Source organism: Talpa occidentalis, unplaced genomic scaffold (assembly GCF_014898055.3).
Source record: "Talpa occidentalis isolate TD23 unplaced genomic scaffold, MPIMG_talOcc4v2.1 talOcc4.5, whole genome shotgun sequence".
Classification (NCBI taxonomy): domain Eukaryota; kingdom Metazoa; phylum Chordata; class Mammalia; order Eulipotyphla; family Talpidae; genus Talpa; species Talpa occidentalis.
Window position 1 is genome coordinate 8,729,597 of NW_023604861.1, and position 288,358 is coordinate 9,017,954.

Sequence of the window (288,358 nt, forward strand, 5' to 3'; positions counted from 1 at the left end):
TGAATCCATCAAATCGTTGCTACATTATCTTGGTGTAGGGTAAGGAACAATGTTAGGCTTTTCTGCCCTCCCGCCATCAGGATAGATAATGGATCCTTGCGGTCCTGAATGCATGCCTGATGGCGGGCACCTGGAATGGGGTGTGGGCATAGGTAGATGGGCTTCACCTCGGCTAAGACTGTGCTTTTAAGGGCGGCATCATGGGGATGCCAGGAGAAGCCAAATGGGAAGCCGAGAGAGAAGCAAGAGAAGCAGAAGCCGAGAGAAGACTGGAGAGCCCAGAGTGAAGACCTGTTGGGGGCTGGGAGGCCTGTCAGCCTCCTGGCCTCCCAGCCCCCCAGCGCCGCTGCCTGCCGTGTACCTGGTAATCTAAATAAAAAGACCTGCAAAAAGCCACTAAGGACTCTGACTCCTCCTTTACCCGGTGCGCTGGATCCTAGAAAACCTGCCCCATGTCCAGTCCTGCCTTGACACCTGGCTTTATCTTTTTTGTGTTAATGTGACCGTGGAAATATGGAGAGTAGCTAATAAATTCTTGATGAGACTCAGGTTGCATTTGATTCCACTGTCCTCCTGTAACTGCTGTTAATGATGGGTTAATTGCAGCCCATACTTTTCCAGATGGTAACAGTAGGTATGTGTCATATAAATTTTTATTTAGACCTGTAATAGTGTCTTGTATATGATAGATTGTTCCCATTTCTTGAAAGAATGATTGAGAATAAAGGAATGAGTGATTGACGAATAAAGCTAATCAGGCTAAAGCTGAACCACGGGTTCTGGCAAGGTTGCTTAAGGGCAACTCAGAATCCATATTAGAAAACACCCGTTCCTAGAGAACCCAAACTTTCCCTTAATATTGAAAGTATAGGCTCCTAACTTCAGGATTCTAGGATTTCTGGCAACATATGTTCTTTAAAGTTGAATTCATGACCACGGTCTCTGATGACACAATCTGAAAATTTCCAGGCACCTGAATTTCATCCATGAGTCAACCATTCTTCCTTATTCTCTGAAGAGTATAAGAAAGGAGGTTTAAGAACCAATTATAAGGGATGGGAAACAAAATGCTCAACATCCAAACTCCATTGCTTGTGAGCAGAACTGGTTACAAACTTGAGGTATACAGTACATATGTGCAGAGTCCCTTATTCAAAATTAAGAATTTCAAGATTGGAGGGCCTCCCTGGTGGCGCAAGGGTTAAGACACAATCTATGAAGTAATCCGCAGCCTCTGCAGCACAAGTTTGATCCCCAGCCAGCCAGGCAGCTACCCACATGGCACAGCAGACCTCTCCTGACTCGCCCGCTGCTCCCCTCAGCAGTGCATTTCAGTGAATCTGCCTGTTCTGTTCCCCACTCTGTCTCTGGTGAATCCTTTCACCCCCAACACCTCTGGCCTGTACCCCAGCTCTTGTATGAATAAGTTTTTTTTTAAAAAAAGAATTTCAAGATTGGGAGAAGGTGATCAAAACTTTCAATTTTAGATAAATAAGTCCCAGGGCTATAGTGTAGTGTGGTGACTTTTGTTGCCACTGTATTGTATATTTGAAAGTCACTAAGATAGCAGATCATAAAAGTTCTCGTTGGAAGAAAAAAAATGGTAACTGTGTGTGGTGATGGATGTTAAGTGAACTTTTAAATTTTGGTATATATATGTATATGTATTTATATTACCTTGTACACCTAAAATGAATGTAATATTATATGCCAATTAATGATGTCTCCAAAAAAATTTCAAGATTGTGATTACAGAGCCTTAAATCACACATGGGATTTTCTTAAGGTAAGGCTGTTTAGGGTCATTCAGGCAGCAAAGCACACATTCATGAAACAATCTTGCTTGTCTGTTCTTATCTGTCACTATTGCTGAGCAAAGAAAATTGAAAAGTTCTGACACAAGTAATTTTTATTGTACTGTAGTGCCAATGTAGAACTTTTATGATGGAAAAGATACACAGCCACTGACTACCTATGGCTACTGAACACTTCCAATGTGACTCGTGTGATCTGAAATTCGAGAGGTGTTACTGAAGAATCCTATTTTAACTTTAACTTTAATTAACATAAGTTTAAATAGCTACATGCAGAGACGGCTGCCATATTGGACACAGAGTTTGACGAATCAATCAACTCAAAGGCAATAAAGAAGACAGTTCCTTATACAAAGAATTTGTGGTAATTTTTGTGACAATAAAATTGGAAACAATTATAAAAATAAAAAGCAAACTATGCTTTTATATTAACTGTCTTGAGCAACTGACAGTAGCTTTGTTTGCAGGTTATCAAATGGAACATTGTAGCATAGTTTCCAAACTCATATATAGAACAAAAAATTTCTTTCAGATACAGAACTGTGAAACTTGGAGGAGTTCCCTGCCTCCAAAATTTCCCAAGGATAGAGGGTTTCCATGGCAACAGAGAACCCATCCAAATGTAATTAGAAGTGAGTGACTAGGGCATCTATGTTGTTCAGTTCTAGGCCATTTTACCTTTAATCACACTTTTCTAAGTCACCGATGTGCTAATATTTCAGATAATATTTGCTCAGGACTGAGGTTAACAAGTCCTTGTAGGAAGAAGACAAGAGGACAGTTATTTTGAAGGAAACTTAGAACCATGCTGTTAGAATAAAACAAGGAAAGAGGTATTCTTTGACTATGCTTTGGAATTCCTTTCAGTAGTCATGAGAAGGCCAGACATTATTTTAGGATTTTCCAGTATTACATTTCCTACTATCAAGGAATCCCCCCAGATCTTTCCCTTAAAAGGCCCTCCCTTGTGGCCCAGTCTAGTGCCAGCATGCACAGGGCAGGTTCACCATCGATTCGGGCAAAGATTGTCCTGGAGCCCTCGGTGGATTTTTCAGGCTTTTGTGCTCTCTAGAGAACCAAGTGCACAGGCACTTCAGGCAGGGAGGCTGGCATGCAAGGAGGCAGCACAGGCTGAGCAGGGGAGCTGGGAGGGAGGCAGGCAGTAGCCGAGCCCTCCACCCCCCAGCCCCCCACCCCCAAATCTTTACCCTCTTTCCCTGGGCTGTCTGGCATTCTCTCGTCCTCGCGTGGTGGTCTCACCTCTTGTGTAGTCACGCCGCTTATCCGCCCACTGCCGTGGCTTTTAGCCTAGCCTCCAGGCTCAGGTGTGCACACTCACGCATGCCCACGCCTATATTCCAGGTGTCTACAATCAGGCACAGTGTGCCCCGTGCCCAATGTAGAGCCAAACTAAGAACAACCAAAAGCCCAACAAGTATAGATCGCATCAGTAAGTGTTTTCATACACAGAAATGGTAGTGGTAAGAAAGAATAAGCTACAATTATATGTAAGCGTATGGGTGACTCTTATCGACATGATATTGAGCGGAAGAATCTAGATGTATGATTTAGTTTATATGGCGTTCAAGAAATGCCAGAACTGACCCATGAGGCAGCAGCCAGAACAGGGGCTAGCTCTCGGTCTGGGTATTTACTGAGGAGCTTGATGGTGACAGCCTGTGTCTTGATGCTGTTGGTAGTTGCTTATGTAAAAATTCATTGCTAGATGCTGGACCCCACACGTCTCTCCTCATCTGGCTCTTCTCTGCAGCTCAGGTGCACTGGCCTTTCTTTGCATTTGCAGAGGAGAGGTTCAAGATTTGGATTGAGGCTTCCAGAGAGAAGTAGAGGCCGATGTGGCTGCTTCTCATCCCAGGCCCCAACTAGCAGATGCAGGTCTGCTCAGGGGGCTCTGGTCAGTGCTGGAGCGTTCTGCTCTGCAGCTTTAAATTGAAAACTCCAGCAAGTAGTGGCGCTGCCCTTCTGCTGTGTTTTAGGGCACCTGTGCATGTGCGTTGAAGGCAGGTTCCTGAGTTTATCCCTCTCTCAGGGACACCTGGGGAGGATCAAGGCAGGAAACATGGATTCCAGGGTCTCTGGGCCTCTGTCATCTTCCCTGTATCCCAGCACATCATTTCCCGACAGGGGCCCAGGTCCGGTGCAACGGGGTGGGTGCTGAGGTGGGGCGCGGGGGGCAGGTCCAGGCTGCTGTCTGCTCAGGAGACTGTTGTGAGTTGGCCTAGAAGTAGCTCCGCCGGCACGGGCATTAAGGAGGAAACTGTCATGGCTGCAGGCGTGACTATTCTTGGTTTTATCTTTCCTTCTTCCATTTTTCACATTTTCTAAAAAGATGACTGCTGTGGGCCAAGATGAAGCATGGGTATGAGGAAAGGGGTCCTCTTCTCTCGCGACTAGAATTCTCAGGATCACAACTGATCCAGGGCCCCGTGCCTGCAGAGTGCTCGTAGCAGGGTTTGGAGGACACATATCTAAACGAAATTTCCCAGATTTTGTTCCAGAATGTGCTACTATGTATTATGGGAAGAAAAATGTCCTAGGGTCAGATTAGTTTTGGAAACGTCAGCAGAATTTCTTGGAGGCTTTTCCACGGTGTGAGTTGATGCAGGGTTTTCCCGCCTCCTCTGACTCTGGAATCATTTTCTGCAGGCCACCCTACATGGTATAGACCCGCCTCAGGACACACCTGGGGTAACTCACGCACAAAAACAAACGTCCATTTGCAAGCACATCCTGCGGCAGATCTGCCCCCAACACTGGACTTTCAGATTCTAAGATAGGACATTCTCGCTTTCGCACGAGGACTGATTTAATGAAGCCCCTGCTTGCTCTGGTTCATACTTCACTTCCTCTCTTCCTCAGATTTTGTGATTCTCTGCACAGAAATTCTATTGTCCGCCCACCATTAGTGTATAATTTCTTGGCATTAGTGGCTTGCCACTAAATGATTTACTTCAGTTCTCAGTATGTGTGAATCACTGACCCCGCATTTTGTAGGAAAGTTGTAGAAAATACTTTCCAGGACTGATGTTTTTAACTAAAAATCTCACTGAAACTGAAGACATGTATCGATAGTGTTTCACTGCAGGCAAAGACCTAGCATTTATCCTGCAGCGTAGTACCTGATCTGTAGATTGCTGTCCCCTCCCATGTTGCTAATGCGCCCCAACTTACTCAGTGCCCCCACAGCTCACCCTCCACGAGAGCCCCTGGAAAAGCCTGTTTCATCCTGAAGGCTTCCCCAGGGAGTAGACTCACTCTTCAAGGGGAGGGGCAGGCAGGAGGGAAATACCAAAACAGAAGAAAATGTAGTTAGTACTCAAAATATGTATAACCACTTAAAATCATCCATTTAACAAATACAGTGTCACCGTTTCATTAGCATGCACATGGTGACACAGGTGTTTTCAATTAAGAAATCAGCCCTTAAGCTTTTTAGGGGATCTGTGGCAATTTTCTCTGCTTCACAGGTACCAGAGGACAGATGAGTTCCCCCTTGGGTGACACCTTATTATTCCTTCAGCTATTTGTATTTTCATTCATGGGTCTCTAACAATCAAAATATAGTACACAGAGTTTCAAAATACTAGTTTTCAGGCACAAAGAAATTCTAATTGAGATTAGGATTTGATAGGTTTCAGCACTTTCTAGGCTTCCAATGCAATTACGAAGCTGACTAGCAGTTATTTGTTCTACCAAAACACAGGCATATTTTTCTTTAAATATTTGAGATTCTGTCTACAGTGCCTCTGTTATATTCATTCAAATTATTCTTATATTCTAAAACAATGAAGCTTCTAAACTGATGGAATGTTGCCAGGGCATTTCAACAGTTTGAAGGCAACATAACCAAAAGGCATAGTTGAAATTGGCTTAGGGAATGAAAGAGCCCCTTATCAGAGCAGCTGAAGGCTGTATATGATTAACAGCATCTGTCCACATTCACAGGGCCGTGGACAGCAAGCAGGGCGACAGCCCCACAGAGCAGCACCCCTTTAGCTTCTGGCACCTTAAAATCCTCAAGACATGGAGAGTCAGGCAGCTCCAAGCCATCACTAGAAGGATACTGATATATTTTAGTGAGACAGCAGGACCATAAAGCAAGTGCTGATGAATGTTCATCTTCTAGAACAATTCTGTTAACATTAGCATGGACACGTCACATTAGCCAGCTGTCATCAAAAATAAAAAATACTGTTTATGGAGAGAGATTAAATTTATATTTATAATTACTGATTTTACAGTCTTTCTTGTGTCATTTCCATTTTTAATGGGTATGAAAATGATCTGCCAACTTCCCTGCTGATATGAATCTCAACTTAATTCAGCTTAAATATTTCTGTATGAAGGTTATTAAATTCATTTTATGGCAATTTTTAGTAGTTTTGTATATAATTTTTACATCTCACAAACAGTACAAGACAAAACCAAAAAATCCGGAGGAAGTTTCATTAAATAAATTTATTTGTTAAAATAATTTAACTCCAAATACAACTGTTGAATTTGCATTGAGTTATAACCACAATTCATGTTTTAATTGAAATGTCAAGGTTTAACAACTGACATTGTTACAAAACAATAAACTGTTGTTCAATTTTCAATGGTCAGTTGTATTAGAGCTCAACAATTAACTGTGAACTATATTTATCTCTGGGAAACCCCAAATCAATAATGATAAGTCTGTTTCCAAAACCCACTGCTGCGGTCATTCTTGAAATCCTGATCAAGATTTAATAGATGCACGATGACACATTAATTAAAAAAGAAAAGAAAAAGACCCCCAGAGTCTTTAACGTTGGATTGGCTAAGAAGACAATTAAAGCTTATCCAGTGCTAACATAAGACTATTGAGAAGGAGAAAATGCAAAATGAACCAAAAAACCAATAGCCACAAACCAAATATGTGTTTCCCTTCTCTCTCTCTCTCTCTCTCTCTCTCTCTCTCTCTCACACACACACACACACACACACACACAACATTCCCGCTGGAAAACTCTCGAAGACAAAGAGCAGACATCCTGAGGCAGCATTTCTTTATATAGAAAAGCAAATATCAGTAGTTTTACCACCGAAAAGAGAGTGACCACAGCGATTAGAGATGAAAGTTCAGTCCTACATCTATAAGCCACAGGAGAAAACCATCACGGCACCTTCCAAGAGTGTCAGGAAGATCTGATGTAATCTTTGTGATCCAATGCTGGCTTGTTTCGTGAAAGTTGAGCAAAATAAAAGGCATCAGTTACCATCACTCTCAGGGCTGAAAGGAAACCAAGAGTTGCCAAGATAAAAAAAAATGATAAACAAACAAACAAAAAAAAACCCCCAAAACCAACAAAAAATGCTGCCTTTGTTTGAGAGCAAAACAAGACAAAACAAAAATGAAAGAAACCTTATCACAAGAGCTAAAGAAAAAGTGGGTCTTTGGATCAAACCATAACATTTTTAAGGCATGTTAGAAAACTTTCACTTCTCTAGAGTTTCTAGACTGACCAGGGTGCACGAGCGACAAGGTCACCGCTTTCCCGGGCAGCGGCTCTTACTTCCAGTGCCCACACACTGAGTCTTCCTGTTCTGAAACTTGGGATGAACATCTCAACAAACGCTTTGCTTCTAACTGAATTACATTCAGACCAGGTGAAATCCCCACAGGAAGAGCACAAGAGGATCCCCGCGGTTCTGGTTTCTGGGTGTCTTTGCCATTTGGCCCTGAATATGCAGGGTGGTGTGGGGAGACTGCTGAGGTGGCCCGACTGGCTGCTATTCGCACCTTTCCAGGAAAAGTCACCCCCACCATTGTCTGACACAAACACTTCTCATGAAAACCCAACGCTGCAGGTAATCTTTTCCACCTACGTTTTGCCACACCTTTCTTACTAATGAACTTATTTTTCTTGTCTGCATAGCGATCCTGGATGTTAAAATGTAGAATCTTTACAGATGTTTCTACATATGTAATCTTAGTTGTCATAAATTTCTGTGAAGTATGGAATAAAAAAAAAAAACCCAGCATCATTCTGATATGATAGAGGCTTCAAAACTCAACCAAATTCACTGACAAATATATTTCAGTAGCTAAATCACATTTCTTGAATCTGATTTCTCCATAAGTCCAAGTTGAATCAATTTTTACATAATGAAATCTGTTTCAATCAAACTGGTTAGGGCGTTCTCTCCCATAACCAAGGTGCACCGTAACTGGGGACCGATTTCAAAATCTATGCTGAAGGATGTAAATATTAACAATTCAAAGACGCTGGACAACCACTGGCTTTACCCACCTGTCTCTTTTCTCATCTATGAAAAAGTACAAGCCACCTTTTTTTTTCTATCCTCTAAACTTGACGCAGGTTTACCAAACACTTGGGGGCTACCAATGATTTCAATCATGTATATAAAACACTGAAATAAAGGAAAAGAAACGCTTTGATACACTACATTCTGCAGTACAGATTCTCCTTACAGGCGATGAGCTCCGGACTTGTGCCAAATTCTTAGGAACAATAAACACACATGCACGCACAAACACGCACACTTCTCTCGGTTACACACGCAAGACTGGAGGCTGCTTGTACAAGAGTGTGAGCCAATAGAATGTGGGGTGGTGTGTAGAGCACAGCCTCAGTGCCGCTGCAGTTCTGAAGGCGCAAGACCCTCTCTGCAACCTTCCCAACTCGGAAGTTGGCTGCAGACCCTTCTACACTGGATTGTAAAACTTAGGAATAGGTTTTTCCTGTGCCATTAGTCATGCAAATGATAAATACTTCACGGCTGCAAAAACCAAAAGTGTCAGAGCTTGAGCACCTTTTCAAAGCAAAATATTCACTCTAGCTTTATTTGCCACTTCAGTAATCAGGGCAAAATTGTTGTAAGAAAATCTCTATATAATTCTCAGGAAAATTAAAGATAAAAGGTTGGTGCTTTCTTTTCTTTCTTTCTTTTCTTTTTTTTTTTTTTTTTTTGTCCCTTACCTTCCACTCTATAATCTGTGTTCTACTCTTCAGCCCAAATTATTTCGCATGGTTATTCAATTTTTTAAATGCTTGTCATAAAGCTCTGTCACAGCAAACTTGATTTCGAAAGCAGAAATCACACCACAACCATAGCCCTTAAAGGCAAGAAGGAATTTGCTGCTTTCACCAACTTAAAAATGCAAGATATTTGCACTGTCCTGGGAGGTTTCTGCAAATGGGAACATGTGGATGCAACATGGCTTCATTTTCCTTACATGATGGTGCTGGTTCACCCACTAGACCATTCTCATAGTAAGGCTAGGCAATCTCTTCATCACAGTTGCTTCCTTCTTGTTCAGTAAAGTAACACAAAGACCATCCCTGCTTGGTGAACAGAGGGTGGGTTTGGGGCTTGAATTCAGAGCAAACCCTGTGCGAGCCTCCGTTTTCTGTGGCAAAGCAGGTGAGCTAGCACACCTGACACCAGACTGCTTTTTCACCCAACCTGCTCGGAGTGGAACATGAGTTAGTCCCCATCAAAGTGATGATCACATCTACAAGTAAGCATCGATTTTGAGAAACAGAAATGTGTCAGCTGAGCAAAAAATCTCTCCCTGTGATGCTGCTGGCAGGTCGGCTCTTCTCGCCTCACTTGACGGAAAACATTGGTTAGAAGCACTATCTCAGTTCCTGAATTCAGTATTCTTGTAGGAAAATATTTCTCCTTTACTTATTATTAATTTTTTAAAGACAACAAAATATTCTAATTGTAAGTGTTCATAACAATTCTTCCGGTTTCTCTCTCAGGATTATTTTGAACTTAGGCAATAGTTGCTTCTGTCTATTCTGCGCCAAGGCCCTCACAGCTTCAGAGGAGATAACCCTGTAGATCGACGGGCCAAGCCTTCAAGTTGCAGGTGCATTAAGAGAGACTGAGGACAATGGTGGAAACTGTGGTTACTGAACCCAAAAGTTGCTCAGAGACAGCAACGGACAGTCATGCTCAGTTCTGAAGAAGGGCTCTATTCTTTGCAGATTCACACCACGAACCCTGCAAACTCCACAGTCGAGGGGGCGAGGTTTGCATCGCCTCGTCGTGAGCTAACCCCAGCCAGGGCAGCTGTATTCAAATGCTATTGTATGTTACATGCAGAACAGCAAGGGTCGTCTTTGTCAGGCTGCGCAGCATAGTTCATCTGCCTCACGATTTCCGCAAAGAGTTCGTCCACCATGGTTTTACTCTTGGCAGAAGTCTCCATAAAGGGGCAGCCCCACTCTTCAGCGAGGGCTCTGCCTTCACTGGACGACACCTCTCGCTCGCTTTCCAGGTCCACTTTGTTCCCCACCAAGATGACTGGCACCTTCTCGTACCTGCAACCGAATACACAAAGCACACGTGTGTTTAGGGAACAGAAAGCTAAAAAGGTAGAATGTATTTTCTCTATATTCTACAGAAAAACTATTTGATCCACTTGGCTTGACACCCGAGGGCATTATGAAGCTGTTCTCTCGGTGGATCATAAAGGGGGTTTTCAAAATAATGTTTTTAATTCATCAATTATACATCCTTCAAAATCACTTTACCTTTCCAGATACAATTGGAAAGTTATTTTTAGGATCTTAGAATAAAACCTCTTAGATGGATTAGTTTAGATTTTTTTCATTGTAAGAGATGTTTACTCAAAGTCTCACCATCGCTGAGTTAAGCGCCCTATTAAGTCAACAACTCCCAATGGCCTGCATTTTACCATGTATGCTCTATAGACACACAAGACTGATCATGTTCTAATACTTCCTAAATTAAGAAAAAGCTAGTAAAAATCACTCACATGGAAACCCACTGAACCCATCCCTTTATAAAATGCTGTAATTAGCCAAGAGTTGAAGACAATTAAGGTTCTTTCCAGCCTGATAAGGAATCAACACTTGACACATTAGCTTTATTTGATGTTATTTCTCCTTTTCCTTTCATGCCAGACCCATGTGATGATATTTGCAAGAGGGGGCTTTGGGGAGGAGATTAGGTCATGAATGGGATTAGGGTCTTTATGAAAGGGCTCCCAGAGAGCACCCTTGTCCCTAGAGTCAGGTGAGGACACAGCAAGCAGCTGACAGTGCAGGAGACTGAAAGGGGCTCTCCCCAGACCCGGAATCTCCCGGCGCCTTGAGCCTGGGCTTCCCATGCTTCAGAACTAAGAGCAATGCAGAGCTATTGTTCATGCCATGGGGTCTATGGTATTTTTGTTAGAGCAGCCAGAACGGACTAAGATAAGGTATCTCTGAGTTAACGTGTTTGGAGAAAGCTAAACTAACAGAGATAACAAGTGATATGAAAAGAAAAAGAACAAAGGTCTTAAAGCACTCTGGTACTTAAAGATGATTCTAGGATGGTTACTCAGGGTCTGAAAATACCTGGTGCTTTTCACGCACTTCTTTACTATTGTTAGGTTCATTTGTCCTAAGAACTGTTGCTAATATAATTTTATAAGGCTCTCACTTCCACTTGAAACATTATTTTCAGTAAGTTTTGTGATTTTAGTATAAATCAATGGTGTGTTTTTACACTTTCCCCTGAGTAGAATGCAGCTTTACTTTGTAAGAGACGTAAACAGCAAAACTGTACACTGGTGATAACAAATGTCACTGAGGACAAGGGTGACAGTGCAGGAGACAGGGAAGTGGGTTCTCCCCAGACCCGGAATCGCCTGGCGCCTTGAGCTCATTTGCCAGAAGAGAAAACTCCCACCGAGTCGAGACTTGACTGAGGCAGAGTTTCTAGAGTTTTTATCCTTCAGCAAAACTGAGTAGCAGGCAGTGGAGGTCAGGGAAGTGCTCCCAGGTCCATCATGCTGTCGAGATGGTTCTCTCCACTCACCCTAGCGAGTAAGCAAACTCCATTCCCTACAGAGTCTCGCTTTTACTTTGGCACCTGATCAAAATGAGAAGCATCTGAAAAAGAAGGCCTAGACTAGGCAGAGTGCCATTTAGCAATCTGAAACAGAACAACAACTTAAAAACGAGTGGGGACTGCAACAACAAAGGTAAATGTAGAATTGGGATGTGATCACTTTGCAGAAATGGATATGGACAATTCCCATCTACACCAAAGGCCTTTCTATGAACTTCTCTCCCCAACGCCTAAGGCTGTCCAGCCTCAGATCCTGCTGAGTGCCCTCACACTGACACAGTGCTACCTACAGATAACTGTGGGTGACCTTGGCCTCTGGGAGGACAAACAGCAGTGAGAACGAAGCTGCATTACAAACATGGCAGATCAGCTATTCCCCACACAAGCCCTGGACCTGCTGTCCTCAGAAGCCGGGGGAGCAAAGTCAGGACCACCTCACGCCCCACTTTGCCTCACTTGCAAACCTATAGCTGTATTTCATTTTTCTTACGAGAGTATGTATCACAATGTACCTTAAACAAGTCTTGTTTGGCAGAGAAGAAACAAACATTAATACCATTCAGTGAAATTTATTAGTTGAATTTAATTAAGTTAAAATGAATTTTAGTCTCTGTTGACAATACTTAATAATAAAAAGGAAAGTGATAAGACATGACTTTCTACGTTAATTAAATGATAAATATTTTAAGGTCTAGATTTAAAATTCAAGTGCAGCATTACATTATGTTTTATATGTAAAGGAGTATTTCTTTGACTTTTAATTAAAAACTACAAATGTGGATTTTCAAAACTTGCAAAAGCGTCAAATCATTAACAGTTGTAAGGTATGTTGTTTGAATCAAGAATTTGAATAAAATTTGCCAAAAGACTGACACACAAAGGGACCAAAGACATGGCAAGCACAGGAACCCACGGAAGAGCATCTAATAATTGTTAAGAAGCAGCAAAGCTTTGTGTGACACAACAGAGGCACACAGGTGCAGACTGGCCCTGCTATTTGCCAAAGCAACAGGGTACAGGAAAACCAACCAGCCGGCCGGCCGGCCAGGACTTCAGCCCCAAATGCTCTAGTTCTGTGAATTCAGAAAATTAAACTCTTAGTTCCTCAGTTTCTAGAACAATACAACGTCTGTGGCACTCTTCTTAAGCTCTCAGGTCAAGATCTGGAACAGACATCACGGGTCACTCCCGTAACCAACACAGATCACTGGCTGAGTGGCTGTTGAGAGCTTAGCACTGTTCCAAGAACAACACCTAACAGACTGGCCTTAACATGAAAGGAAACATCAGGAGTTGGGCCAGAGTGCAGGGGCACCTTGGCATACCTGCACCACGCAGCGGCATGCACAGCTCCCCGCGAGCGGCCAGGGCCAGGTGCTGACTCCCAGGCACAGGCAGTGGTGCCCCAAGGCCCCCAGCTCTTCCATTTCACCAACACTACTGATCACACACAAAAATGGAAGTGGTGGGGGGTTAACTGTATGAATACTGAGTAAAGGGGGACGCAGGTGCCGGGAGGAGCATTCAGGCAGGATGTGGGGGAGCTGGTGGAGTGTGTGAGGGGTCCAAAAAAGAGCAAATGGCCGGTGTGGCCCACCTAGGCCCTTAGTTAGTAGGTGACAGCAGTGACTTTCACTGCAGGCTCTGTAGTAATAGTTTCGTGAATTGCTTTCATCTTCCTTCCTACCCCCCCTTTAATCCACATTAGTTGGGAATGAAGTTGAACATGCAAAATTCCAAAAATACTCAGTGTATGTATTATTGTTAACTCATCACGTATGAATGTGTTAACTGGTCCACCAGCAGGACACCATTCTGACCGTATCTCAAACAGCAGCTGGCTTCACCATCTCTTCCTCATCAGGGTTATGCAGTGGCTGCTGCAGCTCAAATACTATTTATTTTTGTTTAGGGTCCATGGAAAACACTTGCTGTATTAACATGAATTTTCGTATGGTTTATAGTGTTCATGAACATATTACACAAAGTGTTAATAAAACACTAGATAATACATTAAATAGGACAAGTGTTTGTTGAATGCTGCAGTCAGTGCTTAATGCAATGAGATACACCAGCTTGAGCATCGCTGCACTGTAGACAGCGGATGGGCTTCCAGTGAGGCGGCTTTGCAAACCCCAATGGCACAGAAACATCTGTGCTTATCACTGGACTTTGTTGTTTTCTCCTTTTTGTGGTAACTTTCCTGATAAGTGTGTATGTATGTACGTGTGCATGAGTGTTTTATTCTGGTTGTGTCTAAACTTGGCAGATCGTCAAAATATCTTGATAATGAAAAGGATACTGATTCGCAGGCACTATTCCAGACCTTCTGAATCTCAATTTGTGGGATCCTATTAAAAACATAGAACACATCTGCCGCCAGAAAATCTGAAGACTCAGAGTGAGGTCCAGCAGGATTCAGGAGTTGTTGGCTTTATCTACTGCTTTGTTTGGGAAAATGAACAACTTTGTGAGCCCAAACAGCCCTGCAGGAGTACAGTTCATGGTCTTATATGAGGGCAAGCCCAGAATCTATTCCTTCTTCCTTCCATTTATCCACCAGTGAGAAGCTGTAGGCACATGCCACCACTGACAGTTTCTTTAACTTCCTTTTGAGGGTTGTGTATGTAGAATATTCAAAGAAGGTCATATCTGACATGAATTTTATTCTTCTTAGTCACTTTTTCACAAGTGGGCTGAAATACAATTCTCCTTGAATTCAGAAGTGAGAATCAGAAAGGCTTTTATAGGTCCCCTTGTTTAACTTTGCACCCATTTTTAAGAATCTCATCAATCAAGAGTTCAAGGCAAAATGTCAAAGCACTTGTTGCTTCAATCACTTCCCGACAACCTTACCAAACACTTACATTTGAACACCTTTGGTGATGTGGAACGCTTTGCACAGGCAAGCCCCTTGGTCTCTTCTGTCAGTTTTGTTAAATGTTAGTGTTAAAAAGTTTATCCTTATCTGATAAGCTGTGATCTGTAACACCTTGTTCCTTATTCTTATAGATTCCTAGTTCTTTTACCCTTTACAATACAGAAATCTTTTCCCCAAGATGAAAACAGATTTCTTCCCCTTCTCCTGGCACAAATTAAGTAATATATAATGATTTTTCAAAATCCCTGGCAATATTTAAATAGGTTAAGAGGAAAATGAAAAATACTTTTAATTTCACATCTATAAGAATAATTGCTATTCCTATTTTGGTATATCCTTTCAGGCTACTTTCCTACACATAGCTATATAAACATAGATACAAATTTTTATAGATTGTACCATTAATATTTAGTAGTAACTTTCACTCAACATCATGTAGGTTTCCATTTCAATAAATATGTATATTTACACTTATAAATATAGCTTATATTCTATATATATAGCTTATATTCTATATTATATATAGCTTATATATTATATATATTATATAATATATAATATATAATATACATATATTATATATAGCTTATATTCTATTTTATAGAATTGATACTAACTATACCATAATTTAATTACTCGTTCCCCATGAGAACATAAGGGTTCCCACCCTTCTTTTTCTTTACTAACACAGACAGCAGCCTGATGTACACCTAGACATGTAATTTGTCTCAAAGGAAAACTGTGTGTGTGTGTGTTTGTGTGTGTATTGGCGGGGTGCGGGGGTGTATCCTTTGAACCAGAAAAATCTTTCTAGGTTAGCTTATCAGTGACACACACACACCTGTTTCAATGCATATACAGAAATTTATACTACAGCCAATAATGTTATTTAGTGCACCTGTTTCCCCACCCTTGGGACTGATGCTTTTAATTCTCAATAAAATACTATGGCCGTTCTGAAGTGAGAGGATTGTTTTTGGCTAATAGTTGAAGGCTCCTACCACAGCTTGCTATCATGAAACATCAATACTTCTTGAAAGGGTGGAAAACATAAGTTAAATAGGGCTACCCTCTTCCTCTAATCACATTTGTTTTGGAGTAAATATTTCATCTTAAAAGGGCATTTCTGGTAATTTAGCTGGATTAATGAGAGGAAACCACAGTCCTGTACTCTTTCTCTTGCTTTCAGAATGCACGCTGAAGATGAGACAGAAAATTGTAAATGCAATGTAAAGTTTAAGTACAGAGTGTAATGATACCAAAAAGATATTCAAAGCTATCAGAAATATACCCTACCAATGTAAAAGAAAATATCCTGCTTTTATGAACATTAAGAATTCACACTGTATCAGAACAGATTCCTAACAGAGGGACCCACTGATAATGACAATGTATCCAGGGCATTTTGAATACATTAAAAAGCCACTTGAGAGAGAAAATATTTGTAAAGAACACATCTGATAAAGGACCGTTAACCAAAATATGCAAAGAATCTTTAACAAATAACCCAAATGAAACAATGGAAAACCTTAACAGATCTCACGAAAGAGAACAAACAGATGGCAAGTATACGAAAAGGTGCTCCATGTCACATGTCATCGAAGAATGCCAATTAAAATATCATTACACATCTACCAGAATGGCCAAAATCCAGAACACTGACACCAAGTACCGCAAAGATGTGGGACACCAGGAACTCTTATTCACTGCTGGAGGGAATGTGAAATGGTACTGAGGTTGAAGAATTTTACACAGCAGCACCCCCGCCCCCATCTGTTATCCAGCAAGTCTGGCCTTGGACAAATATCTGCACATTCCAGAGCAAGGTGACCCAACCCTACTAGTTCAGTCCCTTTATCTCACTGGCCCTCTGGCTGCCTTCACTGGGAAACTTCTCTTGCTTTCCCAACAGGATTGTTATGGCCCAATGGTCTTGCTAAACAAAAACTGGCCAGAATCCACTTAGGACCCCATCTGGGATCCCCTTCTCTCGCAAGCTGAGCATATATATAGAGCTCAGCAGCCTCAAGATTCAAGATGTGATTCTCTTTTGAATCTGCCTGTACCCATTCTTGCATGTGTTCTCTCACCAGGAACAGTTTCACTGCTAACTTACCTACTCGGACTCCTGCGCAAATTCTTTCCTTCACCAAAGTCAAGAACCCGAGGCCCCATCAGTATGACCAGTTTGGGAGACAGTTTTGTGTTTCTCACAGAACAACACAGTCTCTTACCACATAGTTTGGCATTTGGCCCAAGGAGCTGAAAACCGATGTCCATACAAAAGTGCACAATGCTGTTTATAGCAGCTTTTTTCATAATTGCTAAAATTTGGAAGTAAGCAATATGTCCTTCAGGAGGTGAATGGCTAAATAAACTGTGGTCCATCCAGACAATGGAATATAATGCAGCATAAAAAAGAAATGAACTATAAGATCACAAAAAGATATGAAGGGATCATAAATGCTGATTATTAAGTGAAAGAAATAAATATGAGAAGGCTACATACTGTATGACTTCAACTATAGAACATTCTGGGAAAGGCAACACTGTGGAGATACTTGAAAGATCTGTGGATGCCACAGGTTGGGAAAGGGAGGAAGAATGAATAGAGAAATACAGAGGGCTTTCAGGCCAGTGAGAATGCTCTTCATGATACCCAAGTAACGGATACATGTTACTATGCATTTGTTTCCAAACCCACAGAATGCACAACCCCAAGACTGAACTCTAAGGTAAACTATGGCCATTGGGCATTAAGATGTCAGTGCAGATTCATCAATTAGAACAAATGTCCCACTTTGGTGGGAGACATGAATATTGATGGGGTCAGGAGGTAGACAGGAGATCTCTGTACCTTCCTCTTAATTTTGTTGTGAATCTAAAACGACTCCAAGGAAATAAAGTTTTCAAAAAACAAGTCATTAGAGGATTCCTTGTGTAGTCAATTGGCATTAAGTCCACAAAAACCTTTACCTCCCATTGACTGAAAATAAAAACTCAGAGCAAAATATCAAAAGCAACCACTAAAGGACTGTGAAGAGTAACGAAAGGTTCGCACACTGGAAACGAGAACAAGATGAGGTGTTTCCTGTTTTCTCCCTTTTCTCTTGTGGCTATGAGCTGAGGGCAGGACAGTGGCATGTATACAGCTAAGAGAAGGTGTCTTTCTAGCCAGAAGATCAGAGCAAAGGAGTTCCCTACAAGCTGAAGTATATATAGGTGGGAAATCCTCCTTTTTTCTCTTCTTTTCTTCCTTCATAGTTCATGGAGAGTGGGCTCCTAGCAGATCTGGTGGTGGCAGTGTCAACAGATAAAACTTCATTAGGAATCTTCTGGCCTAGAGGAATTCTAGGCTCCTTTAAGGCCCAAAGAGGATGGATAAACCCCAGGGTTTCTTCCCTTCCTTTTTTTCTCTGCTGGCTTTTCTGGGGAGATGATCCCAATTGTGAGACCTGTGTCACACAGCAGTAGACTACAAACCAACTTTATCTAATACCTCCAAAGAACAGAATACACAGTCTTCTCAAATGGATCTGGGACATTCCCTAAGATAGACCACAATTTGGGTTATAAATAAAAATGATAATAAATGTAAAAGAAATGAAATGATACAAAATATGTCCTCAGATCATTATGGCATAAAACTAGAAATCAGTAATAAATATCTGCAAAAATCTCAAAATATACAGGAACTGAACCATCTAAATAATCCTCAGGCTACTAGCACATTGCTAACTAATCCATGGGTAAAAGAAGACATCACAAAAAAAGTTAGAAAATGCTTATCAAAAATTGTGGGATACAGTTAAAGCAGTAGACACAGAGAAAATACAGCATTAAATGTTTCTATTTGAAAGAAGAAAGGTCTCCAATCGATGATCTGGTTTTAGACTTAGAAGAGTCAGTGAAACCAAAAATCAAGTTGTCTGAAAAGGTCAATAAGTTGCTAAACCTCTAGGCAGATGGATCAAGGAAGATGATGTCACAAATTAACAATTTCAGTATCACAGTATTACCTTGAAACCAAAGACAGTATAAAACCAAAAAAAAAAAAAAAAAAAAAAAAAGTCCTCAAGAACATAGATGCAAAGCCTTTATTAAAATTTTAGCAAATACAATCCAGCAAAATATAAAGCAGTATTAACAGGCTAAAGAAGAATACTCACATGATCTTATCAATCAATATAGAAAAGGCATTTAAAAAAGCATAACGCCAACTTAAAATAAAAATGCCCAGAAATAGAAATAGAAGGAAAACTACTCAACTTGATAAAGAACACTAACAAAATCCCACAGCTACCATATTTAATGGTGAGAGACTAAGTATTCTTCCCTGAAGACCAAGAACAAGGCAAGAATGTCCACTCTCATCAGTCTTATTCAATATAATACTGAAAGTTCTAGTCAAGGTAATAAGCAGTAATGCATGGAAAAAGAAAAATAAAGGCAGAGAGGCCACAAGGGAAGAAATAAAACTGTCCTGTTTGCAGGTGACTTGAATATATACTTAGAACATATCCCAAAGAAATCTCCAAATCAATGAAACAAAATTCTCCTAGAACTATTAATAAGTTCAGCAGCTCACAGGCCACCAGACAAACAAAATAAACCAGATTTTTATATATTAGCAATGGACAGGTGCACAAAATTAAAAACATATCATTTACAATTGCTCCAAAAAATGAAATACAAAGGAGTAAATCTAACAAATCTTGTATAAAACTTGTATGCTGAAAACTACACAATGATTTCTGAAATCAAAGATCTAAACAAGTGAAGGGAGATACTATGTTCATAAGCTGGAAGACTCAGCATAATATAGAAGTCAATTTTCTCCAAATTGAAATGAAAGTTTAACACAATTCCCATCAAAATCCAGTAAGATTTGTTTATGGTACAGACATCCCTAAAGTTTAGATGGAAGGCAATTTTCAAAAAGAATAAAGTGGGAAGAATCAATCTACTCAATTTCCACACTTACTACATAGCTAGGTAATCAGGACTGTGTGATACTGGCTGAAGGATAAACATATATTAATGAACCAGAATAGAGTATTCAGAGACAGATTCATGCAAATTTAGTCAACTGATTTCTGACAAAGTTGCAAAAGTATTCCAATGGAGGAAGCATAACCTTTTCAACAAAAATCTGGAGCAATCAGGCATGCTTAAACTAAATAAATCTCACACCTTATTTAAAAAATTAACTTAAAATAAATCATGATTTAAACATAAAATGCAAAACTTTAACTCTTAGAGAAAACATATAGGAGAAAATCTTCTTGAACTATGCTAGACAGAGTTCTTATTAAACTTGATACTAAAAGCATGATGCATGAAATAAAAATTGATAAATTGGACTTGATCAAGGTTAAAAGCTTTTGCTCTGTCGAAGACCTTGTCAAGAGGATGAGAGGCCAAGGTATAGAATGGGAGAAATGATTTTCAATCCACAAATTCAACTAAAAGATAGTAACTAAAATATATATAAAGAATCCTCAAAACTCAACAGCAAAATCCAACAGTCGAATTAGCAAAATGGCAAAAGTCATGAAGAGAGATTTCATTAAAGAGAACAGCGGTGGCAAGTCAGCACATGAAAAGTTCAGTATTGTCAGCTCTTAGGGAACTATAAACAAAAACTACGAGTTGTCACTATACAGCAATCAGAATGTCTAAAATAAAATAACAGTACCACCACCAAATGCTGTGAGGATGCAGAGAAACTACATCACTTAGATCCTGGTGGTGGAAATTCAGATGGAACCGTCACTATAGAAGAGTCCAGAAGTTCTTTAAAAAATTAAATACACAATTATCATGATTGAGAAATTCCAACCTTGGGTAGTTTATCCCCGAGAAATGAAGACGTATGCTCACACAAAGACCTATATACAGATCTTTAGGACACTTTTATCCATGATGGTCAGAACTAGGAAACCACCCAGATGTCCTCTGACAAGGGAAAGGTTAAATAAACTACCTGATCCATGCCAGGAGGCGTACTCAGCAAAAAAAGGGATAAACAATTGAGACATGGAACACCTTGGATGAATCTCCAGGGAATTAAGTTGAGAAGAACCAATCTCAAAAGGTTACATCTTGTATGATTTCACCTACATAAAACCTTCTAGAAACTAGAGAATTATAGAAAAAGAAAACATACTGGGCCTCCCCGGTGGCGCAGTGGTTGAGCGCTGGGTTGCGAAGCTGCCCGCGGCCTCTGCGGCGCCGGTTCGATCCCTGGCTGCTCCCCGGCCACCGGAGGAGGGTCCCGCATGGCGCGCAGACCTCTCCTGCCGCCCGCTGCTCCCCTCAGCAGTGTACTTCGGTCCTTCTGCCTGCTCTGCTCCCCACTCTGGCTCTGGTGAATTCTCTCACCCTCCCGCGCTTCTGACTGTACCCAGTGCATGTATAACCAAACAAACAAACAAACAAATAAATAAATAAAGCATGCCTCTATTTAAAAAAAAAAAAAAAATACTGATGGTTGACAGGGGTGGAAGTAGAACGTAGACATTGGGGGCTAAGTAGCTAGGGCCATAAAAGGGCAACAAGAGGGATTGTGTAATGATGGGAATGTTCTGTATCTTGACCATAAATGTCAATATAATTTTTTAAAAATTTATTTATTTATGCATACAAGAGCTGGGGCACAGGCCAGAGATGCAGGGGGTGAGAGGATCTACCAGAGACAGAGTAGGAACAGAACAGGCAGATCGATGGAAATACACTGCTGAGGGAAGCAGCTGGTGAGACAGGGGAGATCTGCCTTGCCACGTGGCATTCTCCCTGGCCGGCCGGGGATCGAACTTGTGATGCAGTGGCTGCGGACAGCTTCACAGTTCGGTGCCTAACCCCTTGCACCACCAGGGAGGCCTTCCATGTCAATATTCTGTTGTGATACTCAACTACCGTTTTGCAAGATGTAGTTACACTGAGGAAAACTGGGAAAAAGATACATGGAATAGATTATTTCTTACAATGCACGTGAATCTACAACAATCTAGAAAGTTTTTAGGAACTTAAAAATTATGAACAGAAGATATCTGTCCTGAAAGATTTTTCTATTGATGTAGTAGTAAGAACTAAAAGTATTAATTTCCAAATCATAAAACACATAAACTTAAAAAAAGGAAAACCCTAAACGAAAACACCCAAATCTCCATATCTAGCTTTCTAGACAACTCAGGTTATCAGAACAAGGGAATCAGTGTTTCTCTCCAGTAATAAACAGCCCAAGGGAAGAGAGTACATCAATTACACATGACAGGTTGTAACTGACTGGTTCAACTGACATTAGACTGGTGAAGTCTATTAAAAAGGGTTTTTCATTTGAACCAGGAGAAGTAACAGGGGACAGATGGAAAAGGCAAAACAAAAAAATGCACAATGAGGGAAGGGGCTGGAAACCATCATTACTGGCAGAGATTATGGGGCCTAGCAGCGGCCAAAGTGGAGTCATGAACTATAGATACTTTGACAGGATTCAAACCAAAACAAAGTAAAGCTAGAGCTACAAAAAACTACAGAGGGGGCAAGGGAGAAGGGGTGATAACCGAGTCTTCATAGCTGCTAGGCGTGTCCAGGGTTGGGATGAGTGGCTGTAAGGACAGACCTGGCAGGGCCTGATTACAAGGGATGGGCAGAGCAAGAATTGTTGGATGTGTGAAATTCTGTCCCATTATTTTCATTCCCATTACAAAAAGCCTTTCATTTACAAAGTAACTCAGATCTGGGCTATCAAGCCTAATTGATTCCACTTCCAATTTTTCACCCCTTTAAGCTATTTGCATAATAATGATCTTAAAAAATATTGCTTTTACAGTCTTCTCCTCATCCCCTCATATGTGGTGGCATATGGTCACTGCCTAAAATCAAGATGGCGAGCACTAGAAGGAAAACTGGATTTGCAACTAGAGGACAGAGAAGTAAGTGCCAGATATTTCCTTGAAAAGGTCATGTGACCCTATGACCTATTCACAGGGTCATAGGGCCTCAGCTTCCTGAAAGAAATATTAATGTCAGTTAAGTATTATTAAGGAAGATGAGGGTGATGGCTTTACTAATAACAACTAGCATCTGGTAAGTGCCTACTGAACGACTGTGGTCACCGTAAAGTACTACAGAAATGCTCACTATCCTTTTCTAAGTTCTCTCAGGCCATCTGCTTTTGAGTCATTTCTAGAATCTTACCTGCCCCGATATGGCTGTAAAAATGTACAAAATTGCGTTACCTAGTATTGCATCTCCCATCTCCAGATTTCATTCCTTGGGCAGGGATGAGCAAATCCAACCGCCCAAGTCTTAAGACAGTTACTCCTTAAAGAAAAGACTTAAGAACACGACAGAAACTATTCTGACAGCAGAGGCTGATGACTGGCCCTCTTCCCCAAATAGAAGCATGCTTCTCTACTTACTCCAAATGCTGTAAGTTAAGTCACCAATATACCCATGGCTCTCAAGCCCTGTTAAGACAACATGGGTTAGTGAAAAAGAAAACAGAGCAGAACAAAGCTGTACACAATTAAGAGTTCTGAGATAAAGTCTCATCTGTCCATGAACCCCTGAAGTTACATCTGGGACCCCAGGACAGTGAGGGCGAGGAATGTTTTCTATTTCTCTCCAGTGCTGTAATCAAATCTAGACACTTCGACGCAAACAAAACAGAATGAGCTAATGAAGTGATGATCTTCTAACACAACAGTTTTCTCACGGAGCCCATAGTGTTTTGAGCAGGGATAATGTCGCAGGCACCAGGCAAACATGCATGGTCACCAGAATCGGTATCTAGAATGCTTTATTTTTTATTCATTATCATGTCTTGCCCTAGATGTTGAAATGCAGAAGGTGATAACATGGTATAAGAGATCTCAAAGATTTGGGAGGAAAGTGGTTACAATGCAGAATGAAATGACCTGAAGGGGTTTATCTTCATAAATTCAACAATTTACTGGGTGTACCCGTGTTGCTGGGTGCTAGAAATCAGAATTGAAGCAGCAGATTACCACCGTATACATGGAAAAAGCTTCTTTTGTTAACATAACTGAGATGGTGCAAGCTGACTACTTCCCTAAGGAAGACACACAGTGGGCAGGGTGAAGGGGAAGAGGCAGGGCAGACTATTATTATAAGCAGTTGCTAAGGTTGTACATATATATTTAGATTTTCTGCTGAAACTAAACTTTCATATGTTATAATAAAATGTGACTCCACGTGCAGTTAGTCACCTGTGGGCAGGAACAGTGAAATGACATGGGGCAGATGAACTGGGAGGATAGATGGCAGGTGCTGCCCCTCACCACTTCTGAAAAGAGTAAATGAAGATGCAGTCACTTGCCCAACACAAACCTTCATTAAGGTGTTTCTTTTTCTTTCTTTCTTTCTTTTTTAAAAAGATTTATTTACTTTATTTATGCATACAAGAACCAGGGCACAGGCCAGATGTGCTGGAGGGTGAGATGATTCACTAGAGACAGAGCGGGGAACAGAACAGGCAGACGACCGAAATACATTGCTGAGGGGAGCAGCGGGTGAGACAGGAGAGGTCTGCCGCACCATGTGGGTTATTTCCCCAGCCAGCCGGGATCAAACCTGTGCTGCAGAGGCTGTGGACAGCCTCACAATGCTGCGCTCAACCACCTGCGCCACCAGGGAGGCCCAGTAAGGGTGTTTCTTAAAGCCCTTTACAGAGAAATTCTAAGGATTTATAGTACTCTTTTATCAAAATAATGTCTAACACTTTCAACATGCTTCTCTAAAAATTGTTTTTGTGCCACATAAAGAGAGTCTCCCCAAATTGAATGGCTTAATAACCACCTTACTGTATTTCTTGATGATGTGGACCAGGAATGTGGGCAGAACGCAGCTGCGAGAGCCTTGTGCTCCACGTGGTACTGACTGGGCTCACTCAGAGGCCTTCAGCAATCTCAGGCCTTTGCCTGTGTTCTCCAGTGGGGCAGCTGAGTTCCCTACAGAGCAGCTCAGGATCCATGAGCAAAAGGTGCTCATTTTTTTGAGCTATTAGGACAGAGGCCTAACAGTGGCTTAGTAGTGCTTGTGCCATATTCATATTGGTCAGAGTAGTCACAAGCCAGCCCACATCCAAGGGTAGGTGAGACAGATACTACTTTTTGATGGAAGATGTGTGAGAGACGATCTGAGGTCATCTTTAATCCAGCATGCTCAATTAAAAAAAAAAAAAAAAAACAAGTCACCTTTTGTTTTCCTTTATTTTTAAAAATATGTTGAGAGAATGCTCATTTATATGGTTGTTTATATTTTGGGAGACCTTTGTGCTCACCCTCCTCCCTCCTGCTGAGGCCTCAGTTCTACAGGCAGTTCTCAAGGGCTGGTTTTTAGGTTTGGCTTTATCTGAACCTTTAAGATATCACCTATTAAGATAAAATTTCTAGTTCCAGAGGACTGACTGAAATGAACAAATGTAGCATGAAAGGATGTTGGCTGAGTCAAAGACAGACACTGTTTACCTAGACTAGATAACACAAAAATAAACCTAACAGTGGATTTCAACTATTATGGCTCTATAATAGGGGAATTTAAGAGTCTAGCATGACCATGTGGTTGACTGCCCAAGCAGACCGAGTTCTGAGGTGGCGAGGGGCACCATAAGTGAACATGCCAGATCAACAGCCCTGACCTTGAACTGCCTCAGGTAGAGACACACAGTCACCTTTGGACAATAGGGAATCTGTCAAAGCAGAGGTACTTACACACACACAAAATACATGGAATGCATAGAAGCCCAACAGTCGGGCCTACAAAGCTTCAGGCCTTTTTTAACGTGACATGCTGAGAAGAACAACAGAACAGATCTCCTCTCCCCAAACAGTCCCTTCTTCCGTCAAGATGCAAGTTAGTTGTTTCAATAAAACTAATGATGTGCTCAGGGTGGCCTGGGGAATCAACATTTTCTGTCATCCAGAGTAGCCTTTTAAGAGGTACCTGCCTTGGGGAGGCATCCTACTGCAATTAAAGCACTGACTTGTAGGGTGGACCGTAACCAGGCAGCTCCTGGCTGTGTATCCATGACTCACAGCACTGTCTCTTCTCAGCCCACACCCGGCAGGCGGGTGCTGCCAGCACAGGGCTCCAGGCAACAGCTGCTTCTACGCTCCCTGGCTAAAGGTAACAGCACCTACACTGGCTGCTGGCCACTGGTGAGCAAGGACAGTTTGTGCAAACCTGACTGCTTCTTACCGCCAGACATTGAAAAACAGTCTATCTCATTGGTCTTACACATAAACTGAATTAAGCTTTAGAAAAATTATTTTCTCAGCCCCTGCTCCTTAAAAATAAAGAAAACTTATCTTCATTTCTAGTTGGCTTTTATGAAATGTGCCAGCGCACATGTTTAACTACTTGTCTTACAATGAGCTGCTTATCCACTCCTTCACAATACCTACGCTGCTGACGGCTGAAGTTTGTTGGGGGTGTTGGTTCACAAAGCAGAAACAGGAAACAGTCTGTGTCGATGAGAGCCAAAGTGGCTCACGTGGGCGAGGGGAATTGTATTTTGGATCGTACGTACGGTTCTGCATATGCTGTCAACGGGAATTTCAGTTTTGCTAAATCCAAGAACAAAAAATACGAAGATAAAGCTTAATCTTTATTTCTTAATCTAATTAGACTATGCATGATATCAAACCTGTTTCTGAAAGTAGTCTCCCAAATATCTCCCCTGGGCACCAGCTAATCTATTTTCTCTCAGTTTTCCACAGGTCAGTTTACTTTTCTGATGCTTTCTAAAATAAACAATACTGCTTAAACCTCTGTACAATCAAATGCAAAGAGAAAATAAGATTTCATTTCCAGGGAAGATCCAATGTACTAAATACAATAAAGTAAATACATATGGTTGACATTAGTCTTATAGGCAAATTTTTGACCTATAATATTTCAGCATGCATGAAAATTTCCCTAGAGAAGATGGCCTAGTAGAAGCAATTTTTTAATAGAAATATAACTTGAAACTTAGAAATTTAAATTGTATTTAGAAAGGTATTGCTGTCTCTCTATAATTCACTCAACACTGTCAAATATATTCACTTATAGTACATTTTGGCATAGCAGAAGGATGGAGACAGTATCTTATATTTATTTTGCATAATGCTCACAGCAATGCTATTTAAATGAAGTGGTTTAAATCAGAGAATCTGAACGGCAGTGATGAGTTTTATAGGAAGACTGATAGAACTTCTGGAATCAAGTTTATTAAAAGGTTCTGTCAACACATACACACACCGAAGACTATTAAAATAATCTTCACTGCATACAGTTTTAGGCATTTGTGAAGTGGTCTATTTGGCATCATCTATTTTTTTTTTTTTTTAATTTACTTATTTATTTATTTATTATTTTTTTTTTAAATATTAAATTTTATTTTTATATTCCCCCATACAATTGCAAACGCCCCATTCTGACCCCAATCCTTCCCCTCCCGCCCCCCACCCCCAAAAAGTGTCTCTGGTTCATAGTTTTTTTGTTGATTTTGATTTTCACTTTCTTATATTCATTTTCCTGGTCCCTTATTTAAGTTTTCTAGATTCCTGCTATGAGTGAGACCATCCGGTATTGGCATCATCTATTTTTAAAAAGTAAAATGTTATTTAACAGATAATATATGCCTGAACACTTTTTATGAAGTATTTTTACACTTAAAATATATGCATTAAAAGCATCACAATTGTTTCTAAGTCACAAAAACATACTTATGCTGGCAGATTTGGGGGGAAGGTTTTAGGGGAAGGCAAAGGTGCAAAGAACTCGGGTGAGTATCTAAGTTCTTTGACCTACCGCCCTCGAGCTCCAGACAGAGCGGAGCAAGCAAGGGGAGCATGGACATGTGACACCAGATCATGATGTGACCCTTCTAGATATGGTAAGGCAATCGGGCTAATTCTGAAGCAATCATGAGGCAATATACCCTACCATCTTATAAAGTCAAACAAATGCTTGTGTTTCTTTCCAATTTCAGAGATTTTGGGTGAAGCTTCATTATTGCTATTTAAGAGTTATGTAAAGAAACACTTTGCATTCATCACCTCAGTATTTTATTAAACCCATATTACAGATGGGATTGAGATGTAGAGCATGTTCACTTGCACAGTTATAGAAGTACTAGCCCTCAGCTTTAACCAGATTAATGCTGACTTCATAGATGACAAGCTTAGTTTGGCATGTACAAGAAAATAAAATATTGCATTAGAGCACTTGTAATATACATAATATTTTTGTTCATTGGAAAACTATGGATAAATGTATTTAGAATGCAAAGCAAAATCCTCCATTTAGACAGAGACGAATATTCTTAAAATTTCATTTACGGAAAACTACAAAAACACCTCGTGAAGAAGAAAATAAAAATAATGTACTGAATTAGTAATACAATATAGGCTTTCCACACTTGAATTCTTCATTTTTAAAAGGTAGCTCCTAGGAAAGCATGAGACACAACACTCCTAAATGCTTCTCTTGTGTCATATTACTAATTTTAAGACATCTATTATTATTTTGGTCATCTTTATTTATTTTTACTGTTTTAAAGGGCCAGCTGACTCAGTATTATCCCAGACAGATGCAGCAAACCTCTAATAAAGATCCATTTTCCAAGCCTTTTCAGCAACCTGTTGTAATGGGTAGTTGTTGTAACTAATGGATCATGTATTCTAGTCTGAACTCGACTAAAACAGCCCTTGCTCAGTTCTGTCTTCACAAAGCAAGATAAAGCTCCTGCCTTACCAGAATGGGCAAATTACACATGAAATATGTTCTCATGTGTTTAATATGGATAACAGCAACTTGTGCTTCCTCAAGGGCACACTTTATGTGTCCTTTTGTTTAGTGACTGAATGTTACCTAGCTCTCTAACAGAGGCAGCGTTTACTAATTCATGTTAAAATATTTCATTTTTGTAGCATTTATATAGACTCTTTGGAAACTGGAAAATCAGGAAGATAAAATTGTTTCAAACTACTCAAGAGAAAGTTCCATTTGGTTTCCTTTGAGTAAAATGTGTTAGGATAGCAGTTTTCAAGTTGTATGTGCTGTCAACTTAGTGGATCAAGAGGAACAAATAATGAAATAAAATTTAAAACAATAGAAAATATGTGAAATCCAGCAACATAGCAAGTGTATATATTGTTTCATGAAACTGCTTTCACTTCTAAGTACTTGCACACTGTATCACAACACAGAATGTATTTCTTACTGAAGGCCATGGTTAAGAAAATGAGAAAGCCATGCTGAGTGAAAAACAAAAGGAGTCAAAGAGGTGTGTTACTGTTTCCAATATAGAAAACAAAAATTTAAAGATTGATGAAATAGCAAAGTCACACATAAACAGAAAGATATTCTGTGCTCACAAATGGAAGAAATATTGCTAAAATATCCATACTGACCAAAACAATCTACAGATTCAATATAATTTCTACCAAACTTCCAAATGGCATTTTTTTTTTCCAGAGAAATAGAACAAACAATCCTAAAATGTGTACAGACTCCTAGAAGCCAAAGCAATCTTGTGAAAGAAGAAAGGTGGAGATGGCTCACTTGCTCTTTCAAGCTATATTCCAAAGCTACAGTAAAGAAAACAGGGTGGTAATAATAAAAACAAAACAGACATATTGGTCAAAGGAACAGAATGAAGAACCCAGAAATAAACCTATTCACATATGGTCAACTAGCTTATAACAAAGGAGACAAAAATATATAATGGGAAACAGAATATCTCTTCAATAAATGGTGTGAGCAAAATTGAACAGGCACACGCAAAAGAATGAAACTGGACATTATTTTATACCATCCACAAAAATCAACTCAAAATTGATTAAAGACTTAAATTTGAGACTTGAAATCTTAAAATACCTAGAAGAAAAATTTGTGGGTAAAGTTGTTTGACATTAATCTTGACAATGATTTTGTTGGAATTTGATACCAAAAACAAAGGCAACATAAGCAAAAATAAACAAGAGGGATTACAGCTTAGAAGCTTCTGTAGAGCATAGGAAGTCCTCAATAAAATGAAAAGGCAATTTACAGAGTAGAAGAAAATGTTTGCAAATTGTGTATCTAGTAAGGGGTTACTACCTAAAATATGCAAGGAACTCATATAACTCAAAAGAAAAAATATTAAACAATCTGAAAAATTGGCAGAGGATTTGAATAGATATTCCCCCTCCCCCCCGCAAAAATGTATACAAATAGCCAACAGGTATGTGAAAAGGTGCTTACATGGGAAATGCAAAATAAAAGCACAATGAGTTATTACTGCACGCCTCTCAGAGTGACTAGTATCAAAAAGGAAAGAAATAACAAGCGTTAGTGATGATATGGAGAATGTAAATTGAAGCAGCCACTATAGGAACTAGTATGGCAGTTCCTCAAAAAATTAAAAGTAAAGAAGTGCCATATGATCCAGCAATTCCATTTTTTATATTTATCTGAAGAAAGCAAAATGACAATTTTGAAGAGATAGCTATAGTCCTAAGTTCATTGCAGCATTATCTGTATGTGTGGTTACATGTGTGTCCATTGTGTCCACATGTGTGGACTTATGTGTCCATCAATGGATGAATGAATAAAGAAAATGTGGTATGTATGGGCGTGGACCATACACACTCAATTTAAGGGATTATTATTCAATGATAAAAAAGAAGGAAATCTTGGCATTTGTAACAACATGATGGACATTATACTGAGTGAAATAAGACAGACAGAGAAAGGCAAAAAACAGACCAAGCAAACAAAGAAAACCTTGAACTCACAGATAGAACAGATTGGTGGTTGCCAGAGGTGAATGTGTGGGTGTGTGTTCATGCATGCACACGCATTTGCACATGTACATGCGTTCCCAAGATGGGTGAAGGTTGTCAAAAGGTAAGATAAAGAAGTTCCGGGGTGTCACGTACAGCTTAGTGACTTAGTGACAATACTGTAATGTGTATGCTAAGAGAGCAGTAAACCTTAAAAGTGCTCATCACAAAACTGTGTGGTAATGGATGTTAACTAAACTTATTGTAATCATCATTTTGCAATATATACCCTATCAAAACATCATGTGTTATGAGAAATAACATGCTTAATTTACAGGCTGTAATATATTTCGAATAGCTTATCCAGACAGTTTTCAGCAATACATACTAAGTCCATTTACAACCTTCAGCAAACTTCCAAAGAACGCTAATGTTTCTTTTTCACTAAACTTCACAAAACATGACTTCAAGACCATATGCTAGTGATATTTGATCGAGACACTCCATAATCTTATCCTGACTCATGGTTTAAAAAAATATCATTTCATAGCAGTGAATCTTAACTTTAACTGAAATTTATTAAAAATCAAGTTAACGTAGGTTTTTGGTTTTTATTAGTTTTCATACAAGAATAAAAGATGAAATACCTGGAACATTAGGCCTGACAGTTCCAAAGAGGTTTCAATCTTTCGCAGTATAAGGTTAGATGTATTTAAAAGTACTCAATAAATACCATGCTAGGTATGAGCAACTTAAAATATGCTACTTTTCGATATTTTGATAATCTTTAAACTTGACCAATATTTTACTTCTATACTTTACTGAACTATAATATCTAAAACCACAGCACTGAAATTATTGATAGCAGTCTACTAAAAGGCTCAGTTTGATCAGGTCAGCATAAACGGATATTTAAAAAAATTAACTTTCTGTTAGACTAAGAATAATTTTAAATATAATGAACCACAACTATCAAAGCAGCATATATAAAAAAGGCACATAAATGAGCTATTTCTGCATGCCATAAAAATTACACAGTGCCTTTCCAAGAGAAATACTACCTCTACATTTTTACTTTTGTAACTATGCTCTCCATCCATTTTCTCTCATTTGAAAGTCTACTATATTTAAACTCACACATATCTCCAAAGAAAGTTTAGAGTGCTTATAATCTTTTGAGACCAGAGACCAGAAAAATTAAAGTCTGTAAGGAAAGCATCAGGAGAGCAACAGATCACCAGGGATAGCTGAACCATGAGCAAAGGAAAGCTAGAGAGAGTGGGTGCACACGGTCCCCGGGGGGGGGGGGTTTCAGGTTCAATAAGAAGGTGAAGAGAAACACTGTGATATAAAAATCACCCCTGAAGGATGGTGTACAGGTTGTATGCACAGGTTGTATGCTTGGACTTATGATAAAAATGTGCATTTTAATGAGCCACGGGGCACCGCTGAGGACACGGCACACCCAAGTGAAGTCACTGCTAGAAAACATCAGCAAATGAAAAGATTCCAATTTTGTAGGCTTTCTATTGGTTGCATCCTCCGGAGACATTTTATTAGCTCCTTTTTGTCCTGCCTAATGCTTCTCTAGCAATTATCTGACTTTTTCCTAAGTGAGAGGCAGAAAGTCAGTGTGATCCAGTTGCCGGAGGCCAGAGTGTTTCTCACTCAGTGTCCAGTCATCAGTCAAATCATCCATTTGTTCTTGTCAGAAGATTTATCACTATGTAGGGACAGTTGGTATCTTATATCTGTGTGGGGCAGAATGCTTGGTTGGCTATCTAAATTATTTTTATCCCCTCCCTCTTTAAAAAAAAAAAACCAATCATCATGATTCCTGATTACAGATTTTGTTGCTATAATCATCATCAAATCTCGACGAGATTGGGCAGGTCACGGGCTGCTGATTCTTTAAGGTTCACAGTAAATGTTGCCCCGTCCCTTGTAGTACCAACTAGACAGAAGCCTTCACAGAAAGTTCCAGCTGAAGAGAGATCATCTACTCTGTCTGCAAAGTGTACTTAAAAAAATTCCAATGGTGGGATGGCAAAAAGGAAACCACTATATTGCAAGGTTCTAATTTTACCGGCAGCAAAAACAAGTTCCCCTCTCAGGAAAACACTCTGGCTTACAAAAGTGACCCATGGTTTTAGGCTCTGTACCTTGGAGGCCGAGCTTTGGATCTTTGGATGACAGTTTTGGTTATGGAGGTAACAAGAGGTGTGGGGAAGTAGTAGGGCTGGTGGCAGCGCCAGAAGTTCCACTTACCTGGGGTGCCCCAGCAGCCACTGACCACAGGGCAGAGATCTATGTGTGGCAACTAACAATCTGCCTGGCTTTCAGAGTAGGTGTCTATGGCTACTTATTGTAAGAAGAAGAACATACCATCAGGATTTTTAAATTATATAGAAATATTAATCACAATAATAATGATAATAAAATAGTAACTTACTTTGGGTAGCACAAATCAACCAATCTTAAAATGCCCCATGCCGTCTACACTAAGGCAATCTCAAATTCTATCACTGGCCATAGTCACTCATTTCTCTTTATACCAACCCAGTAGGTTTCATGCACTCTCCCAATCTGAACTAAGCAGATGATCTTGACTGTATTCATATATAAATGGACCTTTCAGGCTTTATTCAAATATCCTAATTACTTATTAGGTTCTTCTATCTGGATGAGCACCGCTTCCAAAAGGGAAATAATCTCCAGCCGTTCTTCTACAATCCTGTTCATTCATGTTCAAAAATGTCAAGGATATATCTGACCCTTCCGCTCTCCCACTACGTTTGTGTAATTTATTCTTTACAAAATTATTTGCATCCATTCCTTCTGTTTCTACCCTGCTAATGTGAACTCTTTCAACTTCACATAGAAATAGATTGTCACAATATTTCACAAGCCTTCCTTCCTCTGGTCTATGGCTACCAAGCCACTTGTCATACTACTCCACACTGCTATGTCTCTAACAATTTTGATCATGGTCCTTGACTACACCATCAAGTCTTTTAACCCTCCGTAATTCAGCTTTGTATTTACATCCTCTCACACTTCTAAATGAATTCCTAGTTCACCCAACCTGGTCTATTTAATAACCAAGCATGTTCTTTTTTTTTTCTTTTTTCTTTTTTTAAAATATTTATTTATTTATTAATACAAGCACTGGGTACAGTCAGAAGTACGAGAGGGTGAGAGAATTCACCAGAGCCAGAGCAGGGAACAGAACAGGCAGACAGATGCAGTACACTGCTGAGGGGAGCAGCGGGCGGCAGGAGAGGTCTGTGTGCCATGTGGGGCCCTCATCGGTGGCCGGGGATCGAACCAGAGCTGCAAAGGCTGTGGGTAGCTTTGCAATCTAGTGCTCAACCGCTGCACCACCAGGGGAGGCCCCCAACAAGCATATTCTCTGCATGTCTGTGTCATTTCCTCCATCCACAAGGCAGCCTGCTCCTTGAGTCTTTCAGGTTCCTAGTAAACTTCGTCTCTTCCCGGGTCACCATGACTAGACAGACGCACTCTCACAGAATGTTAGAGCTGAAGGCAGATCATCTACTACTACTCCATCTGCAAAGTGAGCTTTGAAGCTCCCCCCTTCCATCTATGAAATTAAAATGTCTGGGGAAACCAAAGCCAGGGGAATTAAAAGTACTGTTCTTTCTGGACACTAGTTGTTTTTTTATTTTTCAATATATTTTTCTTAATTGCTTCCTTTGTCCCAGGAGCTGTCTAGACACATGGGGTTAGAGCTGGTGAGAAAGAGCGAGTGCATGTCCATTATTACACAAACTTCGCTGAGCACTACAAGAAAGGGGAAGTACAGGGGGCCAGTGATGTCTGAAATATTCCTGGTTGAGGCATAAAGTTAATCTAGTGTGGGAACACAGGAAGGCATGAATTTAGGTTGAGAAGAGGGAGGCTTCCCTGAGGGGGATATCTTTGTGGTGGCCATTTACTCTGCAAAAAGGAGGTGATTTCCAGCCTAGGAAGGCCCTTCCAAGGAATTCAAGAAGGGTCTGGATGCTGGAATCCAATGGGTGGGGGGAAGAGGGGGTGGCAAGGCAGGGAGGGAGGGCCAGAGCACACTAGGCCCTGGAAGGTAATGTTGAAGATTTCTGGGCTTTAACCTAAGAACAATAGGGCCCTGGATAGTTTTGCCAAGATATTTCAAGTCAGGACACGGTTTACCCTGGGAGGGGTGAAAGAAGCAGTTATGGGATCAGAATTCTAGTCTTATTTCAACTGAAACATTTTCTATATTCCTATCATTCTTCCTTGGACATGTGATCTCCTCCAAAGTCAAGTTTTCAAAGCAAGCACATGAATTGCTACATACAGCCATCTTTGGTGGGTCCACTGGGCTTTGACAGGCGATTACAACTGTGCATGGACATGTGTGCACCTATAAACACTAAGGGGAGTGAGTACAGGTCTCAAGTATTTTGTAAAAGTGACGGTTCCACACAATTACAATCCAATGAAAATCTCCATCTCGCTGTCTAGCCACGCATTAGCGCTAAACTTCCATGTGCATTCTCCTGCCTCTTTCCATATATCTTTAGTAGGAAAATATTTTCAGAGACAACCAGCACAATTTTTCCAAGGGTTGTTTTAGTGGTATCTTGCCTTTACGAAGTAATGAAATAGAAAAAAAAAAAATGCAATCACAAATGCATTTCCTCCAAAATTGCATTTATAGCAAGGAAAATGTAAGGCAGGTAGGGTGACAGATTTATTATGAATAAAAGGATAGGTAGAATTTTTTTGAGCAATTTCTGTGCTCAAGATATTGTGCCAGGCAATCTTAAAATAGATGATCTCATTGAATCCTAACGAAGCTTGAGAGGTGCATGCTATACTCTATTTCACAGACAAGGAAACTGAGGTTTAGAGAAGCATTTACCCCAAACACATGCACCTTAGTCATGTGCTGTCAGTCTAGGGAAGACAACTGGCTACTGAACATTTGAAATGTGGCTAGTCTAAAGTGAGACGCACTGTGCCTTAAGTATAAATTGCATGCCAGGCGCTGAAAACTTAGTATGAAAAACAAATTAACATGTCTCAATAATTTTTAAAAATTAATTACATGCTGAAATGACAATCACATGCATTATTAAAATGAATGTTACCTAGTTTAAGAGTCAGCTACTATAAAATATGAAATTTATACTTGTAGCTCACATTGTATTAGTATGCTGCCTTAAAGCAAAGGCCAGCTATTTGCCAGGAAAAACCAAGCTGAGAGAAAGCCAGATGTAGAAAAAAGTAAGTGCATGGATTCACACAGGTCTTGCTTTAAATATCTTATCCCTCCATGACGGTTTTGGGCAAGATACCAAACTCTCTGTACTTCACTTACATCATGTGCACTATGGTGATAGTAAATACTGTCAACAACTGCTGTATATAATATATAAGGCAGCAGGCAGCCAGAGGGGAGGGGACAATCAGTGAAGAATATTCCCTATAGCAACTAGTTAATTTAAAAATTGACAGCAAGAAACAGAAAATTCCCTCATTTGAAAATCATGTTTTATTCCCTTTAAGAGGGAGGAGTTAAAAAAAACTCACACACTGGATCCCTGCATTAGCATAATATATGCTTTATTTAAAGTATTATCTACATATTACCTACAGATGCTCTTTCTTTCCATGTAAGTTATTTATCATATGCCAGAGGCTAGAAGGTCACATCATGAAGTCAGGGTGAGGTATAAAATATCAAGACACAGAAGTGCCCAACTGGCTGAATTCTGGTGCAAAAAATTTACAAACTCTTTTGCTGATCAAGGTCTTTTTACAGTAAGAACTGAGATGAGTGAGTCACAACTGGGGAAGTAAACGCTTAACTTTTTTCCCCCCCTCTGGATCTCAGTGCAAACAAATAAGTTGTTCCAATACATGAAGTTCAGACTACGGCATTATTAGTAATCTGCACTAACTCACATGGCCTATACTATCCAGTGAGATGGTGCCATATTCTGACCCTTGGCTTGTGTCAAGAGTTTGCCCTGGATATGTGACTTTATCACTGCAGGTATCAGATGTACATAATTAAATGTGAAAGGTGGGGCATTTCCTTTACTATTTGGTGTATATGTAGGCTGACAAGTGACAAGACACTGACGTGTCCTGTTCTACACCTGGGTTGGTTGGTTTTCCAGTATTATGGAGGAAGAGGGAAGTAGTAATGAAGGATTTGAGTCACTTAAATCCCCTTTAAATTTCATAGACACATTTAAAACACCAAACTTGATCATTTGTCATCTTTAAGAAATTGAGATTGGGGAAGAAAAAGCCAGCGGCTTCACAGATCTCAGAACTGTGAGAGAGACCATGAAAATACTCATTGCCTCTAGCCTGAACCATGATGGAAGCAATAACATACGAGGTTGCTATTAAAGTGAATATTTGGGGGTGAGGTAGGGAGAGAGGCCCTCCCTTTTGACGTCCCATGTTGCATTAAAAATACACCACTTGCGGGGAGCTTCTGCAAGCCCTTGAGTACATGTGCTCTTCCCGCAAGGAGTAGCCTCCCACTGACCTACACTGCGATTGTGTCTCCATGGCGTGGACAACCACCTTTCAGTACCGCCTCCCACGTGAGGATCATGGACAGGAGTCGACAGGAAGAAGAAAATGACACTTCATCAAAATTATGAGCCACAATTAAGAGGAACCAGAGAAAACAGCAATGCCTGATGAAACAGTAATTAGGAAACTTGGCTGAAAACTTTCAACTGAGAGACCCCTGGGAGACCCCTGCACCTTTGCTGCCCGAAGTCACTGGGAAAAGAGTCAATTTTGGAGCAAACAAACATTTTAAGCCATTGAAGGCCGATTTCCAAAAGGCATATTATAGAAAAGAGTTTCTACCCAGAGCGAGCTTCTCTGCATCGAGTTTACGTGGGCTGACACCCGAGCCACACCTCTGGGGAAACTTGTCTGGTGTCCATGAATGCCTTTTCCCCGGGGTGCCCCCCAGCACCCCGCAAGATTTGAAAAAAACCAGAGCCTCCTTTTTTCATGTGAGCGGCATCGCCGGCAGCGCCTCCACCCGCTCCCACCCTTCCCAGCCCCCTCGGGCCGCGGTGGCGTCTCCCAGAACCTGACGATCTGTCCCTAAAGCCCCCCAAACCCCCCGCCCCCGGGAGCCCGTCTCTGCAGGGCGCCGGGCGCGGCGCAGGCACGAGGGCGGCGCCCCCCGGACTCCCCGTCTCCGCGCGGCTCGGGCGGCCCAGGGGGCGCCCCCCCGCCCGCCGGCCCCCGCCGCAAGTTTGAAACTTTGTTCCTCGGGGGGCTCCGCGCCGGCGCCCCGAGACCCTCCGCGAGACAAAGGGCTGCGCCCCAGCTCCGGGGGTGCCCAAGGTGCGGCGCGGAACAAAGCGCCCCCCTGGGCGCCCCGGGGGCGCGGCGGGGGGCGCGGGCGGGGGGGCCCGGCCTCGCCCCCAGACCCGGCCGCGCCCGCGCCCCCCGCGCGCCCCCCGCGCCCCGGCCCCCGCGCCCCGCCTCACCGCTTGACGCGGATGATCTGGTCCCGCATGGGCTTGATGTCCTGGAAGCTCTGCTGGTTGACCAGGCTGTACACCAGGATGAAGCCCTGGCCGTTCTTGATGTACAGGTCCCGCATGGACGCGAACTGCTCGGTGCCCGCCGTGTCCAGGATCTCCAGCACCGACGGCGACGAGTCCACCTCGATCTCCTTGCGGTAGAAGTCCTCGATCGTGGGGTCGTACTTCTCGATGAACGTGCCGGTCACGAACTGCACGGTCAGGGCGGACTTGCCGACCCCGCCCGAGCCCAGCACCACCACTTTGTACTCGCGCATCGTCCCCGCCGGCCGCCGCCGCCCGCGACATAGACCCGCGCCCCGCGCCCCCGCGCCCGCGCGCCCCGGCGCCGCGGAGGACAGCGGCCCCGCGCAGGGGCCCCGCGGGCCGGCGCGGACGGAGGGCGAGCGGGAGCGCCCGGCGCCGGAGCCTCCGAGCCGCCCGAGCCGCCGCCGCGGCCCGCAGTGCCGCCCGCCCCGCCCCGCCCCGCCCCTCGCGCCCCCCCCGCCCGAGCGCGCGCCCGAGCGCCCGCCGCAGCACTGCCGGGGCGGGGCGCGGCCGCCGGGGGCGGGGCCCCGCCGCTCGGCCCCGCCCCCGCCGGCGTCGCCTAGGCGACAGACGCGCGCGCTCCCGGGAGGCCCCGCGCCGCGCGGAAGTCTCGGCCCGCGCGGCGACCCGCCAGCGCCCGGCTCCCCGGCCGCGCCCCGCCCACCCGCGCCGCGCGCGCCGTCGAATCCCGGGGCCTGCGCAGCGAGCATGCGCCGCGCGGCGGCCCGAGACGGGAGCCGCGTTCCGCCGAGAAGCCCGAGGCGGGGTTGGGCGGAAGCGATGTGAGGGGACGCAGCGGCCTCGGGCCTGAGGCTGAGGCGGGGAGGGTGAGGATCGGAGGGGCCGCGGAGGGAGCGCCCTCGCCCTCCTGAGGGCTTTGGTTTTACTTTGGGTCGACGACGAGCAGTAGCTCGGCTTCACGCGCCTGGCCCTGAGGGAGCGGCGGCAGGACCCGCCGGCGCCGCCTGACGACGTCGGCCTGGCCCCGCCCCCCGGCCCCGCCGCAGCCCCGCTCTGCCCGTTCCCACGCCCGTCGCTGCGGGAGCTGGGGAGAGCGGGCTGGCGAGCACCGAGCCGCAGACTGGAGGCCCGCGGACGCCTCATAGCAACAGCGGCCGAGGCACCTAGCAGGAAGCTGGGGCTCGCCTCAGCCTACCAGGCCGCGACTGTGCACCCCGTGGTCTGATGCTCGGCCAATAGAGAGCCTTCATGCCCTGTGACGCCCAGCCGCCAGCCAATGGGGAAGCCCCAGCCGCCAGCGCTGCCCGCCCACCCACTGTCTGGTGGGGCGGGGCTTTTGTGGCGGGCGCACGCTCTGCCAGCCAATCGTAGGAGAGCTGGCCAGTGACGTAGCTCGGCCTGAGCCAACCAGGGCTCGCGATGCCCTTGCCACCTGGGCCGTGCGGTCTGGAGACAGGCCGGGTTGGCGGGGTCCGGGCGGGCGCAGGTGCCGGGGGCGCTCGCGGCGCGGGCTCTGGCAACGCGCGAGAGGTGTTGCGGGCGAGAGTGATGGGGCTTTCACCGTGGCGTCGTGGCGTTCGGGGTTAGCGTGATGGGCGTGGAAACGGTGCTGAGGGCTGTGGAAGGAATCGGGAGGCGGGGACTCTGTCTCCAGGGCGAGGAATTCCTGGGGCTCGGGGGTGCCCTGCAGCAGCTGCCCGCGCCCTCGCCTGCCCCCCAAACTCACCTTTTCAAGTAACAACTAAAAGTGTAGCGTCTTGTTTCTTGTAGTGTTGCAGGGCAGGGAGAGGGGCAGCCCAAACCCCGTAAACCTGCCTATGCTATATAGGGTTCTGCCATCCGCTGCATCAACACAAAACATATGAGACTTTAGTGGGAAGGAACTTTAATACAATTAGGAAACAAGACAGGAAAGGCAAAGAATCTAGTTTCTAAATGAAGCACCCGGAGTTACCCGTCCCCTCGTGGGTAAAAGTCCATCCAAATGGGATTGGCCCAGAACAAGGCCCCAAAGCCTGCCACAAGTCTAAGGCATCTTCCAGTGGGGACCCACAGAAAAGGGTCAGAAACAACCGGACAAGCCCGGAAGGAAAAGAGCAAAATCAAGACAAAGACCGCCATTGTCACCTCCCCTTGGGTCTCTCACCCACGTCTGTGCCACCCAGTCCAGACCAAAAGACAAGCGCAGTTTCTTCACGTGTCTCTGCTCCACGTGCCTCCTCCAGGTCTCCTTCTGGTTCTCCATGCTGCTTCATTCCTTCCTCAGTCTCCTCTGCAGCTTCTTCTCTCGCTGCTCAGCTCCATCCTCCCTTGGGTGGGGCAGGAAACCTGGAACCTCCCCCTTTCCTGGGAACCCCCCTGTTACAGTAGCATAGGATCTTAGTTACACACTCCCATGCATGTATAACTACAAACTTAGAAGTTATATTCCAAATACTCCTTTTTTTTTTTTTTTTTTGCAACCACTGGTTGTTAGATTGTCTTTCCTTAATCTAGATACTTTTAGAACTAGTCCAGCCAAATACATCCAACCACTGCTTTCTCATATTTCTCGGCACTAGTACATTTTGGTTGCTGTAATATTTGATCATGAGGGGTGTGTGTGTGTATCTTCACCTTTTCTCTCCCCACAAGGTCATGTAGAGAGGATACTAGACTGAATTCCTTGAAATATCAAGTGTTCTTTTGCCATTTAGTTAAGTATCAAATTATTGCAAAGATATGCTCAGATTTGGGAGTGTCCTACTACCCTATGGCTTCAGGATTTTATCAATAAAAAGGATAACTTACACTTGCATTTTCTTGCTATAGTGTAGCCCCAAGGTTTTGCTTAAAATAATTGAGGGCAAGTGTCTTATCAAAATGCAAGGTAAATGTAACTCAGTTGTTATTTCTTGATTACATATCAAAACATGAGAGGTTATCACTGAACTGCCAGAACCAGCAGTGACTGCAGTTAGCTAAAGAACTAGGAACCAGAGGGGTGTTTTAAGTGAGTTGAAACCAAAGAGGCTCTAATTCTTAGCCTAAACTATAATGTAAAAAGTGAGTTAAGATTTTCAGAACTCACAGGACTGCTTCATCCTTAAGCTTCTCTTGCAGAGATGTTTCAAGAGGGTGTTGTAGGTGAACACAATTCATTTGGTTTTTTTAGGAGTCTCATATGCTTATTTGTGGTCACTTCAGTAGCAGCTACATTTTGGGAAGTAAAGACAGATTCTCCTTTTAAAATCCAAATTGTGCATTGTGGTTATAAGATGTTCTTAGGGTTGCTTGGGGTTAAAACAGAGCAAGAAGCATCAAACATTCTTTATATAGATTGTTATAACCTGGACAGCACCTTGTCTTATAGTGCAACTGGAAAATCTATTCACTTTGCAAACTTTTTTTTTTTGTCTTAGAAATTTGCTTTGGGATTGTGGATCTCAAATGCAACCTTTAAGTATTTTCCTTTCCTGGGTTTCTAGACATTCCTCTCAGCAAAGTACAAAGTATAAGAGCTTTTTGACCATTCCCAGGCTATTTTCCCTGACCTGTCATCCCTGTTGGCTTTCTTGGTAAGAAGTGGTATAGCGACTACAGCTGTGGGGACAGTTGGGCTTCATTTATATTTCTCATATTCATAGACCTCAGCTTTCATTATCAATGCTTTCAACATTTTCAACTACCAAAAGGCAAAAGAAACATGATAAGGAGAGGTATATTTTCTCACCTGTTCTGTTTTGGATGATGGCACCAACCTGATTTGAGTTTGGATGTGAAATGCTGGTTGAAGGATTAGCTGCTACTGGAAAGGATGTCAGACAGAAGGGGAGTTTCCAGAGGTTCAGGGATTAGGCAGAGGAGGCTGATTGGTGACTGGACTTTAGTTAGTGAACATGGGTGATGCATGCAGCTGCTGAGGTGAGAAACAGTTCACCTGAAAGCTATATAGTGTTGTTAACTAAAGCCACCTCAAAAAAAAAAAAAAAAAAAAAAAAGAAAAAAAAGAGAGATGTCAGGATGTGTAGAGAATTTTGAAGATGTGGCTGAAAAGTAAGTAAGTGTATCTCCGATCCCTTAATCATGTTCGTTTTTACACCAACATGAACTATCTATTCTGACAGTGATTTTACAAATAAAAACTTATGTCTCTATTCATTTTTTTTGTAGGAAAGACAAAATAAAAATGAGATAAAGTGAAATTGAATTTTCCCTGAGAGCTGTAAATCTGTATGATAGTGGAAACTTAACACTGCACACTGACATGTCAGCATCTCTTTAGCTTTGGGAATGCATGGCTGGAAGGAAAAAAAGGCAAGAAGGAAAAACTTCATTTTTCCTCTCCCCATGGAATCCGAGAGTTATCTCACCTATGCCCAGATACCCTCAACTGTCACACTTGTGTTACCATGGAGACCCAGTTCCTTTGCTGCTGTGAAAGATGTTGGAAAAGATGGAATGAAGTGGGAAATACATTGTGTTCTGGAACTTCCTGACAACAGCCAGAAAAAAAATATGCAAAGAATTTAATATAAAAAGGTTAATAGAGGGCATTTGTGATACTACCAGGACTGCTTGGCTATTAAACCTATTGCTTCTTATTAAAACCTACATATCTCTGATTAACCATAAAGGGGAAGGGCAAGTCGAGTATGTTCACCACCTGTGAAATGCTGCTGGCAATCGTAAAGAGAGCAGAAGATATTTTTCTCTTGACCTCTGAGGCTTCTAAAACAGTTGAGAAACAGAAGTAAATATGAAGAGCTGAAAAGAAGTAGCAAAATAACTTGTTTCTCTTGAAAATGTGGTGTCTCAGTGCTTTTGAAAAGAAGGATTAGAATGCAGAAATTAAGCGAGCATGTAAACAAGTCAATGAAAGAAACCTTTTGGTGGAGAAAGTCATGCTTCAAAAGGCAATTTTCAGAAGGAAAAAAATTCTGAAGGAAAAGGCTTAATGATTAAAATACCGAGAGAAAAATGAAAAAGCCTGCAGAATCTTAACAGCTTGAAGGGTTGAAGGAAAATAGCTTCACTGTGGTTCATTTAACATAGCAGATGAGAAGGCACAGTGTCGCTTGCCTACCCAGCACTTTCCCTTTCTTTCTGCTTAAAGAAAATGGGATGAATCAGATTTGATCAATAATAGCAGTGCTTTCCCCTCTGCCCAGCTAGCCCAGGAGAAGCCACATGTCACAGTTCTTGCCTCTGGAACAGGAAGGCTGTTGGAGTGGGGCAATTTCCGAGACTCTGACAAGGGTGAGTAGATACCCCATTTTTTTTCTTTTATTTTGACATTACTCTTGCTTCGCACACTGAAATTAAAGAATGTGACCACCCTCTTTGCGCTGTGATACCTTATGACTGAGGTTGAAATCCAGGTGGCCTTCAATGGCTAAGGAGGAGGCTGGGAAGAACCCTTGGTCTGGCTGACAGCATCATGCCGTTAGCCAGCATTAGCCAGCACAGGAAACGCCTACCTTTGGGCTCTAGTTAAGTAAACAGTTTACTGACTTGGTTTCAGCGTGTGTTGTTTTAAGTCTATAAGGCTTTCTGCATCTCAAAGTCAAATATAAACCAGCCTTTACAGAGAATGTAAAGGGCCCCTTTCCTGGCCCTGTAACTTGGGGACACAACAATAGACAATTAGTCAAACAAAATTCCATGCTAGCAGGAGATGTAACAGGGTGGTCCCCAGGAAAGGGGGAGCTCCCTTTTCCTGGGGACCACCCTGTTGCAGAGATACAGATATTTCAAAAGGAGAAACAGACATAAAGCAACTAATACACAAGTAGATTCTGTAAATATAGCTCTAATACTAACAAAAAAGGAAAAATCCAGTCATAAAGGGTTTATAATAAAATATTATAAAATATGTAAATAATTGAGTAAATTACAAAAGCAAGGGATAATATTGTGTATAGTTAATACATGAATTCCTGGAGGCCAAGGAAACAGGAATGCTTTTAGTCAAGGAAAGCTGCCTGCAGGGCATTAATACAGAGCCAGGATTTGCCAAAGACTAGACTCGATATGGCACAAGGGTGCACTTCAGATGTAAGGAACCCAAAATGCACAGAAAGAAAGCAGGAATGAAATAAGAGTAAAATAAGGGAAATACAGAATCAACTGATAGCACCACCTTTCTAGAGAAAACTATTATGAGAAAACAACAAAACAAAACAAAAACAAAACAAAAACAACAAAACAAACAAAAACTATTATGAGAAAACAAACAAATCCAGAAGCCTCAAAGCAAGATATAAAATAATATAGGAAAAAAATACAAAGAGTAAAAGGTACATTTGAAATTAAGGCATTATTCAAAACTGAATAATTTATAATTGGACATCAAGAAAGAACTGTCATAAGAAGTAATTATGGACTTGAGAACCTCAGGAGAGATTCAAACTTTCACAAATAGAAGAATAAGGAGTAGCAAAAAATGAGGACAGGAAAACTAGTTTTACTTATGGTTATTTCTTCATGGTAGTTCCTATTGACATGCATTATTTAAAAATGAATGGAATTTGATTGAAAAGAAAAATTTCAATAGACCAGTAATGTATAAAGAAAATCTTTTTGGTAAATAATGTAATTTAAAATGTTTTCGCTGAAGTGCCTTTTTGTACCTTGCCGTAGAAAAATCTTTTCAATAAAGAAACTGTAAAGAATAATAAGGTACAGATTAGTGATGCATTTTGGGAAAAAAAAGAACCAAAAAGAACCTAGATGTGCCAAATGTAATAGTAAGGCAACAACAATAAATACTTGTAATAAAAATCAGGTGGGTGTCAGAGATTATGTGGTTCAAATGGTTTCAGTAACTTTTCTAGTGCTATTTTCTGTATAAATATAAGATTTTAAAAATTAAGCGACAGTAAGTTGGTATGTAAATACATGTTATTGTTCATAATAATATAACTCTTTTGTAGTGCTTTACATTTCCCACCCTCTTTCACTTATATCCAAGAAACTTTTGTTTTCTAATAAAAATTTTACAATAACCAGAAGGAACCGCACAAATATGTTAATAAAAGATGCTGAACTTTTTTACTATTCCTTCCACTAAGATCACCGAGGTAGTATAGAGGATGAGACACCCTTAAATGAAGAAAACTATGAGAAAGCCACAGTAATGACAATTTTGGAGAACAATTTACAAAGGAGTCTGGAGAATAGTGGGTCGCTTAGGCACAAAGCCAGCCATGCTTGGGAAAATAATATAGGAAAAGAGCTCCAGTAAATCTGTACTTGCTTCTCACTCACCGCTGCCTTGGGGAAATCATGACTGCCCCCGCAGAGCTCTGATCTGAGTGGACTCAAGAGGGAAATCAGAGCTGCACAGAAGCCCTATATGAGTTAGGAGCCAAGATATTCCTTAGGTCCCAACCAACTTAAAGCAGTTGCTCACCTAAAGTACCAGCTCTAATTTCCTGGCTGGCGAATCATAGCCTAAGGACTTTCCTCCTGATGTGGCTTTTCTCTGGGACGGCAAAAAGTGAACTCTTGACCCAAGGAGTGATTGTCTATGATATTCTTGGGTTTGAGGATCTCCCTCTCCCGTCCTGCGACTCCTGGCTGGACAGAGTGATCTGGTAGGGTGACCAATCACCATGGTTTACCTGGAGGGTCCTGGTTTTAGTCCTGCATCCCCCAAAACCCCTCAGTCCTAGTGGGTCTCCCGATACTACCTGTGTGTACAGCCATAGAATATTGAGTTCCTGTGCCAAATAATAAGGTACTTTGGGAAGTACTAATAGAAAAAGCTATTAGGCTATAGAGTCCATAAGAAACATAAACATTATATTAGACCAAAAATTGTAACTTAACCTAATAAACATTACAGATAAGGGAAAATGTAGTTGTATGAAAATAAAAAGAGGCCAAATGGACATATATAGTAGTTGAAATAAAGAACAGGAGGGAGAAGATAGGAAAGGGATACAGCTAAGGAGCATGTGATTGATTTGAAAGACCAGATTAAGGTCATCTTCCAGAAAGAAGAGGAGAAATTCAAAGAAAAGAGAAAAAGAAAAAGCCAAGAGAGATGGAGATCACAAGAATGACAGTGTAGGGACAAGACTCCCCAAACAAAAGGGAAGGAAAAACAGATGGATGACTTCTGAGAAAAATGAGTGTTAAATGTTCCATGAATCGGTTGATGGATGAACAAATAAATAACCACAGACTGAAAGGACTTAGAGTTTCAAAGAAGAGTGATATGGAAAACCATATCTTTACAGATTATAGTGAAATCTGGAATGTCCAAGTCAAATTTTACCGAATGAAAGATTAGCATCAGATTAAAGACCGTGTTTTTCTGTAGCAGCATTATCGTAACAATAATAATGATAAAATCTTAAAATACTCAAAAAATAAGCTAGCAAAAATAGATTCACTGTATCAGAAATTATAAAGGGCTAGTTAAGACAACAGTTAAAAGAAAAATCAGTTATAGTTTATAAAATGTGTACTTAAAGGATAAAGACATACAAAAATTGAATGAAAAACTGTAAGAAGTTTTGTTAGGCGAATTCTTAACCAAGGGAAGATTGGTTTTCTGATATTAGTATAAGATTGATTCATTTTGTAAGAAGACTTCTCCAAATCAAATAGAAAAGTACAAACAACACAATAGAAAATTGGGAAAGAAAAAAATAACATGAATCAAAATTTCATAGAGGATGAAAAACGTGATCAATCAGCATACAAGGAAATATTCAATATCATTAGTGATCAAAGACAATCAACTAGATTCCATTTTATACCAGTTTGATTGGCAAAATCAGCAGGTCTGACATCAACTATTAGAGAGGATCTGCATTCACAGGATCTCTTCAATGTTGTACATAGAGTTCAAATTGGTGCAATTAATGTTGGAAATCAGATTGCCATTGTTTTCTATCTAATTATTCATATTGCCTGTGACAGAGCAATTACCACCCAAGGTATATATCCAAAATAAACTTCTGCAAGTATGCAACAATAGATATGTACACGAATTTTAGCTGCGTTGTTCACAATAGTAAAGACTTTTAAATAGCAAAATAAAATTCTAGAAACAACCTAGAATACTAGTTGGAGAATGAACTGATAAATCATGGTCTATTCACAATAAAGACTTTTATAGAATAGTCAAAACAAATGAGCTGTAGTAATGTACAGTGATATTGATGACATTGTAATATTCACTTAAAATAATCCCAAAGATTGCACATATCCTGACATCGTTTTAATAATTAACAACTAGAAATTTTAAAATGTACTTTTTAGAAATGCCGGAAGACTATGTGACAGTAAGACAGAGGCCATGGGAGCACATAATGATTGTGTACTGAGTGGAAAGAGGTAAGAGGTAAGAGTTCGTGGTTGTTTTTTGGAACATCTGTACCTTTTGTTTTGTGTGGTGAGTTCTCAAGTGCTTACTGAGTAGGTTCAAAAGAAGGGGAGTGGGAATTGTAGGGGGACTATAACCAAAATGAAATGCATACATTGTGCAAAAATGAAAAATGATGTAAAAATACATAAAATAAAAAAAAGACTTAAATCAATAATAGAAATGGACCAATCATGAATCAATGATCAGAATGTGTCATAGACCAAAGATGATGAATCCATTCTGTATGCCTGAGTTATAAACTACATGTTCATGCTCAAATTCTAGAGAATCTAGTACTCTTGTGTGTGGGCACTGGGAGCAGAACAATAAAAGAACAGGAAGTACATCCTCTTGCTTATAAAGAACTACATGCAGATCGTGGGGATCAAGCACGCCATCCTGGAGAAGACTGGTAGTAGGAAATATAAAAGGAGGCTAAGCTTGCACCCACACATACAGGAAGTAAGAGTGTGAGGTACTTTTTTTTTCTCTCTCATTGTGATTTATTAAACTTGCCACTCCCAAGCATGCAATTCTCAAAGTGTAATATTCCAAGGTGTGTGTAGTTGGAAGGAGCAGCCAAAGGAAGAGGAGTGTGGAGGAGAGAGAGACATAATGTATTTCAATGTTCCTTGAAGTTTTTCTATGCCAGTCTTGCCAGTGAAATCCAGAGTGTCTGATTCTGACCCTTGACCTAGTTTGCCATCTTGCTTTCTCAGCATGTACCCATACAATTCACTTCACATTCATTATTTACAAGGCAATTCGGAGTAATTAAAAAACAACCCTGGAGTTCGACTTCATGCAGACCTACCTTCACTCATGGAGTGAGTTATTTAACCTCTAGGAGAGTCAGCTGATGTGTCAGTTGTGGGGATTGTATTCATTATAGTCTGTGTGGCATGTGATGCACTTTTCCTTGCATAAAAAAGTGAAGTTTTGGTCAAATCTCTGGAAACCTGTATGAGGAAACACTTGATTTCCAATCCGAAGTGCTGTAATTAGCACTGCTGGAGCAACAGGAGGCTTTTCACTCAGAAAGCAGAAAGCTAAAGTGCCTAGAAGTGAGTCTCAGAACTGACATCTTGGGCATGCACCAGGTGCTAGGATGAAGCAGTTTTACAAGGCAGTGGTAAGTCAAGGTTGTGCACTTCCTCATTCAACAGATCTTAAGCACACACTATGAGACGGGTACTGATTTAAATGCTGGAGATGGCAGCAGTGAATGAAGTGGATTGAGGTTCTTTCTCTGATAAAGTGCCACTGTCTGGTGGGGGAAGATTATAAAGAGGTAGGTAAATCAAAATCAGTAAGATTAACATTTACATCATATTTTACTTAACCCAACATATTAAAATATTATCATTGCAACATACAATCAGAATAAAAATTATTAAGGTATTTTTACTTTTTCTCAAGCTTTTTTATTAAGATATTTTTATTTTATATTTTATTTTTATATTACGATATTTTTACTTTTTCTCAAAGTCTTTTACTAAGACTCTGAAATCTGGTATGCATTTTACACTGACAGCATCCAGACGAGACACATTTCAAATGATCAGTTACCTTATGTGAGTAGTGGCTGCCATATTGGATGGAAGTGTTTCTAGGTGATAGATGGTAGTGGATTGTTCAGCAGAGCATTAGAGAGAAGACTTAAGATGTTTTGTAGGTAATATCAACAGGACTAGATGTTAGTTGGATGAAGGGGTGGTAGAAGAAAAGAAGAATCAGGGAAAGTTTCAGATATTTGGCCTGAACATATTGATTGGTCTGTGTGTGTTCCATGTGGTTAGATTTGATTTTTCAGAATGGCTGTGCTTTTATTTATTTATTTTAAATAAGTATCTCTAGACATTTACTCTGCTGACTCCTTCCCCTTTCTTTGGCTTTTTGTCAAATGCCACTTCTTTGGAAAGACCTCCCCTAGCCACACAATCTAGAATAATCCCCACCCCAGAACGCTCTGTTATATTATTGTTTTATTTTTATATAGTCATCATAGCTACCTGAAATTATGATCTCGTTTAATTTTTTATTGTCTGTTTACCCCACTAAAACGTACCTTCTTAGTTTCTCTCATTTATTGTGATCCTGGATTATTGCATGGCATAAAGGAAATGCCTAATACCAATCTTCTGAACCACTGAAAGGAATTTAGGAAATTATCTAAATTATAACCCTTACCAAAAACTTAGAAAGATCAAAACAGTATCAAATTTCCTGAAGTCAAAAGAGAATAAAGACAGCTGTGTTACAGAGAAAGTAAATTCTTACAACTGACATCATGATATTTGCTTTCTAGCATTAGAATTCAAAGAATCTTTCTAGACCATCTACTATATGCAAGAAACTAGGAATAGAAGACGACTTCCTCCATTAATGTGTATGTTGTATGTGTGTGTGTGTGTGTATGTGTAGATGTATAAAGATATGTTAAAGATTATATTTTGTTTTCCAAAAAGTGACTTATAAAAGGTGTAGGTCCTGGATTATTTAATGTGCATTTCCATTATGGTCTGTTCGCTAACATTTTTTTTTTCTGGTTTATCTTTAGGTTGAGAGTTTCACAACTCTTGTCATACTTCTGTGGTTAACCTGAAGACTTTGAGTTAGAACATAATTTTCCCAAATAGCTCTTTCCCACTTGAAATAAAGACAACTGCTAGTTTCTTGCTGGGGTTACAATATTCTATCTTTTTACACAGTAGGAGAAATATCTTTTTGTCAGAGATGAATCAGTTCATCTAGATGCGGGTAGGAGAGAAAGAATTTTACCACTCACATCTTTTGCTGCCAGTGTAAACCTGAACAGACTCTGTCTTAATGCCAATAGCATATTAATGCACTGTCTTCTCTACTCTCTAAGAACAGAGATGGTGTTTTGTTCAACTGGGACTTAGCACTCAGCACATTGCACAAGACAGTGTGGGAACCCCTAATAAAACATTTGCAAATAAATAAACAATTGAGTGAACAGTTACTCTAACAGAGAAGAGATGAAAGCAAGGAGAAAGAATATGATTTTCTCAATATCAAGGGGAGGAAATAAAAAGATTCCTTTAAAACTGGTCTTATCCCCAAAGAAACTGCCAGCTCAAAGATAGGTGTGCAGTAGACAAGATCGGTGGCAGTCTATGTGCTTGGTGTGTAGAAGCTTCAGGAAGGATTTGAAAAATCACCTCTTCTCTCCAATGGACTGCTGCCCAAAGTTCTAGCATTTTAGCCTTAATATAAAAGCTTTTTGGTTCCTAATTAAAATGTAAGGAGGGTATATGCAGTTAAACTTTACCATCTTTCTTTCAAAGTTGGGGCATTCAGCAATACTTAACCTAACAGGGAAAGGTAATAAGTTAAATCAGGGCACGAGCTATGGCATGGATGTGTGTCTAAATAAGCCTGATTCCCAGGTCCTGGAAATCCATTGTATTTTGGATCACGCACTTTAATAGCAGTTAATCTCTCCCAAGGTATATAACATATAATATTCACTATTGCCAAATTCTTACATTTGACTCAAGTATTCTTATTTTCAAGAGCTGCATCCATCAGCTGACTCCTAAATTCCTCTTCTGCTTCTCACACCGTTGTGCTCAACAGTGATTTGAGGGCACTCTGGGGGAGACAGAGCTGGGTCTCCGTAGAAGGCCCATTCAACTCTTCTCAGCAGCCAGCCAGTTATTTTGTCAAGGAAAGTTATTCATTCTATTCTCCAGGGTTATCTCTTCAGAACTCAGCTTCCTGCTTTTACAAAACAATATATCCTCTTTTATTATACTAATTAATGCCTCTCACATGGCTTCATAAAATATTAGCACTTAATGAATAATTAATTGTGTTTGATGGCTGTTCCAGTTAAAAAGAGAAATTTTGTTTACATCGTCCAAGTGTGGCCTTTGTGCCGTGGCACAGAGGGAGAAATTGATTCCTGTCTGTAGCTGAAACAGAGAAGCTGAGGGAGCCATTGCAGGGAGATGAAGCCCCTTTATTTGCCTGGACATCCCTAGTAGTTGGGCAATGTTAAACTCTTCCATCATGCAAGTTGCTTTGGCTGCATTGTGTTGAGGACTGGTCTCTCACATTTATTAGGTTTTTAAATAAAGATTTTTGGCTTTATTTAAACTAATGTAAATAAATTTCTCTAATGAAAAGATGCAAACTAATGTCTCTAATGAAAAGATTCTACAACACTTGCAAATTATCTAAGAAATATTAATCTGCCAACATCATTAGCTTATCTGAACGATCATCAGCACCACGACTGAAATTGAAGGAGTCAGTTCTGCCCTGCACATTGACAAAGAGAAAGGACCTAAAATGGGCCATTCCTGGTCTTGTGAGGCTATGATTAGGGCACTCCAAAGAAATAAATCCAAGTTAAAAAACTGAGGTGGGAGACCAGTCAATAGCAGGAGTTACAGAGACTTTATACTGAAATTGTAAAGTCTCAGAGGGCTCAATGCTGCCCTACACATTAGGGCCGCGGATGGCTGATGCCTGGGGATTTCTACCTGAACCTGTGATTGATGGGTATAGTTGGGGTGAGGCTCAGTGAAACATTTAACTATGGCTTCGTGAATCACCTGATCACAGCACTCTTCAAACTCTGACCCTGCCGAAGCAGAACTAGCATTAAGTTATTCAGGTCAGTTTCTATCCATCTAGATAGCTATTTTATTTTTTAACACCACTGAGTACTAGAAAAGACTGAACTGCATAAATACATAGAAGATAACAACTAAAAACAACTATATTGATACATTTTCTGATTTCAAGAGTCAGATGAGATGTTTCCAAGAAACCTTTAAATTATCTGTCCAAAAATAACATTTACAGAAACTGAATTTATGGTATAGTGTATCTATGCAAAAGATTTTGTAAAGGCATCAAATTTTGTCTTGCTTTCTATGTGTGTGAGTCGGGGAGGAGGTATGCCCCAGACCCACCCAAGTCTCAATGATGAATAGCTTGGGCACAGATGGTGAGCAAGTATTAACTGGGTCCCTATATTTACAAACACACACACCAGACAAGATCCTTTAGATAATTCCGGTATGACCCTCATGTTGAAAATCAATGTAACAAGATTTATTCTGTATTTTCTGAAGTGAGTATCATACTTTATGTGGTGATCCTAAAAACTGTCGCTGAGGATATTGAATAACTAGAAGACCTGCCTCAAATCTAGAATCTAGTTCAAATTCACCCCCCCCCAGGTGTTCCTTAAGCTAGAATTAATTCCTCTTTCCATATACCTCCAATATTCCATTTTTTTCTTTTTATATGCACTGCAGTTTCTCTTGCATGTTACTTATTTTCTCTCCATCTGTCCTGGTATGTGGACTTAGGGATGTTTGGGGTAAGATGCAGAATTTGTAATTTCCTCCTATCTTTTTTTTTTTTTTTTTTTAAATATTTATTTATTTATTTATACAAGCACCGGGTACAGTCAGAAGCGCGGGAGGGTGAGAGAATACACCAGAGCCAGAGCGGGGAGCAGAGCAGGCAGAAGGACTGAAGCACACTGCTGAGGGGAGCAGCGGGCGGCAGGAGAGGTCTGCGCGCCATGTGGGACCCTCGCCCAGCGGCAGGGGAGCAGCCTGGGATCGAACTGGCGCTACAGAGGCTGCGGGCAGCTTTGCAACCCAGCGCTCAACCGCTGCGCCACCGGGGAGGCCCCTCCTCCTATCTTTCTAACCCCTATAATTTTTTGGCTAGTCAGTAGTATGTGTTCAATAACTATTGATTGAATTATATAAAATATACTATCAAATGGCATTAAAATAATGATCAAATTCTAAATTACTGAATTATTGGGTAATCCTTTTAATTATTTTTTTATTTTCATAGTACTTAAAATCCATTGTATTTTAAACCTTTAACCTGAAACCAGCTAACATCAGAACAGTGGGAAATCTTAAACAATATAATTATTCAAAGAATAGTAACAGACTTAATTCACAAGACCCACAACTGGGTCACATCCTTTTCTTAATCATTCATTAATTTTCTAATTAAATTCTAGGACTAAAACACTAACAAATTCTGGATCTGACAAAACACCATATACAAAGCTTCCAATTTCTATATCGATGCATGTAAATCCACTTTTTAAAGGAATCACATCAAATTCCATTTCAATAAAAAATAACCAATAAGACAATTCTAATTAGGTACAATACAGACAATTGAAAAACAAGTCACCAGTTCAGATGAATCATCAAGATGAGTCATTAAGATTAATTATTAGTATAATTTATAAAAACTTAAGCCTCTGATATAATTTTGTCTGTTTCCTCTAAATGGTTTGGGAGGTTTTTTTTATTGCTTAGAAACCAAGAATGTTTGAATGACAGGCATTGGAATGTTGCAGAAGGAATATTTATTGTCTTGAATCCCTTTATTATAGTCCCTCTCTTTCTTTCTAGCTTGAGGCCTGGTATAGCTAGGACAGGAAAGCTTAGCCATGATGGGGGGCACAGAAACTTCATGGGTCTCAGACAAGAAAGGCCAGATGACAGTAGACAGTGGATGAGTCCACAGAGGGTGCCTGGGTGGGGGCCCTGGGCAGATTCATGCATGACACAATCTCATCTTTTTCTCTACAGAAGTTTTCAGAGGCACAGTTGAGTGTGCTGAAATGGCATTCCTACCTACTCAGAATGTGGTGCTTCTGTGTACCATATGCCCAAATTATTTCCAATGTATTGGTAAAAATCAGGACATCTTCACACTGGAGATACAGTGACAAGAAACTTGGCCATTTAATACCCAGGAGTTGTTTCCTTTGGGAATTTTGCTCAAGTCAAGCTCCTGAGGACCTGTGTTGATAATACATGAGTTCTTCAGTGCTAGCTCATGGTCCATCATGTCTAATTCATGGGCTAATTGTATTTGCTCCCTCCTGGGCATGCAGAATTGGAATCCTGAGGACTGGCCACTTGAACCAGGAGGTGATAGAAAGCTACACTGGAGAGGCCTTTTGGGGGCTCTGTTTATAAATAAATCAGCAGAGAATGTCAGTCTGTAGAGAAAAGCCAAAAAGTGAAGGAGATTAATTGTGAGCAGTAGGGAGAAACATTGATGGTCCCTTATTTCTAGGGTGATAGCTCAGTTTCTAGAACTTTTCTGCATACAAGGCATTTTCTGCCATTGACATGTGAGCTGCTTCTCTCACTTCAACTTTATACTAAATTTTCCTCTAAGATAAGTGGGTTTGTATTACTCACAACCAGGAGATTCCTGACAAAGACAAGGCTGTTCTATTAGGATGCATTCCTTTAAGTCTCTAGGTGGCTTATACAGCCTTCTGTGGTCAACCTATTGGCATTAATGATACATTATGGCCCAAGCATGGCTCAGAATCTATGCAGGTAGCTTATGACAATGACTTTTGGAGCTGCCGCATGATGGGTAATTATAAGACTCCACCATATTCCTCCTCAGATAATATAATGTCTCCTTTATTTAATAATGAAAATATTGTCTCCTACGCCTGTTACTATTTGCATTAATAACAAGGTGCACACAAAGCCCTGGGCATTAACCTGGCCGTGCAAGGTGAATCTGAGTGCGGCTTATCTCACAGACCCAGGCGTAGGGCTCAGTGCCAGCCTAGTCCCGGAGCAGGCAGTCCAAGAGGTTTGAATATTTCCTGTAGCCATTTATACAGAAGATGTTTTGCTTTAACTTAGAATGTGTTGTAGTGGTTATACAGGTAATGTTGTTGCCTTCTGGAGAAACTATCTAGTTCTTCTGCAAGACAGCACCTGGCTGGCCCATAAAACAACTTGGCATTTCCGTGAAAACAGGAATTCCATTTTGTCCTGCCTGCAGTGACGGGGTATACGTGGGATCTGGATTGTGGCCTCAGTCACATTTGTAAACTCTAAATAGCTTTATATTTAACTTTTTCATCAATTTGGAAATGAAACCCAGATCATACAATTTATCACCTGAATTTGGACATTTTTGAGAGTTAAATGGGAAGCTGTGAATAATAAACCTAGGAGACCACACACCAATGTGTGATTATTGTCACCCCCTCTGGACTTGGTGTTCACATACCGAGCAGTTTACATATGGAGAAGCTGACTCCTTGGCATGGCTTGTAATGTTTTAATTTGTAAAACACTCTAACTCTTTGCCCAGTTGAAACAAGGCAAGAACTTCTACAGTGTGCCGATAAGTGAACATTATGGTTAAGTAAACCGCTTAGATTAGAAAGTGGAGAAAGTAACTGTCCCCTGTGCAGGAAGACCATGTGTGCATGTTAAGGCTGACCAGCACAGCCCGCCACTAGATTCACACTTTTAATTTCCATACAGTCTTGTCAGTAGCAATGGTAACGATCCAGCTAGCACTGGTAATGCTGGACATGGTGCTATTCATTTTGTTGACTTGATCTTCACATTTGGCATTTTGAACAAATCAAAATTATGGAGAATTGTCCACTCTGCCTGCACTGGCCATATAAACTGGAGTTTCTCTCAGGCATAAGTTTCTTCACCTTCAAATATTCCATAATCCTTAAGTCCCTTTTAGCGTTAAACAGTCTACAATCAGTGCTATGCATGTCTAAGCATTTTACTCTTTTTTTGCAGCTATTTTGATTCAGACTAATCATTAATAGAAAAAAAGAGGCTTTGTCTGTGAGAGAATATTGCAAATATGTCTTGTACTCACATATTAGAATGAAAGTAATCTTAAAGATGCTTTTGTAAAGCTACACTGGCAATGTGATAGAGCAGCGAGGATCTGGACTAGAAGGCAGCCTCTGAATTTGCAAAAGTAACTTCATCATCTTGTCTTCAACTGTAGAAAGGGAACAAAAATAGCTACTTTTTAGTAATATTATGAGAATTAAATGATGTATAGTATGTTAAAGCATCCACTATGTACCAGAAAATAGATGTGTATAATCAATAACTTCAGTCATTTTTCCTTTTAGAATGTTAGTGTCATTATTGAATGCTTTATCATAAATGTGGACTACCAATGAAATTCTCTTCCCAATATTCATTTTTACTGTGGTAGGCAGTAATTCCATTAGATAATAACATCTTCATAATTGTATATATAGTGTAGCCAAACATCTGGACCTAAATACCTTCTCTCACCTTTTCAGTATTCCATAGACGACATTAAAAACATTGCTTTCTCAGAGTCTGTTTATCTGCAAGCAATGAATGAGTAGTGTATATAAATTACATGGCATGACTCCTAATTTATAGCCAAAATTATACTCTATCATTGCTGTTACTTTAGTTAAACTAACATTCAAGAACAGAAGCCAAGGTCTCTATTTAAAGCGGGGGACAGGGTTGCATCCAAAAGCAGAACTTTATACAGTGCACATAGACTCCAGAATTATCCACAGGTGAGGAATAGCTGTTGAAACAACCAACCTGTGGACACTTCATCAGAACTGGGTTCCCACTGAGCAGAATTTTTATTCTTGATCATTCTAGAGCTTCTATCATGCACTGGCCACAATGCTATGACGCTGGAGAATCCTGGGAACTTCTGATTTACTCTAGTGTACAGATATGTTTTCCCACACAGGGATTCTGACAGTAAAATAAAAAGATTTGGATTGATAAACTCTGCAGAGTGTTAAGTTGCTTTCAATTATCTTATCGATGAGGGAGAATAGTTTGATTTTTAATAAACCAGTTCTGCTGAACCCTACTTGTTCTTCTTATAATTTTATCGTTGGGGAATCCACTCCTATAAATTATTTGATAAGATACCTGGTATGGGGTATCAATGATCCCATTTAGGGAATATTGACTATGCTGTTAATGAGGACAGACATTCATCAATGATGATTCATCCAAATGTGTATCAGAAATAGAATTTTCTATTTGCAATCTGAGTTACTTGCATTGTCTCAACTCTAGTTTAAAAAACAACTCGTAACTTAGGTTTAAAAGTATCATTACTTAGGGCCTCCCCTGGTAGCGCAGCGGTTGAGTGCTGGGCTGTGAAGCTGCCCGCAGCCTCTGCAGTACCGGTTCCGTCCCCGGCCGCCGGTGAGGGTCCCACATGGCACACAAACCTCTCCTACCATGCCTGCTGCTCCCCTCAGCAGTGTATTTCGTCAGTCTGCCTGTTCTGTTCCCCGCTCTGTCTCTGGTGAATCCTCTCACCATCCCATGCTTCTGACTACCCAGTGCGTGTATAAATAAATTAATTAATTTTAAAAAAGTATCGTTACTTAATAAAGATTCAGAATTTCCTAGTGCCTAGAGACCTTTTCCCTGGGCCTTTTTCAAAAGTTGAAACTGAAATTTACATTCCAATTCTTCTTGAGGACAAAGATGTAGATTTAGCAGATTTTAGACTAACTTTTAGTCCCTGGTTCATTGATTGGGGAGTTCCTTAAGGTATTGGGCTGCATCCTGACTCTCCATCTGCCTGATGCCAGAATCAGGAGCCCACCATCGTGACCCGCCTCCTTTCCCTGGGGCCTGACTTCCAGCAGGGTCCAGGGTCCTGCAGATAGGCTAAGCTTCAATTTCTGCTGTAGACTTGAATTTCTTCTCTGTTTCTGTTTCAAGTGATTTTCCATCCCATCTTCCAATTGAACTTTGATATAATTATATTTGATGTATTTTATCTAATATTTTTAAGTGTTTGTTATGGGAGTGAGAGCCTCTCCATTTAGTCTCAGATGTCTGTGTAAGGGAGCACTGGACTCCCACCCACCTTCAGGCCTCCCAGAGTTCCCTGTCTAGTGAGTGTCTTGATCAGAGCTGGCAGGAGGAAACCAGAGCCAGTGGAATCCCAGAGTCTATCACAACATGGCAGGCTTGGGAAAACAAAAGAAGACGTTTTCCTAGCCTAAAATATTTAGTATCACAAATAAAGGCGACGCACCTTAAACTCTAATGGCAGTGAGACTGCAAATTTCAAACTTCGAGGAATAACTGGGCTTATTTTCTTTTACTAGGGACAGGCATAAAAGGTGAGGTGTGTGTGTGTGGAGTGTCTCCCTACCTGTGGGGTGTTCCCTTTTTACGACCACTTGTGGGGTGTGGTAGTCACACCAAGAAGTCACATGGACTTTACCACCACCTTCCCAGAATGTCAGGTGCAGTCAGGACAGAGATGGCATTGGCTCTTAAAGTGTCAGGGTTCTTAGGAGAGCACTACAAGGTTTGCAATTTCTCAGACTACAGACTTTAAGCAAGAGTTACAGACTTTAAGCAAGAGTTTTTCATTGGGTCCCCTAAATTATGACACTTGCTACCTTAACCATATCTTCCAACACATTATAAACTGCTGTTTTCTTAAACACAAACACATTTTCTCAGGGTTTGCCTATTTCTCTTTTCCCCGTAGCTTTGGTTGGCTGGTTCTCTGAGGCTCGGTGACAGCACTGGGCAGTCTGAGCTGGGCTGTGTTCTGACAGGGACTGATGAGCCTGGAACAGTCGGGATGTGCATGGAATAACAATATTAGTTTCTTTCTCTCTGGCATTTAAAAAGTGTCAGGTTGTATTGTGAATAAATCCATATTGGAAGGTTATTAAGGTAAGTAAGCACTGCTTTGTAGCACTAGCAGATGTTTTTTATAGATCCCTTATTAAACTGTAATTGTTGGGCCACCAAGAAGAAACAAGACTTCTGATTCCTATCCCCACCATCTCTGTGCTTCCTTGTCCTGCTCTCTTTGCCCCCTTTTAACCTCAGAACACTCACTTCATTTATTAATGCCTGCTAGTTTTTGTAAGAATTTCACTTTGTCAAATTGTCTGCTATGTAAATGTCCAGTATTTGTCTTTGTCATTCTGACTTGCTTTACCTCTCAAGCTCACTCCAATTTTCTGTAATCAGCAGCATTTTATCTTTCTTTATGGCTGAATAGTATTCCATGGTGTGGCTAGACCACACTTTCTCAATGCAGTTGTCTGTTGATGGGCATTTAGGTTGCTCCTGTGGCCATGCCATTGGAAACAGTGCTGCATGAAGATTTTTCATTATGACAGGACTTACACCCTAAAAGAACTCTCTTTGTTCTGCTCCCTATAATAGAACTGAGAGAAGGGACCATAGTCAACCAAGGTGAGATTTTATACACTTTCACTCCCCATTCACCTTAACCTTCAGTGCTACCTTGTCAAAAAGGCAAATTACGAAATAGTCCAAAAGTTAATTGACAGGTGACTGGCAATAGAAAATGAGGTATATCCATCCAATGGCATATTACTCCCCCATGAAAAGGAGTGAAATTCTGACACATGCAATAACATGAATGAACCTTGAAAAATTTTATGCTAAGTGAAATAAGCCAGACACAAAAGGACAAATATTGTATGATTGCACCTGTATGAAATATTTAGAAAAGACAAATTCATAGACATATAAGGTAAACTAAAGGTTATCGGGTGTTAGGGGAAGGAGAATATAGGGAGTTGTTTAATGAGGAGAGAGATTCTGCTTGGAATATGAAAGCATTTTGGACAATGGTTGTACAACACTGTGAATGTAGTTAATGCCCCTGAACTGTACACATAAAAATGGTTAACACTGCAAAATTTATATATATATATATATATATATATATATATATATATATTAACACACATAGACACAGAGGCAAGTTAAGGGGATGACTACTTCTAAAAAGAAGTAGTAAACATACATTTCTCTATTTCTGTAAGTAAAACCAAAACACAAGAAGTCTCAAAGGTGGAGAGAAGACAACCCCACCACCAGTCTTGAGCTCCAAGGAATGACACAGTTGTGGATTCCCTCAGTACTTTTTGCCTCATATATTCCAAAGGGGGTGCTGTTGAAGCCAGCAGCCTGGAAACACCAACAGTCACAAGCCCAGGGAGAAAAAAATACCCTAAGAAAAGTCTGCATGACATTAAAGACAGATGGGAGGTGGAGGGAGGGACTGAAGCCAACAATGGCTCTGCTCACTTTCTAGACCTCAGGAGTAACCCCTAGTACTGCTCTTGCTATAAGACCCCCTGAAAGGTTCTCTAGGACACCCACCCACTCCCTTAAACCCTTCTCTCACACAGACAACACAAAGCCTTCACTTTCATCTAAATGTACTCAAAATATTATCTCTTCACTCATTTCTAATCTTCCCAGAAATTTCTCAAAGACCAGTCAATATCATATATAAGGAGGGACTCCTAGGTTGTTGTAGCTCAACACAAAGCCTGGAAACCTTGCAACATCAGGTAACTGTATCCAGAGTAAATGTGTTTACTGAGGAGAATTTATATCGAGAACTCTCATTCTTCTAACATTTTTAAGCAAGAACCCAGGAATTTCTAAAATTCTAGCTATCATTCCTGATAAAGATCAGCTACCTTTTAATCCAATGAGAACAAAGCTCATCACAGAAGTGGACACCTGTGGCCATGCATATGCTTCTCCTTAAACAATAGGGTAGAGAGGAAGATAAAAGCTGGAGATTGAGCTGCATTTGTGTCCTTCACTATCTTGTTGCTAGGGACAAATCACTTCACTCTGTGAAAAAAATGGGAATGACAGTAATAATAAAGCTTCTTAAAAAAAATAAGTCACGTTATCTGCTTATAGCTCCTCTTATAAACAACCTTTGTAAATTCTTGGAAAGTAGGAACTCGCTCCATCTTTTGATATTATTAAAAAACCTGGTCTGATGCCAAGTGGACATTCAGAGACGACCCTGTGGGCCAAATCCTTGTGTCCAGCTGAGCGTCCAGCACAGTGGACAAGTATCCTCGGAGCTGCTGAGGACCTGGGAGCATTCACCTTTGCCTCCCCGCGACTGGGAGATCCACTCTGTCCAGTCTTAGATCCCATTCTGGAATGCCGATGGGCACTGCTCTTCATTTAAGGCTTTGCAAAAGAAATCACATCATTCCTTATTTTTATAACTCTCTGGGAGTATCTCAGGATTATCTTGGCTTTCTCAAATCTAATTAAACCATGAAACCATCCTATGTAATGAACTTTTTATCCGTATCTTGCAAAATTATGAAATCCGAGGCACTAAGTGATTATACCAAGTTTACTAATTTAAGCTTGGGGAAGTAAAAGCAAAATTCAACACTCACTGCTTATTTTATCCACTGGGTTCTTTTCTCTTGGCAACAAAAAAGAACCTAGCATTCACATCCTTTATGCTTATTTCCTATTCCCCTAGTTACCTGAGTGATTTTAACTTCCTAAACCACAAGGTGGTAGGTAGAATTTTGAGTCGTGTAAGAAAACTCTAGGCATGGATATCACTTTTCGAGGGATCTAGATAATTACTTAAAGACTCTAGATATGAACAAATAGAACTTTCTTGATTTCTACATCAGCTTCCATGAAGCAGTGGTTAGTTAGATGTATTTATAGGATACCCAAAGTCAACAGTTAATGAAATTTGTCATTTATTTTAACTGCTGTAAAAGAATATCCACACAACTTCATTCTTGGTTGTCTTCTCTTGGTTATTTACATGAATTATTTATCTTCTGTCTGGAAATTTAATACATGTCATAGAGCTGCAAATTATACAATCCATCTTAGGTTTGGTAGTTTGCTGTCTAAATGAGTAATCAGTCTCAGCTATTAGTTTTATTTATTAAACACAGTTCAAGAAATAGAGGTTTGACTCCATTTTACATTACGCTAAAAAAAAAAAAAAAATAGATATGGTAAGTCCAAGACATTGGTTGTAGTGAAGGTAAAAAGAAAACCAATTTAAGTGAAAGATGAATTAATAAATTCTCTGCCAACCCAGCATGTCAGGGTTGTGGAAGGAGATTAATGTATTACCCCTGCCAAGGGGTAAAGACATTCAATGAAATTATCAAAAGTCATCCTGAATCAGTGAAAAAAAGTTTGGAAATTTTAAGAAATGAACTCTCACATGTGCAAAACCCACTCACTTCCTCTCATCTGGTAATTAAAAAAAAAAAATAATGTTTTCCTCCCTCGAATCCTCGAGCAAAATGTATCAGAATGTTATGTTAGCTTAGAAAGGCCAGTGACAGTCTGCCCAGAAAAACCGATAATGAATTCCTTTCTGAGTTGATTTTTGTATGACTGCCTCTCATTTGAAAACAAAAGTTCAGAATAAACGCAGGAAAGACTTTGACCCTGTGACTGTGCATCTGAGTTGGGTTGGGGGGTTGTGGGGGAAGTAGGTGGTGTAAGGTGAGTGACAAAATCAGAACCTGAATTCAAAAGTTTCAGGACACACTAGGATTCTTTACATCTTTGTGTTCATGTTTATCATCCAACTTCTTAAAAATACTGCAGTTTCAAGTTTTCTAAATGGCGAAGATATTCACTTTTATTAACTAGAGCACCATGTAGAATCCCAGGAGTTAGGCCACTGAATAGGATTGCAAATAGCGACTGGCCTTTAAAGTTGTTTCTTGCTCATTGTTCATAAACTTCTTTCCTTGGTCAGCAAAGCCTTTGTGTGCACTGCTGCCCTCTGCCTAGAACAGTCTCTTTCCTCATCCTCTCTGCACCCTTTCTACCTAGCTCAATATTTAACCTGCGGATCTCAGTGCATGGTGCTTTTCTAGGGAAGAGTTCTAATTCTCCAGACTGGCTCAGCTTCCTTCACTGTAGAGTCTCACATACTAGCCAATAAGTCTGCTTCCATAGCAGTAAAGCTTCCATTTATTCATGAAATTATTTTATCCTATTTGTTTTATCTATGGGGTAAGCTCCATGAGGTCCCAGGCAATGCCTGCTTTTCTTCATCCTTTTGCCTCTCTCTTAGCACAGTGTCAGGAGCAGAGCAAGAGCTTAATTAGTATCTGTTGAATAAATACTGAGAAGCTAGAGCCTCTCTGGTGGCGCAAGGTGTTAAGCACAGCACTATGAAGCTATCTGCAGACTCTGCAGCATGAGTTCTAGAGTTCTATCCCAGTTCTATCCCCAACTGGCCAGGGAGCTACCCACATGGTGCAGCAGACCTCTCCTGTCTTGCCCGCTGTTCCTCAGCAGTGTATTTAGTCAGTCTGCCTGTTCTGTTCCCTGCTCTGTCTCTGGTGAATCTTCTCACTCCCCACACCTCTGGCCTATACCCCAGTTCTTGTATGCATACATAAATAAATCTTAAAAAAAATACTGAGAAGCTAGAACAATTTTGCTTTTGCTTTTGCTAAGAAATGGAATGCAAAACATAACTTCTGTGCCCTCAAAAACATGATGAGATGGGCATTCCTGTGACCAGTAGGAAGGAAAAATTTCCTTATGGGTTTTAACTCAGGGATAGATGACGTGTCCATGGACAGAAAACTAAAGAGTGTCTAGGAATAACTATGGAAAGAAGTTGGAATGATTGATTCATTATCCTGCAATAAATTCATAACTGGCTTAAAAACTGACAGCAATTTTCTACTGTTCGGTTGCAAGAGAGAAAGGAGAGAAAACTGAGAGAAGGAGGCACCAAGCACCTTGACTGCTCATTACTGTGCCCCTCCTGCTTTGTCCACCGTCAGAACATCTGCTGACCTTCCAGGACTTACTTTATTGCTCACGAGAGGAGAAAGCAGCTCTGCCAGTTGTGGAGGTTGGAAAACAGGACTTCCTTTTGCTGCGTGACCTCGACCTCCACTTTGTGGCCTGTAGTTCCTTTCCTTTATCCGGGAAGGTGTCACCAATGGGTTTCCTCTTAAAAACTGCAAAGGAAATTCAAGATTTAGTTCCTTTTAGGTCTGGCTTTGTGACAAAATCCAGCTATTGTTCTAAAGACAAACATAAAGTTGAGTAGTAAAAACTGAGGTCCGAGTGAGAAACTCTTTACAGTCCATTTCCCTCTCGTCTTCGGTTGCTTTAGAACATATTTGTCGTATGTCTTTACAGAAGGCACTACGGTATGTGTTAGTTAATTAGAAAAAGGAATCCTGATCTAAGCGGGTAAGTGAAGTTGTGAGGCAGACAGTGCTCAGTGTTACAGTAGAAATGCAAAGGAATTACTGTGGAAACACCGGAGGGGGCAATTCCTTCTCATTTAGGACGTTGGAAGACCTGGTGAAGGATTTGGACCTTACAGATGGATCTTTAGTAATGGGAAAGATTTCAGTGAGCTTAAAAAAGGAAAAAGAGGGTCTTCAGGAAGCAGGAGCAAGAGAAGCCAGCTACGAAGCTATGCTTGAACAGGGAATGCTTTAGAAATAGATGACAACACCGTGTAGCTGGAGTTCTTACTGTTTAGAGATAAAATAGAAAAAAGATTATCAATGTACCTTGAATCTACAGGGCTGTGCTTGAATTCTATACAAGACCATTGGGACTTCATTTGGTGGGCAGTATCTGCTCCGCAAAGGGGAACTGTATCAGTTTTAGTAAGCTTTGGATTATCTTGGTTTAGTAAGATAACTGGAATTTTCTGATGAGAATTAAGCAGGGGAGCAGCTCAGCTTCTAGTGTTGTTATGTCTCGTCTTGTTTTTCTCCAGGGGTTTGGGGCTTTAGTCTGCTTGGGTTGGGTACATGGGATTTCTGGGCTGGAAGTGGGGTTGGTGAGACTAGTTGCAGGAAAAGCATTATCTGCACAACAAACAGACTGGCAGCCCTTGGCCTGGCTGGTAAACACTGTGGGTCCTGGAGCCCAAGGAGGGCAGTGGAGGAGGAAATGCCTCTCTGCTTCCTCGCAGGCCTTTTCAAGACTCCAATGTGACTCACCATCTCCCATGCATTTTGATGTTCATTTCAGCTTTATAGGTTTTCTTAGTGGAATTTCCTCCCATAGTCTGGCAATAGGCTCCTTGACAGTCTTTGTTTTCATGCCTTCCCCCCACCAACCCCCACTTCTGAGTGTTATGTGTATATTTTAGTGAAAAGTTGAGGAAGGTTGACTCATGGGCTGCTGTGCAGAAGTCATCTTAGGCCAGAAATGAGCACATGATACTTTGAATTTCCTTTGGATGATTTCATAGTTCAATAAGAGAAATAAGAAGAACAGCTCATGATATATTTCTTGTTTGTTATTATTTACAAAGATCATTCTTAACTATCTTAAAAATTAAAACAAGTGGTCCCATAAGAGATTCATATACAGAACAATTTTCAAAAAACTTAAGTGGCCAGAAACTTACAAGGAAGGGGCTTAACTGTACTAGTAGTTGCAGAAATGCAGGTTAAGTCATGATGGATGGCAAAAAATATAAAAATTGTGAATATTAAAGGTTGGAGAGGATTTGGTATAAAAAATATGGAGACAACTAATATCCATTTACAGTAGTGAATGAATCTTTACAATATTCACTAATTCAGGACATAAGTTACAGTATATTCATACAGTGGAATGTTATACAGAAGTAAATATGAATGAGCATAAACTATGTATATTTGCATGGTTAATTCTCATATCCATGATGCTGAGTGAGTAAAGCAAATTGCAGAAGAAAATTCATGTAAAGTTAAAAATGCAAAACTTGCATTTTTTTTTTTTTAAGGACAGTACATGATAATAATGTGAAGAGATGCACGGGGATGAAATAGTTCACATTCAGAAGGGAGAGTTATGTAATCTAGAAGGATTCACAGGGCCTTTACCTATGTTGTAAAGATATTTATAAGCCTGGGAGGTAGGTAGATGGACATTTGTGTGCCACTTTATATCTTAAATCTTGCACACTGCTTTTCAAAATTGAAAAGAGTAAAATTAGATGAGAGAATGAATGTTGCAACTGAGGACCATTCTTTCCACCTTTTTTAAACTGAGACAGAAAAAAAGAGGAGCATGTGTTCTATTTCTTGACAACAAATATTTGGTGGAATTCGAATCTGTGCAGTTTTAGTTTAACTGACACCTGAAAGTGCAGAATTATGAACTCAGACCCAATATATCCAACTTAGTGAATTTTTATTTGAATTATAATTTTTATTTGAATGTTTTTTGTTATGCAGATAGTGCCGGGTACAGAGTGTCTGAATCATAGTAAGTATAACTTGGAATTATGTTAAAGTAAGTCATTTGCAGACATAAAGTCCTAAGTGATTTCTTATGCTCCTTCTTATTCTTCATCTAACCTGGCTTTTTGACATGAGCTAATAGCATACATATAGGAAATTGATCAAGAGATATCTATAAAAACATTTTTCTAAAGAAGCTGAAATTTAATGATATGAAGGTCTCATTAAACTTGTGGTCAAATTTCTTCCCCACCCCCCTCAATTCCAGACATGAAATTAGATATCTTAACATATTTTTTATTTATTCACCATTAGACTTAAAAAAATGGAAGAACTAAACATCCATATCTCTTTATTGATAGGGGGTAGATATTTTTAAACATGACTTAACAGTTACATGTTTAATTGTCTTCCCTTTAAAGACAGAATCAGTCACTTTTTGAGTAGGGTACAGTGTGTTCTGTGCTAAAGGAAAACTCCTGCTTAGAACAAAGGTGTTTCTGAGCAGCTCTGCCAGAGACCTTTATTTCAAAGGCAGAATTTTACTTCCCAGGGAATGTGAATCAACGTATTTTATTAGCAATTAGTTTTTAAAATAGCAGCAATTTCATTTCCTTCACTTATACTTGGAAGCTGGGCAAGGAACTGGTGAGTTCTATTTTTTTTGATTTGCATGAAATTGTTAGGTGCACACCCCATTTTCCCTAAGAAACATAAAAATGTACCAAACTTGGCCTTCACCCGAGGGCACTTCCAGAATTGTCTTGAGAAGACTATAAGCTCGGAAGGTAAATAATTGTGCAGCATTCTCAACAGGTGTGGTCCTGGACCAGCCCGCCCACCCATTTACATGTTTGTCCTCATCTCTGATGAAATTTAAAAAAAATAATTATAATAGCTTTCACTAAAGGCTCACTATTAACATGGGTGATGAAATTGAGGCCCAGAGAGGTCAAATTTTTGCCAAAGGCCCACAAAGAGTAGGTGACAGGAGTCAGCTTTTAAGCCAGACAAGCTGATCCCAAAGCCACGCTCCCATGCTGCTCCCCTCCACATTTCTGCGGCAGTGACCAGGCCACCAGCATGAGTTACAGGACCAGAAATTTCTATCTCTCTTGCCTGCTGTTATCACTGCTGTGCTGGGGATCGGATCTGGACCACCTAGTTCTGGACCCATGCATGCACTTAATAGGTAATGCCAAATGGTTTTCTAAAAAAAATGCTATTAATTTAAATTCCCAGCAACATGGCACGAGAGTAGGTTTTGTTCTATGTTTAAATTTTTTGTCGATTTGAAATAGTGTCTGATTGTGATTTTTAATTGCAGTTTCCTGGCCATTGATGCCCTGGAGACTTTTTCAGATGTGTCGTGGCCATTTATATGAACTATCTGATTACAGCTTTTGTCTGTTTATATTGGGTTGCTTGTCTTTTTTCATAATGACTTGTAGGAGTCCTTCATATATTATAGACACGAATTTGTATCTCATTTATGTATTAAGTAACATCTCATTTTCTTTTAGATCATCTTAATACATAGAATTTCTTAATTTTAGAGGATCTTAATTTTTTTTTAAATTATAGTTTTGGTTTTTTTTAAAGATTTATTTATTTATACAAGCACTGGGTACAGTCAGAGCAGGAGGGTGAGAGAACTCACCAGAGCCAGAGCAGGGAGCAGAACAGGCAGAAGGACCGAAGTGCACTGCTGAGGGGAGCAGCGGGCAGCAGGAGAGGTCTGCGCGCCATGTGGGACCCTCGCTGGTGGCCGGGGATTGAACCGGTGCTGCAGAGGCTGCGGGCAGCTTCACAACCCAGCGCTTAAGCACTGCACCACCAGGAAGGCCATAGAGGATCTTAATTTATCAATCTTTTTTCTTGATGATTCTGAGCTTTTTAGAAATATTTGATATATCTTGCCCTTCTTCCAACATAATATTCTTAAAGTATTGTCTTCTCAGAATTTATAGTTGTGCTCTTCACATTAAGCCTTTAAGCTAAATGGAGTTGATAGTTTTCATGTATTATGGAGGTAGGGATCTAATACATTTTTTTTGTCCATTGGGTAACCAAATGTCTTAATACCATATTTTGCAGTTCCCCTGCTCCCATTGATTTCCCATGTCCCTCTAGCATGAGCCAACTTTCTTTTAAGTGTGAACTGTTTCTGCCCTTTCTATTTTGGCCCATTGGTCAACCTTATCTAAAAATGTCTTGGCTCCATACAGTCTTACTAGTGTTGGTTGTAGAATTAGTTCTCATATGAGTTGGGTGAGTTCTTCTTCCTCATGCTCTCTTTTTGGGGTGTTTTGGCTATTCTTAGACATTCGCTTTTCCATACATATTTAGAATCAGGGTGTCAGGTGCCACAGACAATACTGCTAGTATTTTGATGGGATTGCACTAAAGCTATAGATTAATATGGGAAGATGGAACACCTTAATGATATTGTTTTATTCTGTACTTGTTCACATAGGCATTCCCATCCCTCTGTTTATTAAGATCTTTAAAAAGTTGAAACATTTTTTTCAAAAAGTCTTTTTACATCTTTTGTTAGGCAAATTCCTAGTGCTACATACTTGTGTTGCTATTTTCACTGGTATCTTGTTTAAAACTTACATTTAAACTACTCTTGGGAGAGGTTATTCGTTTTTATTTATTTTGTGGCAGAGACCACTTTGCTTTTCATTAAAGGCATTTTCCTTTCCTCCTGGATACACATCTTTCTTCTTGGCTTTCTTTACAATGGAGTGTGGCCTTTCACAATTTCTGGCAAGTGGAATGTGATTGATGTTCACCACCTTTGGGCCTGGCCTATAAAGGCCTGCATTCCTGGCCCTTCTTTTTTCCTGTATGTTGCTGTAAGTCAACACCAGGAACTTGGGAAGCTATGTGTTAAATAGGCTGGTGTTTCTGCCAGCTGGGTTCCGAAGTAATTGGGTGATGTAGAGCACCATCACCTCCTAGTAAGCTAGCTTTTAATGATGAAAATTAAAGTTTTATTTTGTTAAGTGATGGAATGTATCTATCAACAAATAAGATTATCTTAATTAATGCATATTAATTTAATCAAAAATACAAGCGTATTTGTTAATTTAAATATTTTCCTGTTGACTCTTCAATGTTTTCTGCATGAAAATTGGATCACGGTAAATAATGAGATTCCTTTTTTAAATAGATTTTTTCTTTTGTAATACAGCACTTGCTGAGACCTCCTGAATGATGTGGAATGAAAGCAACACAGTTTCCAAGTTGCCTTGTCCTGATAAATGGAAATTCTTTGAACAGTTTACACCACTGTTTGCTATGTCTAGTGTAATTTGTACATGTCCTTTAAATCAGGGTATTGAAATTCTCTTCTCATTACTAAATTGTCAAAAGATTTTCTTATGTAATGACATGTTTACAACTTTGGGATGAGAATATGTTTTCTCCAATAAAGTGATAATATGCTGGGCTTCCCTTGGTGGCGCAGGTGGCTGAGCACAGCACTGTGAAGCTGTCTGCAGCCTCTGCAGTGCTGGTTCTATTCCGGCTGGCGAGGGTCCCACATGGTGCGGCAGACCTCGCTTGTCTCTCCCGCTGCTCCCTCAGCGGTGTATTTCATCAGTCTGCCTGTTCTGTTCCTCCTTTGTCTCTGGTGAATCCTCTCACTCTCCTACCAATCTGGCCTGTACCCCGGTTCTTGCGCAAATAAATAAAAATCTTTAAAAAAAAAATAAAGTGATAATATGCAGGAATGTCTGTTTTCATGAGTGACCATCCCTGTAATTTTAGCTTTCCCTTACTGTCCTGTCCTGGCACTGCTATTACTATGGTATTAACACAGGTTGGGTTATGTTTCTATCACCTGAAAGAATTTGTGTAAAATTGGAGCTTATGTTTCTTGAATGCTTGCTAAAAATTGCCTATAAAGTGGGCTGTGCCAGGTGGTGAGTGTGTGTGTGTCATTGTTTGGAATGTTGAGATTTTGTTCATCGTGGACTTTTCCCCATTATTTTTGATATTTTAGATATTTGATGTATCTTAAATATTACATTGCACTACAGTATCATTCTTGATTTCTGGGGTTTTTTGGTACCCAAGGTGGGCAAGTGACCACTAATTCAGCCCTGCAGATGGGGAAGGTCTTTAGGGTTCTGCCTGGAGCAGGTCCAGACTTAGTTTTGGTCCCCTGGGCCATGGAGGTGGGGGAAGCGCCAATATACTGGAATGGGCGCTGCCACCAGACAAAGCCTTGATATGGGACTCGCTCACCTTAAAGCGATCCCGTTTTTTTGTTTTGCCTCTGGGTTTCTTACTTTCTAGATAGCTTACAGTACATTTAAAGAAATGTTTTTAATATTTTATCCAGCTGTCTTTGTTATTTTCCTCCAGGGACTCATTCATTGTATTTATTCTATTGTGCCCCAGAAATGGAAGTCTGCAAAGTTCATTACTGTAAGATACAAGGAGATACAAATTCCTGCTGAGCTCAGCCAGTGCCTGCTAACGGGACCCTGGTTTACTTCATTTTTCTGCAAAGCAAACAGACCTCAAGGCTAATCTTGCCAGGAGCAGTGCTGACAGATTGTCCTGCAGGGGAAATGACACACTAGAGAATGCCTTTCAGAGTCCTGTCCAGTGCAAACTTTTTAAAGTTTGTTTATCAAAGATAGCTAGGTCTTTCATGTTCCGGGCAGAGTCCTAAGAGTTGTGTGTCTGTTGACGCACTTAATTCTCAATACCCAGCTCATGCACTAGATACTGTCACTATCCCTTTTAGGGAGAAGGAAGACGGGACTGGGGTTCACTCACTTGATTTTGGATCCATAGACAGTGGAGAGTCGGGGTTTGAACACAGTAAGCTTGGCCCTTAATTCCACGCTCTTAGCTGCACTGCCGCCAGCACTGCAGAATAAAGTGTGTGCAAGTGTTAGCCCAGATCCATGACCTCCACAGAGCGCCCATGCTGGCCCAGTCTCCTATCTCACACAGTGTCTCCTGTCACTAGAATTTGCAAAATCACCACCCCAGTGCCCTCAGCCAGTCACTAGCTCATGCACTAATTATGTTCATTGATCTCTATAAGGATTTTTACCAGAACAAACCCAACAAATGTCATTTTTGTTCAAAACACATTGATGATCCTTAGAAGAGGTAAGATCATATCAACACTGATTATGTGTATTTGTTTCTTAATCACTACCTCAACACAATTTTTATCATTTGCATCTATCAATGGCATTGATTCCCATGTGTTACTTGTAGACACTATGAATGGTACAGAAGAATCACATGAGTTAGCTTTGAAATGATTTTGATGGGCTGAGCAGTCTGCCTTTGGGAGTTTGTATCCTGGGTGTTTCTACAAGGCAGTGTGACCCAGGGATATATTTACCAAAGGCTGACTTAATACACTTTGTTTTAACCCATGAAGATCGTTGATTTCCGTTGGAACAATACATTTTTCTGTTTTTTTTTTTTTTCCAATATAGACACAGCATTCAGGAAAACAAAAGACTACATTTTAGACCAAAGGTAACATGACTTTCACCAGTGCCTTTTTAAAGCACAAACTGTTTCCCCTAAAGAATGTAAAGATTTGCCATTTTTTAGAATCCATAATAACAAAGAAAAAAAACTTTGGCTCTGACTTCTTTTTCTTCTGTGATTAATTTAGTAGTTCTGAGACAAGCCACTTTTTCAGTTGATTGCTTTTGTCAAGAAAAATCAAATTATAACTTTTAATATATTTATTGGTTTAAAAGGAAATCAGGTGCTTCAATAATGGATTGGTCAGTGTCAGGTGCTGCCCCTCCTTCCAGCGTGGACTCTCAGGGAGGCAAACTCTGCCATGGTTGTTATTAGGAATCACTCCTCACACCAGCTCATGTGGACGGGAGGAAGCGAGTCTGAGCTTAGGTGAGTAAAATGGTTCCGCAGTGTGACAGGTGTTAGGAGGGCAACAGAGATGAGATCCATCAGCCTCTTTAGCTCTGGGATGGCGTGAGAGCATCCTCAGACGTAAAACATGATTCTGTCCAGAGGAGATGAGCAACCCAGGCAGAAGGAGCAGGAACTCAGGAGGCAGAAAAGACTGGATTTTAGAAACACAAAAGAGGTCCATGGGGCTGGACAGAAGTTAGCAGACTATGGTGTTGGCTGAGGTTGGAGATGCTGTTGACCAGGCTAAAGGGTTTGCATTTTATCATAACAGTAACAGCAAACGTTAAACAAAGTTGGGGTAACACTGGCACATTGTTGTGGGTTTTCTTTTTGTTTTCCTTTCAAAGTAGGGGTAGAGGCAGATTTCCATAAGTCTAATGAAGGTTAAGCTCCAGGCTCTCTCACTCACATAGGATTCTGCATCTTCAGCTGGTCCCCAGGTGCCCCCGAGGCAGCTCCAAGGATCACCTTTTGGCAGTGAGGGCCTAGTCAGACTGCCAGGGGGTGAGAGCCCATTTAATTACAAGACTCTGACTTCAGTTATCTATCACTCTTGTCCTTTGCTTTCTCATCTATAAATGGGAATGCAAACAACAGAACCAACCATAGAGATTGAATGAGGTGATCCATGCCAAGAGATAGTCACAATATAAGGGCACAAAAAATCTTAGAGATCAACTTTCTCATCAGGAGAGAGCTCTGATCTAGCCAGACTTGGCTAGTGTGACTGATAACTGAAATTTCCCATGCATCTAGAAAGGAAGAGCCTGGCCCTGCAGCCCGGACAAAGTAAAATTAGTCCAATCATTAAAAAATTATAAATAATGAAATGTATTTGCAGAACAAAATTGCTCAATAAATAATAAGAAGAACCAAGAACATGCTAGATCATGCATTAACTCACGGAACGTTGCATCTGGAAGTTAGAGATTTTGTCATCCGACTGTTTCATATTACAGACAAAAGAAAAACAACAGAGACAAACAAAGCAGGCCTGAGGGGGTGGTGACCTGATCATCACCCATCACGTAAGTGGAGTCTCCTTTATCTGTAGAAAGCAATCTTCATTTAAGCTGCCATTACTTATTATGGATTGAATGGTGTCCCCCCTCAACATTCTAACCCCTGGTATCTGTGAATGTGCAGAAATAAGGTTTCTGCAGGTAGATTCAAATTAAGGGGAGATCATGACTGGGGTCCTATAAGAAGATGGTGTGAAGACACAGGAGAAAGCCTGTGACCATGGAGACAGAGGCCGCAGTGATGTGGCTGAGCCAAGCAGAGCCAAGGACGCACAGCCCTACCGGCAGCTGGGAGAGGCGAAGAAAGGGTTCTGTAGGGGACCCGGCCCTGGGAGACAATAAATTTCTGTTACTTCAAGATACCTTCTTCGTGGTCTTTCGTTTCAACAGGTATACTCTATCCTTTCTTCATTTTTCACATTCATTTTTCCGCTTCCGCACAGGGAAAGCTCCTTGGAGCTAGAGGTTGAACGTTGCTGAGGGTCACGCCTCTCGAGTGGCTCAGCGGTGCTTACTCAAGGGCTCAGTGAATATTGACTGAATTGAAGTAATTGGAGGCTTCCACAGAGATAATGCGGCACGTTATTTGTTATTGTAAGTTCCCTATAATTTGCCTGTCAGCTTTTGACATTGTCACTGAGGAAAAAGAAGAGGTTGCCAAGAGATGTTTGGATCGAATGAGGAAATAAATAACTTATGGGGAAACACAAGGGTTTATTTTAAGAACAGTAGCTCATGTTCATGGACAGCTTGCTCTGGGTCAGGCTTGGCCGGACATGGGAAGCCTATGTTCTGTTATTACTTATGCCCATCATGCCCTGGTGAGCTAGATCCTGCTGTCAGACCGAGTTTGCTGAAGAAAGAAACAGGTTTAGAAGCTGTGAAAAGCAGAGTTAAGAGTTGCACTTGGCAGTGCGACCTTAGACTTAGGTGGTAGAGGTGAGCCTTATTGTGCAAGGCAGACACTGATGGTGCCTTTCTGCAGAACCAAAAAACTCCCAGCATTGTGATTGTGGATATCACGTGTTCGATTATTCTCCATATCAACGTGTGTGTGTTGGATACTTTTTCTGTAGTCTGCGTTACATTGGTACATGTCTGATCAATTTGCTCAGACAGGCTTTCCTACACAGTCATGCTACACTGAATATACTGTTCTCCCGCGGTAAAGCCCCAGAATCATTGGCTGACATAAATTGGGCAAAGAAGAGTAAGAGAGCTTATTAAAGAATCAAGAGTGAGGACTCGAGCCCCAAAATGGCATTCAGATAGGCCTGGAAAACCTGCCCGAGTTCTGCCCTTCTCAGTGAGACTGTGCAGTTAGTAGCCTTCAGGAGTTTACTTGAAACAATATTTATTTGTTCATGCATATAAGAACTGGGGTTTAGGCCAGAGGTGGGGGGGTGGTGAGAGGATTCACCAGAGACAGAGTGAGGGACGTCTACAAAGCCCAAGGTCATTCTGGCAAGAATACAGCTAATGTGTCTGTGTAGCTGACTTATCCTTGCATTGAGGAAAACAAAGAGTTGCTAAAATTCACCCTATCAAGAGTCTTATCTTCTGGCAACTGGAGTTTTCTGAAGTTTTCAGAAAACTGGAGTTTTCTAAAGTTTTTGCAACTTCACCAATCTTTGAAGTTGTCATTCTTTGAAGTTACTGACGTGTTTGGAGCCAGCAGTTCCCCTAATACTGCTTTTTTTCCACAAAGAGCTTTTTACCCTGAGCGCAGCTCTCCACAGACCCAGATGAGCCACAGTCTGTCTTTGCCTGGGCCCCTTGGTCGGGCCCATGAAAAGGGCCCACTTAGTTGTTAGCTTTGGTTAAGGGGTTTCATATTTAAGCGAGCGGCTCTCCATCTGCATTGCAGAGTTCTCTGGAGGCTGTTGTGCAAGCATCCCAGGCCCGGAAGGTTCATTGTCATCTCTCGCAGACGAAAAGATAACTTTGCAGCCTTTGGCAGAATTTATAGGCCTATGTAGGGTAAGGTAAAAAGTATCAGGCTTTTCTGCCCTCCGCCATCAGGACGGATGACGGAACCCCGCGGTCCTGAATGCATGCCTGATGGCGGCACCTGGAGTAGGGTGTGGGCCTATGGAGATGGGATTCACCTGGGCTGAGATGGGGCTTTCAAGGGCGGTGTCATGGGGACGCCAGAAGCAGCAGGGCAGCAGAGACCACCAGAGAAGGCTGGAGAACTAAGAGTGAAGACTTGCTGGGGGCTGGGAGGCCTGCCAGCCTCCCGGCCCCCCAGCATCCCTGCCTGCCCTGCCGTGTACCTGGTAAATCCCAATAAAAGCCCTCAAAAGCCACTGAGTACTCAGCACTCTTTCCTCCATTACTCCGTCTGCTCAGATCCTAGAGAAACTGCCTTGTGTCATCCTGCCCCTACAGCCTATTGATGCTGAATCAGGGGACAGACCTGCTTTCTCTCAGCATTTCTCCTCCGTTCCCCTGCTCTGTCTCAGAGTGACGCCGCCCTCTTTGCCCTGGCCCTTGGCACAGGTGTGCACATTTCCATCTGCTCAGACCCCTTCCTCTCAGGGCTCAAGTGTCCACAACCACAGGAGACATGCAAGACCGCAGGTGCTAGCCATAGAGGCTAATGGCTGGAGGCCGTGAAGCCTGATTTACTCATTTACCCCACAGGCTGCAACACAGGAGGAGAGAGGCCCCACCCCCCGCCCACCCAACTTTGCTGTTTTGATTATATTTGCTGGGTGACCTTTTGTTTGAAGGAAAATTTCTCTAGCAAAACAAAAGTTAGACCTCTCTTATTTCTATCATTTTACTTGACACAGGACAACTGATAAATAAACCTTCTCTGTTTGTACAAGCCCAATTGGGAAAGACCCAGTTTAAAGTTACTAGAGAGGAGCCCACCACCACGTAACTTCCAGAATCTCTGGACACAACTGGATTTGGGGGAGGTACATCATCTACATGTCATCTTTGCCCAGATATTTTCTCTGGCTAGATGGGACATGTTACATCTTTTTAGGGGTTGCTACAGAGTGACTTCAAGACATATTTTTAGTGGGAAAATCCAGTGGTTTTCATTATTTTTTATTTCAAGAGAGTCACATAGATGTTTGATAAAAAATAGCCAGAGAGATGGTAAAAGTAACATTCTTTCAACTTGCCTCTGGTCCTATTAAAGAATTCGGTTCTATTAATATTTTAAAGCTAGACTATTATTTTGCAGCCCATAGCTTGATTTCATAAATCCTATTCTTGGGATAAGGAAAAAGTCCTGTTTAAGAAATGTAGTAGAGGATTCCGATTATAGCTTAACTTTAAACCTGGATGAGTGTTCTACTCGGAATTCTTTTGTGAAATTTTGATCTGAAATGAAGTCAATGCCACAACTAGAGCTCATGCTCATGTAACCAGGGAGTAAGGACCAGCCAGGAATTGAAGAGTTCAAAATCTCTGTGGGGTCTTGAAGGAGTTACTTCATTTTATGAGCCACTTTCTCATCTACATTATGGGTATAATAGTTCCTTTATAATGCTATGGATTAGGTGAAGTGCTTGTGAAGAAGACAAAGTTACTTTCTGGTAATACCCTACTTCATAAACTAGCTGTATATACACAAAAATAGCAAAATTTGGAGGGGGGCGGTGTCTGAAAAGGCTAAAATACAGACCTAGTAGCACATAGGACATTGACGTTTTGTGGCTGAAGGGGTCTCAGATAGGAGGGCAGTCGTTCATCGAAACAGCTGAAACAGGGAAGAAGTGAGGTCACGGGACCCTTGGACTTCATGAAACTGAAAACACCTGAAAAAGCTTTGTAGCTGTGGATCTTATCACCCCGAGGGCAGATACCGAATAGCATCGGTGTGGTTTAGAATTCACTACTTTCCATCTCAGAATCCATATGTTCCTTTGGTAAGAATCTCTGCAGTAGTTAGAATTTACTTACCAATTATAATTCTCTTCAGTGACTTGCTAGAAACCTCTTGTTAGAAACCTCTCTAGAATATTCAGCTTGGAGCTTGGCATGCCAGTAAGTTCCTAGTAAACATTCTCAATTTCACCTCATTTCCATCTCTGCCCTTCACCTAACCTGGAGAAAAGCCATTCTTTTCTTTCATTTTGCACAAATCATACTTACTCATAGTGACTTAGTCGTTTGTATGGAGCTGGCCACTTTAACAATGAAAGACTAACATTGCAGGGGCCCTAGGATATTTGGGGGGAAGGAGAAATCATCTTTACTGAGGCAGGATTTTCCTTTCACAAATATGAGAATGTTGAGTGTATTTTGGTTTGTTTGGCTGTTCCTAAAAGCCTTAAAGTGTTGCAAAAGATCTTTGGTTAATAATAAGAAGATATTTCTGGGTTTGAGACATTATTTTTAGTTTGGGCAGCCTAGAATTGGAATAACACTTTTCTATTGCAGATAATTATAGAATAATTGATATTTTTATACCTGAATATTTTTCTATGCTGGAGAGAGAAACTAGTTTTATCCTCTTGGGTTTAAATTTCACTTTGATTTTGATGTAGTACTTTGAAAAGGCACTGTATGGACAAAAATTAACTCCATTAAACTCAGTGTGAAAATTTTGAGTCCAACATGTTTTAGATTTTTCGTTTAGTTTTTTCTTTCAAACTGGCACCTTGAACTTGCTCACACTGTTTTCATGTAAGGATGGAAAGAAGGCAGAGCAGGTTTCCTCCCAGTGACAGTGGGAAAATTGCTCAACCAGATGTTACAGTCAGTTTTTCCAATAGACAGGTGTAAAAGTATTCTTACCCTTGGAAATCCTGATGGCATAGTTTAAAAACACAGGCATCTTCGTGTGCATGCGGCTGACCAACAAAATGTGTGTTTTCCATGCCTTCCCCCACCCCACCCCGGCCCCCATAAGGGATATTATAATTGCCTGGAATACCTGAAATTTAAACCTGCCATAGAGAAAAGCATCTTCTCTCCTTCTGCTTGGGCCAGAGAGGAGATGGTTTCTGTTAACCCCTGCACAAGGCATATTCCCAGCCCCAAAGCCAGTGTCACCCTGGAAGTCCCAGAAGGTACATACCACCTCTCAGGGGCTCTTTTTTTGAAGAAATGCCCTCAGGTAGGATTCACCTGGCCCGGACGCCTGCAGAGAACAGGACTGCCTCGCTCCACCCACAGCCTCAGCTGCACGTGGTATTGCCCAATGAGGCTCTTTCTTGTCGGTTTTTGAAAATGCTGCTTTGCTTCCCATCTGGTTACTGATGCTCAACTCTCCTCCTCATCAGGCAGACTCTTGAGCCAGAGGGCTGAGTGGTGGTGGCATTTATTTTTTTATTTCAAATATCAAAGAATACTAAAAATGCTTGTAAAAGGATCTTTTAAATGGTTTCCCTCGTTAAAAAATCCAAGCCAGAGGCAAAAATGCATCAATTCTCTTTTTGGTGAGCAGAATTTGCTCCTTCTTTGCAGTTACCAACATGTTATCTAGGTTAAACACCGTTTTGCTTGGCTAATTATCAATTTGGACGCAAAGGAGGAAGACTAGAAATCCTTTTAAATGCTTCTTTTATTTCATTGGTTGTACATTGGGTGAGTGAACTGAATATTACAACCCAAACATAGAATTGATACAAATTAGACTCCTGTTTACACTGTAAGATAATGAATGAGGGAATTCTTTAAGTGTTACAGAAAGATTTAGTAGAAATGTTACCAGTGATATGGCTGAAAGAATATTTCGGTGAAGTGCTGTTATATCCTGAAAACCAAGAGTGAGATGTAGTTCCCATACAAGTGGCGAGTTTGTCTCTTAACTACAGTATTGGTTGAATTGCTATCGTCATGTCTTGGATATTGGTGATTTTGTTTTTATAATTAAACAAAGCATTTAAGATTTATTCATCATAGTCAGACTTCTGAATATAAACAAACTTTTGGCAAATAATATTTATACAGAAAAATAGTTTTAGATCCTCTCAAATCCCAGAATTATTCTATAAAATTACATTATAAATAAATAAAAAGCAAAATCTGTTGTACATATATTTGTACATCTATGCATTTGCCTTGCCTCCTCCTTAGTGTAAATGGCATATTTATGACTCTTTGCATATTATAATCACAATTCTGGAAAATGGATATCATAGTAAAAATACAGTCTTCTCTATTTGCTTGGGGTGCAGGTGATGTTTTTGCTCCATTATTAAAGGGCAGAAAACAGTTGTGTGCTAATCAGTTTAAAACTCAAAATCATGAAACGAAAGAAAAAAGAAAGATAATGTTACAATAATTAGTCTACAAAAATATTTCAGTGATTCCCATAATTTATCTTTTAGTAATGTATAATATGTTTTCAATGAGTTTAAATGAGTTAACAAGAAAAATAAAAAGGAAAAAAAGAAGATGAATGTTTTAGGCAAGTTGTAGCGTAACTACATTGTTATAGTGCGAAAATTACAAATATCAATAATACATAAAGATGAAACTACCAAAGAAATACACGTTAGATACAATACTTTTCCACGATTAAAACAAACTTAAAGATACAAGCACTATGTAAGATTCCACTTAGAATGTGATTTTCTTTTGATAGGGTTATCAAATCTATGATGTAAGATAACTAATCATTAGACTTTGACCAACATTAATCAAAATGGCGGATTTCTTTTTCCTCAAACAAAAATGATATGGTTGGTGTATCTAGTTTTCAGAACAGGCGGTGATGCCAAAATTTAAAATATTTTACATTCAATCTCAAAAGTCAAAATACTTCAATCACTAATATGTTCACAAAGAAAATGGATGTTTGAAACAATTACACATGATATTCATTTATAACAGCTGTTTTGTCTTTTAAACAATAATTTAAAAACAATGTAGGTACTGCAGAGCTATGTGCAACATATAAAATGTGAAATATGAAATATTTGGTACGATAGTGCTTAAAATAAACTTTAAAACAAACTTCTGAACAAAATTTAATTTTATCGCTATTACCTTGAAGATCAACCAAGTATTTAAAAAAGTAAACAACATTAAAATATGTTTCATCCATATATAGTATATATGTATGTGTATATATAATATGTATGTACTTGTATTAAAGTTTTTTATACTTTTGAGACATAAAATATGCTTTAAGGTGAAAGAATTAAAAGAACTATTTTTCCATGCTGTAGTCAGTTACAACCCTTTAATCCAACTTTTGAAATGCAAAACAGTAATGAATTTTTTAAAAAGTGAAACTATCTACTTTTTGTTTACATAGTAATTTAGATTAAAGTCACAGTCAATTTTCAGTGACTAAACTCAAACTTACTTAAATTAGAATATTATACAGATCTCCTCACCTACAGCTTCCTTGTTTGACTAGGTTTTTAGTTCCAAAGAGTTATTCTGTAACAGGCAACTGGATGGTGAGTTTGAAAGACTAATCCCTTCCATTAGACTGTTGGCATGGTCTCTCATTCTTGTCAAACTGGATGAAGTCTGGCAAAATCTAGGCACTTCTACAAAGTCTCTCTTATAAAACAACTTTAAAAATATACTTGTAAAATAATACCTTCAAGACTTTGTTTGGTGGGGTATGAAGCTCATACCGTGCAAAGTTTCTTTTTCAATCTAGTTAACGTTATCCTAGAATCACGTGATTCAATGCGGCATCTCCAGGCAAACCAAACACCACACCTTGATGAGTCCTCAGTACTTGTGCTTGAATTTCCATTCAAATTTTTACACCTGCGGGACAGGTAGCAGTTTTACTTCACTTCTCATCTTTGCTGCAGCATTCGTTTTGTCGAGAAGTGAAACATACCCTCGGACCCAGTGGGTAAATGAAATGACAGAAATTGGAGTTAGAATTGAACCTGCCCTCGGAATAGGTTTTTAAACTAATGCTAATTGTTTATTGCTAACTTGGAAATATTCTGTGTCAAAATGAGTAAATTGGTTGGACTCTCTGCATCAGCTATAGTTATGGAGATAAGACAATATTCCTAGGACAGAAACTATGTTTAGAAACCCTTTAAAAGTAAACTTGATCCTTTATGTCTTTAAACATCACAGCTGGTCTCAGGTAGTTAACTATCTTAGGTTGGAGTATACTAAGCATACCATATTTAATACTCATATATGATATAGCAGCACTAGCTTCTTAGAGTTGTGGTCTGTCCAGAAGAACTAAATCTTTATTTAGCATGCAGTTTGCGGCAATTCTATTGAGGAGGAAACAGGATAGTATGTACAATAACAATGTTTAGTTATTCTCAATGCGGATTCCTGGCATTCCATTCCGTTTCTGCTGATTATTTCAGAATTATCTGTTAAAGAAAAAGACAGGTATGATTTAGACATCCTTCTGTGAGGGAAGAGAATGAGTTTAAGTTTTACTCTTTTGAAAACAGTCATTTGAAAAATAGGAATTTCCTTCCATTTCTCATCATTTTGATGCAATTACAATGCTGGAAAATTCCCACCCTTCATGCTGATAAGTCAGGCACTTAACCACTTCTGCTCTGTGGTCACTGCACAGAATGAGGGTTCGAACACCCCGTATTTTCTGCGGGACTGTGACAGCAGCTATGTGGGCATGCTGTGTAAGGTCCCAATCTCTTCTGCAGTTTTCGCTTTATCTCTCTTTATTATATGTTCATATATTATCAGTTCAGTTATTATTTGCTAAGGTGACCAGGGAGCCTAATCAGAAAAGAAGCTTATATATGAAGTTATTTATAACATCTAAAATAAATATTTAAAAATATATAGCAATTAGATACTATTCATTTTTAACTTGAATTTATCATTCAAAGACGTGAATTCATAATTCAGTTACTTTTCATCTAAGGTAATTGTGCTCCCCGTCCATAACAATGACTAGCTTCAATGGTTGATATGTCCCAATTAAAGGGAAAAAAAGCTAACATTCTAATGAAGCAGCTAGAACATTCTTAATAAATCCAAAAGCACAGATACAGCTAAACTATTAATGTGAACCGTGGCCCTGGAGCTTAATCTCTAAGTTCATTTCCAGCTCCACACCTTCGAAAAGGGTAGAAAATTCACCCAGTGTGACTCAGTTCATTAAAGGTCAAGTTAAAAGCCAAGTCTTTAATGCATTCTAACAGAAATATTTATTCTTTGTGCAACATTTTAACCTAACTTTATGTAACTAATAAATAAAATGTTGATTAAACAGCCAAGAGTTTTAGGTTAGTGAAAATTCTTTATGGTTAGGGTCAGCTAATATTCCTGCATGCTGGGAACTAATTCTCTATAAAAGCCTCATTTCTAAAAGTATAATTTCTTATTCTATTATGTTAGAATTTTTACATGTGGTTAAGGTTATTTTTTCCCTTTAAGTAGGTGCTCCTGTGGTTTTTATAAACAGCATGTACATTCAAACAGTTTTAGTCGTGAAATAAAGGAATATCCTTTATTGAAACAGATGTGTATGGGATTAATAAAAATACAAGAAGAAATCCTCTATATTAAATATACTAAATGGAAACTCAAGACTTCAGATAATGAAATCATTCTTTGTTTTTAAAAAATTCATAGGAATTTTACAATTAATTGGGAAAACAGCATTCCTTGTCTTGTGTGCTGATATGAATAAAAATAGTGAAATGATTGCATAGGTAAATATTGTCATCATATCTTTGAATAGTCATGGCAAGCAGCTAATATTCAAATTCTTCAGATGGTCACATTATGACTCCATTTAGATTTAGATACTTGATTATGACGTTCGAATTATTCTATGCCCTGCCTTAGCCTCAATGCTCTCTGAAAGGTTTCCAAATAGGAAATGTCCCACTGTTTTTCTCTTTCCTTTCATTTCAGCAAGTCCCTCTAAAATATTATGGAGAACAAATTACGCAGTTTCTTAAATTGATACATAATAATATATATTTTAGAATATACTCACATTCATGCTTACTAACTGAAAATAAAAGGCCATACAAAATAAAATTTCCAACCACCTGGAAAGAAAGTATTGTACAGAGTCCAGCAATGTGCAAATCTGTATTACAGAAATTAGTAACAACAATTCTTTGGACTTGTGTCTGACAAAGAGATACGCACCACCACCTGGACTACAGAGAACTGTGAATCAGCTTGGAGTTAACTAAAAGCATACACTGTGTTCACCCAGAATGCTTCTCCCCGCTGCCCAGCCCACACATGCTCCATTATATAGATAAAGGCATTAATAAAAATGACCTCTGCTGTATCTTGCTGCCTGGTACATCGGCCAGGAAACCATGGCTATACCCTGGTGCCTTCCTTGCTATTTTGGAGACTCTATATGTGATATAAAGAAGTGAATTACACTCCTAGCAACTTCACGAGGTTCTGGAAATGTGATCTTCAAAAATAGGAAAGCTTTGCATTATTCAAATTTTGGTGGCAGCATTTTTCTTAAAAAATATTTGATTGTTAAATATTTTTGAGAAATAGATCGTGCTAGCATAATCTGATTAAGTGTACTTTTTGGCAAAATAGGTTCTGGAGATGCAGCCAGAACAGGGATCCAGCTACCCACTGAGCCCATTTCATTACTGCTTCTCATGTCCAAAGGCATAAGACATTCCAGGTCCTCCTGCCCACGGGGAGGGTGGGATGTCCCCAGGGCAGAAGGAGAGCCAGGTGTGTGCCCTTGGGGTGGGATCTTCTAATTTTTAATATGGCTTTCCTTTAGTGTGATTATATTTTAAATTCACACCAAAGAAATATAATTTAAAGTAAGATGAATAGGTACATTTTGTGTGTTTCCCTGCTGCCTCTCTGCAGATATTTTCTTCCATGCCAGTTCTTTTGGGACACATAAAACCTATCCCATACACAAGACTTTATCTCCATTGTACTTTGAATGGCCAGGGATCAAAGCTTCAGAAGGTGCCTGAATAGTTCAATGTGGATTTAAAACACATTTCTAAAAGAGTAGGCTTATAACACAGGTGGTTCTGGAACAGAGGCTACAAATCTGAGCTTATTCATTTAAAAAGACGGTTAATTGGCGATCAGTGCACCAAAGTGAGCTACAGAGACAGGCTGCCAGTGGCCCCTCTCCTGCCCTGCCCCTGTCAGAATGTCCCTTTCTCAGCCTCCAGGCCCTGGAGCCATGTTTTCAAGAAAAGGGCACACAGAGAAATCCGGTTCTCCACAAATACCTTCTCTGAAGCATCATCATTCCTTTGTCTTATTTTGACTAGACACTTCCTAGATTTTCCAAGAGGCTCTGAGAAACTTTAGTGGGCACCTTATGTGCTGGGTCAGTTTTGCAGCAGAATGGATGTTATGGGAGCGGGCACCACCTTGGGGATACTACCTCACTCTGCTCACGGCAGGGGAGTCCCCACTAGGGCAGGCATCAGTCTGCAAGGGGGCAATAGGCAGATGCTTCCAAAGAGCACATCTGTGTAGCACACAGCTTGTGTTCCGGGTGTTCTGGGGAACCAGGACATCGGGAAAAGGCAGGGATCTGGGGCAAAGAGCGCAAAGGGTGCCTGGAGCACTGGAGGGGGCAGCAGTGACTGAAACAGCCAGACGGGGGAGAAACTGCCCTGATATTGCAGGCCTGCTGGGTGTCTCCCCAGGACTGCTTCCCTGGATGACTACCTCTATCCTACCCTAGGCCTCCTCTGGACAGACGCTGCAAACATCTGCAAACAGATGACTGCTCACAGCAACAGAAGGCCCTGCCCGATCACAAGGGCACTGCTTTAGTTTCTGGGGAGCCCTAGCAGCCGATCTGAGAGGGAAAGAAATCAAACATATTGAACAAGGTGTATTTCTATTTGTCTGTCTAAAGACTAGTCCCTCCAATAAGTATTAGTTTGTAGAACAGAACCATGATGGAGCAGGGTCACAGTTTTAAATCGGGTGAGCCAATCTAGCGTGGCAAATCCAAATCTTGAACAGAAAGCATTATTTTCAATTCCTTTTTCCACTAAAAGGAGAACACACCAAAAATGAGACAGAAAATCAGTGATTCTACATTAAAACAAAGACACACACGGTCTTGAATCATGAGCGCATTCAAAAATCTTTAGTGGACTCTCTAGTTACAAGAGTATCTGTGACGCAAAAATATCAATTGGCTGCAACAGAATCTGCTTAGCAGTGAGCATATCCTCCAGGTGGTTGGATTTAAGAATCTGATTGCTCTGCTTAATACGCATCTCGAACTTACTCCCACGGGAGCCCAGCACATGATTAGGATCACACTGATTGAGACAAAGACTGAGTGCTCCCAAAGGGCACCGGGTGTTTTCCCATTGAACGCCAATGGGATCCGCCACTGGATCATCTGTGCTTCGGAGGTGAAGTGACACTACTGACTGGGAGTGAGAAGACATTCCAGCTTATTAAAAAAAGAGACTGGATTAGGTACTGCCTCACCACGGACTTCCTGGGCCAGGTAGAGAGTGTGGCAGATGGAGGGGTTCAGCCTACCTGGAGCCACTTAGCTCCAGCCAGCTGCTCCTGCAGAAACCTGAGCTCCACATTGCTTGACCTTTCTAAGTTCCCTGAGAAACAGGGAATACAGCAACTAATTGGTACTACAGAAAACAACTCTGTATGGGTCAAATGCATTTTTGGGCTGAATGCAGCTATAAACTTCCAGTTTGTACTCATTGACCCCGACTTTCTTGGAGGAGAGAGGTTTTAAGTCTGCATGGCTAGCTTCTTGAGCCGGCAGCCGTCAAGGGCAACAGGGGGGAACGGCCGTCACCACTGCTGGCTGAGATCAGGAAAGCTGGTGTGCTGGGGGGTTAATTCTGCAAGTTTTAGACATTTGGCTTTCACCCAAAGGAATCGGGAACTTGACCAACAGACACCCCCTGCCTAGGATGGAATGACTGCCCCCCTCCAGCCCCGCCTGATTCACCAGATATGAAATATACATCTTGCCTCGTCTCTCCCATCACAATGATGGATTTGGACTGAGCCACCCATATGCCCCTACCCTGGGTGTGCACTTGGAAAAAAGCTGACTGGAGTGAGACATGCACTCGGTTGAAAGCAAAACAATCTTGGCTGAGGCCAGAACACTGAACTTGAAGGCATCAGCACCACACACTCAACAGCCGAACTAACTAGCTCTCCAGTAAGAGGGTACAAACACAGAATTTCCTCAGGGCTTACAGGCACCAAGTATTAATACTTTCTAGGTTTTCTACTTTGTGCTTGATCTCCAGGAACTGCATATGTGAATAATTTTGGAAAGTGTGAGTTTCTAATGATTTCTAGAAATATTCATTCTTTTAATGTAAAAGTATACATTACATGGATTTATATGTCAGATGAGTTATCTTTTGAAAGGTTGGCTCAGTAAGAACTCTTCAGTTCTTACTCAGTTTAATTGCTAGGGAAAGCATTTCAGTGAAAAGTCTGAAGTCAAACCTCAAAACAATTAGAAACGGGGAATAATGGATATCTTAGTTAAATCCTCCTATGAATAGCCATCCATGACTGTCTTTGTAATGAGTTTGGAGAGGTGGATAAAATATACCTTGTTAAATATTTGTGTGGCTTTCCTGGAATCAGAAGGAATCACAATGGCTTTGGATCCCATTAGCAGGGGGCTCAAATAGACATATCCATGCAGGGTTGCTGCTTGAGCTGGGTCCCTATCAGACATGCATTTCGAAGGACAGAGAACATCTCATTCACCTTTATATCCAGTGTCCACTGTAGGGCTGGCCCACAGGAGGCACTCTCTAGCTCTCGGTTGCATGGGTGGCTGAATAAATGAAAAGTTACTGAGATACACTGTTGGCATCAATAGAAGACCAACAGGCCGCCCACCAGTGAGGTGCAGCACTGGGGCACAGGGAATACCACCAGGACAATATAAATCTCTGCACCTTTTCAGGGTCACTGGGGGTGGAAGAAGAACAAAGAAAATGAAATATTCTTCCCATCCTTCTCACCCCCGTTATACACAAATAAATGGGGAAAAAATATTCTACATGGGGTCAGAATCACTCACAGATGGAAACATGGCGGATAAACAAAAATGCCATCTGAAGAAACTCCTAGATTTGGTAGATTTCTTAGAACTCTTTATAGTGACAAGGTTTCCTCAGAAAGCAGTGAAAGAAGGGATTTTCATTCTTGAACAAAATTTACTCTGAACTTAAAATAGAAAGTTAAATAGAATTTGCTAAAAACAGGGCGAAGCCCAGGAGCCTTGCCTTTTGCTTGCCATCCCAACCTCGGGCTTCTTTGCCAGTTTTCTCCTTATTCTGTCACAAGTGGTCCCCCTGGCGATGCTCCCTCCTGCAGTCTCTCCACTGTTTAATATTCTCTCCATCTCTGTGCTCAGACCCAGCCCCCTTCTCAGCTGCAGCCTCCGCTGTTTGCAATTCCCTGATCTTGTCTGAGAAACTTGTGAAGAATTTTGGTTGAAGCAAAAGGCAGAGGGGCACTTGGATTTTTTTGACTGCAAAATAATCCTGTCCTTGATCATGGAATGGGTTGCCAGAGTCGCAGCAAACGGCTCTGGTCTCTTGGTGGACATTCATCATCAGGGCGATTCTAATGCGATGCGTTAATAAATGAACTTTTGAGAACTTTGGCCCATGTCCTGAGTGCTTCTAAACTTTCCCTGTATAAGAAGTTCAAAGACCATTAGCAGTCTATGAAAAGACACTTTGAAAAATAATCTTGTTTGGAGGGAATCTTATTTTGGGGGGGGGGGGAATACCGTTCTCACCATATCATAGGCGACTTGTTTTCAAAATGGATTTTACTTATACAGAAAAGGCATATGGTGGCATTGTGGAAGAAGACTCTCGAAGCTGACCATCAAGTTTCACTCTTGAGAAGAGCAACCTGAGGTTGGCTGGACCCACACCACCTGGCAGACCTCAAGCCTCGCAGTCAGGATGCTTATGGGGTCAGGTCATTAACCAAAAGGTGACATTCAAAGCTCTGCTTCCTCTGTTTTCACTGACATAATTTGCTGCTTGTTCCTTTCTGCCTAATATTTCCCACGCTGTTATACCTGAACAAAATCTATTTTTCAGATGCACTTGCTAATATATACAAATGAACATTTACACATGCTAATAATAGTATTTTAGCATAAAGGCGGCTACACTGGCCTGATATTATCTGGAAAAAGTGCATATATGGGAATCCTTGATTTAATTAAGACGCCACTCCTTACAGGAGTTCATGTTACATGAGTAAAAATCCAGACTCCTGAGACCGCTGGGGTGAGGGCCCACCCCCTGGGGAGCGGGGGGCTGGAGGAGCACGGCTGCTTTTCACCGTGTGACAAGAACTTAGTCTCAGATCATCTAAGAGTGGCTGCTTCCCTAATAGGATATAAGGGAGGAGGAAGGGAAAGGCAGACAAGAGATTTTTTTATTTCTCCTGCTTTCTCCTCATACTCAGAAGTATTAAAACACCACACCCTGGAATGCTGTGTACTTAATGTGGAAGAGAGAGGCCAGGAGACTATGCTGGCTCCCGGGGTGTCAGAGGTCAAAGCAGAGCAAAACAAGGCCCGAAGCCGGAGGGCCACCGGACAGCTGGGAGACGAGGCCCTAGCACCCAAGGGAAGCAGAAAGAGGGTGGTGTGAGGGGCCTGGGGCCCAGGCCACACAGGCCCTGCTTCTGTGTTCCCACTCGCCTCTGGGTGTGCTTAGTGCCACCCCCGTGTCATACTCCTCCTGCACAGACCTTCCCTAAAGAACCTTCCATTCCCAGCGGTCACCATGGATCATGGTTCTCCAGCAGGTGCAGAAGGTGAAGGACCTTTCTGGGTTAGGCATAAGCTTTGTACATCTTTCTTGAACCCCAGAGATGCAGAAGCATTCACAACCATGGAATTTGGCCTATTCATGCTCTAAGCTCAAAATTATCATTAAGCAGTCATGGGTTAAATAAAGGACTGAAGCCAAGCTGGAAACCAAACCCTCAAGTCCACCATGGTCTCAAAGGAAAACTATCTGTGTCCCACACCAAGTGGAATCGGGAATTTTGAACACCCATTTTTCAAATTTGAGACTGTCGGTTTATTCAAGAAGGCTCAATTTCTCTACTATTTCAGGAAACAATATATAAAATCTGGGTCACACTATTTAGAAAATGTTTTAAAATGCAGAGTGTATTTGTGAGAACGGTGGCCAGGGGGGCTGCCTGCGAATACATGGGCCCTGCGTCTGAGGCCGTTTCACGGACCGTGACCTCTGGACATCAAGTGGGATACAAGAAAATTTCAATACCTTTAAAAAACAGTTTATGTAGCAACGGAAAATTCAAAAGCATACCTGCCCTTTTCAACATGGGGCTTCCTAGTAATAAACTGCAGATTCAGGGTGAGAAAAATCACAGAAACGAGAGCCTGTTAATTCAGCATTAAGTCCCGATGCAGCTCAATGCCTGCCTGTGTCCACGGCTATTGTGCGGGACTTGGAACCGGCACATTTTGGCCGTAGTGTTCATTGTAACAGTGGAGGAGAATCTGTAATTCAGCCTGCTAAGAGCTGGCTTTAAAGGCAGCACAGGCAGAAAAGCAAACACATGTTAAAATTCAGTAAAAGGAACAGTAAGATGAATGTTCCATGCGGGACAGGAAGTCTGTCTTGTGTGTTGTGATCACTTGGCACGTTTCTCAAATTATGAGATGACATTAGCATCTAAGAACTTTTCCAGCAAAAATCAGCTTATTTTCTGTTTTAGTTCTGTGTGTGTGTTTGCGAGACAGAAAATGAGAGAGGGTGGGAAGAGAGGAAGAGAGGTATTAAAACAAAAACTACTCGATTGTGTATAAAATCAGGGTGCAAAGAAAAATTTGAGGAGTGGGGGTTTCAGGAGGCTTGTCTGTGCCACCAAGCAGCTCTGTGACCTTCCTGGGCCTTAGTTTCTCGCTCTGCTTGTCCTGCAACAGCACCTTGGCCGTGAGGTGGGTGGTTACTCCAGGTCTCCACCAGACCCCTTCCAAACCTCCCCAGGAAGTGCCAGAACAGCCTGGTACAACGGTTGGCAAAAATGGCAAACAAAGGAAGAAAATCTATAAAGAGAGGCAGTTCCCACCTTCTCTTCCATTTCTTTATCAATAACTGTGCCTGTCAAGGCCCAGTGGTGAGGCCCGTTTGTTTTGGGGCGCCATTACTTTTTGAGATAATCCTTCTTTGATCATTCCTTTGACTACATGTCAGTTCCCTTACTAGGGAGACCCACGGGAAGAGGGACTGTTCTGTTCCCAGCCTGTATTCCCAGAATCTCGAAGTTTACACGACACATACTTAAGAAACGCTTGTCGAGAAAAGGTATGAAGGTGGGTGGCCACTGAGTAAATGGAGTAAATGTTCTGGCATCTCAGAACAGACCCAGGTTGCAAAGACCTGGCTCTCGGAGGAGAACTCTCACTTGCCCTCAGTGACGACCTGCTTTATGAAGAGAGAGGGAGAGCAGGGGACGGGAAAGAATTTTTCATGTGGAGGAGTCCTTTTATATTAAGACATCTGATCAAGCAAAAACCTACATTCTGTTAGACGTCTTTCTTATCAGTTTTGTCCATTCCTTCTTTGCAGAAATGTCTGTTTGGATCCTTTGCCCATTTTTAAAAGTTGTGGTGAAATACACATAGCATAAAATTGACCATCCTAACTGTGTGTGAGTCAACAGTTCCGTGGTGTTAAGTACCCGCACATTAGCACCGCCAACCACCTCCAGAACTCTTCATCATTCCCAGCTGAAACATGGTACCCTTCACACAGTAGCTCCCTAGTTCCATTTCTTGCTAATACTTAATTCCTCCTTCTGCCCTTCCTTTTCGCCTCCCCATTGTTGGCTTCAACGTGAGATCCCTGGCTCTGACTGTGCACCTGAATTGTCACTGAAATCCTTGACTCGCCTTCTGATTTAGCTCTCTGGTTTTACTTACAACTAAATTAACCTTCTAGTCACTCTATTCACAGTTGTCTCCTCCAGGCAGGCCTCCCCAAACTTTTATTCTCAATTACTGATGCACTGATGTTCAATTAGCCCAAGCCTGATATGAAGGGAAGGTTCTGTGGAGACAGTGAAGAAAAACAGTATCTCCCTTTGTGCATTATCATTCTTAAATTTTTTTTAATCAAAATCCTGAATGTGAGGACTCCTCTTGGTAGACTCCTGTAAGTTCGAAGTTACTTGCAAGTTCACCACCCTGGGGAGGGTGAGTGGGAGCCCTCAGCCCTCTACTTTCTAGTCCCCGTTTATTGGACTGAAATTTGAGTTCCCTTATGGGTCTCCACAACTAACAATATTTTTAGACCAATTTTGTTACTGAACCATTTCTGTTATTGAAAAAGGTTTGCATCTTACCAGAACTTTCTTCTAGAACTTTCTTTTAGAGTGGTTAAAACATGATAAGCTCACTGTTAAACTCAGTTGTTCAACTATGGGGACTACCCCAAGAGAAGAAACCAAATACTGTATAAAAATGAACAACAATGTAAGAAAATAGATTTTAAAAAATTTCGTTAGTGCAAGTTTTCAAGGGAGCCATATAAAGAGGTTCATACCAATCCTATGTGAACCTTAAACTTGACTCTAACTCAGAAGGGGTGGAGATACAGACAGCAGGATTTGGAGGCAGATGAACCAGAGTTCTAAAAGTGGCCTCCACTGCCTCTCTACCTGACTCTTAAGCAAATTACTCCTTAAGATGTGCTCTCCTTTGGAAAATGGATAAAACACGTCACAGAGTTCTGTGGAGTATTAAGTCAAATAATGTATATAAAGTATCCGATATACACAGTCTATTTAAAGATTCATAATCCTAAAGAAAATTTGGTTTCAGCTTCTGTTTAAATAGGCATTCAAATAAAAATGTGCATTGAAATATTATGTGTGTTGAACTATTACACGTATTTAAATATGATACCTCCAGATAGCATTTCCTATATGCTGGTAATAAACTTGGTTTTAATGCGATTAAGATTTTTACAATGTCAAGTGCAATTACTTCCCTTTCTGTGGATGTCTAGCCTTAACTGTGACTGACAACGAAGTAAAGATAGGTTGGATTTCTCTATTTATGAAGGTTGTGACTGTCCTTTCATATTAATCATTTTTTGGATGAAAACATTTTATGAAAAGAGGTCAACAGCCAGCAGGTACGAAGACCGTGGCCACTTCAATGGAAAGCGAACATCCTATGTGAGGACAGGACTTCCATGTCTTATAGCTGGACCCCGCTCAGTGTCGGTGCCACTGCTTCCGTATGGTGATGTTTCACCTGTTTCAGCTCCCAGGCTTAGACATAAAACAAGAATATTCTGACCAGGGATACATTTGCTGATCATCTTCCTTCGCTGTGCTCAGAGCAAATCACTGCTGTGGGCACGTCTGCACATCCAGCCTCCAGCCAACACCTGCGCTGCAATTCCTAAGCCCGCACCATCTCTCACATGGCCTCCACATCCAGAGCAGAAAGCAGGGTGATGAGGTTATGAAGGAAAGTATTTTTAAAAAGCAACTCAAACACTTTTTTCTAAAGCAAAAGACTTCAATGAGTTTTGTTCTCATTCTTTACACATTCCTTAGATTTCCCTATCTTAGCCATTCTCATTAAAATTCTCAGGGCCTTCCTTAATGTGGGGGGGGTGGGGTTGGGGGCTGGGGGAAGGGGTGTCAGAGAAGAGCAAAGGAAAGGAGACTAACCATAGGAATCGATCCAAGCAATTCCTTTTCTACCCAATTTCATAACTGAAGTGCTCCTCTGGCTCTCTCAAGGATGTCAGCACAGCAATGACAAATCTTGAAAGAATGTGTAATGGAAGATTATAAAATTATTACTGGAAAAATATTTGGAAAAAAGGGAAGGGATGAAGAAGACACCCGGAGGGTATCTCTTTGATTCCTCCCAAACCTTTTGAAATTTTAAGGAGGAAGGAAAGCTGGTGATTGTTCTTAAAAAAAAAAAAGAAAGAAAAAACTGGAGAGCCGGCACATGCATGCTGGATCGAAGGTTCCCGAAGGAAAGAGCCCTCAGCCTGGCGTTGGCCATGGCTTTCCAATCCCTTATGCGACCTGGAGTAAGTCACTTAACTATTCCAGGTCCTTGGAATTCTAAAGGGGCAGAGGCAGAGCTTGGGAAAACTCTAAATCTGGTTTTGCCACTTAGTAGATGAGCTGGGCAAATTTCTCAGCTTCTCTCCACGGCAGTCTCCTCACCCGGATAGAAGAGAAAAGGGCAAATCTGAAGGGGCCATTCTGGGTTTTAAAGAACTAAGGACTAGAAAAGCCTTCAGAAAGGAGAGCTGCTGGAGGCATCTCTGTGCTGTCTGACTTTGGAGCCTCTGAAATGATCCTTGCAAGCACATCCCCAGGAGGGCTGGGAAGGCGAGGGAGCTCTGCCAGGCAGGGCCCAGGTGGCCAGCTTCTGGTCCTGGTTCTCTTTTCAGTCCTGTGACCTGGGGAAGCTGCCTTGCTGCCTGGGCTCCTGTTTGGATTTACAATGTAATTTGCATCATCATTTTCTTTCTTTATGTGACTGAAGCGGTGCGGCATGATTGCGGTGAATTTGTGCCTCATCGCCTTTCGTGGCCTTGATGGAGCTGATGCAGGGTGTGGGTCAGACCTCGTGCCTGCTGTCACTGTGGCGATGGGGAGTAGGTGCCATTTGACAGCGATCAGCTTAATGCTGCTCCCAGGAACACACTGTGGTGAATCTTGACGAGTGTCTGTATTTGATTACAGGAAGCTCATCAACATAAGCTCCGAGTTCTTTGAAAACTCTAGAGCAGGGGAGTGATGGTAAGAATAATTTAATTTGCTCTCTGGAAGTAAAACAGATACACCAGGAGCTCCGGCATATTATACCTGACGATAAGTATACCCGATGAATTCTAAATACTGGAAGGGCCAGTGTTTTCATAAAGCCGTATCGGAAAATGACCAGTCAACAAATTTGTCCTTTCTGGTACAAACAGAAGTAAGGAGGTATCAGCAAAAACATTCTTTTTCGTGTAAGTCAGTGGGAGCGGCATCTGGTGGCGCGCCAACGTGCAGGGAGGAGGAAGCGGTGAATCCACAGAGGCCACAGGAGCTGGGGGACAGCCACTGGGAGAGCAAACGATCAAACCGCCTCCCTGAGTCTCCCTAGTTCCTTATTATTCGCCCACTCCTTAAATTTCCACTTTTGTCTTTATCCCAACTTCATCACTTCCACAATGGATGGAGCAGCTTCCTCTCCAGTCTCAGCCTCGCAGCGTCTGTCCACTGCTCATTCCCGGTGGACTAGCATTTGCAGCCACTGCTCTAGCTGTCCTGTGTTCCTCTCGCCATTCAAAACCCTCCTGAATTCTCCAGGACTCTGACAGTGCCCCCCTCCCTACCGTCTGCTCACTGCACATGGCCTAACAGGCCCTCTGGCCAAGAGGGTCTTCCTTCCTTCTATTTTCTTACATTGCTGTTCATTTCGGGACAGTATTTGATTTCTCCCTTCAGGTGTAGCCCCTGCAGTTCTCCACCACCACGGGCCCTGTGACCCATCTTCACAGCCCCCTGTGTTCTTTCTTCCCCTCATTTGACCCCTCTCGTCCTCCCTTCCCTGCTGTTTGCTTCAGATCTATGGTCAGTTTGCCTAAATGCCTCCAAACAGATGAGTGGATCAAGCACATGTGGTCTATATACACCATGGAATATTACTCAGCAATCAAAAAGATAAACTCATGCCATTCACAGCCACATGGATGGAGCTGGAAGGGACTATGTTAAGCAAAGGAAGTCAGAAAGAAAAAGTAAATATCGGATGGTTTCACTAATATCTGGAATATAGAGAAACTGAACAAAGGGTCAGGAAATGTCCCCCTTCTTTAGATCTGGCACAGTCACAGTGGTTGCATCTGGCTCTAGAGTGGGATAAAGTACAAGGCTAACTCTGAAACTCTGGTCTACATGCCCATACTACTGGGGGAGCGTGTGGGATAAGAGGAAAGCATTGCCTTTGGGGTCAGATAGACTGAGGTCAAGTGCATGATCTACCACTGGTTAGAGCTGGGCCAAAGCTGGGCCTCCACTTCTCTCTGAGGGGTAGGACCCCCCGGTAGAGTGAACTGTGAGAAGGTGAGGGCGGCAGAGGGCAGTGTAATTACAACGGCCACTGCCATTTTCTCCCGAACCCCATTCCCACTTACCTGTTCATCATCTAATTCCTACATGCCCTCCAGCCCTGCCTCCCCAGCCCCTCAGCCTTGCCATAGAGCTCCCTTCCCATCTGTGACATCTGACCATTTCATCTGATGACACTGTGTGACTGCGGCACATATCTGATAGGTAGTCAACTCAGGTATCTTTAGCACCTCTATGCGAGTGGCCCCAAGAATGCTCTTGGAAGCCACTGCTTCCAGCCATGTGGCCACAGGGAATGCCAGAAGGGCTGTGAGGCCAGGCTTCATGCCAGTCCATCCTTGCCACGAGGTGGTGACATATCTGGTAAGCAGAGGGACAGACCAGTTAGCTGACTGTCCTTCGCAGTATCAAGAAACTGTGAGGATCTCTCTGCTTCCTCAAGCTCACAAAAGGCTGGCAAGTTCCCCAGGTAGCTGGCAGGTGGGAGAGCAAGCGCTCGCAGTGGCAGAGCTTGGGGAGACAGATGCTTGTGAATCACAATTTTATTCTGTTCACAGCAACTTTTAAGAATGAGACCCCTTTCATCTGCAGACCTTGACAGCGGGTCTGAATCCTGCACCGCAGCTCCCCTGTCTTTCCTCACAAACCTAGACCTGGAAATAAACACACAGATCGGATGAACTGGATGCGCCTTCTGCTCCAAAGAGAAAAGCTAAAATTAGAAAAACTGAGCATGATTTTATTACCATCAACAAGAAGCCAAACACAACTGGGAATGTGACTTCACTCTAAAAAGATCCCCCCCAAATTCCATCAAAATGCAAAAGAAAATGGGATCTGAAGTATAATAAGTAGAACAATCCTCCAGGCAGCAAAGTTCCACTGAAGGACCCTTGACATTTTCTCTTCTGCAGCACTAAATTGGAACTGATATTATGTCTTTAGGTGCTAGCTACAAAAGAATTCTACCAAGGTTCTCACCACGAGGTGTAAATTATGCAGGAAAAGTGAAAATGTACTAGATTATAACACTTACATAACTTAGCCTTTCCTTAGAGACTCTGCAAATATGTTTATTAATTAAACCTCAGGGTAGCCCTGCAAAACAGCTGCTTCGGAGGCAGGAAAATAAAAGGTCTATTGCCTTCCGGTTTTCTGATTTCTTCAAGAGAAAAAATAATCTGTGCCAATGACCCGCCCTGACCTCCACCTCTCTTCTTCTGCCCTTTCAAAACCTTATTATTATTATTTTTTAAGACCAGCAAGTCTGGATTCCAATGCCCTCCGGCCACCCTGCACAGGGAATTCCGACAAAAAATTTCTAGCAACTTGAACTAACAGCATTAAGTGAATGCAGACACTGCGATTTTTATAGTTATGTTTTTTTAATTAAAGAGATACAATCGGTTCCAGCCTCTCCTCCCCCTTCCTCATCTCCAGATCCTTTCTGCCTCTTGCTCTCTCTTCTCCCACCTTTCTCGGGGCAATTCTGTCTTCTCCTACTTCTCCTTCATCTCTCGCTCCTTTCCTCATTTATCTCGATCTCCCTTCACAAAATACTTGACGTGGCAGTTCTGCCTCATTTGCAGCGACCAGATCCATTACTGAAACCGAAGGCCCCTCTACATTTGGAAGAATCAGCAAGGGTCGAAGGCGGCTGCGCAGTGCTGGCTCTGCGAGGCCCAGGACGTCACCCGGCCAGTGTGCTGCTCACAAAGGCTGGACTCTGGCCGTGCTGTCTCGGCCTTTCGGAGCAAAACATTCTTGGGCCCAGCTGCATGCTGTAATCTATTCCCAGGGGCCAGCAAGTGGCAAGAAAGTAAGTCTCAGAGTTTGAGCATGTGTATGGAGAGCCCACCCATGCTGCTGTGTATCTCAGGAGATTATTCTAGAGACCACGCCTGGGACTCTGTAGAATCAAGATTTTTCTTGTGTAAAAAACACAGACTCCAAATGGGTCAAGTGGTGAATAGTGAGGAACACTTACTGCCTCCTCCAGTTGTCTGAATATAGTTCTGACAGATGCTTTTGAATAATAGATGGTTTATAAAACTCTTAGAGATGAGGGATTAAAACGTGGCCTTACCTTTCTCGGCTTCTCGGTTAGTAGAGGTTAATTTACATATCCGAGACTCTCTCTACAAATAGCTTTGAAGTTGTGTTCACATTTACATATGAGAAATAAATAAAATCTGATGCTTTTAAGTTTTTCTCTTCCCTCTCTAGAAACATGAAGCAGCTCGGATAAAGCATAATATCTGAACTGGGTTGTATGCAATGGTTTTATTTTTCCTATAAGATATTGTGGACAGTGATTAACATATCACCGTCCAAGGCCTGTCTGGAAAGTGGGGTTTCTGACACCGGGAAGTAGCAGGCTACGTGTGAATGGTGTGTATTAACTAAATCTCAGTCACTTCCTCTGAGGGCCAACTTTCTGTTACACGGGCTTGATCTGGGGGCAGGGCTCAGAAGATGTGGCAAAAACTTGAGGTCATCATTTTAGAATGCTGCACTGCTTTTTGGAAATGTGATTAGGTATTGCTTAACGTGTTGCCAGACATATAATTTGATTGCACCAGCGATGAAGGCACTGCCCAGAGTGCTCTGGCTCTGCCCCTCAAAATATATCCATATATTTGACTTGCTTTAAAATAATTGCATCTTTTTTATGGAGGGGACAGTGACTGACAGCCCTGATATGCTATAGGAATGGAGGGTCACACCTGTCCAGATGTGTGCTCCTACTCGGAGGCATGTGAGCTGCCTGGCTCTGCAGAGTCATCTCAGTGGGAAGAAGGAAACCAGTGGCGGGCAAGCAGCTGACCAGTGAGTGTTCCCCACAGCTGCCCTCGAGGCAATTCCCATGGTCACTTTCCAGGTCAGCCTGTGTATCTTTTTTTTTTTGCTCTGTGGCATTTATTCTGACAGGCGCTGCCACGGCATGAAGTCATCGTTATGTTTTTCTCTTGGGCTAAAAGCAACTCTCCCCCAGTAACGGCAAAGCAGGCCACCTGCACTGCCCCAGAACAGGCTTAGTCAGAGCCCCTCGGCTCTCATTCCCGGATGCCTTCTGCCCCCTCTTCCTAGAGCTCTGTTCCCTCCTATCCTGCCTGTAGACCCTGCAGCAGCCAAATAAGGTCGGGCCCTTGAACTGGGCATTTCAGGTCCCGAGTGATGGAATCTCTTGGGGTGTCAGTGCTCGACACTGAGCGCCCGCTGCTCAGCAGCTCCCCAGCCACGGTGGACACGCCCCCCATCCACTTGCATCCGCACCTGCCACCTTGTGTGACGGCGGCACTTTCAGAATTTAGAGGACAGAAAAAGCAAACCGAGCTTTGGGGGCCCAGCATGTGAACTGTATCTTAGCTGAGCCTCTAAGGGTGTTATGGGGTAAACTGAATAATCTGCACATATTAATGAAGAAATGAAGACCTACAATATATTTAGTTGCAAGATTTTCTCCCATTTTGAAATAAAAAATACAGATAAGAGTACTGCAGTGATGCAAAGGACAGGGATTTCAACACGCACTCTTATTTCGTGAAATAAAATTTTGTGTAACAGGAAAAGAATAGGATGACCTGTATATTAGGCTATATACCTCGACCTTCTGAAAAGTACATTCTGAGATCACATTTGTTTCAATACAGCCATTTATAGATTTACACATTCTGAAATCGAGTGATTTAGTCATTTTCATATCTGATTCTCTTGTTACCAAGCTATTTCTGAGATGATTGGCAGAGGTTAGGAGTAAAGTTTAGGGCAGTGACTCACACAGAAGTCCAAGAGCCAGCTCCCCTAGGACTGACCACATTCTCATGTATAGTCCGTATACACAGGAGCTATTCAAAATTTTCAGTCTACTCACTGGGTATAATATGACATAGAATGTAAATATATGGTTCTGTGTTCAACTCTCTGGTTTCTAAACATGACCTGGCCATCACATGCCTCGCTCGAAGCTATGCACATGTTCAGTCCATCACCCCAGTTTCGGGGTCGCTGCAGTTTGAGCTGTATTAGCAAAGGCCCTTTCATTTCCCCTATGGCAACAGCATTGACTGTGATGGGGTGGCACACAGAATTTTAATTGTGGAGGACGTGACTTTTGTGTTTTTACACTATTGAGAGAGGAAGTGTCCCATGGTGGTTAGGAGCAAGGCTGCTGGAGTCAGAAGGTCTGGGCTTAAATTCTAGCAAGACTGTTTATTAGCCATGTGGCTTTGGCCAAGGAAGTTAACCTTGTTTCAGTTTACCATCTGTAAAATGGGGATGATGACAATTGTATTTATCTTTTAAAGACTATTCTAAGAATCAAATATTTCTATACATATGTATCCTCTCTTTCATATAAAGTATATAATGTACTGTAATATATACATGTAATATATTACATGAAAGAACAGCATTTAGAATAGTAGCTCATATATCATAAGTGTTTTAAAAATAATAGCAACATTATTAGATAAAATGTGTCTAATTAGGCCCATGACCTTAGTTAAAATAGCTGCTAGAAATTGTTTATTCTAGTTCTCTACTCCCAGAGCTAAACAACCACATTATTTTATAGTCCCCAAATGTTCCTGAATTTTTGTCATCTTTTAATTTCAAAGGGTAAGTCTAATTTCGGTTAAAATTTTCATGACTGGCAACCTTGATGGAGCTAAGGATAGAATTTATAACTCATTGTTTTTTCAACTTGACTCCCCCTGGGGTAGCATACAGAAGAGGTGTCACCAGTGTTGGGTAGATCCTCTTCTACAAGTGACTTGTAGCTAATTACAGATACCAACGAGACTTGAACTATTTGTACTGAACTGATAAAATGAACTGAACAACTGTCAAAATGCTACTACATTTTGTGTTGAAGACATATCGTCAATGACGGAAAAGAAGACAGGGCTTGTCACTCACTGACTCTGGGTCATGAACCCCACATTCTGGGGTTCATGCATCTGCCTATACCATCTTGGAGGCTGGGCCCAGCATCTCATAACCAGGGGATGTTTGTGACTGGAGCTGGAAGGGAGTTCCGAGAACATCTACTTACATTCTTCCTTTTACAAATGAGGAAACCGAGATCCCTGACATTCAAAAGACTGACAATTCACGAGGATGTGATTCAATCTGAGTTGATGAGGCAAAATCTTAATAAGATAATTTGCCACTTCTCAGTACCAATAATCTCTGAATTCAGAATTCTTGGGCACTCAAGAGTTTTCAAGTTCTTTTGTAGCTGCTCTGCTCTTTGAACGTGTTGAAAACAAACCATACGATATTGCAAAATACTATGTTTACTACTACTTTGTTTCCGTGCTTCTCATATGCATAGAGACCTTCACCAAGAGCTGCTAAACACTTTTTCTTCTTCATCTATTAAATGCAATCCAACAGCTGTCACGTCCAAAAAACTGCAACACTCAGAATCTAAGACTCTTGAAGCTACTGTCAGGTACTCCTTTAATTATACGTCTCTGGATTTGATTGATGTTAAACTTACTAGTTCATTTACCACTTTCACTCTGCTATAAAGTGACACATCTTAGCTTTGGGTTCTCCCATGCTTCCTAGCCCTCCTTCCTTAAAACACACACACCTACACATACCCACGCCATCTCCAAAGCTTTTTCTACCTGACCGAGCCTCCAAGTCACTAGACCGGACAAATTGGTATGCTACAGTGTCAAGAATTTATCATAAATAAAGGAACTTATCCTGAAACCCTGCAGTATTTATCTTGGCTTCCTTTCCTTTCCTGGGAAAGATCTCTAGGTGTTAAAAGTGCATAACTTGTCATAAAACACAGGGAACGTTCCATTGTGTCAATCCCACTATGTTTGTTGTCGTATGAAGGCCTTTATAACAAACTTGCATCAAAAATCACAAAAACATGGCTCAAGGAGGCAGGACTTAGACACAGAAGGAGCAGATACTTGCTTCCCTATGAAGGAGTAAGTGAAACAAGCACCTTGAACTAAATAATGAATCAAACTGCGTTCCCTTTCCCGACACATCTTTGTTTTTTTAATCTTCCCAGCTAAGGAATTTATCCTATGCTGGTCCTTGTTTTCTTTGTGTGGAAGCTGAGCTGCCTTTCCTTCGAGGCTAAGCTGGCACTTTTGAGGTGGTGAGTGAAGAGGCTGGAGAATATCAACAGCTGGGCTGGCCTGTGAGATCCCGCTCACCTCTCCTTCCTTCCACTCGCTCTTTGCTGCTTTAGCACAATTTGGAGGCCACAGTAGGATTGTCATGGGGCCCTCTGTTTCCCCATCGAAGTGCACCCCGTCTATCCTCTCAGTGCTGAAGCGACAACACTGACATCGCTACAGAAGTGCCAACCCGCCCTCCCCACCTGCCAGGTGGCCTTTGTGCCTGGACAAGATTTTTACCAACATCTCCCATCTCCTCCTCTCTACTCCCATGTCCCTTTTTTTGTCTGTGAATGGTATAGTTGAGAAAACAAACAGAGCTAAGCTAAAAACAAAACCTCAACTGTTCCTCTATGAACGAAACCTTGCACAGGTGTTTCCCTAGCAGGTGAGAGCTGATGCTTACTCTTCCTCATCCTCATCCTGGGGACCGAGTCGAGGGCCTGGCTACAGTGACAGTGTACCTGTGACTACCAAGTGGCAAGTGGCCAAAGGCTTCACTGAGAAGTAGTACATTTCTGGTCTTATCAGCACATGCATTCAACCAACAGGCTGAAATGTCCCTGCTCAGTTATATCCAGCCCCTGTGAACCTGGTGGCCAGTACTATTCTCCCGTCCTGTTTGGCTCTTAGGCCAAACCTGTATCTGGATGATTGTGCGGTGGGAATCACGTGACCCAGGTGAAGTGGCAGTAAGAATCATTCAGACTTCAATGTAACCCTACGGAAAATGGGGGGTGTTTTCTCAGCCTCGCTCCCCCCTCCACAACAGAGAACAGGGTCTGAATGACCTGAACCCAAATGCAAGCAGTTCTGAAGCACCCAGGGGAGGGGCTTTTTTACACGGTGTCTGTGGCAATTCACAAACCACTGGATACGTGACGCTGTACTAAAAGGAACGTAAGCCTGTCGGGTTAATTACACAATATTAGGTACGAAAACAAACAGTGCAACACAAAACAGAGCTACATCATTATTGGCAGTAAATGTTAACTCTAAATAAGTGCAACCTGTCCATAAATGCTTGCTCTAAACTAATTAAAAAAATAAAATTTGATGGATAAACATGAAAAAAAAATTCTCACCGAGAATTTTTTTTTTAAATATCAGCACTCATTTAGAGTTTGGGATCTGTGAAAGAAAGCTTTAAAAGGAGCAAACCTGATTGGCTGTGGCTGTTGCTGCGAAGGGGGCACTTGTTGCAGGAGCTGCTGCTGCAGAGACAGTGGCTGACGTAGCGCTGTGCATCATGGGTACTTTCAGGAGGGGAACCATGGGAGCAATGAACAGGAGGGTGGAGCGTTATGGTAATAGAAGTGGTGTTTGGCATGGTGAATATCAGAGCAGCAAGCCATCATGGGTTAAACCAGCAGATGGCATGCAATCACAATGCAAAGCAAGGAAGCATGGGAGAGAAATAAAAAAGGGAAAATAGCTTATTACAAGTACAATTAAAGGAAGTTTTAAAACATAATCAGTGATTCCCAGAAAGGCCAAAGCAGATGACTTTGGTTGATGTATTTATAAACATCGTATTTCTAACAACAGATCTTTCCTAATTCAATCTCTGATGGAGGCCATCACAGAGTGTGTCTAGAAATGAAGACGTACCATCCAATCAAGTGAGAACATATGGTGTGCGTTTTAAGTCATCATTTGGAAACATCGCTGGTGCAGAGGCAGGCCTGATTTGGGGTACTCCTTAACTGGGGTTAAACTGAATTTTTCTTTTCGGTCAATTTGGGGTTGCTTGTTTGGATTGTAATTCCTGGGGTCTACTGCTTCTTTGGGTCAATAGATGGAGAAAAATTCCAGCTTTGATGTACACTGGAACACAGTTACTGTGAAACAGCCAGAAATTTTGCCAGTATTGACTTGACTTTACAAGGGACTCAGCCGGGTGTCCTGAAGACGGACTTTTGTGCTGAGGTATTGGAATGTGTGACTTCTGCGATGACAATGTAATATAGAAATTTAACCCATCCAAGAGGATGGGACAGGGGCAGTTATAAATAATCAATCACCAGTAAAATCAACAGTTAAAATTCACATAAGGACAATAGAGCAAGGCAGTTCAGACATTTGTTTTCAAAATACATCCATTTATAATTTTTTTAAAATAAATACTTCTGGGAAACTCTGATAACTAACACACAGCAAAGAGGAGATAAAGGCACGCCACTATGAAACTTTAAAACATTGATGAAATTAGCCTGCCTCTCTAATCAAGTAAGCTTTTATTTTTTCCTCCTGCTAAACCATATCAACTATAAAGAGAAACAAAATACAGATCATTAAACATCAGACTCATACTGCTGCTTTTATGTTTTGTAGCGGTGGTTCTAGTACATTCAAATGGTCATTTTCTTACATCGACAAGTACATTTAAAAAACCTACACGTTAACTCTAAAGCCAAATAAGTCTTCAGATCTATCATTTCCTAAGGCATTTCTACCATCTCTGAAATCAATTTCAAGCAAGTGAAGATATTGTACATAGTAATATCAAAGACAAATAAAAAAAGGTTGAAACCTACCAATACTGGTAGCGGGTGTCATGCACAAAACTGACCCTGCATGTCATGCAATGGAGGGTGGGAAAGTGAATAAAGGGAAAGAAACAGGTTAGCGGTTTAGAGTTAACATTCAAAGTGAGATTGAAGCACAACCAGAAATAAGTAGGGTTAGTCAACACAGTCTTTTAGAGTCATTCACATTTGCGGTACTGACACAAATATATCTGCATTCTTTTAGGCCAATGTCATTCAAAGTTCACTCCTGAGTCGGCTTTTCAACCTTTTCTGCTCGTCTACATCGATAGGACTCTGATAAGAGTGATATGTGATAATGCCGCAGTGTCTTTCCTCTGACCTCCGAGTATTTTACAGACATCATCAAGTTAATCCTCCAAGGCAGGAAGTGGGTATTTTACAGATGAAAAATCTGAGGCATACTAACTCCTCCAAGGTCATGCGGGGTGTGAGTCAAGGGTAGGGCTAGAAATAGAATTCTATTCCTAAATCCAGGTCAGGTTTGGTACTCACTAGATTACAATGACATTATTGCATTCAAGGTTTGTTGGATTGTCAGAGGTCGTATATCGAGAACAATATAGAAATGAGAACAGTAGCCAAGATTCTGTATCCTTCAAATCAAAGGCTTAGGGGTCAGGTTGCATCTCAGATTATTTCTTTGAAAGCCCAACCCTGTCGGGAGGAGGGGTCTGTGATGGGATGACCTGGATGTGTGTATGATCTACTTTCTGCCATGAGATTGTTGTGACAGAGGCGTGGTGCCGGGCAACAGAGACCACACTCTCTAGAGGCAACACTGCTGGTGTGGAGCTGTTAGGACCAGGCTTAGGGGTTTGTCATGAGGGTCCATGAGGGCCTCTGGCGAAACTCCTGGGAAACCTCAAGCTGGTGTGTAAGTGGGGAGAAGGGAGGGAGGAAGGGTTCCTGCCCTGCCTTGGGAACAGTTTCCTTCCCTGTGTGTGTGTGTGTGTGTGTGTGTGAGTGTGTGTGTATGGTGGGTGGCGGGGGGGGGGGTGTCTTATTAATGTACCTAAATCAGAAAATTCCAACCTGAATAAAAACACATGTTGTGAAGGACTGGGGAAAAAAAAAAAAAGACTGACTTGAAAGCTTGGAGGGATTACCTGCCTCCAGTTGGGTTCCTCAGAAGGAAAACCAAGGTACTGTGAGGACTGAGACAGCTGGAGGGTGCGTGCATGTGGGCGGCAGGGAGCTGGCTGTTAATGGATGCGGGCTGCCCGCTGAGGGTTCAGAAGTGCCTTTGAGACACCAGACGAGGAATCTCGTCTGAGATACGAGGCCTTTATTCCCTCTGCCAAACAGGTCACACCCAGGGGAGACTTTTTGCCTGATCTACACCTTCATCTGCAGGTGCCGGTCTACAGTCACCAATTGGGAGGAGAGTTATTTACCTGCGTCACTACTGGGTCTCCAGCAAACATGTGCTAGTGGGTCCAACTTAAAATCTCTCTCTCTCTCTCTCTCTCTCTCTCTCTCTCTCTCTCTCTCACACACACACACACACACACACACAGCCCCTACACAGTTCCCAATCTCTCCACCTCACATCCACAAATTTCTAAGAAGTCACTTACACAGACATTTTCACTCTCTTGTTCCCTTTTATCTCCAATCCTCCCCACTCTGGCTTCATTTTCCTCTTCCCACGCAAACTTCCCATAGACCAAAGAGCTCCAGGTCTCAGCAGTGGGAAGGGCCCTTCCCTCCTCATTCTGCATCCTGAGGTTCGAAACATGCTGCGATCGACCATTCTCTCCATTCTGTCATAACTAGCACTCAGTTTCCTTGGATTTTTTGCGCACACACACACACACACACACACCCATGCTGGAGTTTTCCAGGTTTGTCAGTTCTGGGTTCTTCTCATCTATTCTATACCATTCCCTGGCTTATTGTTCCATAAAGGATTTAAATAATACCTATATGAGTTCACAGCTTCCAGATTTATGTGTCCTGCCCACATCTCTCTTGCGAACTCCAGGTCCTTTCATCCAAACGCTCAACTGGCTTTTCTACCTGCACGGCTCCCAGGTGTCTCAGGTGTAACATGCCCAAGCACTGATCTTTCCCACAGGCTCAGTGTCTGCCCCTCAGGACATGCTAGAGGGCCATCACCATCCATGGAACAAGTTCTAATCTAAATGGAAAGTTCTACCTGACATCACTTTCCCTCGTGAAATTTCCAGGTTTAACTCACCAATATGCCAAGCAATCCTGCTTCTAAAATGCACCCTTTATGCGTCTGTGCATGTCTACTGCCACTTCTCTAGTCCTGCTCACCATTCTCTGGCCTTTCTGCTTCCATTCTTGTTCCCTCTTCCGCCCCCTTATCCATCTTCCCCTGTGTTGGCTTTTCCAAGTACAGGTGCGTTCACTTCTCTGCTGAACATGATTCACTGTCTTTGGGTGAGGCCCCAAAGACAGTCTCTCCCGAGCTCATCTACACACTCTCCCCAGGGCTCCGTGCTCTAGGCAGGGAAGCCTTTCATCTCCATGAACAGAGCCCATCAGCCTCTGTCCTACTTTAGGGCTCCCACAAGCCATCCCTTCCACCTAGAATAATCTTTATCCATCATCGTCCAGGTCTCAGGTACATGTCACTTCTTCAGGGAACTGTTGAGCTGTGTTGTTGTTGTTGTTGTTGTTGTTTTGACCTACCTCCACATGCCATTTATACTGGTTTTCTTTTTTAAATTTCATTGAACTCTCTACTTTTTAATTCATAGTACTCATAAAATTTTGAATCATATACGTATATGAGTATTTATTGAACATCCATCTCTCCTCGTTTACTGTACACTCTGGGAGGACAGGGTTCAAGTCTGTCTAGCCTGTGGGGAATGCAGTAGGTGGTTAATGGGTTGAATGAATGTTCTTAGTCATTAGTGAAAGTATGTTGGGAGCAATTTGTTCCTAAAACGTAGTACCCAGTTTGTGAATGGTTTCATTGTAAAGTCAGCCATGACTGGATTCAAAATTATTCCTATAAATATTCCCTGTAATTCCGGGCACCCCAAGATGCAAGGGCTTTCTTATAGGGTTTCCCTGTGTCACGTACGTGAATGCCCCTGGGACTGTAAATCATCAAGGGCAGCTCTGGGGCTACACTGGCTAGGGCTGGGCACATCACTTCAGCTTCTGTTCAGATGTGGCTGAAATGGTCAACCGAATTAATCTGATTAGCTCCCTTCTCTACATGGTCTAAAAATCCACATAGCTTTGCCATGTATGTGGCTGTCTTGTCCATGCCCAGAGTTGGTTCTAAGCTTTTCCACCCCCGTTTCCTTTCTCCCACCACACTCTCCCTACAAACCCCTTAAATACTTTCAGCTCCAATGGACAACTTACCATTCCTCAAATACACCCTTCCCATCCTATGCGATCCCTGTGCTGGGACACTCCCTATTGGTAAAATCTTCTCTACGTAAGTCCTAAACAAATTTCTGCTCCTTGGAATGTCTTCTTTCTTCATATCCTTTCTCATCACCACCCACTGCCCACGCTGTGGGTCAAAGCCATTGCTGCCTCCTCCGTCACATTTAACTAGCTTTGCTCATTGCCTACCTTGCACCTGATATTTTGCATTTCATTTGGTTTTCACCTAATTCTGTACATTGCATTCCCTTTACTCCTCTATATGAGGGCCCAGGACATACTATGTGTTCAAAAATTGTGGTTGAATTGAATGGAGTAAATTTTGCTGTGTTTTTTAATATAGAGATGCCAACCACCTTGCACCAAGGCATGGGGCAACTTCTGCAACATGAGGAAATATTTGGGCTGGCACATCCCTTGTCCTCCATATTTCCAGTGTAGTGAAATAAATCCAGGAGGGAGTTTGTGGGTCGTCTTTGTTCTGATTGCTTGAAGTGCTCCATCAAAGCACTAATTCTATGACAAAGTCTCCTCAAATGTTTTCCACTTGAGTTGTACAAGTATTTCAGCTCTAGAATCGCCAAGTCAAAATTAAATGGGTAACCCCATTAACAGTATGTTCCACTTTGCAGCATAGACCCAGCCTCAGTTTTTCCATCTGAAAAATGCAAATAGTTATGCCTGCCACTGGCAGAACTCCCTTGAAGGATACTAAGATAATGTCTATAAGTACACTTACAGTAACTCAGAATAAACCCGTCAGAGAAATGCCAAGAATTGTTATGTTGCTATTTTTGTAAGTGTGTGCGGTTTTTGCCACTTTCCTAACATAGCAAAGAAAAAGTATAACTGCTAGGTTAAAATAACTCCTATCAAAAAAAAAAAAAAAGGAAAATTCCCACCCACTGCAAATGTGCTAGGGCATCAACCAGGGAGATAATTATATTAGCATGGCTTGGGAGAAGAATCCCATGTTTTGTACAATATTTTATATTTTAATATCTTCACAGCCTGGAGGCAGAATTCCTAAAATCCAAATTCACATTGGGAGACTGTTAGTAGCATATCAGAAACTCCATCATCACTGATCTTTTACTGGGGCAACTCCCGGGCACATAATGCTCTTTGTTCCGTATTTATGATAATTATTAATATGAAGTATTTATAGAAAAGTGAAAATGTCAGTTTAAAAATAATGGGCCCACCGTCTACCAAGTCACAAAAATTATTTTTAGCATCAGACTTCATTGGCAGAGGTTAAAAACAACAAAGATTAGCACTGAATGGTTATTATCCTCATCATTTTTAAAATTAGGCTGAGAATGTGGCTTGTGAGAACGGAAGTCTGAAATAAAACTGAGAGCCAAGATAAATATTAAACTTTCTTGTATGAATTTAAGTGGAGGAAAGATTATGCTAATTTCCTTTTCATAATTTTTTTTCTTAAATGGGCTAAGAGAAACATGTCGAAACTTAGAAACTGAAATACCATTTCAGAGAAAAAGATTCACATGTTTGTTCGCCATGAGGGTTACACCATGTTACAGGTGGAAACACATCTAGTTCACAGACCTGAGAGGGCAGGGACCCCTGTATTGACTCCAAACCCATTCCACTGAGGGTTGCTGGACACACTTGAACAGTTCTTAAAGATTCCAGCAGAGGGCAGAAGTGCACAACCACAGCAGCCAGTGCAGCCTGGGGGTCCGAATCTGATGCTTTTCATCAACAATAATCAGGATATTGCATAAGGGATGGTATCGCTTCTGCTTTGCATGTCTTTATAGATCTCCATGTAAAATATTTTAAAATTAGGGTCCTATCACTGACCTAACACGTCAGCCATTATTGGACTGAGTGGAGAATATGAGTTAGGGGCCTTCTGTCTCCTGCACGGCTTAGCTCCAGGGTTCCTCGGTCATTCCCAGCACACGGTAGTGGATTTACGACCCAGTCTTCAGAAACAGACTTGTTCTTTTGCCCTTAGTATGTTCTTGCCTGAGATTTTTTTTCCCCTTGTTAATATCTAGTGACAAGGTCTATGAAATAAGACGCTTGTGGAAATCATACAGGGCCTGGGGGTCTGTAATTATTTTTTCCAAGCATGTTATAGCAGGTGGGTCACAAGTGAAATACTGCTGTGCTGTCACTGCTCAAGGCTGTAACAGGACAAGGGTGGAGTCCCGATAAACACCGCCTTCTACACTCAGCCTACAGGTCTGTGAGGCTGTTTCTTTTAAGACAAGAGCAGAGTTAGATAAGGAAACTAAATACTCAGAACTGTCGTCGTTATGGTTATTGCATCTTTACTGTCATAAATATTATCAACAGGCTAGACTTTATACAAATTGTAGACTTCAGACAAAGAATACCATGGACATGTTCACTCAACTCCCTCTTCTGTTAACTTGTGATGTGTTGCTTTGGGATTTAAGGAACAGATAATAAACCTGTAAGTCCAAGCGTGTGGATTCGGATCAACAGTCCTTCCTGATAAAAGTGCCTCTCACTTAGAGCCACCTTCAAATTATTCTCAGGGGTTCAACCTTTTGACTTTGGAACTCAGGACTCAACGGACGGTCTTCTAGCAGAGAGCTAAGTCTCTGGCTTTTGTGGGTTTTTTGACACTTTAGCAAAATTTGTTTATTTTGAGATTATTCCTGCTTCTAACAGACTAAAAGGTCAAGTTCTGGGGATGCTTTGTATCTGAATATGGTGTGTGTCTGTCTGTGGTCAGGAAAATGAATTAGAAAATGGAGCAGGGGAGGGGAGCTGGAATTTTGTCTCTGCGCCTCTATCGGATGGAGAAGTTGCGGACTCCACATATGGAGGCCAGGCCGGGTGGTGACACCTCATGTGCACAGGACTGGTCATGGGAAACTAGGTTCTAGGTCTTTTGCTCATTAGTTCTCTGCCTTGGGAAGTCACTGCTCATTTGGGGGCCTCAGTTTTCTCATCTGTAAAACAATCAACTGGATGTGGAGATCACTAAGAATCCTTTAAACTCCAAGAGTCTATGATTAATTTCATTCAGTTCTTAGTGGAATGACAGAGTTAATGCACCTCAGCGCCTAATATTATCAGACGTGAACACAGAAACCCAGGAGAGCTCTATATATTTGTGAATTGGGTGGAAGTTGAGAAGGATGGAGAAAGAGAGAATGGAAGTAAAAATATGAGTAGAGGATTGCTTTCATTTGAATAGCCTCATTTTTTTTAGTGCTCTGAATAGGAATAGAAAAAAAAAAGATTAGTATTTTTTGGAATTGCTATTTTTAGGTCATTCAGGGTTAAGGACACATTTCAACTGTCACACACAAGAGGACTGACTTACATCAACAGTTTTACTTGGCTTGTGTAAATACAAGACGCCAACAGCCCTAACTGCTCCTTGTTCCTCAAGGGTTCAGTCTGTCACTTGACTCTATAAAATATTTGGCTTTAGAATCCCCGCTGCCTTGCCAGCAAGGGAACGAAATCTAGGCGGCTAGGACAATGCTGAGTGTCAGACTTACTGTACCTTTTCACAAGCAAAACTAGCTGCCACCAAACAGTTGAAAGGAATGAGAAGAAAGCACATGACCGAGGGCACAGGACACAGGACGGTGAGGGCGTACCTGTGGGGATGAACGCCGTGTGCTGCTGCAGCTGGGCGCTGGTCAGAGCCTGCTGGTAGTGCAGCACGCCGGGGTTGAAGACCGTGCTGGCACCATTGCTTTTTTCAAGTGCTTGTCTCTTTGGTAAAGGATGAAGAGCACCGGGAGGGAAGGCCTAGGACGAAGAGGTGAACAGGGTATGTATAACTCAAAGTAAACACAACTTCATTGTCCACAGACATCATCAATCGCAACATTCTTTTTCAAAATGACAGCTAAGGAGATGCCTCGGCCATGCACCTTAATTTAAACAGCGGCAATGTTGGATGAGTGAGGGTTTGTTACTGAGAGCGAAAGCATGATTTCCGTCACCCCAAGGGGTAGCATCTCCACTAAGGAAAAGAAAAACTACCAAGCAGCAACAACAACAACAAAAAAAAAATGACTTCAGCTTTTAAAATGAGTTACACTAGTCTAAGGGGGGGTAGGGGAAAGGGAAGAAGCATTTGTGTTATTATTAATACCTAATCTTTTCTTTAACTAAATGCAGTTTCTCGAATTTGAAGGTTAATAGGAATTACAGTAAGCATTTCCCAAGCCAAGTAATTTAAATTTGCTTCATTCTTTTGGAAAAGGTATTAAAATCGGTTAGGATTCATTTATTTCACATAGTACACATGAAATGGGATGGCTAAACACCTTATTGGATTCTTTTCATTAATTAATCATAATGACTGTTTGCAACCAATAGTTTACAAGTAATACAAATCTCGGATGGTTCTCTGAAAAGCTACATGCAAAGCGAAAGGTGAAAGGTCAAAGTACCAGGTCTACAGATGCTTCGAGAGGTCGCTTCATTGCTTTGGCAGTCGACTGAGTCTTTTAATAACAGGCAGCGAGCACATGATGGCAGTGGGCCAATGGGATTCAAGCGAATTAACATACAGGTAAACAGCAAGCAGAGGTGCATCATGGGAACGGCATTGCATTGTGGATAGGTGAGAAGGAAAAAAATATTCTGAATGCAATATACAACGTACAAAACACTAGGCATGCACAACAACAAAAATGTTCTCTAAAGAAATGAATATTACACCTTAAATTAGTATTGAAGCAAAAACGCATCTACTATACCTTAGTTAAAAGCATATAAGAGAGTAAAATATAGATGTTTGAAATTCAGGAAAGTTAATTAAAACAGCAGCTTGCATACACACCATAAGCATTTTTATATTGCTTCAGAAAAAAATGCAACACTTTTAAGGGCCACAGGATGGAAGAACTTCTGATAAGTTAGCTTTTGACTCTAAAACAATGAGGACGCTAAGTATGAGAGCCAAGTCAAAGAAAGGATATTCTCTTTCATTTTTATAAAAATGATTTTAAATGAAGATCTAGCCTAACAAAATGAAGGGGCAAACTGAGACAAAAAAATTCAGGCAAAAAAATATTCAAACACAAGATTATTGAGGCAAAATGGTTTGGGTTTGGATCGTAATTTTTTGTCTGAATTATGTGGATAATTGTCTCAATTCTTCTCTTCACTCTGCTAGTGTGGAGCTGACAATGTGGAATAAGATTCCAATCGTAATAAATTTTGAATTTGACTAGCAAGTCCTGAAATTTCCCCCTTTTATTCCCTCAGACTGTTTCTAATGACTAACTTATCATCCATTCCATGTTTTCCACTACATATGAAATTATACGTCAATTTTTCTCAAACAACTTACCCGCTTACACTAAGAAAATACCTTTTTAAAAGGTATCGAGTGTCCTCAGTTATCAAAATAATTTATATTTGCTCTATTTGTACGTTTACTATGCTCACTGACCAACCCAGTTAATGAGATGTGAAACTCTTGGCTAGAACAAATACAACAGCTAAAAATAGCAAACAGCTAAAAAAAGAAAAAAAGCAAATACTGCTTGCAATATTAGAACTAAAATAATATATTTAACTTAGAACCATACTTTTGGGCAGATAGTTTTATTCCACAGCTAAAATAAATATCAATATGGATTGATTTCGACCACAACGAAAAATGTTCCTATTCCTTGATAATTGCTGTTAAAAAAAAAAAAAAAACACAAAAAACTAAAACTTCTATGATGGAATTCTATGCAAATAAAGAAATTAAAAGGAATAAGTCCAATGCAAATCAAAAATGGAATACCCCTTTTCTACGTTTAGCACAATAGGTAAATCCCTCAGGTTTGTCTAATAAACATTATATTTGGAAGTTCTGAGTAAGAATGATGCCCTGGGCATGTGAGAGAGTCCAGGCTCAAAATGGGAAACAATGTATGGCATTTTCCTTGGCAAGTAATAGGCACCCAGCCTTTGATAAAACATGTAGAGAGGGTGAGAGACGAGGTAAGGCGATACAGGGGTAAAACAGGGACTCGGGACCGAGTGGGAAGGGCCACAGGCACACAGAGATTTAGAATGGCCAATGCAGGAAATGTTTGGAAGGCAGTTTTGTTAAAGGCCATCCAAAAATATGAAATCATTGTTCTGAAAGTAAAATTGCGAACATTTCAAAATACCAATGAGCTCTGTGATAAGAAGTTTCTTTGTACTGAATATTCTTTTTTCAAATGTAAGTTCACCATCAGCTAACTCCCATGACACCATTTTGGTTTAAAATCTTTGTTTAAAATTTCTGGATAAAAAATGCAGTTAATTTTTTTTTAAATTAATCTGTGCTAAATACAGAGGCCACATCGCTTCTCCTAGAATGCACTGAGGACATTAATTAGGTGGATATACTCTTCATTTTGGCTTCAACTTTCTGGACTCTGTCTTCCCTTCCCTTTGTCAGTCCCTGGGAGACAGTTAGAGGAAGAATCAACTACTGGGGTGATCTCTTCTGATATGCTAACTACAAGAAGGATGATGTCTCCAAAGGTCAGTATTGATGAACAAAATTTTCATTTAACAAAGCATCAGTTAATGAAATCTCCAAGTAGCCTAAGAAATATTAACTATTTTTGCCCTAGCACAATCACCTGGAGGGGTAATATTCTCTTTTTTCCTGCCATGGCTCCATAAAACTTAATTTCCATAGAAACTGGAAAAATCTAGGAAGAAACTGAAAGCTCTAAACTGGGCTGAACAGGGACAGGCGATCTTTTCTCCTACTCCTCAGGGTGGTTATCTTTGCCTTCAAGGAAATGGAAAGGTTTTGAAGGGTCAAAAATACATATTAATACTCTGCACAGTTCCCACGTGGAACACAGACTTTTTTTGTTATAGGATATTATTTGACTGTTGGCATGTTTACCCCTAGGAAAGATCTTCAGGCTGAGAACAGACCTTAGAGATCACCAAGCCTGGTGGGGCTTAGGAGCTCCCTGAGGCCCCTCTGGGAGGTTCCTCTAATTGAGCCCCTTCCCCTACCATGAGGCACCTGTTGGTCTCACCCACATTTCTGATCCTCTGCCCCCTCTGGGCCTCCTCCAGCTTTGTGTAAATGAATAGGGTAGTAGGATAAGGTCCTATATGCAGCTAGTTTTTTTGTTTGTATCAAAGATACCCCACTTCTGGCTGACGCTAGAAAAGCAAGGACACACGGTAGGTGGCACAAGCAAGGACCAAATCTGGGGCCAAGAAAGCACAACAAGTGACCAGAGCTGCCTTTTCCACATGAAAGAGAAGGAGGTGGACAGCAGCATGGAACTCAGTGTTTCCATGCACGTTTTCCTGAACAACTGAGACTCATCCAGGTGATGGCAACTGATCCTGTTTCCTTTCACCTCCTGGTTAGTTACCCCATTCTGGTGTGTGTGAAGAAAGACTACGCGCTTGAAGATCAGATACCCTATTTGTTAAAAATGACCGAGAGGCTCTGTCTAGCTTATTTCCACATTGAACAAAATTCTGGTGAGGGTGATGCTCACATTTTAAGAGGTATTGTGAAAGAAAATAGGCCTTAAAGGAAATCAATGTCTCTGTGGAATCAAAGCTTTAAATTCATTTTCAGGGTCCAATTAATCAAAAGAAGGCAAGATCCCTGGACGATAATCCAAACTGCGCTATGGAACAGGGCAAATGAAATCTCAAGATCTTCCACAGTGATCGTCATTCCCATTTGTCGTATGATATGAGGAAATAAAATAACGATTCCTCTTCAGTGTACTCAGTAATCCTGCACCAGGGAAGGAATGCCTCGACTTCATCCAAGTGCACCCACACTGGTTTCCAACACCCCATAACTCCAACTGCATGGACATGACAGGTGCAGCCATTTTCATGTCGTTGTCAGAAGGAATTGCTTTTGCTCTGAAACTACATTCCTTTGGGTTGTATTTGACGAAGCTGCAACAAGAGTCCCTGAAATATCAGAATTCCTAATTTGGGTGCGGTGTAACAATCCAAGAAACTATGGTAACGAGGTCCACAGACCTCCTCTGTGGGGTCCTTGGCGGGAAAGATGGACCCGCAGGGAAGGGCAGGGACAGAGCAGGGAGCAATCTCCATGTGAAGATCTGAGGCTGAGCACGACCTGTTCTAGTGAGGGGCCTGTCCTTCTCTTACCCTCTTCAACCCCAATCATCTTCCCCTGAAAAACACAGGAGGGGTGACTTGTAAGCGATGGAGTATGTATTGACAGTGGATGTTAGAGCTGGTGCTTCTAGCAAGCAGGTAGATAAGATCGAGGCCCAGGTAAATTCAGGGCTCAGCTCTAAGTTCAGTATTAGTGCCTCGCTCAGAGGTGGTTTGTTATATTAGCAGGATTTGAGATACAGGGGCTAATCTTTTCCTATTCCTTGAACCCTGTTGCACACCCAGAGCCAGGGCCGGCCACTGTGAGCCAGGACGAGCCAAGTCCAGGAGGCGATTACTCTGATCACAGGACAGCTGCCAAAATGACCCTTCATTTTTTCTCCTGCTAAACCCAGTGGGTGTAGAAGATACTGTTCCCTCTCTTTCCAAAGATGGAAACTGTATGTGCCAACAGGTGGGTGTTCAAAGCCAGGGCTGGTGCTGTGTGGACAAGCTGGTCTTAAAGAAGAGAAGCAGAGGAGGCGAAGAGGGGCCTGCTGGCATTCAGGTTCCTGGATTCCCATCTTCGAGCTCGATTTGACCATCACTTTCTTGGGAGACATCAGATCACCACATGATCTGATCAGGCCCAACTGTTCATTTATTTCGGTGGGGCTGCGTCTCTTGGGAGAGTCCTGACTAGCGGGTGCCCTGAGCACCTGGTTTTGATGTGCTCATAACCAGGGGAAGTTATGTTCTTGGGTCCAAAGCTCAGCACACCAATTAGGATAAATTGGGGTTGGCCTAGAAAGATGATGCTGAGAGAAAACTTTTACTTCTCACAGAATGAGAACTTCACTAAGATGTCCTCCCCACTGGAAAAATTGATGGACCCCCCCCCCACCATGTGCTCTCTCTAGAATTCCTTTTTCATAGTCTTGAGTTACTGATCTACTCTCATCCTCCCTCAACCATCTCTCCTCTCCCCAGTACCAGTGATCAGTTTTGAGAAACAGTCTTTTACTGGAACAACAGCAAAAAGGTATGTGTGTGAGTGTGTGTGTGTGGGGGGGCTTTCTCCAGTGTGTGTTAACTCACATGGAGATAGGCACCACCCCCCATATATAGAAACACACTCAGAAATGAGTGTGATGTCCTTGACAGAGGATGAGGAGCACACAAGGACTCCAAGAAGAGGCGCTGAGGGAGAATGGTGCAGGGACTTATACCCCAAAGGTCTGCACAACCCCCCCCCACTAAAGGCCATCAGAGGGGGCAGGCTCCGTACCCCTCTCTCACTACCTTGTTGTGTTTTGGGGCCTCGAAAAGCATTTGTGGAAGGAACATTGACTAATGATGAACTTACATTTTGACCAGTTATTAAAGCATTGTGCATTAAACTATGCCTTTCACCTCAGAAGCCTCATCTACCCTTCCCAAGGGGGAGCTGGCCATAGAGTCCTCCATGCCCCACTGAACCCCAATATGCATTTAATCAGGTTTTACTGAGGAGGCTTATCTCTCTTGCTTACTAAACTCCAAGCTCTGTGCCTGAGGCGTGGCCCACATCATTAAATGTTCTGAACGGACAGAGGAGTGCACAGCACCTGTGATAGTTTAAACTTGACTCCTTTAAGCTGCAGAGGTCAGATTAAAGAAAAAATAATTAGAAACTTCTACAGCTTAGTGCAGATGTTCTCACCTTGACTACAATTTGGAATCACCTGAGAGCTTAAAAAAAATGCCACTGCCCAGGCCTCCTCCCCACCCCTTAAATAAGGAGCTTTGAGTGTAGGTCTGAGGATGGTCAAACCTTCCAGAGCCCTCAGATTCCAGATGCAGGCGATTCCAAAATGCAGCACGCCGGAGAACCAGCCTTCAGAGGTGCTTCTCCAATGCTACCGTGTATGCAGAATACCTGGGGCTGTTTTAAATTTCCATTTCAGATCCCAAAGGTTTGGGCTGGGACAGAAGATTCTGGGGCTGTGACAGGCTCCCAGGTGGCACTGATGATGGCACTGCTGGTCTCAGAGGGCGCAGCAGTGACTCAGGGGAGCGAGGCTGGGTTACAGGTTTGGCTTTTTTCTTTCTTTTGTGGAACCGGCCAGGACGGCTCCATTTTCATCTGTTTCGTGACAATGTTCCGCATAAAAATTTCCCTGCAGTGGGGGCGGGGGCGGCAGAGCCCGAGACGCGCCCTTGTGCCCAGCCAAGGTGGGCAGCCGCCAGGGCTGCGCGGGGAGCCGGGCCCCCACCCCCGGGCCCCTGCGCGGGGTGCGGCTGTGGGGCCGCAGCCTCTCGGCTCTGCTCGCCCGCGCCCCGGGGCCCCCTCCCCGCTCCAGCCCGGGGCCAGGCCCGCGCGCCCGGGGCGCAGCAGGACGGGGAAGGCGCGGGCGCTCGCGCCGGCCACCTGCGCCTGAGGGATTTACTTATTGTGCCGGAGAAGGGAGGGGGGAACAGAACAGAACAGAAAAAGGAGAGCAACCACCGAACTGCGCAGCGGAGCAGCAGGGACAGCAGCCTCCCCGATGCGCCCCGCGCTCCGGGGCGCGCTCGGCTCCCCGGGCCCCGGCGGGGAAGGTGCGCGGCGGGCGCGCCCCACTTACCATGACTGTGGCCGCGGCCGCGGCTGCCTGGGCGGCCACCGCGGCTTGGTTGGCTTGGTGCTGCGCCGCTTTGATTTTGGCCTGCAAGTGTGCAGGAGGGTGAAAATATTTGCATTTCTCCCTCATGCAACGCCCCTTTATGTAATCCATACAAACGGTTACGGTGTTGTCATTCGTGTCGATCATGGTGCTGTCGGCCGGGTGTGCAAAGCGGCAGTCGGTCTCTCCCCGGGCGCAGTTCCCGCGCTGGAACTCCCTGCAGACCTGGGACACGGGAGAAGAGCAGAGGATGCAGCCGCGGCCTGCAGGCCTGCGCCGAGACGCCTCTGCCAGCGCAGCCCTTTGTGGAGCCGTGTACTAATTACGCAACACGAATAAAGGCCTGTCCTGTCTTTGGCCATGGCTTTTGTGCCCTGGGAGGTAAAATTTCGATTACCCAGCATTCAAGCTCTCAGAATCCTTGGAAAACGAATTTTGGGTTTTGCTGCACGCTCGCTTCTGGGGTGAGAATCTGTACTGAGAAAAGTCAGCCCGAAGCTGCAGCTTAGCTAAAATAACAAAGGAAAACCACAAGGCGCCTGTTGTCCTTGAACATGATAGTATATATGCATTTGGAGGTTATGTATGTAATAATTTGGATAGATATTTAATTCACATATATAATTTGTATGCATGTAATTTGGATACACATAATTTGGAAACATAAATATTTTGGGAGATACACAGATCTATATGGCTATGTCTTTATCTATAGATCTCTAATCGCCTACCCTGACAATGCTAGATGCTCTAGGCTTTCTCATGAGGGATAATTTTGCCACCCATCAAACCACTAGGTCCTAGCTGCACACCCCAAAACAACTGGGGGGAAATGGACTAACTCGTTCCTCTTCTGTGAGCTAGAAAGTGGGGATGGCGAGAACTTGAATATTCCTGTTTTCACTTAGGTCTCCTCTACTCTGGAGAGAGAGTTTATAATCATAAATCAGAAGAAGCACAATGTTTAAGAGACCAAAACTTTCATTTTAAGGCCACTCTGATTATTTTTGACAATACAGAAAGAAGATGAAGAGTAAAATAAAAATGAATAAAAAGGAGAGAACTATGGAAAGAGATCAAGGGAAAGAAATAAAAGGGGGAAAGTAAATCGAGTTTGAAGTGTTGCTGTTTTTTCTCTACTCCTAAATCCTTATTTGGAAACCCCAACGAATGAAAGTGCCCCATCTTCTCACCCGGTGGTAGATCAGAAATTTACTGTAGAAATTAAGTTTTCTTTAGAATTGAGAAGTTTAGAATTTATTAAATAGTATTCTTCAATCTGCTTTGAACAGATAACATGAACAACATGTTTTTACTGTTGTTATACTGCTTTACTGTTACTGTTATACTGTTTATAAACATCATTAGGAAGGAAGGATCTGTACATTGTAAGGTTTTTGTAAATGTTAGGCTCTGATTGCACAGTTGGTATGTTAAAGTGATAATTCACATCTTGATTGTCAGTGACATTATGTGAAGGTCACCGATATGACCTTTACTGATGAGTAGCCACATGGGTTTCAAGGGTAAACAGCTAGAAGACAAAATTGCTCAGCTTCCTCAGATACTGGATATTAGCCGAGATGCCATATTTAGTTCATGAGATGTACAAAATAAAAATTACTCAGGCGTTTCCACAGACTTTGAGGAAGCCTTCCTCTCTAAATGGGATGGCACCTGCCTGAGGCCGGCCTGGGAGTTGTGGGGACGGTTATGGGAGGTTGTGGTGAAGGTTGTGGGAGGTTGTGGCCCAGATGCGTGTACTGAGGGTATCTGCCTGTTTGCAGGCAACTTCGTTCCTGGGTTGAAACGAACTGAGAGCTGGCTCAGCTGAAATCACAGTGAATCATCTGTACATATGTCCCGGTCTACAGTCCTGTTGGGAAGGACAAGTTGTTCCCCACTCAGCTGATTTAATTTGTTTTCTGCAGCAGTCACGTACTGAGCACCGAGGCTGCACGGGCCCAGCAGGTGGCGCGCCAAACCCTTTTCCAGGCCCTCGAAAGGTCTGTTCATAGTCAAAGGGAAAAGGCCTTTGCTGCTCTTCTCAAGACTGCAGCTATTGGAGTGTACAGACTTCTCATGTGGGGATCCAAATACCCCAGATTGAAGCCGATATTAGACAGCAACATTTCATTGCCCTCAAGACTTATTGGATAAAGAACTTATTAAACAAATGCACATTGTAAGAACATTCTCAAATGAGTCAACATGAAACTCAGTGTACTTCTAAACCATAGGAGTAGCACCCAACAACTTAATTGGTAGTGGCCTTAAAGGAACTCTTTGAAAAATCTCTTGGAATCTTAACTTAGCCATAGACAATCCCTATTAGATGTTATAAGCTATAGTAGTAAGAGAAGTGGGTGAATCCCCAACTCTGCTTGAAGAGAAATGGTAGCCAGTGAAGTACAGAGGGGTTGGCTTGATTCACAAATTGTGTTTTATAAAAATATGATTCTCTAAAACTTTATAGCACACTTGACTTTAAGACAATGAAAATATCTGAATTATTAACTAAATTTGTCCAACCTCCATTCCCCCTCACCTACCAATGGCACAAACAGAACTGCTCCTCTGAGACCCCAGAGAATAGCCATACTCGTTCTTAGAATACCGTATTATGATAGCTCTAGTTGGCATAGTCCTGATGTCCCCCATGTCCTCACCGCTGGGCTCCTGGCTGGCTTCTTCTCAGGCCTTTCCAGGCTCTAACAAAGGTTAACATCTGGCCCAACAGAGGCCTTTGGGAACCATCCCTGGTGCCAGCATACTGACTGATGCCATGCCCCAGTGGTCTGTTAAATACTCTGCTCCTGAACATACATTCCATGCTAATTGTTCCTTGAATTAACTGTATTCTTTTCCCACAGATGAATGTCCTTTATACTTGGCCTTAAATTCCAACCATAGAATTCCAAATGCATGGGTTTTAGAAGAGTGTGTGTGTGTGTGTGTGTGTGTGTGTGTGCGTGCATGTGCATGTGTGTGTTTTCAAGGCTGATTTAGTATCTCTCCAGCACTCACTTTCAAAGTTCACTAATGCATCTCAAACCACAAACACAATGGAAGTACCTCCAGTTTGTCAGTCCTGAGAAGTTTCTGAGTTGCAGTTGAGCCCGGGACAGTGACCGGTGGACTTCCGGGAACAATAACAGGTGTGGTGGGTAGAATTTCCGTTGGAACTAACCCAACTCCAGGGGTTACAGGTGCTAAGTAAGGAGCAAAGCTAATCGCCGTATTTGTCCCTATGGCGGGACCCACAGGAAAGGTAGGCTGTGAAAGGGAGATAACACAGGAAAAAGAGGTCTTCAGAATAAAGCTTTCAAAGATTACCAGCAAGCGTCATTTGAGTACCATTTATTCAATGTATACACGACTCTGTGTTAGTTGCAGAAATCAATGCTGAACTGTGAAAGTCCATTAAACTTCCTTTTTTGTTTCGTTTAATGAAAGTGAAATCCGTCTAGATCTTCAGTCTCCCACTCCATACACTGACACAGAAGGACACCATCGAAACCTAATTACAGGGAACAGGTTAAACTTTTATTCCTACGCAAGTGATTTCAAGAAAAGAAAATAATAATTTTCACTCTAATGTTTCATCATTCCAAACTATTGAATGCTATAACACTAAGGAAGTAAAAGCTGTTAGTACTGACTCATAATCCTTGACTTTTTCCTACATAGCTTTGAAAGAAAGAGGTGAAAAATACGTAATGCATAACTTGATTTGATCAAGTTTATTCATTCTCATAAGTGGAGATGATTTGGGGTTTTATCTTGCTCAGACTTACCAGTAGGTTTCTATATTCTGTCTCCAAAATGTAATTCCCAACATTCCGATGCAGTTTTCATAGAGACTGCTATTTTTTGGCTCTATCTCAGGCATGTCTACATGCAGGGCTCCCTTCCTGAAGGCTGGATGGAAGAGTTTGAACTTAAAAGCCGGCTTGGGTTTCGAGGTCTCAGAATCAACACAGCAATGATAAAAGCACACAGCACCTTGCTAAACTTCCCTATCACTACATTCCTTAACCAGGAATAAGAAGAAATGCACGAGGGGTTTGATGGAATGATTATTTTTTAAAGCTCCACCTAAAAATAGGCCTTTTAAAAAGGAAAAAAAAAGTGTACATATAAGAGAACAACAAACTTTATTTTACTATTAGAGAAAGAACCAACATTGAAATCTCAAGTTACTAGAAACAGAATTTTCTTAGAATAAATTGTGCACAAAATTGGACCTGAGCGGTTTTGTTTATTCTTTTTTTTTTTTTTCTTCAGTTATGGGATGACTTATATCCTATTTATTTTGGGGATTAGTTTTCAGATACTTGCAGTCACATGTTAATTCAATTTGCTCACATTGAACTTGGCTGATAGCCACAGCATGCTACTTCTCTATTTATACACTGTGGGTAACGTTCTTGTTGTCTATTTATGGATCTGAATGAGTTGTTGAGCATATGGGAAAAATAACAATCTATGTTTATTAAACAATTTTTTTGTTTACAGCAATAACAGAAAAATATCTCCTATAAATGATCATGTTACAAAACAGTGAATTATTGAGAGTTTGTGCAGAGTGATCTTGGAGAAGCTGAAAAGTCTTCATTGAAGTGGTTAGAGACAATTCTAATCGCCTTGTAGGGCCTGCTGCTGCCCTCCCCAGAGGAGTTCTTGGATCTTTCTTTATGTCTCAGACATAAAATTCACTTTGGGAGAAAGTTGTAACATGAGGCCTCAACATGGGAAAGAGATGGCTGTTAGCATTCCTTTCCTTCGTTGACATTCTATAAAATTTTACATGTATGTTTTCCATTTTCAGCCATTTGAATTATAATTACAGAAAGTTTTGGTTTTCAGTAACTATAGCTTTTATAATTTAGTGCTATTTTAAAAATCCAAGTGAATTATATGGCACAAGGGCTATTTAATGTCAGCATTAAAAAAATCAATTTTGAAAGGTCATAAATCACAACAGATCAGCGAATCAAGGAACCAGCTATATCAGAAATGTCTGGAGGGGAATTTTCTAAATAGAAATATCACAAATTCTGACTCAATGGATCTAGACGGGGCCTTGAAATTTTCATTAAAAAAATTTACTGCCTGATCTGTGGGGCCAAATTTATGGATCACCACTATAGACAAGAAGTGAAAATATGCACTAAAAAAAATTCGACATGTGTCATTTAACCCTGAGACTAATTGTCAAAGTGAACATTTAGAGCAAAGAACAATCCCCCTACACTCCATTTTTGACCTTGTATAAAAGCAAATTCCTAACCCTCCCTCCTGTGGGTCCTCTGAAGCCAGGGCCACTGCAGGACACTAATACTGCTGAAGCCCTGACTACAAGGAGAGTACTGGAACTGCAAATCATGTTCCAAAAATCTTTTTGGATACCAGTTAGTCCATTAGCTAAATTTTGCTTTCCAAAATATTTAATCAATGACCTGTTCATTTAATTTCATGCTCTAAAATGAACGTCGCCATTTGATTTATTGATGCCTTTTGTTTTATTTATTGTTATGCTATAACAGCTCACAGAGACAGTATTATGTCAAAGTAAACACAAATTTTAGACTGAGAGACCTGATTTCAAATCCAGAGCCCTACCAGTTAGTCACCTTTATCCTGGGTGGGAAATTAGCCTCTGGAACTTCAGCTTCCTCATGGCAGAAGGCGAGCCAGACTAAGTGGCTTAAGACTGGACCCAACGAGGTGCTACTTGTCCCACTTTCCACTCAACACTCAATAAATAGCAGCTCACAGGAGTATGATAAAAATGAGCATTAATCAAGTTTTATCTTAAAAATTATTCTCTGCAATATACTCAGCAAAGCAAATAATCGTGTTAAGTGATAGCAAATATCCACTCTTTTTTGAAATATGGGCTGGAAAAAAGTACTTCCTGTCATGTGAAACTGAGAGTTAACAGTTCAGAGGCCTCACGCAGATGCAATCAATGAGATCTTTTCTCTTGTTTTATCCATTTTTTGTTGTTGTTGTTGAAGTTGATTAGTAAAAAAATAGTTACAGTAATTTTCAGAGATGGGTACCGTGTGTGGTTATCACTGTTATCGACAACACGCCTTACTGCATCTGTGAAAGGTTCCGGCTGCTTGCTAAGCATTCTCACGCACCTTGTCTTCTTTAATCTTCTTAACATCCTGGAGAAGCAAGAGTGGCAGTGGAACGGCACAGCCTTGCTCGTGAAAGCAATTGAGAGCAGAGACTAAACGGATTACCCCAAGGTCAGTGCCGCTAGGGCCGCGTCAAGACAAAGCACCCAGGACCCAGAGCTTTCAGCCTGGACAATTTCCACTCCTCGGCCTGCACTCGATGCTGTGGGTAATTTCTTAAAATGTAAAAGGAAGAAAACACCAGCCGCCCTTAGGTCTAGGGAGTCTAGAGAGGACGCAGGTGGAGAGCCGTGCCCCTGCAATCAGCCTGCCCTGATGCACACAGGCGGCTCCGGGCGCTCTGACAGTGGTGGTGGTGGTGGTGGGGGGGCACTGCTGTCTCAGGAAAGTGGAGCTCAAGTCCCGGATTGCAATTAATTCCCAAGGTGGCGTCCAGGCAGGCAACGCTTGTGAATCGGTCCTCGGCTCTGTTCCTGGAAGCACACCCGCTGCAGCCGGGGAGGAGGGCCTGCGGTTTCTGCAGAGGCGCTGCTGCCAGGCTGTCTGAGGCAGGATCCATTTGGCCCCGGTCATCTCCCAGCCCTGGCTGCAGCTAGAGAGGCCAGACCGCCAGCGTAGCGGGCAGTCTCGGGGAGAAACTCGCCTCTGAAATGCTGGTCTTGCTATTTCTTCCCTCTCTCCTTCCCTTCCGCTCCTGTGTTTTTCTCCCCAGTTTCTCACTCCTCAGTCTGTTCTCCTTGTGTGTCACCTCTTACATCCAGGTTCAAAGAGCTTTCCCTCTTTCTCTTACACACACGTTCTTAACTAGCTTGTAGTGGCCGGGAAGGCCCAACGGCCGGGAGTAATGGCTGCGTGGTCTGACCTCCTCTTTGCTTTTCAAAAAATTTAGTCAATTGACTTTTTAGAACAAGAGCTCTGGAGATGCATACATTTAGAAGGGCTTAACTTCAAAGGGTAGGTATTTGGCACTCAAACTGAAGGGCTTAAAACATGGCACACCTTAAGCCTCCTCCCTCTCTGGAAGGCAAAACTCAAGACTTGGCCTCCAAGGACTGGGCCATCCTCCATCCCACCAAGGGTGACCCCCCTGGACCTTGAGGGTACACATGTAGGCTATGGGGCGGGGGGTGGTGACACGCTGGGCTGGGAAAGAAGGGAAACAGAACATCATTGTTACACCCACCAGAACTTCGAAAGAGAAAAACTGCCAGGAGGAGTAAGATGAAGGGGATTTTTCAAATAAAGAGAATTTGAGTCAGAAGAGAGGTAAGAGGAAGGAAAGTTGGCATTTTCACTCATTTAGCAAATATTCATCGGTAGAGACGTGGTGCCAGGAGACTGGATTTTTACTGAGCTTAAACCCTACTGACAAAGGACAAACCCATACAAGTCATTTTTACAGATAAGCAGAAAGGAAGGAGCCTGGTTGATAGATAGAGCCGTGGCGGGTCACGGTGGGGGGTGTGGGGGGGGAGGTCTGGAGTCAGAACGAGGAAGATGGAATTACCACGTAGATAGTAAGATGCTTCCAGCAAGAGCAAAGGCAGGGAGACAAACGAAGCTCGGTGTGTTCTCAGAACTGCAGGCCTGGTTTGATCTAGTGGGTGCAGGGAGAGGAGCCGGAGCTGGGGAAGGATCACAGACAATGTTCCAGAGCAGGCAGGGTCCCATGCGCAGGGTTTGTCTTTAGTGAGATGGGAAAGCGCTGAAGGATGTTAAGTAAGGGAGTGAGGTGACCCCATTGATGCTTTGAAGAGATTCCTCTGGCTGCTGCACGCAGGATATATTGGCATAAGACAAGAATGGAAGTTGAGGGCTTAGGAAGGAAATGTTTAGATCCTGTTTTGACAAGAGGTGGATGGGGGCTCAGACAAAGCTGCTCGGGGTGGGGGAGAGTAGACGGGCTTGAAGGGTGCTAGTGGCTGGGGCGTGGGAGATCCTGTGAGAGAGTCTGGTTTGGGTTTGACACGCTGGTTGATCGGCCCATTTCCTGCAAGGGGAACGCAGAGGAATTTGGTTTTGTAAGCGCCATGTTCCGGTGAGAACTTTAAAGGTGAATCCACTAGGAAGCCAGAGATAGGAGCCCGGGGCTTGGAGGAGACAGAGGATACGCATCTGGCTGTTCTTGATGTGCAGAGGATCTACCGCTGCCAGCATGGCCGAGGCCACGAAGGAGCCGGTAGGCAGACACGGCCGTGCACAGACAGCGCACAGGCTTGGCGGGCAGAGAGAGGCGAGCGTCGTGAGAAAGGGCGTGCGCTGAACACAATGGAGGCGAAAGGGGTCAATACGGAGATCAGGGTTGAAAGATGTCTGGGGAAAGGCCTCAGGAAGGATGGGAGACAGGAAGCGGAAAAAGCACCCACAGCTCCTTAGAGACCTGAAAGCGGGGTGCTCCTCGCTGCTCTCTGTTGCTCAATTTATTTGTTTTCACCAAAGGTCCACACAGACAAGTTTCTTGCGGCTGCGCCTCAAACCACAAACTTGGTGGATTAACCCAAGGCACATTTATCTCCGCCTAGTTCTGGGGACCCTAGTCTGAAGGCCCCAAATCGAGGTGTTGACAGGATGCCAGTCCTTCCAGAGGCTCTAGGGAAGAATTCATCCCCGTCTCTTCTGTCTTCTGGTGGCTGGGATATTTCCTGGTGTGTGGTCTTGTCACTCCAGCCTCTGCCTCTGGGGTCACACAGCTTCTCCCGCTTCTGCATGTGTCCACGTCTCAGCTCAGTCTCTCTCCCAAGGACACGTGATTCATTTAGTCCTGGAGGATGACCCATCTCAAGATGTCTGACTTAATCACATCTGCAAAGACCCCGCTTCCACAGAGGTGACATTTATAGGTTCCAGGGATCTTTGGGGGGCTGTTACCAAGCCTATGACCCTGTGCTTGCTCACTAATTCTTCCCTGAGACTCTGGAGTTATTTGTCTGCAAACTTGATGACTCAAATTCACCATCTTTTTAAAATTCTAATAGTTCTTGTGGTTGAAAAACTTCTACGAACATATTTAAACATAATATTCCCTTTTCACAGAGTAACCAGGATTATGAACTTCTTATTAATTTTGAGACAAATAGACAGACATAACTTTCAAAAAAATGATTCACTAAAGATGGCAACAAGAATGGAATTTTCTTATTAACAGTGGCATTATTGAGGACAGGGGTCAATCCTTATGAATTCTAAACAAATAGGAAGAGAATGATTAAAATGAGTGAGATACATAGGGAGTATTACGGTGTTGACCTCGGTGGTTCTAAATTTATCCCCATAGACATTATTTAATGTGTATAAGAAAATTATTTCAGCATTTAGGTAATTTAATAAAATAATTTATATGCACACATCAGTAAAAAGAACCATAAATTATACTTGTGTGTGGTTTTTCAACAGATCCACTTAAATGCCTATTTGGGGTGTTAAATGTGTCCAGAACTCCGGGCGGGTCTTCTGTCTAGGCTGACTCCCTTTTGGATTCACTCACTAGGCACCTTGTCCAGGAGTCTTTCTTGTCTGATTCAAATATCGTAATTTCTTGTGCCTGAATCTTACTGGGCCTTTTCCATGTCTGCGCCCTGAAGACTGCACCTTAATTATTGTGGAGCTCCCTGCACTGGACCCTCTACTTGGTTCCTGATTACTTTGGGCCACAACTCTTGAACAGAATCCTTGAGGCAAGCAGATGTGTTAGATCCTCTCCCCCACCCCCACTCTCCTCCCCAGCTCATCTCACAGACACACAAAAAGAAAACCGAACTCACTCTTGCTGTCCCTTTTCATTTGGCAGCTTTCAATAACAGCCTTTTTATACAATAAAGACTGATTTTTAAACAAATCTTTTGTGTGTATGGAGTATACTTTGGTAAAAAAAAAAAAAGCAAATTTCACATGTTATTGGCCCTGATTTTTAAAAATTTAACTTGTAAATAATAATCACAAATGTAAATGACATACACTAGAGTCAAATGTACTCCCTCAGGCCTCATTTTAAAAGCAATTTTCAGGGCCTCCCTGGTGGTGCAAGGGGTTAAGCACAACACTATGAAGCTACCCCCAGCCATTGCAGCATGAGTTCGATCCCCAGCTAGGGAGTTACCCACATGGTGCAGCAGACCTCTCCTGACTTGCCCCCTGCAGTGTACCTTGGTCAATCTGCCTGTTCTGTTCCCCACTCTGTCTCTGGTGGATCCTCTCACCCCCTCCCCCCCCGCATCTCTGGCCTGTACCCCAGCTCTTGTATGCATAAATTAATGAATCTTTACAAAAAAACAAGCAATTTTCAGACCTTTAAGGACATACTTTCAAACACTGTGAAATCACCAAGAAAATGTGACACCATACACATTCAGGAACTGGGCTCGCCTGGGCATTTGGGGTCCTAGCCATCTTGCCATACCTTTCACAGGTCTCTGAGAGACAGGAGGCATAGAGGGCCCAGAGAGCCTTTCTGGGGCTGCCCTAAAAACTCAGGTGCAGATTCTAGAAGGTGCCCAGGCCACGATGCCCAAGCTCTATAGCTTCTTAGCTGTACGACATTGGCTGAATCATTTAACTTCTCCAGTTTCTCACTTCCCTCATCCTGAACATGATGCCATTGAAGTAAACAATCTGCTACATCGACAAAGGTGTTTCAGGTCATCCATTCCTACTCTAAAGGAAGAGGTATAGCAATTTCTCCTCTCAGATGGTTCAAGTACGGGTTCTGTTGGGGAGAATGCTTTGGAATGAAACAATTTCCCAGTTGATCACTGGAAACGGTCTTGGCCTACTGCTGCCACCTACATTTTTTTCCATTTTAGTACTTTTGTAAACATAGTTTTTAGCACCTACTTAGCTTTAAAGTCATTTGCCTTAATTGTAGTCCAAGAAGAAGGAGGTCATGCTATTCCTAGGTGGTGTGCCTGTTACCAGCACCCACCGTGTCAAGCCCGGCGAGCAGGCTGTACTCACCACTGGATGAAGCGGGGTTCCTGGAAACATAAATTGCATCTGCTGGGCAAGCATCGCTGCTGCAGTTTTTTGCTGGATCAAATTGTTCCTCCCATTAATTTCTAGTTGCGTTTTTAAATGTGTTGGAGGGTGAAGATACTTGCAGTTCTCTCTGGAGCAACGGCCCTGTAAAATGAACGTTTTGGTTTAGGACTAAGTAGCTTGCCACTGTATTGTCAACCATTTCACAATCACTCCATGAGTACAGAGGCAAAGATCCCATGTACTCCTCCCAAACACATGCGAGTGTGTGTGTGTGTGTAACTGTGTCTGTGTGTGCACACGTTTGTCAGGGAGGAGTGACTCTTGCATCGGCTGCTTATCCAACTTGCTCAAATCTGTCACACAAAGAAGCTTCCTAGATATTTTTGGTTCCTGTTGCTTTTAATGGATTCTAACTGACAACCGGCTCTCAAAAGAGGTGGCTGCTCAGTGGACAGACAGACCTTTCCTGCGGGCAGGGTGGAGGGCAATCAGAGGAGCCCCCTGACCCCCTCAAAGGAGTCTCTGAACACGCTGTACATTGCTTTGTGCGTGCTGTAGTGATGACACAGCATATGCCAGATATGCGCAGTGGAGAGAGTGGTAACTTCTTGAGATATGTCTTCAGATTGCTTGAGGATGCCTAGTTCAGCTAATGAAGAAAGGGTCAGGGTAGACAGGTGTAGGAATTTCTTAGTAATACATGCAGAGGTGACATTTCCCGACATAAACTAAGATGACCACCTGCAACTGGTCAGTTTGCTTCATAAAGCTGCTGCCTCGTGCTCCTGGCCCACACTCGGGACTCGTGACACGGGCTTCGGACTTAATGTCGTGCTATAACATACTGATGAGCGTTCATGGTTAAAGTAGCATTTGGACATTAAAGCTGGCAAAGCAAAACCAAACAAACAAAAGGATTTGGCGTCAGGTGTGCGGGCAGCCTGCCTTGAAGGGGAATTGCAAATGGTAGTGTTTATGTTGAAATCCCAAGTTTTCAAAACTACCAATTGAGAGAATCATGTTGATGTGTGAATTATGCAATTTCCGGGGAAAGAACAGCAAACTGTGTTAACCAGCACAAGTATTATCATTCCCTAAAGAATTAGTCTATTTGCAACCAAGAAGAGAACATGGGTTTGTTTACCAGATATAAAAATAATTTTAAAAAGCAAGCTTGGTGGATCTGGGGAAACACATCTGTCTATAGTCACCCTAATTCTAAACATCTGCAGTCCCCACTCTGCTGCCCGTAATTTCAGCTGTACTTTCAGCAGCTCGGGCCCCCTCTCTGGGTGGGAGTCTCCAACGCTCTTGTGCAGAAGGGCAGACATCGGTCTCAGACTCAGTCCTGGTGGTCTGTGCCATCCACCGATGCTGTGCTAGGCCTGTCTGCTGGCAGCAAGAAGGTGTGTCACCTGCTGCAGGGAGGACACATGGCGGGCACTGCGGACATCGGAAGTGCCTGGTCACGTATCTGCTAAGTCAGTGTGTCTCCTTAGTCTCCAGTTCTCATTGTGAATGTCTCATTCGGCTTCCTATGCACCAAAATAGACATTGCAGATCAAACATCTGAAGGTCTAGTGTAAAGATACAGGTAAGCTAGAACCACGACTGAAAAAAAAAACAATGACATCAGCACAGTCTAGGAGCGACTCTTTCTCTCTCCATCAGCTTCTTGCTGCATTTCTGGGGGATCCACTTTCTATCCTAACTTTACCTGGCTCATTGCTTCGTGACCTTCAGGGTCTCTCCTGTCTTACCTACTTGCTTCAGGAATCTCTTATTTTACTTCCCTTCCTGCCCTCCTTTGGCAATTGCCTTTGTCTTTCTGTTGCTAAAATCAGATTACCAAGAAAGCATTCATATGGGACAAGCTCCTAAAACATAGGTGTGTGATCAATCTCTGGATTGCTGCCTCATGTCAGGCACCTAAATGCATCCGCATCATCTATGAAGGGAGATGGTTTCCGGATAAAAGACATAATCACTGCTCATCAGCAGGGGAAGGGAGGAGTAAACAAAAATGACGTTTCTTGGACAGAGGATGAGGAGAAGCCACTTGAGACTTCTCTCTGCCATCCTTAACCCTAACTCTCTTCAGACATAATCGTTTCACTTAGAGGTTGACACCCAGGAAGGTCCATAACACCAGCTGTGCTTATGGGTTCATGGCCACAAACGCAGACACAGGTTAATGAGGGGCTTTGGGTACACAGAGCTGTGTAGAGAGGAGAATGGAATTAGCGAAAAGTCCACACTTCTCTACCAGTTGGGCGATTAAGTTGTGCTCATTCAGCTAATCATCACTTTCATCGCTCGTCATCTAGTGTAATGTTTTGTTGTTGCACACAAAATTTTTGATTAGGCTGCAAAAATATGGTTTTTGAGTCAATGTTGTTATCTCTTGATATTACTGGGACTCTTCGGGAACATTTTTTAGCCAATGGAACATGATTTACAACATGAAATTTGTAATTTATTGATGGAAATTTCTTTTTCCTGTGAATTAATGTAATCACAGTGTGGTCTTACACATGGAGTGAGGAATGTTGTTGATCACATACTGGGAATTTACAGAGAGTCCCCTCATTTTCTTTGTATAGTAGCTGTGACATCTCCAATCTACAAAATAGCAAATGGGCTCAGGGAAATTAAGGAACTTTCCCAAGGTCATATAACTAGTAAGTGGGAAGGACAGAGTCTAAATCCACGTCTACCTGGATCAATTCCATCATAATACCCAGCAGTTTAAAATTGAGGAAAGGGCCTCCCTGGTGGCGCAGTGGTTGAGCGCTGGGCTGCGAAGCTGCCCACAGCCTCTGCAGCGCTGGTTCGATCCCTGGCCACCAGCAAGGGTCCCACATGGCGCGACAGACCTCTCCTGCCGCCCGCTGCTCCCCTCAGCAGTGTACTTCCGTCAGTCTGTCTGCTCTGCTCCCCGCTCTGGTTCTGGTGAATTCTCTCACCCTCCCGTGCTTCTGACTGTACCCAGAGCTTGTATAAATAAATAAATAAATCTTTTAAAAAAAAAAAGCTAAAAATGAAATTATTGTATGACCCAGCAATTCCCTCCTGGGCATCTATCCAGAGAATATGAAACCATCTATACAAAAGCCCACATGTTCCACAGTGTCCATAGCAGCATTATTTACAACAGCAAGAACATGGAAGCAGATTAAATGTCCATCTATGGACAACTGGATCAAGAAGATGTGGCATATCCCACTCCGTGGAACATTAGGTAGTCATAAAAAGGATGAAATGCAGCCATTTTCAACAAAATGGAAGGAGTCTGAGAGAATTATATGCGGCAAAGTAACTCAGAATGATAAAAACAAATACTGGACGATTACAAAGCAGACAATTGGATAAAGTAAAACACTTTCCAAAGTAGACAGCAGCAAACACCTTGAGGACTCTGAGATTAAGTGGGGGGAAGGGACAAGGGAACATGAGGAATGGTGGTGGGGAAAAATTAAAAATGAATGAAATAAAACCAAGTATCAGTGAAGATTTGGGCCTGGAAAGAGATCATTTGCGTGGGCCTCTGCATTGGTAGGGGGAGAGAGGGGTGACTGAGTTTATCAGTTAAGGTGAGGTCAAAGTTAAGGTGTTAGAGGAAATGACTTGAGTTTGTGGTGCATCAGTTTTTTTTCTGTTTTATCTGCATAGTGAAATAATTACTGTGTTTTCCTCTAAGGGCTGTTGTGGGATTAAATGAATTAATATATGGACAAGATTTATAGCAATGTCTGGCACATACTAATAAGAACTGAGTAAGTGTTGTTATTACCAAAGAAAGGAAAACTATTTTATATGATGTTTTATTTATAGTAAGTGCCAGATTACAGACTTAGTATTAATGAAGTTGAATGGTTCTTCCACAGAATCTAGAACTTTCATTTTGAAACATTATTATGCTTATTCAGGTATCTTCTACTCAACTGTCTTCTATATACAGGCTATTTCTGCAAGTACCTCTGTTTAAAGAGACAGATCTGAACCCCAGCTCAACCCTGTATTAATATTTCAACGTCGATTGTACCATGGTGTCTGAACCAGATTAATTCAAGCCCCAGGAAAGACTAGGGAACAGGTTTTTAGTAAAGGATCCTACAGAAGCGTAAAACCCTAAAGGAAAAGCTACTGTCAAAATATAACAAGCTATTTGACACAGTAAACAATCTGTAAGGAAGTTTGCACTAAGGCATACGATTTGTCAGGATATGCATCATCGCGCACAAACTGTTGACTATTAAAGAGAGTTGTCATGACCAAATGGGGGAGAGCAGTGTGCAGAAATGCGGGGGACCCTTAGTTATCATGGTGAAACAAGACAAGTGTCAGACTTGTGTCAGACTTGTGTCTCCTGGTTATAGTCCAAGAAAAAAAAATAATGCCCTGGAAAAATCTTTCTGTGACAACTAGGATTTGTTTTTTGGTTTTATTTTAACTCTTTCTACCTTTAGCTCTTGGCTAAACAATATTTCCCAAGATAAGAGAAGTAGGGACTGGCCCCTTGAAAAGGGGGCTGGTGCAGCTTGTGCAGGATGAAGTGGGAGAGAGCCCTTCCAGAGTCTTCATGAAGTCTTACGAATTGAAAAACTGGAGTCCCAACCAGAGAGACGGCCTCCCCCAGGGGCTGACGTGGAGACAGGCACTCCTGAGTCATGTCAGCATTCAGGGCTTTGCTCATGCCAGGTGGGACGTGGCAGGTATGGAAATGACAGGTGGTCTGGATCACACTCACCACTGTCCTGGGTATGCTTCACACTGGGGTCTCCTCCCTGTGGACAGTCCATAAATATTTATTGAGAACAAATATTTATGTGCCAGGCATTGGAGGTATGAGTTCACCATGGCTGAGCAACGGAAGGCCTGCTGTCTTCCTTCTGGAAGCCTGCCGTCTAGTGGATGGATGGATAGTAGCCAGATCATGACACAGACAAATGTATGACCAACAGTGATGTGTGCTGTAGAGAACACAGAGAGGTGTGGGCCCTGCAGGGTCAGGGAAGGGCTCTGAAGACCAGAAGGGTGAGGAGAAACTGAGCAGGGGAGTGAGCAGTGTGTGTGCGTGTGTGTGTGTGTGTGTGTGTGTGTGTGTGTTGAGGGGAAAATATAAAATGAGGACAAAAGAAAGAAACTGGGCCAGGAGAATGTACCATGCGGGCGTGATGAAGGTTCTCCAGGCTGGGGTACGCAGGGGTGTGGGTTAGAATAGGAGGGTGATAAGAGATGACACAGGAAGTTGTAGATGGTTGCTGGGTTACAAAGAAATTAGGGAGCCAAGTGCAGGGGATGAACTTCATTCCTTTTGAAAGTTTTTAAACAGAATAACAAGATGAGATTTACACTATCTGCTGCTTGTAAATCCTTAGTCTGCTTATTAGATTTGCCATCTCCAATTTTACTATATTTTGTATTATTTGGAGAGCACTTATTTAAAAACTAACAGAATTCTGAAAGAGTTTACCTATGATATGGGTAGTTTATCTCACCTCCAAAAATTTCTCCAGGATTATTTGGATTAGGGAGGATGAAACAAGGAGAAGCAACTTAGAATTTGCAGCTGAATTAAGCTTATTAAAATAAGCAAAGATGGAAGATTCTAATGCTGAGTATCCATGTTGATTCTCAACAGGGTGAAGAAAGACGCTAAATAACTGTAATACGTACTTGGCAGAATAACAGATTGGAGTTGCTGGAATTACACCACTGTTACACTACATGGCGTGAGGGAGAATAAAGGGACTTTGGCTAAGAAAAGCTTTCAAAATCAGGTCGGTGTGAGAAAGAAAAAGCATAATTGGAAAATGAGATTTTCTAATTGCTTATTTTAAAACAAGTAATTTTTAGAATCTTTTCTGAGGATGCTCCTAATTGAAAAAGTCAATTAAAATATGGAAGCAAAAAGGAAAACAGATTAATTAGGAGATTGTTAAAGGAATTAACAATAGATTTTTGCCCACAGGAATAGCTAATGCACAACTACATCCCACTAATATTCCATGGAAAAAGCAATAGATTTTACATGCTAGGAACTGGAACAGTCTAGCCTGCTGTATGTGCTACTTGGGAACAATCTAAACTATGACTTCATGGGGGCTGATCATGGCTGAGCAGACTCTTAAAAGACCCTTTTGGGGAAGAACAATTCTTGTTGGGGGTGGGGTCGGGGTCATAGCCAGACCTACAGAATCTGCCTCTTCCTGCTGGGACTTGTGCACCCAGTGTTTGAGCAGGTGATGGTGTTTTCAAGCGAGAAGACCAGGCTGTGGGCTGGTAGGTACTGATCCTAAAATTGAGGGCAGACAGTAAGTGCTCTGAAAGTGAGTCCAGGCCCCTGCTTTGAAACCCAACACTGCCCATGGAAAGCCATGGAAGAGCCTCTCTCGCGGGTCCCTTGCGTTCTACATGCATGACACCTGGCCAGTGACATCCTGATGTCCCAACAGATGCTTTTGTCCCATAGCCTGTTGTGTCTTGAAACCTGTCCCAGAGAAACACTTTCAGCAGTCCCTGCAACCAGACTACCTGGGTCAGAATCCAGCTCTGATGCTCTTGGGCATAAGTGCCAGTGTGGCCCTGTGGCCTTGCAGCAGCCACATCTGTCAGAGGCGGATAACAACAATTCCTGCCTCACAGGCTGGGTAAGGGTTAAGAGCTAACACACTTGGAGTGTTTGAACAGTCCCTGGCACATAGCAAGGCCTCTATGAGTTATCACCACCATCATCCTCATTACTATTAACACCTTTTCCACATGTTGATAAAAGTACAGGGTATTAAAAACAACCCTCCTAATATTAGCGTAGCTTCTCTACTTCTGTGTTTCTCACTGGCCTGTATACCAAGCTCTTTAACCCTTTGTTATTCTTGTTCTCATAATCAGTGCCAACATTGGCCATTTTTCTCTTCAAAAGAGCCTCAGATCTGTTTTTCTTTGATTTTTTTCTCTGTTGAAACTTGCCAGGACTGATTAATACGGTATGACTAATCCAGAGTTTCAAGTAGCTTTGTGTTTATGTGGGGAAATCTTGGAATTCAGGTGATAGTTTCATCCCAAAATGATTCCATCAAATTAAAAAATAATCATGATAATAGTCCATGTCTCAATCTTCTCATCTGCCAAATAGGTATGATCATATTCCGTCTCAGCTCCTTCTGAGGGCCCTGAGAGTTGAGAAAGAATGGAGTTGCTCTGAAAAAATCATAATTTGCTATGTTTTCGATCCCTGGTCTAATTCCCCCTTGAATGTCCCTAGTCTAGTGAAGGGGGAAAGCCACAAAAGCAAGTTACAGTAAAAGCTGCCCCCTGTGATGCGTGCTGGCACAGTCCCCATGTGGTCTGGGAATTTCGAGATGTCTGCCTGTGACAGATGAGGTGTGAAGTGCATCAGCAGATGTGGCAAATTAAGTCAAGGTCAATCGGGTCTAGAAGGATGTCATGAGCACCTCCAGCTACACAGCTTGAAAGTGGGAAACTTGGTCAGACTACCACGGTGTTGGTCTTTGTGATATCTAAGTTGTTTGCCTGGCATTTCTGATGAAGCTGGCTGACCAATCAGATGCGTACAGCCTCAGTTTCTCTACAGTTTCAAAATCTCTTGAGACTTTTAAAAGGAGGAGAAACTTAAGGTGAACCAGGCTTATATAGGCTCATCATTTTTATGGGTTTAAGTCAGGTGGCAAAGGTTAAGTTTAACATTTGACCTTGACCTTCTCTTGCTACTCCAGTGTATTTCCGGAAGGATAAGGGCAAGTGAAATTGTAGGGGAATAAAGTGGGTATTTACGCTTGGGCTTCATTGATAACATTAACTATGGGACTGAAATAGCTCTCCTCTAAGGCAAGTGGCAGATTATCCTTTTAGGCTCCTTTTGAATTTAAAAAAATGAATTGAATCACATGAGCATCTTATATTATAGTCTCAACTACACAGCACAGCAAATAAAATACAATCACATAAGGGCATCAGAATTAGAAGAAACTGTGGATTCAGGGAATCGCTACAAGCAAATGATAACCAGAACTTCCTCTGAAATGAACAAATGCCTTTGTCATCAACATTATGTATGAATTTATATAATGTAAATTCCATTTATTAGTAATTTAGTTCAATTTATAAAACATTTCATCTTTTACAGCCAACATATGCAATACACTCTTTTGGTAAATAGTATAAAATGTTGTACTTTTAAAGATACATCAAACAAGAACGTTTGCAATCTTCTCTTTTCTGGGGTGTGTTACTTTTTCTCTGTTGCTTCCACAGCATGGAGGAAATGTGTAGGAAGATATCATGAGACCAGAGAAGTGGCAGGTTGGGTAAACCAGGGAAAATGCCAAATGCTGATGGACAGTTAGTTATGCCTCCAGCTTTACCATCATCCCAGAGGAATGCACTTCTGACTTTAGGGAGAATAAGGACAATCGTGAATCAAATTGTATAGATGCATAGCTCAGTTCGTCCTGGGGAGCGTTAGCATTTTCTTCCCAGAAAACCATAGTAACCAGCACGATCTATTATTCCACTGCAGCACATGGACTGTGGGGGTGAGAGCTGAACTCTCCCCCAGTGCTGGTGCTTTTACCTTCCAGAGAGAGCTACCAGTGCTTCTGAGTCTTGCCATGTCCAGATCGGCATTTATGAAAGCCAGTCATCGCTGGGAAAACCTTGGGGTTTGTGCTTTGTGACCACACCCATGACTCGTGTGTCATTACCCCAGTGCAGAGCAATGTACTTTGCCTTCAGACACCACTGACAGATGCCATTAAGACCTAATTTTGTGACCATATTAAAAAGGCAAAACATAAAATAATAAATGGGGAAGACAGGAAAAGAGATCCCGTTGTTTGCAGCTTAATTTTTTAAAATTTATTTATGCATACAGGAACTGGGGTACAGGCCAGAGGTGTGGGGGGTGAGGATTCACCAGAGACAGAGTGGGGAACAGAACAGGCAGGCAGACTGAAATACACTGCTGAGGGGAGCAGCGGGCGAAACAGGAAAGGTCTGCTGTGCCATATGCGTTCCTCCCTGGCTGGGGATCGAACTCGTGCTGCAGTGGCTGTGGATAGCTTCATAAGTTGCGTCTTAACTCCTTGTGCCACCAGGGAGGCCCTTAAAATTTTTTTAATGAATTTTGATTGCCTAGGCAGTGTTAGTTTTTTATACTACTGGAGTCTTGTGATAGGAAAGAGCTGTTTGTCAGTTTCATTAAGCGGTCAAGCCCTGTCTTGTCTGGTAAAGATATCCATCCTGTCCACTAAAGGTTAACTGAAAATAAGCCAGTGAAGAGAGATGAGGGAGACCAAAAGGAGCCTCTGGGTTCTTGAGAAATTTAAGGGAATTCACTTCCAGGTATTCCTCAGATGCTTCATTTGGAAATTATTTTATCTAACTAGAAGGTAGATAACCTCCGAGTCATGGAGGTACCTTGGGTAACATTCTATCCCGGGAACGCAAGACCCGTCTCCTGGCTGTTTGATTGGAGAGTGTCCAGATTTCCTAAGATCACGTTCATCAATGTGAGCATGGCCACGGGTGAAACGAGGCACCATGAAATATTAATATGACAGCATTAGGCTCTTTGCTGTGGAGGAGGACAGGCCTTTCTAGTTTATTTACTATTCGTCTCAAAAACCACAGCTCAAGGACCCTCCCGCGCAAAGACATCAGTGCAGCTTATCCAAAGGTTGTCTTCCTTTCTCTCCCTCAATCTTACTGAGCCCCTGCTCCACGCTAAGCCTTGCGATATTAAACGACAATAAAAACAGCTAGGTCAAGGCCGCGATGGAGGAAATCTAATGGGAAAACCCTGAGGGAACTCTGCCCAACTTAGGGGCCAGGGATGACTCAGAGGAAGGTTGGGGGTATGTGCAGGGGGGCTGTTGGGGAGCGAGAGTTGGCGGCTTGGAAAATGTAACTAAGCCTGGGGAATTCACAGCCCCTCCACGGGGGCTAAATTCCCGAAGCCTTGTGAAGGCCTTCGCACCGCGCCTGGGACGGAGTAAGTGTCCATAAACATTGGCCACAAAACCTTGGGTGGCATCTTCTGTGACCGCGTGTTCTTTTTCAGCTGGATTCGGGGCCCCCTGGTGTGAAGCCCCTCCTGAGAGGGCTTCCTGGAATGCAGACACAGCCTGACAATGTGCCTTCGAGGCTGACATGCAGCGGGTCTGCCCCATGCAGTTGTGCCGAAAATGCTGGAATTCCTCCCGTTGCAGTTAGGGTCAGTTAGGAAGTAATCGCTGTCCCAGGATCATCTGGTGTCAGATATTCCTCCCCCCACCCCCAATCTGGGATCACTTTGGCCCCTCCCCCAAATCCCACCCTATTCTCTTCTCTGATCCCAGGATTCAGACTTAAAGCTGGCTGCCAGGGGGACCTCCCTGACCAGCTGTGCCGAGTTCTGCAGATGGCTGCCCAACTGGCAGGTATGCATATTAAAATGTTCTGTTTACTAGGGCCTCTCTGGTGGTGCAAGGGGTTAAGATGCAACCTATGAAGCTATCTACAGCCACTGCAGCACAAGTTCAGTTCCTGGCCAGGGAGCTACCCACATGGCGCAGCAGACCTCTCCTGACTTGCCCACTGCTTCCCGTAGGAGTGTACTTCAGTAGATCTGCCTGTTCTGCTCCCCACTCTGTCTCTGGTGAATCCTCTCACCCCCCACACCTCTGGCCTGTACCCCAGTTCTTGTATGCAAAAATAAATCTTTAAAAAAAAATAAAATGTGCTGCTTACCACACTTAGCATAAATACACTGGTGACAAAGTGTGTTGGGGTTGCTGGCTTTGGGGCTGGCAGACCTTCCAAGAGGAGGAGGCAGAAGGGGTGGGACAGGGGTGTTGCAAAGGGGTGGGCAGAAAGAGGATAGGAGGAAGGGGAGGGAGAGAGACCAACAAAAGAAGGGGGGCTGGGAAGGTGGGATTCTCTTTAAGATCAACGCTATGATGGAGGCGATACAAGAAAGACCATCACTGGGTTGCCGGGAGCTGACCAAGAGGATGGAACTACTGCAGTCTGTTCAGAAAAAGCAGCCCTGGAGGGTGATAGCCCCTTCCACCTCTGTGGGTCTTTACACCCTGCTTGTGGGGGCCAGCGTGGGGGGAGGCAGAAGCCACCAGCCTCCATTCCTTTATTCATTCAACAAACAATTTGGGAGCATCTATTCTGCGCCAGAAACTAGGATGGAATTGCAGGCAGGGTACTAAGACGTGGTCCTACCCTTGATAAAAATAGCTGAGACTTACATAATCGTGCGCATAGCATGTACCAGCAGCTCCTAAGTGCTTTTCGTAGTTCATCTTCTAATCTTCAGCATCAGATCTTAACAGGGTGCTGCTAACGTTCGTTTTGTGGGAGGAGAGAGGCATAGAGAGAGGCGCTAACTACTTGAGGTCACACAGGGCATCAGGGGGCAAAGCTGGGTGCCCGACCCAGGCGGACTGCCTGCGAGCGTTGCCCCTCTGCAGAGCTGCTTTTAAGAAACTTGGAACATTTGTATCATACCTGAAAAAGCATTCTTCACACACAGTATCTAATTACTGCTTCGCAACGTTCTTGTAATACGGACCCCGATTTAGAGGGAAGGGAAATGAGGTTCAAAGTTAAATGAATTTTTCAAGGCCAGGTCTTTGAAGTCAACCTGGGCTCATTCTGGTCACCCCTTACCAAGAACATACCCTCTCAGCGCTCCCTCTGGTCAGTGGGAGAAGCTGCGGGGTGGCCGAGATTGGGCTTGACCACGTTAAGGAGTTGTTTCAAACTGAACGGCAGGTCCTATGTGACAGTGAACGTTAGGGCAGTGACCCTGAGTGGTCAGCGTCACGAGTTGTGTGTCCCTGGAAGGATACGCTGACATTCCCGGCCCAGCATCTTGGTGTGTGGCCTTCGGAGACACTGTCTCTAAAGGAGTCACCAGGGTAGCACATTGGAGCAGGCCTGGTCAGTGTAACTGAGGTTCTCAGGTGACTGGGAACCAATGTTACCTCAATAAACCCCAAATCAACAGTGGGGGCGGAATTCGACACAGTGACAGACATTCATAGAGGGGAGACAGGGAGTGAGAAGTCAGCCATCTCCAAGCCAAAAAGCATCTGAGCGATCAGAATAAATCCTCCCTGGTCCTTCAGAAGGGGCGTGGCCCTGCCAACAGCTTGATTTCAGACTTCCAGCCCCCCAAACTGTGAAAGAATGGATTTCTGTTGCTCTACTGCCACCATGTTTGTGATACTTGTTCCCAAGGCCCCAGGAAACCAACATGGTCACCCATCCGATGAGCTAATCATGTGTCTTTTCCTGAGATTAGAGGCTGTGCCAGAAAACAAGATGGGGTCTTCTACCCTGAAGATTCGGTTCTTTAGGTTTGTATCCTGATTTTCTCATGTGAACTCAGGTAATACTATGCCCCTGTCTGAGCAAAAACAAACCACAACAACTCCCAAATCCTTGATAAATATGATGATTTTCTGCAAATGAAACCAGTCAGCTTTAGTGCGCTCAGATTTTTCATATGGAAGATTTAATAGGAGAGATTTATTTTAGTAAAAGACAAAATGTTTCACTAAAGAACTCATTAGTAATGCATAAAGGCCTACTGAGTCTCTGAAGATCCATTTTCAAAGAGAAATGTTGGGATAATTTCTATATCCTGATTACAGAGAAGACGATAAAAATTGTCCTTGATATCAAAATTGCATGGAGGTGGGGGTGAGGGTAGGAGAGAATAATTCAACCAAGCAGGAGGGAAGTCAAAGAAAATGGAGAAATCGGGTCAGCGTTTGGAAGCTGCTTTTCCAAAGGTCGCTATGTTTCTGTGGCCTTGCTTGTGAAATGAGCCACCTTCGCACGTACTTGGACACACAGGGCCAATGGCAGAGAAGAGGCCAGGTCCCATGACTCTACCTCCTGCCCACCAGACCCATTCATTCTTTCCCGAGCTCCCAGGACCCTGAACCCCTGGCTGATTCTGACTGGGTACCCCATTCTGATGGAAGGTGACTACCTGCCCGAGTCCCAACGTTCTGACTCACTGGTGGCCTTGCTCAACTACTGGTTATCCCAGATCTTATATAGAACAGTTCCACGCAAGAGTTCTTGCTTCACCTCCAAGTTCAAGGTCTAAGAAGCCCCCTCCTCCCAGGATCCTTTCCAGATTGAAGCTCTGCTTGGCCTCTGCCCTGCCCACCGCCTGGGCCCTCTGACCACCCCCCACATCGGGACAGCTGCTCCCCACCAACAGACCCATCCAAGGTCATCTTTGCCATCTGCCCCTACTGTGACCCTTCCTCAGTAGACACCCTAATTTTGTTCAGGCTTCCTGTGCTAGACGTTCCTCCCACCTGTACCTGGGCAGGTAGGAGACTTTGAGACAGGCCTGCTGGACTCACAGTCAGATCCCTTCTGTCAGGGGCAGACCTCACTCTATACTCTTAGGGTCCCTCTCGCCCCAGACAAATCCAGATTCAATGTCATTGAGATAATGACATTATTTCCTCTCGAGAAAGAAAGTTTCTTCCCTTAGAACGGCCCCAATGTTCCCCAACTACAGACACATTTGGATACTTAAGCTGGTCAACTTTATTTATAAACTGATTCGACCTGTCATTAGAGTCCAGTTTTTTTTTTTTTAAGAGAATTACATGTCTGATAATGTTATTTGGTGACATTTACTGAATACAAATAAACACAAATTTTGTTGTAACTGTTGACGACTTATTATTATATCCATGCTAGGTGCTGTACAGTGTTTTGCAAGCACTGTCTTAGGCAAACCTATGAGTAAGGAGGGATTCTGACTATCTCCACTTTACAGATGAGAGAATGAAGCTCAAGAGACAGACAATCTGCTCCTACGTCCTACATGTAGCTAGAGGTAGAAGCAAGACTTCTGTATATGACCCCAGCCAATGCTCTTAGTCACTGTTGCTTCTTTCGCATGCTCACATAATTAAAAAAATTACATTTATTGAATTCTTGTGGTGCACCAGGCATGTTTTGAAGTGCTTAAAAATAATGATTTTGTTAGTGTTCATGGTAAGTCTCTGGTGTAGGCCTTATTTTTATGTCCATTTTGCACATGTGGAAACCAAGGCTCAGAGAGGTTAAGTAACTGCCCAAGGTCACACAGCTAGTAAGGCAAAGGCCCAAGATTTGAACCTACTCAGCATGACTCAACCAAAACTACATGTTCTACTACTGTACATTTTTGATTCCTACCCTAGGCCTACTAATATGTTAGGTACAAATGGGTATAAAGATGAACTGTAGATTTTTCCTCTTTTGAGAAATTTTAGACACATTGATCTTCAGTGCACATACACATGACTAGAATAAAAAGTCATCATAGTAATAATCTTTAAGTCTGATATTAGCCAGAAGGAGCCACATAATATTTCATAAATCACACATTCTTACAAATCCAATTAAAGTGATTGAGCACATTTTATAAAAATGATTGAATTTTAATAATCAAACTCATCATTGAAGGGAACAACCAAAGTAGTCCACTCATAGCACAATTTCATATATTAGGGCAGAGGAGGAATCACTAACTGCCCCAGGAGGGGCTTTGTTATTCTGAGATCTGCAAGTGAGTCTAAGGAAGGTACATGGATTATACATATATATAAGCCCGGCCAGGGAGCTGACCCACATGGCGCATCAGACCTTTCCTGTCTCACCCGCTGTGTCTGGATTTCAGTCAATCCACCTGTTCTGCTCCCCACTCTGTCTCTGGTGAATCCTCTCATCCCCACACCTCTGGCCTGCACCCCAGTTCTTGTATGCATAAATAAATAAATCTTAAATATATATATATATGTATAATAGCCCTAATTTAAGAACTATGCATGTACATTTCAGGCCTGTATCTTTGCTGTTAAGAAGGTCTAAAGCACCAAATGAGGGCAGTTTCCCCAGGAAGAGTAGGAGGGGAAATGGGGAGCTCTCTACCTCCTTAGACAGCCTCATAGAAGACATCTGGAACACAGTGACCTTGCAGGGTCACATAGTATTGAACCTGAGACTGCATCTATGGAGAAGGCCTGTGTCTTGCACATGGACATAGGCCTGGATACATAATCCAGCCCTGGATAAATGTCCGCTCTGTCTCCTGCATCATCTCTCTTTTCTCTGCTGCTGCCACCCTCAGGTCAGTGCAAGCCATTAGATGTGGCCTGATGCCGATGCTACAACCCTCATCCATCTGCTTTCATTCACTCAACAAACACTTGTTTAATATCCACTATGTGCCACAAGTACCCTGTCCTCATGGAACTTCACTTCTAGTTCGGGCAGGCAGGCTGTAAGTACATGAACAAGTTATAAAGTAGAACCTGCAGAGTGTTGGAGGGAAAGTGAGATGAGTAGGATGGTGAGTGCAGTAGGAGGTTAGGTTGTCCTTTTTTATTGGGTAGACTCAGCCTTACAGAGAAGGAGCAAAGACTTGAAGGAGGTGGGATGTGGGCCTGGGTGAGATGCAGAAGAAGCACATTCCGGGTGGAGTGACCAACCATAAAAATGCCTCATGGAAAGGAGGCATGCTTGACTTGTCTGAGGTCAGTCCACCTGGAGTGTTGGCTCAGATGCTGGTACACAGGTGAATTAGGAGTCCAGTGCACCCAGAGGTGAAGCAGGAGGCCAGTACAACTGGAGGTGGACCAGAAGGCTAGAGTACCTGGAGGTGGACCAGGAGGCTAGAGGTATACCAGGAGGCCAAGGCACCCAGAGGTATATCAGGTATAGCAGGAGGCCCATGCACCTGAGAACCCTGAACCAGGGCAGAGTTAGGATGGGGATCAGAGCTGCAATAGGTTTGTTCAGGTTTGTTAGGCCATTGTAAGGACTTTGCTGACTTTGGAGGAAATGGGGATTTTGAGCAGAGCAGTGACATGATGTGACTGACATTTGAAAAGTTTTGCTCTGGCTGCTGTGTTAAGAATAGACAGTGGGCCCAGTGGACTGTGATGGAGGATGATAGGAGCTCTGCTGGTATCCTCCAGCTTCTCCTCAATCCTGTCTAGCAACCCACACCTCTCAGCAGATGCCACCTGATGCCAGGTGCCTGCTCTCATCTTCAGCGCAGCTGGGATCCAATCTTGGGCTTTGTCTATTGCTCCCGAGTAGAAGTTTTTCATTTGCCTCTTAATAGCTAGTAAGGCAAAGCAGGTAGCCTGGGGGGAGCAGGCATACCAGTGAGGTTTGCTTAACAAACTTTTGGAAGACAGACTCTGCAAGGCAAGACCCTTGTAAACCTTGCAGAATGAGACCTAGGGGACAAACAAATACAACTTGAAGATGATTTTTACTGCGTTAAAGGCTATTTCCTCCCATTTAAGGATTCTGAAATAGTGCAAATACCTGCCAGAATCTGCAAAGAGGTAAATAATAAACTTATTTTTAGGCTTTGCTCCTAACATGTACTCTTGTAAGGAGTTTGAAAAGAGACTCAGTATGTTTCCTAATATGAAAATGGCAACAAGTATATATGCATTCTGACCTTACCAATTATACAAACAACTACAAATTAAAGCTAATGATTTACATATAAGAAAATAAGTTTTGTTGAATGATTATTATATAGATGTTTTGCATACATTGACCCTTATTCCCTCAAGAGTTACAGAAATTTATTACTTATTACTTTGTTATTTATTACTTTATTTGTTATTTATTACTTATTAAATTTATTATTTATTACTTTGTTTTACATATGGAGGGCATGAACTGAGAGAAGTGACTCAATTGAGGTGAATAGCTGGTCAGCGATCACAAAGCAAGTACATGGCAGAGCCAAGATTCTAACCTAGTGCTCTTGAAAGTCAAGGACAAAACGCCTCCCCTGTCATCTAGCCTCTTCTTCACCCAAAAGCCCTTCTCTCGGACCCAGTGTGGTTGACCTCGATGCCCCATGCTGCTGATGGTCTCAGCAGAGAAAAACCATGGCACAAAGCTTCCAGTTATCATGACCTTGGGCAGAAGTCACTGCCATTTTCAAAAATCATTCACTCGGTGCCCATTTAAAGTGCACCTGCTCCGTTCCAGCACTGGAAATAAAGCAGTGAAAACACAGGTAAAAGACCCTACCCTCCTGGAGCTTACATTTTAATGGGGAGAGACCGACACCAAGTGAGAGCAATAAGAAAATCAGATTGCATCATGGAGATGAGTGCTGGGGAGATCATCTCAGGCAGGCCAGGAAGAAGGGGCCCAAGAGCTCTGTAGTTTTTGTTAGTGTGACTGAAGAAGGTCTCAGTGAGATGTGTGTTGAGACCTGAAGGGGCAGGGGAACAAGCCTGGTAAATACCCATGATTGGAGTTAGGACATGTAATGGTCCTGAGACAGGAGGAGCAAGCCCAAAATATTCTAGAACAGCAAGTGAGACAAAGTGGCTGGAGCAGGGTGTTTTTACCCTTAAGGATATAAGTAACAAGGGGGAAGTGAGGGGAGTGAGGTGACCTGAGAGCAGGGAAGCTGATGGGTCATGAGGACAACTGTGGCTTTCACCTGGACTGAGAAGCTAAATCAATGGAGGGTTAATGCACTGGACGATTACCCAGAGGTTTCCATGTTCTTCACATATTTTTTAAATGTATTAGCAACTTTAATAAATTATGAGAAAGTGCATTATGTCAGACTCCCAATCACTAAATATTGCTGATCTCATACCAGTCTCCATTTAGCACTGCCCTTGTGATCAGGGAGCCGGTCAGAGGCTGTAAGAGCACGAAGGGCTTAAATACAGGAGGGCCAGATGCCAGAGCCACTGCTTCTCCAGCGAGCCAGCTCCCAGGTCTGTCCTGCTCTCCTCCGGGAAAGGGCATGGGTGGCTCTCCCTGCAGCTTCTACCTCAGCCCTCAAGTCCAAACAGCTAGGAGCGGATGAGGCCACCTCGCCACCATCTCTCGGAGCAATGCCATTTGGATTGGCCATCCATCAAAGTAATTGGCTGCGGATGTGTCTCTAGGACTAGGAAGAGGAGGAAAGGTGTCTTTGACAGAGCGGCGTAGTCCTGGGCAAACTCTTACCAAGCCCAATTAGCAGCTCACTGTACAGACTCATCCTCCAATCCCATTTCGCCCTCGGTTCAATGGATCTTTTTTCCTTTTTTTCCATTTGATGAACATCCCTGAACATTGGAGACACAGGTTGATTTACAACTTGGTTTTCTCCTGCCCTCAGAGAAGGAGCCAGGTCTAAAAATGTGTGGTGAGAAGACTAGAGGGTGGCTTTCAGGGCCAGGCCTTACAATGAAAACACCCTGGAATCATTAAAACTTTAGTGTGAAATTATTTGTTAATCACTTTGCTTAGATAAAAGAAAACAATAGTGGGCCTTCATGGGTGGTGCGAGGGGTTATGACGCAACCTATGAAGCTATTAGCAGCCTCTGCAGCACGAATTCGATCCCCGGCCAGGGAGCTACCCACATGGTACAGCAGACCTCTCCTGACTCCCCGCTGCTCCCCTCAGCAGTGTATTTCATCAGTCTGCCTGTTCTGTTCCCCACGCTATCTCTGGTGAGTCCTCTCACCCACCCGCGCATTTGGCCTGTACTCCAGCCCTTGTATGCATCAATAAATAAATCTTTAAAAAAAGAAAACAATAAACAGAAAAATTATAGACATCATGAAAAAGATGTGAAATTAGAAAAAGAACCCAGAAGAGAGCGGTGAAGTGGGAGAAGTACTGCAGGTAGAAAGAACCTTCCCTCTTTTCATCATGAGAGGACACTGGATTTTATCAAATGCTTTTCTGTATCAGTTGAAATGACATGGATCCCCCTTCACTCTGACCAAGTGGTTTATTACATGGGCTGGTTTCAACATGGTTGGACGCCCTTTGCCCAAAGCGGAGCCAGTCTGTGATACCTGCGCTGACACTTTTCTCCTCAGAAGCAATGTTTTTCAAATTACTACCTAGGTTGACTCATTCCTAGAATGTTCTCACATAACATGGGGACTTGAAAAAAATTAAAAGCATCCCTATGTTTCTACTCACCACTAAGAGCTAGTTCTCGGGATAATTAGTTGGTTTCGTTCAAATCAACATCAGGGTAGAAGCTCTTTCCCTTACATCAAAGAAATAACAAGATGGAGGATGGTACAGAGAAGAACGAGCTGCAGTGAACGACAGGGCAGGTTATGCAAAAGGAAGAAAGGCACTTCACTGAGCAACATTTGAGCCAGTTGTGGAGGCCAAGGAAGGTGCTGTGGGCAGAGGGTGGTTGGATCCTAGCCCATCGACCGCCCCTCAACCATATTTCAGCACACACTTAATTCAGCAGCTGCAGTGGCTGCGGAAGTAAACAAGGAGGGCTTCAGCATGACCACCAACATCCACACACATTAAAAAAGAGTCATTTCTTAAAAACAAAAGCTATTTCAAGAAACGAACAGCTTTTTCCAAGTAAGACAATTTCAGTTTGCTGGTTTTGCACTTTTCAAATGTTTTCCTTTCCACTAAAAAATAGAATCCCATAAAGCATAGCTCGCAAGTAGGATGCAAGTACGTGCATTAGCTCAAGCTCTTCAATTTAATTGTGTACATAATTAAAAATTTGGGAGGCGTCACTCTTAATTAAGAGCACTGTCCCTATCAATAATTATGAAGTTTGAGGACCCCTTTTGACATCCTCCATATTTTTATAGAGTTCCTATCTTGGGGAAGCACCCATAATTTTATCTCCTGACTATTCTCACGGAGTCCATCATCACCGTGTTCCTCTCTGCAGCTGCTGAGTCTTGTTTACAACGTCTGAGCTGTGCGCCGCTGAATGGCCGCTCGAGGGGAACTTCCATCTTGGTCCTCCACGGCTCTGCACTTTCATAAATAATTTTACGACAAGCCTTTTCACACACATCCTCTCTCCGCCCTCCCCTGCCTTTAATGTTTTTATTTCCTCATTTCAAGTGGAATTATTGGATGGCCGAGTATGGATTTTTGTATGACTCTTAATGTATCTTGAATCGGCGTATTCTTTAATGTAATCTTATCTGGGCACTCAGCATATCTAGATGTTTTTCTCAAGAACTAATCATATTACACTGATATTTATCGGACAATGAGCACATGTTTTTCTTTTTGCCTTAACTGCCAGGAAACTCAAGAGCTAAAGTTCAAATCCAATAATGAGTTCATCTCAGGTGACCCGTAAGATGGTTCTTGTTTACCTGCTGATCGATGTTGTGCTGCTTCGTTGTCCCTTTTAAAAACAGTGATGCCAAATTTTGAAAGTGCCTTCACATTCCTTTTAGAAGTAGGTGGTTTACAGAGTTCACTTCCATGCATATGCAAACATACATAAATGTGTATTGATTGTATCTAACATAAAACTTCTGCAAGTAAACAGCATCACCAAAATGTCCTTGGATCTGGAATCTATGAGGCCGCTGTCTTTTGCAAGAGAGACACTCGACTAGGGAGAATGTGACTTGTCTGGGATCACAGAACTAGTTGGCACTGGAGCCAGGACTAATTAAAATCTGGGCCTTTTCAGGCCCAATCTGAACCCTGAACAAAGCAGGAGGAGCGATTATCCCTGACATATCTGCCAGGACTCGGTCTCTGTCCTTGACAATCTCTCTCTCTCTCCCCTTTTGATTTCCCATCGCCGGCCTCCTCTGAGGAGCCCCAATGACGGTTCCTGGAACACAGATCCTGCTCACGAGACCCCATCTCTTGCATGGTCTCGGTACTGGTTTGCTTCCCACAGACTGGGTGGCACTGACACCAGAAATGTACTGTCTCACAACCGTGGAGGCTGCAAGTCCAAGCTTAAGGTGTTGGCAGGACCACACTGCCTCTGAAGCCTCCAGGGAAGGACCGATGACTGCAGACTTGCGGATGGCTGTCCTTCCCCTACGTGTCTCACGGTCTCTTCTCTCCAGGAAGCTGTGCCTAAATTACCCTTTTTAATAGGAACAGCGGTCCTATTGAGTGAGCATCCGCCCTAATGACCTTGGGTTAACGTGCTCTCCTCTGTATAGGTTCTGGTACCAAATAAAGTCATAGTCTGAGACTTCAACGATTGGACTTTGGGGGGGCGGGGGATGGGATGTAATTCAACCTTTAAAGGTCACAAAGGTCATTTTCTGAATTTTTCTTCTCCCCGCTCAAAATCTTTCATTGTTCCAATTTATCAAATTAAGTCCAAATTCCTCACTTTGACATCCAAGTTCGCCCACAGTCTTGCCCCAACGTACCCTTGTTATTTCATCTCCCCACATGCCCCAGCCTCCCCTACACTGCAGTCCAGCTGCATGACGCTGGCATTCCCAACGTCCCACACTTCCTGGCCTGCCCCCCTCGCTCATGTGACTCTTTTGGCCCGGAATGCCCTCGCAGATGCCTCTCCTCCACTCTGCCCTCCTAGATCCATAGGGTTTGGCTTTGCACGCTTTGCTGGCAGGTAAGGATTGTGACAGCTTGCGTCCTGCTAGCAACATCCTCCGTGGTGGGGATACCCCTTCTTTGCTTCCCGCCCAGTGTCTTGTCTTTTCTGACTTCCCCCTCCTCAAGTGGCTGCTGGTACTTTTTACAAACACATAGAAGGGAAAAGAGATACTCAGCTACGATGATCATTAGTAACCCATGAGGGTCCTCTAAGATGCTGTCATGACAGTGTGTTAACTAAGCAGGATACGTGTTAACAGTGAGTGGAACAAATAGAATAAGGGGTGGATGTAAAATGTAAGAGTTGCTGGATGGGCATGACCAGTGCTGAATGGGAGATCATCTTTACTAGGACATTCCTTTTGTCCGCATCATCTTCCCCTCCCAACAGAAAATTCCATGAAGTTCATTTCTAAAGAAAAGTAAATATCCAGATGGCCAGAGGAATGACCTTTCTCTAACAGAGGGATGGATTTGTTATCCAGCCAAATGTTTGAGATTCTTCCACCAGCATGCATAATTGAGAGGAAGATGTGTTAATTACCCTTAAGTGACAGCTGGTAGGACTTCCCAGACAACTCTGGGAGGGGTATTGATCTGGAATCGTTGTAAGTGACTGTCCTGCGGTGATAGAAAGGGAAGGTCCTTGCAACAGTTTTTGAAGGAGCAGTCAATGCGCATGTTCTTTATGCACAGGGCGGCAGGCGTGGTGGCAGCCTGCCAAGCTCGTCAGGCAACAAAAGCACCAGTGTGGTCTACACATGACATGTTAATGAGTGACACGGGAAAATCCCAAGGATGCCATCCCTGTTATTATACTAGCTCCGTGGCTCAAAATGGGCCCTTATCAAACAGAAATACAATTCCAGAAAGCGGAGAGATTTTCTCGTTCCCGGTGCTGCTGTGAATCTGCAGCCTCCACATCACTGGCTGTAACTGACGTGAACTGGGCACACAGCGTTTGACTCAGTGCTGCGGCCATTCTGAAAAGGAAGCAGAAACTATAACCCTTGCCCTGCAGGACTCACGATCTTGGCATTGCGTGGAGAATAATTTAATTCTCTAACTCTTTTACAGATCCAAGATGTTGATTCTATCATCAAGAAAGAACTGTTTCATCTTTAAACAGCAAAAAATGTCATGAATATTCTTTTGTCTAAAAAGCAATTCATATTCACAGACTAATATAATTTGCCATATTGCCTCTACATGGAACTGTTCACTTTTTATATCACAGATCTTCACAAGAGAGCTTTTGGGTTTCTTTTTCCTTTCCTGTTGCTGACTAAATATTTTTTTTCCACCTGGAGACACGTGAAATATGGGATTACTTGACTTCTCTGAAATCCAATATAATGGCATGTCAGCTTCTAAAGTAACCACTTTGTTGTGTTCCTACATTTCTGGAAAAACTATCTGGTTTTGGTTTAGTCTAGGGAAAATACATTCAAGTTTTTTTTCCCCCTTAAAATGTGTAGAAGAAAAATATACATCTCTTTTAAGCAGCTGGACTCAATTTAAGGCTTTGGCACACACAATGGAAAAATCAATGGAAGTTGAAAGTTGAAAGGCAAGGTTTGCCTCTACATGTGCCATTAAGCTTGTGTCCACTAAGGAAAATAAAAGGAGAATCTTTGACGACTAGGAGGGAAGATCAAATCATCAATCCATGAGTCAATATGGTTTTATTGAAGATGTGCTACAGGCTGGACGCTGGCAGGTGGGCCCATAAGATTTCGACTTCCTTCCTATCCTCAGAAGAGTTTTCAACTTAACTAGGGAGGGAACAGGAACACGCACAGAAGAATAATAAGATGATAGGTGAACAGTAAGGATCAAGAGTCTAAAGGGTCAGGCATGCTGCGGTTCTCATGAATTGAGTGATCTAACCAAGACTGAGCCTCCCTTCGAATTCCAGAAATCCTGTTGAGAACCCATCCAAATTTACTTCCTAACTGCACTTGAACTTAGAGTCCTTGAACCTTGTTCTTGTTGCTTGGCAACAAACATCGGACTCTACCGAGCCCCAGGAGAGCAATATGCAAAGGCTCTACTTGCTATGTATGTTTTTTCCACATAGAAAATGAGCTAATAAGGAGGACACCTATTTTCCACACCTCCCCGCCCTTTCTAGTGCTGGGAATCCGTTCAGGCTTTTCCAGAAGTATTGCCGCTTTATTTCTGACTCAGAAGGAGCAAGCTCACCAAGGAGGGAGCTTCGCATTTATGACCCAGGCATTCATACTGGCGGCCCAGGGTCAATCTCTGAAGAGGCTGACAAATCATTGCAATATGATGATATAAGATGTGTCGTTTAGGTTATAGTGGTGACAGGAAGACACCATCATCTGTTTGGTATCAGATGGTACCTGAAGCTCGGATATGTGTCTTGAAGGAAAGAAAATAAAGGAAAGTGTAAGACTTGGAGATAGTGAGAAGGTAAGCATGCCCAGCAGTGTTAAACACTACTGCGAGGTCAAATAAAGTGAGAGCTACAAACTCAATCATTGCACATGGCAACTAAGCAATCAGCAGTGACGTCCTCAGGGGCAGTGTTGGTGGAGTGCTGAGAACAAATATCAGATTGTGAAGCAGTGAACCAGAGTTGGGACATGTTGAGAATTAAGGTTGGACAATTCTTTCATCTGAAATATCCTGGTTAATTATGTGCTTCTGGTCTGAGATGTAGGGACTAAAGAAGATAAACTGATCTTACAGTGCTATAGGAAGTTTTTTTCTATTTTCTCCTTTCTTCTGTGTAAGAGAAAAGGGAATACATACACAGACCAGCAGAAGAAGATGCTCAGCTGGGACACTCACAATGTCGACATGCTTCCAGACTTGGGGCAGAGGAAACCCCACTGGAGTTCTCATGGGTTTTATTCTCTTAGGGTGTGTGTGTGTGTGTGTGTGTGAATGCATTTGTTCTTTTCCTTTCCATCCATTCTTTCCCTGCCCTTCTGTTCAATCACTCTTAGAAATGTTGCATATTGTTTGGGTGACTTTCTGACAAATGTCTTGAGCTTTTCATGAGAAATCTGACCAAAAAATATAGAATGCTAACAAACAGATGATTAGGGACTTCAAAGTAATGATTTAGGTTTTTAAGCAGTTAACCTAAAATTAAACGGACCTACTATTAGTTGTGCATTGAAGACCAATCTGTTTTCTGATTTGTTCTTTTTGCCTGGTACACGTGTGGGTCTAAGATTTCATTCTTGTTTCCAAGTAATGGATTGTAATTAGGTAAGAAGGAATTCTCCTATTATAGTAATTTATTAATTAGGCATAGGGATAGTCGAAAGAAAATTCAAGGATAATAGTAATTCATCTAAAAACATACTTCTTTAATCATTAGTTTTCAATTCAACTGAAGAATTTAACCAGAACTCCTGACAAGAAGTCAGGGAAGGAAGCTAACTGGGCTTCTACCTTTCTAAAATTTCTGCAAAGGTGATAATGAGCTATTACTAGCTTAAGGGTGGGCTGGCAATTAAGAAGGAAGAATAAGGGCAGAAAGCCCACAGAACACAGAGGGGTGATTTATAAAGTTTTTAAGTAGCAGATCCCCAGTGAAGTCTTATGTAGAAAACCAATATATGAATCAGATGCGAGGTGGAAAAATCAAAAAGAACATCTCTATTTAATCAGCGTGGAACCTCTCCCATTTTCCTCTCCTGGAGGACTGAGCTGAAGGTAATAATATAGAACTTAGTGTTTTAATTTTATATAGTCATGTATTATATTTGTAATCACTTAATAGTTTGTAAAATACATTCATTTTCATCACATCACTTGCTTTTTATGAAGATTCGATGAGTGAAGCACAGTAGATATTGGCTTTTTTTTTTTTTTTACTATTTTGCAAATAAACCTACATAAGGTCATTTAGGTTATCACTAATAGATTTGTGATCCAAATCTTCAGAGATATTCAGAGATCTCATACTTTGACTACAAAAACCTTCACTTGTCAGATTCTTACCTTCTTGGTCAGGACATATCAGAGGATTTGGATAAGATACCAAAGGATGATAGCAAAAATCATTTAGTTAAAATAAAAGGAGTAAATAAATCTGTTTTTATATTTTGACCTATGGCAAAGAGTACAGAAATGTTTTTACTTTGACTTTTTAGCTCACAGCTGGTACAGGTAACTAACGATCAAGTGTAAGCGGCCACTTAGCCCCAGTAGGTTAATCCCTACAAATGTAGGTAGATCAAAGATGGGACAAAGTGGGGCCTCCCTGGTGGCCTAGGGGTTAAGTCTCAGCACTATCACCTTGACAGCCTGAGTTGATTCCCTACAGGGCGCTAACTACATGGCACAGCAGACCTCTCCTGTCTCGCCCGCTGCTCCCCTGAGGAGTGTATTTCAGTCAATACACCTGTTCTGCTCCCCACTTTGTCTTTGGTGAATCCTCTCACCCCCTGCACCTCTGGCCTACACCAATTCTTCTATACAAATATATAAAAATATATAAATCTCACCATGTCTTAAGAACTTGAACTTGAATAAGATTTATATATTAAAAAAAATAGGACAAAGCTTTCCTCCCTGAATAACATAGAACAGAACTAAATAAATATGTCCAAATGGGAGCCATTCCTCAGATGTGGGTTTAAAGTTCGTAAAATACATATTACAAACACACAATAGACCCAATTTGCCTAGTTACTTCTGGATGGGGGGTTGGGGGGGTGTGCAGAAGTTTTGGGAGAGGACTTTCCAGGCTACAGCACTATCAATTATTCAATTATAGCATTAAATTATATCCCAGTGACCCGAAAGAACTGGTGCCTATCCAATTATGCCTCATTTATACCCTGGGACGCGCTGGTCCTGGCTCAATGTAAAATCCTGGTAGAATCGCAATTTAGCAAGCCTGACAGGACATCAAAATTGCTATGTCGTTTCCAAATCTCATTAAGCAGAAGCCTACACTTTCCTATAATGTTCTGAGGGCGTATACACTATTATTATTTTTCTATTTGTTTATGTAAGACAAATGTTCAGCAAATACACTAATAGGAAACAATAACCAGTTAGAACAAGGGACTGTGAAAATAGGGCATTTTGCCACCCAAAACCGTGGCACCTGAGAGAGTAAACACTTCCTTGTCCTTCATGGTTATAGCATTCCACAGAATGCAACGTATTTATTTATTTATTTATTTAATTTGTACAAGCACTGGGTACAGTCAGAAGCACGGGAGGGTGAGAGAATTCACCAGAGCCAGAGAGGGAAACAGAACAGGCAGACTGATGAAGTACACTGCTGAGGGGAGCAGCGGGCGTGGCAGGAGAGGTCTGCGCGCCATGTGGGACCCTCGTTGGCGGCAGGGGATCGAACCGGCACTGCAGAGGCTGTGCAGCGCTCAACAGCTGCACCACCAGGGGAGGCCCTGCAACGTATTCTTGATAAATGTGATGGAATTTGAAATATCATGGCAGCGGCCTGGGCAGAGTGTGGACAGCTGGCTGGCTGGTTGAGATGGATCTAGGATCTGTTTCATCCTGTCCACCTCTTATTTCCCCTTTGTGCTTCACTGTCCCTTTTCCATCTCTTTTGCTAGTGGCTGTGGGCAGCAGGTAGGCAGGGTACCTGTGCGCAAACTCCTCTTCCACCCTCAGTGTTGTTTTTCTACTAACATTCATTAGGGAGCTGGGGTCTGGCCCACGAATTGTCTTTATACACTTTTGGGCTCTTGCAGCAATATTCTTCGTTTTGCAAGACAGATGTTCCCAACTTTAGTTACTACCAGTGCTTATGCCTGATAACTTGGATCTTTAATGTCTTTCATTTGTAGAAAGAAAACGCAAGCATTCCCAACTAAACGCTTTCTCCTCTCTCCTAATGGTATTATTTTCCCCCAACACCATCTCTCGTCTCCCCTGTCTCTCTCCCCCTTCCCCACTCCCTCTTCACCTCATTCATTTCTTAGCATTCACTAGTATTTATACATATTTTTGCTTTGTTGGAACGTCCCCTACGTGAATGTCCGGTCTTTGTCGCTGTGGTTCTGACTTGCTTTATGACATATGATCCCCTCCAGCCCCTTCCATGTGCTGCAAGTGCAGTGCTCCGTCCTCCCTGTGGCTGAGCAGCGCTCCCTGGTGTGGATGGACCACCTCTTCTTGGTCCCGCTCTCTCAGTGGGCATTCATGACTTGCCACCCAAATCTGCATTGCCAGGTCCACACTCCAGACATGACATTTCTCCCCAGAGGAACGCCAGTACCTCCTCTCCAACAATTTATCACCCCCAGTGCCTGTTCACTTTGCTTTCTCCCTGGCAATTTCCTCACTTCTGGGAATGGTGTCGCAATTCCTCCCATGCCCAGGGCTGGAGCTTGAAACCACTTTTGAAGCAGTGCAATGAGGCACCCAAGAGAGCAGGCTGGGAGCTCTATGGGCCCAGTTTGAATCCCTACTCTGCCCTAGGAGTTACTCCAAATCTCTGACCCTGTCTCCTCAACCACAAAAGAGGCAAAATAGGTGCTTTTCCATAGTGTTATGGTGGGTCTGGATGACATGGCCACTCACACGTGCCTGGCACACAGGGGCTCACAGAGCAGCCTCTTTTCTTCATTCCCTTTTCACTCTCAGACTCAGCTCCACTCCCGTGAACACCTTTTCCTTCCTTTCAATCTGATGCTGGAGCCAACAGACTTTGACAAAAAGCACAACGGCCTCCAGCAGGTTTCTCTGCCTTCACTCTAGTGACACATCTGCCTCTGTGTATTCGGGCTGAAGGCCTCAGGATCAGACTCGGCTCTGCCATGGGCCAGTCACAGGAAAAGGGAAACTCTCCAAACATCAATCACCTTGACTGCAGAATGGGTACAACTCACAGGGCTGGTTGCGTGAATGAAGAGAAACGACACCTGTAACAGAGCTTGGGACAGTGGACGGTCTCCATGAATGCTCCACAAACATACAGCCTTTTCTATTTGAAATCAGTCCTAGCAGATTGCAGAGTGAAGTTCACTCTACCCGATCCTATCATTTTCCTGCTCGAGAAACTTCAATGCTTTTCACATCCCCATACCCAATTTTCACACCCAAGCACATTCCCAAATCAAATTAGGGACAAAGGAAAGTGTGGGCAACTTTTGGCATTCAGCTCTCCCACACTCTAGGCTAGTCCTGCCATATCTTTCCAGTTGATATGGCAGGACTCTTTTTCTCTGCCTCCTGTTTGATCAGAACAAGTTACTTCTAGAAGAAAGATCTTTTACTAGCATCTGGAATTGTCTATGGCTCTGGTCAGAGAATGAAGGAGGAGAAATATCCTGGGAAGAGTTGAGCCAGGCTGTGTGGGGGGAAGCAACGAAGGCGGCTGCAGTGTCAGGGAGAACCAGCTGAGCCTTCTCCAAAGCTGAGGATGAGCTGAAGAATCGCTGGAGGCGCTGGAGGCATTTTACAGGGCACAAACACCACACAGACACCCCAGGGAGAGTTGAGAGGGGAACCCACCAGGAGAAATCTGAGAGGAGAGCTGCTCGGGAGCTCTGGAGGTTGGGCAGGAAGACCCCACCCACTCCCGATTCTAGCGGCCACAAGTGATCTGGAGCAAACCAGCAAAACCTGGTCACCATTTGTTATTGGTGGCTTCGGCGCTAAGTATGTCCTTTTCCTAAACTGCTTAAATTGTAAAATTGGGCCAGTGGAGCCAGACGGACTGTAGGGCTCTGTCCCCCAGGGCTCGGCGAGAACTCAATGGCAAGCGAAGCGTGACGCAGCACTTCCTCTAAGTAACTCAATCCTCTTGTCTCAGAGCACCCACACACCAGGTGCCCTCAAGCCCAAGCGTATGCGATGACATCCTGCTCCCTTCTCTGCACCTCCACACACCAGCTGCGGTGCCACACCATTCCCTGCCACTGCCCCTGCCCTCCCTCCTGCCTAAAATGCTCTGAAACACCTTGAGGTCATTAGGACCAGGGAGACCTAGATCTATCCAGAAAAGAGAGATCTGGACACAAGTCCCACCTCTTCCAACCGGTAGCTGTGGGTTGCTGTATCCTTAATAAAAGCTCTCTATGCCTCTGTTTCTTTCTCTGTAAAATTGGGGCATCTTTTTTTTTTTAAGATTCATTTATGCATACAAGACCTGGGGTACAGGCCAGAGGTGTGGAAGGTTAGAGGATTCACCAGAGACAGAGTGGGGAACAGAACAGGCAGACTGACTCAAATACACTGCTGAGGGGAGCAGCGGGCAAGACAGGAGAGGTCTGCTGTGCCATGTGGGTAGCTCCCTGGCCAGGGATCAAACTCATGCTGCAGAGGCTGCAGATAGCTTCATAGGTTGTGTCTTAACCCCTTATGCCACCAGGGAGGCCCCCATCTATCTTCTGAAGGGATAAATGGAGGCAAAAATGTCTGACCCAATGCACGGAAAATAGCGGGTCACCTGTAAAGTTTCATGCCGTTCCCCCAATACATGCTGATGTATTCTTGTCTAGACAAATATTATAGAAGCCTGGGGGGGCCCAGTTCCAGTCTTGTTTCATTAAGAGGCCTTCACTTTGAGCCTCCTAAGCCTGCTGGTCATCTCCCATTCTGAAGTCCTTCTTACTTTAATGGACTTGCACATGGGCATGTCAACTGCCACTGTTACTCATCTATTCAGACACTGATGTCTCCTTTAGCCAATGAGTTAGACCTGCCTGAAGGGGAGGCCAGTGTCAGCGAGAATTCTGTGCCGTTGCTCCAACTTCCTACTGCACCGAGCATTGCAACCAATGTTCCGTCTATCTGTATAACAGGCAGAGTGAATGAGAAGATCCCAACACCAGGTAAAGGGAAGTGGCAACCTGTTTTTAATAGAACTACCATCTCGCAGATGTTGAGCATCCACATTTTAGAAGCATGTCCTTGGTGGTTAGCATGGAAAGATAGTAAAGATATTGGAGGTGAAAGTAAGATGAAATGAAGTCAATGCTGTAAGAAGCATAAGAAGTCAGTCAGGAGGTCAAGGGCAGGAGCTATACCTGACCCTGGGTTACACAGGAGATGAGGCAACTGGACTCATTACCACCCTCAGACAGTTATGATCTCTCCTACTGAAACAACCTGAAGAACAGCAAAAAAGCAAAGGTTTCCTTCAATGTGCTGCCCCAGCCTCAATTTAGAGCAAACTTTCACTTTCTTCTCCGTTTTCTATTTGCACTTCTGTTTTCAATATGGCGGAGGAAACTGCTAGCGATCCACCTACATTGATTCCTTTTACCTCCACTATAATAAGCTGAGGTTGAGCGTGTGGCCACCTAACCATTTCCAACCCCCGGTTGTAAGTGTGGCCAAGCTTGTACCCACAGATTGTGAACGGAAGTGACGTGAGCAGTCTCCAAGCTGGGGTTCTTGAGATAATGAGTGGGTTTTCCCCATATATTCTCCTATTCCTTAAGGCTGCTTAGAACTTGGATGCAGCTGTGACCCAGTCCTGAACATGAAGATTCTGACTGTGAGGTTTAAAGAACTGCCGAGCCATGATATGGAAGGAGCCCTAGCTTTGAATGACTGCGGAACACCTACCACATCCTAAGAGAGAGAAATAAGCTGCTTCTTCATGGGTCTATCACATGACTAAAAGCCATATGGTTGTTGGGACTATAGTTTCAGCTTGGCTGCTGCAACCAATACCTAATTACAGCATAATATATGTTCTATACAGCACATTACACTAGTACATATATACTATATAATATATATAATATTCAAATATTGTATCATAATGTAATATATGAAGGAAATACATGTAAAATTGATAATTATACTTAATATAAGAGAATAGTCCTCTATAATATTAAGTAATTTATTTTTATAAATGCAACTTATCTATATATTATATATTATACATATTCTATGTTTATTTTGTGTGATATAATAGCTGATACATTTTGTTATACATTATATAATACGTACATTATATGTGTACCTATGGAAATATATCTTAGAATGTATTTAAAATACAAACAGTAGTGTATAAAATATTGCAACTAGATTATTTTCCTATTAAATAATATGTTTTGGATATTGTTCAAAGCAGATGTATATGTGTTGCTATAGATGATATATAGATATAATAATATCTTCTTACTTGTGATCTGTCACATAATATTTCATTGTATCAATGATCTATTTAACCAACTCCCTTTCTGGATTACTTTATTGGTAAGTTTTGTGATTGTTTTTAGTTTTCACTATTATTAATAATACTAATGGCCAAACATCCTCGCCCAAGCCCTATATGTTGACATATGTAGGTATTTCTATAGTACAAAATATTGAGAAATGGAATTTTTGAGTTGAATAATATGAACATTCCAGTATAGAATTTGTACTGCAAATTGTCCTCTAAAAAGTCTAAGCCAATTTATACTTCCACATAATTAAGCATAGGAGAGTGCTTAATTCCTAAATTATTGCCAATATTAGCAATCTGCAATATTGCCCATATACTGGGGGAAAATAGAAAAATTATTACAGAAAGAATCAAAAGCATCTACAACTAGAAAAAGAAAATAAGCTGAAATCGGTCGTGATAACCTACTGCGATTACCAATGATCACAGCTTGTGAAACTCTGCGTCATGTGACTATCCAAGTGCCATAATCTCCAGTCCTCACCCTGCAATTTCTATCAGCCTGTTGCTCCTTCTGCCTTTCCCCAAAGTAGCCAGGTTCACTAAATCACGTATTTCACTAGGGTCTCACGCTATGAGTGCCCATACGTATTGGGGTTTCCAGTGACCTCAGATATGAAGATGATGAGGAGTAATACACTGGCGAGCTTGTTACATTTTAATGATGTAAATAAATCCTGAGGACACTCTACTGGATCTTCTCCCCAACTGATGCCCCTGCAGCTGAGAGGGATGCTACTTCGGAGCTACTCGGGTGCATGTTCAGTGCAAGCAGGAGGAATAAAACTTCCCACCCTCTCCCCGCCAAATGATTTCTTTAGGAAAGCTGATAATTGCCACAATAATAGGTGGCAATTATTCACCAATTCCTGCTTTTGTGCTCAGTCCTTTCAACAAAAGCACTTGGTGGTTTGTGGACAGAGAAGGACGCCTGGAATCTGAGCTGGTCTGAGATGATTAAGGAATGACTGTGCAGAAGGACAGGCGCAATTGCTGTGATGTGGGGGAATAAAAAGAGACTGAGCCTCCACTCGTCCCAGTGTGTGGGTGATTTTGCATTAAATACTGGAAGCTACCTAGACTGTTTCCTCGTCTTTTAGAAGAGTGTGTTTAATGAATACATATTCTGTGCCAGTCTCATTAGGTGCTTGGGATACAGAACATGACAAAATGAGGTCTCTGTCCTCAAGGGACTTAATTTAAGAGGCGAGGAGGGGAGAGACAGACCCAAGCAGGCAGAAATATGGGTTCATTCACTTATTCAAGAAGGAGGCATACATCGTGCCAAAGACTGTTCCAGGATGTGTTTTAAGAATCTGCCTTCCAGGCTTGTTTTAGGAACAACATAGAAGACCCTGCACATGGCTGGTGTAATGGGCAATATGTAGTGTCTACTCAGTGCAGGAGCAGCTCACCTGGCTATTGTTGTCCTCCATTTGTCCACTATCTTTATTTATCTATGCATTTATTTCTTCATTTTTGAAAGCAAGCATGTATGGGCGTACTGTCGTGCTAATATCTCTTTCGACTGGTGAGCAGGGCCACAACTTCTGCGAGACTGTAGACAGACCTCTCAGAACAGGGAAGCAAAGCATGTACAAGAAGGAATGTTCATATTCCTTCCTTCAACCCCTGACCTTTAAGCAGTGTTTTATTCTTTATTGCTGCATGACAGGTGGGTGATTGGTCCTTACCTACTCTCGATGACCCAATAAGGGGGTAGGGAAGATGGAGATGCATGAAACAAACAAAATGACAGAGATGGCGGGGGCTGAGCAGACAGGTGGCCTTGTGTTGTTACAGGGAAGACTCAGAAATGGCACATTCCACCCTCCCAGGCATGTCCACCATCTCCATTCTCCCAGTCAAATCTGATGAGAGGTCTCCTCAATCTCCCCCACCCCCAGTCTGCGTTGGCCAACCCCAGTGTGCTTCCAACCCCAGTACCCTAGGACTCACCAGGCTCTAGGCACAAACATACCTGTCCTGCTACTTATCATAGCACATGTCAATCGTCTGATATATCATCTCAGACCCTCCACTGTCTCCCTTGGTCCCAAGACAGCAACTTGAAGGCGGAGTTAGTGTCTTAACAACAGCAGCCTCACGCCTAGGACAGAACCTGAGACATGTCAGGTCTAAATAAATACATTTGATCAATGGCTGAAGGCAGACACAGAGAGAGAATCTAGGGCACAGGTATAGGTACAGGTAATATACAGGTACAAAATGAGTCTCCAGGAATGAAGAGCAAGTTTGACCTTCGAGTCATGACTCTTATTCACAGTGCCAGGTAGAACTAAAGGCCAAACAGAAACTGGGAGAAAGGTAGCACCCAGAGAAGACCCATTTCCGTCAGAGAAAATGAAATTGAACTCTTGTCCTCGGAAATACCTTTATTTGTCTCTGCATCTAGTTTATGTTCAACCAATTAAATGTACCTATTGTTTAAATGGCAATGAGTCAGACTCACACCATGCCTTATCTATGCAGCCTTTTCAGATCTATGGAGTCAAACTTGATATTTGGGGTTAAAGATTTAGAAATCTTCTGAGGGTGCAGCTTGCATCATTTTCTAGTATGTATATTGCAACGTTCATACAGACCATCTCAACAAATAACCATCTTTTTTCTCTCTTAAACACCTTTGACAACTAGCTACAACTTTAAATGATAAAGAAAAGTTGATGGCATCATCTTTACTATATTATTAAACCCTATTTCTATGAATGACATTTCACTGAAGCCTCAGGAATAAATACACAAAAAACATCTCTAGCATACTCATGTATTAAGCATCCTGCCATACTTAGCTCCTGATATAATTTTGAGTTTCCTCTGGAGAAAAACACAGTTCCTTGGATTCTTTTTATAAAAAGCACCTTGAAAAAGCTTTCAGATACTCAAAGACATGAATCTTGTTCTGTTCCCTGGTGTATATTTGATTTAAAGGTTAATAAGTAATTAGGAAGAACACTCATCCCCAAATTACCAATTAATATGCCATCATTTTCATTAAAAATGCTGTTAATTATATTGTTGCACAAATGTCCTGGACTGGCTAATAAAAAGTTACCTAAAGCAATTCTAAATCTTTCAGGAAGAAAGAAAAATTAATCAAAACCAGTCACTTTTAAAAATTATGATTTGGGACTGAGAGATCAAACAAAGAAGAGAGGAGGGTCTCGGTTATTTAGTGTGGATAGGATCTGACAGGGTCCCATGACTTATTTTATATACTGAGTCATCATTACTGAGAAAACCTAATAAGAGATCTTGGCAGCTGTTTAATGTAGGAGTTTGACAAATAACAGTTCTTTGGTTCTTATAATGTAAAGCAGCCCTTTGTAAATGAGATCAAACTTTTAAACTGTCCAGATATAGTTTGTCTGTTTCCTAGGAGACAGTGAATGGAAAGTTATGATTAAAGTATACATTTAAACTTTGTTCTCTGTCTTTAAATGCTGGCTGTAGTCATTCCCAAGTTGAAGAGTTCATGATTAAATGTGCCCCCCCATCACTCCATGGACCCTACTAGATTGAACTCTATCAGTTTTATGGATCCCCAAATTATCCTGCTCTCCTCATCTTCTCCTGTCGTCCCTTGCATGGGCCAAACATGCATTTCTACTGAGCACATTATGGCACAGAACAGCAGCTGGCTAGTGTTTGATAAAGATTGGAACTGTGCAAATTGCAGCTCAACATCATTCTCATAGGTAGCAAACAATCATGGGAATACTTATCATCAATGAGATGAACCAAGAGTGGTGTTAGGAACCATACAATCAACTCAGACAAATGATTTCCCATTGCACCATAGATATTTACTTGGCAACACCTACCTATTCCAATACTGACACCAGGGAAAACTTCTCTTGTTGGGCTAGGATTGGCCATTTTACTAATTAGTTCTGCATGAGACTGTCTTTTAATATCTGGGACAGAGAAAGCACTTTTTAAGGACACAATACAAACCTCACACTTGCATTATTTCAGCAGATTGTGAGATAGGAACTTTTATACATTTCTTCACCTTGAACAAATACTTGTCTTCCTACAGAATTCTTACATCGGGACTATTTTCCACATAGGGCAAGTTCATCAACATGTCGACTGAAATTTTGGAGAGGGTGCTTGTATCTCATCTCAACCTTCCTTTCTCCAGCTCATTCATTCATTCCCATATTCTCACATCTGGATTTCTTTCTCTTCCAAGTGATCCCATAATATTTCAAACTGGTAATAACTGGGATCAGCTGTAGTTTACAGTATGATTAAAGACTTAAAGGCTCCTGTGTTGCTGGACATAACAATTAAATTGGCAGAGCAGTACGAAGTCAAAGGGAGTGGGACAGGTGCCCGATCTTTTTATCCTGGCTTAGAAAATGGTACCGATGAGCTACCATTATCTTTGTGCCTTATGGAAACCTCAGAACACAAATAGAAACTAAGTGAGAACTTCAGGGAGGCTTAATAAATGTTTTCTAAACTTGGCCATGCATCTGAATCACTGAAGTACTTCTAAAAGTACCAACCCTGAGATCTGTACTCAGATCTACTGAACAGGTGCTTCCAGAAGTCCCCAAGGGAAAAAAACATGTCATATGTTTAAACCACCAATATGGGTACATGACATGAAGCTCTGTCATTCATTAGCTGAATTCTATCTTGCTTGTAACACTCTCTTATATATGTTTTGGTTGCCTACTGCAGCTAGCACTTCTTCCTATTTTCTCAAAAAGTATTGTCCACTAATAATTAGTACCAAATAGTTTGATATTCAGTTGTTACTTTGGCATAGCTTTGTCTCCTTGGTTAATTTATAAAATCCTCCAAGCAAGAACCAAGTCTTGCATTGCATGTCTCTCCCAGGAAACATGCCTCAATATGAAACCCAGAGTCACTGATGGTTAGGGTTTGAGAGGCAGAGGAAGAAGCGAGAGACAAAAGGAACAGAGAATGGGAGTTAAATTGGAAAATTTTAAGATTAGGGTAAGAAGACTTTTTATCTTGAAGGAAGTTTCTTCTGTGTTGCTTATGACCTTCTACTAGGTTTAAGTGATAGAGTTCATGGGGGACATTTGGTCTCTCCTCCATCAAACCTGATCTTTTGGTGATGTCAGATATTGCTATTTACTGTGTTTCTAGTTCATCTGAAGCACCAAAAGTAAATTATCTCTCTCTATTGGTAAAATTCAATCACCTGACAAAGCCTACAGTAAGGGCATTGCAGTCTCCGATAGACATTCCAAAATCAGGATGAAGGAGTCCAGTAGGTAGCTGCATAGACATTTCTTTTCTATCAAAGATACATAAGATTTCAAAATTAACATTAAAGGTCAAATTCAAAGAAATGATGCTAGTATGAGACCAAAAAGCTTCCGTAAGGTTGAAAACAAATGGGTGATACAAGATAGATCAGGAAAGCATGAAGAGAAAAAAAGCAGGTAGAGACACTTAAATTAAGAGTGAACTGGACCAAATGTCAGGTGTGTACTGACACAAGATGGAACCATAGACAGCCATGGGAGTCATGAGACACTAAGCACAAAATCACTTGGAATCACCCGTGAAGAGCACAAGGTGTCAGAAACACAAGGGACCACCAGGGTAGAAGGGATATTTCAAGCGTTACTATAACTCAGTGGTGGGTCAAGGCAGACAAAAACATAAGACATAAAGCACATGGATCCTTTAATGTTTGCATAAATTATCTGTGTGCTGATATAACTTTGCACATAAGAACAGGAAATGCATGTTCTCAAGCATCATGTACCATTAGCAGACACCTAAGCCAAGCTGGACACTGCAATATTACAGTGTGTTTCTGAAGTGAAAACTGAACTGAAGGGGATGATGCTAAGTGAAATAAGTCAGAAAGAGAATGACAAATAATTTTGGTTTCAATTTTATGTGCATTATAAAGAAATAACGAATCAACAGGCAGAACTAAACCCAAACCAACCCTAGAAACCTTGACAGCAGAACTGAGTGTGCCAAAGGCGGGGGAGAGGGGTAGTAGCAGGGGAGGAAGGGACCCGATGGATTATGTGGTGCATTGTGGGGGCCTTGGTGGCTGTGTGTGGTATGGTAACATGCATCTGAAGAGGTATGAACCTGAACCCCTGAACCATACATGGTACTGTAAACCAACATTACTTCAAAAAATTGCAATTAAAATATTGTACAACATTATCAAAATAGTGAAATCTTACTGGAAACTAATATGGAAACTTTAAAAACACTCCAAACCACTTGGACATTTTAGAAATAGTTGCATAAATAACAACTTTAAGGACATTTTTAAACAAGATTTAACATTATTTTTATTTTTTTAAAAGATGTATTTATTTATTTATTTGTTTGTTTACACAAGAACCGGGTGCAGGCCAGATGCGTGGGAGGGTGAGAGGATTCACCAGAGACAGAGCGGGGAGCAGAACAGGCAGACTGACGAAATACACTGCTGAGGGGAGCAGCGGGCGGCAGGAGAGGTCTGCCCGCCATGTGGGACCCTCCCCAGCTGGCAGGGATGGAACCAGCGCTGCAGAGGCTGCGGACAACTTCACAGCGCAGCGCTCAACCACCTGCGCCACTGGGGGAGGCCCAAGATTTAACATTATTGAGAAAATAACAAAGATGGGAACATTATTTAACAAGTAACTGTGAGCTACAGCCTAAGCTGTTTCATTGTCGATTCATAGCCCCACATGCCTTTAAAAAATAATTATGATATGAAAACTAAATTTGGGGTGGGAGTGAGACAGAACAAATTAAGGAAAGCTAGATAAATAAAATAATAAAGATAAAAATAAAGAACTATAATAACAAGAAAAAATGAATTTATCTTTTGTAGATTTAATAGAGAAGACCAAGAGCAGGTTCTTCAAATAAAAAAGAATCCTGGCAAATTTAATCAAAGGAAAAATTGAAGGAAAACAAAATAGAAAGTATTTTAAAAAAACATTTAGAGAGAAAATGAAGACATCACAGAGTAAAATAAATTATTTTGAGTAATAAAATTGAAAACCTTGATGAAATAGTTAACTGAGACAAAAAGAAAGTCTGGAAGAGGTTCATCAGATGAAAACCTAAAACCAAGAAATTAAACCACTTAATGAGAAGTTACTTTTATTTCACGTATAGAGTTTAGATTTTGGGAGGGGTGTGAGAGAAAAATTTGAATCTTGGCAACACTTTCTAAAATGTAACTAGAGAAGTGGGTTTAAACTGCATGTAAGAATACGCTGGGGTTTGTGGTTTTTGTTCACAAGGATAGAAATTCTAAAAATGAAATAATTCTGGAAAAAAAATATTCAAATAAAAATTTGTGTTTTAAAGGTATATGAAAAACTTCTTGAGATTCAAACCAATCTTAAGACTTGACCAGGAGAAGAATTACAAATAATCGGAGCTTTGATTCCTTGAGATATATTTAGAGGGACTTTGTACTGAAGCATCCAATTTTATGTAACTGCAAAGCTGCTCAGTTAATAAACCAAGGTTCCCCTGGCACTCTGGTTTACACCCAGCTCCTGAGTGACCACAGAGAGAAGAGCCTCAGAGAACAAAATGACCTGTAGTCTAAAAATGGCCAGGAGGAATGTTCTCTTAAGAGGAAAGGGTCAGTTCCCTCTTCTAACCATCCACTGCAGGTGTCTAAAGTATGGAACACATCGTCTAGGCATGCAGGGCTATGCGTATTAATTGGTCATTTTACTAGCTGTCATGCTACAAAATAATTCTACCTCCAAAATATACTTTACATCCACATACTCCTCTCTCTGCAGTCACCTCTCCAGGGGGTGGCCTTGGTAGTTTGGACAATGCAGATTCTGGAACTGAATCTTCGGCAACTCCTCTTTCAGGGAGAGTAGCACAGGAGAAGGGGCATCCCTTGCTTAGATCTCAGCAGTTAGCATGAAATTCAAGGGCTCACAGCTTCTCTCTTATTTGTTCTCTCTCCCCTTGACCAAGGATGCTCTAGTCACCACGGTCTCTGGCTTGCAGAAACTGGCCTGTTGTTTCGCTTCAAGCTTCAGCGCCTTCTCTTCCCTGCACCTGGGGAGCGCTTCTCTCTTCACCTGGCTGCCTCTTCATCTTCAGGTCTCCGCTCAGAAAGCAGCTCCTTGGGACAGAATCCCCTGCCACCCTCCCTGGGTAAATTTTTCCCAAACACATTGCTTCCACCCAAACACTTTGCTTATTTCCTTCTGAGGACTTCTCACAGCTGGCAGATGTGTTCTGGAGAGGGGGGCTGTTTCTGTCCATTTGATTTCTGTCACTCCCATTAGAGTGAAGTCCCCATGCGGCCCAGAAACCTGTCTGCTTTTATCACACTCTGAATTTCCAGGGCCTTGCCCAATGCCTCGCGCTGGTGGGAACTCAGTATTTCATGCATGGAGGCAGTTTGGATAAATTGTGATGACTCGATTAGCATGTTTGTTTTTCTCCTGTTTCCTCCACGCCAGTGTGAGTTCCCCAGGAACAAGGTATCTTTCTCAGACACCAAACACAGCACTTGCACTTAGTGCACAGCTTAGCACTTGCACAATGACAATTTGTAGAATGACTGACAGAGCACATTGGCACTCCCCAGAACTGCATGTCTTGCCCCTCAGCTTTACATGTTTTACTTAGAACATATCAGACCTACTATAATTTTTCATTAAGAATTCTGCTATCCCAATATTTTCCAGATCTCACAGTTGCTGTTAACGACCGAGAGCCCAATGGGGATGGGAGAAAAGCGATGTGAATTAAGTTTCTCAAATGAGGGCTGCTGATTAATTTTAGATCCTGAGCATCTGGGTCAGTACTTAGTTTCATGGCAGGTGTGGAAATGATAACTTTGGCGTCATTATTAATGATTTTGCTAAGAGCTGTGGGCACTTGAAATATTCCTCCAAATGAGATTTGAGATGTGGACCAGATGGCCATTTTTAAAAGCCTATATATACACCATACACTACTTTTCAACAAAGAAGGTTTTGTATTAAGATTGATTACTAATGTTCTTTGCTTCCATATCATTTACTCAACCCCAAATTATAAGCAATAGTTTTTTTTTAAGAATGAGAAATGTTTCAGTAAGATGATCACCATCTAAATGAAATATAAACAGGCATCAAGTTGAATGTAGTCATTTTGTTTTGCTTTAACTAGGTTAAAGCCTCTGAGTCATTTTCCTTTCCTCTCTCTCCTGACAACATCTCATCTTCTACGAGGCTTAATATTCATTATGGATATAAGACTTCAGTCCTAAGAAATCTCTCTCAGTTATATGCCCAAAATGTTGGCTGATCAGGCTGGATGGCTTGATAAGGTTGATTGCAAAAAATTATGTCAATATCTTCTCACTCCATAAATCCCAAAGGTGGGTGCTCAGAGGGAAACTTTGTGTTATGACTTGTGGTTTTATTCTTCTTGGTCTTGATGGTGTTAAGAAAGAGTAACACACACTGAACAATGATCTTTGAGCCAGAGGAAACTGAATCAAAACAAGTGGAAAGAACATGCTATTTGATATGATGATTTGTAGAATGAATAATAGAACACAGTTCATAGGGAAATTGTTAACATATAAAGTATGTCTTTGGCATGCTCCCAGAATAACCCTGGTCCCCCCACCCCAGGGGTGAGCCCCCTGCTGGGGAGGAGACCTTGGCATTTGAATGTCAGCTGCCTCGTGCTTCTGTATCACGGCACAAACATGTTCTAAATCTCAAGATCTCTGATCAGACTTCCCCCCTTCTCCTCCAATGAAAATTAATTTATTTGATCGATCAATTATCACCATTTTCTGAGAGAGGCTCCAGAAACTTCTTAGGTCCTCTCAGTTAACAGGTGGACCTACAGTGACTTTCTGGGAACAAATCCTTTCCTGTGTGTATTACTCAAAGGATTGAGTCCGAAGATCGGGACAGCAGGTCATGTAGTAGAATGGGTAGGTTCTTACCTCTGGATTTCATGGGACAATAATACTGAATAAGAAGGATGGGGAACTCATAGAGTTGCCCATATTAAAGAAAAGCGAAGAGTCAAACTCATCAGTTAAATCGCGCACACACAAAAAGGAAAGCTATGGTAATCAGAAAAAAATGCAAAGGAAACAATCTAGAAATAAAAGAGCAACTCTAAAATCTGAAGAATTTGCCTTCGTGAGGAAAAGTATTTCACACAGTTCTAGTCATGCAAGATGAGTAAGTTCTAGAGATCTGCTCCACAACACTGTATTTATAGTTAACAATCTGTGTTGTGCTTTTAGACATTTATTAAGAGGGTAGATCTCATGGGAAGTGTTCTTATCATGATCAAAAGCAAGACCAAATAAATCCGAATGCATTTCAGTGTCTTCATTTTCCAGTAAATGAGCAAAAACACCCAACAGGTATTTTCAGGGTCAGGCTTTTGAAAGCACTTAAGTTTTCCGTGGTGGTGCAATAAGCTAATTCTGTGAGCTTTAAAAGCTCTTAGTTGACACTTGTGAGCAAGTCCCTATGTGACCTGCCTATTAGCACATCCAGAAACATGAACATGACCCAGAAACACCTTTTGGGTTGTAATCCTAAGAGCTTATTTGTACAAAGCCTTTGACTTTGACATGTAACCAGAAAAATGATTTAAATTTTGTTTGGTACAATGATATTTAAAAAGGTTTGAAGGGTATATTCAGGCACTTACAAATATGACTGTGCAGGGACCAGCAGCTGCCAGGTACAGAGATAGAACAAGACCCCCTGCCTTTACAGCCTAACCTATAAGCAGAGACAGACAATGAAGAGACACATAGATAATATCCTTCAGGATAAGTTCTGGGTGTACTTTGTGGTTAGATGTGTGACATTTAAGCAAAATGCAGACTAAAGTAAAGTACGGAGATTTGCAATTATCTGGTGGGAGAACATTCCAGGTAGGGGGAACAGCCAGTGCAAAGACCCTGAGGAACAAAGAGGCCAATGTGATGGGAACACAAAGGTTAGGGAGAGCCTGGTTGACCTGTGGAACCAGGTAGCCTGGGACATGAAGGACCTTGGGTTTCACATAGGAAATGGGCATGTATTAGAAATTCTGGAGGAAGAGACTGGGAAGACTTGTGGGCCCCTCTGTCTGTTGCAGTAGTGGGACCTACTCTGGACTACTTCAATAGTCCATGAGTCAGAATGGTGCTTTGGGGACTCATCCAGAAGTGCTGAAACGTGCTCAGATTTAGGGTATCTTTGAAGACAGAATAGAATCTGCTGACGGACTGGCTACGGTGGTAACCCTAAGAGAGTCAAACAGTTTTAAGATTTTTATTTAATCAACTGCTAGAATGGTATCATCTACTGAGACTGGGTGCTGGGAGAGCAATGGATTGAAGGGGGGATCAGGAATTTATTAGTAGACATATTAATTTGGGAATGTCACTTAAATATTCAGCTAGAGATGTCAAGTGGGCAACTGAATGCCTGAGTCTAGAGTTCATGGGAGAAATCAGGCCTGGAGATAGAAATAAAGGAATCACCAGTGTATAGAAAATGTTTATGGCGACTGCATTTGTAGAGGTCATCTAGCGTGTCCAGATTTTTGACAGCTAGACAGACCAGGAAGTATTGCTACAACAGCTCTGAGGCAAGGCTGTACCTGAGAGTTGTACAAAGAGAAAGGCGTCCACAGTGGGCACCAGCAAATGGAAGTAGCTGCTGAAGTACCAAATATGGAGAGTTGCCGCAGTTGGAGGTTAGGAGGGGTGGGGGAAGATTCAGGAAGGGAGAGAGAGAAGCTGTGGCCAGTGAGGTAAGGGGAAAACCAGGATGTAAATCATCTAAGCAATGTGAACAAAGGCTCTCAAGGACGATTAAGAGCAGTTTATGAGTTCACTCTGCCCTCAATTTTCTCTCTTGATGGAAGAAGTGGTAGATGCTGTTTCATTCCCAGTGTTTAGCGGTGCCTGTCCCATGATCAATATTAGTTATTTTACAGGTTAAGTGAGGCCATTGAGGCTGCATCCATTCTGTAGATGTGTTTTGCTTGAACGTCAAAATGATAATTGGTCGTTAAGATTTAGAAATTTGGGGACTTCACAGTTTGAATCTGTGGGTCTTTTTGAAAATCCCCTGGATTCTCAAAGGCAGGCAACAACTCTGGGTGGCTGAGTGGCAGCTGCTGTCATTCTCTGGATCATGCGCTCTTTAGTTAACTCTCTGCAGGCTGCAGTGAATCCCATGTCTCCCTAAGAGTGAGTGCCACGTCACTTTCTACTTGTTGGTTCCTGCAGATTTTGAGTCTGCACCTCTAGTTTAAGGGGCATGAATGACTGAATGTATCCATGAATGGATGAATGAATGAGGGAGTAAATGAATGAATTTTAAAGATGAGTGAACAAATGTCTACTGATGACACCTCTGGAACCCAGACTGGTGATCTGACGTAGGGGAAAGTCAGGGCTCAGATAGCAGTTCTTACACCAAAGCTTTTACTTTCAACCTTTGCTTCCTATTTTACCATTGCATTAAAAAACATGCTAGCTAAAAGAAAAAACAAAATTTTGAAAGAAAAATAAAGGATACAAACAAAATGCTATTTCCATTTTCAGAAAAAATAGGATATTAAACAAATCCATTATTATGATAAGTGCTTTTTCCCCCTCAGCTCTGGTGAGAAATAGTTTCATAAGAACAGCTACACGATTAACCAAGTTAGCATCACTGCCCAAGGCGAAGTGAATACTAGGCGAATGTAATTATTAAAGAGTATAATTAAAGGTAAAATGGATATTTTATTTCATTAATTTTTAGGGGAAAATAAATTTAGTCATTTTTCTCTATGAATTACGTTGAATCTGCTCTTACATATTTGGACCACAGTGTTCTGTGATCACAGAACACCAGCTCGTCACTGCTTCTTAGGACCCGAGACTGGAGTATGTCAGCCCCCTCTCCCTGGTCAAGTCCTGTGATGACTAGTGGTTCTTTAGGGCAGTGTTAGAGATGGATTCTGAAACCTAGTCTGGGCTCATGACATTACACTATAGTGCTGGATTTCTGATGCTTTCTAGGTTCAATATTGTTGCTCTGGTTTGAATTACGTCTCTCAAAAGTGTACATGGGAGTCTTAATCCCCAGTCCCTCACACTGTGACTTGATTTGGAAAAAGGTCATTGCAGATGTAATCATCTAGGAAGAGGTCTTCACAGAGACGGATTGTTCCCTAACCAAACTCCACTGATGTCCTTGTAGGAAGGGGAGCGATGGACATAGAGGGAAGGTCCCAGGAAGGGAGACACACAGAGACCTGAAGCTGGAGGCTGAGACTGGGGTTATTCAGGCAAAGTCAAGGCACATGTGGACTTCTAGAAGCAGGGACAGGCCCTCTGTGGATGGATGGAGCATGGTCCTGCCTAACCGTGGATCTGCTGGGCTCCTGGCTTCCAGAACTGGGGAGAAAGTTTCAGCCACTCTCTCTCTGCAGCACTTTGCTATGGCTGTCCTGGGAAACTGATACAGACATTATCAAGTCTAGCTCTTTGTTTGAAACTGGGTTAGAATACAGATGTCTTGCTGGTGTAAGCTGTGTCCCCAGGAAAGTGGCATTCCCCGCACCTAGCAGGGATGTGCTATTCCTGAGTGAGACTACAGACAGATGCAAAACTTTCTCCAGAATCCTCACTCCTCTTAAAGACACTGCAACTGATTCCACCAGCTCAGAGACAGGGAGCAATGGTCTTCCTCTTGTCCTAGAAGCTAAAATTAGCTCCTGCCTTCCTTAGAATAGACGATCTTGAGTATTCGGAAGGATTTGGAGTTGACCCTGACTATAAGCAAATTTGGGAATGAGCCAGAAAGTATCTCTAAATCCATCTGGTCTTTTTGTGCCCACTTTCATGTGTCAGGCTTCTCTGCAGATGAGGGTTTCTTGACTCGTCATCCATAGGAAGTTTTTAAGGGCAAACATGAAACTCTTGAGATAGTTTCCCATAATCTACAAGTATGGCCATATTTCTGGGCAAAGATTCCACAGATATGATTAATTCATGAAGATATTTTGCTTCCTTACCACCAGAACAAGCAACTGGGAGTGTTTACCATGGTACTCAGGACAAAACTAAGGTTTTATGCTTGGGGGACAATATATGGGGGTCAAGTGGGGTGATGGCTTGGGGGGCGGCAGGACAAAGCAGATGGACTCAGGTGGCAATGCACTGTTCACACAGGATGTTGAGCTGAAGGTGAAACGCTGGCCTGGAAAAGGCACACACACCAATATGAGATTCATCAAGAATCGAATACCTGAGTGCACATAGATTTTTCAGAGTCAATCATTGAACCTGACCGAGGAAAGATCAATACTGAGTCCGGGATAGTATCCACATTAGGGAGCAAGGTGCCATTAGAGGTAAAATGAGAACAGACAGTTCAAGTGATAAAAGAACTAGGATTATACCAATGGGTGTTTCCAGTAGGAGAGAATTCTAAGCAGAGACTGGCCAGGCTTGCAAAATGAACCAGAGGTGCTAAAGAAAGTGGTGAGCAGCCAGGCAAAGAAGTTTGGGGTCTGCAGATCATTGACGATCATCATAAGTCTTTTGGAAAAGATATGTGCTTCCTCTGTTGATTCATGCATTCTTTGAGTGGTTACTATTGCTTTTCTGGTGTGTTTCAACTACCACACTTGGGGTTGGGACACAAAGGCAAATCACATACAATCTTATTTGTGGGAAGCTTATAGGTTCCTACTGGGTCATACAATGAGAGGAGCAAACTGTTCTACAGACACATGAACGGTCAAAGGAGAAAGAAGGGCAAGTGGTTGATTTGCCCAGGAGGGCAGAAGCCATGGACCTCTCCTGCAGGGATGACAATTGGTGGGGTCAAGAATTTTTAAAGGATGATCTTGTTCTGCCCTCTATTACATTCTGACACCTGAAATCATGTACTTCAGAATCTCACAGATACACACACACACACACCCCCCAACACCTTGGACCAAAACCATTTCTGTTACTGAGATCTAGTAAGTGATGGCATAATATTTGTATAAAGATACAAACAAAGATAAATACAACATGTGCCTTGCTTTCTCTCACAGTTTCCCTCTTTTTAAAAAATTTGTCTCATACCTAAACAGGTTTATTCCTGGGGGCTCCTATTTTAGAATGCGTTTTGCACTTCAATAAAAAAACTTGCTGAACATGAGTATTATTAAGCAATTAGGACTACATTAGTGGTTTATTCTATAAAAGCAGTTAGGAGGGATTGACAGTACCAGCTTTGCAGTCACACTTACCTGGGGTCAGTTCCCTTCTCGGGCATTTATAAAGTTGGTACAAGTGAGTGACTTAAATTCTGCTTATCCCCACATCTGTAAAGCTGACTGAATAACATTTATCACACAGGGTTGTTGGAAGGTACAGAATAGTGCCTGGCGAAGAGTAATCCCAATATGACTACAATGAGCTCTATCGCTAGCAAAATAACTGAGATTATTTTCCCATCAGTAAAAGATTGGCATATAATGTAAAAAACACCGTGGTGATTTCTGCAAAGATTTAGCCTCCATTGAAGAGCCCTGGTGGCAAAGTAAAGTTAAAGGACTAAGACATATCCTGATACCTCTTTGGATACGTTTTGAAAATCTGTCTAAACTGATCACCTATCTACTACTTTTATTTGGAAATTTCCGTCCATAAATATGAATGCTACCTTTTTTTTTGGTCATCAGTCAAGTTAGAGCTAGCATCCTATAGATAAATGAGAAGAATGTACTATTTTATATTTTTGAAATTTGGAAAGAAAGAGAGAGTAATAACAGTAGTTTCTAAGCCATATACAGCTTCAGAGAAAATCAAATGCTGACTTGTCAACGTGCCAGTGTGGCATCACATTTTCCGAGTGACACCTGGCGTTTTGCAATTCCTGCTCAGTGCTCCCTGTTCTTAAAACCCGCTGAGAGCAGTAGGCCATTGCATGCAACTGTACAGGTTGTGCCCTGCACAATTCCAGGGGGACACTGATCACACAGACAATGATGAGAAAGGCACCCCAGGTGTGCTGTGCACCCCTGAAGCCTGGTAGCCCTGAGAGGCTTGAACACTCTCTTGATAAACAGGCTCTATCATTTAACAAATATTCACAGGGTACCTTCTGTGCTCAAGACACTGTTCTAGGCTCTGGGGTTACAACAGTTATCAAAACAGATTCAGACCCTCTCTACCAGGAGCTTGTAACCTAGCAGAAAGGAGCAGGAAGGCACAGAAACAAAAAACAAGTCAGCCTATAGGATGTCAGATGGAGATTAGTGCTACAGAGAATAATAGTAAGGCAAGATGATGAGTGAGTGGGAGCCCAGCAGAGGGGAATTATGACTTGAAAAGAGATTGGCAGGAAAGCCTCACCGGTAAGTTGGCATTTTTGATCAGGAGCCTGAAGGCAGTGAAGGAACGAACTGCTCTTACAACTGAGACAAGAGTGTTCCAGGTAGAGCAAAGAACAAGTGTAAGTGTCCTGAGCTGGAAGCCTGTTGCTACATTAGGGGGTAGGAAGAGATGGTGGCTAGAGGGGGTTGGGTTGGGGCCAGTGTATGACGGGGTGGAGGCAGACCTCACAGGGCTGAGACAGCCTCGGTGGGGATTGGTCTTTACTGGGGTAAGACAGGAGACCCCACTGGCATCCCTGAATAGCAGAGGGACAATTTCTGGCTTAGGTTTTAAAGAATCACACTGTCTCTCAATTTTTATTATGAAATATTATGTAAGCTCTAACTGCCTCCCCAAATACTCTAGGAGAGTCTTTTTAACCAAAATGAGCAATATGATTTTTTAAATTGTCTCCTTTTTTTAAAGCTGAGTTGGAATTCAAATGTTTATGCAATAGATGAAATACTCTGTGAAAGTGGGAAAAGCTGAAGAAACCTTTACTCTCAATAAATATTAAAGCTAATTCACTTACTCCCTTCCACATGTTTCCATTTAAAAAACAATCCAGATGAATTCCTATCGGTAACAGGTATCTCCACCGTGAGGTTTGAAATGACTTTAAGAATTAGAAAGATGTGGGCGTGGGGTTAGCTTGGTCAAAGCCTTAGTGCCAAGGGAGTTGGTTGTTCAGAGAGCAAATTTTATTTTGTCAGGTTAACCCAACTTGCAGAACATTGTGTTCTGGAATGTAATCTGGGTTTCCCAAAAAGATTTAAGCAACTCCATTGTTCATAATAATGCTGGTGTTAAAAAAGCTCACACAGGCAGGCACACACGCTTGCTTGCCCAGTAGTTACATATAAAATGCAATAAGGTAATAGTGATGAATAAAATGCAAATATCACTGTAAGAATGTTGCTTTTTCTGGAACATCTTTTATCAAAGTATTTATATATGGACAACTCTCTTGCCAAAGACCTCGGCAAATCTCTTTTCCAAACACCCACACATTTGTTTAGTATGTACTTAGGGACGTTTTACTCATGTATACAAATTAACTCATCACAAAAACAAACAGGGATGATCTCAGGCTCACAATTGACTTGTCTTTGCACTGATAGGCCAACACAGATTCCTTCTGCATATTGAATAAAATTACTCCACAGTGTTTGCAGAAAATATTGGGAATACATCACAACGACAATAAGATGTCTGCCTTCAACTGGATTTCCATTAATGCCATGACTAGTTTGCATCACTGAGGAATTACCACTCACAGAGGAAAAGGGTTTGCACGTGTTAAGAGTCTGATGTCTGTAAAGCCCGTCATCAAAGCTGACGGCTTTGCTGTGTTGGGCTCCCGTGGCATGAGGGGCACGGAACTGCCGCCACCAGTCCTCACCCAGTGCAGCCTGGGCCTGTGGAGGGTAAATGATTGTCAGGCTTTTCTGCCCTCCCGCCATCAGCGTTGATGATGGATCCCTGCGGTCCTGAATGCATGCCTGGTGGTGGGCACCTGGAGTGCAATGTGGGCAAACGTAGGTGGGTATACCTGGGCTGAGACTGGGCCTGTAAGGGCGGCGTCATGGGGACGCCAGAACGGCCAGAAGAAGAGAAGGAAGGAGAGAAAGAAGAACGAGAAGAGAAAAAGTCCACAAGAGAATGCTGGAGAGCTCAGGAAGAGTAAAGATTCGCTGGGGGCTGAGAGGCCTGCCAGCCTCCCGGCCCCCCGGCACCCCTACTTGTCATATAACTGGTAAATTCTCAATAGAAGCCTAAAAATCCACGGAGGGCTCCAGGACTCTCCTTTCATCTGTCTGCATAGGATCAGAGAGATCCTGCCCTGTGCCATCCTGCCGCTACAGCCTGCACCTGGCGTGGCATAGGCCTATTAGCCTTTGTAGTAACCGTGCAGATCAGGAATTACATATTTCCTCTTACATAACATCATTTCATTTATATCAATTATATTTATATCCTATTCTCTCAAATGCTACAGTCAGACTCTGTCCCAGCCAGGCTCCTTCAAGCCCTGTGTGTCAGACCACAAGGTCCTTGAAGCCCTTGGTTGCAGGCTGGTTCCACTGAGTGACAGCCTTTTGAAATAAATCAATTAACTTCATTATCATCAGCAGCAGCAGCATCCTTTTTTGTCTTAGCTACCCTTTTTGAGTGCCTATTTTTTTAAAGATGTGTTTTATTTAATTATGCATACAAGAGCTGGGGTGTAGGACGGGTGGGGGGGAGGCATGAGAGGATTCATCAGAGACAGAGTGGGGAGCAGAACAGGTGGATCCACTGAAATACACTGCTGGGGGGAGCATCATCCTATATACACTGAGTACGGGGGACAGGAGAGGTCTGCTGTGCCATATGGGTATCTCCCTGGCTGGGGATTGAACTCATGCTGCAGTGGCTGCAGACTGCTTCATAGTGCTGAGACTTTACCTCTTGCGCCACCAGGGGGGCCCTGGAGTATCTATTTATATTTGCCAGGTCCTGTTGAGATATATTATGCTTATAATTACTGTGAGGGGGTGGACGTGCTGGCTCAGTACTGGGCACTCTGCACATTTAGTCAGTTTCTCTGGCCAGTAGCTGCTTACTGATGAGGGAACAAAGAGAGGTTAAATTACCCGCCCCACGCTGGAAAGTGGTTGAACAGGTATTTAGAACCAGGTCTGTCTTCCTCTTGTGCCTGTGAGCTCTTTTTGCATTCTTTTCAGTTTGACAACTTTTAAAATACAAGAGCTCACACTCAAATAACCTAGAAATTTACAATTCTAAAAGACAACAGACAACTTAAGGCAATATTTAACTATCCTTCTACACTTGAAAATGGCTCTACTAGACACGTGATTTTTCAAGCTTCTCTTCTGAACAGTGTTCCTGATTCTTGGGCTTCGTTGGTATTTTCACACTAACTGTTCCTAATCCTTCTTCCATATGTTGGGATTCTCAAACAACTGTGGTCCCAGTGAGTCCACAGAGAGGTAATGAGGGTTTTTTTCCTTGTTGATAATTCAAGAGCTACATGGCCTGAATACAGGTGGAGAATACTTATTTCTCTGCCTACTTAAAAAGAAAAAGTTTTATGAAACTTACTAAAATGTTGGTTGGATGTGAAATATCCAACCAGAGGCAGCTGGGGTTAATAAAATGAAGGAATAGGGATGACCAGGAAAATGAATTCTTGCCTCTGGCCTCTTTCTGGACCTTGAAGTTCTTATGATCTAGTTTTTAATCTACACTACTTCCCATCATGAATAATCATGGAATAATCGAATAATCGTATATTTAACTTTTTTGACCAAAAGCAAAATAAAACTGAAATGAAAATGTGCCTTAGAGCTTATATGAATTGTGATTTATACACCTCTTTATTTCTGTGTAAAAATATAATTCTGTGAAAAAATTCATCATTTTATGTAAAATCTCATAAATTTTAATAACAAGGTATAAAACAGGAGTGGTTAGTAAGGTAAATAACATATCTAGGTTTTAAAATTTTAATTCTTTGAAGACTTCTGTTGGGCTAGAAATATGTTGTTCTGCTTTTAGTATATTGACAAATTTTCCCTTTAATATAGACTTAAATATATGATTTAAAGTCATAATATTTGACTTACATCTTATAAGACATAATTTTCTTACTTAAGATGAAACTTTTCCCCAAAACATACCCAGTCCCTTCAATCCCGAGACTAGGGTAAGGTCACCATTTTGTAAACTCACAAAACTATGATTTCTCAAATCATAGATCACTCATTTTCAGTTTATTTTTTTGTGAAGTTTTACAGAGAAGAAAACATTAAGCTCTTTTTTTTTTTAGCTATGCAAACTACTGATCTCCATTGAAATTAATATCATGATGTCATCTTACACAATCTAGGATTCTCACAATCCATAATTTTAAGGTTAAACAGATCTCAAAGATTTATAGGCTTAATCACACCCATTTCCTTCAATTAATCTTTCATCCTAAAGCCCTCATTTTCTTCAAGTCCAAGCTCCACCCAACTCAGTAGACAAGACAAGTGTCACAGCCTCGAAAGACATATTTCAGACAGTCCACTGGAAGCCACCTCTGCCTCCTATGGTCCCACAACAGGAGCCCTTCTCTCTGCTGCCTTTAGACATGGGTCCCTTTTTGCCTGGTATCACAATGACTTCCCTACCAGTTAGTGGAATCATCAGGGGAACCATCTTGTCCCACATTCACTCTTCCTGTGATCTGTTAAGCATTAACTTACACATAGTAGGTTGTCAAAGTTACTGGATATGGGCTTAATAATTTGTTAGTGATGACAGAACTGTGAAATTGTCAGAAAATGAAAAGCATGTTAAGAAGAATTTTACGAAGCCCTTGGTCAAGAAAGCAAGCCGCAAGAGAAGAAAATTCTTCAAGAGGTGAATCGGAGTCACTGACACACAAAAGTGACACATTCAATGTCTTCACCTTTCTATAACCTCCAGAAGATCAAACGTTAATAAAATATTTATCTTCAGTTGTCACAAGCCAGACTTTGATTTAAAACTCTTGGGTACACGAATGTCACGCCAGACCAAAAATACATTGTCATGTATTTTTAATTGAAACATGGATCTGTAAAAAATTTATGTATATGCCTGATATGAAAATATTTGTGTGAGAATCTCCTAAGAGTCACCCAAACAAAAAAAAATCTAGAAATGATTGTTAAAGTTCGTGAAAATTACAACGAAAAGCATTTTGTTAGAAAATTCAATAGAGAATTGACATGCCACATAAAATGCATTATCTTACCTTTAGAGAATCAAAGCAGGCAATTACTCTTCCATTCTCAACCTGGCAACTTTTGGGGGGGTGAGCAAATTTGCATTCCTCATCAGAGCGTGAGCATGTTCCTCTTTGGAACTGTCTGCAGACTTCCAATGTCAGCCATTTTGTATCTCTGACGGGGGCCACATTCAAAGCCATGATGGTAAAGTAATTTGGATTCTGTTGGTTTCTGTTAAATGGTGAAATCAATCCAAGTTCCAATGACTCCAAAAACTATTGTGGTGGGAAATCCCACATGTAAGTCTGAAGGTCAGTGATAAATTGCTTAATGAAGTCCAATCCAGGAGAGAGAGTAAGGAGAGAATTTATCAGCAGGTAGTCACTCATCAATCAAGAGGCCCCACTTGAAGACTGTGGGTCGCCATAAAAGCATGCTCAGTGTCATCTCTGGCTGTAAAGTCGAGTCTCTTGACTGTTTTGCAGACACAACTGTTTTTAATAAAGTGACTTCAATATCATGGCACTCCTTGGGAGAATATTTAGTTCTGATGCTCACAGTTATCAAAGACGCTGGAAAATTAGCCACTTAGATGTTCAGCTCTGAGGATTTCTTTCCGCCCTTCTACCTTTTTAAATTCTGAAAACAAGCAATTGGCAAAGTCAGACAACTGAGGTATTTTCATCCAAGTGGCAGGTCAGGGTCACATGTGGATGATAGAAAAACCAGATTAGAACACAGGCTCTTCCAGGCTGCAGTCTCCAGTAGAAGTGACTTCACACAGGCACTTTTAAATCATGAACCTACGAGACAAAAAATAAAATACCATCTTACACCTTGCAAGGGAATCAATACTATAGCAAATGATTGAGCAACTTATCTGGAATTTGCAAAAGTGAGGTTCAGAGCTTTGAACTTTGCATAGAATGAGGATAGTTAGAGAAAAAGAACACTCAACTGCAGCGGAATTGCAGAAATGAACTAGGCAGAAGTCCAAATGTTAGGAATGACTCAAATGGATGAGTGTGGCAGACACAATAATTAGGCATTCCGAAACAATTCAATCTAATGTGCTTAATCGCCAAAACAGTGTATTAGAACTCTGGCTTCCAATTAATTTTACATTTAGGCCATTGATTTTATTGTTGGAAATGCTACAAACAATTATTTGGGCTTTGTCTCTCTAATATAATAAAAATATTGTTATTTTGGATGATATATGGGCTCCATATTTTTTCCCCATGAAGACGTTGCTAAAATAAAGTTCAATAAAATAAAGTCTTGTCAGCTATGAATTTTTTCAGTGATATTTGTTACACTCAGTTCCACTCATTTTTGAAAACATTTTGTAATAAAATGATGCATTTTCTTAAAGAAAATTGGGAAAAGTAGAACCAAAGGATCTTTTAATTTCCCCAACATCAGAGGTTCCTTGTTTTTTAACATCCCACCTACTCCCAAATTGAGGTAAATATTTAGCATTAAGTAGACCCCAATGGAACATTATCATTATCATGTGTGGATAATATTAAAAAATCAGATTATCTAGTACTCGATCTACTTAGAAGAGCCCCTTTTGTGTGTGTGTGTGTTTTCTGGGAAAAGAAGAAAGTTCGTTATTTCTCAACTGTATACATACACTGTGTGAGGCTGGCATTCACCATATAATTTCTTTAATATCCTTTCTATTTTCTAGAGATAAGAGGCCTCCTGATTTTATTCACAGGTCTTTTGTACTTTCTCTTTATTGTTATTACTTGCTTCATGTTAATCTTCCATGCCACACTGTAAGCACTTAGCGGGTAAATACTACTCTGTGTTTTTCATTTCTGAATCCCTGATATCTTAGTTCACAGCATTTATTAGTTCCTCAAAAATAAATGTTGGCTGATTTTACTGATGATCAGCTGCCTGACTAAACGAGTGAATGCAAGTTAATTTTAGTTACATTCAGTTTCATATTTAACTGAATCATCGGGGCAACAAAATGCCCTGTTCTCTGGGATCGCTAAGTTAAATCATAGAGCAACAATGAAAATATAATGAGTATATTCAGATTTCAAAAATCAGCATACAGAGTTTCTTCTAAGATTTCAAGGATTATGAAATTGTTAAAATATAAAACACTTGACAGTGTTGGGTCAAGCTTTTGTAAGAGACTAAATGCCAGAAGTTGAACATTTTCATAATTGTACACACATACAAGTTACATTACATATTTGCTTAGATTGGATGATCTTATCAAAATTTTATAACAAAGAACCTACTGGAGACTGAAAATCTTTAAAATTGGAAGGTGCCAAATAAGTTGAAAGAATGATAATTCCTGAGTGGTTCACAAGTGTTCCCTGAAAAAGCAGGTCTCATCATCAATTATGTTTAGTCAAGTGCAGGTAAAACAAGTCGAATAGGTTTCCTTCCTAGGGCTTTTTCAGCCTTGAATGAATTCCTAGCAGGGAACAAGAAGCAATGTTACCTCCCAAGCTTAAGTGACATTGGGACATTTATTTAACAGAACATCTCTTGGAACTAGTGGGAAATGTAACTTCATCCCTATTCTTCTTTTGCTCATTAGTAGAAGTGTTTGAAAACGTCCTAATTGTACATGCATTTAAGGAAACTGGCAACCTCGAAAGCTATGACACATACTAACTTCAATTGTAAACTATTCGAGGGGACAGGCAGGCTCCTACTTGTCTGTTTGGCACCGCTGTGTTCCCAGCAGCTCACATCAACTAGCCTCAGTTAGGGAGTTTAAGAAGATGAGTTTAATAACCAAATTTACTCTGGGTCAGGTTTCACAGACCAGCCTGGACCTGCACCCTCATTAACATCAACCCACCTGTAACTCCCAAGGAGAACAAAGGAGGAGGGTAGCAGTAGTGTTTTCAGTGATGCTGAGGCATTAACAACATGGAGATTTTAATTGATGGACTGGGCATAACTGAAAAATATTTTATAGAGTTCCTGATTCCTATGGACCAGGATCCAAGGAAGTTACAGGACAAGAAAGATGCAGGAGACACGCCTCCTGGAAGGTAGCAGAGAATGTGCCAAGGTTTCATGCGTAGGGGAACAGGTCTACATATGCGCGCATGCTTAGAGGGCTAAAGGAATAATTACTCAGGCATTCCTGAAAACCACGCAGAAGCAACACTCTGAATCCAGCTCAGTGAATGAGATATGTTAAGTCTCAACCTACTTACCCCATTTCTAGTTACAGTGAAAATCCAACTTAAATTCAGACATTCAGACTCTCTCAAGATAGACTTTTTTTTTTTTTTGAAAGATTTATTTATTTATGCATACAAGAGCAGGGGTACAGGCCAGACATGTGGAGGGTGAGAGGATTCACCAGAGACAGAGTGGGGAACAGAACAGGCAGACTGACTGAAATACACTGCTGAGGGGAGCAGCGGGCGAGACAGGAGAGGTCTGCTGCGCCATGTGGGTTGCTCCCTGGCTGCCCGGGGATCGAACTTGTGCTACAGAGGCAGCGTATCACTTCACAGTGTGTGCTTAACCCCTTGCACCACCAGGGAGGCCCAAGATAGACCCACTTTTAAAAATAGAGAAGGATCAGAGTCCTAGAGCAGTCAAAGACATTCCAGAAGGAAAGAAAGGTACATCATATTGGCCAGGTCACCCTAGACTCTCAAGAATCCACTATCTCCCAGTTTGTCTGTTTCTATCCTAAAAGTTAGAGAGCTACTGGTACTAAAGACACCACCTCCCTTGGGGCACCGTGACCTCCATCTTCTGGAGTGGGTGTAGGCAGGCAGGCTGGGAAGCAGGAGGAGAGACTTGAATTAGGTTAGGGGAGGCCACAAAAAGAGGTGTGTGAGGATGGAGAATGGAAGATGAAGGGAAGAGTGAGGAAAACTGACTTTTACTATGGCTCTCAAGGGACAAGACTGCACTAGTGATAATACAGGGACCCAACCTCACACTGGATCTGCTAGACCAGAAGTTCCTGAGAGGATGCCAACATGTTAGGGTTTCACTCTCCAACACAGCAGCCATCTTGAAAGGTGGCTACTGCCATTGAGGAAATGAAGTTTAAAATATTCTTTATTCCAAATTAATGCAAATTTAACTGCAAAACTCGAGTTCAATGCAGTTATTGGAAAACTTTAAGTCTGCCTGGACCAATGTGAGTTCATGAATTTAATTTTTGGTTGTAAATTTTATGACATCTACATTATAGGTTGGGTATTTCCAATGAAAATTAGGCATTTAAGTTGGGATGTAAGTGAAAAGTACACACAGATTTCAAGGACTAAGTAGGGAAAATAAGATGTGGAAATATCTCACTAATATTGCTTCATATTTGTCATATGGTGAATTGGTGATATTTCCAATATATTAGATTACAAGTTATTGATAATCTCACCTTTTTTTACCATAAAAATTGAGAATAATATAGGTAGCACACATTTCTCTTAGGGACTTTTAGGGACTCTCAGGGACTTTGGTGCTCTCTTAGGGACTTTTATGTTTCTTCTATCAGTCAACACAGAACTTTCTGGAATAATGAAAATAATCTGATCCCGAGCATCCATTTCTAGCCTTTGTTTTGACAAGTTTCCTTGTCTTAAGACCGTGGGCAAGTCAATTTCTCTGGGATCTAGTTTCTTCACCTGTATATTGTTGATAATAGTTCTTACCTACATGGCAGGGTTTCTGTCAGGAAGGGCAGCTTCTAGAGGAGACATAGCAAGGTGATGAAGCAGCTTTCTATCAAGGACCAGAGGGTACCTGCAGATGGATCTGCTCCAGCCACAGATTCCAAAAGAGGATGGCGGCAGGGGCTGCTTGGGTCACATATCTGGAGCATGCCTTATTTCTCAGACTGCCTTGTTTTGCAGTCAAAGGGAAGCCACAGAGAAGTTTCCCCAAGTACAGATCCCACAGTGTTACTACAAAGACCTAAAGCCTGCTCTCTCCTGCCAGCTGCTACTAACCAGAGTGAATGAAACACCTGTAGGGCCACAGTAGTGACCCAGGGCATGAATACACCAGCAGTGTCAACTGGGGGTCTACTTAGTTTGAAGGCTCGTTGGAAACATGTTTCTGTTCCCCAGTGCCCTGGGTAAGTGGGGTGGGAGGGACAACATTTCCTAGTTCATGGTCCCAGAAGGGTCCCTGTTAAAATCTATGTGGAGAGGGCACCTTTTTCTAATTCTCAAGTTGGTCCCATATATGGCAGCACTGGCCCTGTCACCAGCCTGGCAGCCTAAGTTCCTTGTCCTTGGCCTGTTTGTCCTTGGCATTGGCTTATAATTTCTTGCAGACAAAACTACAGAAATCCAGACCAGATTGGTGGAGATGAAGATGAAAGTAGAAACAAGACCTGGAGTAAGCCAAAGTCTTGTGACCATAGTCAAAAGCAAGCCCACCTGCGCCATGACAGATCAGGTCAAGACCAAACTTGGAAGAAAAAGGGGCATGAATGTGGCTCCTGGAAACCTCTCCCTACTTCTGTGAGATCCTGCTGACACAGATCTTTTTGCCTTCCCCTTTTTTAGTACTCTTCCACAGAAGTCCCTGCTTCTTCCCAGCCTGAGGAGATGGACTTTGAGACGGGAGCCGACCATGTCCTCAGATACTGGCCCCTCATTAACCCTGATTTCCTTCCACCAGCTCTTGTCTCTCCAGTTTAGGTTTATGAGCAGCAACCAGCCAGACCCCAAAAACGACTGTAAGAGCCCTGATCCCACCTATCTTTTCTAGACATTTTTGGACTGCTCTGGGAAGCTTGGTTTTCTGCGCACGTTATCTTTCAGTTTTTCTGTTCCAGTTTCTCCCAATGCTGTGCCTGCGCTTCCATTTCCTGCACTTTTTTTTTTGTCTTATGTTATTTTCAACATCCCAATCAATCTCATCTTAATTACCCCCTTCCAGTGCAGACTCTGGACAGAATTGTGACATTGTTCCCAGTTACTTCTCTGACCTTATTTCTTTGTTGAAATCCCCCCTTCCTCATCCTCTTCAGGAATTCCAAAACCTAATATTCTGTGCCCCTTCTGCCTTACTAAGCCCCTGATAAGGGAGGGGATGATCTTGCCCTTGAAGGTTCAGCTGAGTGACCTGGCAGAGAAGCCCTCACTAAACTATATCCCAAAGTGGTGCTGTCCTGACCCTTTTCATTCTCCTTTTGATGACTTCTCTATAGGTTATCTTTTTTTTTTTTTGATGGAAAAAAAAATCCAGAGAGAATTTTAATAACAGCATGTATAACTCCTGTGTACATGGGGGCCCTAGCATCTGTAGCCTCTTTTAACACTACCTCGTAATAATTTTTCAGGAGACATCATTATTCCCTACTTTGCAAGAACTGTAAATATTGATTTATCCAACTGCCTCCCCACAGCATAAGCTCCTACAGGGCATGCCCCTTATGTATAATAGACTGTCTATTATTTCCAAATCCCTAGAGTTCAGCTCAGTTCAGTGCCTGGTATGTAGAATATGCTCAACAAATGTTTGTTGAATGAACTCTTGATCCTTCACCAACGAACATCTGCATTTTAATATGGACCAAAGTCTAAGCTAAAAGAATAAGGCTCTGAATAGGGGTGTCAGTATTACCCTGCAGCGAAGTTTCAGCAGTTGCCACCCGCTGACCTGTTGTTGCCAAGTAGGTTGTGAGTGAGGATGTGGAGCTGCCCCAGGGATAAACTACTTGAGCTTCAAAATCCAGAATCCTTGGTCTAGTCACGTCAAAGTGCAGTACCTGGGCCAGCACCAGTAGCAGCCCCCCAAAACCCACCTTGTTAGAAATGCAGATTCTCAGGCGCCAGACATACTGAGTGCAAAACCCTGGCAGTGGAGGCCAGCACCCTATGTTCTACAAGCCCTCTGACTCCCAATGAAGAAAGACCGTCGAAAGCATTTCCTGCCCCCTCCTCCAGGCACCCAGCGGTCTGCTGAGGGTACACACGTCTACCCTGGTTCGTCACAGGAGTCTGGGGTTCCCTGATTCCCATGGAAACAATGTAGGGGGCTGCCTAGGGCTTCTTCCAGCAGCTGTGTTTCTGATCAATAAAAACAAAGCTAAACAGGGAACATCTGAGAAATTTTGTTCCAGGTAAGACTTCATTCTATAAGAATTTTTAAAACAGACTAGCTCCTAGACTTTTTCAGGATAAAGCCGACCTTGGGTAGGGGTGAGCAGTCCTTTGTTTTAGGACTCATGTCTGAAAGAGGACTCTCAGGGGGTGGGACAGCAGCTCAGTTCTTGGTCCCTTGTGGCCAGAGCTCTTTACAGGGACCTGCTTTCAAGGCCTGTCCTGCAGACAGCGCCAGTATAAGGAAGACAGAGTGTCACGGCCTGACTCTCCTTCAAAGCAAAGGCAAGACTGAAGTTCAAAGATAAAACAACAGACTCTGTAGTATTTCCTGAAACGCCAAAGGGCTTGCTGTTCAGCTCCACCAGACAATCCCAAGCTATTTTTAGGGCTTTATCTTCTACAACACTTCATTTTTCAAAATAAATATAAAACTTTGCTAAGTGTTAGATTTGTCCAGAAGCCGTGACTTCTGACTACATGAAAGAATTCGCTGCTCATCTTCTTTTACAGAAGCTCATGACCTAGCGGGGTGAGTTTGGGAAGCCTGGACATTCCCTGGACAGCCAGGGTCACGTCCCTTCATTCTGTGTCCCCCAGACAAGGCCTGATGGTGGACCCGGGAGGGGGTCTCATCTTGCCACTGCTCTGTAGCTAGTTTGTACATCTTTGAAGGGAAAAACATCAATTGTGTCCGATCTTGGGACAGAGGTTGATCAAAATTCAAGGCTGTCTTAAGGAAAATAGCTCTGAAGCACACGGCACCTCCGGCTCACCTGGCCACCTATGGCATTTTAGCTGCTGCCAGACATGGGCCTCCTGGGGAACTGATTAAAGGATCCCTGCAAAACAAACCGATTTCTGAGTGAGACAGTCAAGGACTCATTATCCACTAAGTAATTTATGGGATGCCTTTAATTTTATTTTGCATAAATCTAATTACAGGAAAGATACTATGGCTCCTGGAGTTTGCTAATTTCCAATTTTGCGAATCTTGGGGTTTCTGATTTTTAATTTTTAAGTTCTTAAGAAATAATTTGGTTAAATGATGTTTCCTTCCGGTGAGCAGCTGGATGCTGGCGCTGCCCCACCTCTATTTCTGGAGCTGAAGTGAAAATAACTCTCGGTGTGTTCTGGCCATTGATCACTGGCCCGCCGCGTCCCCAGCCCATCAGAGGCAGACGCCTGGGCTGGCGGGCTGGGCTGAGAGCCTCTTGACCTCTAGAAGTGGGTGTAATCCTGCCCTGTAATCACAGCCACTGAGAGGAGGTCTCTCACTGGAGCCTTCCCACGGGAAGCCCGACAGACCAATAAAAACACAGGAGAGAGACAGGTCCCAGGGCGAAGGAAATAAATAACCTAATTGACTTTCCAAAGAAAGGAAGTGAGAAGAGCAGTGAAAGTGATGGTGTCCTTAACAATGTTTTTCATTCGAGACACCTTTAAATTGGTTTCTTTTTAATTTACTGGAAGTAGAAATGAAATGGTGTTTTGCAACTTATACGTGGCTTAGGGGAAGGAACCCAATTTTCTCCTGTGGATTCTAGTCCCTTCTCTGCCCTGAAGGGTTGCATAATGTTACCTAAGCTCTCCGTGCTGCTTGGAATTGGAGAAGTAAAAACATCTAAGCTATAAATATATGCATGGCAACCAACATATATTCAGGAGTGTATTTTAAGTACTCGTGACATATATGCGTATCAGCATGAGCTAAGGCATGTTTGTCCCTTATACTGAAATGCTTGTGCCCACATGCACACACAGGGCCGGTGGGGATAACGTGCACTCACCTAGAGTCTTGTGTTTCTGTACAGTCAGTGAAGTGTAAGCAAAAGAAAGGAGAAAAGTTCCTTCTATGAAGGTGGAACATGCCATGAAGACCTGCCTAGAATATGAGTTTCACGAACCATTGACAGATGCTACGCAAACATGAATTCCAGACACGTATTCAGTCTAAGCAGGAAGCGCACCCCGGCAGACAGGGATGTCCTCATTCCCCAGGGAACTTTGCTCTTTGGTATCTACTTTCCCATCCATGTCCATGGGGGACATGAAACACCAGGAGCCTAAGATCACAGGGTGAGTCGGGTAAGTCCACGTTGCCGGAGAGCAGTACCCAAAATGGGAAATTCTCAAGTACAACTGAATAAAAATTCCCAAAATGCAGCATCCATCTTAGCTCTAAAAATACTTCTAAACTGTTGGCACATCTAATATATTCCACATGTATACGTACTCACATTATGCTTTTTCACTGTGTCTGTGTTTTCTATCGAAACATTTCTAATTCGGTTAGGAGACGGTCTCATTAGAATAAAAGCAATTATATTAGAGACCATTTAAGGCTGACAGCACTTACCGGTTTCCTGGATGCCCAGGGCCCACAGGCTGCAGTCAGAAAGAAGGATTATCGAGCTGCAGGCTGCAGCTCACCCTGAATTCCCAGAGAAGTCTTTCAGAACTTCCATTTCCTTCCCCGGCCACCACCTCTGGTGGACAGGGCTGCATTTCAGGGGTGTTTATCCTTTTCCTTCCACCGTTATTACCCACTCAGAGGCAGTTTCATTTACTGCTACCCCTCCAAACTCCAGTACCCCCTTTTTGGACAAAATATTGCAACATAACTTTTATTACCACCAAATGAAAATAATAAACAATCCAGTCAGCCTGCACACATATTTTTTTAAAAAAAATCAATACAGTGTCACAAGCGAAGTAACACTAAGAGATCAGAGGAAATAATTTCTTATAAAGAACAATGTGCATTTTAGAACATCAATGCTTGGGCACAAGTAAATGAAGTCATAGAATGAAGTGGTCAGATGCTCACACCTCATAAGTGACCCTATTGTGAGTGTGGCAGGTGCATTGTTAGGGGTGACAAGTGACTTTTCAAAATGCCCAGATAGTCAGTAAAAGTTCCTGAGAAGTCAGAGAACATTCTTACCTTGACTTACTTGAAATCTTGTTGCATACTTGAAATTTTCAGTTACATTAAGACTGTTCAAAATACGAAAAAAAAATTAAACACTTGGTGAAAATATGAAAAATAGAGTTCAGAGCATGACCCAGAACACTATGAACAGACTTTAAAATCGACGTGAACGTCTAGTAGCTTCCTTTAATGTTATAAGCCACAAGCCATGGACATGGGAGCCATGTCCATTGTAAGATGTCAAAATCCTCCACCCCAGAGATGCCCCCTCGGTCAGAAGAAAACGCTCCTAAAATTTCCAAAGTGCAGCTTAGGGGGTGATATTGTCCCCTTGAGAATATGCTGTAGGGTCTGAGGTTGCATCATTGTCAACAGATTCGGTTATAAACTATCAGGGTCCTTAGTATGGCAGGTCCTGGGGTGCACCGGAGGCCTCAGGACAAGACCCCAACAGAAGAACACTTGCTGGCAGCACCCCCTCAGATGCGCTGCAGTTGGGGGGGCTTGCAGGTGGTGAGGCTGGTCAAGGATGAACACAGTGGTCCAGGAGAAAAGGAACAACCAGCCCGAAAATTACACTGCAGCAGCGGTAAGGAGAGTGATTCCAGATGACGGCTGCGGTGAACGTAGGAGAAACAGATCATCTTTGGGGACTGAAAATGAGAAGTGCTGAGCCAAGATCAGCCAAGGAAGACTCAAAGTGTGGGCGGGATTGTGGGAGAGCAGAACACGGAGGGTGTGCTCAGGTGGAAGGACATCAAGCTGGGGACATGCGCTGAACACGGGGCACAGAGCTAGAGGTCACGGCCCTGGCGTCACAGATACACTGTCGGAAAGACTGGATGACAAGTCAAAGCCTGGAGTGGCGAAAATGAGGGGGGAGCGATGGGGGCGGGGAGAGAGCTACGGCTGTGTCTGTATCTAGGAGGCTGCATAGGGTCAAGGACCCTTTATTCTGTTATTCAGAGGTGACAGAAAGATGGGGAGCAAGTGACACCGCAGGAAAAGCACAGACGAAAGGACTCTGAACTGTGGGTATCACTGGTGCAGGGAGAGAGGTACCAAGTTTCAGGATGGAGGAAGCAGGCCCGAATGTTTAGTGCCCCAAGAGACCACGGTTGTGTGCGCCGGAGCGGTGGCCAGATGTCAGATGAGGAATCATGGCCGCCTCTGCAGGTGACAGTTTGCACGGCCTGTCGCTCTGGCGGAGGAGGGGGTAGAGGAGCAGGGACACCAGCCCTCAGGCCTGGAGCTCTTTGGAGTATGTGGTGCTCCCACAACACCAGGCAGAAGCCAGAATTGGAGCGAGAACCCTCTGCTTTGAGGGTTCTCCAAGGGCTGCAGGAACGCATGCCTGAGGAAGGTGCCCTCTGTGCACCCCATTTCGCTCACAGAGTTGAAAGGGCATCCCACGTGAGGCGCGTGGGAGGGGAGAGGAGAGGAGAGCCCCTGCTTCTCCCCAGCTCCGCCCCTCTTCCTTCCCACCCTGAATGGAAGGAGAGAAACTCAACATGGGCTTGGCAAGATCAAGTGGGGGGCAGAGAGCTGGAGCAAACCAGGGGAGACCCCCACAGGAGGGCAAGACCACCAGCTCCAGCAGAGTCTTGGCCTTGGGGGAATCAGAGGACCATTTCCGCGACCTGGAATAAAGTGAGCAGCAGGGTAGGGGCCTGGGGTTCAGGTGGAGCAGGAAAGCTCGGTGGAGGGGGCAGCTTTGGTCTGGGGTGCTGCATCGCAGCGTGCATGAGACCTTCCCCTGCCGAACCAGGTTGTGGGCCAGGCCTTACAGAGCTCCCGCAGCTCAGGGCACGCCCTGCTGGCAGGGCCGGGAGAGGAGAGAGAAAGCCAGGGGCCCAGGGGGCCCAGGAGGCTTGTCCTGGGTGAGGGAGCGGGAACTCTTTCTGAAATGAATGAGTGTGGTTGCATCACTTCTCCACCGCCCCATGGCAGCTCCCGAGCAAAGGGCTGCCAGTTGCAAAGGTCAAGGCCCTAGAGATGGAGCAATTGCAGGTAACACAAAGGTCTGGCTTACAACAGAACAAGCCGCTTATAACTTTCCAAATGCATCATGAAACTCCTTGATGTGCGTGTGTGCATGTGTGTGCATGTGTGTGTGTGTGCACACGCGCACAAGTGTAAGGGTTGTCAGCAGTGGGCCCGGCTGGTGTTCCCAACCAAGAGGGCCTGACCTGACTGTGGGCTCAGCACTTAACCACGTGTGCTCTCAAATGAGGACGCACAGAGGCTCCTGCAGATGAGAAAAAGCAGCTGCAGGAAGGAGCCAGAAGAGGCACAAGCATCGACATGAGAAGAAAAAGTGGGTCTGTAGGAAAGTGGCGTGTGGAGCCATCCGACAGGTTTCCAGCAGTATTACCTTGGGAGTTAGCATCTGATGGCCGGAGAAGACCCAGGTACTAGTTCATACCACACATTTACTGAGGCCCTCCTGACATGCTTTGGAGGGGCAAGGTAATAACGGTGAGAGAGATTGGGAGCTTTGCCTGTGGGCCAGTGTTAATAAGGAGACAACTACAAAATCAGCAGATGGTGAACTATTTATGGGGGGGTTAGGAGTGGGGATTGGTAAGGTCCAGGTGATTTGCCAGCAAAATCCATCAGGCCCATGTTTCACCCGTCTCTCCAGCTTCATGTCTTTAAACCTGTTAAACAGAGATAACTTCTAAATTTCTACACCCCCTCCTCTTTCTCTCCCTCCCACACGTACATCTGATCCAGCAGGAAATTCCACTGGCTCCACCTTCCCAGTAAATCCAGAAACTAGCCCCCTCACATTACCGACACTGCTGTCACCTTCATCTAAACCATGGTTATCTGGGTTAGTGCAATAGCTCCCTAACCTGCATCCCCTGCTTCTACCTGGCCCCACGGCAGACCTGTCACAACACAGTCTTTTGAGAGGTTCTTCAAAAATGTAATCAGATCTTGCCTCTTCTCTGTACAAACCTCCCACGTGGGAAAGCCACAAGCGCTGCATGGCCCATACTGACCGCCATGATCAGTCCACACCTTCCCTGACCACCTTCTTCCTTGTCCAGTCCCCTCCAGCCACCCTCACGTTTGGCTGGTCCTTGGCAGCCATGCATGGCCTGCCTCAGGGCTTTAACTTCTCTGCTCCCTCTGCTGAGAACGCTCCTCTCCCACATACTTAGCCTGTGGGTTGGTCTTTCCTGTTATAATATTGCATCAGCCCTACCTCCTTGCTCCTGTTAACCCTGTTTTATTTTCCCCCAAAGTCCTTATTTCTATTTGTACTCACATATTTACCTACTTTTCTGTCCCCCACACCCCCCAAGCAGAATACAAGGTGTGTGAGGGCAGATACCATGACATTCAGGACACAGCAAACACGCAATAATTATTTGCTAAATAAGAGAGGGATGTACGACGAGTGAATGAACATGCACGACCCTGCTCAGAGCTTGTCTCATAGTTTCTATCTGCCTTTATGATTTGCTTCATTCCATCTTCAGGATGTGATCTGAAATATTTCTCAGCCATTGTTGTTCCTGCTGCAATTTCAGTTCTCTGGGGGCTCAGCTCTCTTAGCTTTAAAACAGAAGGGGTGCGACAATTTCTAAGGCCACTTCTGTCCTTACGGTTCTGTGATTGCACAGTGATTGGCAAGGCTGATTTAAGGAGAAGTGTATTTTTAGGAACTCTTCTGGAAATCTTATCAGCTCGGCTGGGTTTGGCCTAGATATGTTAGCAGGACATGCGAGCTGTGGGATCTAATAGGAGCAAGTGCTTGAGTGTGGTGAGTTTTGGGGGAAGTCCATTGTGTTTCTGCTCTGGAGTTTGGATCCGAAGGGATATTCAGGTTGGGTGGAGAGGGGGCAGGGCTCGACACCCAGGAAGAAGCAGGAGGTGTGTGGTGAATGGCTAAGCCCTAGGCTCTCATGTGGACACAAGCCCAAGTCTCAGAACCCCAGAGTTCTACTAGAAGAGCACCTAGAATGTAACTGTGCACCCAGAACTCGCTGACACTGCTCTGGATATGCAGGCTTCATGGGGTGGCGGTGGGGGCTGCTGTGGTCTCAGGGTCAGAGGAGTGTCTGGAACTTTCTAATGGGAGCAATGACGGCGCCTGAGTCACCAGCAAAAAAGGTTGGTGAATGTGCATATCATGTGCCTCTTGCTAAGACCAGGCCCCAGACGCCCTGCCCCCAGCCCTGGGACTCTCCACAAATGAAGATCCAATTTTTACGCCACAGGAATTCCCCACAGAACACACCCTGGGGAGTGGATCCGGTGAACACACCCCTGATAGGGGACCAGAGGAAGCAGCTCCCCCTTTGCCCTGGTCCTGAGGCAGTGAGCTAGGTCCCCTGCTCCTTGAGATTTGTGATCAGCTGTTGAGAATATCCCACAGACATTCTGCTGGGGAGAAAATTCTAGCTCCCCAACCTCTTTTCACATCCAACCCTGCCCACTAACTCTTCAGAGCACAGAGAAACAGAGAGGAGGTGTAGGTGCTGGATGTTCCATGGGCTCGGGAGGCCCCAAAGGACGCAGGATGTTTCCATTGGTTTGGACATGGTGGGAAAGACATGCACAGGGTCAGGCCTGCGGGTGATGGTATTTCATTAATATTTATGAAACGAAAACTTTCCTTGCAGAGCATCATTTGACTTTAGCAGAAAAGTAGAACCCAGGAATTTAGGATCAGAGAGAGGTCAATTTATTAGAGCAAGAGTTTTATTTTGTTGTCATTTCACTCTCCCTAAAAGTAAAAAAAAAAAAAAATCAATTTCCTGTGGCACATTTTTTAATCACCATTGACAAGGAATGACTCAAGTCCCAGCACAAAGTCGGCTACAGAAGAGAGTCTGAGTCAACGGTGCCTCTTATCTTTCAGGAAATTGAGCTAACTGCAAGAATCGAAACCAACAACAAATATTTGCAGCACTTTAAGCCCCACGGTCTGGGTACTCAAAGGACAAACCTGGCACCAGCCCGCATGTTCTATAAAAATATAACATACTCTGATACGTGCACTGTGCGGTGACTTGACTGCTAATTGCTCCAGGCAGGTAGCATCAGCCGGGACGTGTTCCATCAGGCTCGCCCTTCCATTCCTGCCTTTATGCCCAGAACAGCTTCTTTTGTTGCCTCCCTGCCCAGACAGGGCACTCCTTGGAGGCTAATCACCGCTCCCTCTCTGCTTCCCTGCTGCCACCAGTTGTCATGATTTCTAAGCAACGTCACCCTGTGCTGCGTCACCATGGCAACAGCGGGCCACCACTCAGAGGAGTGCAACGGGGAAGGGCACGAACCCTCAGGGCTGGGCTGCTCCTGGTCACGAGCGACCTCCCAGGGGGCTAATAGGCTTCTTCCCATTTTATGGAGGGGGAAACTGAGGAACGATGCTGCTCCCTAATTCCTGCAAATGGGGGAGCAAACTGGGAAACTTGCCCAGCACACCCTGCACTAGGGGAGGCGCTGAGTTCACGGAGCCATTTCAAGCAGCAGCCAGGAGGGAGCGAAACAGCCAGGCAGGGAGCCGCAGGGATGGGTGCTTAAGGCCATGCCCGGACATCTCGGGACACCTGCCTCCGTGGACGGAAGCTGCTCTCAGCTCTATACTTTGTCCATTTTTCCCAACACACAATTCTCATTTAAAGGTCAGTTTTGTGTTTCCAGGTCTCCTGACTGTGGACTTCACTCTCTCCCTTAACTCTCCTCTACCAATTGCATTTCTTTCAAAAACATATCCATTTTCCTCTAAGTGTTTTTTGAGAGGCATACTGCTGAGTAGGAAAATTAATAACCTGGCATAACCTGTGATACCACCCTCACGACAAGCTCTCAAGTTACCGGTTCATTATTTTCCAAAATGATGTTATCACCTGCATTCCCATGTGCCCACTTGAGCGGCTCTGCTAAGGCTGCTTATTCCACAAACTGGTCTGACCTCCTTCTTTAAGAGAACCAATAGCTTTGAATCAAACCAAATCTGACAAGATAAAATGAGACAGAGAGAAAGAAGGCGGAGTCTGAATAATACCTTTTCTGGCACGCAGATACCACACGGGTGCCTACTTAGACGCTGCATTTTCCAGTCATCGGGAAAAAAAAAAATATGCCCTTGGCGCTGTGTATGGAGCAGCCACTTTGCCCACGCAGTGACACTCTCACGCTTAAAGCATTATTTTGCTATGGCGGTTTCGCTATAACTCGGGGTGAAATGTGAAATAATTTTTATGATTACAATAAAACTGTCTCTCTGTGCAGATATAAATGATGCTTTGTTTATTAAAATGTGTCTTCTCGGTGGTGATCAAAATGAGTTTCCTAAGATTTAACCAAAGTGTGCGTCTAAACAGGAAATAGATGATTTACTCGAAGCCACGCCGCCTAAGGGGCAGGAGACCAGCACACACAACCACGTGCCCCGGGGCAGGCCATGGAGCTTGACATATCCCTGGCTCCGCCATGTAGGTTGTTGCGAGGCCCTAGTGATAGATGGTCTGTGGAAGACTCTGGAAGGGCACTAGCGTAAGGCTTTTCATTCCTGGGGGCCTTCCCGAGTCACGCCAGGAAGATTGCAACACTGATGCTGGAAATTTTGGGGAAGGCTACTGTGCTAACCTCTGCGGCACTTGGCAGGGCTGAGCCTGTCTGCCTCGCTTTTTCCAGTAAGAATGACTCAGCAGCAGCAAATATTTATTAAGCCTGGTATGAGCTCTTCACTGTGCTAGTTGCTATAACCAACCCCCTGTCAGCTCTGCTAACAGACACCCTGCGGTTTCATCCAGCTTCTCAAATGGGCGCTCCAACTTTTCCAAGAAAATTGAGAGTCACGTGCTCTGTCCCCAAGGCAGCCGTTTTCAGGGTTCCTTCCTATCTTCCTCAAGCTGAGGTTTTAGGCTTCCCCGCACATTTCTTTCAGGAAGACAACACCTAGGCCAGCCAGACTCAAGAGGACGGAGGAGTGTGGCACGTGCAAGTCCAGAGGCAGGTGCTGGGCGCCTCAGAGGGCACTGGCTCCGCTCTCCTGACCCGCACCCAAAATGCTTCCACTTAGTAGGTGCCGGCAGTCTCGGGGAGCAAAGGGCAGCCTGGATTTCTTTTTCCAAAGCGGAGATGTGTGAAAAGCAAAAGCCCTTGAAATATATTGGCTGCCCTCGGGCGAAGCCTAATTGCCAGGGCATGGGGACCACAAGAGAGCTGGGGCCAAGGACTGGTGTTTTGCACAGGCCCACGCAGGCCAGGAGGTTCGGGCAGTCATAGTCTTTCTTTGGGCCTCATTTTACCTGATGACAAAAGGAAGTTGCTGGACTGAACATTGGTTTTGGCACCTGGGTGAGCAGCTACACAGGCCAAGGGAGACCCAGCGCGGCGTATGGCGGCGTTGAGTCTACTGAGAAAGGAGTCGGGTAATAAGACAAGTCAAATCACGGAAGGGGCAAGTGATTAAGAATGTTTTACATGACAGCGAACATACAACAGAGCAGAAGGCAAGACTTGGACACCTTTAGGTTAACAAGGAGACTTCGCTTAGTCCTGCTAAGCCTCAGGGGATCAGGCCGCCTCTGCTGCGATAAGGACGCTTCAGTGGAAAAACTTGAGAAATCCTGAGCGACCGGGTCTCCTGGGCCACGTCTGCCTTGGACATGCTCAGAACTGAGTTCTCTGCCTCGTTGTAAGAGGGACCTTTGGGGAGATACTGTGATCCAGTGGGGATTGCTTTGTTCTCTGCAGCAGGCATATGAAGTTCAATGAAGATAAAGATTTCATCTGAATCACTAACTCTCGTTGGAGCAGAAAAGAGAGTTTCTCCAGACCATTCACGTGCCTAAAATGATCCTGGGGGTGTACTGTGGATTCGGAGCCTCATTGGGGTTGGGAAATCTAATGTTTCAATTTATTTATCAGGCAAACTGGGCCCACCCCAGCACCTAGGCTCATACTCCTGGAATGCAGCCTCTGTCGGGTTACAGTTACTGGTCGGTTACACCCACTAGACAAGAGTCAAGCTTGCTTTAAGGAACCCAGCAAATGAGCCATCTTAATATATTATGACTGAAGAAAATGCAGAACTTGATTTGAAATTGCAGATCATCTTATAAGCCTACAAGAATCAAGAGCTAGGTGTAGGGTCACAAGAAGAGGCAAGCTCAAGTGAAATGTTTAGACTAGAAAAGTTCAAGATAAAGGCAAATGTTTTGCAGAGGGCATTTCAGAGATAAGTTAGACTAAGAGTGTTAGAGCCAGTTGATAACATCGGTGTTTGTTTTAATTTAAATGTTTAGGGGCCTCCCTGGTGGCGCAAGGGGTTATAAGATGCAATCTATGAAGCTATCCACAGCCACTGCAGCATAAGTTCAATCCCCCAGACAGCCAGGGAGCAACCCACATGGCACAGCAGACCTCTCCTGACTCGCCTGCTGCTCCCCTCAGCAGTCAGCCCACCTGTTCTGTTCCCCACTCTGTCTCTAGTGAATCCTCTCACCCCCTGCACCTCTGGCCTGTACCTTGGTTTTTGTATGCATAAATAAATAAATCTTTAAAAAAAAATAAAAAATAAATGTTTAAAGCCAAAAATTACATAAATTATCCCCAGAATATTGTTAAGTGCCTTCCTTTTCACTCACAATGTCACAAAATCCTCCATTATCTTAAAAAAACAATTATTTTTCCATATTTTTAGGGTGTGCATTATAGTTTTACAAATTGGGAAATGATATAACTCAAAATTATAATATTTTATCTAAATGCTTCTAACTCAGCAACATTTATTAGTCAAATTCTTATGTTTGAAATTTTTTATTGGAAAACTCCAGAGAAGACCCTAGCACATTTTCTAGGCTATAACCTTCCAAAGAACACCATATGATAATTTCTTTAATAAATATTATAATATGGTATTACTGTATGAAAGAAAATGTGTATCACTATTTTATAAAGAGATGATTAGCTAAGGGATTTTTATAACGCATGTGAAAACTAGAAAACTTGAAAAACATGTTTCATTTCCCTGGATATATCTGTAGAGTCCCAAATTTTCTTCAAATGAGAGACCTGGATAGAATACAATTAACTGGAGAAGTTAAAAGGCAAGGCCTCTTGTAAATGAATGAACAGGATCCACAAGTGATACTTATTTTCCCACTAATGTGTCACAAGTGTTTCCATTTCAAAGGATTAAGTTTTAACTCATAATCATATAATTAGTATGCAGTAAGAATTTAATAACTTTATAAGCTTTCACCTGATATCATTTAATCAACCCATGAACATTTTGGGGTACAATTATGTGAACAGAACTATGTATCCCTAAGAAGTTTAAGCTGAGATTTCTATAAGCCTGGAACTAAACTTTTTCATTTCTTTGCTTTAACAGAGTTCAATAAATATTTGTTGAGTAGATAAGTGGATTGATGGGTGGAAGGGTAGGTGGATGGATGGATGAGACAAAGCAAAAGAATAGTTTATTTTTTTTTTCAATTTCTGTATCAAAGTTATTTTCTGTGAAACAGGAAACTTATGAGCAATCAATCTAAATGTACTACCCTGAATTTTGCTTTTAATATCATAAATCTAATATTTATGGGATGCTTAAATATCTTAGGTTTTAGTTAGCAAGATGAAAAATCTGCTGATTGCTATCATTAGTTTAAAATTCCTTAAGGAAAACTTGCATTCTTAGCAGGCTACATCATAGAAAGAAACCTCTGCCACCAACCATTCACTTTTGAGAATTTTCAGAAAATCAGCTATTCAAAATTTTCAGAAAGTTAAGAAATGGTGCAGCTAACACATTAATATGTATCAGGAATATATGGTATAACTATTGGAAAAGAGGAGAAAAATGTTATCATTTTCTTCAGATGATATGATTATATAGCCAGAAAATTCAAGAGATTAAATTTAATCCTCACAAGGAAAAAGTGAGTTCTGTTAAGCTGCCAGAAATGAGATAACTAAATAAAGTTAAATGGAACCAATAGCTTTCTTGTTCCTTAGCAATAATTAGGAGGACTATATGAAGGAATAATATATCTTTCATAATAGCTGCATAAAATATAAAACAACTGGAAATAATGCTACATGAAAATGTATTAGATAGACCTAACCATGAATAAAGACATGGAGACATGAAGTGATAGCTGAATAAAATTGAGAGGTGGCTCTAAGTTAGCATTCTTAGCATTTAAAAATATTAGTTCTTACCAAATTAATTTATAGATTTGACACAATTATGATAAAGCCTCTAAAGGATTTTGTGTTGCTGCAGGAGGGTGTACTGAGTATGAGAAAGAACTTAAAAATGATTTTGAAATCTATCTGGAAGATAAATGGATGAGGCCAGAATATAAACTTCTGAAACAGAATTATAACATATAAAATTGACCTCATTAGCTAGATACACATAACATTAATCTAAAATAATTAAAACCATTTGTTACTGTTGAGGAATAGATAAATCAATGGAACTGACAAAAGTATTTTAAGAGATACCAGTATATCAAAGAACAGAGAAGCCAAGATAATAAGCACTACACATGGACATCAATGAGGACTGCTTAGCAATATTGGAAAAAGGAGAATAAATTAATTTATAAGCCTGACTTGTACTATTTACCAAAATTAATTCTGTATAGATTTGATTAAAATGATAAGCCACAAAAGGACAAAAGCAAATATCGGTGAATCTTTAATAGATAGCAGGCATGCAAGTCATTCTAAAAATAAGAGATAATGCAAACAAAGAAGAACAACAGAAAGGTCAATCTTTAAAGGTTTTCAATACGTGTTAACTAAGAGCTTCTGACTTCTACAATGTCAACTTGAGCACAGCTCTACAACTTCACCCACCAACTCCCCAGTGAAATAAATAATGGTTGCTAAACATATGGAAAAAGAAAATGTTAAGCAGCCTTAGAAACAAGGAAAACATGTCAGCCACATTTGAAGTCTCTGTGTACTATCAGCTATAAAGAAAACCCCCCAATTTTGCCCAGTAGTTACACTAAACCAAATCCACTGGCTCTTCTGCCTTGTGCGGTGCCAACAGCAACCACAAGGAAGCTTGGCTGTATACTGGGCATCCAGACCAAGAAAAGAAAGACCTGCGTGGAGAAGAGTAAGCCCTCTGACAAGAAGCTGAGCAGGGGTGCTCCGTGCCAGCACCCCCTCTACAATATTCTGCAGCTGCCGCTTCACTGAACGCCATCTGACTTACACCAAGGAGTCTTCTACTTAATATTTGAGGACAGGATTCTATCAAAGGGCTCTGTAAAGGAGGAGCTATAAAAAGATTCTGAAAGCTCTCTTTTCATTCAAGGTGAACGAATGAATAAGTGAATAAAAAAATAAACACAGACAAAAAAGTCAGATCTGCAACAAGGATCCAAATGAAGATTATGGGGTCAGTCTCCCCAAAAGGGTGAGATAACTTTTATTCAATTGGCCCAGAGTAAGTCTCTTGCCACCTTGACATGGGGACTAGAGGCCAATCAAGGCATTGTGAGCTTGGGTGGTCCACTGTCATTATTTAAAGAATGTAACAAGGGCCCCAAAGGCTAGGAGAAGTTTTTCTCTTTGCCTAAATCCTTCATGTTTCTTTAATGGAAGAGCAAATAGTCATGTCCCAAGCTTCTGGCCCTTTTCTTACCTGAAGAAGCAATTACTGCTCCCCATTTTATGACCTAGAAGAATGTAGCTTGGGGATTTCATTCAGTTGTGGGTTTATCAGTACAGAAATCCCCCTAAGACCCGCATCTTTACTCTCAGAGTGAGGATGAAGTTCTCCCCTTGTTGCCTGTCATGTGAAAGTTTCCCCCTCTCTGTCCTTGATGCCCAGGTCCCAAAACACAGGATAAATATTCCTGGTTCACGCCATTATCCTTTAATCCTGTCCATTCTGCACCTGTATACTATTATACTGATTGCTTTTTTCTTCACTAGCCAGTATGACGCTGTTTTGATTCCTCATCCAGTCCAAGAAGATCCCAGAGGGCATGGGATGATTTCTTTTGCACCCCTATTAGACCAATGGAAAGAGTCTTTGAATTAAAAAGGGCATGAAGATGGAAAGCTCAAATCTTATTTTAAAAATGAAGAAATTTTAAGACAGAATCTTTCTTTATGTTTTCAATCAAGTTCAGGAAACTTCATCCTTTCTTCGTGAACTAATGAAATGGGAAAGAAAAGATAAAAAGAAAAGGCATCAGACCTAACAAATAAGAAAGATACTTGGCTGACATAAAGAAACGTGAAAAAAACCAACATTTCAATAACAGAATTAAAACTTTAATTGTGTGCAGTAAAAGCACTATTAGTATGTAAAAAGGAATTCGTGGGGGTGGAGAATACCCTTGAGACACTAGTTACACAATGTAGAGAAAAAGAGAAGAGAGAAAAATGATCAGAGATGATAGAAGTGCAAGTTAGAGAACAAAGATTCAACTTAAGGATTATTAATGTCCTTGCAGGAATAAAAGGACAAATGAAACAGAAGTGAAAATTCAAAGCTGTGAGAAAATCCTGGGAGGTTCAAAAACGGAGCTCACAAAGACGATCCAAATAGATTTCCACATCCTAGGCAGAAACAATGGAAAACTCTGTGAGCCTACGACACTCTAGCAGTCTTGAAGACAGAGGAAGATCTTGAAAATTATTAGCTTCTCTATCCCAAAGAGTTAACTACAAATGAAGCGATAGGCTGGTTTCCAACATCTCATCTTCAGAATAAACACTAAAAGCAAATAGGAAAATGTCCATAAAAGTTGGAGGTAGAAACTTATTACTGCAAATAATATACTCAATCATACCCTATTTCCTACATGAAAATGAAAATTATTCTCAACGATGTAAGGAACTGAAAAATATAGCAGTTCCCAGGAATTCCACTTTGAGAAATATTTTTTTTTCTGAAGGGAAAAATAGGTGTGATTCAAATTAGTGATTAAATATCAATGTGTTAGGATATTAATCACAGCATAATTTATGTTGGAAAAATAAATAATTATAACCAATATAAATGTAAAGTGCCAGAAATGCTAAAATAAATTATGGTACTTTCATTTTATTAGACATTGAGCAGCTCTTAAAAACCATTTTTCTAACAATGTAGAATATTAGGCCCAAGTGCATAAAACTACATGATGTTAATTTTTTTCTTTTGGGAAGCAAATATTTTATCATCAAAAAATAAAATAACAACAAAAAAAAACATTCTAAGACAAAAAACATTCTAAAAGTGCCCCCTGGGCTTTCATGCTCATGAACATGTCCTCATTTAAAACTGAACAAAAGGTCAAATGTTATGAAAGTCTAGGGATAATCACTTATAAAACATGGAAACCCTTTCCAGACCCAGCATCCTGAAATGCAAGAAAGTAGAAACAGAGGAAAAACCACAATATTTTGCTAAGCCTGGACATATTTTTGTAATTATGAATTTTGCTCGGTTAGATGCTATAATAAGCATATTACATATCATTGTCTGTTGTCCGAGTTGCTCAGATATTACAATAACTGAGAAACAAGTCACAAGGTAAAAAACAGTTTAATATTTAAACAACTTGATGTTAATTTGAATAATTCAAACTCACAGTGAGTGGGTTGTGGTGGGGGGGCTGGCCAACTTTTAAGAAAAGCGATGAAATAAAAGAATGAGCAGAGTGACAATGGCTTGCAAATTGTAGCTTTCTAATAATAGTAGAATTTGCATAACACTTTTCATAGAACTTGGCATAAAAATGTTAAATTATAACTGCTTATTATTACTTCTAATAATAAAACATAACTAATATGAAGTTAACCACCAAGGCACCAAATAAGATAGTGTTAACATTATATTTAAGACATGGTTCCACCTTCTCTTCATCTTTGATTTTAGAGGCCTTTAGAATAAAAAAGGGGGATTCCAAAACAAGGTATCCGAACTATATTATTCTTAACAGTAACCATCACTATAGTCTCCTATTGCATTTTAAATAGTTAAAGGTATTATGGTATGGCTTGGTCCCTTTGGGGATGCCTACCTAACACACATTTTAGGTGGGTTGGCTAAGGTTGGGGGTGCATCACAAATCTGTGGAATCAACCACCCATAATCATGGTCTTATGCTTTAATCAACTAAGCTATTCAAGCAACTAAGCTATTCAACCATGTGCAAGAGTCTCAAACATGACTGTGAAATATTATGAAAAGTAAATTGTTATGCAAAGAATAAATAATTACATGTTAAATCCAGGAGTAATAAATATGGGAACGAATATTTGGCAGAAACCAACATTTCTAGTGCAACATAAAAACATTAAGCGAGAATGAGATTATCTGATGATAAATTATTTTAAGTTGAGATAGTAGAATGAAGATTTTCCATAGATGTTTGATTCAGGCTAAATGTTTGCAAGATTCATGTACCTCTGCGTTTTGGGATAAAGATCACAGGCAGAGTGAATTGGTCTGCAGGTCAAAGATGAACTGTTTAAAATAAAATTAAGGGCACTGAAGCAAAATGTGACTAAAGTATGGAGTGATGCTGCTAAATAACCAGTCATTCTGCTTTTTTGTTTTTCTCTAGCTATCTGACTAAGGAACAAATTGAAGAAAACATCCAGAGTTCTGATTGGTTTTCATATAAGCAAAACCACCACCCCAATCGCCAGGCACTTTATATTTAACCCATATATTCGTGTCCCAGATTGTATTATTGACTTTCACCAATAAACAGGAGAACCAGCTTTGAGAGTAGAGACGTCTTCCCTAAGAGCACCGAGAAGGACTATAGTAAGGTCCTTCTATAATTAAAAGCTAGAGACTCTTGTCCCATACCTGAGAGCATTATCTTTTTTGTTCCTCTTTCAAAGGGAATCAAAAGACCATTGAGAATGTCAAAAATCAGGGCTGCATATCATTCTGAAGAATAAAAAGTCTCTGTTCTCTGAGTCATTTTATAGTATTAATATATGGACAGGATTCAGATATCTGTTCCTCCATATATTCTTGAACATAAAGAAGCAACTAAAGCATCCCATAGTTTTTAATAAATTATCTTTTTAAAGAAACATGGCGGGCAATCTTGGTGCTCTATGTCTTAATGAAAACTTTTTATATAATTATTACCAGTAGTATCAGCTGGCATTTACACTGAATTTCATGGTGTGAATAAAGAGTTCCAGCATGCCCTATCTCATTAAATTTCAGAGATAGACAATAGGTACTCAAAGGATTCGTTTGGGCACTGTCAGCCTGTACAATAAGAAAGAATTCCAATTACTAGTTTCATTATTGAGGCTACTCAACACTTTCTTCCCAAAATTACCAGTATCAGTCCCATTTTGACCCCGTAAGTGATTCAGAATCATGATTGCCACCGTGTTATTTACAGAACAGCAATAAGTGCATTAAGAAAAATCCACTAACTCTGCGATAAAGCTGACTATAACCAGCTCATACAGCTGATATCTGTGTCCTGCAGCAGGAAGGAAAAATCCCGTCTGGGGGAGCCTGTCCTGTCCTACGGTTGGGTACAATAGCTCTCTTTTTCTTTACAGGGTCAAAAATTCAGCAAAAGAAATTAATAAAAAGCCTTCTCAGAGAGGGGAAAAAAAATAAGCCTCTCTCTACCGCCAACCCCACTGTCCCCTCCCCCTAAAAGATAGAGACCCAGAATTTTCGAAACAGGAGTTTATTCACAGTGCTTAACTAAAAGCAGGCTTCCTCCGGATTTGAAATGGAATTTACATACTGTATAAAATGGCAGGACAATGTTCTGGTTTCTTACACACACTGCTGATTTTATTGGATACTTTATAGTCGTATCCTCCTATAAAATTTCCCCCTCTCTAGGTTTTAGATAATTTTCTAACTGCAGTCACATTTTTTGAAGTAAAAAGCAAATGGTATGCTATCAACATTGTAAGTTTAATAGGTATTTGCTGATTGATTGATAGACAGGCAGACAGACAGACTCTGAAAATGCTTAAGTTCTAGAATTCTTATTAGTGAACACATAGGACGTTCCTGTAAAAGTCCTGGCTGAACAGGGGGATGCAGGCTTGCTTATTTGAACCTCACACAGAAATTCCAGCCTGCTTCAGAGAAGAATTCAAATTAACCTTCGGGTAAACAGTCAGAACTTTCTAAATCTCATTTTTCTTATCTGTAAAATGGGACATTTTGTATATTATGTGTCATATATATCAGGGCAGTTGGGAACATTAAATTTTAAAAAAGTAAGTTAACATTCTGGTAATTGTCAAAGTGCTGAAATCACAGTGGGTATCTTGAAAGAGTTAGTTCCCTTCCTCTGTCCTATTTATTACCTTTTATTTAACTGAGAAATGAAAGGAAATTATGCTGCTATGTAGACCTGGCTCTAAACTTGAGTTGTTGTAGTGGCAGGAAATAAGCACTTATTCAGTTTCTTTCAAAAATGGCAAAAATAATGACAATATCTTAAATTAACACAAAATGTCAAAATGCCATTTCAAAGGGCTTCCTCCAGCACAACGACTCTTTCTCCTGTCTACCCCTCCCCCCATCACACAGCAGAAGAAAGAATAGTTATAAAATAATTTTGTTCCTCAGACTTAGTAAATATAAAGATGCATTTTACTTGGCTACACTTAGCAAATTCAACTTCGTTTTCTCACTGAGGGTTTAAGTGGATTAGGATCCATCAATGCAACTACCATTCTAGAAGAGCCTTCAGTGGCTGGATTTCAGAGACACTTAGAAACTGTCACCAGCCTCCCAAAGTTACTATCATTTTGCAGTCTGTTCAAGAGATGGCCTTTTCGAGAAGCCCAACTTTGTAGCACCTTGGAAGGCCCTAGCCAAGGGTAGCAATTGGATGCCACTCAGGACCCCTTCCCTCCTTTCTAGCCCATGGCAGGCATAACTCATCAATCGCCATCCTTAACCCTTATGACTCTCTACTTGGCACTCAAAAAAATCTCTCAAAACATGATTCCAGGCAGTCAGCCACCTCCAACTGATCTGAGTTCCCTGTGGGTTGAAACCACCCTCAGACTAGGCTAAAGGTTAGCTCTGAACTACTTTTGAAAAAAAAAAAGGGAGTGTCCTCGTTGAATAAATTAACAATCTTAACATAATTCTAATGGGAATATTTACCCTACTTAGGAGACCAAACTTCTCCAGCACTCCATTACCATTCATCTGAATATAAATACCTGTAATACCACTTATAAATCATTCTTATCTCTTCATTAATAAGAACTTCTTAGGAGCCATTATTAGATAAAATACTCCTGGCCAGTTCAAATTGCTGTATGTCACTATAATTAATAAACGTGTACATCCTTATGAATAGTCTATAATTCAGGCTCTTCAGTAATTAGATTGAAATGAAGTTTTATTATATTTCAAGTTCATTTACTATAGTAGTGCAGAAGTGGAAGCTGACCCCAGTGCAGACCTGGGGTATCTTTTACCCAGATAAGCCTCTGTTTTTATGGGCAGTGTAAAGATGTACCCAGAACTGATTTCTTCAAAACAAGCGCTGGGAAACAAATGTCCGATTCTTCGGTCAGCGCACATCGGCAGCAAAACAAACAGGCCATTATATTTGTGGCAAAGAAAGAGATTACGAAGTCAAGGAGGAACAAGGCACGTTATCAGTAGGTCTACATTGTTAAAGAAACACACAAAAACCCCGTTAATACATGAAAAAGGCCAAGTCCCGAGGTTTCTCGGTGAGCTTCAACATTTGGTGGGGTCATCGTCCTGAGTATAAGTTGACTTGCCTGTGTTTAAGTTTCCATATTTTTCTTAGATCCTAGGCCCACCAGGCCCGCTGGCATGTTTTCTCTCCATATCTGTCCATTTGTGGCTGGCGGAATTACAGCCTGTGTTGACTGCGGACTCCTAAGAAACTCATGATGTTTGAAATGTAAGCAAACCTGCATTCATGGCCCATATCACCAGCAGGGTTTTTCTTCGGGTGTGGGGTAATCTTTGAAATAAGCTAAACATAACTAAAGAATCACACTGGAATTTTACAAGCATTTCTATGACCTAATCCTGTAAATTGGCCTTTAAACTCTGAGGAATTTTGAAACCACCACTCTCCAGGGTCATGTGAGAGGAATTGTTATTTTATTCATCATTTTTAGACCATCCACCCAGTGGGCTGGCCTACAAGAGGGTGGGGTTCCTTTCCTGGACTTTTTGAAGTGTGACTGACGGAGGTGTAAGGGGAACAAGCAGGAATCTGGACCCAACTTTTACCCTGCCTCCTCTTTTCCTGGTGCTTCTGATAAATGTTAAAGTAAGATCTCTCTTCTGCAGGATAAAATCTCAGTTATCCAGACTTATTTCTGTGCATCCACATTATGCTATTTGCTGGCAAATTAACTCTTACTTCATGTGTTTTTCCCTTGAAGGGTAAGGAGGAAAGAAGCCAAAAAAAAAGAACCAAAAAAAACCCCAAAACAAAATTAAAAAAAAACCCAAACCAACTATCTAACTGCCTATTAGTTTCAGTTTATAGATGAGACTTGATAAGTCTCAGAGCCCCTAATTAGAAGCATGTTAATTAGAAGGATATTGTGACAGGTCTCCCCTTTCTTTGCTTGCTATCATTTGCTGCTTCCTCTGAAGCCCAGTTCAAACGTCCTGACTAGAAATTCCCAGCACTGTCCCCCACCCCACTGCTCCAGAGGGCCACTCTCTCCCTCCCTGACCACCGTGCCCCCTCATTTTTAGTCCCCAAGTCCTGGAAGTGCACTTTGCTGCTGCTGTGTTTTGGCAAGAACATGAGCTGACTGAGCCCAGTCCCAGGCTCAGTCATCTTTCCAGCTCAGCACCTAGAATAGCATATGGGTGCTCACCTGGAGTTTGTTGATTGACTAAGTGACTAAATGAACAATCCAAGAGCAGCCCATAAGAAAATTCAAGATCCTTAATTTTTTATCCTCCAGAATAAACTGAAATTTCCATCTTCTTAAACTATAGTGGAAACTGATACATTCAGGGAGCTTGGTCCTGTGACCCAGCCTTCTCATCTACATCCACAGTCACGCTTCCCTCTGGCCACTGCGCAGACTATGAGCTGGGGTAGGATGGAGGAGAGTGTGACTGATGGTCAGCTTGAGGTCAGGCCAGTGCTCCCAGCCCAGGCCGAAGCAGAGCACAAGATGGTGCTTCCTCCTCAGGAGCCTTCACTCAGCCAGGGGTTAGGGGGCTGATCAGCCAGGGTTTGGGGGGGCTGAGGGTTGTCAGGGGGACTGACCCATGCATTGAGCATGGCACCCTACTCAGTCCTTCATTTTTCCTTCTACCAGCCAGTGCCACTCTCAGAGGATGAAATCAGTAGAAAATGAGTCTATAATATGTGCCACTTACAGTAGTATCCCCCCAGATCCAGGCTTCACTGTACTTAAGCTGTCAATCAAGCAACACAAAGGAGAAAAAAGTCCTGTTCTTTTCAAGCTCTTTTAACAACTCATAGTCACCCCCACCCCCATCCCAGGGGCTCTAGCAACCCGGGAAATTCTTATCTCTCCTGTTTACTGGAGCTAAATGCTCCTCTGTGGTCCCCATAGGGCCCACAGTACCAGGCAGGCACTGGGCATACCCCGCAAAATCAGAAACTCAGTCAAGATGGGGTTTGGGGTAGAAGACAGCAGGTAGCTACCGCTGTCCACTGCTCTCACATCTGGTGCACGTGGCACTGCTGCCTAGCGGCGGGGCTTGGCTGCAAAGCCCCTCAGATCCTATGAAAGGGCTTCATCCCCATGGGCAGAGGCCCTGCTGAGAGGCGGTCCTGCCTGGCTGGGCCGTGTCTCGGTGGCTGGTGGATCCTGAGGAATCCATGAGCTTTACACATAAAGAGATTAAAATATTTGCACCTAGTGCCTGCTCTCTGCTTCCCCCCCGGCCCAGACATCCCAAGCACAGGAAAGGGCATAAGGAATTGGCCTTCAGGGTCCCAAGGCCATATCTTGTCATCAAAGTTTCTGGAGTCAGGAAGATGAAGAGTCGCTCTGAACGCCACGTCCCTGCGCCAACCCTGGGCGAGGAAGACACCTTCTCCAGGTTGCGGGAACACAGGCCCTCCCTGTCCTTGTAGCTTCAGGAGGCGTCGGAAGTGTCCTGAATCAGGCAATTTCCTCCCCGTGGAACCCCATGTGTGCACACAATAACAGCTCATTTCCTCCTATTGCCTTTTGTTTGAATGGTTTCCTTTGAGAGGACATGTCTTCCGCTCTCCCTGGCGCTTATCTCAAGCCAGGCATCCTTCTCAACTCAAAATCCAGTCCAACTGGAGTCAGGCCCAGCTGGCCTAAGTCTGATGACTTCGCCCTCCCACCTCCCTTAGATCAAGCACTGGGCGTCTGAGGTTTCGATCCAGACCGGGTGAGCCTCTGGGTTCTCTGCGTGAGCCCACGTGTGCGTGAGCGCCGGCGTGTAAGATACCTGTGCACATGTGTGTTTTAGCACTTCAGTGCAATCACTGTGACCGTCTTTGCTTTGCTTGCTTTGAGCAGCACCAGCGCACCAGGCACGCTCTTGGATTTTAATCAATACTTTCTGAATGGAGGGAATGAGCCTTTTGAAAATGATTCACAATGGACTTGAAGATTTGCAGATATACTTCGATTTGGAAACCTTTCTCAATGGAAAGCAGAAACTGAGACTTTTCTGCCTCAGAGTATCCTGAATTTCTCTTTGCCTTCCCTCCCTGAGTTTTGAATTTATTTTTCACATTCTGTTCTGATTTCTCCCTGGATCAAATGGACTTGGTGCCACACTTCTTTCCTCTTGTGTGTGTGTGACCTAAATCTCATGAAGTACCAGCAGCACCTAACTTGTGAAAGTGTCTCTGCTGTTGATGGGATCTGGGTGGGGGAGAAAGGACATGCGATTCTGACTCCCCTGCACGGGCAACTGAGTCACCGCCTCCAGGAAGGAAGGAGTGTGCGGCTGCAGGAAACACCTTGGAGCAATCCTTGCTTATTTATTTTCTGAGCAACAAAGGGGTCAGTCTTCCTCAGGGATCAGAAGAGCAGAATGAACTGGCAGATGTCAGGAGTGTTTCTTGCCTCAGAGGAAACCCACTCATTCATTCATTCATTCATTCATTTCCAAAAATGAAGTTCAGGAGTTTGGCCCCAATGTGAGGCAGTTACCATCTGTTTAAATGACCTAAAAACAGGGGACAGAACCAATTCGATCTGTGCCAAGACAGCTTAAGGCATGAGCTATCACAGAGCTGGGTCAAGTGTTCCATTTTCACACGTGCACTGTGCGAAACTTTTCAAAGGTGGCCCTGTCCTCATTCCTTTACTCTGGGGTAACATGCTCCAGTATCTTCCCATCCTTAAAAAATTAAAAAAGTTCTTCCAAAAGTCTGGCATAAATTTTTTTGGTAGAATATAAAACTTTCTTGCAGATTTTGCTGCAAAACAACATCATGGTGAGTGAAAACAGACTTTTAGAAATTGCAGAAATAATCCCTGCTCTTTCTGGGATTGTTTAGAGGGCCTGTGGCTTTAACTGGGAATTATTCCACCAAGATCTCCATGCTCACTGTGAGAAATATATCCTACGTGTTATGCACCAAATACTTATTTTATATAACACAGACATTTCCTTATGTGATCTTATTTAATTCAAATCATCAGCCAGAGAAGTGGGTACCATTACCCTAATTTTAAAGATGAGAAAACTTAGATTCAAGTACATTGTGAAATCTGCCTGAAGTCCCATGTCCTCTGTGGCAGAGCTGGGATCTGAATGGAGGAATGTGGTGTCTTAACCCCTGTGCCAAGAGGTCCGTAAATCATCTATGTTCAAATCACTATATGTCCTTGCAATGAATGTGGATTCCTGGGCCCCACCCCGGATGTCCCAAGTCAGAATTTAAGGGGCTGTCATCTGTCTCTTTAACAAGCTCCCTCAAAGTTCGTGCTCCAACAAAACCGGCATTTGAAGTCATTGGTAAAGGCTTTTGACGTGAGCTCAGAAAGAAAATACAACTTCTTTCTTCTCCTGGACTTAGAGTTGGGTGGGGTGGGAAGTGAATGCAGTAGAGAAACATGACTTGTCCCAATGGTTCCAGAAGCTCACTCTGCCCGTGTTTCACTTAATTTTCAAGTGGCCTCCAAGTGTGAGTAAAGAGGCCAATCCATTCTGTAAGATCCACTGTCCTTTATGTGCAGCCAAACATAACCAGAAGTATCTGTCCTTTTTAAGCAACTAAAAGTTATTTTTAAAGTTAGGATGTTCCAGATAGCTCCCAAGTTTATGGATTTTGCCCACTGTCTCTCTGGCCATTACTTCTAGCAGCCAAACAGCTCTGAAGTTAAAATTGAAAGAAAGAAAAAAAAAAAAAAAAGGCCAGGGGAAGGGGTTAGGTTAAGCTGATTTCTCTTTAGCACAAAAGTACAACTTCACCGACATGTGTGCCATTCCTAGGGTGAGGGAGAGACTGTTGTCTCTTTTCACGTGTAATGGAAACTTCTGGGTGTATTTTAGGGGGTGATGGACTATGGATTTCTTTAAGCATGAATCATTGCTAATAATCATCTACAGAAGTGCCTGTCTCAATAATGGCACTTTAATGATGCATTTGCATTCCACATTTATTGAGCATCTACTACTTACCAGGCATTGGCTCAAGTTTAAAATGTATGTGGATGGCTATGATAAGGAGAGCTTAACACTCTTCCATGTGTGACATCTATGTTGGCAGATTTTGTTGTTTGGGAGAAAAGTACGAGGCTCAAGAGTTACCTGTGGGCTGAACGCAGTGAGAAGAAAAAAAACCCAAGGGAAGTGACAAAACAGCAAAGGTGCAACAAATAACACAATGACACAGCACTTTAGAAGGAAGCAGCGGTCACTGTATTCTAGTTAGGCCTAGAATGATCCAAAGCTCATCTTTAATTAATGAGGAACAGATGCAGTTTGTGGGCCTCTCCCCCTACTGACCATTGAAAGGGGCATGTCACTTCCAGCAACACAGGGCTCTTACTGTGTGCAGGGCATTTCCAGGCCTTTGGAAGCTCCTTGGAGAAGCATTTAGACCTCAGTTTTCTACCTTCCTTCCAATTTATCTGACATTTTCCACCTTTCCTGTTAGAGCAGCATCAGACCTGCTGCTACAAATTTTCAGAAACCTTTTCTCCAGTGGTCACAGCCCACCATCCCCTGTGGCCGCCTCCAGACAAAAACTACACCAGATGCCAGCTATCAGCCCAGCTGACCCAATCTTACCTTAACCCTGCTTCCTCTCTGCGGTACCTCCAGCCCTCCTGGGGCCTGAATATTCCACACCTCCCTCCCTAAACATTTGCACCCGGCCCTTCACCTTGCCAGTCACCACTCCCAAGTGTCACCATGGTCATTATGATGCCATCTTCACTACCACACATCGTGGGTCTAGGCTTGTCTTCCCGGAACTTTTTTTAGGATTTGGCATTATTACCCATTATCACCTGGCTCCAGAAAACCCAAATACAGATCCATGTTATGCCACCAATCAGCATTATTTCTAGGATATAATGAATGACACGACTTACTTACATGGACTTGACTTCCATGGACTCCTTTCTTATAGATGCAGAAGCATCGAGAGAGGTCCCAAGGCCAATACTCCTGCCCCAAGGATCACCTGCCCTCTCTGAAATGCTCCTCACCCGGGGTCTCCATCCCAGGGAAGTACGCCAAGGAAATCCCCTTACATGTCAGGAATCCCCCATGACTGTGCCATCAACCATTTTCTAGTTCACATTCACTTTTTATGTAGCTCAACTTCTATAATGATTTCAAATGCCTCTCCTCTGGGGATAAGTCTCAAATATACTTCTAGCTTTGAACCCTACCGAAGCCCAGACGTGCACTTCCAGGAGGACATTCCAACCTCTCCGCAACCATCTCATGGTGCAAACCAATTACATTATCTCCCCGCCCCCCTCTGCGGGTTTCTGTCACTGGCACCAGCGCTGTTTCTGCTTTTATGGTCTGAGGACCTCTTGGACTCCCTCCCTTTCCCCTGTGTAGGGGCAGGACATGGGCACAGGGCAGGTTTTCTCATCCAGCAGACCGGGTGAAGGAGGAGTCAGAGTCCTCAGTAGTTTTTGCAGGTGTTTTATTGGGATTTACCCAGTACACAGCAGGCAGGCCTCCCAGCCCCCAGCAAGTCTTCACTCTATCTGGGCTCTCCGGCCTTCTCTGCTTCTCTCTGGTTTTTTCTGCTGCTGCTGGCATGCCCGTGACGCCGCCCTTAAAAAGCACAGGTCTTAGCCCAGGTGAATCCCACCTCCCTATGCCCACACCCTACTCCAGGTGCCGCCATCAGGCATGCATCAGGCCCGCAAGGATCCATCATCTAGCCTGATGGCAGGAGGGCAGAAAAGCCTGACATTTTTCCTTACCCTACATCCTGGCTTCAGGAAGTCCTGCCCATGCTCCTTGGAAGTTGATGCCTCACCTCCTGCCTGGTCCTATGGCCACTAGCGCAGCTTGTGCTTCATGACTTCCTGAGCGCCCGAGTTCTCTGCGCTTCCCGTGCTCACAGCGGCATCTCCCCAAAGCAGTATCTGACCTCATTTCTCACCTGCGCACAAGTGCTCGGTGACTCTGCTGCCCTTGCAATAAAGTTCAAAATCCACAGCTTGGCATTCAGGATCTTCCACAGTCTAGTCCATGCCAAGCTCTGCAGCTGTGCCCCCCCCATACTCCACCCCATGCTCCAGAGAAACCAAAATGGGGGCTTCCCTAGAGCACAGCTGTAGAGTAAGGGAAAATGTCAAGCTTTTCTGCCCTCCCGCCATCAGGAGAGATGATGGATCCTTGTGGTCCTGAATGCATGCCTGATGGCGGCACCTGGAGTAGGGTGTGGGCATAGGTAGATGGGATTCACCTGGGCTGAGATGGGGCTTTTAAGGGCGGCGTCACAGGGACGCCAGTAGAAGCCGAGAAAGAAGTGGCAGAAGCCAAAAGAGAAGCCGAGATCACCGGAGAGCCCTGATAGAGTGAAGACTTGCTGGGGGCTGGGAGGCCTGCAAGCCTCCCGGCCCCCCAGCACCTCTGCCTGCTGTGTACCTGGTAACCCCAATAAAAGACCTGCAAAAAACCACTGAGGACTCTGACTCCTCCTTTACCTGGTCTGCATGAGGTCAGAAAACCTGCACTGTGTCCTTCCAGTCCTGGCCCTACAACAGCATTGCAGAATGACTCTTCCTTCACAGACACGTCAGAGGCTTTCTTTTCCAGGAAGCCTTTCCTGGTCACCTGGAGAACAGGAATTATCAACAGGGCACCTCAGACATCCCTTGTGGCATGGATTACCTCCACTGTTGTGATTTATTTGTATATTTGATCTATCATGCCAGGGCATCAATTCCAAGAGAGGAAAGGAAACGACGCTAAAACCACGACCTTTCTCTGCATACTTTTCTGCAAATGTTTCTGTCCCCAAGTAAACTTTGCTAAGTAGGTGTTTACCCTGGCAGTGCAGGTAACAATTAAATTAACAGTGAACACACCCTCCCCTCCCCCGCCCAGGAACATAGGGCTCTCACTGTGTGCCGGGCATTTCCAGAACATTGTTTTGCCAAATATCCAAGGAACTTGAGAGTTCTAGATCATCTTGTGTGTGCTAAGCAGGAAATCAAAGCTCCAAGCAATCAGGTAGGTTTCGTTCATCCCAAGTAGCAGAGCCTGGGTTCAGGTTGATTTCGATGACCCGCAGCTCTTGATTCTTGCCATCCCTAACCTTCCTTATTTGCTTATTATTTTGGACAGCTGCCCTCCCTTGACTTACATGCACAACCATAAACCTAGGGTTTCACAGCAGGAAAGGGCAGAGGGCACCAGCCAGTATGGTGCCCAGAGTGTTCCTTCCGCTAGTCTTGATTGTCAAGTAGAAAAAACATCATCTGAAGGGAAAACTTCCATGTGCTTACAGAAAACATAAAAGTAGGGAGAGAAAAGGAGGTATTATTGTACACCATTATTATTATTGTTGTTGTTATTTATGTTTTATTATAAATATATATAATTATATTTATATTGTTATAAATATAAATAAATATAATAAATATAAATATTTATTATAAATACAAATATTTATTATAAATATAAATAAATATATTTATTATTATTGTTATCACTGATGATTTCCTTTCGAGTCTGAAGTCCCAACTTTCCATTGGCCCACGGGAGGATGACATGACCCGTCACGGTCCCCCTTATCAGGGGGAATGGAGTCCCCCAATGGAGACCAGAAGGTCAGGAGCAAAACAATTGGGGGAAGGAGTGAGTGGGGACAAAGGAAGGAAACAGGAGTGCCTCCTGCCCGATTTTCCCTTTACCTTAAAATAGACAGTGCCAGGTCACCAGCTACGTTTTAATGGCTGTATTGAGGCTAGAGAAGAACACAAATCCTATGTGTCCGGCTCACTGGATTTTCTCAAAGTGAACCCGGTCATGGAACCCACAGGCAGACTGAGAAACAACCTATTAGCAGGACCCTGGAAACCCCAGGTTTCCGGTTCAGAGGCCACCTTGGCCCCAAGCCTCTCCCTGCCCAGCTACTGCATCTAACTAGTTGGCTACGTTTTAAATTAACCCTTTGACTGTCCTGGCCAGGGGAGCCTGCCTTCTTACAAAAGCCTTTTCTGGTAGCAATTGTCATTTCAAAGCAGGGGGATAAAGTGTGTGAGAAAGAGTAATTTTGTGTGTAGGAGAAAAGTGTTTCTAATTTTCAATCCTGAAAATGTGAGGGGAAGAGGAATTTGCGAAGGAGGGAAGTCAGTCAGTAAATGCAGTCTTGTGCTGCTTCCCCCATTAGGAGCTGGAAGGATTCCAGCAGCGTGCCATTTTGAGAAAGGAAGCAAACAGCATCTCCCCGCCCCCCACCCCTACCTGCCTCATCCTCGGCCGAGCAGGCCGGCTCCTGCTCCCAAAGCTTGCAGATATCTGGATAGGTCAATGCTTATTCTTTAATGGCGAAATGCTCACCAGAAGTCTGATGTTGGATTGCACATATGGTTTTGATTTTTTTTCTTCTGTTTTTAACCAGTGAGCATGATGGAGTGTGTCACAAACCTAACTCCAGGATGTGCTGTGTTCTGCCAAACTGTAATGGGAAACTAACTCCCATGCCGATGCCCCTTCTGCTTAGCAGCTTGGGGTGGGGGTGCGACCCAGGGAGGAACCCCAGGCTGAGATGTGAAAGCAGTGAGCTACCACGCCAGGGCAACCATGAGCTCTGAGAGAGGCTCCCCTGTGGTTCTGACAAAGCAGACCGGTCATGTGGGTGCTCTTCCATGGCTTCCGAGCTCGAAGGAAGGGATCAGATCCTCAAATAAAAATCCGCAGCTGCAGAACAATTAACTCAAGACCCAACTTGTGTTAGATTAAGAGGGACTAACATTAACTCTCGTATCCCCGGTGTTTTAAGTGGCCACGTTCTCCAGCTTCACATGTTGGCTTATTGGCTGTCAATGTTTCCAAAAATAATCACTCTTCTCAAATGTTTTTCTGATCAATTATTTAGTGTGGTCTGGTTTATACACCATCAATTTTACCCAAGGTTGGCAGGGAGGGGATAGGAATGTATACTCCTTGGTGGACAACTACAAAATTTGTAGTTTTAATATAAAGGGCAAAATTTCAGTATTCCAGAGCACTGGCTAGGTTTCCAGGACGTTAGTAAAACTAGTGGTAAAGGGAAAAAAAAAAAAAGTCAGGGCTTGTGACAATGTAGGGCCCCGGGGATCTTTAGGTTAAATATCAACCAGGGAATTTTCCTACGTAAAACTAGAGGGTTTGTCTCAACTCATGTTTGAATGCATTAGAGCAGGCTTTTTCTAGATGAAAACCTGGCCAGCTAGTTGGGGAAATGGTTTACTAGCCCTCCTGCCCCCTCTCTTTGTTTGTTCAGGTTGTCCCTGAGCAGGCCTGGGCGGAGCTGGGGGAGAAAACCTTTCCTGGTTTCTCCCTCTCCTCTCGGAGAACAGAGGGTAGGTGTTGCAGCCTGCTGCTGACTGGAGCTAGGATTAATTAGTTCCTTCGGTGACCTTGGCATCGACTGGTGGCGGAATGTGCCTCTCAGCTGCTGGGGACTATGCTGAGAGCCACAGAGACACCCAGGAGAGGACACAGAGCTACTGCTAACATGATCGCCATTTTGTTAAGCCAAAAAGGAAACCCAAAACATGTATTTTATCTCTGAAAACTGCCTGTGTGGAGGTTATCTACCTACCTACGTCTCGATCTATAGGTGTATATATATATATATATGTAAATCTCTACCTACCTCTGTCTGTATCTATAGGCAATATTATTCTATATAACGATCTGTATTAATCTAAATCGATATGCATCTATGTACATCTGTATATATTAATCTATAAAACTACCTATATACACTACACACATATATATAGATATACAAACATTATCTATCACCTATTTCTCTTACCTATTGTTTGTCATGTCTCTCTCTATGGAACTGATCTACCTACCTACCTACCTACCAATCGATCGATGATGCCCTACTGATAGTTTTGCAAGGCAATGCCCAGCATCTGGGAATTATTTCTGGAGTTACCTAGAATCTACTGTTGAGACTGAAGACAATTTTAAAGCTATCCATGCCTTTGGGGAAGATTCTGTGTCCCTCTCCCCACCTCACCTCCATCTATCAGCTTTTCTCCACCATGCACAGGCCTGAATAGAGCTGAGGACAAAAGAAGATTCCTCTCTCTTTCTCCAAACAGGGGGCTCAAGGTTTAAGTGTTATAGTGATGTGGGTCCACACTGTGACACAGCTGTCAAAAATACTCAGTGTCCTGGGTTGCACAAATGAAAGTATTATATCCTGAAAAGGGAGGAGCCAACTGCTCCCATCAGAGGAAATTTGGTTACTATCTTTAAATATGTGAAAGGGCTTGCCTGCTGAAGAGGTATTTGACTGGGTTAGTTAAGGTCACTAAGGGCCTGAACAAGGGCTGAGATGTGAAGACCACAGGGAATCCTATTTCATTTCAGTACCAGGAAGAATTTTATAAGAAAATTTTATGGTTGTATGTGTCATGAGGTAGAGATTGTCCAGTCAACAGAGGTGGGCAAAGCCTCTCGCCAGGCCTGAAGAAAGAACCTGCTTTGTGCCAAAAGATCCCTCCCGTTCCTTTCAACTTGGGGGTCCCTTCTGACTTTTATCTTCTGTGGTGGTTTTTGTCTGTTGAGTGGATCTCAGAGAGATGGGGCACTCTGCATCTCAGCACTGAGAAACATCCCTCTGAGGCGCTGACAGTCCTGATATCTGAGCACCTAGGGGAACAAAGGCACAGCTGGGAGAGCTGGTCGCGGGAAGTCAAGAGTTAAAGAGTCCAAAGCTCTCAGTAGGTCCCAGCAGCCCTGAGGCAGCTAGTCCCTTTGATCCCTCCTCTTAATTGCAGCTACTTGCAACAGGGAACTTTAAAGAAAAGAAAAAGGGAAACTCTAGAGATAGGGTTTGTTTTGTTTCCTGAGGGGATGGTCTTTGTGGTGGTTGCCAGAAAGCTGATTATTTTGGGGTTCAAATGATGGACTTCCTCAGGGGGACTCTACCACACTCAGAGTCAGGTGTGACTAGAACCCCAGAAACACCAGCCGTGGACCTGTGCCATTTAGTAGGGTGCCAGACATAGCCTTGGCAGAGATGAGAGATCCCAGAGGAGATAGCCAGACAGCAAGGAGAGCAGGGAGAAGATCCTTAGTAGGAACTGAAATCCTTGAGCAGGTAGAGAAACACCATGTGCCTTGGTGGAGATTGGGGAGCAGGAATAAAAAGATAACAGCCTCGTAGCTGATGGGTGCTTGTACATGCACTTTATTTAAGGTATCTCTAAGTTGAGACTCACCAAGGCCTTTAAGTTTCTATACATACACCACACACACACACACACACACACACACATACACACACACACATATGCTTACTGGAAATGGAGGAATAAGGCCCAACAAATCACAACAAATAATGGAGAAGAGGCTCTAGCCAGCCCTGGCCACATTCCAAGTTCCTTTGTGAGGAGGAATTTCTGGCTAAAACCGAGGTCCCGCCTGCACAGTGCGCCTGTGATTGCTTGTTTGTGTTCCATTTAACTAGTGAATTCTGTTAACAGCACATACAAATGCCTGAGGACCTCTTTTTAAAGCAACCCCTCTTATGCGGCAACCCCCAAGCGAGCACCACTGATGACCACCAACTGGGGGCTCATCCTCTGCTGTCACCTGTCATCATGTCCCCTTGGCAGGTAACTCAGCCTCCCTAGTTTCATTTTCTTGTAAAAAGGCTTAACGGAGTTGATGCACATAAAGCTCTCCGCAGAGAGCTTGGCATCTAGTAGGCACTCAATAAACCCAATAAACACTTGTTCCCTTTCATTCCTAAAAGATTATTGGTAAATTGAAAATGTATAAAAATACCAGCCATCTGTGTGTGGACTAAATGGGCATCTGGGCAGAGATGGCTTCTTCTAAATCAGTTTAGCTAGACTCTGGCTCTAGGAAAGAGCCACGTGAGTGTCATGGAAAAGGAAGACCTGGAGGGGAGGGAGACAGATGGACACAAAGCAAGATGTAAGCCTGTCCACGGTGAGGTCCGGACATTCCACTGGAGCTACTCTTGTAAAGAGGTAGCTTTTCCAATAATGGTTTGATTTATATGACCAGACTGTAAAACTAGCATTTTTAAACCACCGTGATTTTAATTGCATATACCATTTTGTTGATACTCTTTATATTCTTTGAAGAAAATAGTATGACTGACTTTTTAAGGGAAATGGTGAGTTTGTCAGTGTTCCCTGAACTAACCTACTTGGGGTGTGAGGACCAAAGGAGGCTCGTCAGACTCACAGCTTCCAGTTTTGACCACTGTTGAGAGTAAAAAGAACCTAAGGGTGATTTAGAACACATACTCCATAGGAAACAATAGCTCTGGAGCAGACAAGTAAACAAACATGCTAGCCCTCCCTGGAGGGAGGGAGCAAATCACTAGGGGAAGTGCTGAGTCTGCCCAAGGAGAAAGCAGCCATTGTGGCGCATGGAACGTCAGTTCACCCTCAGCTCAGTGGCAGCAGCCAGGCAAGGCTAGCTGTGTTGTGGGGGGTCAGTGCTGGCCCCGGTCATAGGGAGCGCTCCTGGAAAACCACCCCAGTTACGGCGCGCTGCCGCCATTTGCAACTATCACAGCAGAGCTGGTGTGGGCTTCCAGGCCTCAGAGGAGCAGTCTCTCGGCCTCTGGGAGTATGTTAGAAATGCAGGATCTTGAGCCCCAGTCTCCATCTACTAAGTCAGAATCTACAACTAAATAAGATCCGCAAGCGTATAGGTAAAGGATACAGCTAAATCATCCCTGTGAGCCAGTCACTATTCTGTGGTTCTAATTAAGAGTGAACCAGTGGCGTTCAGACCTCTCCTGACATGCCCGCTGCTCCCCTCAGCAGTGTACTTCGTCATTCTGCCTGCTCTGCTCCCCGCTCTGGCTCTGGTGAATTCTCTCACCCTCCCATGCTTCTGACTGTATCTCATGCTTGTATAAATAAATAGATCTTTAAAAAAAAAAAGAAAGAAAGAAAAACATTAAAAAAAAGAGAGAGTGAACCAGTATTTGCTTCCAAGAGAACTCCTCAGTCCACATGCCAGAGAGGCAGACTCTGAGCAGCAGGATGACACAAGGGGTGGCACCATCACCCATGGGACCGCAGAGATGGTGCTGAACATTCTGGGTCACTCATTTTTTGGTTGATAGTTTTGTTCCTTTGGGGGCATTTATTTCCCTGTTTGTTTACTTATTTATTTTTTTTATTTTGTGCTAGCTCTTCTTCTCATACAGGCCCCTATAATTTTTCCCAGGGCTCATCCTTGGTCACCTGCATGCTCCCTTCTTCCTGGGATTCTCGAGCACCCTCACCTCCAACTGTGGCGGATGTGTCTCAGTGAACATTTGCAGCCTGAGGTCTAACTAGCCCTCCATTTCCACACTGACCAATGTCCATGGAACATCCCACTTAGATGTCCCATCATGAGCTAAAAACATGGCTACCAACACTGAACTCATGGTCTCTCCCCTTCCCCCAACCTCCTTTCTTTGTGGTCCCCCACTCCCTATTTCTGTTCCATTTATCACACTCCCACCAGAACCCCGGTGTCAGTTTGGCTCTGTAAGCTCTCACTGGCTTCTTTTATTTTACCCCTCAAGATGCATTTTGGATTTGCCCTTTCTTGTCTACCCTCACACTGCCACTCTGATCCAACTCCTTCCCACATCATGCCTTGAATATTTCAAACATTTTCTGGTCTGTGGCATCGCTTGTTACCAAAAATTTAACCTCTAACCCCATTCCAAGTCCCAAATTGAATCCTACAAAGCATTAGATGTGATGTGATAGCCACAAAAATTAACCTCAGGACTCTTTAGGACTCCCATCCTCTGACTTGTCCTCATTGCCTTTAACCTGATTTCCTGCTTCTCCCCAACATTTCATCTCTATTCTCCAAAGCCAAGTTTCTACTTTGGCCATGACATCACTTCATGTTCTTCCTCCTTCTGAGATGCTCTTCCTTTCTCTAATTTTGACTACTGTCCTCTCCAAACTTATTCTGATCACTTACCCTTATCAGAGAAAACTTCAGAGCAGGGTCAACCGTATAGCCACCAGAAGGCTAGTTATTTACAAATGCTCTACATGCAGAACAACACTGGTACGTTACACACGTTATCAAACTTATATGAACACAGATGTTTTGAAAAGATGAGTTAAAATATATATATATGGTGTAAGTTCAATTATTTCCTTTCCTTACCTAGTGAATGATCTTGTCCTAGATTTGGGGTGCAGACAAACCATTTTAGAAACATTCAACTAGACAACATACAGCCATTCAGCATCCGCTTCCCCATGAAGCCTTATTTACCACCCCAGTCCAAATGAAGTTCTACTTTCCTGAACTCCCAGAGCATTTAAAATTATAAGTAGTAAATCATCGATATAATATCTGCTTCACCAATACTTTTTAGTTGATTAATTGAAGCTTGCATCTAGGATGCCAGAAATTTATAGATTTTTAAAATAATTCAATATCTTAATTAAAAACATTACTGTCTTCCCAAAATTGCCTGGGTTGGGTTCTCCTCTACCATGGAACATCCATTACAAGAAAAATCCAAGTCAGACTGCAGTGTAATTTCATCTCAGGACTGCTTTATCTCATTAAATATCACATGCATGGATTCCTAAAATTTGAGGACTAGTTTTTCCACTTTTTTGGTGGATGAAATTTTTTAGCACAATTTTAAACCTCTCTCAAATTCAGATTTTATTTAATTTATGAGATGGGGAGCAAAAGGGGAATCCTTTAATCACAAAAAGAGATTAAGCATAAAAACTCAAAGGATATATGCTTCTCAGCCTCTACAATTTTAATTACACCTAGTATTTATGTAATCTCACGTGAACTCATAGCAAATCTAAGATTTCTAAAAGAATGAACCTCCTACTTCCACTTTGAGTTTTTATGTCTTTCTGCAAATGAGTTAGTTTTAATTTCTCAATTTTACTTGCTTAGCTGAAAACATACTGCCGCCTACCTGCAGAAATTGGGGGTCTGGGGGGCCTCAGTTTAAACACTGGTTTTGACAGGTATTACCTGTGAGATCATAGGTATGTTGCTGGACCTCTCAGAACTTCTCCCCACACTAACTTTGTGGGGACAAGATTAACTCTGTGAATTTCTTCTAAGGATTGCCTGAGATGTGTGTGCCAAGTACCTAGCTTATAACAGAGGCCATGAAAATATTCATTTTTCCTCTCTCCCTTTAGGAGACTTAAGAGAATGCAGTGAGATGCTCTCAAGGGGCAATGAATACTTTGAATTTTAGTTTCATTGTTGACTTTGGTTTTCCCCACAGTCTTCAGGCTATGTACAACCATTAGAGAATTTTATGTTCTAGAAGCATCTCCCTGCCTTCCACAGTCACAGTCACCTGGCTCCTGTGTGGTCGGACTAGGGCGGGCATGGAGCCAGGAATGGTTTTGTCCTCCAATGCCTTGTGAGTCGTCGGAGCTGTGAAAGCAAAGGCCAGTCAAGCCCTGCCAGGCTGCCTGTGGTCCCAGGATCTACTTATAAATGCATTTGTTGTCCAAGAAAGAATCTTGTGACAAGCACACAAGCACCAGGGAACTTGGAAGTTTTTCTTGCTTTTCAAAATGCAAGTGAATTAACCTCTGAAAAACAAAATGAATTAAAAATTTAAAAATCCAGTTTCTAACTCGCCTCCTCCAGGAATTCGACCTAGCACACCCTGGTGGGAGTGCTCTAGTTTTAGACGCCTGGTTTTTAAAGCTCTGTTTGAACTGTTAATTGAGATAATGTCTGCGAAAGCCCTTTGTAACACAGAAGGAGCTATACATATGTTAATTATCCTTCCAAAGACATTTGTGTGCTGACCTATTCTTATCTTGTTTGTAAGTATCTTGTTCCCCAGCGATTGTGGATTACAAAGCTTAGGACCAGGGACCTGAGGGGTTTCCTGATCCTGCCTCCTCCTTCTGTGCGCTGAGGTGGCTGACCACCCCAAAGCCCTTCCACAGCCACCAGCTTTCCCTGGATGCTCGTAAACCTGCGAACCTGCCCATCTGCCTGCCGAGGCCCAGAGCTGAAGACTGACTCATCCTCTGTGTCCTTTCTCAGTTCCCCCCGAGGAGGTCCCCTTACCTCCAGGTGTGGCTGTGCCCAGAGAGCACACACTGATTCTGGTGCTAGGGTCAAAAGCAAAAGCAAACAAAAACTACATGTTTAAAAAGGGAAGTTGATTTTTAAAAGTAATTCTGCTTTTAAGCAAAAAAAGAGGGGGGCAAAGTTTAATCCCTTGGGTGAGGAATCAGGTTTCCTCCCTGGAGATGAGGACCCGGAGATAATTGCACAGGGCTTCCCGGCACCCGAGGCTCAGAAGTGGGAGAGGGTCTAGGGTTTCCTTTTGTCGCCGGGTGTTTAAGGCTTTCTAGAGGAAGATTCGCCCATGTTCCCCAGCTACTCTGGGGCTGACTCTCAGCTAGCCAGGTTGGGTGGTTGGTCTCAGCAGCCTGATATTTTGGGGTTTCCCGGGTAGCATTCTCATAGGTTTACTGCTCATCTCACATCTTCGTATGTTCCTTAAATAGCATTTATGCAGGTGAAGAAAGTTCACAGGGATATGAAAAACTCAAAATTCCTGCTCTTATTCTACTCTCTCCTCCCTCCCAAGACTGTCTCCGTAATGTCTGATAGGTCACAACATTAAAACAATGTTCGCCAGTGAAGCTATTATGAAAGACATTAAAATTTACAATTTTGCATCATTTTTTCTCCCTGTTTTTCCTCCGCACAAAGTGTGGGTTTTGGATCCACACAAAGTCAGGTTATTCGGTAATGGGCTTATCCTGACCAAACAGCATATGCCAGGGAACCCAAGAGGTGTTTAATAAACACTTGTTGACTGATTGATGGAACACACCAACCCAGGGCTGGAGACAATGCACCCTTTGTCAGAGCACAAAGGTCAATCGGGGCGTCCATTTTTCTGCCATGTGAGGGGAGCAGGCCAGTCAAAAGCTTGTCCATCGGCCCTACCGCTTGCATTCACTAAAGAAACCCTCTGGCCTTCACCTTCCTACCTGCCTCCAGCCCCAGAGACAAGGTGGGACCAGCTTCAACTAAACCACGATGCGGCTGGGCCCAGGCCCTGATCCCGCTTGGCTTCTCACTACGAATGTTACTGCAGCCGCAACTAACAGTGTGCACATTACACAAACAGTAACAACAACAAAACCAAAACTGAGTTGAGTAAAAAGACTGGAGAAAACAACAACTAGTGTTGTTGCAGCTAATTTCTAGAACCCACATCTCCTGTCTCACTCTTCTAGGAAAATCCAAAGCCTGAAACAGCCCGTTCCTGGCTCCCCAGGCAGTGGGCCTCCGTGCCCGTCCAGAGCAGTTAACCATTCTCGAAAGAATGCGTGGGCCAGGCACCTAAACTCTCTCCACGGTCTGTCCTCTCTGCCCAGGCTGGGCCTTCAGGCTGGGCCTTGGGCAGATTCTGTGACGAGAACTGGCTGTCCTCTGGCCTGTCTTGCTCCAGGCTCCCACGCTTTTGACTTGACTTTGGCCGACAGCTTCCCAGACCTGGTTACTTGCTGACTCTGCTGTTCCTCCTTCCCCATCTTCCATAACACCCTTGGCCTCCACTGCCCGCCTGCTCCCCGGGGTGGCCAGGTTTCTCTGCCAGGCACGGCGGTGGCAACTGTCTCTGGCCCTGCCAGGTCTCACGCGCAGCTGCACCTGGAGCTATCAAGAGCTCCCCCAACTCCATTTTCAACAAATGACATGCCCCGAGGTTGTGCCAGCACCTTTTCGTGACCCCCTGGCAGTGTCACCAAGCCACTTCTATGCTGATCAAATATTTGCCATTCTGGAAATTGTAAACAAATCAGTCTGCCTTTCTCTCCACCTTCTCCTGCTCGCAGCAGGACAGTGCAGGAAGAAAGGCAAACGCGCATGCAAGATGAAGCCCAGTCAGGCCACTATCAGGGATTCTCTCCGGCTCGGCTCGGTATCAAAATCCTCTTCTCCCACCTCTTGCTCGGAATCTTGAGTACCTGATCTTGAATTTCCATGGCGTTCCCTGAGCTCGGGACTGGCTGGTAGCCATGTGATATTGATTTGTTTTCACCATAGCAACAGCAAATTAAAACAACTAGCAGAGAGAAGGCAGGCTGTTAACCACTCAAGCTGCCTAACCAGTATATTTCGCAAGCATATTTTTCTCCTTTCCTTTTATTTTTGCTCGTATCCACTCCTCCACATTCACAAATGTGACAGGAAAGTCAAAGAAAAACAGCACCGAATGTTTGGACCCCACACGGCCTGTGTCTGAAATAGTCTGGTCTGCAGAATGTTGTCGAGACCGACGGAGAAGGTGCAGACGACAGGGCTCTGCCGGCCTTGGAAACTGTATGTGTTGGTCGAAGGATAAACACCCCAAGAAATCTACATGAGCATGAAGTAGAGCGAAGCCTCTTGCATCTACGACTCCCTGTCTCACTACCCTAAGACCTTTGTCAAGTTTCATTAATACTGAGTTTTTATCCTACTGTACTTTAAATAGTTCCTTGTGCCCAAAGACAAACAACTTTTTTTTTTTTTTTTTTTTTTTTGGTCCAATGTCAAGGCCTCTCAAAATGCTACAATTCTGAGGGAAAGTGTGGCAAGTGTTAGTGAATACTACTCAGAGAGAAAAATTGAGGTTGGTGCTTGCTCAAGGATACACAGGCGACCCACGGAGGAACACAAACTAGAACTGGGGGCTCCCGAGAACACCAGTCTGTTCTAATGGAAGTTCCTTCTTCAAAGACTCCTTATTCCAGGGCTCCCCCACCCCCACTCCATCTCAGGGACCCAGGTTGCCACCTGTGACACAGGTGTAAGGGCCTGCCGAGGTGCACCCCCCTTCCTGCGGCCCTTCTGCGCTAGGACAGGGAGCCCTTTATATAAAAGCAGCTGCTGCCACCATCACAACTGGCCATGAAGTTGCTGGCAAAACCTGGGTCCTCAGAAGTGGCTCCAGGGGGACCTGGCACCGAGGCCTCAAGGACTGTCCGTCCAGGTGGTGGTGCCGGCTGCACTGGGGGAGGTGGGGTGAGAAGCAGAGCCCCACTCCGCTCCCCACCGCCTTCTGCCAGCACAGCCAGGGTCCTGCGGGAAACCTGCCCCAGCCCGCCAGACCCGAGGCAGGTGAAGAGAGGGGAGAGGCCCCATTTCTGCGGGAGACCTGTGTCGGGCCCAGGAAGGAGGGATAAAATATGAAGCCGTAACTCAGGACCTGCCAAGTGGGAGGTGAATGTTCCTGGCCGAGACATAACGAAATCTTCCTCGCCCCGAGCCCGGATAAAAGAACACACAGCAGAAATAGTTGGGAGATGACGTCAGAAGTTCTGGGCTAGTGTCCTGCACGTCTCCTTGAAAGTAAAAACAGTGGGTCGAGAAGGATCTGCGTGGCATTGCCCTCATTTGAATGAGTCTGCTGCCACGGCTTCTCACCAAACAGGCAGACTAACCGGAGAAACTTCATCTATTTAAAAGATGGGGGGGTCTCCCCCTTTCTCTAGGTACTTTATTTTCCCAAAAATGCACACATTACCGAATGAAGAGCCACGATTCCCACTTAACCTTTGTCTTCTGAAAGGACAGTGATGATTCTGGAAGAGCACTGTCGGCGCTGGTAGTTAGACAACTCAGATTTTTTTGTCCTCGCTTCAGTGCTTGCTAACTATTCTAAAAATGTTACACATTTATTGTAAACACATGCTTCTGAGGCCTAACAAAAAAGCACAGTTTCCTCCTGCCTGGGAGAAACTGAAAATGGAAAAGGAGAGAAAGAATTCTTTAACAAATCTATCCTTTCCTTCTCTTGGGCCAACTGTGTTAAAAATAAATCTTCTTCATCATTTCTCACTGCTGCTTCTCGGCGAGAAAGTTGATATGGCTCAGCCCAGTGAAAACACAGCTTTAAAAGCTAGCCTGCCCTCATTAAATTATTCTGCTGGCTGTGTGTTCTCATTAAAAATGCATAAAGATCAGATAATTGCAGTAAGCATTATTAACCCAGCTTTACTTTTGAATATAATGGTTCCACTTTTAAGCTGGAAACAAAGACTCAGACATGCCAGGAAGAGAAATGTAAACATGGAACACTACAGTATCGAAAACTTGTCAAAAAGCTACCTCTCGCTGGCTTGTTAAAAATGCGCTTTTGAAAGTCCATGGCTTTGTGGCTCCAGGTAGTTCCCCCATTTCCAAGAAGTAGACATATTTCTGGCTAACCACTCCACCGATGAGGATTGGACCAGGATTTTTTTTTTTTCCTTAATCACCAGTCTATTTTCGAATCAGAGGAGCAACGTAAACTTTATTTATTGGGGAGCTCACTAATAGCCGTGTGAAAATTTGCTCTACCAGGAAAATAAAAAACGCTCTCGAACATTCAAATGGTTTCTGATGAATAATCAGTGGATCTGTTCTTTGGAAGGAAAAAAAAAAAAAAAGCAAACTCGTTTCGTGCCTCACCCCAAACAGGCGGCACAGATTCAAGCTTTGCCATTTCTTTTTTTCCTCAAATCAAAATGTTACGTAAAGCTCCAGGGTCCCCTGCAAGTGTTACATTTGAATTAGTGGAATCCGGTTTCCCTGGCTTCCCTAAGCAAGACACATGGAATGCAGCATACCGCAGCAAACTCTTTAAACATTCACCAAAAAAAAGAAGCAGGCGGAGGGGGGTGATTCTCCTACCTTGTTTAGCTCTGCCTCTCGCTCCCATTTACAGTAACCCCAGGAACATCTGGCAGAATCAAGCGGCCCAGGCTTCTCCGCTGCATCATGAGGAAGAAATTTCCACGTAAATAGTCCTCATTCCCTGTTTATTGTACGCTGAGAGTCGTCTGCCGTATCTGGAAAATTTTGCCTTCAGATGATGAAGCAAAGACAGTCTAAACTCTGTTGCTGTAAAGCTGCAGCCCTCCCTCCCGACAAATCCCTCCCAGCCCTGGGCAGCCAATCCCCAGCTAGTTCGTCAGCCCTACTCCTCTGAAACTGGCCTAATAGGATGACTGACACAGCAACACAGCACTTGCAGTGTGTGAAAACAGTGCATCCATACTGATGAAAGAGGAATTTCCCTCTCAGAAGAAAGCAATCCCAGCACCAAGACAAAGTGGCACATAATTGGCAGAGCAGACAGAGGGGCAGCTCAAGCGAACACCCTTGCAGACAGCCAGCCCGAAGCTCGTGGCTGCTCCAGAAATACTTTGGAGGAGACAAAACTCCACAGAGTCCAGAGAAATCCAGGTTGGACGTGAACTGCACTCATGATCCCATTTGACAAAGCATGTATTTTTTTCTTAGAGAGAAAACAATCCGGGGTCTGCCATGGCCATGAAGACCTGGCAGAGCATCTACACGTGATTTCCATTAGTGGGGAAGAACGTGTTAGCCCAAGTGCATGTTCAAAATCAAAACATGCCTCTGCCCCAGCACACACCGTTTTCCTGTAAAACATCTGTTCCTGCAGTGGCTAATGACTGGAGTTCATAGCTCTTTCGGCTAAGTTTTCAGACCGCTGGGGACTTCACTTCGGGCATTATGAACAATGCAACTGGCATCTATACATTCTCCCTCCTTTTGTCCTCTTGGCAGACACCCGTGAGAGGATTAGGTGAGTCTTAACTGTCTCAGGTGCTACTTGATGGACACCGTGCGTGGCCCATATTGTCATCGACACAGCCACGGGCCCTGGAAGAGGTTTACTGCTGAGTCTGCATGGTGCACCACAGGTGCCCCTTCACAGAAAATATTTAGGAGGTGCTGAAGCTGCCTGAGCTAAAGTAGGGAAAGAGAGACAGAGAGGTTCGGAAGGGTTATTTATTTTTTTCCTAGTCAACAGTCCTCCTGCATGCTTTGAAAAAAACCATCTGGCATTCAGCACACACAGAAAGCACACGTTTTCCTTTCACTAAAGACAACATTGTGAATTACAAAACTCAAATGTCATGATTACAAGACTAGCTCAGAGAGGGCTGAGAGGTCGCACCATTGTTTTTAAGCGACTGTTCAATCCCTCTGCAGTGAAGTCATAGTTGGGGTGCAACATGATGGTTTCTTTTGATGTCGCCAGTTGTGTTTTCTTATGATGATGTTTGCGGAGGTCATGGTGGCTTGTGACACCGTGCACATTTTAGGGGTGCGGGTTCACATCCACAGAAGTACGTCACTGTGCCACCCCAGCCAAACGCATTTTAAAAACACAACATTTCATATGATTTGCAGACAATTTCTTCAGTAGAATCCACCATTTATACCCCTCAAAATGGATACTGAGAATGTCCGTTTTCATCCCAATGGAAACCTATCAGCTAGCATAACCCGCAGGCTTTTGTTTACTATATTTTTTTCTGGAAATTTACGTGATCTCTGGGGCCAACCATGTAGAAAATTATTTTTAATAATATGCTCGCAACTATACTGCATGGAAGCGGCCCAGCACTGGCTCGCTCTCCTCTCCCTGCCCTTCCTCTGACTGTGACTTTGAAACAAGCATCCCCTTGATTTCCTTTCTGAACTTTCAGTCATCTTGGATGCGTTCTCCTAATTTCCATCCAATAAAAATTTGGTTGATTTTTCTGCCCCTCTCGTCCAGATTCCTGACCTATTACTTGGATCATACAAATGCCAAGGAGTTGGCTTCTGGCACCCCAGCTTCCCCATGTTCAAGCTCCCCTGTCAGCAGACAGGTTTTCCTAAATTATGTAAAAATCATGTTCTTGAAATTCAAATCCTTCTCTCTATAAAATCCAAACTTCAGACTTCAAGATCCCTCTTAATCTGACCCTTCTCATTCACTTCAACTTTTGCTCCACTGTTTGCCCAGGGACTCTCTGATGGAGCCACACTCCCTTCCCAGCACCTGGCCCTACAGCCCATCCCGTCACTTAATGAAATCTTACCCGAACTTTAGACCTCAGCTTCCACCCTCCTTCTGTTATGGCTTCCCCGTTCACGTTGTCTTCTCTGATGTGCTTCTCCTTTGAACGCATCCTGCACTGCGCATTTTACCAGGCCATTAAGCCCTTAACAATGTGTTGATCTTCCCATTTCAGAAGGCAAGGTCTGGAGGGCACATTCATTCAGATAATGTATGTAAGCCACCTATAGAGTGGCTGGCCTGCGATAAAAGCTCACGAACTGGTGGAGATTCTTATTGTGATTTCCACATTGTTCACTGCATTTACAAGGGTGCCATGCATACATTTGCTATTTTCTTAATTCCTATCTCAAGAATTGACGTCATACCCATCCAACTGCATATGTCAAAACCCCAGCAGCTGTCCCTGACCCTCCCTCTTCAACCATTCTGTGAAATCTATTATCAAAATCCTTCAAGGTTAGCAGCTAAATATTTAGAAATGTTTCACATTACTCTGTCTCCACAGCGCAGCTTTGTCCAAGCTGTCAGAGTCTTTCACCAGGACCATTAAAATAGACTCTTAGCTAGTCCCCTGGCTATACCCCTCAATCCCTTTTCTACACGTCAGCCAAAATAATCATTTGAAAACAGAACTCTGACTATTCCACACTCCTTTGCTTAAAATATTGCTATGGACTAAATTTCACCCCCCAGCCCCTATATATATATATATATATATATATATATATATATATATATGCTATATGTATATACATATAGCATATATATCATATCTATATGTGTGTGTATGTGTGCTGAAACCCTCTGTCTCCATGTGATAGTATTTGGAGATGAGGCTTAGGGTGGCAACTGGGTTATGCAGGTGGTTCCCTCATGATGGGATTAGTATCCTTATAAGAAAAGATGTCAGCAGAGGGATCCTTTCTCTTTCAGTCAAGAAGGCGGCTGTCTACAAGCCAGGAAGAAAGCCTTCATCAGAACCCAAACACGCCGGCATGCTGACTGCAGACTTGTAGCTTCCAGAGCCATGAGAAATACATTTCCATTATTTAAGTCACTCAATTGATGAGGTATTTTGTTATAGAAGCACAGCTGACTACTCTAGTCTTGAAATATCTTTGGGCTGCTCTTAGGAAAAAGATGAAAGTTTCCAACATGGCAGACAAAGTCCTGTGCCACCCTCCTCTGCCTGCCTCTCCAGCCCTTCGAGGCCATTTCTTCAGGGAACCCTCCCCTGCCCTCCAAGATGAGCTCAGGTCCACCTGTTGTTTTCTCTCCCAGCCCACGTGCTCTGGAGCAAGGCATCTCAAATGTACTGTGCAGGGAAATCCCCCAGGGATCTTGTTAAGGTGTACATTCTATCTCAGTGGTCCTTTGGTGGATACTGATATTCTGCTTTGCTAACAAGCTCCCAGGTGATGCAGAAGTGGCTGGTCCATGGACTACTCTTTGAGTAGCAAAACTTTATAGATGTTCACTTTAAAGCACTTTTTACAGGATACGGTGATGCTTTTGGTTTATTACTTAATATTGTCTTGATCAGTTGGTCAGCATCAGAAATCATCATTACCTGTCCAGGATCTGACCTAGTGTGTGCCTGGTACAGGAGAAGAGATTCTCTATAATAAATAGCATTGGATTAATGAACTGATCAATAAAATGTATTAGGGACCCATGCTGGAAGCTGGACTTTTTGATTTTTCTTTTTTTCTTTTTCTCTTTTCTCCTTGTTTTCCCTTCTCCCTTCGCCCCTCCTCTCTCATCTTTCTCCTTCTGTAACTTAATATTGAAAGTTTTGAAACTTTGGAAAAAACCTTAGTGATTATTGAAGTTATGATATACAAAGTAGGAAGGAAAATGATTGGAGAAACCAAGCAGAAAAAGTGTCAAGAAGAATATCAACTATGTCAGAATAAAAGAGGTTGCCCGAGGAATGAAAAGAAAAGGCACCACCCTTGGATTTGTTCAATGTAAGTTGTTAATTTCCTTCTACAGGTTGATGAATTCAGGATCTACAACTCCAGCCCTTTTTCTTGACATCTAAGCCCAATTCTTCATTTAAACATACCAATGACAACTCACCTTCACCTTGTCTCAAATTAAAATCATTTTTCATTCTACTGAAATACACTTCTTTTATATTTCCCACTGAAATGAATGGGACCTCCATCTTTGAGGCATGCTCTTTCTCTGTTGACATCCCAACACTCCCAAGTCCTATATATTCCTGTCTCAAATCCGCTTCTCTTCATCTTCACTGCTGTGTCCCTAATTCATATCCCTACCACCTATTATCTATCCTTTGCTTTTAGGTCTTCCTATGTTCCTCTCACTTTTCACTTATTCATCACATCACCGTCAAACTGATGTTTGAAAAGCACAAATGCTATCATGCCATTATCTGCATGAGTCATTCAGTCATACCACCACAATCTTCAGGATAAATGTCTTGTGTATAAATGTCCCCAGTATATTCTGTTATCACTCCTCTTGAAATCGCTTCCCTCCTACTTCACGATCAGTATTACTAAACAAATTGTCAACCTTATAATGTGTTAGGTTCATTCTAACGTAGAATCTGGACTCCTTCTGCAGAAAACATCTTTTATTTTTTTCCCACCCATCTAACATCTTCCCACCCAGCAATACTCAATGTATATACCACCTCTTCCAGGAAGTCTCCCCTGACCAGCACAACTTCCCCAGCATCTTGACATTTTGTTCATTATCGCAGTCATTACAGCCTTCTTGTTTCTATATGTCCCTAGTCTCTATGAGAGAAGTGGCCATGTATTTCTTGCTCATCAACTTATCCTCAGTACCTACCACATGTAGTAATATAATAGCAGATGCTTATTAAATAGTTATGTGGTTAAATGGATAAATGAGAATAGTACTGGCAATAAAGTGGCAAAGACAAACGAGGGCTCAACCAATGCACGGATAGTGAAGCCACAGAGATGATGTCATCTACATATTTTTTAAAAATGAAAGTTAGACTGGAGAAGGGAAAGAAGAAATAATATAAAAGCCAAAAAGGCACAAAACAGTCACAAGCACATCTCCTTTGCTGGGTCTGCTAACGTTAGCAAGCTCACAGTCAAGAGGTATTAATCTCTGATGATGTTTGAAATGGAGGTGATTTCCATAGAAACAAAGTCTACCTTTGAGTGGAAAAAAAGATAGGCATCCGGGAACAGATGGAAATGTTGACTTTTCAGGAGAGAGCATAAAAGGAGAAGGTTGTTCACAACATGGGAGAAAGGAGACAGGAAGGCAAGTTGCAGATGGGCCTGGTCTGTGATAATTCAATCTCTCTCAATATGGCATCTCTATCCTATACTCGCTCACTTAGCCCTTGGGTATATACTGCTGTTTACTCTCCTCTAGTTGTTTTATGTGTAAACCTATTGAGTCCCTGGAGAGCAGAGGGCCTTGCAACCTCCACAGCACCTAGTACGGAGCTGAGAGGAATTAATTTTGCGTGATGGATTTTTATTTAGTATTCTAGAGAAAAGTTGCATACTTTAGAAAAGACTGGTAGTTTTTTTTTTCTTTTAATGTGTGGGTTGTTGAAAACGCAGCAGGGAATAGAAAATTGGTTTTATAATTGTCAGAAAAAAGTTCTAGTGTTTTCAACTGTATCTATCACAAGAAAGGTCAACTGGTTCTTAAATTTCTTGTAATGGGTTCAGGGGCGAAAGACTCTGGGTAAAAATAGGACTAACATTTTCTGGATTATGAAAAATAGAATGAAATAAATTGCATAGAGCATGTAAATGCAATAATGTCTGAGAAACCCTTTGCACAGATCATGACATGTAATATGTTTGGTGCTACTATTACTACTATTGCTGTTGCCGTCACCAACATTCTTAGGTTCTAGAATTCTCTTGAGATTTCACTGAAGAGGGATGATTATTGTGCTAAAATAATGTGGTAATGGACTATGGCAGAAATTTCTAAATTTTCTTGGTCCGTGGTGCTCTTGATGAGCAATCATTTATTTCCTCATGCTGCTAAGCTAAAAGAAATACGTAATGTTCCATTTATTAAGCAACTCAGTCCTAGTAACCTAGTAAGTGATTATATTTTAACAATCTCATAGCTCTTTGAAAAGTTAATACAAAAAATTTTGAAAGAAAAAAAACCAGTATTTTTATTTCATTCTTAAATAACCCCAATCACTTATTAATGGACAGGCAGTGCCTAGCGGGCACTGCATATGATTCTCAAAGCTTGAAATCACATTGGAAGCACAACTCCCAACCACCATTTCCTGTTCCACATTGATTTTTTGTGTGGTACTTGCCTTTTGCCTTGGCAACTGCTGAAAGTCCAACTTTGCAAAGATATATGATATCCTTGAAAGGAATGCAGTGTGGCTCTAATAATGAAAGTGAATCACCTTGAATTAGTAGTTGCACAATGTTACATAAGTGTGAGGATTGTCATATCTTCCCTGGAAATGAAAAATATCCCATGGTACCCCCTGTGAGCTCACTGTACATTCCTGGGGTGCTTTAGAGCTCAGTTTGTGAACCACGACACTCACGCGAAGGTCCTGACAGACTGCCCACCTTCAGCTGTCCCATGGCTTTTTTCTGGAGTGATCGTTGCATCAGGCCGCCTCTCCTGAGATCCAAGGGCATTTGAAGTTGCAGAGGGCAAGTCAGGTCAGTTGCAGAGACAGGTAACCCGACATTTACAACCCTGAACAGGTCATCTGAAAACAAGTCTTTGAGATATGGGTGAAGACGAAGGTTCTCCAGAATTTCAGTTAGTTGTGGTTGTGGTTCAAAAGAGAAGAACATGACGAGACAAGCAGGGTGTGGATTCTGTCAGTATCGATGGGAGAGGGAACCTGCCAGTGACCATTAGCCTTTCCAAAGAGAGAATTCTGAAGTAAGTGCATTATTTTTGTTAAAGATAGATGTATTTTCTACAGCCCACCCTCGCTGGTCTTCTAGGCTTATTGGGGATGACCATGTAGCCCCACACTTACTCTTTCTTCACTATCGTTTGACCTTCACCTGTAGTAGAGGATGGATACTCTGACCCCATCTCTACCTCTTTCTATTAAAATGGTGTTCTCTTAGAGAAGAGAAGCCTCCAGGCCTGAAATGCCAGGGGAGAATGGCACACTCTCCTGTTGGATCACTAGAAAGGTTTTGCCAACCTTTCCCTTCTGTCCATCTTCTGGCTGAGCGGTCATGCTGTACAGGGGTCCAGTTGCAGTGGGATGACAGAAGAACTACTCACATGCTCTACTTCTCTTTTTCCATAACACCTACCACCTTTTGTCTTAATACATTTTTGATGCTTATTGTTGGTGGTTCATTTCCTCCACTAGAACGTAAGCACCCCAGATGCAGGGGTCTTTATCTGTTTTGGTCACTGATATATTCCAAGTGCATATTACAGGAGCTGGCACATGGGACTGATGATTATGAATGAATAAAAGATTGGAGGACTGAAACACAGTACAGGCTAAGTAGGAAACCATGTTTGAGACACAAGTTCAAGAGTCCATGCTAGAGTGCTACTTCCTAAGCAGCTTCCAAGGTCATTAGGTCACCAGATGCCCAGGTGGAAACTGGGGAACAGTCAAAGTCATGGATCAAGAAGGCCACTTGGGTGCTTCCTGCCAGTGAGTACAGTTGCAAAGTCAGGATTTTATCATTTCTTTGGTGTCCGATGTGCAGCCAGACCCTATAAAGTTTCTTTATTTCTACTGGCTTACCATGAACTCAAAAAGGCACGTGGAAAAAGGAAAGTCCAGGAGAAGACCAAGAGGCAGGGCATGGCCATCTTGGGCTCTTGCCCATATCTCTTTCTTTCTTTCTTTTTGAAAATTCAATAGGTAGCTTACTTTATTTTTGAAACAAAACAAAATGAAAAAGCAGGAACAAAATGCCCACCCTCTATCCCTGAAACCTCCCCTCCTCCCAGAAAGGGTCTCTAATGGAATGAGCAAACCTCCTTTTCAAAAGGTTCAGAAGTGGGTGGGTCTGAGGAAACAGACCTGGAAGAGCTCATGGGTGAGTCTCTGGGACAGTGGGAAGATATGAGTTCACGGGCTAGAGAAGACACTGTCATTCCAAGGGAAAGGATTGGCTGCAGTGGGAAACAAATGAAGTACAGCAGGGGTGTTAGTGCAACTTTGATTTACAAGTTTGCATTTAAAAAATAATGGAACTCGTTGTGACTTATTATAATACAAACTGCTTGATAAGACTCTTTTCAATGTTCTCATTCCCATCACCCGATCGCTTGGCTTTTAACCAATTTTCAGCAAACACCTACAGAGGTTTCCTACTGAGCCACCTACATAGTCTGTGTGGGATTTAGCAGATACTTGCTATCTATTGGTGCTGACTGAGCCATGCAAGATACAAAGATGAGTGAGCCACAGACCTGACCCTGGTCTTTTAAGACTGGAGCTTAAAACTTACGCAATGGACTAAGAAGGCAGGATATAGATACACAATGGAATATTATGCAGCTTTAAAAAAGACAAGATAGCACCATTTGCAACAACATAGATCAGACTAGAGGAGAAGGATGCAAAATGAAATAATGCACAGAATGATTTCACACATTCTTTGGTAGAGGAACACGGGTGGAATAGTGGTGGTAGGTATGGTGTGGTAACAGACCTCTGAAGAGGTGTGATCCTCCACCTCTCAATCATATACAGTATTGCACACCTCAATAAACCTCAATGTTAACTCAAAAAATTAAAAAATAAAATAAATGAAACCACAAGGAAATAAGAAAAAATTGCATAGTGGTGCTCCGAGGGAGATCTATGGACACCAGGATCCAGATGTTTCCAGAGAAAAGGACCCACAGTCAAGCACATTTAGGAAATGTTGTAATAACCAATTGTAAGCAATTATAACCAAATGTTGTCATAACTAAATAAATATGTACTTCCACCAAAGGGCTGCCCAGAGTTCTTATTCTGGGAATGTGTTTTGTGCATTTTGCCATGTTTGAGAATTTATCTTACCACCAGGTACTTTAATTCAAAACATCTAACTAGTACAGTTTGGGAAGGGGGGGATCTATTTTGGGAAACTCTGACCCAGATAAATCATTGCTTTTCTTTCCCATGCTTTGGGCCAGTTCCATATCTGCTTACCTCTTTCACTCAACATCTTTTATATGATGGTTCAGCTTCTTTTATCAAGGCCTTCAATTTTGTCAATACCTTGGGAGGCATCTATCAAGCCACTTCCTATTCATTTCTCAAAACCAGCTTACCTGGAAGGCACAGTGGCTCCAGGATCTCCTGGCTGGACCTGACCTCAGTGGCCTTCTCAGTCAGACCAGGCAGACCGTTTGCCCAGGTTTTCTGGCCAGCAGAGGGCCCCTGGTGGCTGCTCAGTGACCTCTGGGCACAGCTGCCCTTCCAAATCTGATCCTTGCCTAAACCGTATGCTCCAACAAAAATATAAATTTCTGAAAAATCTCTTTCCTTTATCCAAGGCTGCCATGACTAGCACTTCTCAGGAATTCCCCAAGTACTGGGGGTTACCGGAGAGGCAGACACCACTTTCACAAAACACATACCTAACAATTACTATGTGTGGAGTACAGCGTTATGAAATACCCCAGTCTTGCAGATGCAAACACTTACCTGGGCAATTGTGTAACCTGTCACAGCCACGCCAGTCAGTGGCAGAGCCCATTCACCCCAGGCAGCCTGGCTTCGGGTCTGTTTTCTTTACCACAACACAACACTGGCTGTAAATATAACAGAAAAGTTACAGAGTGAATTAGAAGGTGTCGGGTATTATGGAAAAGGAAAGAGAAAGCAGAATTTGGCGAGAGCAGCCAACAGTCTGAAGCGGGGCTGCTTGTGTCGTGTGGGTGGGACAGGCCGCACCAAGAAGGCCCTCAGCAGAGGCGCGAGGAGGTGAGGACATGTGTCCTGGGATGTCGCGAGAAGGCTGTTCCAAACACAAGATGCAAACTCCAGCGCAGACCCAGGAAGACATCTATGTGGTGGGGCTGGAATATCCAACCTGCCATTTGCTTGCAGCTGAGCTCCATTCCTTGCGTCTTCCTCTTTTTTGAATTGAATTTTTATTATTTGAGGCAATACTGGTTTGCAGCATTCTATAGGATTCAGGGGTGCAGCGTTGTCACGTGACATTACACATGCAACCAAAAGCCTGGTGTCCATTTTCCAGCAGCCCCTGAGTCCCTGTAGCTGGTCTCCTTGTCGCTTTCATGCCTGGGAGACGCCATTTTGCGCTTGAGTCTAAGAGTTTGTTTTTGTTCTGTTAGCTTGTTCGTTTATTTTCTTACTTTATCTTTCACATAGAAGTGAAAACACACAGTATTTGTCTTTGATAGTATTTCTCGTATTTCTCAGCCATGCCCTGCTCTCTGCACTGATCGTATAAGCCATTATTCAAGTGCAGATCAGTCAGCAGCCCTAACAGTGACTTCTTTTTGTCTCCAAACCCAGTACTTTACTGTGTCAACAACCCTAACACTACAGGGTTTTCTTTGCTCTTCTAGATGCTTCCTTGCCTCCCTTTCCACTAAATTCAAAATACTGCCCTCTCTTTCTTAGGTTGACTCATTCAGTTATCTCAATCTGATACCCATTGAGATCTCAGGATATATTCTTAATAAATTAAAATTTCAAACATCTACAAATTGTCCTGAATTTTCTTCCAAAGATGCGTGCTATGTTCTGTAACAATTTATTTATCTTTATTTTTAAAATAATTTGTGCAAAGAGGAAGCATCTGGCTTTGTTTTATCTGCTACAGAAAAGGGATCGTGTCATGGATGTAGTCTTTACCAGAAATGGGCAATTATTTAGTCTTCCATCTGGATTAGAGAGAAAAACAGGTTCACCTTAGCAACAGTGTTCTGATGCTGAAGTCATCACCTTACATCATTTTGGTCTCATGTCACTGTGTTCTTTCTCTAAAGTCTCAAACCTTTCAAATCTCAAAGCTTTATAGATCTCTGCATTTAAAGGGCTTAATGAAAAAGAAAGAAATAACCATATTTAAATATCCACTGAGTCATTACAGTCTTGAACTCTGGGGGCAGGTCTCTCTTCTAAAGCAAAACAAAATGAGAATTGTTCTTTTTCAACTCACTCCAATTTTTGCTCCAGCTTTGCCGGCTGCCTTGTGTCTCCCAGGCTGATGTCCACACACTCCCTCTCATGCCCCAAACCCAGGCAGCATCAGTCTCTCCAACAGATCTGATCACTTACAAATGTAAATTTTTTTATTTTGCCAAGCAGCCCAGTCTGGGACGATGATGATGAGATCACAATCAAAGATCCTAGAACTGGAAGAAATCTTACAATTCATCCAAATTCCAGTCCTTTAATGCAGGCCAGGAAACAGAAACACAAGCTTTGGCTTTTATTAAAGACAGAAAAGATTTTAACCCTCTGGAAGCTGTCATTCTTGGTTCTAGAAAATTTCAGTGAGGATTCTCACTGGGTGTCAGATCAGATGTTACGCCCCCCCAATCACTGCCTCCCTCTCACCCCTCAGTCTCCTGCATGCACAACAATTTCAGACACCCAACTTGCTGAATCACAGCAGCCAGAAATCCTTCCTGCACCAGAATTGGATGGAGACTTCTCCACTTAGAAGTTTAAATATTGGCTTTGGTCTCAAAAGAAGCGACATTTAAAAATTCACAGTTGTGTAGAATCAGTTAAGTTATATTTATTTATAGTAATAAACATTTGTATATATTGACAGGAAAAATTCCCATCAATGAAAAGAAAACTATCCACATACACGATACTTTGGCAAAACCAGGCTCTCAGCTTTCAAAACCACAAGCTATACTGTAAAGACAAAGCCTTCCCCCATGAGCTTTCGTCACACAAAAGTCATTTTAAATGTTCTCAATTTGCTGAGTCCCTGTCTGGGACGCACAGATGACATTTTTAATCTATTTTAATCTTAAAGTTATTTTTAACACAATTAAGCATTTATAACTTTGCTTTATATATATATATATGTATGATTTGAATTATATAATATCACTGAGCTAATAGCTTGGACCACACTTTTAAAAAATCCTCTATAATCAAGATTTCACAATTAAAGATAATAAAGAAATTGCCTTTTGGTTAGAAATAAATATCTTCCTCTTGAAGAAATGTTTAATATTGAAAATAAGCAAACTAAAGGATCCCCAAATTTCTAGAAAAGTGTAGATTTTACCAAATGGGCAATTAGAACACATTTTTCAGACTGAATCAACTAATAAGTACTTATTGCCCTAATTAGACTGACACCTAAATACAGATTCTATCTTTGTTCTTGGAAGAGACAAAAGGGCTGCCTAATTTATCTTTAAGTCTTCAATATTGAAAAGATTATTATTAAGCATTCATGGCACACGCTCCTTTGAAAAGCACTTTAGAGTAATTTATCACTCCACATTCATCTTCAACCTTGCAGGTCGTTTTCTTCCACTTCATTTTAGAAGTAGAGAAACTGAGGTACAGAAGGTGGAGGACTCCACCTACAGAGCCTACGGCTAGGGGTGAGTGTCAGAACCAGATTCTGTGTACAATTTAGACTTCTTCATGGCAAAGACTCAGACACAGTCGAACCCTGAACTTGAGCAAATATACTCCATTGCCATGTTTTGACAGGGAGTTGGCAAGTGAAAAGCTGGTGGATCCTCTTGTTCACACAGGGTAAAATAACAAGGGAAAAGAATTTTGTCTTGGGCCTCCCCAGTGGCGCAGCGGTTGAGCACTGGGTTGCAAAGCTGCTCGCAGCCTCTACAGCACCGGTTCGATCCCCGGCTGCTCCCCGGCCACTGGAGGAGGGCCCCACATGGCGCGCAGACCTCTCCTGCCGCCCGCTGCTCCCCTCAGCAGTGTGCTTCGGTCCTTCTGCCTGCTCTGCTCCCCGCTCTGGCTCTGGTGAATTCTCTCACTCTCCCGCGCTTCTGACTGTACCCAGTGCTTGTATAAATAAATAAATAAATCTTAAAAAAAAAAAAAAAGAATTTTGTCTTGGAAACATGGAAATATAGAGAAATTCCCAAGATATCCTAAAGGGTCTACAATTTAAAAGTTCATAATTAAATTACCCAAATCATATTTTATGGTATTTTTAAACTTATTTCTTGAATGATTTTAGCTATTTCACTGGCCTATTAGATTTTTTTTTGTCCCTACCTTTACGAAATCTTCTTAGTGAACAAACCAGGCACAGCCTAAAAGACCAAAATAATAGTTCGTAAGAACACATTTTTAGGTTACTCAGACCTGAGGTTAACGTCCATAACCACTGTGTATGACCGAAGAGTTATGCTTGACAAATTCAGGTCATAATCAATGTTCTACAGTCACCATTCTTGAAGTATGTACACCCCCAGGCTTGTGCAGTGTACAACCTGCTCCACCATACATGTCTGCTCAGTTAACATCTTCAGATTGAGAATGGGGTCGGTAGATATTAATAGGGGCTTATCATAGACTTAATACTTTGGTTACTTTTTAAATAGCACTTGGATACACTATGTTTCTCCTCTGGCATCATTTTTTTCAAATCTTTCTCAAACCTCTGATCCATATGCATCTACAACTGAGACTTTTTTTACACCACTCTTAATGGCCTGAAGACCAATGACTAGCATTTCTACGTCCCAGGAGGTTGATAAAAGAAACCCATGAATGGGCTTTCACTTCTAGAGTTCGAGATACAATCCAGTTCTGTTGTACAATCTGGGCCAGACTGTAGCTACCTCAGAGAGCTCGAGTTCCAACTCCACAAAGGAACCAGAAGCCAAGGGCTAGTGTCATCCACTCTCTAAGTCACAGAAATGATTCACCAGTGTTGAGTCCTACGCTGATGAACCGGTGCCACTCTAGTTCAAAAATGTCCCAACTTTGTCCCCTGCTAAATACTATTCCTGCAAGATGACCTGAGAAAATAAAAAATAGAGGATGCTCCTTTAGATTTGTTTGAAACATTGCATACTATACTGCAAGGAGAGTCATATTCAGTCTTTAGTACATGAAAGACTCTGAGAAGTCCTGTCTAATTTTGTTTATTCCCCCACTTTTTTCCAACTCCTATTAATATCAGTAGTGTACTTTGGGAAATGCAAATCTAGAGTAAAACAAGTTCTGTAGACAAACAGACAATGCCCCCCTACCTGATTAAAGACTTTTCTTCGCTCTCAGCCTCATCAGTCAGTTGGTTTTTAGCATCCGTAATAGGCCCAGAACAACCATGACCATTTACAGATTTTCCTGAGCACTTTGCAGGTTCTCTGTGTAACAAGAGTGGTGTTTCACAACAGCTGGCATGTGGGAAAGAGAAAGAGGCACCCGGGGGGCTCAGGAGCTAAAGAAGGAGGAAAGGAGCCACAGAAGGTAGACCAAAGAGCACCTGAGGCAGGTAAGCCATTTACCTGGCCCTGTTTTATTAAGTCCATTTTACACTCAAGGTGAATGAGGCTTAGACACGTAAATAACTTGCTCAAGTTCACACTCTTCCTTTGGGGCACAGCTCTAACTTGCACTCCTCTTGCCTATTCCAAAACCCATGTTCTTTCACGATGCACAGTTTTTACATTGCATAATATTGCACTATTATTAGTACTATGGGAAAGGCGGGTGTCCTGGCGTAGGGGTTGAGTGGAGGCGTCCGTCAGGTGCTCCCACTGAGGAGCACGAGGTTCTGCCCGGGGTCTCCTGTGCCAAGGGCTCCCTCAGCTCTGCAGTAGGACTAGTAATCCTCAGGGGCTTGCTGGGAGGATGAAAGGAGCTGGTGCTCAGATATGACTCCGAATACTTTTCAAATAAATACTCAAGCATTTAAATAAACACTCAACATGGTCAATTATTATATTATTACTGTTCAGCATTTAATTCTCACATTTTACAAGTTTCACAGCCAAGGCTAAGTTATCAATGATCAGAACTACTGGAGTTAGATGTAAATTATAGCTCTCTCCCATTTTACCTTCGCATCCTATAAAATTGAGACCTTAATACACACACAAAATCACACACATCAGGTATGACATCTTCAATCAACATGTGGTGAATTAGAAGTGAGAGCACTGAGCACGAAGGAGAAAAGAGCAAATGCTCAACCAGTGGTGCTCCAGCCTCAGAACTGTATGAATCACAGTTCAGATGTAGGGGTGACTTTTGCTGAGTCATATGCTTTCCTGCTGATTCACTACTGTGGATTTCATTGATGGAGACCAGGGACATTTCTGAGAGCTCAACCCTTGCTCTAACTACTCATTGGCTTTTATATTGATTAATTTAATAGCTTTGATCTATCATCTCAAAAATAACTCAGTATTTTTTTTTCATAACAGTGAAAATGTTATTAATTCTTTCCTGATGAGGTAGACAGAGCACTTTGCATGAGTTAGAAACAAAGGAGAATAATTGTAAATTATTTCTCAGAATTTTTTTCTTTGTGGTATTTGTATTAGCAAGTTGGATTACATTTAGAATTGAAACTTAACCTTGATAGTGCATTTAATACATCAATTTATTTTGATGGCACATTACTGGAGAGCAGAGATGAGTTTTGTATTCTATTCCGGTCAGCTATGTAAATCAACAACATTAATGAGCTTTATTAAATCATCTTAGTAAAAGCTCCACTGTCTTAACTGTTTACTTAAATCTACATCCAACAAAAAACAGCTGTCACCTTCTGACAGATCTTATTCTGAGAGTTTTCTTCTTACAATAGGAAAATTGATATAAATTGTAGTCCAAAGGATATGTCATACATAAAGGCTTTAAAAAGACTGGTATTTAAACGCAGGACTTACAGAACCCACTGGCTGTCAGGAGAAAACACTGGTGAAGGGAGGAGTCCCAGGCAAGACTGAGCTTCCTCATCTACTTTATATGCTGAGCATTATCCTGCAGAAGCCACCGCATAGTTTTATAACAGACAACTGTATGGACTTGGAGATGGAGCACCGTGGAAGTCTGGGGGGTGAGGCTGAGTGGGTTGAGTCTCCTAGTCCTTCAGAAGAAAAAGTTTCCTAAATAACCTGATATGTCTTTCAACTGTTACATAAAGATATTATTTTTGACGTTCTTAAGAAAGTACAGATTTTTCTGTCTAAAACATTACATTTAAACAGTTTATGCAAGTAAATGCTTCCATAGTAAATGCACTTGATGTGTTCAAGGGAGCAAAGTGAGGGGTTCTCATATCGGTAACGCTTTGCAAACAGCCTGAGTTGCTTCTATGCACTTGGATTATAAAACTGTCTTCTTTTGAATATTTTTGTAAAATATTTTAAAAGGATGTTTTATTATCTCGGATAAGCCTTTCTCTAAGACATTTAACAACTGATCAAGGAGACATTAAATCTTGCTCAAATATCTGAAAACTCGAAGGCCCAGTGCTGGGTCCCTGTCCCTCCAGCCCCACCTACCCGTGGCTGTCACATGAACGTTGGGCTTACTGAACTGAGGAGAGGATCTCATGCTGGGGGGTGAAGGAAAAGATCACAAGGCAGGTCTCCCAGAGAGGGGACACCTGTCACTGTGGCAAAAGCCTGGGGTAACCCAGATCCTTCCCAGATAGCTGGGACTCAGAGACAGGGAAGGCAGGGTGGGGACTGGCTATCACCAGGCAAACACGAATGAGCAATACCTTCTCAAGTCTTACCCTACTTTTTCAGTAATTATTTCCCTTGTTTACTCATTCATTATCATTCTTTCCATTAAACAGATATTTATTTAATGCTATCTGCCAGGCAATATACAAATACATGCCTTCGGGGGAGGAGGGTGTTCACAACAAACTGTATTACCTAGTATGTTAAAAGAGGACACATATTATGTGGAATGACAAAGCAGAGAGAAGGGATAAGGAATGCCAAGTCAGACAGTGGTCTGCAGCATTAATCTTTTGTCAAATACAAAAAGGTTGTATTTGATCAAACACTAGGAGGCAAGTCAGAGAGATATCTGAGAGGTCAGTGTTGGAGGTGGAGGAAAGACAAGCACAAAGACCCTGAAGCTGGGTCAGGCTGCCTGAGCACGTGGGGTGGCAATGGAAGTGGTAGGAGAGGCAGGACAAGAGGCCACATGGGGTGGGGTGACAGCAGCTGGCACTCTTGACAATGTATAGACCCTGGCAATATTTTAAAGGCATTGACCTCTCTTCACAGGGTGATGACTGTTTTGCATTTACCAATGTGTCTGTGGACTGACAATACCAGGTTTTGCTTCCCCATCCCCACAGTGTCTGAAATGGACACATTTGACTCCCCCAAAATGCAAGGCAACAGAGCTTGACTCTTTATTTGAAAGAGGTCACATTATGAATAAAGGCTGGTTCCGTCACTGTGGCTAAGAGCATCCTTGCTAGAGCCTTCCCTCTGCCAGCCTAGCCCTGGCAGACAACTCCTATGGTCTCCCCGCCCCTTTAACAATATCACGTCTCCACAAAGAAAGATGAGAAGATGAAGTGTGGAAGGAGAACTGAGGACAACAGAGAAACCCAGCAGGAGCAGAGGAGCTTAAGACAGTCTATGCGGCTGAGCCCTTTGGCAGTGATGGTATCTGCAGTCCCGGGCCAAAGTCACCCACGGTGCCTGTGTCTCAGCAGACATCAGCGGGATAGCAGATCAATCTGATTTTGGTCAAATTCGTCTTTATAATCAAGTCTGTGTCTTTTCCTTTTGGCACCCTACGAGCTAGCCTTTTAACATCCGGTGTGCAAGCCATTTGAAACTTCAGTGTGTGCTCTTTCGATCGCAATACCTAGGATTATGGTATTCCTTAAAATTTCCTTTTTGACCACTGCAATAGGTATGGAGGGAAACAGAAAGCGTGGAGCTAAAGCATTTTTATTTCAAATAATGATAATAATACTTTTGGTAAAATCTGAGAGGTCACAAATGCAGTAGGGACTGTATTAAGGAGTTTATATGTATTATGTCACTTAATTTTTACAACCCTATGAAGAAGCAACTTTACAACCATTCAACAGAAAGAGAACTAATAAGTGGCAGGTCCAGAATGAATTCGCCAGAGCCTATGCTCATCACCTTAATGTTCCATTGGTAGTGCTTTTTGAAGTTAGCTTTCTGTTATGAAAAATCACTCACATTAACAGAAATAGAGGAAACACTATAGTAAGTTTCCATGTATGGATCATCCAGTCACAATAATTATCAGATAAGGCTAGTCTTGTTTCATCATTTTTCCTCAACACTATTTTATTTTGAAGCAAATTCATCATCCCCAGACATCAAATCATTTTATCTGAAAACATCTCAGTATGTATTTCTAAAACAGAACTTAAAAAACTATAGCTACAATGCCATGCTCACATCTAAATCTATTACCAATCTCTCATTTAAAACACTAAATATCCATGGCCTCCCTGGTGGTGCAGGGGTTAAAGACACAGCGCTATCAAGCTATTGGCAGCCACTGCAGCGTGAGTTCGATCCCTGGCCAGGGAGCTGACCCACATAGCGTAGCAGACCTCTCCTGCCTCACCCGCTGCTCCCCTCAGTAGTGTATTTCAGTAGATCTGCCTGTTCTGCTCCCTACTCTGTCTCTGGTGAATCCTCTCACCCCTCCCCCCTCGCATTTCTGGCCTATACCCCAGTTCTTGTATGCATAAATAAATAAACCTTTTAAAAAAAAAAACACATTAAATATCCAGTCTTAAGCAGTGGTTTAATGAGGCCAGAATCCTGGAGGTGTAATATGATTTGGTATAGATGAAGAGTTATGTCTACCAATTCACTAATCAAGTTGTTTGTATTCTAGCATCAACATTTGCATGGGTTTGATCAAATGAGACTACTTTGCAAGTTGCTTAGGCCATGAATTTCTCCATGTGGCATAGCAAAAAGCAGTTAAGTTTTTTTTTATTAAGATTTATTTGTATTTATTTATGCATACATGAACTTGGGTATAGGCCAGAGGTGTGGGGGGCGGTGGTGAGAGGACTCACCAGAGACAGAGTGGGGAACAGAATAAGCTGGTCTACTGAAATACATTGCTGAGGAGAGCAGCGGGCGAGTCAGGAGAGGTCTGCTGCACCATGTGGGTCAGCTCCCTGGCCAGGGATCGAACTCATGCTGCAGTGGCTGGCGATAGTTTCATAGTACTAAGACTAACCCCTGTACCACCAGGAAGGTGCAGAAAGCAATAATTTTTACAAAATATAGGTTCAAAATTTGGCTTAAGTCAATCACTGACACTCTTAGAGTCTCATTTTCCTATATTTAAAATGAGAGGTTTTAATTACGAAGGTTTTATAATTTCATTTCAAATTCTCAAATTCCAGAACTTTCTGAGAGTTATAATTTTAATATATGTATGGATAAAGCCAGAGAGATTTTATTTCATAAGTAAGATTTCCTTGGAGGACATATCTTTCTAAACTTGAAAAAGTGGATCCTTGGTGTTAAAAAGGAATAAGAAGTAAATGATTTCAAATAGTATCTTTCCCTTTGACACTCAATCTATGTATCTATCTATCCACCTATCCATCCACCAATCCATTTATCCATCAGTCTACATGCCTTACCTCTATATTTTGCAAGATCTATGTCTAAAAGTAGTTTTTTATAATAATGTGCAAAGAAATTATTGTTTTTCACAGAACCCAAAATGTAGCCAGCACATAAATCACAATATTATTGACGTGATTGCATTATTACATAACATGGGGGGAAAAGAAATAATTGCAAACTCAGATGAGAATCACACAGGAGGTCTTCAGTTTCTAAAGATAAGATGGTCTTTGAAGTTCCAGTTTTCTTATGAACAGATGATTCTGACCCCCAGCCTCATTTTACCAAGAAAAAAGTGATAGATCATTAAAAGCTCATTGCTCAAGGGCTTCAAGAAGAAGTGGCTTTCAGAGAAAGTTTCTTTTTTCCCCTCTTCCTAGTCTGTTAGCTTAATGAGCAAGAGAGGGGAAATCCTCTGACAGATAGACAAGTGTCTGAGGTTAGAAGTGTGGAAGAGGCACAGGATAGCTGATGGACAAGGAGCTTCCATAAACAAAGGTAAAGCTTACAGGGAAATGAGGGCATGATACTGCAGTGCCTTAGGGGCCACTAACCGGCCTCCTTATAGCACCCTGGACGCATCTGCAGGCACAGAGGGCAAAACAATGTGCTTCCTTAGCTCAGGGCAACTCAGTGAATCTGCCCAGTTTAGGAGGCTCCACAATTGCTCCATCCCTCCCTCAGCACGGTCTGCAGGTATTCACAGACACTCAACTACAAGTGCTTGAGGGATTAATTTGGAAATTTTAAATTTTGTGGCCCAAATTTATTCAAAACTATTTTTAGTCGAGATCATGAGAAACGTAATCCAAGAGGGGATTTTTTTGTGGTCCAATGTCTATTAATATTCTATGCAGAGATAACCCATAAAATGCAAATATTATGAGTGGAAATTCTTACAACTGTAGTCTGTCAACTTAGCTACGCTGAAACTATGTCTCCCAGATTCTTTTCCTTGTACGGTCCTGGGTTAGTAATGGCCCCTGGAGACTTGTGATGTGAGCTGTGGAAGTGAATCAGCCCTCATATTTCTACATCCTGAAGACCCATGAAGGCCCTAGGAATTGTGGGAGATGGTGCACGTCGTGGGTCCTCAACAGCTGGTCTGATTAGTGCAACACAGCACCCCAACTCATGCCCCGTCCCATCAGCCTGCCGAAGGAATGGGCTGGAGCTCTAGTAACTGTGCTGAAAGACACCCCCTCCTCCTGCAGTGACACTGGAGTTGGAGGTGATGAATGACCCAGTTTGCAGATGCAGACCCCAGTTTGTCTCCCGAGGTCTAGTTGAGCTTGAAGACCTCCCTCCAGTTCATCAGTGTATGCTCCTGTTGGTCCTTCTGCTCAACCACATCCAGGTTTTCCCCATTTGCCAGGCCGATGCAAAGATCCTCACGTCAGTGCCAGCCGCCTGCAGGCCAGAGCCACCAGGTCCCATCTCGCCTGCAGGTCTAACCCACACATGGAATCTCTTATGTGTTATCATTAGGATGCCTCTGAAAAGTGGCATAAATATAGGCTTCAAAGTCCGGGTAGTTTGAGATCCTTATGGACTCCACACCTGCTTGTTGATCAAACCCTGACTTCTACAACAACCTTATGAGATAGGAAACTATTCAGAAACTAAAATTCATTCACTGCTTGAAGAAAAAACTATTCTCCAAAATTCATAAAAGGGCCCCAAAGTTGGCATATGATTTGCATATTGAGTGTGATCCTTCTTATGTGCAAGATATTTACTAATCAGTATTCTGTTCATTAAGACTGAAAGAGCAAAATTAAATAATTCTACATGATTATATAAAAATTAAGTAATTTAATAAACATTTATTTGGTCCTTCTAAAATTAAATAATTCTAGATTAAATAATTTAACCAAGCATTAAATGATTAATATTTGAAAATTAAATATTTCATAAGTACAACATTTAAATTTTTGGAGCTGATGTTCATTATTTTTTTTTGCTGTTAATTTTATTTTTTAAATTTTTATAAATTTTATTTTTATATTCCCCATACAATTACAACCCCCTTATTTTGACCCCAATCCCTCCCCTCCCCGCCCCCCACCCCCCATAGAGTGTCTCTTGTTCATAGTTGTTTGTTGATTTTGATTTTCACTTTCTTATAGTTATTCATTTTCCTGGCCCCTTATTTAACTTTTCTAGATTCCTGCTAAGAGGGAGACCATCCGGTATTTTTCTTTTACTTTCTGGCTTATTTCGCTAAGCATGATCCCTTCCAGCGCCATCCATGTTGCTGCAAATGGCATGTGTTTATCTTTTTTGAATGCTGAGTAATATTCCATGGTGTATATGTACCACATCTTCTTGATCCAGTCATCTATTTTTGGGCATTTGGGTTGTTTCCAAAGCTTAGCTATTGTAAACAGTGCTGCTATAAACATAGGGGTGCAGGTGCTCTTTGGAATTGATGTTTCTGTGTCCTTTGGGTAAATACCTAGGAGTGGAATTGCTGGATCATGTGGAAGCTCTATGTTTAGTAGGTCCAGAAATCTCCACACAGCTCTCCATTGTGATTGGACCAGTTTGCACTTCCACCAACAGTGCAGGAGAGTTCCTTTTTCTCCATATCCTCGCCAACATTTGTCAACATTTAAATTTTTTTGACCACTAGAGAATAAATAGGAAGATGAATTTATCACTGGATAAAATCCAACTCTTAGATATTTGAATTTTATTGTGTATTTTATTTTACCAACTATAAAAATTAAAGAAAATCGAGGGAAAAATACTCAACAGTCTTTCAGTTTAGCAAATAATTTCATGCACTTGCTTTGCTTCAGCAGTTTGTACTTTTGTATGACCTTCCCGTGATGCCTTCGGAGGCTCAAATCTGAATCTAGAGGCCGGCTGGATGTATCTTTGAGTATCCACTGGCATGCAATCCCAAACTCAACTTTTTGCCATCTCCTCACCTCCAAGTTAGTTCTCCTGACTTCCTAATTTCTAATTAACAGCTGAAAATGATCTTTACCATGATATGTGCCTTCCAGGCTTCCCTTAAAAATATTTCCCCTCTCTGGGGAACTCCCCATGTGGGGAATTCCATGTCAGGAAAAGTCCTGATCTTCCCTGTACCTTTGCTGAGGGTGTGTGACCCAGGCCTCCACCTCAGATGTAGTCAGGTAGGACTTCACCACGGAGGAGATGAAGGGGGAGGTGTCACATGGATTCACCTTCTGGCCACGGGTGTTTGGATGCTTTAGACTGACTAGGACAGTGGTGAAATGGCGTCCTGCATCCATTGCCCAGTTCCAAGTTGTGAATTTGTTTTATCAAGGTGGAGAGCTCTAGCAGTAACTTCCTTGAAGTGGGAAGTATTTACTCAGGACTCAAGCCAATGCATATAACCATAATATGACTCTCCTGGGAGGGGGGGGCAATTCATATAGCAATAATATAAGCACACAATTAAATGGACAGCAAAGGGAGAAGGTACAGAAACTCTTGGCTGGTTCTGAAGATTGGCCATGCAGGCCAGGTGGGACCTGGTCCCCGGAGCTCCAGGAATCCCCCCGCTGCAAGGAGTGGGGGGGGCCACTACTCAGGACCAAAGTCCCCAGTGGCTGTCTCCAAACTCTGGAGAAGTTGCAGGACCACAGGCGTGGAGTCCACAAACACAGACTTTGCAGCCTATATTTATGCCACTTTTCAGAGGCACCGCATTAGGACCATCTAATCTGCTCATTGTGATTTAGGCGCTGCCTCTCCAGGTTTTATCTGTCCTTGCCTTTTGCATGTCTGTGTATTGTTGTCTTCCTAAACAAGTGGCTGATAACTTAAGTCACTCTACCTCAGGTGCCCCCACCTCTCCATCAGCCAGGGTCATTGCAATGTCAGTACGTATAACATCTCCATCAATCAGCATCATTACAATATTAATATAGGACAGAACTGTGGTGTCTGCTCACCATGGCAACAGGAGGGTCTTAGCAGTATGCTTTGTGCAATACTCCTGTTGAACAGTATCCAAGCCTGACTCTGTGGACCTTTTTGAAGAGTTTATGAGTTAGGTAGGATTAAACATTTGATCCAATTAGAGCAGATTCTCTTACTTGCAGTTAAGAACTCTGGTGGAGGCTGTGCTTAAGAGCAAAACATTAGTATCCTCTTCGAATCTAAGCAATTGCATCATCAGAGCCCTTTTGCATCTGTCTGCAAAATATCTTTAGAATCTGCTCTCTTCTCTCCCAATATCACTATCTCATGAGGCTTTACAAATAGCTAAGGAAAATAGCTAAGGAAAAAAAAGGGTTACTTTCCATTTATCAGAACAGTCTAAACTTTATATATCTATTATTTCACTTAATCCTTATATAAACTTTGTAATGTGGGCACCATTACTGCCTCCTGGAGGCAGATGAGGAGACAGAGTAGGTAACTTGCTAGAATGCTGATGGGCCAAAAGTCAGGGTTGCCTCATTTTCAATCCCTTGCAATAGTAAAGCCTTGTCCATTGATATCTCAATCTGTCCTTCACACTGACTGGACTCGTTTTATACTGATCATATCATTGTAGCCACACACCCCCTAAGAACCTTCAATGACCCTTGACAACTCTGGATAAATTCACATTTGTGGCTGCCATCCAGCCTCCACCACTACCTGGCCGCAGGCACCCTCTTCATCCCGACCTCTCGTGCCCTGTGCACACCCCTCATTATCCAGAAAGATCAGAACATTTGGCATTTCAAAGGCAACGTCCTGGCCTCCCTGCCTCTTCTACCACTTTCCCTCCTCTCTGCCCCAGGACACCTCCTGCAGGTTTTACTGTCCAGCCAGCACAGCCACACATTGGGATGCACCTCTTGTGGCAGGTCCCAGCTAAACATGACATGTATTAACCCCCACAGGCTCCAGCTTAGCTCTAGGAAACAGACATGACCACTGTTCATAATTCCAGCCAGGAGAATAGAGGGGGATCAGAAAGGTAGAGACTTGCCAAAGGTCACCAGACTTTTAGGTGGCAAGGTCAGGATTTAAATCCAGGTCTGTCTGACAGGAAACTTTTAACCACGGTGCTGTCAGCCTTTGCTCTGTCAAAAAGTGGATCAGAGGTTCCTCAGACACAAACCTTCCTTTATCTTTCTAATCCAAAGCAATTTCTCACACCTCCACCAGTCTACTAAGTCTTGCATAGCAATTCTACGTTCTACATTCAACAATGGTCATTTCTGTACCTTTATCCTTTCATTCAGTAAACACTTCATAAATATCAGTCCACACACTGACCGTCACCCAGGTGCAGCCCGGAGCACAAGAGGCAAATGTCTTGCCCCCATGGGGCTTACAGCCTGGTGGGGAGACATACATTAAAGAATGTGGACTGGTCGGTGAGTTGGTATAGTGGCACCATGAGCGGCAAAGGCAAATGAATGGTCTAGGGGCTGCTCTTTCTAGTAGGGAAGGAAAAGGACTTCCTGGTGAGGCAGTATTGGGGTTACCACGTGAAAGGAGAGGGGCAGCCAGCTCTTGGAGCCCTGGGGACAAGTATTCCAGGAAGAAAGAATAGTATGTGCAACAGTCGGAAATGCACAGAGGTTTGACATGTTCTAGGAGCACCAAGGAGACGGGGATGACCTGCATCTAAGCAAGGTGGGGGGCAGAAGTGACAAGGTTCAGGAGCAGCAGGACCAATCATTTGGACCTCCTGCAAGTGATTTGTAAGGTCTTCTGCTTTTCCTCTGAGTCATATGCAGAGCCACATGGGAGGGTTTTGAACAGAGGTGGAGTGTCATTCTCCAGCTGACACACTGAAGCTGGGCACTGGGGGTAGGTGTGCTCCCACCGGGTGGTGGGAGCAGTGAGGCCAATTAGAAAAATGGTGGTTTGGGTCAGGATGGGGGTCTGCATATATTTTGAAGATGGAGCCAACGGGTCTTTCTGAAGGATTGTTGTGAAATGTGATTGACCAACAGCAGCTCAGGATGTGCTGAGGATTTGGGCCTGAGTACATGGGAGGATGAGTTGTCATTTACCAAGGAAGAGAGCACCATGGGAGCAGCACAGGCGGCCAGGGCAGGGAATTCAGATTTGCTCAGAGATAAGCTCAGTTGGAGATACCCATTACACACTCAAGAGGAAGTGGCTATGCAAGAGTCTGAGGATCTGTGGAGAGGGTTGGGCAGGACGTGATTTGGGAATCAGGACGTGTATTGGAATCTTCCTGTCAGTAGACCTGAGCTGAACACTGGAATATCCAGCAGGGAAATATGGACTCAATATATAACCACAGTGGGAAAAAACCAAAAACCAATGCTAAGGCAAAAATTTGGGCGAATGCTTAAGGTATTCACAGTACTACCTAGTTTAATTGGATCCCAATATAATCTAAATACCTATTATTATTATTCTCTAGAGAAACACTGAATTACTGAAATAAAAATTAGGAGAATTATAAATACTTTAAATGAAACAACAATGCACTCAAATCAAAGGACACAAATATATTGTTCATGTGATTTTTATCAAGAGAGTTAAGTATGAGAAAGCACTGAGAATGAGCAGAATTACCTGGGGGAAAAAAAAGGCTAATCAAAAAATGCTTGAACAAATGAAAGACTATCTCTAGGGTAAATGAAAAGAAAACCGAATGTAGCAGAAAACTTTGAAGAGATCATCAATATTATTCCAGGAAATTGAATAAACATAAAGCTGAGTTTGATACACTAATGGAATAATAGTAGAAACTCAATAACTAGATTACCAGAAATCATCTTTTTAGCCAAAGGTGTGTAATGGAGAATTTCACTTATAAAAATATGTATCTACTGCAGATTATGAATTCATTCTTCACTTTGTTCTGATTCAGTTAAAATGAAGGATATAAGGCAGAATGATTGTACATGCAAACAAAACCTGTGATTTTTTAATAAAAATAGATGCATGATATCTAGACAATTTATCTACATAAGAAATAAAGTGTATTTGTTCCTCAAACTAGAGAAAATTTTCTTTCCTGGGTTTACAGATAGGAGAGTTAATATGGGAGGCACCTGACCTCCCATCAAGTAGCAGGCTGGATAATCAATGTCTTTTGAGGTTTTGTGACTCTGGTTTTTAATTTGCAGTATCACTGAAAGCAATTTCCTGGCATTCCACAATCTAGCTCTAGGGGCAAAGTAATTGGTGACCCTTGGTCTATGTAAACAATCTGAATAACAAAGATCACAAAAGGGACATTAGAGGAACATTCAATTTAAATGATACGTTTCTAGGCTGCTGGTTCTCAAAGGCAGGAGTTCAGAAAAAGAGGGTAGCAGAGAATAACATCTTGGAGATGAGCATTGTCCAGAAGAAGCAGAATTATGCTAATTAGAACTATAGGATTTAGCTGGTTATTTCCCTCTTGTCTCTCCCTCACCCCCACCTTAGTATGAGTTGATCCTCTGCATGACTTAGACAGCCAGGAGGAGGTACCCCCTCTTCCTCCTTAGCGCTGCATTTCTGAAAGTTGTGATGTGCCTACTCTAGCTGTGTCCTGGGTTCCTCCTCCAAGTCTCAGCAACTCTTTTCTCCTTTGAGATCTAAAGGTGAGACTGCCTTCCACTGTGGCTAACCTCTGGGTGCCTCAATCTCTCCGCAGGTTGCCTTTCCCCAGCCTTCACCTTTAAAGTCTTCAAAATTATTTATTTTGGATTCTGCTTCCCTACATTGAACAGTACTAAATAATTTTTAAGTGGCAGAAATTTTGTGCAGAAATTTGTTCCTGAGTTATAGGTTCTATGCAAAAGTGTTCACTTCCTACATCAACTGGATCCACCTCACCCTCAAAACACGCATCTCTCTTTGAGGTTTTCTATCATACCCACAGAGAATGCTGGAGGGAAGAAGCTTCAACTTTTTCAAGGCACAAAAGGATCATTAACATTTGTTATTGTTTTATGGAATTGATACAGGACATGGCAAGGGAAAGATTATGGTCAAAATTATTTGAAAATTCATCTTCTTCAAGCTGAGACAAATGCAGCCATTTGTCCACGTTTGTCTTGCCGGGATACAGAAGTCCTGGAGATGATCCTCCAGCTACCTCTGACTGCCGCCGTCCAGTGTAATGGATGCCTCAAGTAACATCTGCTGCACCATTAGAGAGAAAACCAGCAGGCGGCAATATATGACGCTCTTTCAACTAAAATGGATCATCACCAAGTTACATGTCAATTGGTGATAATAAAAATGCCCAAGATTACCAAGAATCAACCATTAGTGAAAATGCACCTAAAACCTTTTAAAGTCACTTAGCACATCTAATTATCTGATGCTAGGTATAATTATGCTATTACATATAATTTTAGTAGCACAGCTTACATTATCAATTCACCCTATATGCTATATTGAATTTCTAGTCTAAAATTATCAACATATTGACTTCAGTAAGACTAAAAAAAAAAAATAGAGTAGGCTAATATAGCTATTCTAAGAACCTTTGAGAGAGGCAGGCATATTTATTCATTCATTTATTTATTTGATGATTTTTTTTCTGAGTACTGATTATGTGCTATATAAGGTACTAGATTTTGGTGACTTGGTGACAAATAATATGCCCTGAGGCAGATAAAAGCCAAGGACAGCAGAGCTGGGGAGGGAAGACACAGATAGTTCCACCTTGGGGACCATGCCATGGTGAGTAACTAAGAGGAGGCAGGAGGGGGTGAGCTGACCCCCTTGGGGTAGGCTGGGAGGTGGCTAAAATCATGGAAGATACGAAGTCTGAGTTCTCAAGGAGGACAAGGACATGGGCAAAATATTCCAGGTAGAATCACTGTTTGGAGAGAGGACTTTCCATTTAGAGGTTGCCTAGTGATTGCTATGGCTACAGCATCAAGATTATGGATAAAGATCTTAGGTGAAGGGTCTGAGGGTGTTGAGGACATGTGTGCTAAGGGTACAGTGTGTGCTATGTAATCTCTGGAGACCTCTGACAGTATTAATCAGATTAATTCACCTCGTTATTTAACAAGAATGTAAGGGGCCTACCTATGGGATACTAGTCAAGGCAGAGAGGATATAAGGGTGAAACAAATAGAAGGGATCCTATCAAAGAGCTTAGATTCTAAAGGGGATTTACTGGGGTGGATACTGAAAGAAAAAAAAAAAAACAATTTTAGTGACTAAAATAAGTACATGTTATTGTGAATGCTACGAAGGAAATGAAGCACTGCTATGGAGAACTGTGAGTCAGGAGAATAGACCTGGTGCCCGGGAGAGGTTGTTCAGATAAAACAACCTAAGGAGGCATCACTGAAGGAAATGCCTGAAATCTGAAAAAAAATTGTCATACCTAGAGTGGGTAAAAATGGTACAGGCAAAAGAATGTTCTGGAAGAACATTCTAGCCCCAAGGCAGACTAGACCTACTCCAGAAACTATTAGACCAATGAGACCTGAGCATAGCAAGAGAAAGGCAGTTGATTAAGATGGTGTGGGAGGGGATCAGATCAGATCATGGATTAGATTCAGGGCAAGAGATCTTGAGCTACACTAAGGGTGACTGTAGATTCTCTGAGCTCCATTGAAGATGCCCCAGGAAGGGTTTAGAGGTGATACAACATGACTGTGGCTTCCATTAGGGAATAGATGGCAGGAAGAATTGAAGCAGGAAGAACAAAGCACATGCAGCCGTCCAGAAGGAGGTCACGGTGGCTGACTGGATGGTGGTAGGAGAAGCAGCAAGGAAGTGGGTGTACTTTGGAGGGAGCACCATTCTTTTCTCTGATAACACTGTGGTGGCATGTGGGGGCAAGCATAAAATTACAGGTGACCCCTAGTGATGAGGTCATTTACTCAAATGTGCACAATTCTGTTTTGGGGGTATAACAGCGAACATAATACATTTACTCTTAGGAAACAAAATCTTGCTTGTGATTTGGAGCCGAGATCTGGATCCAGACAGTTTATGGTGGGCCAAGGAACTTATCAGTCACACTTTGGAAAACACTGTACTAAGCAATTGTATTTGACTTCACTCCCAATCAGGTAGGTGAACTGAGACCCCAATAAGAGAGGAAGTTAAGGCAATGAGAGATGAAGTCATAGTGTGTGTGGATGCTGAGTTTCAGTCAGCAGTTTCAAAGGATGACCAAAACAAGCCAAGGAAACCAGCAGGTGAAGAATGAAAACTAGAAACATTCTGGGCTTTGGTCCCAAGACAATTGGTGGCCTCCCATCTATAAAAATGGTTCATAACCAAAAACCCAGAAGCAACACGTGTTGGTGAGAATGTGGAAGGAAAGGAACCCTTATTTTCCTCATGGGGTGTGTGGAAGGTGGAGAGAGGCAGAAGGACTTCTAGACGCTGGAAGATTTTTACATTCTAAGGTTAGGAAGGCGGCCATAACCCTAGGGGAACAGATACCAAAGGAACAAGTGGTGAGACCCGAGGAATGCCCAGAGAAAGCAATGGAGGGGTATAAGGCAGGATAGCTTCAAGACATGAAGAAGGTATGGCTTGTTCACGATACGGAGAACAGATGTGCCTGGTAGAAAGGGCAGCCAGTGTGGAGAGAAGTCCAAAAAGTAGGGAGGGGGCCAATGCCAGGAGTGACAAGAAGCCTAGGTACAACCTCCTGACAGCAGTTGAAGGGAAGTGGGTAGAAGCAAAATGAGTAATTGGTGAGGAAAGCACAGAGTATAGCTGAAGCTTTCAAGTGGTTTCATTTTATTTTTTTTTAAAGATTTATTTTATTTATTTATTCATACAAGCACTGGGTACAGTCAGAAGCGCGGGAGGGTGAGAGAATTCACCAGAGCCAGAGCGGGGAGCAGAGCAGGCAGAAGGACTGAAGTACATTGCTGAGGGGAGCAGCGGGTGGCAGGAGAGGTCTGCGCGCCATGCGGGACCCTCCTCTGGTGGCCGGGGAGCAGCTGGGGATCAAACCGGCGCTGCAGAGGCTGCAGGCAGCTTCGCAACCCAGCGCTCAACCTCAAGTGGTTTCATTTTAAAGCAAGGTTTGTTTGGAGTATTAAAACCTGGATCCAATTACAGCATGTGTATATGCTGAGGAGTGAGTCAGTACTCAGTGAATGCTTGAAAAGAAGGTGGACGTACAGAGACCTGGGAGGACAAATACCTTCCCAACATAGAAAGATCCATCGTAGGTAGCACTGACCTAGTAATTGCCAGTCAGGTTACCTTGATCATCACATTTCAATCTCACAAGAATCCCAGAGGTAGAAACTATAATTATCTATACTTTCCTGATAAAATAGTTGAGATCCAAATATTTTGCCTACAGTTTTTCAAGCCAAGAAGCAACAGCACTGAGATGCAAACTCAGTTCAGCCACAAAACCTGTCTCTAAACCCCAAAGCTATGCTTCTTCTCACCTCGTCAGCTTCAATCTCAGTGAAAGCCAGTGAGTCCATGTGTTCCCACCATGTCCACAAACATGTTAGTGTCCTGTCAGTCCACTACTCCCATATCTTGCCCTCAATTGTCCTCGAACCTCTTGGGATGTGAACACCAACCTGGTAGAGCCAAACCCTGCAGATGGATCACATCTTTCCCCAGGGTCAACTGGCCTAGGGAGAGAGTACTTAGAAGAGCCTCTGGACAGTGGAGCTGCTGTTACTTTGTCACCTACTGGACTTCTCCCTCTCCTTCCCTGCACCTCTTCCTAGCACGCTACATTGGTCAAGCCCTCCACACCAGGTCCCTGCCTGCTATCGTCTCTCAATACCATCCCTCTCCTCTGAGGAATCACCCAGCAAGAACACATGTGAGGTTCTTCCAATTTGGGCAGAAAACAGGCAAGCAACTTGGGGCAGGATTATCATATCAAATACCTTCCAAGTCTCTTTCCTAAAATATTGTTTTATATTTTATTAAGATAATGTTTTTTTTTTTACAACATTGTATATGATTTAGGGGTACAGGTTCACATCTCTTCAGACGCGTGTGATACCACACCAGTCCCACCACCAAAGGACACTTGATCGTCTACCGCCATCCATTGGACCCACGTCTCCCTTTGCTCCACATCTCCCCTCCCCTACTCTCCCCATCTAGTAGCCTCAATTCTACAGTCAGATTTCTAGTGTGTTTTTTTTTTTCTGGTTGAGTTTTGCCTCTGCTTTGTTTCTCTGTATTCCACGTAACAGTGAAATCATTCAGTATTTGTCTTTCTCCCTGACTTAGTGCACTTAATTCCATCCATGTTGTTGCAAATGGCAAGGTTCCATCTCTTTTTAACAGCTGTGTAGTACTTCATCACACACACACACACACACACACACACACACACACACCCCTACTTCACTCATCAGTTCTTGAGCTCCTTGGTTGTTTCCATAACTTGGCTATTGTAAACAGTGCTGCAATGACCGTAAGAGTGCACATGCCTTTCAAAGGAGGGTTTTTGTATTCTTTGGGTAGATACCAAGGTGTGGAATTGCTAGATTATATGGAAGGCCTTAATATTTTCAGAAGTCTATATATCGAGCTGGATCAGTGAATGAGGGATCCTTTCCCTTCACATTCTTACCAACACTTGTTGCTTCTGATTTTTGATTATGAACCATTTTCACTTGTGTGAGGCCACCAAGTCTCTCTTGATTAAATTGTCTTGGGACCAAAGCCCAGGAAGTTTCTAATTTTCATTCTTCACCTGCTGGTTTCCTTGGCTTCTTTTGATCATCGTTTGAAACTGCTGACTGACACTTGGCATCTACGCACACTTTGACTTTATCTCTCATTGCCTTAACTTCCTCTCTTATTGGGGTCTCAGTTCACCTGGTTGGGGGTGAAATCAAACACAATCCCTTAGTACAGTGTTTTCTAAAGTGTGACTGATAAGTTCCTTGGCCCACCATAAACTGACTGGATCCAGATCTCTGCAGGTAGAGCAATTCTGACACCTGGCGTATAAAGGATCCTCTCTCAGGATCCTGGATTCCTTGATTGCCAGAGCATGAACAGTAAATAGGGACAGGTCACCTCGGCACCTACTAGACCGTTCAGATCCAAAAACTCCTGGATACCCTTTTCTATACTGAGGGGCTCAACTTTCTCTGCTTTCCAATTGGTCTAACCCTTGAAGCACTAAATATTTTCCTGAGCGCTGGTATTAGCCCAGCCTTCAATCCCAAAATTACAGAGTCTCATTTCTGCCTCTCATGGTTTGCATTTGACAGCTGCCAGGTGGACTAGTTCTGATTTTATATTCTCTAGTGATAGTTCAGGTCCAGCCCAGGGTCACAGCCATCCTAGTAACAAAAATAACAATGGAAAGGTAGGGGTGAGGTCAGCTTAAGCTAAATTAAGGCTTGTACATATCTGTGACAGCATCTACAATGAAGTACTTTTTTTTTTCTCCTTTCTTCCTAAATAAATACCGCTTAATAGCATATCTGCTTCAATTTCTAGAGATGTTAGTTTCTGAAATGATTTTCTTCCATTTGAGGATTTGAATGTGAAGCTTGAAAAGGCCAACTTAGCTGCCATAGTAACAAGGCTGACCATCCTGGGACCAGGCTGTTTCTTCTGTTCTTTAGAACTTATAGTTAAAGACCACTTGTCTTATTTGTCTATAGACGGGAACAGAAATTAGGAAATATATCATTGTCACTCCCTGACCTATAAACATCTAAATTATGAATGTCCTCTATATGGGAAGGTCCTGTGCTGAGTCAGGATGGTATGTTTTCTTCTCTTTCTTTGTGATATCATGGCAGATAAAGGGTGGGAGAACCCATCTCATCCTATGTCAAGTGCCCAGCACAGGCTCCTGTCATTGGCAAGGGAGTATCCTCGCCCTACTCGTGGGATCTTTGGTTACCATTCAGGAATACATTTCCCTGAAGAGCAGTGAACAGATCAGCATGCTAGTCCACACAATTCCTTTTCATCCAGAAACACAGCAGAATTATTACTCTCATATTTTGCCTGCACTGTGATTACACAGGCATTGGTGGGCTCTGGCCTCACATGAATAATATGTGTTTCTGTGTAGGGTGAGTTATAAATTTCAAATAGCGAACTTATAAGTGAATTTTTGGAATACAATCCTCATGTAAATGGAAAAAAGACTCATATAGAGAGTTCAGGTGACAACTCCTGTATCAGAGCTCATCGTCCATTGTTTTATACACAATAGGATGACTTCTCCACAGGCGCTGATTTCCAAGGAAATGCAAGACATTTCCATTTCATTCAACATGTTTTTAATGAAAGTGCCCATCTCTCATTAAAACTTCAAGGGTTATTATCCTTAATCAAAGTAACAGGGGTATTTTCACCAACCAATGATAAGTTACAATCAAAGATTGAACCGGTGTGTGATTTATGAGTGTATCATCTGGTCTCCTCTGCATGGGGACATTAGGAGCTGATGTATCCTAGTGATACCGTAAATTCAGCCTCAGGCTTTGAACTCTGTCAGACTGGCTTCGAAAGAACAACAATCAGACCAGATGATCACTAATACCTTGGCGGTAGCCATCCTTTACAGAAGCGAACACTTCATAACTGACAAAGTTCCTCCCTGGCACTGGCCACATGCAGATGTTTCTTTCTTAGCAACGAGACGATCAGTCCCAGAGGAAGCTGAGGACTTGCCCTGGTCCTAGGGTGGCATGTGGACAAACTTCGAGACCTTCTGCTTCTGAGTCCCTTGTTTTTCTGCTCTACTGTATTTTGGTCTGGAATTAATATCTGCTTCAAAATTAACATCACTCTTCTTTTTTTTTTTTAGATTTATTTATTTTTATACAAGAGCTGGGGTACAGGCCAGAGGTGCAGGAGGGTGAGAGTATTCACCAGAGACACAGCGGGGAGCAGAACAGGCAGATGGACTGGAGACCCTGTTGAGGGGAGCAGTCAGTGCAACAGGAGAGGTCTGCCGCGCCCATTTGGGTATCTCCCTGGCTGGCCGGGAATCGAACCCCACGCTGTAGAGACTGCGGACAGCTTCACAACACTGCACTCAACCTGCTGCGCCACCAGGGAGGCCCTAACATTGCTTTTCAAAGCCTGTCATGAGTAATTCTGGGAAATTAACTTTACCTCTGTGTTCTCATTTTCTTCATTTGTTAAAAAACAACAACAACCCACATTCTGCCTCCCTTTTTCTATTGTTCTAGTGAGTAAACAAATGATACGTGTGGGACACGGAGCAGCTCCATGGCGCCCTCCAAGAGAAGGGGAGGATAATTACCCTGGTCTTTAGAGAAGGTGCTTACACCACCGGGAGGGAGGGTTTCCTTTTTAAAACTGTATTTACACAGGACAAGGGAATTGGAAAACTCGCTCAGAGCAGTCAGCACCCGCCAGGCATGGGGCTACCTCAGGAAGGACTTAGCCTCAGCTCCTGCCGCCCACTGTGGCCGTGTGGATTTGATTTCTGTCGTGCTCACAAAGCTCGTGCCAACCAGCTGGGCACAGGCTGCGGCAGGTGCCCAAGCCCCATGGCATCTCGTGTGCTGCTGACTCTTGGTCTGAACTCATTTGCCCAAACACGGACGACGGGATAAAATAGACGGGCAGTTGAGCCTGCTGGTATTTTCTCGCTCATCTCTGTCAAGCGTGATTGAAGAAGCACTAGGTAGCTGGTGCCCACACGGCGTCACCAGCTGCACAGGCTCTGCAGGTGGCCCAAAAGGAAACATCCATAGGTATTTGCTGAAAATTGGTTAAAAGTCCTTATCTGCTCTTTTAAGTTGTGAGCACATTCATTTCATGTGTGTGAGCTGTGGGTTGCATAGCTGTGCTGAGGTAATCCAGGGACACTAGACAAGGATGCCTGCCTACTTTCATGCCTGCACACAGGGGTATAGATGCGTGTGACATACACACAGACACAGTACACACATACACAAAGACGCAGGCACACATGTCTACACACCTCAGGTACATGGACACATATAGACACACACACATATATACCCACGCATTTCTTTCCTCACGGAAACAGTGACTTACTTTGGTTCTTCTCCTCCCCAGTTTCATCTGAGCCACCTAAAGTGCATGGCTTCCACCTTGAGCTTATTTCTTTTCTTCCTTCTTTGCAGCGTTTACTGAGCTGTGCCAAGAACCAAGCACCCATAGAACAAAGATGGAAGACACAGTCTTTGACTCTGACAGGGAGGCGCCAAGGTAACAGCCCTTAGAAGTAGGGGATGGGGTTTTGATGGGGTGAGTCCAAGGGGCACCAAGCACGTGGACCCCTTCATGATGGCAGGTTGCGGCCTCCTAGTAAGGAGGCATGAGCTATTTAAAGGACTAGATACTAGAGTCCTGGTGTGGGGGAGGGGTGAGCAGGTGGGGGCAGTGACATGGAGGCATAGAAGGTAGAGCTCTTTCAGAAATCTCAGGTAATACTGAGAATGAAGAAGTTAGTGGGGTTATGGGGAGGGGGATGGGGGTGGAATAGTGAGAATGAGCCGAGGGCACTGACAGAGGAGAGCACTGGCTGTCACCAGAAGGAGGTTGGAATGCATGTCAAGGAAGCCCTGGCCCACGGCCCAGAGGAAATCAGGGTGGGCTTAGTGGAAAATATGGCTTCAAAGATCTATGTTCTCTTTGCCTCTGCCGTTCTTCTGGCTGTTTTTCATGTATCAACGTTCTGGGAAGGGATGCGTGCTCCAGCTGCACACGTCTGCTCGGCTGGCTCTGCCCCTGGACTCAGAGAGCTGTACGGAGCTGAAGGCCAGGTTAAGGAGAAGACACTGTATATGTCAACGTGTGCAGATGCGGGCCCTGTGATATAAACAGAAATGCAGGGGAGAGTGTGTGCACCCCACAATTCACCACTCACAGATGAAGAGTGTGGCTATGGCCCCAGGGGATGGTAATTCCTGGCATTTGGGCAAGCTGTGCAGTCACCTGGAAGGCCCTTCTACCACTCACAGGGTGTTATGTGGGGAAGCATCCCGGGAGGGGTCTTGAAGGTGGGTTAGCAGTCCCACCACGCAGAAGAGGGAGCTGATAAGACGAGGGGAGGAGATTACTCTGCCTCTTTGGTAAAGGTTGCAGCTGAGCCATCCGTCAGCCTCAAGTGCCTCCTAAGGATCCTCTCACCTTTTGTAGCTTCATTTTAAGGACAATTACTCTGTGGGTGAATTTAGGGAAAATATTCCCTCGGCAACCTAAAACAGCCTTGCTCCAAGCATGAATCTGTCTGCAGTGGTGATGAGAAACAAAATGTTCCCCAGCAGATTTTTTTAGTAAACCAGAGGCCACATCAATTCTCCATGGGTTAGGGTCTAATATCTCAAGCCCTCTGTGCACTGAAGGAAAGGCAGTGTGTTCATTTCATTTTTTGAAAAACAACAACTGCACACTGCATCTTGAGGGTTCCCACTGGCTGAAGGAAACAGATAGGCCTGGCTTCCTAATTACATTAGGGAGTATTATGCCTGGCTCTGGGCTCAGATCCTTATGTTTGCTGCCACAGCACAAATAGGAGATTGCTTCTCCTATTTTTGAAACTTCTAGCTTCTCTGCTTCATTTCAAAAGCCATTGAATCAGTTGCTACTTAGACAAAATCCTGGAAGAAAATGAACCAAATGTAAATAGTGACTAAATCTCATGGTACATTTAAGATGGTATTTATTTTATATCTCTTTGTGTATTCTTATTGTCATTTCTTTGTAATGAGAAAATACATATTTTATAAACAGTAAAACAACAAGGCTAGATCCCACTTGGAGAAATAAAAATTACAATCCTACAGACCCAACAACACACGGTTGGTTCATTTCCATGTTGCCCACACTTTCTGAGTTCTAAGCAGTCATGTTTAGTAAGAATTAGACAGGCTTTTTAGTTCTCTCTTTCCCAGTAGGACAGAATGTACAGGGAATCCTTTGGAGAGAGGCAATTCTAGCTGAGGTGGAAATAAGATAGAAGAAGCCAGTGGATCCCAACAAAAAGAAGTCATTGAGTGATCGCTCAAGGAGCTCTTTGGGTCCAATCTCAAAGTATTATCTTAATCCAGGAGTGCTCTTTGAACACAGGAGGCAACATGAGCCTTTTTTCCCCCCAGGTACCTAGGCAGAGAAGCTCCCCTCCCCTGGGGAACGCCCTGATAGAGTTTAGATCAGATGGTCTCCACTGGTCATGAAAGTTGTAGTATTTTCTATCCTCTGAAACCTTAGCTCCATCTAAAAAGTCTTATTTTCACCCTCTCATCAGAATGATGAGACCAAAGAATGAAGATAAAGAAAAGAGACTGGAGGGCCTCCCTGGTGGTGCAAGGGGTTAAGACGCAACCTATGAAGCTGACCGCAGCCTCTGTAGCACGAGTTCAATCTCCAGCCAGTCAGGGAGCAGCCCACATGGTGCAGCAGACCTCTTCTGACTTGCCCTCTGCTCCCCTCAGCAGTGTATTTCAGTAGATCTGCCTATTCTATTCCCCACTCTGTCTCTGGTGAATCCTCTCGCCCCCCACGCCTCTGGCTGGTACCCCAGCTCTTGTATGCATAAATAAATAAATCTTTATTAAAAAAAAGAGACTGGGGATTGGTTTCATACTCAATTGTCTGAGTCTTTTGCATACCATCAGATCACTTGCCTAGAAGCACTTTTAGGTAAGCAATTTAACAACTGAAAAAAAAAATCAGTAATGCCAAAGGAAGGAGGACAGTAAATTCTCCTTGTACTGACATCAGAAGGCAGATAAATACCACCAAGGCAAGAATCAGAAATTATCATTAAGATTCCAATCTTTTTCCTTTCATGTCTTTAAAAAAATAAATTACTACGAAGAGCAACATTAAAGGGAGAAAATGAAGGTGTGTGCTGGGGCCGGGGGGTGTATGCTTCACATATAGTTGGAGCAGGTTGAGGTCCACCCAACTGTGGGTGTGAAATTGTCGACATCGGGCATTGCCACGATGTATTCTGGCCAGAGAGGGGATCCTGTTGGGCATTTGGCAGAGTATGATGGCATATTGGGGAAGACACAGAAAAAGAAGAGGGACTGACCAGAGGGGTGATGAACGGGCATGTGCCAAAATGCATCACCCACATAGAAAAAATCATCCCTGGCAAGAAATAAAGGGGAGGGATTTTATGGGTACAGAGGAAACAGACAGAATCTTCTTAACTTCTGTGTAATTAAGAATAGAAGTAACTGGAGTTTGAGAAACAACTGTTAAATTTTGAGTAATTACTCTGATAGAATTTGCTGCAATTTCTATTAAATATTGTAATAGAGAGAAGGAATAGCTAGGCTAGACAGAGACCTACAGAGAATACTGAGGCTCCCATACCCTCATCTACAGTTTCTTTAATTCTTTCTTGAAAAGAGATTAGCGCTGGTAAGAGAACCCTACTCTGCAACATTTGATTTTGATATACCTGCATTCTTTCTTGACTTGACTATAAAGTAACTATAGATATTTTCTTTCTAAAGTGTCAATTCACATTTATAAAAATCTTGAATTTATGTCAACCAATGTTCATTCAATTAAATAAAATAAAATTTAAATATTCAAAAAAAAAGCTTGAGTTTAATTATTCTCATAAAAATCGACAAATTTATACTTGGTAGAACTTGCAAGAGACATACATCCTTTACTGGTTTTTACTTTTGGCTGCCAGCATGCATCCACTTCTCAACATCAACCCAGTTTCCTTGCCAAGATGAAACATACAATGGAGGGGAATAATTCCCTCAGAATGAATCAACAGACTCTTGGAAAGCTAATGGTGTCATGCAAACGGGGTTGGGGGGAGTTGAAATGTGCCTAATATAATCTATCTAGTTGTCTAAAATCCACCACATCTTTATTCTTATCCAGAGAGCTTGAAAACATGCCCACAAATAACTAACATAACTCCAAACACATCAAAAGCGTTTGGAGCTTTTCACAGGGGGGCTAACCCAAAGTCTTGCCAGTTACTCTACCCATCTCCAGGATGGAACCACGCCCCTGTGTTTTCACGAAGAGTCTTCCATCTCTGAGCTAAGCGGCATACATGCTACTAATGTGGACGCTACAAGGTATTGGAGGAAAGAGAAAAGAACTCAGGTAAAAAATTTAATATGTGCATAACCCAGCAAATCTGGGGAAGTGTGTGATCATTATAATTATTATTTCTGTAACTTGTCATCATGGGCTATCTATTTTTTGTTTGTTTTTCCATTTATTTAGGTCTTTAATTCTTTTTTTATATGTAATTGTATTTTATTTATTTTTTTTACATCATTGTTCATTTTTAAACAATGTTTGCTTCCCCCCCAGGTGGAGTCCCCATAGAATCTCCTGCCCCAAGGCACCCGTGCACCATCACCACAGTCCCCTGTGCGCCTCCCTCCCTCCCTCTGATCCCTCTCCCGCCCCCTCCCCTGCAGGATGTCTCTGGTTTATTATTGTCTGTTTGTTTTTGTTTTGTTGTGCTATGTATGGTTATTATTTTTTTCCCTGATGTCTTATTTGGTTCCCCCATATTCCTCCTATAAGTGAAACCATCCGATATTTTTCTTTTTCCTTCTCACTTATTTCACTGAGCATAATTCCTTCTAGCTCCATCCATGTTGCTATGAATGGCAAAATCTGGAAACAACCCAAATGCCCAAAACTAGATGACTGGATCAAGAAGATGTGGTTCAATCACACAATGGAATATTATTCAGCAATCAAAAAACATAAATTCGAACATGGTGGCGAGGAGACGCTGCGAGTAAGATCTCCCATTAAAAAAAGTGAATAGGGAGGAAAAGCGGCAGGTCCCAGTGAGAACTGGGACACGGAAGATAAACGGGTGACTCCAGCAAACTGCCCGAAGAAGAAAGTGGCCATAAAAGAGGACTAGAAGGGAGGGAAGCGCAGAACCCTGCTCCCCTCCCCCGCCCACAGAGGCGGCACTCTCCGACCGGCAGAGAGGAGGAAACAACAAACCAAAACGGCCCACAAGAACAAACGACGCAGCAAGCGGGACTGTGAGTGGAAAGGAACTATTGCAGCCACCACACCCCGTGAACGGGAGCTGAGGCGAACCCTGCAGGATCCGCCGCGGCGGTGAGCGAACGGCTCCTGGCGCCATTAGAGAAGAACAAAGACCCCGGGAGACGCGCACACAGCCCGGGCTGCCGGTAAGCTGGCGCGGAAACGCGGCGCGCTCGGGGAGCTTGAAAAGCAAGTGCAGACCTGGATCGCGGCTGCCCAGGTCCCCGCGCCTGCGACCTAGGCTTGCGGGGAGACGCACGGAGGTCCTCACTGAGGTGAAGGTCCCTCCCTGAGTGAGCAGGAACCAGGCGCCCAGGCACGGGAGCTGTGCAAAAGGCGCCATTCCCGCGCCACTGAACTGGGCTACAGCCCGCGTCCTGGAACTGAGGGCTTTGAACTGAGACCCGGGGCACGAAAATTCGGGGCGTGGGTTCTCCACGACGGTGGGGCACAAGGCAGACACAGCACCCCAAAGCTGTTGAGGTGTACCCTACCATTCCCGCTCTGTTCTCTGTCCCACGGGGTGGGGGGAGGCGAAAAACAGCCCCCCAAGGACAATAGGAGAGATCTCTGGCGCCACCTAGCGACCAGGAAAAAAAAAGTCACTAACACCCTATAAAACAGGACATTTCTTAAGACTGCTTGAAAAGGGCAGAAGGTTTCTGGAGGACCCAGTGGCCAGCCGGGAAGTTATTCCACGCCAGGCCCCTTCCGACCAGCAGTCTGAGCCCACAGAGGGAGCAGGCACCCACGTCCGGGGCAGACCGTGTGCGCAGAAGAGTGTGCCTGAAACCGGAGGCGCAGGGACTGCATCCCGCTTCGCCATTTGAGAACAGGGACATTTCTTAAGTAAAAACTGCCTAAAACCAGCAGAAAGCTCCCCCAGAAGACAGAGATGGCTCCTGGAAGAGCCAGAGGGGAGCGGAGAAGTTCACCCAAGATGTCAGTCAGTCCGAGCAACACAGTGTCCCAACGCATACGACAAATTAGAAAACAGACAGTAGGGAGTAGAAGAACCACACGCAACCTAAAAACTCCTCAGGAAAGAAGCACACCACAAAAAGAAAACCACTCCCCAGATTGCAACGACAGCAACTTGGAAGAACTTCTGAGCCTTCCAGAAAGAGAATTTAAAATTGCCATGATTAAAAAAGTGATAGATCAGAAGAAGGAAATTGAGTCCCTAAAGAGGGAAGTAAGAGAAATGCAGGAGATCAAAGAATTAATGGAGGAACTAAAGAACTCTGGGAAAAGCAATGAAAGCAGAATAGATGAAATGGAAGAACGAATAAGTAATCTTGAAGACACAGAAATAAAAAGAACCAAAACAGAAAAGGAAAGAGAAGTACGAAGGAAAAAGAATGAAGAAAGACTTCGGGAACTATCTGACTCCATGAGGAAAGGAAATATAAGAGTTATAGGAATTCCAGAAGGAGAGGAGAGAGATGTAGGAACAGAGAAAATATTCATGGATATAATTGAAGAGAACTTCCCAAATGAGAAGAAGGAGCTGAAAATTGATATACAAGAAGCAAGAAGAACACCAAACTTCCATGACGAAAGGAAAAACACAGCAAGACACATAATAGTAAAGCTCCCAAGAATCCAGGACAAGGAAAAAATAATGAAGCTGACAAGAGGGAAGAAACAGATAACATTCAAAGGAAAACCAATCAGGCTGACATCAGACTTCTCTGAAGAAACACTACGGGCAAGGAGAGAGTGGAGGGACATAGTCAACAGACTCCAAGAAAACAGATGCCAACCAAGAATACTCTATCCCGCAAAGCTCTCTTTCCTCCATGAAGAAAGAATATGGACCTTCCCAGACAAAGAGAAACTCCGGAATTTCATTGCGACTAAACCCCCACTCCAAAAAATACTACAAGGAATCCTAAAGCCAGAACCTCAGAGGGACGAATAACAACGAAAGAAGACCAAAAAAGAAAAAAAAAGTTATTAAAAGAATAAATAAATAAAGGAAAGACAAACATAATGGCAAATACAGATGCTAACATATCAATATTAACTCTAAATGTAAATGGACTAAACTCTTCAATAAAAAGACACAGAGTTGCAGCCTGGATTAAGAAACAAAACCCAACCTTTTGCTGTCTCCAGGAAACACATTTAGCTACAAAAGATAAAAATAGGCTCAAAGTCAAAGGATGGAAAACAATCCTACAAGCAAATGGGCCAAAAAAGAAAGCAGGAACAGCTATACTTATATCAGATAAAACAGACTTCAAACTCAAAAAAATAAAAAGAGACCCCAATGGTCACTACATTATGATTAAGGGGACAATACTTCAAGAAGAAATAACACTCATTAACATATACTCACCAAACGAAAGAGCACCAAAATATATCAGACAACTGTTGTCCTCTCTGAAAACAGACATCAGAGAAAACACATATGTAGTGGGAGACTTCAACACACCACTATCAACAATGGATAGATCAACAAGACAAAAAATAAGTAAAGAAACTAAAGCTCTAAATAAGGACCTAGAGCATTTGGGCTTAACAGACATCTATAGAACACTAAACCCAAAAAAAACGGAGTACACATTTTTCTCAAGCGCACACGGATCATTCTCCAGGATCGATCACATACTGGGGCACAAGACAAACATCAACAGATACACCAAGATTGAAATCATACCAACCATCTTTTCTGACCACGAAGGCATCAAACTAGAAATAAATCATAAAAAGAAGGCAAGGAACTATCCTACCTCATGGAGATTAAAAGCCACACTACTGGAAGACCACTGGACTAACGAGGAGATCAAAGAAGAAATTAAAAAATTCTTTGAATTGAATGACAAGGAGGACACCAATATCCTAAATGTATGGGATGCAGCAAAAGCAGTAATAAGAGGAAAATATATAGCAATAGAAGCTCACATCAAAAAACAAGAAAGAACTCAAAGAAACAACCTAATCTCGAAGCTCAAAGATCTAGAAAAAGAACAACAAAAAAACCCCAGAACCAGTAGAAGAAAAGAAATAATAAAAACCAAAGCAGAAATAAATGAAATTGAAACTAAAAAAACAATCCAAAAGATCAATGAAACCAAGAGCTGGTTCTTTGAAAAAATAAATAAAATAGACAAACCCCTAGCCAGGCTCACAAAGGAAAAAAGGGAGAAAGCACAAATACACAGAATCATAAATGAAAGAGGAGAAATCACAACGGACACAGCAGAAATCAAAAGAATAATCAGCAACTACTATGAACAGTTATATGGAAACAAGTTCAACAATCTAGAGGAGATGGACAAATTCCTACAACTCTACAATCACCCAAAGCTAGATAAAGAAGAAATAGAACACCTAAACAGACCAATTACAAGCAGCGAAATTGAAATGGTAATTAAAAACCTCCCCAAAAACAAAAGCCCAGGGCCTGATGGATTTACAAATGAATTCTACCAAACATTCAGAGACGAATTAGTGCCTATCCTTCACAAACTCTTCCAAAAAATTGAGAAGGAAGGGACAATACCAAACACGTTCTATGAAGCCAATATTACACTAATACCAAAACCGAATAAGGACAACACAAAAAAGGAAAACTATAGGCCAATCTCCCTAATGAACACTGATGCAAAAATCCTCAATAAAATTTTAGCTATCAGAATCCAACAATGTATCCATAAGATAATTCACCACGACCAAGTTGGATTCATTCCAGGGGCACAAGGATGGTTTAACATCCGAAAATCAATCAACGTTATCCAACACATCAACAAAAAGAAATATAAAAACCATATGATAATATCAATAGATGCTGAGAAAGCTTTCGACAAAGTGCAACACCCATTCATGATAAAAGCCCTTGAAATTCTTGGGATACAAGGAACATACCTCAACATCATAAAGGCCATCTATGACAAGCCAACAGCCAGTATCATTCTCAATGGTGAAAAGCTGAAAGCAATTCCATTAAGATCTGGAACAAGACAAGGATGTCCACTCTCACCACTGCTTTTCAATATAATACTGGAAGTCCTAGCCAGAGCAATAAGACAAGAGAAAGACATCCAAGGAATCCAAATAGGAAAAGAAGAAGTCAAACTATCACTATTTGCAGATGATATGATAATATACATAGAGAACCCCAAAATCTCCACAGAAAAACTAATTCAACTCATCAATCAATTCAGTAAAGTGGCAGGATACAAAATCAACACGCAAAAGTCAGTAGCCTTCCTATACACAAACAATAAATCTGAAGAAGAAGAAATCAAAAAAACCACCCCTTTTATTATCGAAACAAAAAAAATCAAATATTTGGGAATAAATCTAACAAAAGAGGTAAAGGACCTATACAAAGAAAACTATAAAACACTGTTAAAAGAAATAGAAGAAGACACAAAGAAATGGAAAGACATCCCCTGCTCATGGATTGGAAGAATAAACATTATTAAAATGGCCATCCTACCAAAAGCAATATACAGATTCAATGCTATTCCAATCAAAATCTCAATGGCATTCTTCAAAGAAATAGAACAATTATTGATGAAATTCATATGGAATCACCAAAAACCCCGAATAGCCAAAGCTCTACTGAAAAAAAAAGAAGGAAATGGAGGCATCACACTCCCAGACTTCAAACTATACTACAAAGCCATAATCATCAAAACTGCATGGTATTGGAACAAGAACAGACATACAGACCAATGGAATCGAATAGAAAATCCAGAAATAAACCCACAGATTTATGGTCAACTAATCTTTGACAAAGGAGCAAAGACTATGCATTGGAGCAAAGAAAGTTTGTTCAATAAATGGTGCTGGGAAAACTGGGTCGCTACATGCAAAAGAATGAAGCTTGACCACTACCTCACACCATACACAAAAATCAACTCAAAATGGATTAAAGAACTAGACATAAGACCTGAAACCATAAAATACATAGAAGGAAATATAGGCGAAACACTACGTGATTTGCACATCAAAGACATCTTTACAGACACATCACCCAAAGCAGTGATAGTGAAGAGAAAGATAAACAGCTGGGACTACATCAAATTAAAGAGCTTCTGCACAGCAAAAGAGACAATAACAAAAACAAAGAGAAACCCCACCAACTGGGAGAACATTTTTGCACCCAACACTAATGATAAAGGACTGATCACAAAAATCTGCAAAGAGCTGATGAGACTCAGCAACAACAAAGAAAATAATCCAGTCAAAAAATGGGCAGAAGAGCTAAAAAGAAACTTCTCTGAAGAGGAAATGCAAATGGCCAACAGACATATGAAAAAATGTTCAACATCACTTGTAATCAGGGAAATGCAAATCAAAACTACCATGAGATACCATCTCACACCAGTGAGAATGGCACATATTAAAAAAACTAGCAACAACAAATGTTGGCGAGGATGTGGGGAAAAAGGAACTCTTGTGCACTGTTGGTGGGAGTGCAAACTGGTCCAACCACTATGGAGAGCTGTGTGGAGATTTCTGGACCTACTAAACATAGAGCTTCCATATGATCCAGCAATTCCACTCCTAGGTATTTACCCAAAGGACACAGAAACATCAATTCCAAAGAGCACCTGCACTCCTATGTTTATAGCAGCACTGTTTACAATAGCTAAGCTTTGGAAACAACCCAAATGCCCAAAAATAGATGACTGGATCAAGAAGATGTGGTACATATATACCATGGAATATTACTCAGCATTCAAAAAAGATAAACACATGCAATTTGCAGCAACATGGATGGCACTGGAAGGGATCATGCTCAGCGAAATAAGCCAAAAAGAAAAAGAAAAATACCGGATGGTCTCACTCATAGCAGGAATCTAGAAAACTTAAATAAGGGACCAGGAAAATGAATATAAGAAAGTGAAAATCAAAATCAACAAAAAACTATGAACCAGAGACACCTTTTGGGGGGTGGGGGGCGGGAGGGGAAGGATTGGGGTCAGAATGGGGCGTTTGCAATTGTATGGGGGAATATAAAAATAAAATTTAATATTTAAAAAAAAAAAAAACATAAATTCATGTGCTATCTAAATGTGTCTTTCTTCTTCTGCCTGCTACTGCATTTCCCTTGCCTGGCGTTCTGCGCCGGACATGTGTTCTGTGCCCTCGGTGACCTGTCTAGGCTGTGAGACACTCAGAGGACGAGGCAGCATCTGCGGGGTCCCTGGGTTCCACCTGCGTATCTTTCTTCCACCTTCACTCGTCTCGTCCCTTGGAGTCAAGCCCCACTACCCCGGTCTGAATCTGGCCTCCGCTTGCATGATGAAGTAAGTAGGTACATGGAAGTAGCTGGCCCTTCGGAACTATGCTGTGTCCCCTGAAGAAAATATAATGTCCCTGGGACGCTAAACCCTCTGAACCAGCACATCTCGGAGTTACAAGGACAGGAACAAAAGCTTCACATGCATCCCGCTGGCCGGAACGCAAGGGAAGTCACCTTCATGGCGGCTGTGTGCTCTGTGGACTGAAGCCTTGACAAAGAACTCAAGGTGTGAGGCCTCAGCGTGAGAGAATCAGGAAAAGCAGCCCCTCCTGTCTGTGATTCACAGAACTTGCTGCGTGGCCAGGACACCTTCATGCAAAGTCAGGACGTCAGAAACCTTTGGGATAATTTTTTTTTCCCGTGCTTGTTTAAAAAAGAGACAATTTTTGTTTTTTTAATTTTTGTTTCCATATTTTGGAATTTTATGTTTTTTACTCAAGGCTGGATGATAATCTATGTAAGCGAAGTGATTTCACTTACAAGAAAGGAAGAACTATTATAAATAATAGTTTTATAGTAGTTTATTGTACACACATAGTTTTATGATAAACACTATTGTAAATAACAGTTTCACAATAAACCCAGTTCAGTGCCAAAGGTGGAATAAACAGATTTGCTAATATATTACCAAAATCAATTAGGGCTTGAAAGTAGAGCTCTAATTACAGAAAATGTACATAACTGAGCAGTCATGTTGCCCATTAAGGAGCTGCAGAACCAGCAAGTGGGCTAAGATAGCAGCCCTGCTGATAATAGCATGGGCTCTTTTTGAAGTTGTAGTTTTCTTATTGTACTATTTTTTAAATTGCAGCTTTTTATTGAGGTAACAAATATATAACTTAGGATTATTATACCATAGAAGAGACAATTGTTTTAAGGGTAAAAAACCTAAAACTTTTTTTGTTCTAGACAATTTGGATTTCAGTACTGTAACTGGAGTGTAAATGGTATCATTTTCTTCACTTTATCAATGATACTTCCCTAGCTTCCTGAGTTTGATTCTATCCACTAAGAGGAAAACAACATTTTGTCTAGAATACCTCATTCAAAAAAATGTATTTTTTTTCCAAAAAATTTATTCAGGTAATGTTGGTTTATATCATTGTTTGTATTTTGGAAGTACAGGATCCTCCCCATCAGATAAATCACCCTATTCGCTACACATTTACAGGAGGTGTCTCTACACCTGTGTTAGACAGAAAAATGGTCCCCCAGAGATATCTATACCCTAATTCAGTGAGTATGTTTTCTTATATGACAGAAGGGATTACCTTAAGACTCTTGAGTGGGAGATTATTCTGGATTAATCCCTGGGCTCAAAGTAAACACAAGAGTCCTTATAAGGGGGAGGTCACAGAGTCAAAAGTCACACGAGAAATGATCACAGAAATGAGGGTCAGAAAAAGAGGGGGGTGGAAAAAAAGGAGGGGCAGAGAGAGAGAGAGAGAGGCTTGAAGATGTTATATTGCTGGATTTCAAGATGGCAGAAAGAGCCAATAAACCAAGAAATACAAATGCAGGTGACCTCCAGAAGCTGGGAAGTTGAAGAAAGGGGTTCTCTCTAAGAGCCAATACCTTGACTTTGCCAATGAAACCATTCTGGAGTTCTGACCTGTAAAACCGTAAGATAATAGATCTGTGTTGTTTGAGCTACTAATAGATCATGACAGTTAATTACAGCAGTGATAAGAAGCTGCTGCACCATTTTTATACGTCAACTCAGTCAGTTCGGTAGTCTGGAACTGTATATCCAGCTGGCTTAAAAATCACAACTTAGTGGCTTCAGACACATATCAAGCTCAAAAACTTACCATCTTCTCCCCAAAACTTAGTCCTCCCACAGCCTCCTCTATATCTTTGATTGCCACTATCAGCTTCTCCAAATTCATGCCAGAAACCTGGGGGTCATAGCCAATGCCTTTCCCTCATCTCCCCTAACCAAGACACTACGGAATTGTATTGATTTTACTTCCTAAACCTTCCTAAACTGTTTTGATCTTATCTCTCTCCGCCCTCATCACCCTAATTCAACTACTGTTAGCTTTCATCTGAACCATTCTTACCTGGTTGTCTCTCACCCACATGTTGTGTATTCTCTGTCCTTTACCAAATCCACCTTTTATGGAAATCTGATCACAACTCTTCTATGCTCCAAACAATTCCAAGGCTTTATTTCTCTTTTCTTAAAGACAAATACGCTCAAGCTGAATAAAAGGCCTAGTATTCTATAGCACCAGCACATGTCCCCAGCCCCATCTCCAGTCACTGTTTCCCTTGCTCTCTCTCCTCTGGACATCCTGGACTTCCTTTTCTGCCCCTTCTGACATGGGGTTTTTCCCTCCATAAAAAAAATTACTCATGCTGTCTGTTTGCTGGAACAAACAGGAACAGAATTCTCTGGCCCAGGCATTAGTCTCAGGAGATGGAGCTGAGTAGAGAAGGGAGCAAAAGATTCAGGAAATAGTTCAAGGGAGACTGGCAACTTCACCCCAGGTGAGCAAGGATGTACATCTGGAATTTAAGTCCTTGGAAGGAAGGAGACAAGAAGACACTGCTGAAGGATCAGTTCCAGGACAGAGTCCAGAGAGGCACTGGGAAATAACTTGGGAACTGAATTACAGGGACTGAGAGAGCTTCCCTGAGCACATGGACATGTCAAACTGAAAACACAGAAGGTTTACAGGAGTCAGGGGGTGAGGTGTTGCCTGAGGGACCCTCAGAGTAGGAGGAAAGGTAGGTAAGTTGAGAGAGACTGCTAACATTGTCAAATAAATAAAGAGAATTCCTGGAAATGAACAACAAAGAGGTCAGTAAGAATGGAGGGTAGAAAGGTAAGTGAAGACCGTGAGAATCATCAGGCCACTGATCTGTGAAAAGCAAGAAATGGAGCAGCAGTTTGAAGAAGCCAAGATGTCCAGGGAGGTTTGTGGTGTTCTTTGTTTTACGACGGGAGAGACTGTACGTGCTGAAATGTTTGTGACTCTCTCATTGCTCTTCCTTATCGTGAAAACAATTAGACCTTTAAAGGTTTATATCTATTTTGTCAAAATAGACATAAATTATATTAAAACATTTTAAAAAGTCAAATGGATCAAAGACTAAAATTAAAATATAGTATAAATAAAAAATAAATGTAATTCCCTTTTCTCAACCCCCATTGCCAAGACCAACCTACTGGAAACACATCCCACTTCCTGAGGTCTATATTTTGATATTTGCTAGTGTTATTTCTAAGTAATGCTTATTTTGGAAATGTCTACAGACTCCCTACTGTGAAAGATGAGGTAACATCACTCTTGGAGAAACTCTATGTACCTGCTCAGTTACTTCTTTCCCCAAAATAGTATATAATAATTTTTTGTTGAAATACATACTCAGTATTTACAATATAATTTTTACTCATGTTGAGTCACAAAGTACCCTATTTTCTTCCCAGGACAGTTTGTTTTTACACTACTGTTCTCTGTGCTGATCATTAATTCTTTCCTAACATCTCCAGTAAGATTGTAGATGTCTCTCAATACACACAAATAATAAATCAGTTTCATTTCTGTAGTTACGATTGTCATTTCTTTCTGTTATCCCCCATCTTCCTGTCCAAATCCACCCTGACTATGTTTTCCTCATGCTAACGGCCTATTACTCAGGCATTTTCTCTGCTAGAATCCTGTGCAATATTTCCCACAGCCTCTTTCCTTGTTGAAGTTCCTGCTTCCTAGATTTTGTCTTTTTTGCTGACTGACACCATCATTCTAGTAGAGCAAATTCTCCAGCAGAAGCTTTCCAAGAAGACATACACACACGAGATAACATTTTAAGATCCCAAATGTCTGAAAATGGATGTAATCTAGGATCATACTTAATTGATCAGACATCTTGGAGAATTCTAGGTGAAAAATCACTTTCCATCAGCATTTGAAGACATTGTTCCATTTTTTTCTAGCTCTTGATATAACTGGCAATTCTGATGTCATTCTAATTCTTGGTCCTTCATAGGTGACACATTTTCTCTAATGGAGGTTTTCAAGATTATATTTTTAGACCTAGTATTCTGAAGTTTAATAATAATGTGTTTTGTTTATATTTTCAGTCATTATATCCTTCAGGCATTTTCTAAAAACATATTCCTTTTAATTTTGGAAAAATATTCCTAGTAGGTATTTGCTAATTTTCTTTTCTTCTTTTTCTCTCTCCTGTAAATGATCCCCTATTATCTTATTTTTCTCTTATATTTGCCTTTTCTTTTTTGTCTTTCTACTTTATGTGTACTGAGCTTTGTTCTACTTTGCCCTGAACTTTACCTTCTAAAACTTCTACAGAGTTATTGATTTGTACTAGAATAATTTCTAAATTTCAAGAGCTACTTATCCTTCAGATGTTCCATGTTGATGGTCTCTGATTGTTCTGTCATTGCTGCGAGGACTTCTTTTATTTCTCCACAAAGGATGCTATATTGCTTTTACTCTTTTGTCCTCCGCTCCTTATGCGGGTCTCACAGTTCACTTTCCCTACATTGTGAGCTTTGTTTCTGCCTCTCAAGTTAGTGAATTTTCTCAGTTGTTGCCTTGACCGTCGGTTCATAATCTTTATCTATTGATTGTCGGATCACATTCATTCCTTATTCATTCCTCATTCATATTTAGGTACAAAAAAGGCCGTGTGGAGGTTTATCCACTTGCACAGTGACAGGGTAAGCTCACTGCAGACTGAAGTGCATCCCAGGCGCCATCTGAAGCTGGGGGCATGAAGAAGGGACAGGCCACTGGTGGTTCTAGAGAAAAGGTTCTAGACTGGTGGTTCTAGAGAAAAGGGGACATACTAACAAGACATTGTCTTGGGTGACCACAAGATGAGTAGATTTCTTTTTCTTTTCAATGCAGGTAACGCCTATTTCCGATACTGTATATGACTTAGCAGAGCAGGTTCCTACCTCCTCAGACGTCTGCCACACAGCACACCCACCACCAAAGCACCACTGTCCTCTACCACAGCCACTGGGTCCCCTTCCATCTCAATTTTCAGTCTGAGTTGTAGGGTTTGTTTTGGTTCAGTTTTGTGGGTTCCTGTGTTTTGTGTCTTTCTATTCCACATGAGTGGAATCATCCGGTATGGAAGATGAGTATTTCTCTGTAACAACCTCCTTCAACTCTCAAGATTTTACAGAGGACTTAAACTGCATTTAGTCAAGTAGGTGACCCAGATTGCCTCAAAATTACACATTCAAGGTTGTATCCTAGGAGTGGCCTTTGGGAACAATTATTCTCAGGGGAAGGAGATGAGATGCGTCCAGCTGCTGCAGGGTCCAGCTCTGCGTCAATTAGGTGGTCGTGCCCTTTCAAGTTCCTTCCCTACAAATTCAACCACTCAAAGTACAACTGAAAAGATGCATCAAAATTCATAAACCTAGAGGGTATCACCAGGCTCCCACAGTACCCAGCACTTGAGGGATCAAGATATCGGGATAAAGAGAAACATTTTGAGGTGAGCCTGGCATTTAGAGTCCCATTCTTTGGGACTTTCCTCCTTAAAGCATCTGCAAACTCTGATGCAGCACAGGCTGCATTAACCCCTTTCCAGTACACTTCAGGGGGTGCAGACGCTGCTATTACATCCTCTGAGCCCTGCAGACAGGCCAATCCTCAAGAGGGACTTTGGACCTCACGTTGTCAGTGTATCTACTCCAGCAGCTTGCATTCATTAGCCTTCTATGCCAGGCTCTACCATTTGCCAGGAAAATAGAGGCATTTCCCCTTTACTCAGTGTGGACGAAGCATATTCAGGCTTATCGGAGAGTGGATCTAAGCCAGAGTACTGCATCCTGTGTAAATTACCAGAAAGTCCCTCTTGCTCTCACACCTAACCCATAGCTATGTGTCTGCTACCCACAGCTTCTCATCAGTCCTCTAGGGGATGTCAACACAAGTTAGTAATGATAAGCCAACTCTGCTGCGGTTGTGAGCACTGTTCCCTTCTTAGCTGTAAAATACCTGATTATCCAGCATTGCCGCACTAGCAAACAGTGTTCACTTCCACTTGGACATGTTCCCAACTCACTACCAGTGACATCCTCAGCATCCTTTGGCCATCCCCTCCCCTCGTGGCAGGAACTATCCGTGTTCCATGTTCCAATCAGGATGGGGTCCTCTTTGCTGGCCAGGGGGTGAGTGGGCTAGTCTCCAGACCCCAGCTTAGCACTGTTTCCTGGGCCCACTCTTATCCATCCTTGAAGTGCAGAGTCTCTGAGAGGAAGACCTCAGGCAGGATTAGAGGTGGGAGAGATTTTCCCAGGGGAGCGGTTATAAAGGATGCAGGAAGACGGGACAGGAGGCAGTAGGAAGTGCTTTCTGCTGGTGTGGCACCTGTGAGAGGGGAGAGGAAAGGAAGGAGCAGAAGAATTCGAGATCACAGTGTAGTTTTGTTTTTTTTTTTTTTTTTTTTTTTTTTTTTTTTATAGAGGCATGCTTTATTTATTTGTTTTGCTGGTTTGTTTGTTTGTTTTGTTTATACATGCACTGGGTACAGTCAGAAGTGTGGGAGGGTGAGAGGATTCACCAGAGCCAGAGTGGGGAGCAGAGCAGGCAGAAGGACCGAAGTACACTGCTGAGGGGAGCAGCGGGCGGCAGGAGAGGTCTGCGCACCATGTGGGACCCTCGCCGGCGGCCGGGGAGCAGCCAGGGATCGAACCGGCGCCACAGAGGCCGCGGGCAGCTTCGCAACCCAGCGCTCAACCGCTGCGCCACCGGGGAGGCCCACAGTGTAGTTTTGGGAAGGTCTTGGCCAGATTGTCTGAAGTCCCAGAGCAACAGCTAACCACCAGGAGAGACCACTGGGCTTGTGCCCTGGATGTAGTCCTGGGAGATATGGTCTCTGTGACTATGGTCCGCAGAAGAGTCTCTTGGAGGAAAGCTGAAACTCACACACACGGCCGCCTCAGGTGGTCATTTCCTCAACAGAAGTCCATAGTATCCTTCTAAGGAACAACATGTGTCTTCTGTGAGCTGAGTGGGGGAAGGCACTGAAGATCTCATCATCAATCTGTGCATTCACACGGAATCCCTGATTTTCAAGGGAACACTCACCAATCCCTCCGCAGGTAACAGTGTTTGAATCTGGAGATTCTCTCCTGCTATTTTCCCAGAAGACGCACCTTCTCATGGTGAGCTACAGAGGGTGGTTAATAGGTTTTGAAGTGTATCGATGAAGTTTAGGTATCTGTTCCTTATGTAACCAATCCTGTTTTCCATCTATACGGAATGTACCTGCCTTGTAAGGGGCCTCAGGCTTCTGATCCCTCACTTTGTGCTGGGGTTTGCAGCATAAGTCAATTTTCCTCTGGCTAACTTTTCCCTACATGCAGACTCACAGCTTCAACACTTTCTCCTCTGCTGAGTCAACAGCCCTTTATCCGTCTCCTTTTCATCTTCTCAGCGGGGTTGACATTACTCACCCACTGTCGACTTCTGTCCTGTTTTTCTGTGTCCTGTACGATTTCTCTTCCATTATTCTCATGGGTTTGGGAAGGAAAGAGGAGGCACATCATAGATGCTATCTACCCTCTTTCACCAGGAACTCCGAGACAGGAACATCTTTGAACTCTGGCGGGAAGCCTCCATTAGTTGAGAATGCAGGAGGGGGATGCTCCATGGAATGAACCCCCTCAGAAAGGGAAAATGAGACTTAGAGGCGAAGTGATAAACCTCAGCCAAGAAATAAATCAACTCTTCCATGTGACCAGAAGGGAAACAGGAAGAACCAGGCACAGGGAGAAATAAATATGTGGTTTAGAGTTGGGATTCCAGGTCATTCTCTCTGAATACTCGCCCTGTTCTCTTTCTCTTATAAATGTATCTTCTCTCATAATCCCTTGCCAACCCACCAGTATCAGTCCAGAGCAGCTTGAATTCATTATGACATTTCTACTCTGTCTTAGAGAAATGGTCCTTTTTGATGTGTTTTTTAGAGAACAGAGAAAAGCAAATGTACGATTTTACTTCATTATAGGCCTATGTATACAAACACATGTAGCATTTGGTTGCTTTTAAAGTCTTTATAACTAGTGAGTATGTGATGAAAAAAGACTGGTAAACTTCTATGTCACAGGAATCTGGAGAGAGCCAGGGAAACCTAGTGGAGGCCCTTAAAAAACCTGGGAACCAAGCAAGAGACCTGGAGGAATTGAGGTCTCAAATGAGTGTTGGGTGATTCAAGTGAGCCAGGCAAAGACAGGTGGAGCAGACATTCCAGAAACAGGTGGTAGGATAGCCAGAGTGTGGTGGTGAGAAACAGTCTGCCATCAGCGGGAAGCTATGAAGCAGAAGGGTAAAAACAAGAGGTTAGGGAGTGGACTATGAAAAGGCTGGAAAGTAGAAGGCCTGGATCCTTTGGTCCTTCGATGCTATTTCAGGGAATTAAAGAAGAGTGACATGGTCTGTTGGGATATTAAGACATCACTCAAGCCCTAAAGAGAGGCGGGGCCGACTGTCAAGTGGCAGGAGGCCTGATAATGATAATCAGTTGTGGATCAAGTCAGTCATCCTCATTCCTGCAGAGCAGGGCACACTTTCTTGTGTGCCTGTGGTCTGCTCTGCACTTGAGAGAGGGCCTTCACATGCAGAGTTAGTAGTGCTTGTCACAGAAGCTGTGGTTTCCTTACCTTTCCTCTTTCCATGATTTTAAGTAACAGTCTTGCCTTTGGTGGTATCGGGTGATTAGAATGAGAGGTAAACACGCTCAGTGGATTCTCTCGTTTTAGATTAGCATGCACCACAGCCCATCTGTCATTATTTTTATAAGCAAGTATGTGCAATGTGCACACACACATACACATACAACACACACACATGCATCCCTTTCCTCCCTCGCTTCTCTACCATGTTCACCATCTCTCCTTGCCTCCATCCTCTATTTGCCAAACATTTTTTTTTTAAATAGAGGCATGTTTTATTTATTTATTTATTTGTTTGTTTGTTTGTTTTGTTTATACATGCACTGGGTACAGTCAGAAGCGTGGGAGGGTGAGAGAATTCACCAGAGCCAGAGCGGGGAGCAGAGCAGGCAGAAGGACCGAAGGACACTGCTGAGGGGAGCAGCGGGCGGCAGGAGAGGTCTGTGCGCCATGTGGGACCCTCCTCCCGTGGCCGGGGAGCAGCCGGGGATTGAACCGGCGCTGCAGAGGCCGCGGGCAGCTGCGCAACCCAGCGCTCAACCACTGCGCCACCGGGGAGGCCCTTGCCAAACATTTTTGAGGAAACTCAGCAATTCAAGATGTAGCAAAGTTTTCATGAGATGTATGTATTGACTCAACTCTATGGCATCAAGCAAGAAAATCCCTTGTCCTCATCGAGCTCTGGAGGAATTTGAAGACCTCCAGACACACCGAACTTCTCCATCATGTTGAAGGCAACACGTTCTGGGCTTTAATTAATGGTGTTAGGTAATTAATGTGTGCTGCTTTACTCTGCCAATGGAACTCCATGGGGATTTCATTTTCCCCTTCATGGTGTTACCCTAGGAACTACTGACCGATACGTTCTCATGTAACCAGGCTGTCTTCATGTAAGTAAGCTTGCCTGATACCTAGTGAGTCTGAGCTCATGAGCCAAGTCCAGTGGAAAATTTGCTTGTCTCTTCTAAGATTAGATGCAGATCCAAGAATCCATCTTCCTACAGAGGGATGAGACTGTCACAAAGAGCTTGGATTTATGGGTGCTTCTCTGCAGCAGAAATGATTTCACCTTTTGAGGTAACCTTTACAGAATCATAAAATCAATCAGTTTTATTTGACATCCAAATCAGAGCTCTACCCTAAATAGACTGCTGGCACTTTACATGGAGAACAAAACAGGAGAGGGATGGCCCCAGGCAGGGTGGAGAGGACACTGGAACAGAAGCAGAACTATTCAGAGTCTACACCATTGACTAAGTGTCAGGCAGTGCCCTGAGCACTCTGTGCCTTGGATCAAGGTCCCCAGGCCTGCATGCCATACACATAAGCTCTCCACCCTCAACCTGGAATGGACCAATGAAAATGAAGTAGCAGACTACAAATGAATTGTCCATAGTTTGATGCCTTTATATATCTTGTCTGGCTTTATGTCCACAGGAATCCATGTAGACTTGTTGCATGGCAAAGGGTGGGAATTCTAGATGCAGTCTTTGCAAACAGATGGGTTCTACCTGGGATGGTAAGTTTCCTACTCTAAATGGTTCATATGGTAAAGGCTTCAAGAAAGGAAGATAAAGTATGCAAATGTGTGTATGTATGCTTGTGGTATGCTGTGTGTACTCATGAATACATTTAAGTAATTTCAGAG

At 42.6% G+C, this 288,358-nt stretch overlaps 2 protein-coding genes and 1 long non-coding RNA gene across 10 annotated transcripts; 1 reads left to right on the top strand and 2 right to left on the bottom strand.

Moving 5' to 3' along the window:
* Window positions 1-6,271: 6,271 nt before the first annotated feature.
* On the bottom strand, window positions 6,272-38,215 carry RAP2A (RAP2A, member of RAS oncogene family). Its single transcript, XM_037528771.2, has 2 exons — window positions 37,868-38,215; window positions 6,272-10,153 (listed from the first exon to the last, which is right to left on the bottom strand). The coding sequence occupies exons 1-2, from the start codon at window positions 38,179-38,181 to the stop codon at window positions 9,916-9,918; spliced, it is 552 nt and encodes a 183-aa protein (XP_037384668.1). The 5' UTR covers window positions 38,182-38,215; the 3' UTR covers window positions 6,272-9,915.
* A 2,402-nt stretch (window positions 38,216-40,617) lies between these two features.
* On the top strand, window positions 40,618-50,233 carry LOC119259784 (uncharacterized). Of its 4 annotated transcripts, none has more exons than XR_005128564.2 (5): window positions 40,618-43,150; window positions 47,168-47,249; window positions 47,559-47,748; window positions 48,440-48,564; window positions 49,834-50,233. It is a non-coding gene; the product is annotated as an uncharacterized LOC119259784 (long non-coding RNA). The 4 variants fall into 4 exon arrangements; XR_008554300.1 differs by having other exon boundaries at window positions 47,559-47,735; XR_005128563.2 differs by lacking the exon at window positions 47,559-47,748.
* Window positions 50,234-78,615: 28,382 nt separating this feature from the next.
* On the bottom strand, window positions 78,616-231,352 carry MBNL2 (muscleblind like splicing regulator 2). Of its 5 annotated transcripts, XM_054701478.1 has the most exons (10): window positions 231,130-231,352; window positions 181,826-182,602; window positions 129,062-129,226; window positions 121,035-121,235; window positions 117,921-118,184; window positions 111,654-111,707; window positions 110,850-111,003; window positions 103,840-103,875; window positions 102,464-102,558; window positions 81,335-81,385 (listed from the first exon to the last, which is right to left on the bottom strand). In XM_054701478.1, exons 2-10 carry the CDS (start codon window positions 181,997-181,999, stop codon window positions 81,371-81,373), a joined length of 1,158 nt encoding a protein of 385 aa, XP_054557453.1. In that variant the 5' UTR covers window positions 182,000-182,602; window positions 231,130-231,352; the 3' UTR covers window positions 81,335-81,370. The 5 variants fall into 5 exon arrangements, with proteins under 5 accessions (XP_037384672.1, XP_037384674.1, XP_054557453.1 ...); XM_037528776.2 differs by lacking the exon at window positions 103,840-103,875; XM_037528775.2 differs by lacking the exons at window positions 102,464-102,558; window positions 103,840-103,875 and having other exon boundaries at window positions 78,616-81,385.
* Between the last annotated feature and the right edge of the window lie 57,006 nt (window positions 231,353-288,358).

What these genes read in the sequence shown, in the direction of transcription:
- RAP2A (XM_037528771.2), bottom strand. Translation starts at nt 38,181, where the DNA reads ATGCGCGAGTACAAAGTGGTGGTGCTGGGCTCGGGCGGGGTCGGCAAG. An exon ending in CAGATCATCCGCGTCAAGCG is followed by an intron (nt 10,154 to 37,867) that starts GTGAGGCGGGGC and finishes ATTCGGTTGCAG; the next exon opens with GTACGAGAAGGTGCCAGTCA.
- MBNL2 (XM_054701478.1), bottom strand. Translation starts at nt 181,999, where the DNA reads ATGGCTTTGAATGTGGCCCCCGTCAGAGATACAAAATGGCTGACATTG. An exon ending in GAACCCCGCTTCATCCAGTG is followed by an intron (nt 121,236 to 129,061) that starts GTGAGTACAGCC and finishes TCCCTTTCACAG; the next exon opens with CCTACCTTTCCTGTGGGTCC. An exon ending in TCGAAGCATCTGTAGACCTG is followed by an intron (nt 111,004 to 111,653) that starts GTACTTTGACCT and finishes TCTTCGTCCTAG; the next exon opens with GCCTTCCCTCCCGGTGCTCT.